The 223595-nt window shown below is 49.4% G+C and overlaps 11 protein-coding genes, 1 long non-coding RNA gene and 1 pseudogene across 25 annotated transcripts; 5 read left to right on the top strand and 8 right to left on the bottom strand.

The window, feature by feature from the left end:
* Window positions 1–25961: 25961 nt before the first annotated feature.
* LOC103013218 (uncharacterized) lies at window positions 25962–54390 on the bottom strand. Of its 2 annotated transcripts, none has more exons than XR_450014.2 (3): window positions 54296–54390; window positions 27240–27339; window positions 25962–26225 (listed from the first exon to the last, which is right to left on the bottom strand). It is a non-coding gene; the product is annotated as an uncharacterized LOC103013218 (long non-coding RNA). The 2 variants fall into 2 exon arrangements; XR_009009664.1 differs by lacking the exon at window positions 54296–54390 and adding an exon at window positions 32795–33240.
* Window positions 54391–54822: 432 nt separating this feature from the next.
* Window positions 54823–61649, top strand: TENT5B (terminal nucleotidyltransferase 5B). Its single transcript, XM_007170477.2, has 2 exons — window positions 54823–55240; window positions 59752–61649. The coding sequence occupies exons 1-2, from the start codon at window positions 54977–54979 to the stop codon at window positions 60772–60774; spliced, it is 1287 nt and encodes a 428-aa protein (XP_007170539.1). The 5' UTR covers window positions 54823–54976; the 3' UTR covers window positions 60775–61649.
* A 3431-nt stretch (window positions 61650–65080) lies between these two features.
* TRNP1 (TMF1 regulated nuclear protein 1) lies at window positions 65081–71416 on the bottom strand. The gene is made up of 2 exons (XM_057537052.1): window positions 70416–71416; window positions 65081–65833 (listed from the first exon to the last, which is right to left on the bottom strand). The coding sequence occupies exon 1, from the start codon at window positions 71286–71288 to the stop codon at window positions 70587–70589; it is 702 nt and encodes a 233-aa protein (XP_057393035.1). The 5' UTR covers window positions 71289–71416; the 3' UTR covers window positions 65081–65833; window positions 70416–70586.
* Window positions 71417–87386: 15970 nt separating this feature from the next.
* Window positions 87387–87633, bottom strand: LOC114236330 (protein CEBPZOS-like; annotated as a pseudogene).
* An 8726-nt stretch (window positions 87634–96359) lies between these two features.
* Window positions 96360–104343, top strand: KDF1 (keratinocyte differentiation factor 1). 2 transcript variants are annotated; one of them, XM_007170476.3, is made up of 4 exons: window positions 96360–96403; window positions 101727–102797; window positions 103392–103466; window positions 104030–104343. In XM_007170476.3, exons 2-4 carry the CDS (start codon window positions 101759–101761, stop codon window positions 104110–104112), a joined length of 1197 nt encoding a protein of 398 aa, XP_007170538.2. In that variant the 5' UTR covers window positions 96360–96403; window positions 101727–101758; the 3' UTR covers window positions 104113–104343. The 2 variants fall into 2 exon arrangements, with proteins under 2 accessions (XP_007170538.2, XP_057414264.1); XM_057558281.1 differs by lacking the exon at window positions 96360–96403 and adding an exon at window positions 97691–97733.
* Window positions 104344–107035: 2692 nt separating this feature from the next.
* NUDC (nuclear distribution C, dynein complex regulator) lies at window positions 107036–120461 on the bottom strand. Its single transcript, XM_007170475.3, has 9 exons — window positions 120253–120461; window positions 118110–118187; window positions 110631–110834; window positions 110474–110539; window positions 109559–109675; window positions 109291–109485; window positions 107969–108052; window positions 107755–107873; window positions 107036–107305 (listed from the first exon to the last, which is right to left on the bottom strand). Exons 1-9 carry the CDS (start codon window positions 120331–120333, stop codon window positions 107254–107256), a joined length of 996 nt encoding a protein of 331 aa, XP_007170537.1. The 5' UTR covers window positions 120334–120461; the 3' UTR covers window positions 107036–107253.
* A 10347-nt stretch (window positions 120462–130808) lies between these two features.
* On the top strand, window positions 130809–132935 carry NR0B2 (nuclear receptor subfamily 0 group B member 2). Its single transcript, XM_007170474.2, has 2 exons — window positions 130809–131380; window positions 132352–132935. Exons 1-2 carry the CDS (start codon window positions 130840–130842, stop codon window positions 132591–132593), a joined length of 783 nt encoding a protein of 260 aa, XP_007170536.1. The 5' UTR covers window positions 130809–130839; the 3' UTR covers window positions 132594–132935.
* An 8943-nt stretch (window positions 132936–141878) lies between these two features.
* GPATCH3 (G-patch domain containing 3) lies at window positions 141879–148551 on the top strand. Its single transcript, XM_007170473.3, has 7 exons — window positions 141879–142545; window positions 143820–144238; window positions 145786–145960; window positions 146295–146354; window positions 146961–147082; window positions 147191–147318; window positions 147818–148551. The coding sequence occupies exons 1-7, from the start codon at window positions 142113–142115 to the stop codon at window positions 148053–148055; spliced, it is 1575 nt and encodes a 524-aa protein (XP_007170535.2). The 5' UTR covers window positions 141879–142112; the 3' UTR covers window positions 148056–148551.
* Window positions 148552–148733: 182 nt separating this feature from the next.
* GPN2 (GPN-loop GTPase 2) lies at window positions 148734–160075 on the top strand. 2 transcript variants are annotated; one of them, XM_007170471.2, is made up of 5 exons: window positions 148734–149380; window positions 149966–150122; window positions 153024–153184; window positions 158077–158207; window positions 159703–160075. In XM_007170471.2, the coding sequence occupies exons 1-5, from the start codon at window positions 148970–148972 to the stop codon at window positions 159773–159775; spliced, it is 933 nt and encodes a 310-aa protein (XP_007170533.2). In that variant the 5' UTR covers window positions 148734–148969; the 3' UTR covers window positions 159776–160075. The 2 variants fall into 2 exon arrangements, with proteins under 2 accessions (XP_007170533.2, XP_007170532.2); XM_007170470.2 differs by having other exon boundaries at window positions 148734–149467.
* Window positions 160076–167573: 7498 nt separating this feature from the next.
* On the bottom strand, window positions 167574–176553 carry SFN (stratifin). Its single transcript, XM_007170462.2, has 2 exons — window positions 176468–176553; window positions 167574–168558 (listed from the first exon to the last, which is right to left on the bottom strand). The coding sequence occupies exon 2, from the start codon at window positions 168552–168554 to the stop codon at window positions 167808–167810; it is 747 nt and encodes a 248-aa protein (XP_007170524.1). The 5' UTR covers window positions 168555–168558; window positions 176468–176553; the 3' UTR covers window positions 167574–167807.
* On the bottom strand, window positions 172765–199679 carry ZDHHC18 (zinc finger DHHC-type palmitoyltransferase 18). 3 transcript variants are annotated; one of them, XM_007170614.2, is made up of 10 exons: window positions 199259–199679; window positions 194879–195039; window positions 181515–181664; window positions 179925–180062; window positions 179746–179794; window positions 179121–179223; window positions 177486–177598; window positions 176468–176567; window positions 174027–174101; window positions 173366–173469 (listed from the first exon to the last, which is right to left on the bottom strand). In XM_007170614.2, exons 1-9 carry the CDS (start codon window positions 199597–199599, stop codon window positions 174063–174065), a joined length of 1194 nt encoding a protein of 397 aa, XP_007170676.2. In that variant the 5' UTR covers window positions 199600–199679; the 3' UTR covers window positions 173366–173469; window positions 174027–174062. The 3 variants fall into 3 exon arrangements, with proteins under 3 accessions (XP_057398646.1, XP_007170676.2, XP_057398650.1); XM_057542663.1 differs by lacking the exon at window positions 174027–174101 and having other exon boundaries at window positions 172765–173469; XM_057542667.1 differs by lacking the exons at window positions 173366–173469; window positions 174027–174101 and having other exon boundaries at window positions 174547–176567.
* Window positions 199680–204308: 4629 nt separating this feature from the next.
* LOC103009175 (60S ribosomal protein L5-like) lies at window positions 204309–205313 on the bottom strand. The gene has a single exon (XM_057542681.1). The coding sequence runs from the start codon at window positions 205256–205258 to the stop codon at window positions 204365–204367; it is 894 nt and encodes a 297-aa protein (XP_057398664.1). The 5' UTR covers window positions 205259–205313; the 3' UTR covers window positions 204309–204364.
* Window positions 205314–211735: 6422 nt separating this feature from the next.
* PIGV (phosphatidylinositol glycan anchor biosynthesis class V) lies at window positions 211736–222047 on the bottom strand. 9 transcript variants are annotated; one of them, XM_007170467.2, is made up of 5 exons: window positions 221975–222047; window positions 220882–220971; window positions 218668–218802; window positions 214359–215480; window positions 211736–212560 (listed from the first exon to the last, which is right to left on the bottom strand). In XM_007170467.2, exons 3-5 carry the CDS (start codon window positions 218743–218745, stop codon window positions 212279–212281), a joined length of 1482 nt encoding a protein of 493 aa, XP_007170529.2. In that variant the 5' UTR covers window positions 218746–218802; window positions 220882–220971; window positions 221975–222047; the 3' UTR covers window positions 211736–212278. The 9 variants fall into 9 exon arrangements, with proteins under 9 accessions (XP_007170529.2, XP_007170528.2, XP_007170527.2 ...); XM_007170466.2 differs by having other exon boundaries at window positions 220882–220966; window positions 221975–222045; XM_007170465.2 differs by lacking the exon at window positions 221975–222047 and adding an exon at window positions 221496–221950.
* Window positions 222048–223595: the final 1548 nt, after the last annotated feature.

The raw sequence follows: 223595 nt of genomic DNA, 5'->3' as shown, positions 1-223595 counted from the left end.
TCATGAAAGAATGACAGTGAAAAAGGCAAATACTGTCTTAGTATTAATAAAGTAGATTTGACCTCATAGAACCCCTGGAAGAGTCTTGGGGACCCCCAGGGCTTCCTGGTCCACACTTTGAGAACCATTGCCCCAGGGAATAGTGCCATACAGGGAACTCAGCTTGGTCTTTGCTGCTGGCAGCTTGGGCACTCAACAGTGCCAACTGCCCAATCAGATTTGGTGAGGGAAATCTGTTGAGTCTATGTGTACTAGCTTTATATGGCTGCTGTAATAAATTACCGCAAACTTAGTGGCTTAAAACAACACAAATTTATTATCTTACATTTTGGGAGGTCGGAAGACTGAAATGAGTTTAACTGGGCTAAAATCAAGGTGTCAGCAAGGCTGCAGTCCTTTCTGGAATCTCTAGAGGAGAATCTGTTTTCTTGCCTTTTCCAGCTTCTAGAGGCTGCCTGCATTCTTTGGCTTGCTCCCTCTTTACATCTTCAAATCCAGCCACGGCCAGTAGAATCTTTCTCACCTCACACCACCCTGACTCTTGACTCTGCCTCCTGCTTCCACATTTAAAGACCCTTGTAATGACACCGGGTCCACCCAGGTAATTCAGGATAATCTCCCTATTTTTAAGGTCAGCTGATTAGCAACCTTAATCCTATCTGCTACCTTAATTTACCCTTTGCCATATAAAATATATTCACAGGTCCCTAGGATTAGGACATGGACATCTTTGGGAGGTCATTATTCGTCTACCACACTGTGAGTAGCCCCTATCCCTGCCATCATGGCCACTCTGTATGTGGGCCCATTGAGCAAGAACCAGGGTAGATGGGGAAAGAAGTTGACATCAACAGGATAGGGCATCTTGTCCACCTAATCACTGAGACCCTCCCTCACAATGGATGCCCTCTCAGGACATTTGTGTGGGTTAAAAATAACTTCAACACCTGTGCCCATTTCAAGCAATTCATCCATATCTCTTTCCCTTAGACCTCTTAACACTTCATCACCCATCTCCCAATCTTCTTATTTTCAAGTCCCTGACCAGCTAGTCAACTTGTGAGCCACTGCTCATGAATCAGAGTAGATCTGTACCTCTGGTCATCTCTCCTTCCATGCAAAATGGACAATCAGTATAACCAGAAGTTCTGCCCATAGAGGATACCTCTTCATCACTGTCTTTTAGAGGCACTCTGAGTGTGGCTTTAATGTGGCAGTTATCCATTTGTGGCTGGTGCTCACATACCATGCAGACTCATTTGGAAACCATGTCTGCTTTTTCCTCCATGATAACTGGCCATAGCAACTTCCCGACCTTTGGGTTGAGAGAGAAGCGGTGAAGCACTAAGAGTACCTACCACGGGAATCTGAGCCGCCTGTTCCTGCAATTTCCTTGTGCCTTCTGGACTTGCTCAGACCTGATCTCATATATACTATTTAATAATAGAATGTTGCCATGCATGTCCAATTTGATGATTAGATGGATCAGAAAATGTCCAGTTCCGGTTGCATGGGTCACTTGGTGTCCCACAGTCAGGCATTCAGTCTTTATCATGCCCAGCTCTGAGCCAGGAGCTGTTTTTAAGTGGAGAATAGCTATTGGCAGAAGAGGGCATGAATTAATCCAAAACCCTAAGGGTCTGTAACTGTACTGCAACTCTCCTACTGGAGCTTGTCCCTACAGCATCTTTTTCTGCCATAAACTTCTAAATTGTAAAGCTCATGTGACAGGGCAGCTTGCTCTGCAGTCTGGACCTGCTGTAGAGTCTAATCTTGCTGCAGGCCTCACTCAAAACTTGCAGTATTATGGGTTTTTCCAGTAAATGGGTAGAACAGCATGACTAAATGTAGTATATATTGCCTCAAAAATCCAGAGTCCCATCAAATGTTTTGCCTCTCTCTTTGTTGTAGGTAGTATCAGGTTCAATAACTTGTCTCTCATTTTGGAGGAGATATCCTGACATACCCCAGACCACTGGCTACCCTAGAAACTTCACTGAAAAGGCATTCCTCTGAATTTTTGTGGGATTTATCACCCTTCCTTTGGCATACATGTGTTCTACTAAGAATCTAAAGTGCTTGCAATTTCCTGCTCACTAGGCCCAATTACCATAATGTCATCAATATAATGGACCAGCATGTTTGGAACTGTGTCAAGATGATCAGTTTCCCTTTGGACTATATTATGGCAGAAATCAGGAGAGTAAACAAAGCCCTGAGGTAGTAGAGTGAAGATATACTGCTGTCCCTGCTACACAAATGCAAACTAATTCTGATGATCTTTACTTAATGGAATAGAAAAGTTAGAATTTGGGGTCAAAGATGTACACGAGGGCAAGAGTTGTGTTGATTCGTTCCAGTAAAGATTTCATGTCTGGAATCACAGTTACAATTGGCATCCCACCTAGTTAACTGTAGTAATTACAGTAATCTATAATTAATTACAGTAATCTATAGTCTTTCCTCAAGACCCAACTGGTTTTTGCACCAGCCAAATAGGTATGTTAAACTGAGTCTTAATAGGAGTGACCCCCCTGACATATCTCAGAACCTTGATGGTGGCGCTAATTTCTAGAATTCCCTTAGGGATGTAGTGTTGCCTTTGGGTTGCTGTTTTGATGGTGGGGACGTTGCCGTTCAGGGTCTTCCATTTGGCCCTTCCACACCTAAGTGCTCTTTTACCATGAGTCAGGAAATCAGTGGTGGGATTCTGCCAGTTAATTTACAGACACAGGATGGGTCTGTGGTCACATTGAGCTCACTCAGGCTAAAAACGAATTGAAAGCCTTGAACTCATGACTCAGTGCAAGGGTGGACATTCAAAAAGCCTCCAGAATGACTCTGAAGGAATCTTTGATCTCTGGTAGTCACAGAGCAGATATAGCAGAGGACCAAGCCCAGGCCTTGATAGTCAGGGCCCCAGGGTTGCAGAGCCAGTTAAATGTGCAACCCTACCAAGTCTCTTATGCTAATGGAAAGTCACTGGTTAAGAAAGAATGGGAAGCCCAGGCATGGGATGGGGACATTTAGTCAGAACTTGGAACCCCCAACACCTCCTGAATCTTCCTCGTTGGTGAAGGCAGCAACCCTACCCCGCCCCGAGCCCCCACCCCCCACCTTCAGTCTGAGGAAACCAGCCTTCCTAGCATAAATATCCTGCAGGGACTTCACTTGGGGCAGTTTCCTCACAAGGGATGCTGATTTTCCTCAGGATGCACTCCATCACCTCTCATTGCCTCTAGGACCATAATGAGAATTCTATCCCATTTAGTCCAGTTCAAGGCTTTCCATCTGTTTTGTTTTGTTTTTTTTCCTTTGTGTGTGTTTCCAAGGGCAATCAGATGTAGAGTCAGAAGGCCACTCCCGTCTTTGTAATCACTTCTGTCACCATAGTGACTAAGTGTCATAGCTACTTGATCTCCCAACATCTTACCAGTTCATGTCACGCCACCACTGGTCATAAAGGCAGTAACTGTGATGCCGCAGATAACCATCGTCCATTACCCCCGTCAAGGAGGCTGTTCACACACTAATCAAGATGTGTGAGCCACCCAATCCCAGAATCCCAGAATCCCAGCCAAGAATCTGTTTCCCGAGGCTATTCTGGTACCAATTATTGTAGCAGTCAGGGCACTGGATGGAAACAGATGGCACATTTAAAGGGGTAATTGAAAAGGGTTTGATGAAGGGATTATTTCAAAGTAGTGGGCACAGTTAAAGGAACCAAGAAAGGCTGGTGAGGTACTCAGGGCCTAGCAGCGGCAGGCAGCTTCACCACCCAGGGAGCAAGGGACGGTCCCAGAACCTGATGAGAGCTGCAGCCTTAGGAAATGTCAGCCTCTGTTGACCAGTGCAGAATAGAGAAAAGTGAAGAGTGGACCGGTACTGGCACATGGAGAACGCCAGACATGATGCATCATTTTACAGATAAGGAAACTAAGCCTTAGCTGCCCTCGTGCAATTCAGCAAATAGGCTCGGTGGGGGGTGTGTGTTGGTGTGGAGAGACAGAAGCACAGAGCCCCATCCTGGAAGAACTGGCAGCCTGGTGAGGCAGACACACTCAGCCTCATTTCCTCGTCTGTAACAAAGGATTCCTAATTATTGCCCACGTCATAAACTCAGTAAAAGGATCATGCCAGTGAGATCCAGGAAAGCAATTTTCCATCAAGGAATATTTTTTGAGGGCCCATTGTATGCTGTTCTCTGTGCTCAGGGAGAGGATGGGGGGGGGGTGGAAGTGGACACTTGTAGATAGTTGAAGCCCACCTTCTTAGTGCCCAAGGTGTCCCAGAGAGTGATGTAAGGAAGAAAGACCAAGGAAATTGAACCCAGGAGAGGGAGTCCCTGAGTCCAAGGTGGAAAGTCTGGGAGCTGCAGAGAAAGAGAAGGGGGCAGCCTTGGTCGAGCATCTCTGGAACTGTTTCTCCTTCCACATCCCCAAGGAGCCCCTGGTACCAGCCTGCATAGTGGAAGGTGGAAGGGGAGGTCAGGGGTGGCTCTGAAACAAGGTGGCAGGTCATAGGGGAAGACTGTGTTCTGATGTGATCTCCGTCTGCTGGGCTGGGTGTGTGCCCCGGAGGACACATCACCCAGACTCACTGTTTCAGCAGCCCACCAGCCCTGGGTCCACTGGCTGGCTTTCCAGGCCCACCATCCAACCCCCAAGGTCCCTTTTGCTTAGCCTGTTCCACTGGTTCTACTTCGCTGTAGTGTCTGAATTTGAGCATAAACAGCGTGATGTGAGATGTGTATTAGTTTAAGCTCTGCTCCAGGGAGCAGACAATTGCTCTGATTGGGAATTCACACTGAGAGGGAAGAGGGTTGGAGGTTATCAGCTCTCATTTAGCCAGAAGGGCCATTCTCCAGTCCTGACCACTGCCAGAGCTTCAGCTTATTTTATTTCCCATTGACCCCAGAAGCTGTGCCAGTTAGCACACTGAATATTAGAAATGGGTCTCACTGAGGGGGAGGGATAAATTGGGAGCTTAGGATTGACATATACCCACTACTATATTTAAAACAGATAACCAACAAGGACTTACTGTATAGCACAGGGAACTGCTCAATATTCTGTAATAACCTAAATGGGAAAATAATTTGAAAAAGAATAGATATATGTATATGTATGACTGAATCACTTTGCTGTACACCTGAAACTAACACAACATTATAAATCAATGTAGTCCCATATAAAATAAAAAATATTTTTAAGTCATATTTACACTATACTGTAGTCTATTAAGTGTGCAATAGCGCTGTCTACAAAAACAATATACATACCTTTATTGCTAAAAAGTAAAATAAATTTAAAAAATTTTTAAATTATAGAAATGGGTCTCATTGATAAAAATAGTGGTGTCAAGATACATGGATTGGCTGGAGTATCATAGAAACACTCCACTGTCCTTGCCTGAACAGGGAATAAAAAATCCAGCTACCAACAGCGGTTGCCTGTGTGGTTTGGGGACTGACCGGAAAGGGGAAAGTAGGAATTTTGGGGGTGATAGAAGTGTTCTATATCTTGATCAGGGTGCTATCGAAACTCATGGAATTGTACATTTAGGATGTGTGCATTTTTTTACTATGTGTAAATTTTATATCCGTTTAAAAAAAGATATCAAAAAATCTGGGGCTTCCCGCAGTGGTTAAGAATCCGCCTGCCGGGCTTCCCTGGTGGCGCAGTGGTTGAGAATCTGCCTGCTAATGCAGGAGACACGGGTTCGAGCCCTGGTCTGGGAAGATCCCACATGCCACGGAGCAGCTGGGCCCGTGAGCCACGGCTGCTGAGCCTGCGCGTCTGGAGCCTGTGCCCCGCAGCGGGAGGGGCCCCGATAGTGAGAGGCCCGCGCACCGCGATGAAGAGCGGTCCCCGCACCGCGATGAAGAGTGGCCCCCACTTGCCGCAACTAGAGAAAGCCCTCGCACGAACCGAAGACCCAGCACAGCCAAAAATAAATAAATAAATAAATAATTAATTAATTAATTAAAAAAAAAAAAAAAAAAAAAGAATCCGCCTGCCAATGCGGGGGACATGGGTTCAAGCCCTGGTCCGGGAAGATCCCACATGCAGGGGAGCAACTAAGCCCGTGTGCTACAACTGAGCCTGTGCCAGTTGAGCCCGAGAGCCACAACTACTGAAGCCCTCGAGCCTAGAGCCCATGCTCCACAACAAGAGAAGCCACTGCAATGAGAAGTCCGCGCAACCCAAGGAAGACCCAATGCAGCCAAAAGTAAATAAATAAATAAAATTAAAAAAAAAAAAATCTAGCGACCAGCCCTGAGTTCACATCCTGGATAATTCACCCCTGCAGCACTCGCTGTGCTGCTGCTACTTGGGAGGCTTCTGGGAGCCTGGCTGTTTAGAAGTCAGCCCAGTCCCACAGCTAGAATAGCGTCCCATTCTCTGCAAGTTCACCATTCGTGCAAAGGTGAAACCAACCATGGGTTGGTGGGGCAGATGGACAATAAACAAGTGCACACATCAAACAAGTGCCCTGAAAGAGACGGAGGGAGCACTAGGAGGGGACCCTTTAGATTCATTGGAGAGCGAAGGGCTCTCTGAGCTGGTACCATTTAAACCACAGCTGAAGGAAAGAGGGAACCAGCCCTGATGGACAGTAGAGAGATTGTTTGGTCAGAGGGACGGGCAGGACGATGACATTTTTGAGAGCTTCAGAGAAGGCAATGGTCAGATTACACAGACCACAGACTTCATAGGCCAGGGGCGAAAGTGAATTTTTTTTTTTTTTTTTTTTTTGGGCCTCTCTGCGAGGCATGTGGTATCTTAGTTCCCCGAGCAGGGATCAAACCTGCACCCTCTGCAGTGGAAGATGGAGTCTTTAGCACTGGACCCAGGGAAGTTCCAGAAAGTGAATTTTATTTGAAGTGCATTGGGAAATTATTCACATGACTTAAGCAGGAAAGTTATATTACCTGATTTATGCTTTCAAAGGATTCCTTTGGGCCATATGGAGAATTGATTTAGGGGCTCTGGGATGGAAGTAGGAAGTAAGGAGACTAGAACAGTAGTCCAGGAAAAGGTGACAGAGGTCAGGACTAGGGTACAGACAGTGTTGATGCAGGTGTGTGTAGTTTAGAGGTATAATGACAGACCCTGACAGGCTGTGGATGAGAAGTGAGGGAAAGGCGGGGATCAAGGAAAACTCCAGGTTCCTGGCTCTCTGACTGGGTGCGGGTTGGTGCAGTCACCCAGAGGGAGAACAGGTTTGGGGAGCAGGAAATCCAGAGTTCCCTTTAGGACACGGTTAGTTTGAGATGCCAGTGAGAGAGCTGAATGAAACTATCAGATAAGTTCCCAAAGAAATGAGTCTGGAGCTTGGGGAAGAGGTTTGGGCTAGAGATAAAATGGTGTGAGTCTTTCAGTATCTAAATGGCGTTTAAAGCCACATCACCAGATCAACTGACACTAACCTAGGGAGACAGTGTGGCTAGAGAAGCAAGGAGCTGAATTCTGCCACCAACTGGTGAGTTTGAAGAGGAACGTGGGCCTCAGAGGAGATCAGAGCCTTGGCCGATCAGAGCCTTGCTTTCAGCCTGGTGAGACCCTGGACAGAGAGCCCAGCAAAAACCTGCTGGACTTCTGACCCACAGAAGCTGTGACGCAATAAATCTGGGTTGTTTTAAGCCGCTAAGTCTGTGGTTGTGTGTCATACGGAATAGAAAGTGAATAGAGATATGTGTCTTGTTTCGTTGGGCGAAACAAGAGAGATATTACAGATATCCGTGAGCTATTGGAAAATGACCCAGTTGAGAAGAAAACACTTTGAGAATGTAAAAGAGGCGGAGATTCAGAGTCAGACACCCTTGAGAGAAGCGGGGCCAGCTTCTCCAGGGCCTGCAGAAGCAGGTGGGTTTGCAGATTTAGTGGCGGGAAGATGAAACATGTCGGTGTGATTGAAGGCTTTAATTCTCTTAGGAAAAAATGAGGCAAGGTCACCAAACAAGAATGAACCTAGGAAAGGAGGTACAAATTTTGAAGAACAAGGAAAAGAAATGAAACTGTAATCTTGAGAGAGTAGAGAAGAAGGAAATTGTGCTTATTCAAAAAACATAATAGAATTTTCCATGTTGAGTCCATTTTCTGTTTGAGAACAGAAAACCAGTCAGCCTTAATTGTATGATTTTATCAGCGGCCTTCAGATACTTGAGCACAGGCACCGAAGGATGAGTTTTGCCAAGTAAAATGAAATGAAAGAGGGGCTAAAGACAATATTGCAGGGATGTGATTGTCATAAGAGACCGTAGAATCAAGAAGAGATCCCAAGAGAAGTAAAGATGGGAGGAAGAAGAACAACTGAGGTCAATGGATTGACATCTCCATGAAATGGGAGCGTTGAGTGTGTATTAATTAGGGGGAAAGGCAAAGTGCTATAACAAAGATATCCCAAAATACAGTAACTCAACAGAAGTTTGTTTTTTTTTCTCATGTAACAATCCTGAGATAAGTGGTCCAGATTGTTGGGGCCACTGTGCTCCCTGTGGTCATTCAGGGACTAGGTCTCTCCCATCCTGTGGCTCTGACATCTCCTAAGGTGTTGTCTTCATCTTCATAGTCAAATCATGGCCCATGTTTAGCCCAGTGGGAAAAAAAAGGACATGAAGGGGAATGCACCTAAAGTTGAAGGTCTGGGCTTGGAGGTGACGCCCATCACTTTTGCTCGCATCCACTAATAATAATCTATCATGTAGCCGCACCCAGCTACAATGGAGGCTGGGAAATGTAGTTTCTAGCTTGGCAGCTAAGTAACCCTACTGCTAATACAAAAGAAGGAGACAACAGATTTTTATGGACATCTGACAGTCTTTGCCATAGGGGGTACTTTAGAAAATGGGCACGGTAATTGTCATATATGGATATCATAATTTAATAATTCATCTTTTTTTGAACACTACCTATTCTACCTAATTTGTATGTACTTTAACTAGTTTGCCAATTAACATCTTAGTACATAAGTCTTTGGGAGTGAAGTTTCTGGTAAGCATCTTCCTAAAAACATCTTCCTGAAAAGAAGATTTTTTTAGGAAGATGCTTATAATGAATAAGCATCCTTGAATTCTGACAAGCTTATAATGAATAACCAGGCAAAACCCAAGCGAAATGAGTGAGGTTAGTCAAGGTGTGGAGCTGTTTTTCCCTGAGGTCATTTGCCAACTTTGGGTTTGATATCTGATGGGCTTCGGGTTTGATGATCTCACAAAGCCTAGGACCTAACCAAGGAGAAGCTGATAAGAGACCCCAAGGGGCCACACTCTCACTGTAAGAGTGAAGCAGCAGAAACCATCCCACCCCTGCCCCCCGGGGACTACAAGGAAATATGCCATGGTGCCGAAAAAAGCAGGAGGAAAGAAACCATATCCCTGAGAAGTTGCTTCCTGAAGCTGTCCCTTATGCATACAATTCACATCATCTATCGTGGTCTACAAATATTCAGACTGTAAATTTAATTTAAAATGATCCTGGGCTTGTAATGCCCCCTAGCACCTGATAGAAGCAAATGCCCTCCGAAGGAATGCACCATCATCCTAAGCCTCAAAATTTCAACGTTATTTTTAACGTTATGTTAAAATGTGAACCATTAACCATGCAAACAAGGGAACAAGTTATCACAAGTGACCATAAAGGAAAAATAGATACATTTAATTATATCACAATCCAGAAACTCCACAAAGAGAATGAAAAGACAAGCCATACAATGGAATAATACTTGAACACATATAACTGATAAAGGAGTCTTATTTTGAATATATAAAGAACTCCTGCAAATCAACAAGAAAAGACAAACTCACCAAATAGAAAAATGGACAAATAAATTCAATACATGCCTTGCAAAAAAAGGAAATCCAAATGACCAATAAATACATGGAAAAGTGCTTAACTCCATAAATAATCAACAAAAACTATAATGAAATAACGCTATACACACACCAGTTGGGTAAAATTCAAAAGTGGGACAAGACCAAGTGGCCACAAGGGTATGGTCCAACAGGAACTCTCATACACTGCTGGTGACTATTAGCCCAACTACTCTGGGGGAAAGTTTGGCATTCTCCAGTAAAGTGTTATAAATACTCACATCCTGTGACCCTGCAACACCCCCACTGGAAAAATGCCCTAAGAAATACATGGACTGTGCACCAGGAGACATGTACAAAAATGCTCAGAGGAGAATTATTTATGGAGCCCCAAACTGGAAACAATCAAAATGCCTATCAATAGTAAAGTAGCTAAGTCAATTTTGGTATAATCATACCATGGAATATTAAACAGCGGTGACAATAAACTAGAACTTCACAACAACCTGAATTAATGTTATAAATCCAGTGATGAGCGAAAGAAGCAAAACACAAAAGATATGTAGGGAATTTTTCCATTTATTTAAAATTCAAGAACAGAAAAATCTAAACTATATTATATAAGGATGGATAAGCTATATAGAATGATGAAACTATAACACTAGGCAAAGATAACCGTAAATAAAAGAATGATTACTCCTAAGAGGAAAGGTGGGGATGTGATTGAGAAGGGGCCCATGGGGATTCCTGTGGTGCTGGCAATATTCTATTTCTTGACTTGGGTGGTGATTACACAGATGTTTGCTTTGTAATTGTACATTATACTATGCATTTATGTTTTATGCACCTTTCTGTATGTGAGTTATATTTTACAATCAAGTTTTTAAACAGAACAACTTTATGCCAATATATTTGAAAACTGAGGCAAAATGAATACATTTCTAGAAAACTACTATTTTCCAAAACTGAATCAAAAAGTAATAAGATATCTGAATAGTTCTATAATTAGTAACCTATTGCAATGTGACAAATTACAACAAACTTAGCAAATTAAAAACACATGTTTATTATCTCATGATTTCTGTGGGTTAGGAGTCTGGGCACATCTTAGGTGGGTGCTCTGTTTCAGAATCTCTCACAAGGCTGCAATTGTTGGTCAGGGCTAGGTCTTATCTGAAGGCTCAACTGGGGAAAGTCCACTTGTAGGTTCACATGGTTGTTTGCAGAATCCAGTCCCTCAAAAGGTGTTGGACTCTGGGCTTACAGTTCCCAGCTGGCTCTTAACCTGAGGTCACCATCTGTTTCTTGCCACACGGACCTCTCCAACACAGCCACTTGCTTCATCAGAGGGTACCAAGAAGCCAAGCCAAGAAGGCAATAGGGAGAGTCTAGGGAGAGTCTGCCAGCCAGCCAGAAGTTACAATCTTATGTAACCTAATCATGGAAGTGACATTCCATGATTCCATATTCTATTGTTTAGGAGCAAATCACATGTCTTTGCCACACTCAAGGGGAGTAGATTACACAAAGACTTGATACCAGAAGGGGGTCATCTTAGCGTCTGCTCATCACATGAGTAAAGGAATTGAATCGGCAGTCAAATATCTTCTCACAGAGAAAAATCCCAGGCCTCCACTCTAAGTTCTGCCAAGTATTAAAGTAACAATTCCAATTTTACATACATCTTTGTTCTCATTTCCAATTATTCCCTTAGAACAGGGAAATTAGTGGGGCAAGACTCTTGATAAATCCTGCTGAATTTTTTTCCAGGAATGTTGTACTAATTTACACTATTACTACTTTCCCATATCTATTTTTTCCCAATATTTTATTTTGAAAAATTTCAAATGCATGGAAAAGTTGAAGAAACTGTACAATGAATGCACATATACTCACTGCCTGAATTCTACAATTGTTAACATTTTGCTATATTTGCTTCATCATGTATTTATCCATCAATGCATCTTACTTTGTTTATTTTAATTGTGGTAGAATATGTATAACACAAAGTTTGCCATTTTAAGCACTTTTAAGTGTACAGTTCTGCAGCATTAAGTACATTCACATTGTGTGACCATCACCACCATCCATCTCCACATTTTTTTCATCTTGCAAGACTGAAACTCTGTACCCATTAAATAATAACTACCCATTCCCCTCCACCCCCAGCCCCTGGCAACCACCGATCTTTCTGTCTCTATGAATCTGACTACTCTAAGCACCTCATATGTGTGGAATCATAGAGGTTTTTGTCCTTTTGTGACTTGCTTATTTCACTTAGCAAAATTTCTTCAAGGTTCATTCATGTTGTAGCATGCGTCAGAATTTCCTTCCCTTTTAAGGTTGAATAATATTCCTTTGTATGTCTATACCACATTTTATTTATCTATCTGTTAATGGACACTTGGATCGCTTCCACATTTTGACTATTGTGAATAACAACACATCTTATATTTAATGCATTTAAGAGTAATTTGCAGGTGTCAGTACACTTCATTCCTAAACACTTCAGCATGAATAGCATTGACTAGAGTTCAATATTTGTTTGCAGTTCTTTTTTTCTTTTTCTTATTGAAATACAGTTGATGTACAATATTATATGTTACAGGTGTACGGTATAGTGGTTCACAATTTTTAAAGGTTATACTCCATTTATAGTTATTATAAAATAGTGGCTATATTCCCTGTTTAGCTTTTTTTTTTTTTTAGGGTTTTCTGTTATTTTTTTTTAATTTAATTTTATTTATTTATTTTTTATACAGCAGGTTCTTATTAGTTACCTATTTTGTACATATTAGTGTATATATGTCAATCCCAATCTTCTAATTCATCCCCCCCACCAATTTCCCCCCCTTGGTGACCATATGTTTGTTCTCTACATCTGTCTCTCTATTTCTGCCTTGCAAACTGGTTCATCTGTACCATTTTTCTAGATTCCACATATATGTGTTAATATACAATATTTGTTTTTCTCTTTCTGACTTACTTCACTCTGTATGACAGACTCTAGGTCCATCCACGTCTCTACAAATGACCCAATTTTGTTCCTTTTTATGGCTGAGTAATATTCCATTGTATATATACACCACAACTTCTTTATCCATTCCCTCTGTAGCTTATTTTATTTATTTATTAATGTTTTGGCTGCGCCGTGTGCCTTGTGGGATCTTAGTTCCCTGATCAGGGATTGAACCCTGGGCCCTCGGCAGTGAAAGCACCAAGTCCTAACGACTGGACCTCCAGGGAATTCCCGCTTGTAGCTTATTTTATACACAATAGTTTGTACCTCTTAATCCCCTACCCTTATAATGCACCTATCCTGATCCCTCTCCCCACTGGTAACCACTAATTTGTTCTCTATATCTGTGAGTCTGTTTCTTTTTTGTTATATTCACTTGTCCGTTGTATTTTTTATGTTCCACATATAAGTGATATCATACATTATTTGTCTTTCTCTGTCTGACTTATTTCACTTAGCATAATACCCTCCAAGTCCATCCATGTTGCTGCAAATGGCAAAATTTCATTCTTTTTTATGGCTGAGTAGTATTCTGTTGTATATACACCACATGTTCCTTATCCAGTCATCTGTTGGTGGACACTTAGGTTGCTTGCATATCCTGGCAGTTGTAAATAATGCTGCTATGAACATTGGGGTGCATGTATCTTTTCGAATTAGTGTTTTTGTTTCTTTTGGATATATACCCAGAAGTGGAGTTGATGGGTCACATAGTAGTTCCATTTTTAGTTTTTTGAGAAGCCTCCACACTGTCTCCCGCAGTGGCTGCACCAATTTACATTCCCACCAACAGTGTACAGGATTCCCTTTTCTCCACATCCTCACCAACATTTGTTATTTGTGTTCTTTTTGAGGATCGCCATTCTGACAGGTGTGAGGTGATATCTCACTGTGGTTTTGATTTGCATTTCCCTGATGATTCGTGATGCTGAGCAGTTTTTCATGTGCCTTTTGGCCATCTGCATGACCTCTTTGGAAAAACGTCTATTCAGGTCTTCTGCCCCCTCTTTTACTTTTGAGATAAAATTTAGACTCAGTGAAATGCACAGATTATAAGTGTACCATTAGATGAATTTTGGCAAATGCATGTATCCATGTTACCCAGACCCTCATCAATATATAGAACACCTCCATCACCGCAGAAAATTCCCTGATGCTCCTTCCTAGTCAATTCTCAGTCACCCTTGTCCCCAGTCCCGAGGCAGACACTGTAATAATTTTTTAACCATAGATTGGTTGTGCTTGTTCTAGAACTTCATATAAATGGAATCATACACTGTGTGTTCTTCCGTGTCTGTCTTCTTTCCCTCAGCCTGTTTCTAAGATTCATCCATGTTGCTGCCATCTAGCAATAGTCCTTTCTACCTCATTGGTTAGTATTCTATTGTAAGTATACAGTCAAATCCATTGTCCTGTTGATAACACTTGGGCTGTTTACAATTTGGGCTTGTGAATAAAGCTGCTATGAATCTTGTTGTCCAAATCTTTTTGTGGGCATATATTTTCATGTCTCTTTAGTAAATGCCTGCAAGTGGACTTGCCAGTCACAGGGTATGTAAGTATTTAGTTTTATAAGAAGCTGCCAGACCTTTTCCCCAAATTGACTGAGCCATTTTATCCTCTCACCAACAATACACAAGCATTCCAGGTGCTCCACATCCTCAGTGTCTCTTGGGACTGTCTTTTCATTGTTAGCCATTCTGTCAGGTTTTGCAGTGGTATCTCATTGTGGCTTTAATTTACATTCCCTTGACAACTAATGATGTTAAACATATTGTCTTATGCTTATTGGCCAAGTTCATATCTTTCTTTGTGGCGTATCTGTTCAAATCTTTTGCCCATTTTAAAACTGGGTATTTGTCTTTTTATCATTGAGCTTTAGAAACTCTATATTTTCTGGAATCAAATCATTTGTCAAGATATGGGTTTTGTGAATATTTTCTTCCACTCCGTGGCTTGTCTATTCATTCTATTAAAGATGACTTTTGTAATGAAGTCTAATTTACTGTTTTTTGATGGTTATTGTTTTCTGTGTCCAGTCTAAGAAACCTTTTCTTACCCACAGATTGTAAAAATTTTCTATTTTTTCTTTTAGAAATCTTACGGTTTTACACATTTATTTATTTATTTATTTATTTATTTATGGCTGCATTGGGTCCCTGTTGCTGCGCACGGACCTTCTCTAGTTGCGGCAAGCGGGGGCTGCTTTTCCTTGTGGTGCGCAGGCTTCTCATCGTGGTGGCTTCTCTTGTTGCGGAGCACGGGCTCTAGGCATGTGGGCTTCAGTAGTTGTGGCACGCGGGCTCAGTAGTTGTGGCTCGCAGGCTCTAGAGCACAGGCTCAGTAGTTGTGGCGCATGGGCTTAGTTGCTCCTTGGCATGTGAGATCTTCCCGGACCGGGGTTCGAACCCGTGTCCCCGGCATTGGCAGGCAGATTCTTAACCACTGCGCCACCAGGGAAGCCCAACCTTATGGTTTTAGTTCTACATTTAATTTCAACAACAATTCGTAAGATTTAGGTACTTTTTCCCCTTTCATAGGGGAAGAAACTACGGCCACAGAAAGACTAAGTAACTCGCACATGGGCACACACACATACACACCCTTAGCAAGTAATTGTTGTGCTGGGGCTGGAATCCAAGAGGTCAGACGCTAGACCCAAACTCTGACACACCTCTATGGACCACTTTTGAAAGGTGCTATCGGGGAGAGAGGGAACCCAACCAAACTATTCTCTAGGGCCAGACGTCCCTGTCCTTCCAGACGGGAAGAGAGAGCTGGGCGCTAGGGGCTGGAGAAGAGGAGAGGGGAGGAGAGGCTGGAAGGACTCAGGGTTCCCAGTTGCCCTAGGAGGGGCTGGGCTGTCTGAACAGGCTCCCTCTTGACTGTCCCAGTCTAGACCCCCACCGCCCTCTGCAGGGCCCACAAAGGGGCATCCGAGCCTGTTGGTCCTCCTGGGGCAGTGGTTCTCACTGGCACTTCCGGTTGCATGTTCCTTTTGCCTTTAGCCAGCACCACCGCTGGAGGATTCATTCATGATTCAAGGCTTCACTCGTGAAGAATCTGAACCCCGCATGTATTTTTGCCATGTAGGGTAGAAATCCTCCATTTACTTTTACCACTGGGCCTGGAGGAACAAGGAGGTGTCCAGATGATCGCACCCCACCCCCGGCTGTCTCCAGGTTCCTCCTTGTCTCTGCTTTATGGCAGCCTGCATTTCCTCTCCACAGTCAAGGTCAACACCCAGCCAACACCGTAACCCACCTCATTACCTGTTTTCTCAGTGGCCAGTGACAGTCTCAGCTTCCACTTCAGAGGGATCACTTTTGTATCTCTTGATGGACCCAGTTCTCCTCCTGGGTACTGAGTATGTACCACTCCAACCTCCCCCCGCTGGCTCCCAGACCCACGTGTATGACTCCAGGAGAACTAGCATCCTATGTTGATACTGGTTCGGGGCACTCCACCATCTTCAGGCCAGCAGGTCTCATGTGGAGGTGTCTCTCAGCTCATATCACAACTGAGCCTGCAGTGGGACACTTCCCCATGCTTCAAGGCCACCTGGTCCTGGGTGAGGGGCACAAGGAAAGACCACTGAACCTCATGGGCACTGGCTTGTTGGTGTATGCCTTTGGTCTTCACAGAAACATGAGCTTCTTTGTAGTGGGCCATGCTGTCTTAGACAAGGCTCAGCGCTGCCATTCAGTAAGTTTAAGAATGGCGGTGCAGAAGGAGGATGGGGAAGCACATCCAACTCTACAATAAGGTTCTATTGCAGGAGGACAAATTGCTGCTTCTCCACTGATGAGGCTCTTGACCAGCTGTGGCTTATGGAGACTCTCAGAACCCAGGGTGTCACCATGTAACAATTTGTCCTCTTCTTGGGAAACAGATGGAATTAACAAACTATGACTATTAAGCAAGTTACACGAGAAGATAAATTATACATATTGCAACAAGGGGAAAGAGAACATGTAATGTTTGCAAAATTCTTAAGGGAGTTTGTCCTTGTCCTGGAAAAAAAAATGCTGGCTTGCAGCTTAACATTTCTATCAGGAAGTTGAAGCTCTTCGTGCCTCAGAGAAGGCAAGAAAGTCATGCTGAGATGTCACCTCTGAAGCTGCCTGGAATGAGTAAGAGTCACAATCTAGTTGTGACTAGTTCTGTCCCCAGGGAACAGTAGCCAAATGTTGCTAGCATTATTTTAGGTCAGGATAACAGGACAGGAAAAAGCCATGACTTGTGTCTCTTGTCCTAAAATTTGTCTCACTGCAATTAGAAATATCAAAGGTAAGGCCTAGTGGATGTTGCAATATTTTCTCTAATTTTGTCCAAGTCCTAAAAACAGAGAAGGGAAGAGAATGACACCCACAGGCATCCCCTGAATATTGAGCCTCCATTCAAGGGGTGCCCCTTGGTGGACAGTCACCTGGGACAATCGTTCTCTCGCAATCTGGGCCCATCCTGAGAGTCCAACCACACAGTACCTCCTTATCACCAGTCCTCCGATCTCCCTCCCTCCAAATCCCTGCCCACCTGGCAAGACCAGCCACTGCCCAGAACTGACATAGAGCCTGACCTCAAGCCGCCTCTCCTTCCAGGCAAAACGGACAACAAAATGTACTGCTAGAAACCCTGAAAAGGTTTCTCGTCACTGTTGCCGTCGGAAACGGGCAGCAGTGCCACAGCAATCGATTTCTGGCTGGGCTGGCTGCTGTGGAACCATCTGTTAGCAGCCTGTGGAGAGACCTCAGGATTGTCTGAGAAACGACCTCGAAGGCTCATCCTGGGTTGCCTGGCAACTAGCAAGCTGGGACCAGTGGCTCTGGGTCCCTGAAGGAGGGGCTGTGCCTGAACTCAGCCTTTCCTGGGATGATGATGAGGTGGGGCACGGACGCCCAAGGCCTCCAGGCTGGCTTTCCCAAATAGCTCACGCTTAAGGTCAGACTGCTTAGCATTCATTCCCCTCACGCCATCACCCCGAGGTCCTTCTCATGCTTGCCTGTGAAAGGGAGAACAAGGGGGGGACCAGGGTCCCTCTGTCCCATGGTGCCTCCAGTCTCACCAGGGACCTGCTGTCTGTGGGCGCTCTGCCCGTGAGTTGCAATCTTCACCGAGTATTGGGCCAAGTGTCCCCCGAGCTCTTTACATGGCACAGGATCGAGTTTTGAATCCTTGGGCAACTGGGCCTGGGGGACCTGCGTCTGAGGTGTGGGTGGAGGGATGGGCAGCTGGAAGCTGGAGAAGGGCCTCCGGGGAGTTAGCTGCCTGCTCAGCGCTTGCCTGGGCTTCAGGACGTGCCTGGGCCCGGTCTCTCTCCCTGTGTGCCTTCTCCCTTTGATGACAGGTGCTGCTGGGCACACCTGACTTTGTGGCAAAGTCAGACAGCACGCAGCTCTCATCACATGGTCCCCAGGTGCCTCATGTCAGGCTTTGAGTCTCCCCTGGGGCCCACCAGCTTATGAAAGGCATGAGCTGTTTCTCAAAAGGAGAACAGTGGCTGGCAAAAGGGGAAACAGCTTTGCACCAAAATCCAGGCTCCTGAGCTGAGATTTGCCTCCTGGGGCTTGTCCTGGGCTCCATAAGGGCATCTCAATATGCCAGAGACACTCGGGGACTCAGACGATCCCAGCTTTGGAGCAACTGCCATGTGTGAGGGCAGGAGTGTGGAGATGGCTGATCCTCCACATTATCCAGCCACCCCTACCCACCACCGCAATAGAGCTACGTCCTCGACCTCAGAGAGGGCTGCACAGCCCCTTGCCTCGGGGGATAGATGCAGATTACCTGAGGCTCCTGACTCTTGACCTCTGTCCACAAGCCCCCCTCCAACCCAGAGTCCTCTGTTATTTTTAGGCCCCTGAGTTCTACTTACCTTTAGTTCTACCCAAGGGATCAGAATGGACTTCTGATTTTCTTAGGATTTGCAAGAGGAAACAGAATGACACGTCATGTTCTCAGACTTGAGTGTACATCAGAACCCTCTAGGTGGGCAGCTTGCTTTAAATAGAATTGCCCAGGCCCTAACTCTGGAAAGTCTAACTTGGCAGAGCTGATGTGGGACTCTGGAATACACATTTTAACCAAGTTCCACACCCATGATTCTGATTCAGGTAGTCTGCCATGTACCTGGTGGAGCGTCTCAGGGACAGGCAAGCCTGGGTCCAAATCCAAGTTCTGTTCCTGAATCAGTTTGGATTCATTGCATCGGTGAGGGGTAGATACCCAAAACAACAGGAGCCTAAACAAGAGGGAAGTTAGAAGTTTCCATCTCTCACGTGAATGTCCAGGAATGTCCTGGATTCAGGCTGGTATGGTGGTTCCACAATCATTAGGAACCTAGATTTTTTCTATCTTATTGGTTCCAAATCCTCCACATTCAACTTTGCCTCGTGATCCAAAATGGCTGCTCCAGCTCCAGCCATCACGCCTGCATTTCATCCAGTAGGAGAAAAGAAAAGGGGAAGAGAACAGCACAGTCTTGTTTAAGGGCAATTCCTGGAAGTTAAACAACCACTTCTACTTACATTCCATTAGCCAGAACTTAGTTAAATGGCTAGATCTGTCGTAAGGGAGATCAGGAAATATAGATATTTGTTTGTAAATAGTGATTTAAGGCACAGAGTGTGTAAAGTAGCTGAAACAGAGAGGAAAGGGTGGTGGGAGAGGAAGATAAAACCAGTCTACTAACCCCAGTCGTATACTTATGAATGTCAGTAACTGTTCTAAGCTCTTTGTGTGTAACCATGAATTCAATTCTTCCAACAATCTTGTGACATAGGTCCTACTATTCCTTGTTTGTCAGAATGGAGTCACACACTCACCCCCAAACTGCACCAATTGAAAGATTAGCCTTGCCAGCTACTTTCTGAGTGACTCTGATCAAGTTCTTTGCTGGCCAGACAGAATAAGTAAGCCATACTCAGCTCAGACCAGACACAATTTACCCCTAAGACCTGGATACATTGTGCCCCCCAAACCTTGACCATGTCAGACTTCTGCCAGCCAGGAAGAAAGGGTATGTGCTGCCCTAATGTCTATAAGCCAGGTGTCAGCAGAGGAGCCCCATGAGACTGAGGTAAGTTTCACTCAAACCCCATCCCGTGGTCATGCTAGGGGTCACTAGCTCTGGCTTCTTGCTTCTGCTAAATTATGTCTGTGGGTGTTTGGAGCCTGGAGGTGCAATTCCTGGGCTCTGGGACCTCCAGGAGTGTTTGCTGTTGGCACAGTGCTGGGCACAAAGTAATTGCTCCCTAAATGCTTGTTGAATAATAACGACAATAACCATCATTTAATGAGTGCTTATCACGTACCAGGAACTATGCTCAGGGCTTTACATATATTATGCCACTTAACACTGACAACTGTCAAGATCTTCATTTTACTGATGAAGAAACTGAAACTCACAAAGACAAGGTACTTGCCAAAGGTCTCACACCTGGTAAATAGTAGAGTTAGGATTTGAAGCCACACATTTTTTAACCACAATGCTTGGATGTCTACAGCTCTCAAATAGCCACCCCTCTCTACCCACACGTACCATGGAAGTCCCAGGAGCCTGGGGTCTAGGCTGATGGTTCTGTGCACTGACACAAACAAGAAGAATGAGTTTTGTCTGGGCTTCCAAGGATTCATACTACTGCGGGACACTCCTGTCGGTCTCCTCAATTTCCCCTGCTCCTAACCCACCACCTGAGTGATCCTGCTGCCCAAAATGGAGGCCACTTTCACTGTGGAGAGAGGAAAGGAGGACAGGCCTTTTATCCACAGGGGACTTGGAAACAATTTCCAGAAAACCAGCAGAGTACGTGGTTGAACTGCTGGACTCTAGCCTGTCACTCCTCAGCTTTGTGACCTGGTGAGGATTAAATAGGTTAATATGTCACAGAAAGCACTGAGAAAGGGGCCAGCACACTCTCTATCAACAGTCTCCAAGAATTAGTCATTATTATGCCTATTTCAGCGAAAGATGTTACCAGCAGAAGCCAACCACCTGGAGAGGGCTGTTTGTCCTTTCTTCTTCCTTTTTCTGCATAATAAAGTTGGTTTTTAAGTAACAAGTGATACATGGTCAACTGGTAGAAACTGCAAAAATTCAGATTGAAAAAAAATCACCTACAATCCCACTCTCCAAAGATCATCTTTCTATTCTTGTATTGAATTAATATCATAGTGATTTGGTGCTATTTGTTTTTTCCCCAGAAGGTGACTAGTATTTGTGGTTCTCCCACCTCCACCAGCATGAGTCACCCTGGTCCCACACAGTCACCCAAGCCTCTGGGTTTGCTAAGGGGGGTGATGGCTCAGAGGCGAGTGAAAGAGGCTGAAGAACAGGCCCTGCAAGTGCATCTGGCTCGTCCCCAGCCACCTGGAGAATTTTATGAGCAAAGTGCTTCAGTGATTTTTAAAAGGCAAATCAGGGCTGCACCCCTGCTCACAATCTTTCAACAACTTCCTGTGGCACTTAGGAGAAGCCCAAGATCTCCTACGTGGCCTTTGAAGCCCACCCCCACGGCCTGGGTCTGAATCGTTGACTCCATATATCAGTTATGTGACTTTGGACAAGTCATTTAGACCTCTCCATGCCTCAGTTTCCCCATCTATAAAATGGGAATAACAGAGCCTACCTCTTAGAACTGCTATTATGGTGAAATATGCTAAGTGAAGTACTTAGAACAGCACCTGGCATATGAAAAGCCCTTGACAAAAGTTAGCAGTATGACTATTATAATTTTGTTCCATTTTTCCCTTTGCCCTCTACCCTGGGACTCATGCCACAGCAGCCTGACTGCAGAGCGCCCACATTTAACCCCTCTGTACACAGCTTCTGACAGTGTCCAAAGGTGATAAGACAGGGCAAGGCTTCTACTCAGATGCATTTCCTGTTTTATGAGGGGGTTGGGGATGGGATATCTTTCCAGAACCCCCTCTGTCTCATTGACCAGAACTGTGTTCCACATCTGTCCCTAAATGAATAACTGGCAGAGAGGAAAGGAAATGCCCTAGTTATACAAGAGGTGTACAAAATCAGGCTTCTGTTAGCTCTGATGTGCTTCTCAGACTCCAGGTGCATTGGAATCCCCTGGAGGGTTTGTTACAACACAGATTTCTGGGCCTCACCTCCCAGGCTTGCTTAGGTAGGTCTCAAGTAAGGTCAAGAATTTGCATTTTCCAGATGCTTCTGCTGCTGCTGCTGATGATCCCAGGACCAGACCTTGAGAATCCCAGGAGGAGGGGGACAAATGTCTGCCCCCAAGATGTAACCCGGCCTCTGACCAGCCTCTGGGGTTGGAGATGGGCTGTGGCTCTACGAAGACGTCCCCCAGATCTCTGCCAGTTCTCATGGCCACTGTCCTGCTTCTGCTGATTTCTTGTTGCTATGGCCTTTATTTCTGCCCTGGAATGGACCCAAGTGAGGGACGAGGGGCGGAGAACATTTTCCCCAGCTCACAGAGCAACCGTGGGTACCGGCTGTTGTGTGAGCGAGACTTTTAGTAAAGATGCAGCACACAGTGGAAAATAACACAGGAGCCGCTCCTGTTCTTAAAAGCCCTGGGGCTGCCCTGACACTGAGGTTCTCGGTGAGTTCTCAGGGCCCTTCACCCCTCACAGGGCCCAGCCAGCTCCTCTCCCCTTCTCCTTGCCTTCTCTCCTACACACGCCTCCCTCCTCGATGCCTCCATCAGAACAATGGGTTCCCTCCACCCCCTCCTCCCCAACTCAGCCCTAGTCCCGCCAGTGGCCAAACCCTTGATCAGTGGGCCCAGGGCAGGAGAGTCAGAGAAACGCACCTGTGCAGAGCCTGGGAGTAAGGATACTGAGTCTGAGCCCCCAGATCGGGAAGGGGGTGCTTCTGATCTGAGCAAACCCTGTGGGCAGACAGAAGACAGCTAAGGCCTGAGGGTGGGACTCTGCCTCCCGTGGGCTGGGCAAGGACTGGGGTTTGGTTCTGAGCTAAGCTGGCCCTGAGATGATTCTAGGAATATTGTGAGAGATGCTGGGCTGAGGATCCTTCCTACTTCTTCGGCTCTCAGAATCACTCACAGCAGGCTCATACGAGGAATCACTGAGGCTTTTGAGTCTCAGAAGCAGAGAACCTGCTGGCCGGGGCGGGTAACCCCTAGAGGCATCAAGAGGCACCAGTTTTGGGGACAGGGGTTTAGAAAGCTCCAGGAGGACAGTGTCTTTCTAATGCAGTTTGGTTTTACTTCTCAGGTTCTGGAAGAGCGACTGTGTCCTTTATGGTGAACTTTAAGGATGCTGAGGTCCCGACAGGGAAAGGACCCTCTTGGCTGTCAATTTATTGTGAAATTTTGATTTCACCCAGAGGAATCCAGAGGGGGGACCACTGTTATTTATAACCACAGCTTCCTTCTCTGGAGAGTAGATCCTGCTTCTTTAAATAAAAGGCCCTGGGCTTCCCTGGTAGCGCAGTGGTTAAGAATCCGCCTGCCAATGCAGGGGACATGGGTTCGAGCCCTGGTCCGGGAAGATCCCACATGCCGCGGAGCAACTAAGCCTGTGCGTCACAACTACTGAGCCTGCGCTCTAGAGCCTGCGAACCACAACTACTGAGCCTGCACACCACAACTACTGAAGCCCGCACGCCTAGAGCCCGTGCTCCGCGACAAGAGAAGCCCCTGCTCGTCACAACTAGAGAAAGCCCACGCGCAGCAACGAAGACCCAACACAGCCAAAAATTAAATAAGTAAATAAATAAATAGCCCTTTTGTTCTGAGGCCCCTTGTTGGGTTTGACAAAGGTAGCCAGGTAGCCGAGTTTAGGAGGAGAAGCTGGGGAAGGCCGAATCACTCAAACTGCTTGGTGTCACAAGTGAGCCGAGCAGGGGAAGCCCCTGTGGGCGGTGAGGTGGGAGGGCTGTGAAGGAAGGAGGGCAGGTGGAGATGGGGGAGCCAGCAGATGGCAGCAGGCAGCCCAGCGAGGGCAGCAGAGAGGGCTGGGGGTGTTGGGATGAAGCATGAGTGAAGAAGGCCTGCGGGCCGCAGCTTTTAATAATGTCGCTTTCAGTTGTGTGCTGAGCAGCGCTGTGACTTCCAGAGACCCAGACAGCTTCTGCTCACTAGAGCAGCCTGGTATTCATGGTTTCTTGGGAGAAGAAATGGGCTGCATCCTACGTTTGAGTCAATTCCAGGGCAGAAATAAAGGGAACAGCTGCTAGAATTCAGCAGAAGCAGGAAACCAGAGCCACACAATTGTAAGCCTGAGAAATTGCAGAAGTCTTGGGGAGGGTGAGGGATGGGGTCTGAGTCAAATTTATTTCAGTCCTGATGAGCTGGGAACCCCCAGGCAAGCCTGGGTTCTGCCATCGGGGCAGACTCTGCCCCCTGCTTCCTTACTAAAAGAAGCCTGTTGTGTTCAGGTGAGAGGGCAATGTACCCACCCAGAGAAGCTGGGGGAGGTTGATGACTTGTCAAAGATAATTCTATGTGTTCCCACTCCCCTCTGCTGTGATTGAGTTGCGGTAGGCCTCTTCTGGCCAATGAGACAGAAGGGGAAGTGGGCTGGGGGCTTCAGGAAGGATTTCCCTCTCTAATAAAAGGAGAGAGAGCCATTTTAGAGCAAGGCCTGCCCCAGCTTTCTTTTTTGGAGATGCTGTCTTTGGCCCAGCAGCTGAGCCATTAAAAACAGAGTCAGGGTTAAAAGCATGGCTGGGCTCTGATTAGCTGCGTGGTCTGGAGAGAGTTACTTGATCTCCTGCCTCATCTGCAACATGAAGATAATAATGGCACCTTCCTCACAGGGTTGTCGTGAAGATCAAATGAGCAAATACATCTGAAATGTTTAGACATCTCTGGCACATGATGAGCACTCGATACATGATAGCTGTTATTATTATTTTTATCTGTGGATATGATGCTTGGAACCACTGTAGCCATCTTTTAGCCATGAAGGAGGGACCCCTAACATATCAATAAAAGACGGGAAGGCAGAAAGAAGACAGCAGTATTGATTCCAAAACAAGCCCTTTTAAGATAATAAAACTCTCAACTCTTTAGGCAACATTTAGTGGAGTATTTCGTTACCTGCATCCTAAATCATCCTGACCAATTTGTACATAAAACTTGACTCCATTATTGATTTACAATGAGGATAAAACCACCTAGTCTACAGGACACTCATAGTTATTGATGAGAATACTCACCCTGCAGGCAGACTATGGCAGTGACTGCCAGTTATTTTCAAATACTTAGTTTCTCCTTTTTTTTTTTTTTAAATTTATTTTATTGAAGTATAGTTGATTTACAATGTTGTGTAGTTTCTCCTTTCTTTAATAAAAAGAACTGCCATATTTTAGCTGGGCACGTGCTGCCTAGCTAGAAACTACATTTCCCAGTCTCCTTTACAACTAGGTGAAGCCATATGCCCAAGTTCTAGCCAAAAGAATGTGAATAGAAGTGATACGTGCCACTTCTGGGTTTTGCCCTTAAAAGCACTGGGCATGCCCTCCCCTTGCTCTTCTCTCTCTTGCTGGTGGGAAGATAATAAGAGCTTGAGCAGTCATCTTGGACCCAAAGATGGAAGAGCCATTTTGAGGGTGGGCAGAGTTGCCCCACCAGACCTGAACCACCTACTTCTTACATATAAGAGAAAGAAATTATCTTGTTTAAGCCAGTGTATTTTTTTATTGCTTCACTAAAGCAGATATACATGAGGCTACAGAATATCAGGTAGAAACAGTGGCACAGAAGTACTGTTCTGTGATTATTACTATGACCTTATGTATCAGTCAGCTATTGCTGCATAACAAAACACCCAAGGGCTTCCCTGGTAGCGCAGTGGTTGAGAATCTGCCTGCCAATGCAGGGGACATAGGTTCGAGCCCTGGTCTGGGACGACCCCACATGCCGTGGAGCAACTAGGCCCGTGAGCCACAACTACTGAGCCTGCGCGTCTGGAGCCTGTGCTCCGCAACAAGAGAGGCCACAATAGTGAGAGGCCCACACACCGCGATGAAGAGTGGCCCCCGCTTGCTGCAACTAGAGAAAGCCCTCGCACAGAAACGAAGACCCAACACACCCAAAAATAAATATAAAAATAAATAAATTAATTTTAAAAAAAACACACCCAAAATTTAGGACTTAATAATGCTTTATTATTTCTCATGATTCTGTGGATTGGCTGCATTCTTCTGCTGGTTTTTCCAGGGCTTGCTTGTGCAGCTTCATTCAGTTGGAGGAATGGCTGAGGGCTGAGTTCAGCTAGGACAGTGGGGATGGCTGGGCCTCCCTCTCCATGTGGTCTTTCATCCTCAAGGAAGATGGTCCAAGCTAGGTTTCCTCACATGGCGATTCCATGAGAGTTCCAAGATGAAACACCCAAAGTACCAGCATTTTTCAAGCTTCTGTTTGTATCATGGTTACTGGTACTCCACTGGCCAAAGCAAGTCACATGGTCAAGCCCAGAGTCAATGTGGGAGGGTATAGATACCAGAGGCTTGATTCACTGGGCCATTTAGGTAACAACCCACCTTACCCTATTATGCCCCATGCATTTTGGAAGCTCATTAAGGATAATTAGAAATCCTAGTGCAGTGCTCATTAGGCCTATTTGCATAGGGACTAATAATCCCCTAGGATTAGGGACAATTGAAATTCATTCCTTCATTTGGATATTCATCACCTAGCTCCGAAAAAATTCGTTTCAGGTTGTTTATATAAACACAAAGATTTTTAAATGATAAAATTAAATTAAAAATGAGTATCGGAGGAATCAGAACAGAAGGAAAGTGAAGGTAGGAAAAAAACAAAAGATGGTAGCAGGAGTAGGTTCAGAACAAAAGATGTGTGTCTCAGAGGTCCAAGCTCCTGCTAGGAGAGGGACGTGAGAGTCGCTGGAGAGTGCTGGAACTAGACCCAGGAGATGGTCAGGGGGTAGTGGAGGGGACGGGGGTGACGAAGTGGCTTCCCATAGAGCTCTGCCATTTTGTGGGCCACATCTGAAGTACTCCAAGGTGGTGCTTCTCAACCTTATTTATTAGGATCACCTGAGGAGTGGGTTTAATACAGATTCATAGGCCCAATCCCTAGAGCCTGGATTTTTGACAAGCTTCCTAAGTGGGTAGTCTTTGAACCACATTTTGAAGTGACTTCGAAGCCCATAAGTGGATGCCAGATGCCGGTAGGATATTCAGAGGGGAAGAATAAGCAAGAAGAAAGCTTCTTGAATAAGTGAGTGGCTCTCAGAGTCCCAGGAAGATTCTAGAAAGGGAAAGGGGATGCAATGTGGCCTTGGCGTTCCCTAATATTTCAAATACTTTATTTCTGCACAGAACAAACCTCTTTCCTGAATAAATAACTCCCAGCGAGACTCTCAGCCCTCAGCAATATTACCAGCTCTAGGGCCTGCCCCATCATATAGCACCAACGTGCCCATCTTAGTGCCCACCTTGGTGATAGTGAGAGATGCACCTTTTTTTCTCCTGAGGTAAATCCAAGGATCGCAGAGAATCTACCAGTCCAAAGGAGGCCATCCTGGTTGGTTTCTCCTGGTAGAAGAAGAAACCAGAAAATCTGGTCAAGACCACTGAGGGGGCCCATTTCTCAGCTGCACAGCCTTCGCCAAACCAGAAGTTCTAGCAGTTTCCCAGAGCATTTCTGAGGAAAGGAAACATTGCCTTTGCAAAAAGCCCAGGGACCCTTCCTGAAGGAACAACTTAGGGATGTCCCAATTTTTTAGAGCAAAAAGTCCAAGCCATTGGTACAAGCTGTCCTGGATGCTGAGTCAGGCTGCATGGTTCTCGGGAAAGAAGGGAGACTCAAGGTTGTGCTAATAGCGTGGAGAATCTTCCTGGCCTGTCTGGGCTCGTCACTTCCCTCAGGGAAATGTAGGCCTCTGAGAGCTTCATGATTCCTCTTCCCTCTCCTGTCCTCTACTTCTCCACATGCTTTGCACCCCGCCACCTCTACCTCATTCCCACCATATCTCGCTGCCTGCAGGCCCAAGGTACTTAGAGACCAGCGGCCTTTTCCCTCAGGATCCACCTCCCATGTAGTCCCACTCTTTTCTCTCAAAGATTCCTCTTTCGGGAAATTCCGGAGGGGCTTGACAACAGCACTGTGACCTCTGTCCTGTGGATGTTTGTCGTGGTGGGAGCAGGGACCCTTACCTTAACTCACTCCCCACCTCCCAGGATGCGAGGAAGATTTTCTTCCACGATACTAGACCCAGCACACAGGGCAGGGCCAAGGAGCCAGGGCAGGACCCTCCTGGAAACCGCTGCCCTGTGCCCAGTGGGACAGGTGCGCCCTCTGGTGGCCCAATGCCACATTCCCCCCCACCACTCTCACGCCCCAGCGCAGATCTTACTACCACAATGGCCTTCAGGACCCCACCTGCCCACCTCCATCCCTGAGCCAGCTGACCCTTCCCCAGATCAGGGGTCCCAGCTGAGGAGAGGTGAGGTCACTCCAGAGCTCCTTGTCTGCTGAGTCGGGCGGGCACTGAGTTTGTAGTTATCCCCACAACATTTTGGAGAACTCTTATGACCCCTGGGAAGGGCTGAGGAGGTGCCCTTTATGCTGCAGGCCTCTGTGAGTGTGAACTTGTGGGAAGGCCAGGGAAATGGTGAGGTCTGGGGTGGCATCTCAGCCATCTTTGGTCCTCAAGGGTTGGGGGCACAGCATTCCCACACAGCCAGGACGGGCCCAGAAGAGGAGGAATCTGCTTTCTCACCTGGAAAATGGGAATAATAATATCTTAAAAGGAGATTATAGAATTAAAGCTTTTATTCAACCTCTGATGAGGTGAATTTTCCAAGGGAAGTGGACAGATGCGTAGGCAGGGCTGGGGTGCAGTGGAGTGATTCTGAGTTTTCAGAATTTCAGATCGCTCTGAGTCCTGGCAGCAAAGCCAGGCAAGCAAAGACAAGCAAAGAAAAGAACTGATTCTCTGGAGAATCTCAGGAACATGATTTGTGGGCCTGACCACATGTTTGTTGAATGAAAAAATGGCTGAATCAGTGAATGACTGACTTCACGGCTCTAGGTGAGCTCACACGGAAACAGCCCTGTGATATCCTCAAGTCATGAAACCTGACTCCCGAAGGCCAGCAGTGGTGGAAAACTGGGAGTCAGCCCCCAGTTCCCAGCCCCAGAATTCCCCTCAGTGCCACCTGCTGGTGGGCACTGACTGGACAGCTCCTGCTAGAGTTGGAAATCTGTCACCTGGATGCAGAAGGGGATGGTGGAAGGATGGGGACCAGGCTCTCTCCAGATGACCTACTCCCTCAAGAACAGTTGCTACCTGATTTTTCCTGATCCTTCTAAGCGTTAGTCAAGAAAACATATAAAGCCCTTGGAAAAAGCAAAAGAGAGTCCTAGGTGTCCTTTCAGAGGAAGGCTGAGCATCCTCTGATGATGATCTGATCCGTAGGACTGTGTGCTGTTGGTTGTCTTTGACTGACTTTATAACTCTGTAGGGATAGAAGTAATTTGTAGAAAACAGATAATAATGCAAATGATTCCTGCCCATAGCAAGCAAATGATTCCTATTTATAATCACGCAAAGGAAATTTGTCCAGGAGAGAACATTCTCATTTGAACTACTTTTAACACCTTGCTGGTTCCTTGTCAGTTACAGAGTTAAAGAAAATCTTTGATACACATTCATTTTTTTTTTTTTTGTATGAAGGTCTGATTTTACCTTTTTGAAAATTACACTTGAGTAGATTCTTGGTCTTCAAGGAATCTACAAATCTCTCAGACCTTCCTTCCCATCGTGCCCCCAACCTGTTCAGGTGACACCAGCAACTGCATCTTCTGGGTCCCCACTGCCCCCAGCACTGACTTCAAGGACAAACTGCCCTGTGTGCTTCCCTGCCAGCCTCTCCCTCCAGATTGCTAGTGCCCGAGAGCAGGGGCTAGGTCTGATTCTCACTGGATCTGCAGAGCTTGGTAGATGCTGTTGAATGAATTTATGAATATACTTAGTGTGGACCACAACCCCTGCTGGTGAGAGAGCCCAGTGTACGTGAAGGGCAATATATGCACGTGGCCTAACACTTCTCAGCCTCAGTTTCCACATCTGTGCAATGAGGATAATATTTCTGGTGTGCTGCAAATACAGATGGGAAGGAACTCTTAAGTAACTCCTGCATGTTTTCCTTTTGCCTCTTTTGCTTTCTATTCCGACCTCCCACCCCACCCCCAGAATATTAAGAACAGGAACAGGGTCATTTCCTCTGGCTCGCCACCCTGCAAGGCCTACAGGACATGTTAAGTGTCCCCCAATCCCTACAACCTAGCCTCGTTCATGAATGAGAAAGGGAAGGGGAAATGGCTTGAGGGGCCAGGGTGCCCATCAGCTGGCAGTCAAGGATCATGGCCTACTTAGCAGAAGCCTTGGACTCCAACCCTGGGAGGGGAGGGGAAAAGTCGGGGTGGGGGGTGGGGGGCGGACACTGGGGGTGGGGTGGACTGTATACCTGAACACTAACAGGGAAACCCCAAGAGAAAAACCAAAACGAGAGAGAGGCTGGAAGGGCCGCCATGACCAGACCCCAGCCCCCACCCATCCTAAGCCATAGGAGCCCCGCTGCCTCTCTGGCCCCAACTCCCCTGAAGAGCTTCATCTACTAAAGGGAAAAAAAAAAAAAAAAAAAAAAAAAAAAAAAATTACCGACAACTAAATAACTGGGATTTGGGCGCCACCTCGTGGCCATTTGTGAAACTGCCCACCCAGGCTGAGCAGGTGATCCAAGGGCAGGAGGCCCGCCAGCATTCCTCCAAATTTCCTGGCCTCCATCCTCTTCCTCATCTTCTCCCTGCCATGTATTGAGCACTAACTGTATTCCAGACTCTGTGCTCAGCCCTTTTCAGGCCTTTACCACATTTATTCTTGGAACAGCTTTAAAAGAGAGGTAATACTTAATACCATTTTACGAATGAGGAAACTGAGGCACAGAGAAGTGAAGGAGCTTTCCCAAGGCCACACAGCTAGGAAGTGGACCAGAAGAGCTTCTCTCTGTACAGAAGAGGGACGGTGAAGCAGTCGGTCCTGCCCCTTAACAGCTGGTTGGCTTTGGGGCCTTTCGGCTCTAATTCAAATGTTTTTATTGCTGACTCTGCCAGACCCTACACTGGGCACTGGGATCTCCTGTAATCCTCCGTCTCAGTCCCTGTTAATCCCCTTCACAGCACTGATGCTGTGTATCTGAGCTAAAATCGATCTCAGAACACAGAATAAGTGCTCAATAAACATTTGTGAATGAACTCATAAATCAATGAATGAATACAAGGTTTTTAAAAACCCGAAAATGTGTCCCTGCCCTCAAGGCGCTGATGGCCTGGTGAGGAAAGCAGATCAGTAAAGGGCAGGAGTGGTTCCTGCTCCCCCGCCGCACCCCCCTCCTCCTGCACTGCCCACCTTCCCTCAGTGCTTTACCAGAGGGACGCACAGGAGATTTCAGACCCGGAGGAGGCACTTAACTGCATTCTGCCCTGAAGCCCTGAGAAGGACAACCAGCAGAGCTGAGACCTATAAAGGAGGGAAGGGGAAAGGCACTCCAGATAGAGGCCACAGCTCAAGCAAGCACCTGCATGGTGTGCACTGCGAATTCTAAGCCTTTAGGAGGAACATAAAGGGAGGAAGAGAGGTCTGCAGGGAATTCATCAGGGATTTGCCATTAAAACAAAACCCTCCCTTGACTATGCCTCAGATTCCTCAACCACAAAATGGGAATAAGATGAGGATGACATGAGTCTTGAAGCCTGGCACACAGTAACCTTTAGTACTCTTGACTGGTTACCCACACCAGATGCACTTCAGGGGTAGGTATAGCCACCAGGGGGCAGTAGGTAGGTCCCAGAGGCCACTGGGGAATGGCCTGAGACTCGAGCTGCAGGGGATCATAGTCCCCATCTGGTTTAAACCAGTGCCTCTCAGATGGCAGCACCAGGACATCCCTTGGGGTCCAAATGTCCAACCCCCATGAGATAGCAGAGATTCGTCCTATAACGCATGGGCACCAGGTCAAGGAACTGGGGTGGGCCTCACAGACAGGGCATCAGATAGAACCCTTTGATGTAACCAGTAATTCATTCTTGTTTATCAAGTACCTACTATGGTCCAGCTGTTAGCAGCCCTGGTGATGCAGCTAGACAATAAACCAGTATAGCATGTGTGTGTGTGTGTGTGTGTGTGTGTGTGTGTGTGTGTGTGTGTGTGTGTGTGTGTGTGTGTGTGTGTGTGTGGTGATGAGATGTTGAAAAGTTATTTTAGGGAGAAAAATAAAGATGGGATGGGGAATAGGGAACGTAGGGATGGTTTGCAATTTTAAATAGGATGGTACAGGAAGGCCTCCTGAGAAAGGACATTGCATAGAGACCAGAAGATGTGATGGAAGTAATCCATGAGAGTATCTGAGGAAGGAGGGTCCCAGGCAGAGGGGACAGCAAGGGCAAATGCCCTGGGGCAAGACTGTGCTTGCCTTGATTCAAAGAGCCGTGAAGAAGCCAGAGAGTGGGCTGAGTGGGGGGAGGAGGGGGCCAGATGGAGTAGGGCCTTATAGGCTGTTGAGATGCCCAAATGAGGATATAACATGCAGTGACAAAGGTACACGATGGGAGAGAAGCACAGACTGCTCGTTAGGCAAATCTAAACTTGGGTCTCATTACCCGACCACACCCCCTGCAGTGCACAATAAATTAATATTTTCTATAAATCCTGTAATTATCTTGTGAATAGCACTATTATATTGCATTGTATTCTGTGTGTTAAAAGCATTCATTTGTTAAATGTAAACATTTAAAATATACCATGTATCATGCAGCCCTTTTTACTTTTTCATTTAATAAACTGGAAGCCTTACGTTAGAAGCAGAGGGGGCTTTTCTTGCCCTCCAAGAGTCCCCTGGAGGCTGGTCTACACTCACACTTACCCACACCCTCACACACTCACACTCACTCACCAACAGTGCCCAGCCACAACCCAGGGATGCTCACCTGCCACCTCGAGGTGGCCTCGGGCAGGTCCCTGCTGCGTCTTCCACTACCTCGGCACCACCCAGCCCTTGACAATGTACAGAATGTCCTCATCCTCATGGGCCGTCACTATGAAATGGGCAGGGATTAATGTGTCCACTTTACAGATAGATAAACAGGTTCTGAGAGGTGCCTGGAGCAGGGAGTCTGGAGAAGGCAAGATGGGGATAGGCAAGATTTAAAAGTGTAAAAGTGAGGAGAGGAGCAGGAGAGTGTCATTGCTAACCCTCTGGTGGACCATGATCTCAGACAGACCTGGGCGTGAATCCTAGCCCCACCATTTATTTATCTTGGGTAAATTCCTTAAAATCCCTGAGCCTCAGCTTCCAAATCTTTACAATGGGTATAATGGTAGTACTCACCCGGTGACTTTGTTATGCAGATTAAATGAGGTAGCATGGCCGAAATGACTGTTGTTATCAGTGTTATTTTCAGTCTTACCAAGTCCTGGGGTTAGGGGTGGGGTGGGGACGAGGCTGCTCAGATTCCCTGCCCCCCACCCCAAACCACACACTGGCTAGATTCCTGCTGGGCAGCTTCCTCTGCCTGTGTAGACAGCAGTTATTTTACAACCATCACAGCCTTTCCCATCACTCCTGCTTTATAATTTATAAAGTGGTGTCATTCATTCATTCAACATTTACTGAGTGCCTCCTGTATAAACTAGCACAGTGCTGGACTCTGGGCATCTTCTGGTGAATGAGGCAGGCACCGTCCCTGCACCTAGAGACCTTACAGACAGCAAGTAATCACACACAAAAATATAGTTAGAAATCGGGTTAAGGGCTAGGAGAGAATGATAGAGGGGAGCCAGGGGAGAAAATGATAAGGGGCCCCAATTTAACCTCAACAGGCCTGCCCAGCAGTGGCCAAGGATGACTCACCCCCGCTGCACCTGATGGAGACCCTGAATCTCAGGACAGGGCAGGCTCTTGCCCAAGGGCACCGGTGAGGTGGGATGAAGGAACAAGGAATCCAGCACATGCAGCTGGCCCTGGCTCCTTCCATTCTGGACATGCTGGCCTCCTTGTTTCTCAAGTTCATGGTCACATTCCTGCCTCAGGGCCCCTTGCACTTGCTGTTCCCTCTCCTGGGATGCCCCATGCCCCGATGTGGCTGTGACTTCCTCTCTCACTCCACACAGGCCTCCATTCAAATGTTAACATCTCAAAAGAGCATCTTCCAGGACTTCCCTGGCGGTCCAGTGGTTGAGACTTCGCCTCCCAGTGCAGGGAGTGCGGGTTCGATCCCTGGCTGGGGAGCTAAGATCCCACATGCCTTGAGGCCAAAAAACCAAAACATAAAACAGAAGCAATATTGTAACGAATTCAATAAAGACTTTAAAAATTGTCCACATCAAAAAAAAAAAAATTCTAAAAAAAAAACTGCATCTTCCTTCCATCCTTTGTCCTCCTCACTTTCTTTCAGAACGCAGGTCACCACCTCACGTTATACTATATACGTGCTATGGCCTGTCTCCCGTCTAGAGCAGGGATTTTGCCTCCTGTTCACTGGTGTATCAGTGCGTGGAGCACTCCTGGTATTGAACAAATGAATGAAGACAATTATGAAGTGGGACAAAGGCTATGAATGAAAAATACGGGAAGTCTATGCATGAGGGAACAAGAGGCCTAATAGGTGGTGGGGTGTCAGAAATGTTTTCCTCAAGGCGCTGAGACAGCCCTTCAGAGTTAACCCCAGCTGAGGCAAGGGGACCAGGCCCCTGAGCTTCCCCGGTGACCAGTCCCTGAATCCAGGCTGCCCCCAGGGAGGGGACATAATTTTGTACTAGGTGGTTTCTGGGAGAACGAGTGCCTGAGTCCTGTAGGGGGTTCTGAGTGGTGCACGCCAGCATCCAGGAGCAGCCCCTTCACACGACCCTCCAGAGGGGCCCTCCTCACCCCAGCTTAACTGTGGAAAATCCAGACTTATTACAGACCTCTTCCCCATCCCTGTATTTGTGGAAGCTTCAGGAGTGTTTATACATGCCCAGGAACCTGCTTTGGTCGGCCCCACTCTGGGAGCTCCTCAACTGGTATGCAGTAAGTGCTTACTAACTGTGAGATGGCCGGGATGTCGTGTGGAGGGAGGAGAAGGGGCAAGTCTAGGGAGACCCCGAGCTTTCTTTTCGGTTTGGGCCCCCGGCTAAGATGGAGGCCAAAATTGGAGCGAGAAGACGTGGTGGGTTTGGGACATGTTGAGGCTGTGGTGACTGAGATGCCCAGGCCCTGGGGTGTGGTGCCAGCTCCCCAAGGAGCCCCCCACGATGCAGTAAGAGGGAGAAGAGACCAAGGGGGTTGCAGGGGGAGGGAAGCCTGGGCAGAATGCGATCTCAGAATCCAGGGAGCAGACAACGATGTCAGACATCGAGAGGGCAAAAGGGATGGGGACCAAGAAGAGGGGGCCCAGAGGACATGGCAGGGCCTGGGTGAGGCGTGCGGGAGCTTAGGAGGAGGGGGCTTGGTGAAGGGCCTGGAGCTCATTGGGGCCTGAGAGGTCTCCGGTGCAGTCATGGAGTGGGTGGGGAAACAAGGCCCCCTGCAGAGCAGCTAACAGGGAGGCCTGCCCCAGAGCTCCACCCACCCCAGACCCCCTCCACCCCCATCCCACTGGCTGAGAGCCCAGGGTCAAGACCCCTCCCTCCACCACATCTCCTGAGGTCCCCACTACGAGGTCTCTCAGCCCAGGAGTTTCCTCCCTGGAAACTGCTGCCTCAGCCCAAATCCAAATCAGACAACAGGAAAGACTTCCTGGCTGGGAGGGATGGGAGGCCCTGGACAAGGTGAATGCGGGTATTTCTGTCCAAGATGAGAAACTGGACACAGTGACTTCTGGAGGCCCGTTTCCAATTGCTGGACAAAAAGAGCAGCGTCTGGGCTTCCCTGGTGGCGCAGTGGTTGAGAATCTGCCTGCTAATGCAGGGGACACGGGTTCGAGCCCTGGTCTGGGAAGATCCCACATGCCGCGGAGCGGCTGGGCCCGTGAGCCACAATTGCTGAGCCTGCGCGTCTGGAGCCTGTGCCCCGCGACGGGAGGGGCCGCGATAGAGAGAGGCCCGCGCACCGCGATGAAGAGCGGTCCCCGCACCGCGATGAAGAGTGGCCCCCGCTTGCCGCAACTGGAGAAAGCCCTCGCACGAACCGAAGACCCAACACAGCCAAAAATAAAATAAATAAATAAATAAATAAGAAAATCCTTTAAAAAAAAAAAAAAGAGCAGCGTCTTCTCCAACCTGGATGGGGCAGAAGGGGAGCTTTTTAGAACAGGGAAGAAACACTTGCTGCCAGAGAGCATCGGGGTCAAGAGCTCAGATTTGAGCTGGACTCCCTGAGCTAAAATCCCAGCTCCATCACTAACTAGCTGTGTAACCTTGGATAAGCTACTTAACCTCTCTGTGCCTCAGTTTCCTCATCTGTAAAAAGGGAAAAATAGTAGTACCTATCTCTTACGGGCTCTTATGAAGTTTCAGTTAATGAACTGAAATTTGTCAAGTGCTCCGAACAGTGCTGGCACGAAGTGAGATCTATATAAGTGTTTGATAAAAGAAATAAAAGGGTGCTTCCCTGGTGGCGCAGTGGTTAAGAATCCGCCTGCCAATGCAGGGGACACGGGTTCGAGCCCCGGTCCGGGAAGATCCCACATGCCGCAGAGCAACTAAGCCTGTGCGCCATAGCTACTGAGCCTGTGCTCTAGATCCCTCGAGGCACAAATACTGAGCCCGTGAGCCACAACTACTGAGGCCCGCGCACCTAGAGCCCGTGCTCCGCAACAAGAGAAGCCACGGTAGTGAGGAGCCCGCGCACGGCAATGAAGAGTAGCCCCCGCTTGCCGCAACTAGAGAAAGTCCGCACACAGCAAGGAAGACCCAATGCAGCCATAAATAAATAAATAAATAAATTTATTTAAAAAAAAAAAAGATGCGTATCAAAGGAATATTTTCAATGAGCCCAGGCTCTTGCATATTCCCATACATAGAAAAACACTAAAAAAAAAAAAGAAAGAAAGAAATAAAAGGTATTAGTGACTTCCATTTGAGAGCCTCCTAAGCACTAAGCACTGTGCCAGGTTCTTTATTTACATTACCTCTAATCCCCACGTTCCTCTATAAGAACTATCCTATTTTACAGATAAAGAAACTGAGACCCAGAAAGGTGAAGTCACTTGTCTAAGCTGACCTAGACTAACTTGACCAGCACTCCTAACTACTATGTTGCTTTTCTCCACCACAAAGGCAGGGGGGTGGATGGAAGCCTCCCAGAGGCTTGCCTTGGACCCTCACAGCCACACTCACAGGGGCAGACCCCTCCAGTATATAAACCATCCCCAGCCTCATCGGAGCCTGGGAAGATTTCCTACTTTGAGGAAATAGCTCAAAGCACAACCATCTAATTAAGCAATTACTTTGTGGAGCACCAAGGCAAGGAAGTGACCTCAATTGCCGCTCAACACCGCCCTGCCGCTGGGGATGGAGGTAATGGGGATAATCATGACAATGGTGGTAGTGACACTGATGGTGACGTTTGTCAAGTGACGGCTGTCAGAGCTCAGTGTTGGTGGAGGAGGTGATGGGGCTGGTAATGACTTGATGGTGGTTAAGGGGATGGTTCCCTCATCCAGGTGTCTGTCAGCCAAGGTCATCCCAGGTGATTGGCCCAGGGATGTCCCCTCTGGTTTCAAAGATGTGCAAATGAGGTTTAAAATATAGTGTTTGAGGGCTTCCTTGGTGGTGCAGTGGTTAAGAATCCGCCTGCCAATGCAGGGGACACAGGTTCGCGCCCTGGTCTGGGAAGATCCCACATGCTGCGAAGCAACTAAGCCCGTGCACCACAACTACTGAGCCTGCGCTCTAGAGCCCGTGAGCCTCAACTACTGAGCCCGCGCGCCACAACTACTGAAGCCCGCGTGCCTAGAGCCCGGGCTCCACAACAAGAGTAGCCCCTGCTTGCCACAACTAGAGCAAGCCTGCACGCAGCAATGAAGATCCAACACAGCCAAAAAAATAAAATATAATATAATGTTTGATTCTCAACCTTTTGCTATCTGAATAAAGCAGAGTTTATTTCGGGGGGAAAAAAAGCAGATCATATTGTTGATGGAGAGGTGACAGTGGTAGTGATGGTTTACAGGGTAGATCCTGTGGCTGGGCTCTCAGCCTCCATCCCACCCTGCTAGACAGGGAGGTTGGAAAGCTAACAACTACATTTCCCTCCCTTGCAGCGTTTATATGTGGAACAGGCTCCACTTATTAGATTCACTCCAGCAAGATCTGGAAGGCTAAAGTGAGGTGCAGCCCTTTCTGTGCTTCGGTTTTCTCATTTATAAAATAGGGGTAATAATAGAAGAGTGCTGGCCACATAATAAGCACTATTTATGATTTGGTTGTTGTAGTGGGGGTTTTGGGGGTTTGTTTTTTGGTTTTTGTTTTTTTGCTCCCTTTTGGCTGTTTCTGCCAGCCCGCAAGTTTGCAGTAACAGGAGGTTTTTCTGCAGCAGTGTTCTGGTATCGGGTCCAGCTTCCTGCTTGCCCAGAGGCAGTGGCAGTTGTGAATGTGGTGGTAGCAACTTCTTACCTGCAGCTTCCTGATACCTGGACTGAAGCTTCAGGGGCGTGTTCTTGAATTCACAGTGACTCTCTTGGTGGGTCAGTTCTGTATGGTTCTGGGAGTCATTCTTAGAGGCGTGGCTCATTCGGCCTCTGGAACAATTGTCCTCTATTAAATACCTTCCTGCTAAAAACACTAAGGCAGGGTTTCTGTTTCCTGCACTGAACCCTGACAAATACAGTTTGAGAGCCTGAGGATGGTTAAAGCTATTGATGCTTGAGGTCACAAGACATGGATGGTGATGGTGTCTGGTGAAGATTATGGGGCTAAACTGATGGGTGCTTGATCTTGGGATTGATGGGAATGGTGATAATGACAATGTCTAGTGGTGGAGGTAGGTGGCAATAAAAGTTCTTGGGTGCAAGCAATAGAACCTGACTCTGGCTGACCTATGAAGAAACAAAAGATATTGGGGAGCTCCCAGAATGGACACAAAGCCCGGTGATCCAGGCTGAGATAAAGGGCAGGAACCAAGGAAGTAACTGCATTGGACAGACCAAGCCCCTCAGCAAGACACCCAGATAGAACTGTCACCATCAGACACCACACTGACCACTACTACCAAAGGCCACCTTTCTCAGTGAATTCTAAACCCTCCTATCTTTGCATCACTCACTCAAGATTCAAAGCTCTGGGCTGAGGCATCCAATTGGCCGAGCCCAGGTCATGTGCCCATGTCCTATCTGCCAAGGAGTGGGAGGAGGGGCCTGTGATCCCCTTAACTTCAGTAGTAGGATGTCCATCGAGACACATGTAGTGGGGGCTTCCCCCTAAAGACAAAGGGGGTTGGGATGTAGGGCAGCCAAAAACCAACAAAAGTCCACCCAGTAAGGAAGCCTGGTGGTAATGATAGCATGAAGCTAGGAGGAGATGCTGCCTTCTTTATTAAAACCAAATCCAAGACAGTGGCATCTGGACCTTTCAACACTGGTCAGACCCAAAGCCCCTTGCAATCACCTACCAACTTCTGATGCCACCACCACAAGTGCCCTGCACTCCGGCCAAGTGCAGTTGGGACACTGCTCCTTCCATTTATAGCCCAGCACAGAGCAGAAACCAGGCCTGGACATTCAAACAAGATGCTAGCAATGACCCAGAGAGAACAAAGAGGGAAGAAACACAGACATCTATTCATTTATTCCATATCCTTTTATTGGGCACAGACCAGGTACCAGATACAGCAGAGAATGAGGTCCCTGCACCGTGGAGCTTACAATCTAATGGGGAAGACAGCTGAATCAGTAACACATAAGTAGACAAGAACACTGCAGGGCAGGAAACACAAGGAGGATGAGATGGAGAGGAACTGGGGGAGCCCCTTAAGAGGGGGGGGGGTCAGGGAAGGACTCTGAGCTGAAGCTGTCGTGCAGAGATCTGGGGCGACTGTGGACTCCGAGACCCTGAGGCCGGAACAAACTTGCTGTGCTTGTGGAACAGAAAGGTGGCCCGAGTAGCTGGAGCATAGGAAGCCAGGGTGGGAGGAGGTGAGGTTAAAGTCAGCCGGGGAGGGACTTACCTGGTGGTCCAGTGGTTGAGACTCCGCACTTCCAACTGCAGGGGGCACGGGTTCGATCCCTGGTCGGGGAACTAAGATCCTGCATGCCACGTGGCAGGGCCAAAACGATAAATAAATAAATAAAGTAAAATAAAATCAGCTGGGGAAAGAAGTGGGATTTTTATTCCCATCAGTGGGAAGCCACTAAGCGCCATCCTTTGATAAGAGGAGGGCCTTGTTCTCAGGAATGAGTAGGGAAGGAGAAGATGGGCCGAGTGCAGGGAGGGGTATAGGGTCAGTAGAGGTAAGGGCTGGGCTTCCCACACATTGGGCTCCTGTTTCCTCAGTGAGGTATGAGGCTAGGTCATCAATGCACAGGGGGAGTAAGAGATGGCAGGACATCTGCCCATAAGGCCACATCAGGCTTCCAGTGTCCTGAAAAGAGCCATGATACAGCCCTGGGGAGGACCTAACCGGCCATCGTACTCCTGGGCACACACCTCCTGGCAGTTTCCCTCGGGGGACGGAGGCACTTCCTTGACTGAGAAGAGGTCAGTGGTAGCAAGTGAAGCCTCAACCGTCACAATCACAACGTCAATCACGATCATAATCACCGTCACCTTCACACCAACAGGCACAAGGATAGGAAACCCTCGAGGGCACCCTGACCCTGTAAGCTAGTGGGACCCGAGCCGCTACCTGCCCTGTGGACGGCAGTGGGACTGTCCTGGGACAGAGCCAGTGGTGTGCTGGAGCTGGCTCCTATCTGCTTGCAAGAGCTGATTGTGTGAATCTCTTCCCAACTCTACATGCAGTGACATCGCATGGGTGGCTTGACATCAGCCACAGTGCAGGGCTTTTGGTTATTTTTCCTAGCTAGCCAATTCATCAGCTTACCTCTGGACAGAGCCCTGAGGACAGTTAGAGACCATGATCCGCACCACTTGCCTCTGTAAACTTCAGAGCCTGGAGCAGGACCAGCAGAAAGACAGTCCAGAGTCCTGGTGGGCAGGTTGTCTGGTGAGAGGATGTTGGGTGGAGGTGGGAGGTCACCTCCCCTTAAGACACACCTGATGGTGGACCAGAGAGCCTGGGCATCACCTTCACCAGAGCCTCTGCTCCAGTCCAGGAGCCTAAAGGAAGGCCTGTGAACTCCCAGCCGGACTGCCTGACTCACCCTCCTGGGCTGGGTCTCCCCTGGGAGGGACCAAGGGCTGCTTCTCCCTGCTCCCTGCTCCTTGCTCCCAGGATGAGCCCTGACCTTGGTCATAAACTGGACCTGAGCCCAGTGACAAAGATCTCCACCCAGGCCCAAACAGAACCCCACCCTGATTCTGGGTTGGGCTATGATTGGGCCACAGAAAACACACTCCCATTTCCATCGGTGCCTGACACAGGCTCACCACTAAAATCACGTCAAAGCCAGGGCCTTGAGAGGGGAGCAGACCTGGCCAGGGGCTGGCTCAGTGTCGTTCACCTCTGCAGTCAAGGCTTGAGCTCCTGCCTGGGAAGCAAACAGTAAAGAACAAAACCAAATTAAAACCCATCACCATCTCCTCCTTGCTTTAGTGACACATCTTCATCTTAGGAAATAAAGCCTAAAGGCAAAGCATATTTTCTATGACCTAACCCCTCCCCATTCCTGTCAGGCTCCCTCTTTGATTTGGAGGATTCTTGCACTAAACCCTCCCTCCCCACTGTGCCCACACACAGGCCTCCAGATCACTAAGAGGAGAGGGAGCTGAAAAAGCCCCAGGAACTTCACCTGAGAACCTAGGGGTGGAGGCCAGTACCTTATCTGGCAAATGGGCAAGACCCTTCCTCTCTACAGCCTCAGTTTCCCCACCTGTACAGTGAGAGATTTAGCCTTCCAGCTCTAATATCCAAAGTTAATGATCCTGATGGAAATTTAGGGCCCCATGTTCAAGGGTTGTACTTCAGGGACAATTCAGACCCAGGAGATTCAGGAAACTTTCCCTAAACCATGTATGGGATACTGGGTTCAAGTCCTGGGATGTCTTCTTAGCTCTGAGACCTTGTGCTAGTGACTTGACTTCTCTGGGCCTCAGTTTTCTCATCTGTCAAATGGCACTAACGCCAAGTTTGTGAGGATCAAATGAGATGGTAGCAAAAAAAACAGCTTTGTAAGCTGTGGAGCACAGTCCTCGTGGGAGGGAGGGGCATTTGTTATTCCTGTTGTCATTTGTTATTTCTGCTGTCATGGGTTAATGTTTTGCCTTCCAGCAGAGCCCAGAAAGTAGAACAGTCTGGCCTAGCTCTCAGGTGGGAGACCACCTCAGAGTCTCCCCGGAACCCACTCCCCCTGCCCAGAGCCAGCTCCAGCCTCCCCACCTCAGAGATGATAAATCCTCCTCATTGGTCACCAAGGGACCGCAGGCTTTAGAGCTAGACTGGCCTTGGGGATCCTCAGATCCCATCCCTTTATGGTGGCCCAGACAGGAAAAGGGTTTACCCCAGAAGGCACACGGTATGTCAGCAGCACAGCTGGGCCTCAAACCCAGCTTCTCTTTCCTCTACCCTAGCCTGTAAAATGGGGTCCTCTGGAATCCTCACAGCAGCAATGCCCCTGCTGGTGCCCCAAATCAGCAGGCCCTGGCCAGGCGGGGACTCTGGGAGAGAGGGCTGTCTAAGGTATCCCTCCACAGCCTTCATGCCCTGCTGGGCTCCTGCTGCCTCCAGGAAGTCTTCTCTGATTGGCACCCAAAAGGCTGGAAATGAGTTCCCTCCCACATACCTCCTTTGACAGAACACCTGCTTAAAGGTGAAAGTTGTCTGTTTGCCTGTCTGCTGGCCTCCAGCCTGAAAGTTTCTCGGGATAGGGAACAGCTAGATTATCTGGGCTCCCCATTACAGGGGCCTAGGACAGACTGAGGGCAAAGGGAATGAGGGAGAAGTGGAAGACAGGGGGATGGGAGGGCGCTCAGGGCAAGAGAACAGTGCACTGGGATTTAGTGGCCCAAGCTGCAGTGCGGTGGGGACACAAAGCCCTCACCCCCCCTTCAGATGTTGATTCCCAGGGCTTCCCTCCCTCCCCAGTGGCCCATACCCCAGGGCGGGCTCCTCCTGTGGGAACTGATGCCTCGGCAGCGGCAGCGGGCACCCAGCCACGTGGGTGCCAGGAATGAGGCTTGGCAGCAGGGCGGGCGCTTTCCTGGGCAGTGTTTGCTCTGGGCCGTCCCAACAGGGCTGCCCCTTGCTCGGGCCTGGGGAGGGGATGGCCCTGGGCGGAGGTCCTGCTGAGAAGGTGGAGTGGCGCGTGGGCCCAGGGAACAGGAAGCATCCTTTTCCCACCAGCGCCAGTGAAGCAGCTGCTGGGCAACACCCGGGAGCTGGTTAGAGATGCAGGTTGTCAGGTCCTTCCCCAGACCTGCTGTTCAGAATCTCCACTTTAACAAGATCCCCAGGTAACTCCTATGCACATTTCAATTTGACAAGCCCTGTTTTGCAAGTGTCTGCTTGTGTATTTACACAGCAAATAAATAAATAAATAAATATCTACAAGTTCCCAGTTAAGATAAATAAGTCATGGGTGTACTGCATGGTGACTAAAGTTAATAATACTGTATCATAATTCAGAAGTTGCTAAGAGAGTAAATCTTTAATATTTTTAAAATTTATTTATTTGGCTGCACCGTGGAATCTTCGTTGCCGCCTGTGGGATCTTTAGCTGTGGCGAGTGCGGAGTCTTAGCCACTGGACTGCCGCCAGGGAAGTCCCAAGAGAGTAGATCTTAAAAGTTCTCATCACAAGAAAAAAAATTGTAACTACATGTGGTGATAGATGTTAGCTAGACATTGTGGTGATCATTTCACAATGTATACAAATATCAAACCATGTCATACACCTGAAACTTAAGTAATGTTTTATAATTAGATATCAATTAAAAACTAAATCATAAAAAAAACAGATTACCTTCCTTTCATTTCTTCTTTACATTTCAGTTAGGACATTACCTTGATTTTTTTTTTTTTTTCAAAATTTTGAGTGTGTGAATAGGATATTTTATCTGTGAATCTCATTCCATTACAGGAAAGAGATATTGCAAGAAATTTATTATAAAAGAGGGTATGGGGTCTGCTGGGGCTGGAAACCCACTGATGAATACCCACTCCTGTTTTCAGTTGGCAGCGTCAGCCCTGAGGAGACAGAAATGGAAGTGGGCAGCCCTTGAACCTGAGGAGCTTACCTCTAGCACGGGAGATGAGGCAGAGATGCATATTGCCACCTCCTGAGCCTCAGTTTCCTCACCCATGAAATGGGTGTAATCAATCATCAGTCATGTCTGCCTGCCTCCCCAAGGGGCTGGACAGGCTCAAATGAGTTTGGTGGGGGTGGGGCTTTATGAGCTGCCTCATAGGTGAGGGAAGTGAGATCTGAGAGTGCCCTGCTCACAGCTCTGTCTTCTGGTGTCTCTCCCTGTCCTTTAGGGTCTAGCCCTCAGCCTCCTCTTTCTCTCCCAGAGCCTCATCTGCCGCTATGGTCTCACTCTCTCTTCCTCCTTCCTCCCCCGCCCCCCCGCAGAAACCCACACCTATCTGAACCTTGCTCCAAATTAGCAAATTAGCACTGCTTCTGGGGAGAGCAAGCATGCACTGAGTGCTGACTACATGACAGGACCCTTCATGCACTGGGTCTTTTATGCCAGCCCTGAGACTAGGTCATAATACCCCAATGAGCAGATGAGAAAACCGAGGCTCAGTGAAAGAGAGTGATTTGCACCCAGTTGCACACAGCCAATAAGAGGCCAAGCTGGAACGGGAACTCAAGCTTTTGGCTCCTACTTCACCAGGCTTCCTTGGCTGGAAACAGGAAACAACTTGCCACGACCTTGAGGAGGACTCCGTTCAAGTCCCTCCTCAGAGATCTGTCTCTAGCCATACTGCACCACTCCCTTTAAGGTCAGGTTCTGGAAGAGTGCTCCTTCCTCCTTCCCTCAAGCATCCTTTCACTCGTCCCATGAATATTTATAGACTCCAGGAGCTGGGATACACAGAAAACAAAAACAGACAAAATCTCTGCCCTCCTGGAGCGTCTGTTCCAACAGACAAACAGGCAATAAATAGGTATGATGTGTTGCATGATGTGTAGATGGTGCTGGGCACTATGGAAACAATAAAGCAGAGGAGAGGGTGGGGAGGGGAGACTGCCATTCTAATTGGGTAGTTAGGGCTCACTGAGAAAAGGACACACTGAGAAAAAGACCTGGAGGAACTGGGCAGAAGCCATGTGGCTAAGAGGGGATGAGTGTATCAGGCAGATGAAAGCAATTTGCAAAGGCTCTGAGGTACGAGAGGAGCATCAAGAAGGCCAGTGTACCCGCAGCAGATGAGCGAGGGGGGAGTGGGAGGAGATGGGGGTGGGGTGTCCCATGGAGCCTTGTGGTGAGTGGAGGACTTTGGCTTTTCTCCAAGTGAGATGGAGGCATTAAAATGACATGATCTGACTTGTGTTTTAAAAGGATAGCTCTGGCTGCTGGGTTGAAACCACACTGTGGGAGACAAGTGCAATAGCAGGGGGGCCAGCAGGGAGGCTCCAATAATCCAGGGGAGGGGGGTGATGCCCACGGAGGTGGCAGCAAGCTGGGTGGGGGGCAAGATGGGGTCAGAGTTTGCCTGTATTCTGGTAGAGCCAACAAGACTTGCGGACAAATTGGATGTGGGATGTGAGAGGAAAAAGGAAAAAATGGCTACATATGTTCAGCCCAAGAACTGGAAGTTGCCATTTGCTGCGGGAGGAGCAATTCAGTTCAAGAATTCAGCTTTGGGGGTTTCCCTGGTGGTGCAGTGGTTAAGAATCTGCCTGCCAATGCAGGGGACACGGGTTCGAGCCCTGGTCCGGGAAGATCCCACATGCCGCAGAGCAACTAAGCCCGTGCGCCACAACTACTGAGCCTGTGCTCTAGAGCCCACAAGCCACAACTACTGAGCCCACGTGCTGCATCTACTGAAGCCCGTGTGCTCTAGAGCCCATGCTCCGCAACAAGCGAAGCCACTGCAATGAGAAGCCAGCGCACCGCCACGAAGAGTAGCCCCCGCTCGCCGCAACTAGAGAAAGCCCACACACAGCAACAAAGACCCAAAACAGCCAAAAATAATAAATAAAAAATTTTTTTAATTAAAAAAAAAATTCAGCTTTTGATGTGCAAAGTTTGAGGAGACCATAAAGATACATGTAGAGGTGTTGCGTAAAATTAGATAAATGAGCCTGGAGTTCAGGAGAGAGCTCTGGGCTGGAATATATAAATCTGGGATTTGCCAGCACAGAGATGGCATTTAAAGCTTGAAACTGGATGAGATCACCAAGGGAGTGAGTATAGACAGAAAAGAGAAGAGGACCAGGGAGTGAGGCCTGGGCACTTCACTGTTTAGCAGTTGAGGGGATGAGGACGAAACCACAAAATAGTAATCAGTGAAATAGGAGAAAAATCAGGAAAGTAAGATATCTTAAAAGCGAAGTGAAGAAAGTATTTCAAAGAGGAGGGAATGATCAGCTGTGTCACATGCAATTTATAGATCTAGGAAAATATGAGGATTAAGAATTGACAATTAGAATGGACGAAAATTTTGCAAATCATATATCTGATAAGGGACTTGTATCTAAAATATATAAAGAACCCTCAGAACACAACAATTTTTTTTTAAATTTTATTTATTTATTTATTTTTGGCTGCGTTGGGTCTTCATTGCTGTGCGAGGGCTTTTCTCTAGTTGCAGCGAGGTGGGGCTACTCTTCATTGCAGTGCATGGGCTTCTCATTGCGGTGGCTTCTCTTGTTGCAGAGCACAGGCCCTAGGCGCATGGGCTTCAGTAGTTGTGGCACGCGGGCTCAGTAGTTGTGGCACACGGGCTTAGTTGCTCCGCGGCATGTGGGATCTTCCCGGACCAGGGCTCGAACCCGTGTCCCCTGCACTGGCAGGTGGATTCTTAACCACTGCGCCACCAGGGAAGCCCCAACAATTTTTTTAAAGATAATTTTTTAAAGTATTTATTTACTTATTTGGTTGCACCGGGTCTTAGCTGTGGCAGGTGGCTCCTTAGTTTCGGCATGCGAACTCAAGTTGCGGCATGCATGTGGAATCTAGTTCCCTAACCAGGGATGGAATCTGGGCCCCCTGCACTGGGAGCACCGGGTCTTAAGCACTGCACCACCAGGGAAGTCCCAACAATAACTTTTTAAAATAATGCAATTTAGGGGACTTCCCTGGTGGTCCAGTGGTTGGGACTCCACGCTTCCACTGCAGGGGACCCAGGTTCCATCCCTGGTAGGGGAACTAAGATCCCACATGTTGCACGGCACAGCCAAAAAAAAAAAAAAAGCAACTTAAAATGGGTAAAGGATTTGAATAGACATTCCTCCAAAGATACAGATGGCCAATAAGCACATGAAAAGAAATTCAACGTCATTAGCCATCAGAGACATCCAAATCAAAACCACAGTGAGATACTACTTCTAAGATGGCTATAATCAAAAAGACATATAATAACAAGTGTTGACAAGGATATGGAGAAATTGTAACCCTTATACACCACTGGTGAGAAATGTAAAATGGTGCAGCTGCTCTGAAAACCAGTCTGGCAGTTCCTCAAATGGGTAAACATAAAGTTACCTTATTACCTATGACCAGTAATTCCACTTCTAGATATTTACCCAAGAGAAACGAAAACACATGTCCACACAAAAACTTGTATGTGTACAACACCAAGAGTGGACCCTCATGTAAACTTTGAGTGATGATGATGTGTGAATGTAAGTTCCTCAGTTGTAACAAAGGTACCACTCTGGTGGGATTTTGTTGATAACGGAGGAGACTATGCATATGTGGGGGCAGAGCCTATACAGGAAATCTCTGTACCTTCCTCTCAATTTTGCTGTGAATTTAAAACCGCTCTTTAAAAAGAAAAAACGTTAAAAAAAAAACTTGTACATGAATATTCATAGCAGTATTCATAATAGCCAAAAGTAGAAACAACTCAAATGTCCATCAGTTGATGAGTGATAAAATGTGGTATATCCATATATCCATGGCATATTATTTGTCAATAAAGAAAAAGTGAAATACTAATACATGCTATAACATAAGTGAACCTTGAAAACATTATGCTAAGTAAAAGAAACTAGTAACAAGAGACCACGTATTATGTGATTCTATTTATATGAAATGCCCAGAATAGGGCAATCTATACAGAGGCAGAAAGTAGATTAGTGGTTGCCTGTGAGTTGAAGGGGTTGGGGGAAAATGGGGAGTGACTGCTAAAGGGCACAGGGTTTCTTTGGGGGGTGACGAAAATGTTCTAAAATTGATTATGGTGCTGGTTGAACAGCTCTGTCAGTATACCAAGCACCACTGAATTGTACACTTTATATGGGTGAAGTATATGTTAGCCATCATATACTTCACCCATATAATTCATTAGGTAAATTATATCTCAATAAACCTATTTCCGAAAAAAATGTGGTGGGGAGTTCCCTGGCGGTTCAGTGGTTAAGACTGGGCACTTTCACTGCTGTGGCCCAGATCCAATCCCTGGTGGAGGAACTAAGATCCTGCAAGCTGCACGGTGGGGCCAAAACCCCTTGAGGATTGGATTAAGCAACGTGAAGGTCACAGGTGACCTCGACAAAAAGCAGTCTTAGTCTAGTGGTAGGGACAAAAGCCTTATAAAGTGTGTTCAAGCGAGAAGAGAACAAGTGAAGGCAGCGAATATGAACATTTTCAAAGAGTTCTGCTATACAGACGGTGCCCAACTTACGGTGGTTCAACTTACAATGGTTCTACTTATAATTTTTCGACTTTACAATGGTGCACAAGCAATACTCATTCAGTAGAAAATGTACTTTGAATTTTGAATTTTAATCTTCTCCTGGGCTAGCGATATTGGGTCTGATACTCTCTCGTGATGCTGTGCAGTGGCAGCGAGCTGCAGCTCCCATTGAACCGTATGACCACATCACATCAAGGGGAAACAACCGATACATTTACACCCATTCTGTCTTTCACTTTCAATACAGTATTCAATAAATTAGATGAGATAATCAACATTTAATTATAAAATAGGCTTTGTATTAGGTGATTTTGCCCAACTTCAGGCTAATGTTAGTGTACTGAGCACGTTTAAGGTAGGCTAGGCTAAGCCTAGTTAACAGTAGGTTACATGTATTAAATGCATTTTCAACTTAGGATATTTTCAGCTTACCATGGGTTTATCAGGATGTAACCCCACCATATGTCAAGGAAGATCTATACAGAGAAATGGGGTAGAGGGGATGCAGATGTGAGGTCAAGAGAGGTTCCTTGGTTTTGTTGTGGTTTTTTCTGAGATGCAAAAAATTATGTCTCAACACTGATTGGAATGAACCAGTAGAGAGGGGGAAATAGCCCAAGTGAAGTCCTTGAGCAGGTGAGAGGCAGGAGATCTGGTGTATGAGTGGAAGGGAAGCACAGAGAGGAGCAAATGGGGTTCATCCAAGGTAGCAGGAGGGAGGGTAAAAATGAGGGACAGACCCAGGGATTGGGTAGAGGAGGTATTGAGAGTCTGCAGAAATTCTCTTTTGATCACTTCTATCTTCTCAGTGAGGTAGGAAGCGAGGTCAAGAGCTGAGGGAGGGTTGGGGGAAGAGCTGTCAGGGATTGAGGAGAGAGGAGAAGGTAAGAAATTGTCTACAGGACCATGGGAGAGTGACAGGACTGGGTCATATGGTAGGATCTCGAGACAGTGCAAAGGGTCCCCTGGAGGAGGGTGGGTGTGACATTAAAGTGAGACCAGTCAGCAGGGCTGTGTGTCTTTCTCCAGCTTCTGCCAACTGTGTGGGTGCAAGTGCAGAGTTGGATTAACCAGGGTGTGGTTTTGCCAGGTGAGTGCAATTTAACAAGAAAGGAGCAAGGGGGTTGAGGGCGTATGCAAGGAAGTAATTATAATTATGGTCCACAGAATCTAAGCTGGTTAAGGAGGAAAGTCAGGACATGAGGGAGGTGAGGAACAGTAGGGGAAAAGGTGGGAAGATCAGTGGATTGAAGTCCTGGTAGATCTGGAACTGATGGAGTCAGGGTTCTAGAGGGAGTGAGCAGAAGAGACAGGAGGTGGTGTCAGGAGGATGGGATACTTGATATTGAAATTACTCAGGGTAGGGGCATAATTGTTGGTAATGACGAGGTCTAGGAAATCACCTTGGCCATGAGGGGCTGAGGCAGGCAGGGTGGAGGACAAGAACCCTGGGAGGAGGGAATGGGTGTTCTCCACAGGGGAGGATTATCTGTGTGTAATTGAACAAACCAAGTCATCCTCAGGGGCAGGACCCTGGGTAGGGCATGGGCCTGGGATTCAGCCAGACCTGGATATGAAGTGTCACTGGCCAACTCATGCTCAGATTAATTAGTTTCTCTGAGCCTCAGTTTTCTCTCGTGCAAAGTGAAAGATGACTCCTATGTCAAAAGATTATGTTCTGAAAATTGAATGAGAAACTGTGTGGAAAGTGCCTGGTGTGGGTCTAGGAACAATGCACTCAGTAATGTGGGCCGATCCCAGGATGCTCCTGCCTCGGGTCCCAGAGCTGAGGGGCCAATGTAGGGACCAAGACTCTCCTGGGACCCCTTCTCCCTTTCCACCACCTTAAATCATAGAAGGTGTGAATGGAAGAGCCTGACTCCTATTTCTCTCCCATTTTACAGAATAGGAAACTGAGGCCCAGATAGGGAAAGTGTGTCACTATGACTCAATTATTATACAGAGTAAGTTCCCTTTTAAAATCAGCTGGAGTCAATTAAGATGGGAAATTTGTACAGGGGGGAAAAGGCTCATATATAAAATTTGAAAGCCAGTAGGACTCTTCAGGATGTATTTCAGCTGTCATTATCCCCTCCATTCATTGGAACAATTAAAAGTTGGTCTTGGTGAAAATGAAAAACCCTATGAGTTTACCCCTGCTCTTGTCTTCTCTCTCCTCTTCCTACATCCCCAAGTCACACCCCCCCAACACTAAAGTTCAGGTCCTGTGATTGGTCAAACATTGGACCAATTAGCTTTGGAAATAGAAGTGTCAACAGAAGGGTGATTCACAGTTCATGAATTTGCTAATTGCTCTTCCTAGCCCAGGCAGAAGGAAGGGGAGAGGAAAAGAGATCTCTAAGTTTCCTTCCTTAGAGAACTTAATTCAAGTGTATGGGGTGGGCACAGCACCAGCCCACACCACAAGGCGCTGCCCCTGTGTAGTTCCAGCCCTAGCCAGTCTCCTTGGGGGTAAATCCCTTCTGCTTTCTGGACCCCAGTTTCCCCATCTACAAAGTGGGAAGAGAGTATACAAAATGATTGTCAAAGGGCCTCTCAGCTAAAGGCTTCAGAGTTCTAGGAATATGTAGCTTGGCACCTTCTCTGCTGCCCTGGCTGTCTAGGGACAAGCATGGGGAGATAGGGCAGAAGTGGATCCAGCAGACACAATGGAAATGTCACCTCCTTAGGGAGGACTTCCATGATTACACCAGCTAATGATGTATATTGATCTCTCTAGTTCTCTTCCCCTCTGTTGCTATATATTTTTCACACTCACATACACCTGTGGCTGCTCTCTCTTCCATTTTCCTGTTTTTAAAAATTATTTATTTATTATTTATTTATTTATTTAGGCTGTGCCAGGTCTTAGTTGTGGCATGTGGGATCTTTAGTTGCAGCATGCGAACTCTTAGTTGTGGCATGCATGCAGGATCTAGCTCCCCGACCAGGGATCAAACCCAGGCCCCCTGCATTGGGAGGGCGCAGTCTTACCCAGTGGACCACCAGAGAAGTCCCTGTTTTATTTTCTTTTTAGCACTATTCAAAATGTCTTATTTATTTACTTACTTGACTATTGTCTTACTACACTTGAATGTCAGTTCGAGAAGGGCAGGGACCTTGCCTATAATATCCCAGGGCCTAGCCCAGCCCCTGGTACACAGTAGGTGCTTAGTATATCTGTGTTGGTTGATGAATGAATAAATGAATGGATGAATGGATCTTGTGGGTCCATTCATCCAGGGTAATGCCAAGCATGACTCTGTGATCTGTGCCAACTCTTTTAAGAAGAGCAGGGAATTAGGGCTCTGGAGTCAGGAGACCTGGGTTCAAGTCTCACACTGCCAATTAGTAGTTGTATGACCTTAGGCATGTCACTTGACCTCTCTAAACCTTAGGTTCTTCATCTGTAAGTTGAGGATAATGATGCCACTTCTTGAGATGCATTTTTAGGAATTAGAGATCACGTATATAAAGTATCTGGTGCATAGTAGGTTATCCAGTAAATGTTAGTTTCCTTTCTTTTCCTTCCTCTGCTGGGGCATGGAAGTGATAGGTCAAGGGTTTGGAGACTCTGGGTTTGGTTGAAGTATATTTCTTATCTATTTCTTATTTTTCAAGAGAAGGTAAAACAAAATCGCAAGCAACTGTGCTGAGGACAGTGCAAAAGACTTGCCCGAAGTCACAAAGCCAAGCAGTGGAGCAAATAGCAGGTCCCCACCCTGGGGGCCAGAGGAAGTCCCTGACCCCAGATAAGATGGAGGGAGGGAGGGAGGGGACAAGGGCAGGATCTTGCTTGGGCTGGCCTCCAGACAGAGGAAGCAGCTGCTCTAGTCTGAGAGTCAGGCTCCTGGGATCTAGTCCTAGGTTTGTCTGAGACAACCTGGTGACCTTGGAATGTAGTTTACCATTTCTAGGTTTTGGTTTCTCTGTCTGTATATTGGACACATTGCTCCTTGCCCAGCCTACCTTATAGAATGGGAGTGTTAGGAGAATGATATTTAATTAATTGTTAGAAGAATGATGTTTAATTTAAAAGAGAATATTGCAGAGATGAATCAGACTCAATTTTTAAAATTTTGCCACAAGCACATATATTTAAAATAAGAAAAAAAGATTAAAAGTAACAACAGGGCTTCCCTGGTGGCGCAGTGGTTGAGAATCTGCCTGCCAATGCAGGGGACACAGGTTCGAGCCCTGGTCTGGGAAGATCCCACATGCCACAGAGCAACTGGGCCCGTGAGCCACAATTACTGAGCCTGCGCGTCTGGAGCCTGTGCTCTGCAACAAGAGAGGCCGCGACAGTGAGAGGCCAGCGCACCGCGATGAAGAGTGGCCCCCCTTGCCACAACTAGAGAGAGCCCTCGCACAGAAATAAAGACCCAACACAGCCATAAATAAATAAATTAAAAAAAAAAAAAAAAAAAGTAACAACAATAATAAGCCTCATCCCACTAGGCTCTGTAAAGTGCGAGACAAAAACACATAAACGTATTATTTCAATAGAACATACGAAAATGTTTTGCTAACTATAAATAATCAAATCAAATTTAAAAAAAAATTTATTGAGCCCCTTCTCTGGAGCAGATGAGGAAACTGGCTTAGAGGGGTTTAGTGACTTGCCCAAGGTCACACAGGACCTGAGAAAGGGAAGAGGCTGGCAGGAAAGACTTCCACCAGCTGCCCAGGAAGCTCCTGCCAGAAGACCAACACCCCAGTTCCAGCTTCCCTCCAACCTCCAGCCCCATGAAGGCCCTGGGTCTGCTCAAGTGTAGTGGAAAGAGCATGCGCCCACAGATTCTATAGCGCAGATTCATCACCAGGGCCCCGTCTCACCTAATGTGTGACCTTGAGAGAGGTAGGCCCCTTCTCTGAGCAGGTTTCCTCACCCCTAAACCAAAACATTAACGCTGGCCAGGCAGTGATGTACTCAAGAGAGTACATTTAAAAAGTATTATGCTTCCCTGGTGGCGCAGTGGTTAAGAATCCGCCTGCCAGTGCAGGGGACATGAGTTCGAGCCCTGGTCCGGAAAGATCCCACATGCCGCGGGGCAACTAAGCCCGTGCGCCACAACTACTGAGCCTGCGCTCTAGACCCCGCGAGCCACAACTACTGAAGCCACTGCAATGAGAAGCCCGCGCACCACAACCAAGACCTACGCAGCCAAAAATAAATAAATTAAAAAAATTTTAAAGACCCTATTTCCAAATAAAGTCATATTAAAAAAAAGAAGTATCGGGGCTTACCTGGTGGCGCAGTGGTTGAGAATCTGCCTGCCAATGCAGGGGACACGGGTTCGAGCCCTGGTCTGGGAAGATCCCACATGCCGCGGAGCAACTGGGCCCGTGAGCCACAACTACTGAGCCTGCGCGTCTGGAGCCTGTGCTCCGCAACAAGAGAGGCCGCGACAGTGAGAGGCCCGCGCACCGCGATGAAGAGTGGCCCCCGCTTGCCACAACTGGAAAAAGCCCTCGCACAGAAACGAAGACCCAACACAGCCAAAAATAAAAATAAATAAATAAATAAATTTAAGAACAGTTAAAAAAAAAAAAGTATCTACCACGGTATACAAGTTTGTTACCTTTTCTCAACTCTGGAAGATTGCTGGAGAGCAGGAGGAGCACTGCGTGGAGTTGAACAAGTGGCACAACCTCTGGGCTTCTGAAAATAGCGTACGACCAGCGCCAGGCCGGGTGATTTCGAAATTCCTTCCAGCGGGGGTGGGGGTGGGGGTGGGGGTATCTTAGTGGTCCGACTCCGCTACAAACTCCACAGGTCACTCCCCTCACGTCTGCCCCTGGAGGGCGCAGTCCCTTTAAATCCAGGCCCTGCCTTCCGCCCGGGCCAATCACGGAGAACAGAAGTTCTTTAAGGACCAAAGGAGGGAATTCTGCCGGAGAAGGAGGGCGGGGCAGGGGCGTGCCTTCCAGCCAATCGGAATCTTCCTGGCGACCAGTGACTCACGTGCGAAGCTCTGCTGACCAATGGTAGGAGCGTCGAGAGGCGGGGCGGTTCCCGCTATGTGACAGCAGCCGGGACCAATGGGCGTGTCGCCCGCGGCCTATAAGAGTCGGCTGGGCCCCAAGCCACAAGCTTTCGAGTCGGTTGGTCGTTGCCGTCGGAGGTGTGCCCTGGGTTTGCTTCGCCGTCGCTGCCGTCCGGCCCTGCGCCCTCCGCGTTGGCCCCGGCCCAGCCGCTCTCCCTGCCATCTTCCCCTTTACCGCCCCCCGGTTTCTGCCGTCGGGGCCCCGGGGCCGGGCTAATGATGCCTTTGGAAAGCGGAGCGGAGAGCCCGGACCGAGCGGCTGCACAGGTGGAGACCGCTGCGGCCTCGGCGGTGGCTACGGCTGCCCCGGCAGGCGGCGGCCCCGACCCGGAGGCCGCATCGGCCTCCCTCGGACGGCACCTGAGTAGGCTGAGTTGGCCGCAGGTGAAGCGACTGGATGCGCTCCTGAGCGAACCGATTCCCATTCATGGGCGCGGCAACTTCCCCACGCTGAGCGTGCAGCCCCGGCAGATCGTGCAGGTGAGAGACGCTGGGCGGGGATATGGGGCTGAGGCTCTCGTGGCTGGGAGGCTCCCGGAGTCTGTTCGATTTGCTGGAAAGCTAAGGAAACAAGGCTCAGAGAAGGACAGGGGCTGTAACAAAATCGCACGACATTGATGGTAGTCCATACCCTCCTCCCCCTGCACCTCATACTCTCTCCCCACTTGACTTTCCCGTCCCCCGCCCCTTAAGGAGCCCCAATTCCGCTCTGACCATTCACCTAGGCCCTGGCTGGGAGAGGGGCGGGAAGTGGGGAGGGACCTGGCCGTGGAGGAAGAACAACCCCGCCTGCAGGGACAACAGATGCCAGGCAGCCCTGGGTGGGTAGATGTACATGCTTGAGTCCAAAATAGTTCTTTTCATCTCTAAATCGTCATCCCCGGGTCTCACCCTCTACCTCTTCCCTCTCTCAAGGTTCTAGGAGCAGACTCTGTCCTGTGTTCCCACAGCGCATGGCTCAAGAGCCCCCTCGCTAGGTGGGACAGCTGAGAACTTCCAGCAAGGACTCCCTCCCTCTCAAGTAGGGTTGTGGCAGGAGGAGATTAAGCACCAGGCCAGACCTGATGCCTGCATGCTGGAGGGCAACATCAGGTGTCCAGTTTAGGTGTTTCTCTCCCTCCCCAAGATTGGAAATGAGGGCCGAGTCTCTGGCCCCAAGCCCCACCTCTCTCCTGAGGAGCAGAAGAGAATTCTGGCAACTCCTCTCCTCTTCCAGACTCCCTCTTCCCTTTACCTGACTCTCAACAACCCTAAAATTGCTCTTTCACCTGTTAGCCCAGGCACTGTCATGCCCTGAAATACCAGAAGATGGTAATTATTGTATGCATTTTATAGCTGGGGAAGCTGAGGCCCCAAGAGGGGCAGCGAGCTGCCTAAGGTTACCTAGAGGGGAAAATCAAACCCAGAGAATCTTGGGTCTTCCCAGGAGCCAGTTACTGCAGGTTCAAGGTTTTCCCACCTCTTCCCCAGTTCCCAAGACTCAACTTCTAGGTGTTAGCAGATAGAAGAAACCAGAAAATCTAGCCACAATTCCTGCATATTCCTGCCAGCAGGTGGACTTTCTTTCTGGGGAGGTGAACCATACAAGCCAGGTGAAGCAGGCCACCCCCCTGCTCCTTCTGCCTTAGCTTCCACAGAGGGGGAGTGGTGCTTGCTGGGGGATTACCTCGCCCTCCCTCCCAAGGAATGGGAGGGGGTGGGGACAGATTCCCCAGGGCTGACTCATCAATGGTGCTCACTGAGGCATTTCTTAGCTGCCCCACTGTCATGGGGTGATTAGGAAATGAGTTGAGGCTTTTCTCCCCTTGACAGTCAGGTCAACCTTGGGCCCCAAATGCTGTATCTCTAGGACTATTGTCCCAGGCATGAGCCCAGTGTGGCAGTTCACCTCTGCACCATGCAGTGCCCTGGAGGGGAAGTCCCTGCCCCTATCAGTATGGTCCAAACTGCCTTTACTTGTGTCTCCTCTGTGCCAGGCCCTGTTCAGGACACTAGGGGCATAGATGTGACTGGGACCCAGCCTCCCTGCCTTCCAGCCAGGTGGGGGAGACTGCAGGTCAATAGGAGCTGACTCTACAATGTGATAATAGTACAATGTACTATTATCCTAGACTAGGGTCAGAAATATCACAAAACAGGGAGCTGCCGGCTGTGGTGGGGAGGGGGAAGTGGCGACTTCAGAGTTGGACTGGGAGGTTGGACATCTGGCTTCAGGGCCTGGACAGTTGTCAATTCCCTTTGCTGGGCCCAGTGTCCCTATTTGTTCAATGGGGATGGGTTGAACTGCTCTCCAACGCCCCTTCTGCTTCCAGAATCCAAAGGAAACAGGTGCCTTCACCTGGTGTGAAGAAAGTCCATCTCCTGGCAGGAATCTGCAGCCAGCAGCTTCACAAACTATTGGGATATGTGTATGTGTGTGCGTGTGTGTGTGTGGCAGGGGGTGAAGGTACTGGTTTTGCGTGTGTGTGGTGGGGGGTGCTGGTTGTTGATTTTGGGCTTCTTACTAGTGCTGAGTTGTCCGATGGTTCAAGAATTGGAACCTTTCTCCCTCTCTACCCCCACAAGGTTTTCCTACAGCAGTGATCTGGGCAGTTAGAGATGCTATTCTTGCTTGTCCCTGGGCTAGAGGGACCCACTCTCCTGTAGGAGGCCCCCTGCTCATAGCTCTAGGAGGACTGGTTTTAATTAAGTTCAGCCACTTATTGGCTGTGTGACCCTAAACAAGTCCTTTGCCCTCTCTGGGTCCAGAGGATTGAATTAGACTCTGATCTCTCCAGCTGCAGCTAGAGGGCCTGCATCAAGTGGCTCTGGATTCAAGTTTTTTAAGCCTGCTGGCTGACAGCACCTATGGTCTCCCTGCAGGTCTCAGCAGCAGCCTGGGAGCAGAGTGGTTTGGGGGAGGGCCTTGGCACAGAAGAAAGGAAGGTGCAGCCACTGCCCCATCCATGGCTGGAAAGTCTGATTCAGGAGGCTCCAAGCTGCCCTGCAGTCGTTGGGTGTGGCGGTATCTGGGGACTGCCTGCCAAGCTGGCTGTAGTCACACCTGGGAAAGAGACAACAGCCGCTGGCTGGCTGGCTGACACGGCCGGCCCCACGGCCTGACACAGGCGATTTAACAAGGGTACTCCTACCTACTCACCAGGCCAGATGCCATGCCCTAGGGTGGGCATCAGCCTGGGAGCAGGAGCTGGCGCTGAGTAAGGCCCAGTCAGCTCTAATGGGACTTGGAGAGGGGGCTGGTCTACTCTGCAGGTCTGCCAGGGTCCTTAGGACAAAGTCTTTGGCCCAATTCTCCCCTTGGCCTACATGGGCACAGCTGCCAGCTGCCAGAGTGTGGGTTAGAAGTCCCACAGGCTGGACTGCAACAACTGGCCCCTTACTTCCAGCCTCCCCCGTCTGCCTGGCCAGGCTTCCCCAACCCCCACCCTCCTGCTCCCTAGCTACTCTGGCCCTGGGCTTCAGTGATTGGAGGGTTGCCCTCACTTTGAAATTTTGAAAGGGAGAGAGGATTAGAACCCTACTTTCTGGCCTCTGCTCCTTCCAAACCCTGGGTTGGTAATGTGGTAGAAAGAAGATAGACTTTGGAGTCAGCCATACCTGGATCACCTCTGGGTGATCTTGGGCAGGTAACTTCACTCCTCAGTTTCCCCATCTATAACTTGGAGATTTTAAAGATCTATTCCCCATAGATTCTGGTAAGAAGGTCCAATGCCTAGCACCCAATAGGTGCCGAGCCAATATTCCTCTTCCCCTGCTCCAGCTGCCTGGCCCCACAGGTCCCTGATGGCCAGATGTTTCCCCACCCCCCCATAGTCATGATAATACCTTCCCCTAGTCAGGGTCCTCCTCCTGGAAGCTTTCTGGAGGGAGCCGCCCGCCTCAGATTGCCCCACTGCAGCTTGCCTCCTCAGCACTTAAACGTGCATTCTTTGTAGTAATTCCCTGGGAGGCCAGAAGAGCAGCCGGGTCTGGAGCTGACTTGGCAGCAAGGCGGGGTTGCAGAATCCCTCAGGGTAGGAATGCTGCCTGGTCACTTTTGGTGTGTGAAGTACTCTGGGCTGCTGAGAAAACTGAATGTCCGGGTCCAGGGATTTTGACCCATCCCCTCACCCAAGAGCAGGAAGAGTTTGGGTTTCAACTTCCAGCCCTGCCATTTCTGAATGGCTTCCTCTCTGAGCCTGAAGTGTTTTACCACTATAAGCCTCAGTTTCCTCATCTGTAAAATTAGTCTAATATTTGCCTCACTGTGTCCTTGTAAAGGTAAATGAATGTGTCATAGTCAAAAGAACACGCATGGACTTAAGAATCCAACTGTCCTGGGTTCTAGTCTCAGCCCGACTACTCTCTGACTTTGGACATGACCTCTCTGTGCCTCAGGTCCCCCATCTGTAAATTGGAGTAATAATACTCAAACAGGATTATTGTGAGCATTAATGTAGTAATGCATGTGAACAGCCAATTACATTCCCAACACATTTGAGCAGTTTGCATCATGTCTGGCACAAAATGAAGTGTTTTACTTGCAGTTTTAGAGAGGTGGAATTGCATACTGGTTAAGACATGAACTCTGAGTTTAATTCCCAGCTCTGCATTCACCAGCTGTGTGACTTTGGGCAAGTTACTTGGCCCCTCTGTGCTTCCATTTCCCCATATGTAGAGTGGGAGTAATAATACCCACCTCACAGAGTCACTGTAAGATTTACGTAAGTTTATATCCTAATGTATAAAGTGCTTAGATCAGGACCTGGCATTTAGTAAATTCTATGCACGTATGTGCTATCATTATTGCTGAGTCATTCCTCCAAACGGGCCACTCTCTAGATTAGGAAATAGAGGTTTAGGCTTAGAGATTTAAATGATTTTCCAAAGGCACAACAGCTGATAAGTGGTCAACAGTGATTGATGTCACTGTGATTATTACGTGGAAGCCCACAGCGAACCCCAGGGGCCCTAGTCGCTGATACCTCTCCCTCCTGCCATCCCCTCTGCAGGTCGTCCGCAGCAGCCTGGAGGAGCAGGGACTGTGCGTGCACGGTGTGCGGCTGCACGGCTCGGCCGCCAGCCACGTGCTGCACCCCGAGAGTGGCCTGGGCTACAAGGACCTGGACCTGGTGTTCCGCGTGGACCTGCGCAGCGAGGCGTCTTTCCAGCTGACCAAAGAGGTGGTGCTGGCCTGCCTGCTGGACTTCTTGCCGGCCGGCGTGAGCCGGGCCAAGATCACACCCCTGACACTCAAGGAGGCTTATGTGCAGAAGCTGGTGAAAGTGTGCACAGACACGGACCACTGGAGCCTCATCTCGTTGTCCAACAAGAGCGGTAAGAACGTGGAGCTCAAGTTCGTGGATTCGGTCAGGCGCCAATTCGAGTTTAGCGTAGACTCCTTCCAGATCCTCCTGGACTCCCTGCTGCTCTTCAGCCAGTGCTCCTCCACGCCCATGTCCGAGGCCTTCCACCCCACGGTGACAGGCGAGAGCCTGTACGGGGACTTCGCCGAGGCCCTGGACCACCTGCAGCACCGCGTCATCGCCACACGCAGTCCCGAAGAGATCCGAGGGGGCGGCCTCCTCAAGTACTGCCACCTGCTGGTGCGGGGCTTACGGCCGCAGCCCAGCACCGACGTGAGCGCCCTTCAGCGCTACATGTGCTCCCGCTTCTTCATCGACTTCCCGGACCTGGCGGAGCAGCAGCGCATGCTGGAGCGCTACCTCGAGGCCCACTTCAGCGGGGCCGACTCGGCGCGCCGCTACGCCTGCCTGGTGACGCTGCACCGGGTGGTCAACGAGAGCACAGTGTGCCTCATGAGCCACGAGCGCCGCCAGACGCTGGGCCTCATCGCCACGCTGGCGCTCCAGGCGCTGGCCGAGCAGGGCCCGGCAGCCGCGGCCGCCCTGGCCTGGCGCTCCCCAGTCCCTGACGGGGTCGTGCCCGCCACTGTCAATTACTACGTGACCCCCGTGCAGCCTCTGCTGTCCCGGGCCCACGCCTCCTATCCCACCTGGCTGCCTTGTAACTGACTCAGACCCTGGCCAGAAAGGACTAGGCCTCTCCAGATGGACTGGGGCCTCCAGAAGTGCATGGAGAACATGACCAGAGACAGGCAGCCCGTGCCAGGTAGCCCAGCACTGCTGCAGGGTTGGGCCTTAAACTGAACAGACCAGACTCCTCCCCTGAGTGAAGCCCCTGTGGGCTGAAGGCCAAGCTTAGGTTCTTGGTAAATGGACCTTTTGGTTATTTGTACTACACTTTTGGACCAGCATGATTGTGGGGTGCAGGGGAAATTCGTCTTGGGGGTCAATTGCCTTCAGGAGACAAAGAATGTTTGGGATGGTAGCTTCCATGCCTATCATCTCAGGTTGATTTCTGTGGCCTAGAAAGGGTCTTTTTTGGGTCGGGCCAGCCCACAGTGAAAAGAGCAGCCTCCGAGGGCGTGCAGCCCACACAGTGGCTAAAATATGGTACGTTATGGGAACCACTCACTTTGGGTCGGGCTGGGCCACTAACTAGGAGGAGGGAAACTGAGGCATGAGGCAGATACCTAGGTTTGGAAAGGGATAGGTTTAGCTCAGTCCCCTAACACCCCTACCCCGAGCTGTCGGTTGAGGTGTGTGGTGGACAGGAATGAAGCAGCCTGGGGTGGGACACAGCCCATGCCCCTGCTGGGGTACAGCCCCCTTCCCCCATGTCCTGAGGAGCCCTCCTGCCTGGGAGCTTGTTCTCCAGAAGGTGCTGGGTCCAAAGTAGCCACAGTCAAGTGCTCCCACCCCACTGGCCTGGTTACAGGGTCCTTACATGGGGGAGGAGAGCCACGCCCCACTTCCCTTCCACTCCCTTTGTATTTGCTACTATTTAGCACTCTTAACACCTGCCAATAAAGATTGTCTACACTGAACCTAGTACCATGCTTTCTCCTGGGAGAAGGACCTTCCACAGTCTGTGGGATCTGTGGCTGCTTCCCCCAGCCTGAGTCTGGCTTGTATTATGGGAGGGGACATTTGGAGGGCAGGGTCTGAGTCCTGGGCTGTAGCTGGGGAATGCTCCTCCTTCCCCCAACACCAGCCCAGCTTGGCAACTGTCCTAGGAGCCCCTGTCCACACAGGTGTGACTTGCCCCTGGACATTACCTCAGCAAGTCTCTTGCTAAAGAGCAAATATTTCGGGCTTCCCTGGTGGCGCAGTGGTTGAGAATCTGCCTGCCAATGCAGGGGACACGGGTTCGAGCCCTGGTCTGGGAGGATCCCACATGCCGCGGAGCGGCTAGGCCCGTAAGCCACAATTACTGAGCCTGCGCGTCTGAAGCCTGTGCTCCGCAACAAGAGAGGCCGCGATGGTGAGAGGCCCATGCACCGTGATGAAGAGTGGCCCCCACTTGCCGCAACTAGAGAAAGCCCTCGCACAGAAACGAAGACCCAACACAGCCTAAATAAATAAATTAATTAATATTTTAAAAAAAAAAAAAGCAAATATTTCAATGTTTCCTACCTGGAGTCCTAATGACCCTGGACCTGGCCTCACACTCCAGTGCTCAGGGCTGCTTGACCCCAGCCCTGCTCACCCTTCCCTAACCCTTCCCAGGAAGCAGGTGGAGAACAAGCAGGGTGAGTCTGGACTGGAGACCCCCCCCCCAGTGGTGGCAGCTGGGACTGGGGGGCTTCTAGGGCCCTCAGAGCCAGAGCTGAGGCTTGGCCTCCCTGCTGGGAAAGGCTCCCTCAGTGCTCCAGCTTCCTCTCTCACCCCCTACTGCTGATGGACACGCTCTGGCTTGCTCTAAGCAGGTCCCCCGAGGGGCAGGGACTCTCCTTTCCAAACGCAGCTGGGGCCATGCCTGGCTGTCTGGGAGTGAGTGCCAGCTGCCAGCCATAAGCTGATGCCTCAGGGCATCAGCCAGTCACAGGCCTGGACGCTGCCCACTGTTTACCCAGCCTCTTTGATCCAAGGATTGCAAAGTCCTTAACATATTCAGCCTCATTAGTGGCCTCTGAAGTGCTGGCTTTGATGGTTCCAGCCAGGGTGGAAAAAACAAGGCCGCAGAGGAGGCCCCTGGTCAGCTGGGTGAGTCCAGCCATCTCACCTGCTCACTGGGTCCCTGCTGGGCTCAGAATGGCTGGAAGGATGAGTGGAAAGGCTTTCTTTGCTTGGTGACTGAAAGCAGCCTCCCACCCCACGCTGGCCGTGCCTACCCAACTAGGGTCCTGGGATGGGGGACTAAATTTGTCCCAGCTCCTGCTTTGGGCATGAGGGGAATGCTCACAGTGTAAGCACACAGGCCTAGCTTGTTGGGGTGGGTGGGGAGTGGGGTTCACCTGGACGTGCTCGTTTCAGAGGGGAGAGAGCCAGAAACCCACGGCATATGCGTGTATGCACTGGATTCAGCCCACGTGTGCCAGCCACCCCTCCAGGGGTGGGAACACATCAGCAAACAAAGGACCAAGATCCCTACCCTTGTGAGGATTACATTCTAATGGGGCAGAAAGAAAATAAACTAAATTATATAGTCTTAGAAGGTCAGCAATGCCTAAAAATATACATAGCAAGGTAAGGGATTGGAAGTGCTGGGTTTGCAATTTTAAAAAGGGTGAACCTCCTTTAAAGGGTGACATTTGATTGGACAAAGACTTAAAGACAGTGTGAAGCAAGCCATGCGGATGTCTGGGGAAAATGCATTCTGGGCGGAGGAGACTTGCCAATGTACACATGCTCCTGGCAGGTGTGTCTGGGGAAGGGCACATGCGCCTGATGGTGTTCTGCTGACCTTGTGCAGGCGCGTGTGCTCCCCATGAGACGTGGGAGACAGGAGTTTCCCACTAACAACTATCACTTTGCTAAGTTCTCCCCGACCACACCCTCTCAGTGCACCCTCCCAACACCTCCACGAGAGAAGAGCAAGAATTTCCATTTTACAGACAAGGAAACTGATGCCAGAGAGGTCAAAGAGGTTTGTCTGCCCCCAGAGCCATTGCTGTTAACCCCTGCACCATCCTGCCCCTACACTCTGATTTCACATGGATGAGCGTGACAGTATGTCTCCTGTACATACATGTGACAGAGAAAAAGAGTTTGCATTACTGTTTGCCAAGTTTGTACATTTTCTTAATGCAACTGTGACACCAGCCATGGCTTGTGGTGACTATGTCAGAGGCCCGTGTGGCAGCAGGTGTGCCCGGGGGTGTGTTTGGGAGAGGTGTAGTGTTTCCGGGTGTGAAAAAAACACTGACTCAGTGGTTGGCATTGTTCTCTCATGGACAGTTCCTGCAGCCATCTAAGATGCCAGGACAGGAAGGAATCGAGAACTGGGAATCAGAGCCAGAGAGGGGAAGGCTGAGGGGGTAAAGACCCATCCCCCATCCCCAACCCCACAGTGCTCTCCAAGCAACAGCCCACTCTCCCCCTGTGACCCATGGTGGGTGGGGGGAGCTCCAGAGGGGGAAAAAGCCTTGCAGTGAACTTTAGGGAATGGAAGATAATGCCCTCAGGCAGTTGCATGATATGTCGGCCCTTCCAGTCCCACTCTCCGCCCTCCTTCAGGCTCTGTGCCCTTGGGAGGCTGACCTCTACGGACTGTGCATCAATGGCCCCCTTGTTCCCTACCTCTCTGTTGGGTTCAGCCAATGAGAGTCCCCAGCAGGAGATACTGGAGGGAGGAGGAGAATAAGGTGTTTATTCCCCCTGCTCCCTTCCCATCAGGTCACCGTGGTTGCCTACATCTCTCAACTAAAGACCACTGCTCCTGTCAGGGGCCCCCCTCCACACAGCTGCACTCTCCGGGTCCGTGTGCCCTCCCCTCCCCTCTCCTCTGTTACCCCTTCAGGCCCAGGAGTTGTAATGGCTTCTCCCTGTTGCTAGCCATGGAGAGCTGCATATACCTTGTTAGTTTCTTAAGCCCAGCCCCCATCTTTGGAAATAGTCCCTTTTTAAGTCTCTGCCCAGCTTGAGTGTGCTGTGTCTCCTGCTGGGAGCCTGAGTGACAGACAGGCCCATCCATTCACCAGCACGGTCACACACAATCCTCCACGGATCACCATGCTGCCATGTTATCAGAAACGCGCTCGCATCCCTGCGTGTCACACAGTCTCACACGTGCATCCCATCCCCTAGTTTCCTCAACACATCCTTATTTGGGGAAGACTCCATAAAGAGGGTCAACTTTGAGCCAGGTCAAGGGAGAAGTCAGTCTACAAATCAGTAAGCAGGCCCAGATTGCCAAAGGAAACTAAACAGAAGCTGCTCAAGGAACTGCCAACTTAAAGAGCCGTGACAGACACACAAAAAGGAAAGGCGGCAATGCCACTCACAGAGTAAACCTCAAAACCACGCATGCTTGTCTCACATCACTGAGATTTATTCTTCCTGAATGTATACATCAAGGAACTGACTCTATATGCGTTCATTTTGCAGAACTCTACAAGTTCTGGGTTATGTGTGAGTCAGTGTGGCCCCCTTCCCTCTACCATCAGGCTATTTGAATAAATGTGTTCCCTTTTTTCATTTAAAACTTAGAATTATGTTGCCAACACCTCTTCCTGAGAAAGAGGTGTGTCCCCTGGGAGCCAGCAGCCCATTACCTTTCTGAGGGGCCACAGGCACGTGCCCACCTGGAGAGGGCAAGGACGGTGAATGAGGGGAACTGAGGGATTGCTCAGAGCAATGCTTCTCCTCAAACAGGCCTCCTGGTGCTGTTAGACTGAGAAGCAACAGCATCTACCAAAATGGGGACCCCAGCTGCACTGTGACTTGTTTAAGAATGATGACATTTTTAAAAGAGATCCTTTTCACTTTCACATTGGAAAGCTTTGCTGCACTCTTAAATAATCTGACTGCGTCTCAAGGACTTGTAACATCTTCAGTTGTACAGTGTAAGCCGAAGTCAAATGCAGCATATATAGAGAAATTCATAGTATTGGCAACTTCCCCAGAATCCAGCCCCTTGCCACTGTGAAGTGAAGGGCTCCTGTGAAGTGAGGAGGGTGCCAGGCTTGTGTAGGGTCAATGAGAGGAGTCTTCCTGAAGGAGGTGCCCAGGGAAGGAGCAGAATCCAGGAGTCAGATCCAGAGTCGAGGCTCTGAGGAGCTGGGAGGAGCTGGAAAGAATAATTTCAAGAGCTTTAACTGTGTCTCTCCCATAGCCCCCCAGCCCCACCCAAACCCTTCGACATCTACTTCCTTTAGAGGGGCCATTGTGGAGAGAAGGTGCAGGGGCAATATTTTGGAATCAGGCTCCACTCGCTCCCGCCCTGGAAGGGGTGGGGGCTCCTGGGGTGAGCTCCCTTGGGCCTCTGTCCTTGGCTGGGATCCCCACTGGTCTGAGCAGCTGGAATGGAATGTTCCTGGGATAAAAAGCCTGCCCCCTCCTCCACCTCTTCCCTTATGGAGTTCCTCAGGGACTGTCATGGGGGGGAGAAGGGAGACTGTTCCAGGGATGCCTGATATGGCTATGCTCTGGAGAAGCAAAGGCCCACACTGCCTGGGGGCTCTGTCCTGGCAGCTTCTCCTGGGCTAGGTAGGTTGGCTCCACCGAACATTTACAGACCTCCTCTATGTGCTAGGCACTTAGTGTGACCTCTCATTTAATACTCAGAAATTATCTCCTCCCTAACTCCCCATAAAACACACACACACACACACACACACACACACACACACACACACACACACACACACATACAGACACACACGAAACTGGCTCAGAGAAGGGAAGTCATTTGCCCAAGGTCTCCCAGCTGAGAGAAGCTCCAGGTCAGGACTAAATCCCAGGTCTGTCTAGTTCTAAGACAGGACACTTTCTGCCCCACCATGGAGCTTATCACCCTCTTCCTCTGCCATCCCAGGCTCTTTGCTCTCCTTGGTACCAAACACACCAGCCCAGGTATGCAGGGAGAGGAGGCAGCCTCCAAGGGAAGCCCAGGCCCTGAGCATCCTTGGCCTGCCCTTGCCTGAAGCCAGGTGTGCTGACTCAGCCTGACTTACCCCCCCAAAGCCCAGACAACCAAGCAGGGGAGGCAGCCTCTTGGGGTGTGCCCAGACCTTGGAGGGGTGGCAGAAGATGCCACCTTCTGCCACCCCTCCAATGTCTGATCACATCCCTCCCCAGAACCAAGGACCAGGGTTCACTGTACCCAGATTCAAAGGGTGAGAGTTAAGAAACCCTCATTAGCCTGATAAATGGAGCCCTCATTAGCCTGATAAATGAAAAGCCACATAGTCTAATGTTTAAGGTGTCCCCCACTTAGAGGTCCTATGTCCTTGGGCAAGTCACCTGCCATCCCTGACCCTCAGTTTCCTCATCTGTGGAAATGGGGCTAACTCCTACTTTGCAGAGTAGCTGGGAGGACTGAAAGAGATAATGGGTGTAAAGCGCTCAGCACAGTGCCTGGCATAGAGGTGGTGGTTAATATATTATGCCACAACCAAGGAGTCCCTTCCCCCATCACTCCTAGCCAGCATGCGGTCAAGGTCTAATGCGGGAAGAAATAGGCTGGGGATCTCCCAGCTTTCCCAAATACCTCCTCCCGTGCTGGCTGTAAAGCAAGGGAGGAGGTAAAGGCTCTGCTTCTCCTTCAGCTCGGAGAAGACTGGGACCCTGGGTTTTTCTCCAGGGCCCTGGCTGTTAGGGGAAGGGAGCCTCCTAGAGACTGCCCACTGCAGGCCTGGAGCACTTTAGCTGTGAATTGTCGCTTCAGCCTAATCTCTAGGAAGCCACCTTGATTCCCAGGTGGCGGCAGCGGTGGTGGCAGGATGGGGTGTTCTGATCAATTATCAGTGTAACAAATCTGGGAGGAGTGAAACTACTCTGGACTTTTACTCAGATGGTGATGGCCAACAGGGGCAACCTCTCTCTCCAGGAAAGTCTTTCCTGATGGACCTTCCCTCTGAGGTCAGAGGCCCGCCCCTTCTCTAAAGTGACCACCAGTACCCACACATTCTGCCAGACCTTTAAAGCTCAAAGCCTGAGAAGCCTGGGCAACAAGGGAAGAGGCTGGCTGGAGGCAGGGACACTGTGGGTTCGGAGCCCGCTCCAGGTCTTGCCCACACGCCTGGAGAAGCAGCCCACACTGCCCTCTGGTGGCGCCGCCTAGAGGCGCCTCACTCGTCAGGGACCAGCCAAGAGAGCGAAAGGACTCATCCAGGGGACGGGCAGGGCCCAACTAAAACCCTGAACTGGTCTTCCAGCCCCTCACTTCCCTCAGCTGACATTCCAGATTCACTGGTGGCAATCAATGTCCTCAGGGCACAGATCCCTCAGGATCCCCTGTACTCAGTCCAGTCCCCAGGGCTAGAATGCTGGGCCATCCAGAAAGTGTTCAGGAAGTCATGCAGGGTGGGGATGCAGTATATAACCAGGGGCTATAGTTACTTGTGAAGGCCTAAAAACAGCCCTCCAACATCGCCAGGGCAGGCTGCCTAGAAGAGGGCTGAGAGACACAAGTCCTTGAAAACAGAGACCCTCTGATTCAGTGCTGCTTCTTGAGCCCCTGGACTGAGCAGAGATCAATGTTTGTTGATTGAGGAGAATATGAAGCCTTCTAGAGGGGCCCTGAGTGGGCCAGACAGTGGTGGGAAGTTGACTTTTATTAATTGGCTGAGAAGTAGTGGACAGAGCACTGAACCAAGAGCTGGGGTTCAAGTCACTGAACACTGTGTGCCCTGGCCGAGGCCCTTAGTGAGAAGCGTGGGACATCTGGAAGTGGAGGGAGGGGACAGAGCTGCCTGTGACACTAGGACCAATCTCCATTTCCTACATATACTACTTTCTCCAGCAAGAGCCATCTCTAATTCCCTACCCGCCCCGCCCCCCCCCACCAAAATCAGGACAAAGCTGATTACCAATAAATCCCAGAGAAAGGCAAAATTGTGGTGACACAGAGCACTTTACAACATTAGCTAAAAGCTTCTCTGGACCAAGTATCCCTCTCCCATGCAACCCAGAAAACAAACAGTCCTGGCTGCAGCCCAGCGCTGAAGCCTGAGCTCCTCACTGTGTCACCTCCAGGGAGTCCTTGTCCTCTCTGGGCCTCTAGACCCCAAATGACCCAAGTAGCTTTGGAAGGTCCTCTCTCTCTGGGGAGGCCAGAGGATGCCAGGGCCCCTCACTGCTCTCCCAGTCCACAAGCTCTCAGAGTCTCTGAGACCTCCTCCTGGACTTCCCTTCCCCAGCTAAGAATGGGTTCAGGAAGTCCTGGCTGTTAGCTGAGAAACCAGGCAAAAAGTTTGTTCTGGGAAGAGGAAGAGCTAGCTGGGGGAGGGACAGGTGAGGGTCCCTGGGTCTCTGCCTTTCAGAGCAGTGCACCTGACCCTGAGGACTCTGGGATTACACCAGATTCCTGTGACTCTTAATTATCTCATTCTACACCCTTCTCCCCATTCCTAAGCCCTGACATGAGGAGGGACAGCTACATTCAGAGAGGGACTGAGGAAACTGGCCCAAAGAGAGGGCAGAGTTGTTCTAGGTCACACGGCAGACAAGCTGACACCAGTTCTATCTAGCCCCTGCCCCTGGACAGCGGAGAGATACTGCGAGAAGGACACACAGGCCTAGGACCTAGTTCTGTCCCTAGCTGACCTTGCCACTCTGTAAAATGAGGACTTTAAATCAGCTCCTAGGCTCCGTCAGCAAAAGCAGTGCCTGTTTCTAGGTGTGATATAAGAGAATAAAACATTCTTCCGTGATTTATGGGAAAAGACAGACCTCTGCCCTGTGTTAACCTCGCTACAACCCTTCCAAGAGGTGAAGATACCCACATCACAGACTGCTAAGTGAGGCTGCAGTCAACTCAGCCAGTGAGCAGCAAAGCAGCAGCCAGGCCATTCACAGCTGAGTGGGGCAGGGGAATGGGGGGCCTGAAGGGCATGTGGAAAGGAAGAGAAGCAGATCTCATTTCAGGTCTGGCCCTTTAAGGCCCCACTTTCTAGAATCTAGAAGCCAATGACATACCTGCCCCCCTGGGGCCTGTTAAAGGATGTCACCTGGCTCCATCCCTGGCAGAGCCATCTTAGTGACAGGTTGGGAGGGAGCCCCTAGGAGAGCCGGCAAAGCTTCAGGCAGTCACCAAACACCCCACCCTGGTCATCTGAGTCAGACTGTACTCTTAGCGAAGCTGCATGAGGGCCTGAGAAAAGATCTGTCTCCTAGAAGTGGAAGGTCCTAAGTATAAGTATGATGGGAGCAAATCCTTAGCCTGTCTGGGATTCCATCTCCCCGAATGGGAAACAGGGGCTTAGGAGAGGAGAACTCAGAGGTACATCGCTGTGCCAGCCCCCACCCCATCCTGGGGCCTCATTATTCTGGCCTCCCGAAGGGCAGTGCCAGAAAGCAGCAGCCTCAAGGGCAAGACTCTTCTTACAGCCCCAAGGGACCCAGGAAATGCAGCGCTGGTGGAAGGTGAGGGTGGGGTGCTGCATCAGTGCAGGAGGCTCCAACGGGTAAAAGTTTGCTGGCAAACCCTTTCTGGGATCTGAGCAGCCTCCATTGTCCAACTCTATAATGGGGACTTGGTGCTACTACCTCATTCCGCAGAAGGTCTGGGAGTGGCGGCAACAGAAAGCGGACAGCTTTATTAAGGACCCAGCGGACTCCAGAAGCCCTAGGGAAGGAGGTCTGGAGCCTAGCACCGCCCCTCCCCGCCCCTCCCCGCCCCACGGATGCACCAGCCGCTTAGACCGCACCTCAGTTTAGCCTTCTTTACCGGGCCCTCGGGCCCCCGACTGTCTCCTCCTGGGGTCGGGCAATCTGTCCATCGGCGTCGGTGACGCCGTCCATCCAGCCGGCGTCCACAATCCGTCGGTCGGCACCTCGGCGATGGCCTGTCGGGGTGGTTAGAGGTCCCGGTGCGGAGGTCAGCGCTGGGGGGAGGCGGGGCCGCGGGGCGGGCTCCGGCGGAAGGGCGAATCGGGCTCGGGGCAGTGGCCCCGCCGCAGGCGCCCGGCGCCCCAGGGCACGCAGCCGCCCAGACCGAGCGCAGAGGCAAGCAGCGCGGGCGGGCGGGCGCGGCGGCCGCGGCGCGAGCCCTTCTTGAGGCGCGACCCGTGCGCCGCCAGATAGAGCTCGGCCTGCGCCACGCCGCCGCCCAGGCGGCCCAGGCTTTCGGCGCGGTGCGCCAGGCGCAGCTCGGCCGCCAGGAAGACGCAGTGCAGCTGCAGCACGCGGCTCTCCAGCTCCGACACCAGGCGCCGGCGGCCCTCCACCTCCAGCAGTCGCCGCCGCGCTTCGGCCAGCTCAAGCGCGCGGCCCCCTGCCGCCGCCGCCGCCGCTGCCGCGCCCGGGCCGCCGCCCGCGCCCCCTGCCGGCCCGGTGCGCCCCGCGCCCCCGCTAGCGCCCTGGCGCCAGCGCTGCAGCTCCTGCCCCTCGGCCGAGCCCGCCGACTCCTGGGCCACTTCGGGCTGCGGTGAGGCCTGAGCCGGGGTCGGGGTCAAGGTCGGAGTTGGGGACGGTGGCTGAGGGGACAACAGGCGGTCCCCGGGCGGCGGCGACGGGGACCCCGGTTCCGCCGACCCTTCCTGGGCCCCTGGGCCGCAGGCGCTGATGCGGCAGCCCGGCATCCCCCGCCCCCCGGCGGTCCGCAGCAGTAGGTCCGCGGGTCTGGCCGGCTGTACCCCACGCTGGGAAGGATGGAGGCCTCAAACCAGAGAGAGACGCGGCCACAGCCCCCACACTAGCGCCAAGGCAACCGCGGGTGCATCTTATAGACCATGGGGCGGAGCGAAGGGCAGCACAGCCAATCAAATACTAACATGCCCTGAACCCTCCTCCCCTGCCCCGCCCCGTCAGGACACTGCCCAAACCCTTCGGGTCCCTGGTCCTTCGACCTAAGCTGCTCTGCTAGGGCATCCAGTCCCTATCCACCTCCTCCAAATTTTGGGTGGAAAGGGGACCGCATCTTCTCTGGCCTGGCCCCTGAGTCATAAGCTCTAGTAGCTGGTGCTTAGAAATCATGGACTCCAGTCCCCACCTGTGGTAGGCTTTTGCCTGAAGCCACACTATGTGACAGTGAAAGCCTGAGACACAACTCAGGAGGCTTGTCTCCTTACACAGTACCAAACGCTGCCCCTTGACTGAATCGGCTTTACCTGGTCTCCTGGGCCGCAAACTTCACCAGGACCACCTTCTCCAATCTCCCTGCGGCCATGGAGAGGTTAACACAGAGGGGCGACTGGCCTCCTGGTGGGGATCTGGCAGTGCTGGTTCCTCACCAGGCAAGCCCTTCACTTGCAGAACAAACCTCAGCACTGCTGCTGAGCTAGGCGCGGCTTTCGCAAATCTTGGTGGCCCCCAGGGGAGCCCCACCCCTCAGTGGGCAAAATTCTTTCCAAGCCCCTGCTCCTGTCTGCTCCTCCCAGTAGGTGTCCCACACCTATCACACAGGGCGGGAAACAGACCCAGAAGGTGTAGTGGAGGCTTGCCCAAGGTCCGTGGCTCAATCTGGACCACCGAAAGGGACAAGCTCATCCATTCATGCCCTCTGGGAACTCAGATTCCTGGGTCTCCTCACTGTCACTGAGGGGACCCTGCTTAACTGGGACTTTAGTCATACTGGCAAAACGATAGAGCTGAGGTCTAGCCATTTTTCCCACAGCGGAAGTGATCTTGCCATACCCCCTCCAAACATTGACCCAGACACCATGGCACTGCCATCCACTTGAAAGTGCCATCAGAAATGAAAGGGGTCTGTGTTGGGCGGTGGCAGGGGCTGGAGGACCAGAAACCAGCTGAGACCAATTGGGAAGAACTGCAGCAGGCCGTGGGCTCAGGGGACCTCCCGAAAGTGTGGCCAGTGTGATTACCGCCCCAGGCTGAAGAGGAGGCTGATGGGGGCGCTGCACTGGCTTGCTGTGGAGGAGAAGGAGGACTTTGGAGCACACCCCACCCCCACACCACCCCGCCCCACCCCCGCATCATGTTCTCTAAGTGCTTTTAAGTGCCTTAGATTGAGTGATTGGGACTCGTGCGCGAGACAGCTCGGCTCCTGAGAGGCAGCTCAGAAGGGGCTCCGAGAGGACGGTGAGGTCCATGAGCGGGCGTCAAGCTCAGTGAAGGGTAAGGGAGGAGGACTCTGAAGGAGGGAGTGAGGGGGAGGGTGTTCAGTGACGGGAGTAGCGGAGGCTCAGGGCAGGGCGAGGGGAGGGGCTCAGTGAGGGAGGGGCTCAGCGAATGTGATGGGCTCAGTGAGGGGAGAGGGGTTTAGTGGGTGCATTGGTGCTAGAGGCTCACAGAGGGAGAAGGAGAAGGGAAATTCAGTGAGGAGGATGGGGTTCAGGGAGTCAGAGGGGCTCAGTGGGGATGACGGAATGCCCTGCTGAATGGTTCATCCCTTTGAATGGTCTCCTTTGTGTCATCAAACTTTGTGTCTTTCTCTGTGCAGAAGATTCCTCCCCCATCACCGTGGGGAGATCTACAGGTGTTTTGCCTGTATCAGGCAGATCACTGCTCCCAACTTCTGGGGATGAACCAAGGGGAACAAGACTAGGACTTACCCCCACTTCCCACCATCAGCCAGATCCAGAGAACCAGTCAGATCTGAGTTCAAATCCCACACACGCTGCCCATCTGCATTACCTTGGGCAAGTTGTTTCTCTGAATAGAAGGAGATACTCAACCTATATTTGTTGAATAGATGAACATTCTCTCTCCACAGCACCCCTAAAGGAGGGGCATCAGCAGTTTTTGTTCCTGATGAGAAACCAAAGCCCAGAGAAGTGAAGAGACTCGCTCAAGGTCACACAGCAGATAAGTGGCCAAACAAAGATTCAAACACAGATGTGACCCACCCCAAAGTCATAGCTCACCTCCCTGCTGTTCTCTATGTCCCCTGTTCCTATCCTCTATGGCATTTCCCACTAGTCATATATAAATATGTATTTGTTTATAGTTTAGTTACTTAACAGTCTCTCCTTAGACTGGTTTTGCTTAGCATGAGATTCCCTGAAGTTAGGTAGAGTGCCTGGCCCCATAAGGCCACTCAAACGATATTTGTTTGAATTGAAAAATAATACAAGGGTAGACAGAGCTAGTTGAGAATAGAGAAGTCCCCTTCTTCATTCATGCATTTATCCATTCATTCTTTATTTCACTCACTCAACAAATTTGATCATTACCTTCTCTGTTGAGCTGGCTGCTGAAGGTACAGCAGTGATCAGATGGGGCCCTGCCCTCAGAGAGCACACAGCCTAGGGAGGACACAGGTGACTGCAGTTCAGTGAGGTATCTCCTGGGATAGGAGAAACACAGTGGCTGTGCGAACGCAGAGCAGACGCTGAGCTGTGTGGGGAGGGGATCAGAGAGAGTTCCCTGCAGAAGATGATATTTAAACTGAGACCTGAAGGATGAATCAAAGTGTGAGATGGGTGCACAGATGGCAGAGGGACAGGAAGGGAGAAGGATTCAGGGTAGGAACAGCATGTGTACAGGATCAGAGGTGAGAGAGCTTTGGCACCTGCCAGCTTCCTTCCCAGCTTCCTTAATTGCCCTGAGCTCCATGCTCCCAAGAATGGGCAGGGGCCACAGCCAAACACCGCTTAGGGCACAACCAGCCTGGCAAACACAACATTAGGAATTAGAAAATACACTTTTATTTATTATTTTTTTTAAATTTATTTATTATTTATTTTTGGTTGCATCGGGTCTTCATTGCTTCACGCGGGCTTTCTCTAGTTGCGGCGAGCGGGGGCTACTCTTCGTTGCTATGCGCAGGCTTCTCATTGCAGTGGCTTCTCTTGTTGCGGAGCACGGGCTCTAGGTGCGCGGGCTTCAGTAGTTGTGGCACGCGGGCTCAGTAATTGTGGCTCACAGACTCTAGAGCGCAGGCTCAGTAGTTGTGGCGCACGGACTTAGTTGCTCCATGGCTTGTGGGATCTTCCCGGATCAGGGCTCGAACCCGTGTCCCCTGCATTGGCAGGCGGATTCTTAACCACTGCGCCACCAGGGAAGCCCTAGAAAATACACTTTTAAACTATAATGATTATTCTTTTTTTCTGATCTTCATCAAAGTTATGCATTCCTTTTGTAGGAAAGATGGGAAATAGGGAAAATACTAAAATATAAAAAAAAGAATAGAGAGGAAAGGCATCTGGAATTGGAGAGACTTGAACTTGAATTGAAGCTCAGTTCTTTCCTAGCTGCACAACCCTGAGAAAGGCACTTTTTCTCTGTGAACTTCAGGGCCTGTGGAATGGAACCACTAATACTTATGGCACAAAGACACACAAAGATCAAGGATTTGTCCAAGGTCTCACAGCTAGTCATGTCTCTCTGTGGTCTGAGTCAGAGACCTTGAAAGAGAAGAGGCAGCCCAGGGGGGACCTGGTTTCAGAGCCCTGTCCATTATACACACTCTCCTTTCAGGACAGCAGCCGGCGGAGACAGAACCTTACGGAGGGAATGGCAAGTGCAGCTGTGGCCCAAAGCAGGATCCCCTCCATCAGCTGAGAGTGGGGTGGGGCAGGAGGTCAAGGCTTGAAAAGTCGACTTCTATCCCAGCCTAGAAGATTCAAGGCCTCTGCTCAGAGATCCAACCCCTCCCTTTCAGTCTCTTCCTGGCAACCTGGCCTGGCACCCTCTAGGATGTGATATCAGTTTAATAATTTAGCAGATGCAGACAAAGATAGCAGCTCTGAAAATAACCCAGCTAGGCCCCAGCCTCCATCTCCTCTTCCCTCAGCAGACTCCCCTGCCCTCCCCCCAAGGTCTCTGGTTGCCCCACATACCTGTCAGTGCCCCTGCCTGCCAGTGGGCACCTGATCCAACACCTCTTCGTTCTTCCCAACTTCTCCTCCCCCTCACCTCCCCTTTCTCTCCATTCTCATATGAAGAGCTTTTATATTAATTAGAGCTTAAAGGAATCTTCGGCTAGAAGTCAGAAAACTTGAGTTTAATTCATCATGTGGACTAGAGCAAGTCCCTTCTCCTTGCTAAGCCTCTGTTCCCATGTTTGTCAAATGAGGCCACTGGATTCCTAAATGTGGCATGAACAACATGTTTGGGTGGGGGGAGGACAGCAACTCAGACAGAGCACTGGATATCTTTCCCAGGCAGGCACAACTGCAGTGCCAGCCATCTCCGTCAACAGCACTGCAACCCATCCTGCTACTCCAACCAGAGAGCTCACAGGTTTTCTTTTTCTTTCTTTTCTTTTAAAATTTCTCTTGTGATGAAAAATTTGCCCTGGTTCTTATTCCTAGAATAAAAGGCTGTGACTTGTGTTCACAATGGATGTAGGGCTCCGTTGGTTCCACGTGCTTTTGGTGCTTCATCACGTTTCTGACAAGTAGGAGTTTTACTTCCCTCTGGAAAGTTGGAAAGAGCAATACCACTTCCCCCTTGAAGCTTTACTCAAATCACCCCACCTTTATGGGTCTCAGTTTTCACAGCTCTAAAATGGCCAGGTGTTGAAGGGTAAGAAGGACAAGGTTAGATTGCATGCTCTCTAGATTGTAAGCTCCAAAAGGGGTGAGTTTGAGTCTGCCTTTGTGCGTTCATTCAGCAATGTAATTAGGCACATACCATGTACCAGCCACTGTGCAAGGTGCTAGGGGCACAGCAGTAAGTAAGAAAAGCACAAACCCTGTTCCCACAAAGCTCACATTTCAGAAACCAAACTAAGTAAATCCCAAGAAATGTGCCATGAAGGAACAATAAAATACCTGCCAGTATTTACCTAACGCTTACTCTGTGCCATGTACAGAGCACCTATCCTTTGAGGCATATTATTAACACACCGCATTTTACAGATAAGGAATCTGAAGGACAGAGTGGTTAAGTAAATGCAGCCAAGGCCACATGGTCAAGGAGTGGCCAAGCTAGGATTCAGCACCCAGGCAGTCTGCCTCCAGAGCCTGTTTTCAACCACTAGGCTGTAGTGCTTCCCTAGAAATCATGAACAAGGTCTAATCTGGTGACATGAGGGACTTCCCTGGTGGTCCACTGGCTAAGACTCCACACTCTCAATGCAGGGGGCCTGAGTTCGATCCCTGGTCAGGGAACTAGATCTCACATGCTGCAACCAAGAGTTCGCATGCCGCAACTAAAGATCCCGCATGCCAAAACAAAGATCCCGCGTGCCACAACAAAGATCCTGCGTGCCACAACTAAGACCTGGCACAGTAAAATAAATAAATGTTTTTTAAAAATCTGGCTACATGATAGAAAGGGGAGTCAAGGAGGGCTTCTCCTTAAGAGGTGACATTTAAGCTGAAACCTGAAAGATGAGCAGGAGTCAGTTATGTGGAATTGAGGAGAGAGATTTCCCAGCAGAAAAAATAGTATGGGCAAAGGTCCTGAGACAGAAAGATCAGTGTGTTCAGTGCCTGGCAAGCCAGAAAATGGGGAGAGCTGAGATCAGAGGAGCTGGGTCTGGAGGCCAGGGTGAGGATTTGGGGTTTTACTGTAAGTGCAGGGGAAACCTTTGAAAGGTTTAAGCGGGGATCAACATGATCTGATTTGTTTCTAAAAGGTCATGCTGTTAGCCATGTAGAGAATGAACTGAAAGGCAACAAGAGGAGGATGAAGGAGACCAGTTAGGAGATTACTGCAGTAATCCAGCTGAGAGAGGATGGAGGCCAGGCCAGGAGTAATGGCAAGAGGTGGGAGGAGAGACGATTTGGATTTTATTTGGAGATGAACTGAGAGGACTTGTGGATGATTAGTGTGGGGGTGAGGTACCATTAGGTGTGGTACTCTTGACTGAGATGGGAAAGACCAGGGGAGGAACAGGTTTCGTAGAGAAATCAAGGTCAAGAGGTTTTTTTTTTTTCTTTTCCCCCTGCATGATAATTGCTTCATTACAAAAATAAGAACAAAAGAAGTCGGGACTTCCCTGGTGGCGCAGTGTTTATGAATCCACCTGCCAACGCAGGGAACACAGGTTCAAGCCCTGGTCCGGGAAGATCCCACATGCTGTGGAGCAACTAAGCCCGTATGCCACAACTACTGAGCCTGCGAGCCACAACTACTGAAGCCTGCGCGCCTAGAGCCCGTGCTCCACAACAAGAGAAGCCACCGCAATGAGAAGTCCATGCACCGCAACGAAGAGTAGCCCCCGCTCACCGCAACTAGAGAAAGCCCGTGTACAGCAACGAAGACACAACGCAGCCAAAAATAATAAACAAATAAAATTAAATTTAAAAAAATTTTAAAAAAGAACAAAAGAAGTCTATAGCAATAGTCCATTGTATCTTCCCATTTTTTAGTCTAACTAAGAAAGAGTATACCTTGCAAGGGGTATACATTCAGTTTCGAAGGTGGAAAGAGGACTTCCCTGGCAATCCAGTGGTTAAGACTCCACACTTCCATTGCAGAGGGCACGGGTTCGATCCCTAGTCGGGGAACTAAGATCCCGCATGCCACACGCACAGCGCGGCCCCCCCCAAAAAACATGGAAAGATTATTTAAAATAATTGACATTAGCACAGCAGCATTCAGATGTTATGGTTTGAGTTACTGTGCACTGGAAAATGAAAGTCTGACTTGTAAAATCGTGCTCTCTGTATCAGACTGAGGCAGAAAAGCAAAACTCAGTTAAAAAAAAAAGTAACACAGAAAGGGAAAAAAATATATTTTACTAGTTAGTAAAGGTCTACACACATAGAGGATAGGTAAACCTTTGGAAAGAATTTTGTTTTGGATGCCTATTTTGGAGAATCTTTTTTGTTTTTCTTCTCTACTCTCAATCCTCTAGTCACAGAATCCTTCACTTCTGACACTTCTGGTCATTAAATGTATGTGTGTGTGTGTTTTCCCGCACCAACCAATTCTTCAACCCTAGCTGGGTGTCCTGCAATTCAATGTGATTCGATTCTGACACTAACCGGAGTTAACGCAGACCCCACAGGTTAAGGACCTATTCCCACAAGACTGCCCTTCACTTCAGACACCAATCACAAGTAGTAGATTCCCCCCAAGTTATCCACAACTTCTGTCTGACTTACCTACAAATCAGAGGTTCCCACGACCCCCTCCTTGGATTCAATAATTTGCCAGAACAGCTGGAAAATTCAGGGAAACACATTTACCAGTTTATTATAAAGGATACAGATGAACAGTCAAATGAAGAGATACGTAGGGTGAGATCTGGAAGGGATCTCTGAGCACAGGAGCTTCTGTCCCATGGAGTTGGGATGTACCACCGTCCCAGCATGTGGGTATGTTCACCAACCCAGAAGCTCTCCACACCCTATACTTTGGGAATTTTTATGGAGGCTTCATCACATGAGCATGATGGATCATTAACTGAATCTCCAGCCCCTCTGCCCTTCCCAGAGGATGGGGTGGGGGTGGGGCTGAAAGTTCCAAGCTTCTAATCATGGCTTTGTCTCTCTGGTGACCAGCTCCCTTCCTGAAGCTATTCAGGCACCCACCAACAGTCACCTCATTAGAACAGAATATGCTCCCATGACCCAGGAAATTCCAAGGGGTTTAGGAGCTCTGTGTCAGGAACTGGGGGCAGACACCAATATACATATTTTTTCTATTATTTCACAACACCCAAGTTGGATATCCATGATAAGTAGGCAGGTGTATAGAAGCTTCTGGAAGTCAGCACTGGAGAGTCAGAGCTGGAGACTTGAATTTGGGGAGTCATCCATAGATGGTACTTGAAGCCGTGGGATAAGATGAGTGGCCTTGGGAGAAAGTATTGATGGAGAAGTGGACAGAAGTCTGAGGCACCACATTTAGAAGCCAGGATGGTGGGAAAGAACCAGTAAAGGAGCCTGAGCAGGGATGGTTGTCAATAAAGGGGGGAAACAGAAAAGTGGGCTGAGCAATAAATTGAGATTAAGGAAGCAATTATGGCAAATGCAGACCATTCTTCTGTGTAAGCTTTGTTTTGAAAAGTAGAGAAATAGGGTGGTAGCTGGCAAGAAAGGGGGTTGAACAGGGGTTCTGTAAGATGGGAGCTGCTAGGAGCACCTTTGTATGCGATGGGATTGATCTAGTAGAAGGGGAAATGTGGCTGCCTTGCACGAATAACCTCACGTGGGAGATTCTTTTTTTTTTTTTTGGCTGCACTGCCCGGCTTACATGATCTTAGATCCCCAACCAGGGATCGAACCCATGCCCCCTGCAGTGGAAGCACAGAGTCTTAACCACTGGACCGCCAGGGAAGTCCCTGCATGGGAGATTCTTAAGACAGCAAGAGGGCTTCCCTGGTGGCGCAGTGGTTGAGAATCTGCCTGCTAATGCAGGGGACACGGGTTCGAGCCCTGGTCTGGGAAGATCCCACATGCCACGGAGCAGCTGGGCCCGTGAGCCACAATTGCTGAGCCTGCGCGTCTGGAGCCTGTGCCCCGCGACGGGAGGGGCCGCGATAGAGAAAGGCCCGCGCACCGCGATGAAGAGCGGTCCCCGCACCGCGATGAAGAGTGGCCCCCGCTTGCCGCAACTGGAGAAAGCCCTCGCACGAACCGAAGACCCAACACAGCCAAAAATAATAAATAAATAAATAAATAAATAAATAAATAAATAAATAAATAAGAAAATCCTTTAAAAAAAAAAAGACAGCAAGAGAGGATGGGCTGTCCAGCAAGCTCATTCCTACCACAAGCCTTCATTAAGCACTTACTGTGTACCAGACACTTCTAAGTGCTAGAAATATAGCAGTGATCAAGACAAGTAAGGTCCCTGCCCTCTGAGCACTCTCAATCCAGAGGAAGAGAGAAGGCCATAAAGAATCAAAACAAATAAGATCATTTCAGATTGCGTTACATGTATACTTTGAAGGAAGAAAACAGGGTGATACGATAGGACATAACCCCAGCAATATACTTTAGATAGAGAAGTCTAGGATGTTGGAGTGGGCAGCTGTGGGCTTTGCCTTCCCACCATTTATTTGTCCTACTTTTGATAACAATGTCTTTATATTTTGGGGGGAACCACTTCTCCTATATGCTCAGTGCATGTTTCTTTTGGGGCTGACCCCAGCCTAGCTCCAGGAATGGGGTTATGATCCTGGCCTGGCCAGTGAAACTCAGTACTAGGAAGTTTACTAGAACTACTGAAAAAGAGAAACTTTCTTTGCCCAGGAATTGTTGACCAAGTAGACTATAAACCTGGAGCTGCAGGCAGTCATCTTGCCACCACAAAGGAAGTGTGTGCCTGGTGCCTGGCAGGAGAGCCCAGAAACAGAGACCTGATGAGCATGGAAATCACTTGAGCACCTGATTCCAGCTGTACATGAAGGTACCCTTGGACTTTTCACTTAAGTGAGACAATAGATTCTCCTGTTTTTCTTAAGCTATTTTGAGCTATTTGAACTTACAATTGAACAAATCCTGATTGATGAAGAAAGCAAAGGAGTGCTTTAGAAGTGCTAGGGAAAAGCAATCCAGGTGGAACAAACAGGAAGTGCAAAGATTCTTTGCAGGATAGTTTGGCGCATTTGGGGAACACAAAGGAGGCAAGTGAAGCTGGAATATAATGAGCTGTGGTAATGGAATGAGATGGGATAGACCCGCAGAAAGAGAGCTCCATTTCCAGCAAAATAGCAGAAGAGGGGAGCAGAGAAATGCTTCCTCATATATGGCACTTAAAAATGATGGATAAATTTTTTAAATTTTTCTTGTAAAGCATCAGTGAGCTGACTACAAAGTAAGGGAATTAACAGAGGTCAGAAATGACAAGAAAGGGCAATTCCTCAAGAGTAAATGAGTCTTGTAGCTGGTGTTTGCCCTGAAAGCACCTGTTGAACCCTGAGACCTAGACCAGTCAAAATTTTTAAATTTAACCCACAATAAGACATTTCACAACATAATCATTTCATGACATATATAAGACAAATCAGGACTTCCCTGGTGGCACAGTGGTTAAGAATCCGCCTGCCAGGCTTCCCTGGTTGCGCAGTGATTAAGAATCTGCCTGCCAATGCAGGGAACGCGGGTTCAAGCCCTGGTCCGGGAGGATCCCACATGCTGCTGAGCAACTAAGCCCGTGCGCCACAACTACTGAACCTGCGCTCTAGAGCCCGCAAGCCACAACTACTGCGCCCGCGTGCCACAACTACTGAAGCCCGCGCTCCTAGAGCCCGTGCTCTGCAAAAAGAGAAGCCACCGCAATGAGAAGCCCATGCACAGCAAAGAAGAGTATCCCCCGCTCAGCGCAACTACAGAAAGCCCACACGCAGCAACAAAGACCCAACACAGCCAAAAAAAAAAAATTCTGCTGTACACCTTAAACTTATACACTGTATGTCAATTATATCTCCATAGAACTGGAAGAAAAAAAGACATTTTTACAACAGAACCCAGGACGCAGACAAAAATTTCACAAGCAATATTCACCCTAATTACATGTGAGGCATGCTGATATTCCTTGGGCTAATCTATTCCATACTATTCAATTGCCTTTTTTTTTTTTTTTTTAATGCTGCTTTAGTTCCATTAAACAATAGAGTGCTAGGAGCTGAAGATTATTCTATTTGGGGAGGGGAAGCCAAGTTGCAATCAAACTGCAAGTTGCAATCAGGAAGCATTCAGAAGAAAGGGACCATTTGGGTTCCCAGCTCCAGCATTTTGTTGGATTTTTCTTTTCTAGGGAGCTAAAGTTTGACCATGTTGAGTTTGAAATGTCAATTAGATATCTGAGCAGAAATTTCGAGTGGGCAGTTGACTTTATATGTCTGGGGCTCAGGAGAGAGGGCTGGGTTGCAGGTGTGAATTCGGAGTCATCAGCAGATAGGCGGTATTTAACTGGATGAGATGACCAGGGGAGGAGAGAAGGCAGAGGAGAGGTGAGGACAAAGGACTGAGCCTGGGGCACTCAGATGTTAAGCAGCCAGTGAGAAGAAGTGACCCACAGCCTCTACCTTTTTCTTTCTCCTTTTCTCCATCTTGCTGTCAGAAACACAGATGTGGTGGATGCCATCAAGGACCTTAAGACCAGGGCCTCACTCTAGGGATGGTAGAACAGTGAGCTGCTGTGCTGTGGGGGGGGGGGGGGGGGGTCTGATACTTCCAGCTGAATCTAATTCCTAACTGACACAGGAACAATACTGAGAAACTCCTGGCAAGATTGACCAAGGAAAAAAAAAAAGGAAGGTGGCACAAATAAACAATGTTAAATTTGAAGAGCAGGACTACAGAACTACAGCTATAGCAGAGATTTAAAAGATAACTGGAGAATATTAGAAACAATTTTATGACAACAAATTTAGAACAAAGGTAAAATAGACAAATTCGTGGAGAAATAAAAATTTATATCAAAAACGATCAAGTAGAGTATGAGAAAGAAAAATTACAGAACAATATTACTTAAGAACATAGACGTCAATGCCCTAAACAAAAGATTAGCAAGCTAAATCTAGCAATGTATTTACAATATAATAAACACGGGAATTCCCTGGCAGTCCAGTGGTTAGGACTCAGCACTTTCACTGCTGAGGTCCGGGTTCAATCCCTGGTCGGGAAACAAATATCCTGCAAGCCACGCGGTGCAACCAAAAAAAATAATAATAACAAAAAAAATGATAATAAACACATCATGACCAAGATGAGTTTATTCTAGGAAGTTTGATTTAACATTAGAAAATCTACTAGTGTAATTAATCATATTAATGTTAGAGGAGGAAAACCAAGTGAATGTTTCAATCTATACAGAAAATGCACCTGATAATTCAACAATTTTTTGTTAAAAATTCTTAGCAAACTAAAAAAAAGAAAGAAAAAAATAATTCTCAGCAAACTAGGTATAAAGCACCATTAACCTGATAAAGTGCCCCCTCCTGGAAGGGAGGGTATCTACATATATTTGGAATTCCATAAGGAAAATGTCTCTTCTCCCCATTTATTCAATCATCTCTGATTTTTTTTTAGTTTTATTGAGATATAATTAACATACAGTTATGTACAAGTTTAAAGTGTACAGCATAAATCAGCTCTCATTATAAAAGAAATTAAAACGTTTTTGTGGACCCCTAAAAGTATTGCGACTCCTAGGTATGATGCTTATTGTGTCCAGTGGATAAATCAGCCCAAATGATTAACACCATTAAGGGAATGATTAACACTATTTTCAGGATGTTTTTCTCTGGAAGGATGAGGAAAGGGGAGGCCACAGAGGAGGATCATACAGAGAGCTTCAAAAGTACTGAAATGTCCCATTAAACTAGTGGTGGGTGTCTTCATTTTTACCGGTTAAACAATACATATATTTTATATTTTTATATGTATGTATATATACATGGATATACACACATATATTCTTTTATATGTATGTTTCACAGTAAAATTTTTACAATAAAATATGTAAGGACCAGGTCATGGGGTGGGGGTGTGGGTCTTAAAGACCAGGGTAGGACCTGGCCGACCACAGGCACACGTAAATTTGCTCTGAATACTTTAATGACCATCTGGCTCTGAATCAAGTCCCTCCTGCTCACTCACAACGAGGGTCCTGCTCTGCCTGTCTGCCATCCCCACCACCACAGGGGTGGCTGGTGGAGGTTCTGGGGATCATCCTCCAGCCTCCAGAAGGACCACTGCCTTGGCCTCAGCTGCTCAGCTGTAGGATGCTAAGGAACAAGGACTCTGCTAAGGGACAGATTCCCAGACCCAGGGTCCAGGGGGATGCAAGGGTATGGCTCTGGGACAGAAAACTGCCCAGAGCTTCCAGGGACCACAATGGGAGGCTCTTTCTCAACCTCTTAGATAAGGGGTGGGAGTGGCAGTTCAGGCTTCCTGATCCCAGGAAATGGATGCATCTAGGCCCTGGATTCAAGGGGACAAGTGGCATTCAGAAGACTGGACCCCACATTGAATGTCCCTTAGATCACCAAAGATTCCATGTGCCAAGCATGGCTGGCACTGAATGGCACAGTCCCTGACCTGATAGGGTCATGCTGGTCAGGTGACCAGGGAGGCCTGGTGACCAGACTGAAGGACCTTGTTCGTGTCTGGTTCTGTAACACCTCTGGGCCTTGGCCCAACCCTACGGGCGGTCATGGGTTGAGAGAGTCCAACAATAATGGAAACTGGATTTCCCGCCAGCCAGATGGAATGAGGGCTCTGAGTGGGTTTTTAAAAATAGCCTGTATCTTCCCTACCTGATTGTGTGCACCCATATTCATACCCACTACACCTGCTTCAGTCTTTTTTCTCGCTTCTGTCTCTTTCTGACTCTCTCTAGGTGTGTCTCTATCTTCCTTTCCAGGTCTTTCTCTGATTCTGCCTTCCCCTCCCTCCAGCCTCCCTCCCTGGTCCCACCTGCTGCAGAGCACTCTGGTTCTAAGGAAAAGAAGCTTTTGCTGTGAGTGCATCAGATGCCAGGACCTCCCCTCCCACTCCCTCCATCTCCTCCATGCACCCCCTCCTCCTGTATCTGAGGCCTGGCCTCAGCAGCCACTCCCCCCACTGCCACCCCCAGACAAGCTGGGAGGAAGGAACAGCTTGGATGTGGGGCTTGGATGGGGGTCGGCTTGGATGCAGGGCTGCCTTTCCCTCCTGCGGGGAGGCCAGAGCCCAGCTGGCTCGTGAATTATTGAGCTAGTGGCTCTACTTGGCAGAGCGCTGGGACCCGCAGCACCAGCCTAGAAGAGTGGGACAAACTCAAGGTCATTCAGGTTGAAACGAAACTCTAAGCTCCCAGCCTCCCTTCTATCCCCTCACCTGAGCCCCCAGGGCTAAACCTGGCAAATCCCCACCTTTCCTCACTTTATAGGGAACCCATCCCAGCCCTAGTCAGAGGTACCCCATGCTCTCCCCTGGCCCTGGCCTCTGACCTCCATACAGTTCCCCTCCATCCTTCATCCCTCAAACAGGGGGGCCCCTGAGGGTGGGACTCCACAGGAGGGGCCTGAGGACAAGCCTGCTCAGACTGGGGGCTCCGAGTCTGGGTCTGCCCATCCCCAGTCTGTGTCACCACCTCCCTTAATGTCTCCTCACAGGGCTCTACCTTACTTAGGGGAGGTGGCACAAAGCCAGGACCCAGGGAGGGGCACTCCACAGCAGCTCCCACGCCAGCCTCTGGGCACATCCCTGCAAGCTCAAGAGATAATCCTCCCCTCCCCAACCATCCCTATGATTTCAGCAAGAATTGAACAGTGTGGAAAGAAGCCCAGGATGTGAGGAGCTGGATCTCGGTTGAATGACTTACCCGCTCTGAGTTTCAGTTTGCTCATCCATAAAATGGGAAGAATAATATCTGCAGCTGGTCTTCCCAGAGCCTACTTGTGGGCCTGCTTTCACCTCTTCACTGCCACGGCTAGAAAGCAGCTATAGGGCCCAGGCTGGGGCCCAGTCTGGCCTCTATCTACTCCAGCTCCACTGTCTTGTCTATTTATTTTTCTAGTACTCCTCCATTGGGAACCACTCCTGGAGTCCCTCCCCTGGGACCCCAAAATGCCCTGGACAACCTTCCACTGCAGCACTAAGCTGCCACCTCTCACACTGTGTTGGCACCTGTGGGTATGATCTGTCTTCCAAGGTCACATGCCAAGTTTTACTCCTGTGTCTGCAGCAGTCAGACCAGGGCAAGGCGCAGAGTAGGGGCTCAGTGATGCCTGTTGAGTGAGGGAATGGCCTAGAGGCTTTTCAGGTTCTCTACCTTGATCACCACCCCCTCCCCTGCCTCACCATGCTTGCCAGGGACTTTGACTGTCCACTGCTGCTGGCTCTCCCAAGCCTACTGTCCTCCTCAGTGGCTCACTTGGGAGATCTGGGGGCGGGACACTGCACCATCACCCTACCACTTCCGACAAACCCTGTTCTTTCCCCTCTACCCTTGAATTTCACCCATTTCCTTAGACCACAAACCCAGGGGGTTGTGCTAAACTGTTACTTTGGTGGCCTCCAATGAAGCAGGCCTCCAGATATCCATGCCCTTGTGTGTCCCCTCCCATGCTGACTCTGGGCTTGGCTATATGACTTGCTTTGGCCAGTGGGATGCCAAGAAGCGTGAAGCAAGCAAAGAGTCAATAAGCACTTGCACAGTGGGGCTTGTCCTCTTGGAAGCCAGGTGCCTCGCTGTGAAGGTCAGCTAGGCTTCTTTTTTGTTTGCTTGTTTTTTGAATTTTATGACGAATTTTATTCCAAAGTGGCTCTAGTAGTAAATACCAGAGACATTTATGTAGAGTTTGAATACTGTTTCAGGTAAAGTGAAAATGGATAAAAGCAATATTTCTAGTTAATATGTTTTTAGATAATATGATTTTAAATGTGTGACTTAAAATGTAATAAATATTAATGAACTTATTTACAAACCAGAAACAGACTCACAGACATAGAAAACAAACCCATGGTTACCAAAGGGGAAAGGAGAGGGGGATAAATTAGATAAACAACAAGGTCCCACTGTATAGCACAGGGTACTATATTCAATATCTTGTAATAAACTATAATGGAAAAGAAAAAATGTAATAAATATTTAAAATAGATGTTTTACTATTTTATCTATTTTGAAAGGTTTATGTATTCAGAATCATAGGGGAGTTTGTTTTTTTTAAGGAGAACCACTTTATTTTGAGTAGTAAACAAAACTCCATTTATAATAAACAAACCTTCCATCAATTTCTTCACAGTTAGTCCAAAGAACAAAACCTCTGGCTTAATTAGAATTTACATTTAACCTTAAATATTCTAAAATCCATCCATATCAATTTTGGAATTTTAATCTTGCCTGATACTATGAAATAGGGCAAACCTTGATCGATGGTCAAATTTCTAATTTTTGCTGTTAAGCCACTTTTCTTGACCTTGCTCTTGATTCTGTAACATTCCAGAACGTTCAATGGATTTGTAATAAACTTCCAAGATGAAGGGGAATTTCTTGTTCATTGTTTGCCTGAAATCTTGGCTTGTGTCCTTCTTCTCAAACAAAAAATATGTTCCAAAAAATGCTCACAAGTTCAGCTACTAAAACTCCTTTAAAGGTCTTCTTTGCCAGTGGATCCATAGTATGGGCCATCCTGGGGCACGTACTCGTGGGGCTGTGCATCAGACTTCTGAATGGTGAGAGACCAGGTGAAGAGAGGTCCTGAGAGAGGCAATGCCCTCGTGGTAATCGAGCCCCCGCTGCTCCCAGCTGAATGCAGACCCATAAGCGACACCAGGCAAAACCAGCAGAATTGGCCAGCTGACCCCCGCTGAACCACAGAATTTTCAGAAATAATATATCATTTTAAGCCACTAAGTTTTGGGGTGGTTTATTTCTCAGCAATAGATAACTGAACCAAGGGCCATCCTGAGCCCTCTCTGCCCACGTCTGGCACATCCAGTCCTGTGGGATCCACATCCAGAATATATCATGTATCTGACCACTTCTCACCTCATTCCCAGGCACACCCTGGTCCAGGCCACTGTCTCTCTCGCCTGGTTTATTCCCAAACCCTCCTCACTGGACTCCCTGCCTCCACTCTTACTCTCCGGCAGTCATCATACAGGGACCAGAGTGAAGCTTCTGGGGTATTAGTCAGATCAAGTCACCCCCCCCAACTTGAGACCCCCCAGTTACTTCCTATATCACTTAGATTAAAAGACAGACTCTTAAATGGTACAGATGAGCCAGTTTGCAGGGCAGAAGTTGAGACACAGATGTAGAGAATGGACATATGGACACCAAGGGGGGAAAACTGCAGTGAGGTGGGGATGGTGGTGTGCTGAATTGGGCGATTGGGATTGACATGTATACACTGATGTGTATAAAACTGATGCCTAATAAGAACCTGCAGTATAAAAAAACAAACAAAACAACTAATACTAAACTTTCATTGGGTTATTTGTATGGAAATATGTTAATATAAATGTTTCAGACATTACATGAAATTTCTAAAAATCTTATATTTGTATTTGTATGGAAATATGTATGGAAATATGTTAATATAAATGTTTCAGACATTAAAAAAAAAAAAAAAGACAGACTCTTCAGTGGCCTTCGAGCCCTGTGCAGTCCAGTGCCCGCCACGTCTCCACCCCCACCACCAGCCACTCTCCCCTTGCTCAATGCGCTCCAGCAATGCTAGCTTCCTTTCTGTTTCTCGAACATGCCAAGCTCATCGCCATCTTGCGCCATTCACACCAGCTCTTTACTCTGCCCAGAAGACTCTTCCTCTAGGTCTTTCTGTCTAAGTCTTCCAGTTCGCAGCTTACACGTCCGCATCCCCCCAGAAAGGCTACTTATAGAAGAGGGAACTGAGGCTCGGAGAAGTGAGGTCATTTCCCAAGTACCCACAGTTAGGAAGAGTCTGGGCTGAGTTTTCATCCTAGGTCTGTGTAAGCCCCCACTCCAGGGCTCTTTCTGCCACATCAGTGGTTTGGGAGGGTGAAGGTCATGGGCTCCCGAGAAAGGGGAGGGGTTGGAGGGGCTTTCTTCACTTACTCCTCCCACAAACACTCCCAGCCATGGCCCTTGGACCCTGTCCTGAGCTGGGTGCTGGGGACTCAGAGATGAATCAGACCAGACTTTACTCTCCAGGAGCTCCTGTCTGGGGAGAGGGAAAGCATCAGAGGAGGGCTCAGACAGCCCTCTGCGGTAACTCAGGGAGACAGCCTTCTAGCTGGGGGCTCTCTGGGAAGGCTTAACAGGGGATGTGAGACTGGCTGGGGGCGGGGGGAGAGAGCCAGAAATTGGGGGTGGTGTTCAGTGGCCAGAGCTGCCTATTGTTCCCTGTGAGGGACTGGGAGACTCAGCATCGGCTATGTGTGTCCAAGCCGCTGTGTGTGTGTGTTGTGTTGTGTGTGTGTAAGAGAGTGAGGGAGCAGTACTGGGGGTGAGGTGGAGGCTAGGCAAGAGAAGGGCTGAATGAATAGATTTTACTGATGTGGAAACTAAAGCCCAGAGAGGCTGAGTTGCTGCCCCAGCTCACAAAGCACTAGGTGGTAAAGGCAGGATTTGAACCGAGCCTGTCTTGACACCATCTCCTCCAGGGCCCACTGCTTATTCACTATGTGACCTCAGCTAAAACCATTCTCTTCAGGAGCCTTATTTCCTCATCAGTAAACTGAAGGAGTTGGATGAAGTTTCTTCCAGCACGAGGACTCTGCAGAAAATACCTCTACTAGAGCTTAGAACCAAATTCAGAACCAAAGAAGCAGCCACCGGCTCAACCTGGTACAGGATGGCTTCTCGGCCTGCAGCTCCCTCCAGGCCTAGCAACTGGGTGCCAGGCAAACTAAAGCCAGGGAGCCCCAGTAATTCCCCCAGTGTCAGGTGGACCTGGGGTCTCCCTCTCAACAGCCCAACCTAGAGTTCCAGAAGCGCTCATAGCCCAGCTCCTTAGAACTCCAGGGCTCCAACTACACCTCTAACCATATTATCAGCCCAGCCCAGATCCCAGCTTACCTGTCCAACATTCCCCAGCATAACTCCAGGACTCCCCTGGTTCTCTCCAGCCTCCAGGAACACCATCCTTTAGCCAATGAAGGAAAGGGGAGAGGCAACTCTGAACAGTCATTGGCCCACTGTTTGACAACTATAGGCAGACTGACCAATCAGAAGAGCCAAGACAGCCTCAACTTCCATGTTCCAATTCTGTTCATCCTCCACCATTCTATTCCCACGGGGCTCCCTTTCAGGTGGTTCCATTCCATATATTCCATTCATAAGTCCAGGAAATTATATCTGGGAAAGGGAGGTATGGTAAGTAGAATTAGAGCTGATTACAGAAGGGAATTCTTTTTTTTTTTTATAAATTTATTTTATTTATTTATTTTTGGCTGCGTTGGGTCTTCGTTGCTGCACACGGGTTTTCTCTAGTTGCAGTGAGCGGGGGCTACTCTTCGTTGTGGTGCATGGACTTCTCACTGCGGTGGCTTCTCTTGTTGCAAAGCACGGGCTCTAGGCACGCAGGCTTCAGTAGTGGTAGCTCGCGGGCTCTAGAGCGCACGCAGGCTCAGTAGTTGTGGAGCGTGGAGTTAGTTGCTCCGCGGCATGTGGGATCTTCCTGGACCAGGGCTTGAACTCGTGTCCCCTGCATTGGCAGGCGGATTCTTAACCACTGCGCCACCAGGGAAGCCCAGAAGGGAATTCTTGAGGGGAGAATTCCCCCATTCTGCTGGGGCCTGGGGCATTCTCCAGAGCCCAGTTTCAGGGGTATCCAGAGGAGCCACTGCAAAGAGCTCAGGCTCTGAACAGAAAGAACTTGGGCTCAGTTCTGGGCTCTGCCCCTTAACTAGTTGTGTGAACTTGGGCAAGAGGCTTAAATCTCTGAACCTCTGTTTTCTTAGCTATAAAATAAGGATTTGGGATCTATATTCACTGAGTTATTGTGAGGATTAAATGGGAATAAGGCTCATAATATACCTAACACACAGTAGATGATTATGGTCAGTCATAGGAATTTGTTCTCCTGCTTATTCTCAGAGGCAGTGGTCTGGCCTCTGAGAGTCCTGGCCCCAGAATGGCTGGGGAGGCAGAGAGGGGGCAGGAAGAAAGGGTTAAAATAAAATAGCTGTCATCTAATTACCATGTACTGGCCTCTGTAGTAATCACCACATGAAACTATTACTACTTTAACATTGTGGAAAAGGCGTCTGAGGCACAGAGAAGTTCAATAATGTGGTCAAAGTCACACAGCTAGCAAATGGCAGAATTGGGACATAAATTCAGGCTCCCTGGCTCCAGAGTTCAAACTCTGAACCACCATCTGTCCTACCTCACATTAATCCCATTTTAGGATGAAAAACGCTGAGGTTCAAAGAGATAAGTTCACACTGCTGCTGAACAGGGGTATATCTGACTCCAACTTAGATCCTGTGACTCCGAAGTTCTGGCAATTTCTGCTGTTGAGTGCTGCCCCCTAGTGCCCCCTATGGGAGAAGCACACCAGAGGCAAGGAGCGCATACCAATGGATCCACACTCCACTGCCCACACTCCCCTGACCCACTGTTTCTCCTCACACCCAAAGCTGCAGGTCTTATAGCTTCCAAGTATCACTGTGAATGTCATCCATATATACAATCATGATATTTCTTGGCCATCTCACAAATACTTAAATTCAACAGGTCTAACTCCAAGTTTACACTTTTATACCCAAACCTGCCCTCCCCAGTCATCTCCATCCATCCACTAGCACAAGCCAGAACCCCAGCCATCCTTGACACCTCCCTCTCCCCCTCATTCTTTCACCAGTCCAGGAGCCTGAATGGTGGCTGAGGAAGGAGACCAGAAAAGTAAACATCGATCAGAACAGAGCAACAGCAGTGGAAGCAGAGGATCAGGACAATGGCCTCCAATTGTGGCCAAGAGGAAAAACTGAACTCAGGTGGTTAGAAAGGCAGGACTTTCTGCTTAGAAAGAAGCCCAAACACAGCTTTAAGGGCCAGGAGGAGGACACAGTGTTTCTTACTGGGAGCCAGAAGGACTGGGTTCCCACCCAGCTCCACTACTAACTCACAGTATGGCCTTGGGACCTTGATGTGTCTCAGTTTCCCCATCTGTAAAATGAATATGACCATGGCTACCTCTAGGGCTGTTGTAAGGATCAAATTTAAAGGAGTTTGCTTTGTAAACTGTAAAGAGAAGTGCACAGGAGAGGTGGACTATTATCTGGAAACTTCACTCCAATAGACTTCTCTCCTTTGTTATGCTAAATGCTGGACCCATAAGGTACCTTGTTTTGTTTTCAAAGAATGTCATCAGTTTGGGGGCTTTTTTTTTTTTTTTTTTGGCCAAGCCAGGATCTTAGTTCCCCGACCAGGGATTGAACCCAGGCCCTCAGCAGTGAAAACACCAAGTCCTAACCAGTGGACCACCAGGGAATTCCGTTGGGGACTTTTTTTTTTTTAATCTTCTCTTTTCTTTTTTTTAAATTTATTTATTTTTGGCTGCATTGGGTCTTTGCTGCTGCGCACGGGCTTCAGTAGTTTTGGCACGTGGGCTCAGTAGTTGTGGCTCGCGGGCTCTAGAGCACAGGCTCAGTAGTTGTGGCACACGGGCTAAGTTGCTCCACGGCATGTGGGATCTTCCCGGACCAGGGCTCAAACCCGTGTCCCCTGCAATGGCAGGCAGATTCTTAACCACTGCGCCACCAGGGAAGCCCATTGGGGGCTTTTTAAATTGTGGTAAACAAACAAACAAAAACAACCTATATATATATATATATATATATATAAAATATATATATATATTATATATATATACAGAAAAATTGCCATTTTGCCCATTTTTAAGTTACAATTCAGTGGCATTAATTACATTCACACTGTTGTGCAACCATCACCATTTTCTATTTCCAAAATTTTTCATCATCCCAAATAGAAACTCTGTACCCATTAAGCAATAACTCCCAATTCCTCCCTCCCTCCAGCCCCTGGAAACCTCTAATACCTGTCTCTATGAATTTGTTTATTCTGAATATTTAATATAAGTGGAATCACAATATTTGTCCTTCTGTGTCTGGCTTATTTTACTTAGCATGATGTCTTCAAGGTTCATCTATGCTGTAGCATGTATCAGAACTTCATTCGTTTCATGGCTAAATAATACTCCAATGTGCGTATATACCATATTTTGTTTATCCACTCATCTGTTGATAGACACTTGAGTTTTCCACCGTTTGGCTATGGTGAATAGTGCTGCAATGAACACTGGCGTATAAGTACCTGTTCTCAGTTATTTTTGGTATATACCTACACTGTCATCAGTTTTTGACAGAGTTTTTCAGTATACACTGTGGCAGGGGTATGGGCCCTTGGGAACAAGGCCCAGTGTATTTGAGTGTAGGAGGGAGAAGGGCAGATGAGGAGAGAGGTTTCAGTGTGGCTATGATTAAAATACCAGCTAACTTGTGCCTTTTGCAAAGTACTCCACAAAACACTCTGGAGGAGGAAATATTATCATCTCCATTTTACAGATGAGGAGAAGGGAAGTGGCTTCTCCAAGGCCCCACAGCTGGTGAGAGGCAGGGGCTCCAGAGAAAGGTTCCCTCACACATCAGCAAGTGCAGGCAGAGGTTCAGAGATCATATTTCCCTTCCTTCCCCTTTTTTCTTTTTTTTCCTTTCTAGACAAAGAAAGTAGTTCTGAGCTGCTTCAATCATCATGTTCCTACTTATTAATCTACAGCATTTTAGGTACTACAGAATCAGAATTTTGCAATGTACTTTTACTAAACGTGGTCTGGAAAAAGTAGAACTATGAAGACAGAAGAAAGATCAGTGGTTGCCAAGGGCTGAGATAGTGGGGAGGAACTGATTGCAGAAGGGTTTAGGGAAATTTGGGGGGGGTGATGAAATTGATCTATATTTTGACTTGTGGTGGTGGTTATGCAACTGTATGTATTTTTCAAAACTCACAGAACTGTACCCTAAAAAAGGTAAATTTTACTGTATGTAAATTATACTTTAATCTTTAAAAGAAAAGAATGAATAAATGAATGGGGGAAAACTGAATAAGATTCCAGATGCTTGGATTTTTGCTACCTTGAAAACCTGGCAAGTAACCGTGCCCTTAATTATTTAGTTACAGCATAAGTTATTTTTTTCATGCACTCATTCATTCATGATAAAATGAAAGTCCTTGAATCCAACACAAGAATCAGAACATCACTAAAAATTAAATCTACTTATGGTTCCCCACCATTCCTGACCCCCTCCACTACCCCACCCCCAGGCAATCACTATTCTGAATTCTGTGTTCCTCATTCTCTTGCCTTTTTTTTTTTAAGTTTTTTTTTCACACATATATTAGGTTTAACCTTCTGAATTTGCCCTCTCCCCCTTTTTTTAGGTCAAAACAGGTCAAAAACAGCAACTTCATATGGTTCAACCCAATATTATGCCTAAATATAGTACTTCTAGTTGTATTTGAACTTTATGAAAAGGATACCATTCCACATGCACTCTTCTGGGACTTGCATTTTTTTCACTCAGTATTATATCACCATGATCCAGCCATACTGCTATTTTTCATTCATTTTCTACTGCTATATAATTATTCCACGTTTCTTTACCTCCTGTCAATGGCATTTGGATGTTTTCAGTTTGGGGCTACTGTGAACAATGTTTCTACTACCATTCTTGTACATTTCTCTTGGCATATGTGTGAAATTCTTGTGTCTGTAACACAGGAATGCACTTACTGGGTCTTAGGGCACACAGATATTCAATTGTACACTATGTGACTCACTTTCTGAGCTCCAAATGAAGGTACAACGGCCACTTGCCCCAGGTGAGAATGTGAACAAGATGTGGTGGGAGGGACTGCCAAGGAGGGTCTCTGGTGGAAATTGAGCATCTACTCCGTGCACATGGCAGGGCACCTGTGGAATGAGACAATGGTGTCCTGAGAGGTGAGATAGGGAAGGAAACCCCCCAGTTGCCATGGGAATTAGCTTCCAAGGAGTGTCCCACCCTGGCTGGGCAAGGAGAGGACTAGGCAACTCAAACAGGGCAGACAAAGATACTGTCCTAATTGGCAGTATCTCCATCTAGGCTTAGGAGGTTGTGTATCTTTGGTACACGTGGAGGGAAGGGGTCTAGGCAGTACTGAATTCCTCCCACTTACCAGTCCTTACTCCAGTGATCTCTTCCCATATCCTTTATCTCATTTTGTATCCATTATCTTTTTTAATTCTCCCAGTTTGAGAGAGGTACTATTATCTCCACAGATGAGGCTTAGAGAAGGAAGTGTCTTGCCCAAAGTCACACCATTTGGGCCAACTGCCTGAGCAAATAATCTCCCCGTCCTAAGTCTCAGTTTCCTCACCTGTAAAATGGGAATGATAACGCCTGAGGTGTAATCCTCAGGTGTAAGGACTAAATAATACTATGCAAGTAAGGGGGTTAGCATGGATCCTGGAGATGTTCCCTAAAAGTCACTTGTTTATTGGTGCTATTGTTGTTATTAAGTTGGTATTAAGGGGAGCAGGAACCCAGAATAATCCGACCCCTGACTCTTGCCACCCAATGATGTTGCCTCTTCCAGAGACCCCATGGGATGCGGTGATCATGGCCCATTGTGGCCACCTCTGCTGATCTGGGATGTTTCAGGACTGCACAGCCCAGTCTCCTCCTCCACCCGCCCCAGAGCAGAGGCCTCTGTCTTCCTCTGCAGATTTCCTGGAAAAGAGAAGGTGAACTGATCAGAGCAGAGGAACCAGGCCCCGAGTTCTGCCTCAGGACAAACGCAGAAATCAGGTCCCAACGATTCAATCAGTAGAGAATATCTGCTGAGCGCCCAGGATGTGCCAGGTCCTGCTCTGGGCACCCGGGGCATTTGGGAACAAGAGCATACCCTAGTCAGAGGCTAAAGGAGGAGACGGAAGACAAGAAAACAGTGTGCTGAGTATTATGATAAGGAGTACAGAGAAAACCAGACAGGCGTAGGCGTCAGGGAAGGAGTTTCAGGAGACATGCCCTTTGAGCTTAGCCTTTAAGACCCGGCAAGTCCTCCGCAGCAGCTCAGAGATTGCTGGGCCCATCTGTCCATTTAATAGAAAAGCAAACTGAGTCCCGGCGTCTGTCCACCGTGCCCGCCACACCTCACTTACCCGGACTAGGCCGAGCGCTGCTCTCGCAGTCCGCGGACCGAGTGACAGAGCCCGGCCGCAGTGCCCGCCCAGCTCCCAGGGCGGGGCCTCGGCCCAGGTGCGCGGCGGAGGCGCTTCGCGGAGGCAGGAAGTGTGTCCCCAGCGGCTACCCGTGCAGCGCTCCCGCGAGACGCTCACCTGCGCCCCAGGTGAGCGGCGAGGGGGGCGGGGGGAGGGGCCGAGCTGGAGGCGGCTCACCTGGCGGGACAGGTAAGCCCCGCGCGGGCCCGAGGGGGCGCGAACCAAGGCGGCACCGGTGTGGAGAGACCCCCGAGGCTACGCCCGGGCGAGCGAGGGTCCCGGGGCCGGTTCCTCCGGTGCCACCCTCCCACTTCCGGGGTGCGCGGGCCGGGCCCGGCCAGGGAGCGGCCTGAGCGGGCGCCTGGTCTGGGCGGGCAAACTGGGGTGAGGGGGCCGTGTTCGCCCTTAGGGCTGCGCTGGCTTGGGGTGGGAGCCGTGCTTGCTGGGGAGGCGGGGGCGGGAGGGGAGAGGGGGCCGTGCACACCCTGAGCAACAGTGTCGAGAGGCTGGGTCTGCCCGCGGGAAGAGGGCCCCTGCAGCTGGCGAAGCTGGTGCTTGCCCCGAGGGCATTGCTGGTGTAGGGGCTATGCTAGTCCGAGCAGCAGTGCCGGGGTCTGCTTCTCCGTTGCCCCCGGGACTAGGTGCCCGCGGATGCGGGAGTCCCGGGCTGAGCCTTTGGGGCAGGAGATCAAGGGTGCACGGATGCCGGGCACGAGAGCCGACGGCTGTTTCGTGAGCAGGGCTGGGGTGCCCCTCTCGGCTGGGTGTGCAGGACTCGAGTGGGTGGGACACAGGCTGGTGCGGCCGGTCCTGACCTGAGCACCTTCGGAAGAAGGGGATGGGACGGAGACAGACCTCGGAGTATGTGTGTTCTCAGGGACTAAGGGGGAGTGGGAGAGCATCAATTAGAAGTTTGGGGAGGGTGTGCCTGGGGCCTGGGAGCTTCTGACCCTGAGGAGGATCCCTGCAGTGCCTTGGGGCGCCCACTGACCCAGCTCCTCCCAGGTGCCAGGCACAGCTCTAAGGCCCCTGCGCAGTAAGATCTCATTTAAACCTCAAGGTGGCCCCTGAAGATACTCCTCACTCCCCTTGCTAAAGACGAGAAAACTGAGGCCAGGAGTCTTACCCCAGGCCACAACAGGAGCCCCTGATAAACCAAGAGACTGGTGTTCCGAGGATTTTGGAGGTGGGGGCAGCAGCAGTGAGGGAGAGATACAGCCAGGACAAAATGGGCTGAGATTGACTTTAGGAGGGTTTAGGGCCTAGAAAGGAGGGGAAAACTGAAGCCAAGCACTGTCCTTACCCCAGGTCTTGTCCCCCTTTCCTCCATCCCCCCCCGCCCCCGCCCCCCGAGATGTGTGGCACAGAGCAAAGTACAGGGGCTCCAGAGTCTGGCGGACCACAGTACAAATCCAGCTCCATTCCTTTCCAGCTAGGTGTCTCTGGGCAAGTCACTTCACCTCTCTGAGCTTCAGATTCCTGACCTGTAAAGTGGAGATATAATACTTGCCAGGCAATTGTGAGTGTTAAATAAAGCAAAAGTCCTCTTGAGCTGGAGCCTATTTCTGGCCCATTTGCTGCTGCTTCCTCAGCATTTAGTACAGTGCTGAGCACATGGTAGGTGCTCAGAAAATATTTGTTGGATGAATTTAATGAATGGTAGCGACTGCGAAAACCTTGGAGGTAGAGGAGGAGACAGTAACCAAGACCATGAACAATAACCTCTTGTTGTTCTTACAAACCCCAGGTACCCCAGAGCTCAGTGTGGTTCAAACAGTGTAGATGTGCCCACCCTCCTGATCCAAGGGCTGAGCCTGAAAGACTCAGGGCTCTCCCTATGCAGGCCCTCCTTGGGCACAGGCTCACCCATGGAGCTGGCAGCTGACCACTTTGCCCCCTTCCTCCCAAATAATAGATGGGATGGGGTAGTGGATAAGAGTCTGGGCCAGGCCACTTGCATTCAAACAGCTGTGTGGCTTTGGACAACTTAGTTAACCTCTCTGTGCCTCTGTATAACAACAACAACAATAATACCTACAAATAGGGTTGTGAGAATTAATTAGTTGAATACATTTAAAGCACTGAGAATAATGTAAGCTTTCAATAATTAACTTTTTTTTAAAATTTTTTTTTATTTTTGACTGCATTGGGTCTTTGTTGCTGCGTGTGGGCTTTCTCTAGCTGCAGCGAGCGGGGGCTACTCTTCATTGCGGTGCGTGGGCTTCTCATTTCAGTGGATTCTCTTGTCGGTGGAGCATGGGCTCTAGGCATGCGGGCTTCAGTAGCTGTGGCACACGGGCTCAGTAGTTGTGGCTCACGGGCTTAGTTGCTCCACGGCATGTGGGATCTTCCCAGACCAGGGCTCGAACCTGTGTCCCCTGCATTGGCAGGCGGATTCTTAACCACTGCGCCATGGGGGAAGCCCAATAATTAACTCTTTTACTAGAAGGCAAACTCCTGAGGTTAGGGAATTTTGTCTGTTTTACCACTTTATCCACGGAATTTAGAAGTGTCTGGCATACAGCAGGCTCTCAGTAAATATTCATAAATGAGTGAATGAATAAATCCATACCCACCCCAACATTGCTCAAACCCAGGCAAAGGTTTTTAACCGCTTGCCTCTCTGGATTGTGAGGGACTTTCAAGTCACCTGTTACAATTTCAGTTTGCACACCTTTGGAGGGGGACTTCACCTTACTCTCACCAGACTGCTGCTCCCCCCACTCTGGTCAGCCTGGAGCCTAAGTCCTTTCTCTTTCTACCTAATGGTCCTGGTTCTACCCAGAGGTCACACAGAATGTATTAGTCTCCTGAAGTACTTACTGTACCAAGCTTGTTCCAGACACTGATGCAGAAAGGAATCAGACACAGTCCCTGCCCCTCGGGGTCATATAGGCTTATCTTCAAACACTGGGTTCAAAGTCAACTCAGCTGACCAAGATCCCAGCAGAATGCTGTGGGGAAAGGGGCTCCCATCTGAGTTGAGGTTCTAGAGTGTCCTTGGAGAAGGACCGCTGAGTGGGGCTGGGGGAATGGGTTGAAGAGTTGCAGGAATAGTTAAAGAATTCCTGTATCCTCCTCATCCGTATTCACCATGGCTAACATTCCCTCCTTTTCTCTGTCTACACACATATACCTTCTGTTTTGGGGGGAACCCTTTGAGGTTAGGTTGCAGACATCATTCTTCTTTACCCCTAAATGCTTCAGTATATGTTGCCTAAGAATAAGAACGTTGTCTTATTTAACATTGACGTTAATACTATTAAATAATATACAGTCTATTTTTAAATTTTACCAATTATCCAATTTCTCCTTGTGATCCAGGATTCAATTCAGGATCACACAGTCCATTTAGTGTCATGTCCCTTAACTTGGGCTTGTCTGATGTTTCTTCATGATTACATTCAGGTTATACATTTTTGGCAGGACTACTCCATAAGCGATGCTGTGTCCTTTTTAGTGCATAGTATCAGGAGACACATCATGTCAGTTTGTCCCATTATTAATAATGTTAACTTTGATCATTTGATTAAAGTAGTGTCTGCCAAGTTTCTCCAGATTTGTGTTTTGTTGTTGTTGTTGTTGTTTTAAATTGTCACTGGCTGCCATAAGTAGAAGGGAATAGAGGTGGCCAGGATGGGGGCCTTGACAGTATGTGGGTGAGAGATGGTGGTGGGCCAGTTTAGGGAGGTAGCATTGATTTGCCCAAAGCACATTGCCTATTAGAGCCAGAACTGGGACTAGGATACAGATATCCTGATGCCCAGTTCCAGGTTCCTTTCACATCACCAGTTCTAGGACACTAGTGCCATTAAATCAGGGATAAATAAAAAGTTAAGACATTAATGTCTCAGAAAATCCAGGCTAAGGATAGTTACTCCCCAGCACACCCCTACATGTGATCAAGGACCCTCCCAAGTACATCACTACGTAATGTTCCCGCAGGCAGAGTTGTTTACTCCCATGATGCCCCATATATCCTACGTGTTCCAGCTCATGAGCTTTTAAGCATCTGTTTTCCCTGCAAAACCATGTGTGAATCACAGGAACAGCGCCTATAGTTCATTCATTTTTGGTTCTTCTGTACCTAACACAGGGCCAGGTTCAGTGAAATCTTAGCTCTGAGCTTGCTAGCAACCAAGTCGAAAAGGGAAAGAAGATGTATTTTGAGGCTTGGCTTTCTCGTCTAGTCAAAGGAAGCAAAACAGTGCTTGATGTTAAATGTTGATAGGAGAGCAAATCTGAGCCATACTGAAACATTGACTGGGGACCTGTTGATTCCCATGTCTGATCTGAAAGAGGAGGGGAAGAAAGCGAAGGTGCTAATGATCAGGTTCTGTAGCAAGTCAATGGAAAGGCATTTGTTGAGCAGCCTCAGAGGCTCTATGCTGCTGGGCTTACCAACAGTGGGAAGAAGCTCAGGGAGACCATTGCCCAGAAAGTGAGATCTCAGGAGATTTTTCTTTTTATATGGTAAAATATGCATAAAATTTACCATTTTAATTTTTTAAAGTAATTTTAACGTTATAGTCCTGTGACATTAAACACATTCACACTGTTGTATAACCATCACTACCATCCATCTCTAGAACTTTTTCATCTTCCCAAACTGAAACTCTACCCGTTATATACTAACTTTCCATTCTCCCCCATCTCCAGCAACTACCATTCTACTTTCTGTCTCTGTGAATTTAACTGTTCTAGATATTTCATATAAGTGGGACCATACAATATTTGTCCTTTTGTGTCAGGCTTATTTCATGTAGCGTAATGTCTCAAGGCTTATCAATGTTATAGCGTGTATCAGAATTTCATTTCTTTTTAGGGCTGAATAATATTCCATTGTGTGTATAGACCACATTTTGTTTATTCTTTCATCCATCAATGAACATTTGGGTTGTTTCCATCTCTGCCTATTGTGAATAATGCTGCTGTGAACATTGGTGTACCAGTATCTGTTTGAGTGCTTGTTTTCAATCATTTTGAGTATATATGCAGAAGTGATATTGCTGGATCAGATGCTAATTTTATGTTTAACTTTTCGAGGAAACTCCACACTGTTTTCCACAGCAGCCATACCACTCTATATTCCCACCAGCAATGCACAAGGGTTCCAACTTCTCCATATCTTCTCCAATGCTTGTCATTTCTGTTTTTTTTTTTTTTTAATTTTTAAATTTATCTATTTATTTATATTTATTTTTGGCTGTGTTGGGTCTTCATTTCTGTGCAAGGGCTTTCTCTAGTTGCGATGAGCGGGGGCCATTTCTGTTTTTAATAGTAACCATCCCAATGGGTGTGAAGTCCCAGGAGATTCTGATACATAGTTAGACCACAGAGAGAACTTCCTCTCTGGGGAGCAAGGGGATACTAGACAGGTTTCGTGGGCATACTTGGGCCCATCCACATCACAGACCTCTCAGAAACCAGAAGTCTGAAGCTCCTCAGGTCATAGCGCAGGAGCTCGCCGCTGACCTCTGATCCTGACTCCTTCCTGGCCTCTCCCCCACAGGTGCCTGGCTACGGCAAACCATGCGGTGAGCCATGCCCCGCCCTGGACACCCCCGCCCATCATCTGGGCCCCCACGCTTGGGACCCTGGGAGCGGCCAACGGAGCTATGCCTGGAGACATATGACGAGCCATCCCGGGCCCCACCGAGCCGCCGCACCCGTAGGCCAGACCCCAAGGACCCCGGCCACCATGGACCCGAGAGCCTTACCTTCATCTCTGGCTCTGCTGAGCAGGCTGCTGAGCCCCCAGCCTGCTGCCTGCTCTGGCGACCCTGGGTGTGGGACTGGTGCCGGGCTGCCTTCTGCTTCCGCCGCTGCCGGGATTGCCTCCAGCGCTGTGGAGCCTGTGTGCGGGGCTGCAGCCCCTGCTTGTCCGCTGGGGACTCCCCTGAAGGGGCTGCTGAAGCCAACTGGGTCAAGGAGCACAACGGAGTGCCCCCCAGCCCTGACCGTGCCCCTCCCAGCCGGCGGGATGGCCAGCGGCTCAAGTCGGCCATGGGTAGCAGCTTCAGCTACCCTGACGTCAAGCTCAAAGGCATTCCTGTGTATCCCTACCGCAGCACCACCTCCCCAGCCCCGGACGCGGACTCCTGCTGCAAGGAGCCACTGGCCGACCCCCCACCCATGCGGCACAGCCTGCCCAGCACCCTTGCCAGCAGTCCCCGAGGCTCTGAGGAGTACTACTCCTTCCACGAGTCGGACCTGGACCTGCCCGAGATAGGCAGCGGCTCCATGTCCAGCCGAGAGATCGATGTGCTCATCTTCAAGAAGCTGACAGAGCTGTTCAGTGTACACCAGATCGACGAGCTGGCCAAGTGCACCTCAGACACTGTGTTCCTGGAGAAGACCAGTAAGATATCGGACCTTATCAGCAGCATCACCCAGGACTACCACCTGGATGAGCAGGACGCTGAGGGCCGCCTGGTACGCGGCATCATTCGCATCAGTACCCGCAAGAGCCGTGCCCGCCCGCAGACCACAGAGGGGCGCTCAACCAGGGTGGCTGCCTCTGCTGCCCCTGCCCCTGACAGTGGCCATGAGACCATGGTGGGCTCAGGGCTCAGCCAGGATGGTAGGTGGGGCCCCACAGGGCTGAGGGGCAGAGTAGAGGAGGCTCTGGACAGGGAGGGTTGCACTGGGGTCTTTGGCCACTGTGGGTCCACCCTCAGCCGGTCCCAGCTCTTCCTCCTCCTTTTTCTCCACTCTTCTACATCCCCTAACAGGTTCTTTCTGTCCCCTGCTGCCACCTGCCAGAGTAGCTTTCAGGCCCAACCAGCTAGCCTAGTTAACAGGACCCAGGAACCCATGCGAATTTGGACCTCTTAGCTGGCCTGGCCTAACCAAAACCCCTACCCACCCATTCATCCCTGCACAGACAGACCGACACACACACACACACACACACACGCACGCGCACACACACACACACACACTCTCTCTCTCTCTCTCTCTCTCCCTCCCTCCCTCCCTCCCTCCCCCCCTCCCTCCCTCTCTCCTCTCTCTCTCTCTCTCTCTCTCTCCCTCTCTGCATCTTTGTTTTAAACATCGTTTCCCTAGCCCAGCCCAGGGGTGAATGGCCCCTCTCTCAATGGGCTGGGGGCAGAAGTGGGGAATAGGGTTGAAAGGATGTGATAATGACCACTGCCCCTTCATGTTCCCTCCCTAGAACTCACAGTGCAGATCTCCCAGGAGACAACCGCAGATGCCATCGCCAGGAAGCTGAGGCCTTATGGAGCCCCAGGTTTGGTCCCGACATGAGAGTGTGGAGAGGAGAGGGGACTGCCCTAGCAGCCCCCCACCTGCCCCTCTCCCAGCTTCCTCCTGGGGTGGGTGAGGATGGGATCAGAAAGGGACGAGAAGCCTGAGCAGCCTTATACCCCATCCCAGTTCTGCAAACTGGCTTAAAGGTTCAGCTGGGAGAGATTCAGGGGGATGCCCCTGAACCAGCGGCGGGGGGCGGGGGGGCAGGTGCCCAGAACCTGCATCTAAACCCAGGTCACTGGAGAGGAAAATGGAGGGCAGGTGAGGAGGGCCATCCATTGGTGCTGAGAAGGCACCATGTGTGGTTTCTACTGCTATCCTGTTGGCTTTTACAAGCCCCTGGGAGCAGGGTTATTACCCTTTAGAGAGCGAGACTGGGGTTCAGAGAGGTCAAGAAACTGAGTGGATCACCCAGCCAGGATCAGACTGACCCAGGCTCAAGTCCCCCTCTGCTCCTTCTCAGCAGGTTTCTCCCTGCCTGAGGGACTTGCATGAGCCCCTCCCCATCTCTGAGCCTCTGTTTCCTGCTCCCTTTCCCTTCAGGATACCAAGCCAGCCACGACTCATCCTTCCAGGGCACCGACACAGACTCTTCAGGGGCACCCCTGCTCCAGGTCTACTGCTAACCCGCACTGGGTCCAGGGGCCGCAACCCCTTCTGAGAGAAGCACGTCTACTGCATGAAGAGCGGGACCAGAACCCTCTTTGTGGGAGGGAGGCCATGAGCCCAGAAGCAGTGCCCACTCTGGCTCCTCCTGCCTTGGCTGACTGGTTCCTGGACCACATGCATTTCACTGAGCCGTGGTGCCCACATCCCCCGGGTCCTCCGCTGGCCTGACCCCTGCCTGGGCCTGTTCCTTCCTGCCCACAGTCTTCAGGAAGCCTAGGTCATGGAAAGCAAAGACTGAGGGGTTAACTTCTGGAACTGAATCCTGACTCTGCCCCCATAACATGCTCCCCCTGTAACATACACCCCATAACCGATCATGCAAACCTCCCCCTCCCCAGGACAGCGGGGAGGGAAGGTAACAGCTAAAAGAAGCTTGTCTTAAATGGATTGGGTTTGGGGGAAGACAGGGCCTCCGGAATTCTGTGGGCAGAGCCCAATCCATGTTACGTTCTGTTGAGCAGTTAGGTTCTCGGCTGATGTTCTACATGCTAACGTGACTATAGTACAAAACTTAATAGACATCTGTCTGCTCATCTTGGCTGTGATACTGTCTTTTCTGTCCCATTTGCCTGACTGCTGCGTGGAGCAGGAGACAGCATTGGGTATCCAGCCTGGCTTAGTGTCATGGGGTTGAGGGCAGAAGGCTGAACTGAGAGCAGTGATGCCATCTCTTGGGCTCACGGTGAGTTCTAGGAGACAGAGCCAGTCACAGTGCCTGTGCCTGAGAAGGGTTTACCACGTGGTTTCTGTCATTGTTGAGAGGTCCTTCTAGGCAGGCCTGCCTGGACTCCCTCTGTTGCCCCAATTCACTGCCTGTAGGCTGGCCTGCTTCTGGCCATCCCTGCAGTTTCCCCAAATCCCTGAGCACGTGTCAGCCCACCCCACCTCAGACCTGCTGCTCCCTCCACCTCCCCCTGGTGCAGACAGCACTCAGGGTCACTGGTGTCTGCTCAGCACTCCCAGCAACCCAGGATTGGGTGGGGGGGGTCATTCTTCTTTCACAGGTGCTGGCGCTCAGAGGTGTCAAGGAATTTAGTGGGTCATGCAGCTACTAACTGTGGCTCTGTATCCGGAAGCTGGCCTCTTGGCAGTTGTGCCCCCAAGCTGGCAAGCTGACCTGCTTGGGGTAGAAGCAGGCTCCCCATTTGGACCTCAGAGCCCAGCTGGGTTCAGAAGGATCTTGCTTGGCTACTCCTCACACACAGGGGTGTGTTTGTTCTCTCAGTGAGACCGGAGCAGGCCCAGCAGCCCAGTCTTAACTGATGATAAGCTAGGTGTCCAGGATCCCTCACTGCCCCACTTCACCTGCAGCACCCCCCAGACCTTCTGTTGCTCTCATGGGCACCCTTTGGAAAGTGACTGGACAAACTGTACTTGTCTGTTCAGTTTCCTATTGGACACACAGGATGGTCCCTTGTGGCCATGACCACAGGGCCCAGTACCAGTGATAAAACTGGCCCCTTTCCTTAGGCTCTGCTGTCTCTTCCAGGTCAAGGCCTCTGCGATTGAAAATGACCACAGGCCGGGAATTCCCTGGTGGTCCAGTGGTTAGGATTCTGCACTTCTACTGCAGGGGGCATGAGTTTGATCCCTAGTCGGGGAACTGAGATCTCATATGCCATGCCACATGGCATGGCCAAAAAAAAAAGAAGGTAAAGAAAATGACCGTGGGACTTCCCTGGTGGCGCAGTGGTTAAGAGTCCACCTGCCAATGCAGGGGACACGGGTTCGAGCCCTGGTCGGGGAAGATCCCACATGCCGCAGAGCAACTAAGCCTGCACGCCTAGAGCCTGTGCTCCGCAATAAGGGAAGCCACCGCAATGAGAAGCCCGCTCGCCGCAACTAGAGAAAGCCCACGCGCAGCAACGAAGACCCAATGCAGCCAATAAATAAATAAAGAAAAGAAAAAATGACCACAGGGCACTGAAGCCCAAGGATATTGCTGGACAGAGTAGGAGAGTGATGCCACAGTCCTTCCATCTTAGCCTTGGCCCGAAAGCACCATTTTCCAAGCTTAGCCTTGGGAACTGCTACTGGCATTCCCAGAAAAGAGGGTTTATAAATTTGGTAAACAGACAAAGCCAAACACTGCATACCTTCTTTAAGTCTTTAACAAGCTATTCTGAAATGCCAAAAGGACAGACATGCTGTGTTCCAGAAATTCAGGGGTCACCCACGGCCCACAGAGCATAGCACCCTGGCCAAGCCAACCTAGACATTCTTGCTGTAACCATGACCTCTGTGGCACCCTGCACTGTGACCTGTACTCTCCCACCAAAGGGTCAGCTCTGGTGGCTGGATTTAGGCAGAAGGGAACACCTCTCCAGCCCTGGCACTCCCTCAGTGGCTCACTCTGTGAAGCCCTAAAACCTGCAGAGGTCCAGGTCAGAGACACACAATAGGCTCCACTGGGCTTCACCCTGCCTTCCCGGCCAGATCCCCACCACACACAGAGCCAATCTGAGGCCTGGGTGGTTCCCCAGCCTTTGCTGCTCTCTGCCCCTGGGGATAAGAGTGTAGTTTTAGAAACACTTGCTCCAGGGCTAGAGGACAGACCCAGTGCTGTGGGAAATTGTCTTAGAGATGAAAATGGAATCAAGCCGGGCTGGTCTTAAACTTTGCTGAGTCATGGGCCCCTTTGAGAATCTGACATATGTTCTGGTCCCTTTAGCCACTTTTGGTCAGAATCATACACAGACTAAAAGCCTTGTTTGAATCCTCCATTTAAGTAATGAGAAACTGAGCCCCAGGGAGGGGCAAGGACTTGCCCTAGATCACATGGCAGAACCTGGGCTAGAAGACAAGCCCCCAGATCCCAGCAGCAGCCATAAGAGGCCTGTCCCCCAGGGAAAGGCCAGAGGGAAGGGAGGACACAGCTGGAATTGGGTAAATAGTTTTAATGTGTAACAGCAGGCCAAATGGGAGGACAAGACACCCCCAAGGCCCCAGCCCTTCTCCCATGATGCCCTTAGACCTGTGTGTGGGCCAGCCCCATGCCTGCCCCAGCCCTGAGGCCCACAAGTCCCAGGGAAGGGTGGGAAAGGAAGGTGGGTAGCTGGGAGCTCAGCCCCAAGGGTTCAGGGGGGCCAACACAGGGGCTAGTTGAATTTGGCCTTGGAAAAATCCATCTCTGGATGCTGATCCATGAACCTGGGGAGGGAAAGTAGGAAGAAGGTGAAACAGGCCATCCCTCTCCCCCAAATTAGTCCCTTTCTCTTAGCTCCCCACATGAAGTCTAATCTCTTTAGAACTCTGAGCAACTTGGAGCCAGGCCAGGCAGGAGTGTGGCCCCAGGGGCTCTCTTTAAGGCCCATTTGAGGACCTGAGGCTGGAAGCTGAGGTGCCAACACTGGCACTGTTTTTCTGTCGGTGACAATGACCGCCTGTTACCCCTTCCTACCCTGAGGTGGCCTTGCCCTCAAGATGACCTCAGCAAGTGATTAGGGGAGGCAAGCCAAGGCTATAAAGCCACAAACTTGGCTGGCTCATCCTGGAAGGGGCAGGGCAGCTCCTGTGTTCTGCTCAGTACACACTTGTTGCTGTCACCCAGGTCCAAGCCCCAGACACCTTCCCCAAACCCCCATCTCTCAGTTGCTCACTTCTTCAGAATCTCCTGTTTCTTCTGTTCATCTGAGGTGGGCAGCCCCATGGACTTCTGTCTCTGGTCGTACATCATCTTCTCCACCATGCTACGGGTCTCACTGTCCAGGTCTGACAGCTGGGGGGCAGGCAGTGACAGGGATGAGTGAAGCTCTGGGGACACCTAGGCCCCTCACCTCCCAACCGAAGCTCCTCCAACCAGCCAGGGCTCACCTTGGAGTTCTCAGGGTTGATCTTCTTGGTATTGATCTCGGGGTCACTGGACACCAAACGGCTCCACCACTCCATCTTGTTGATCTGAGAGGAAGAGGAGGACCACCGGGGGATGGGTGGTGGCTTGCTCTGTGCCCTGGGAACCACCACCCAACCCTTCCAGAACCAAACTCTCTCCCATCCACATCCTGCACTGGGGACCTGCGAAGGCCTGCACTGGGGACCTGCGAAGGCCTGTACTGGGACCTAGGGTGCAAATGAACAAGACCTCTGCCCTCCACAGTGGCTGGGGGAGACAGACACGGAGACAGTCACAAATCAGCATGATAACGGAAAGAATAAAGTACAGAGGGAGGACTTCCCTGGTGGCACAGTGGTTAAGAATCCACCTGCCAATGCAGAGGACACGGGTTCGATCCCTGGTCTGGGAAGATCCCACATGCCGCGGAGCAACTAAGCCCATGCACCGCAACTACTGAAGCCCGGGCGCCTAGAGCCCATGCTCCGCAACAAAAGAAGCCACCACAATGAGAAGCCCGTGCACTGCAACGAAGAGTAACCCCCACTGGCCGCAACTAGAGAAAGCCCATGTGCAGCAACAAAGACCCAGCGCAGCCAAAAAATAAATAAATAAAATAAATGTATACAAAAAAAAAAGTACAGAGGGAGATATTCATCCAGCGTGGAGGGAGAGGTCAGAGCAATACATGGATGGGCTAGGCCTTTAAGGACATACAGTAAACCACATTAAAAAGCAGGGAAGGACATTCCAGGTGGGAGGAAATGCAAGTGCAAGGGCACAGAGGCAGCCAAGGCCAGTCAGGTAGGCTGGGTCAGGTGGTATGTGCCATGGGACGCTTTCCTTGGACCCCTAGCACTTTACAGAGACCACATTCATTTACTGGTGTCTGTAATCCCAGCTCTCTGAGGGTGTAAGGGAGGGAACATAGGCTTCCTCAGGGCACAGTTTTCTACGTGTCGTTCACTGTTCTCTCTCCAGCGCTTAGAACAGTCTCTGGCACGTAGTAGGTGTTCAAGTATTTGTTGAATTGAATGCATGTACAAACCTAATGGAAAGGAAAAGGCTTTCGTACTAAGGACAGTTCCGATCCCAACTCCACCTCCTCCTAGAGGCAAAAGCCTGGGCAAATCTCTGAGCTACCCTTTTCCTGACTCTAAAACTAGACAGACCTACTTTAAAAGTCTTGTTGTGGGGATTAAAAAAGGTATGTCCATCAGGCCCCCAGCACGGTCTCCGAGTTCATGAGCAGCCCCCCTCTCCCTAAGTCACAACACAGGCCAGGAGGCGGGGCTTCTCGCACCTTCTCCAGATGCACCGTCACCACCTTGCCATCCTCGATGAGCCACGAGCTCTCCTCCACCTTCACCTCGTTGTAAAGGTCCCCGTCCACGATCGCCGGCTGCCCCTTGAGCCCCACCCGGAGGCGCCTCCGCTGGATGTCCACCACCACGTCCTTCCCCTTCAGCCGGAAGTTCACGTGGAAGGGCACTGCCAGCTGCATGGGGCAGGAGCAGTCAGGAGAGGCCCCAGGCTGGCTCCCTCACCTCCGCCCCAGCCCCTGCACTCACGTCCAGCTCCGACAGGGTCTGGGTCCAGCGGTAATTGGGCAGGTCCGCCCCATTGCCGAAATTGGGCTTCAGCTTCCCTTTGTCCTTCTCGTCCTCCTCCTCCTCCTCCTCAGCCTCCTGCTCACAGTTGGGGTGCTCGGCTACTTACCTGACAGACCCAGACTGAACCCCACTGGGCCAGGCCCAGGGCATACAGCCACAGAACAGTACAGACCTGGTCCCTGCCCAGTCCACGGCCCACTAGGAGCCAGAGGTAAAACCTGTTCTGATCTCTGCCTGAGAGGAGCTCAGACTGCTAGACCATGTGACAGCTGGGGGACGGTGACAGTCAGAGATGGACCCATGGGACCCACCCAGCTGGCAGTTCAAGCCAAAGGACTTAGGAAGAAAGCCCAGCACAGAACAGGTCATGAGGTGGCCATCAGTAGAGCTGTTCTAAAATAAAACCAGGCTGACAAATGATCAACTTCCTTTTTCTGTGTCTGTAAGGTTGAGACCCTAGTCTCAGACCAGAACCTCTGCAAAGCCAAATGAGTGCCCCAAGGATTATTTGGGAAGCTGGACTCAGGTCAATGTGAGGAGCCCTGAGGGGAACATGCCCCAGGTGTGTCAGAGCAATCCACCATGAAGGGCCAGGCTGGGCCCACAGACCCCAGCCCACCCAAATGGTGCCTGTACAGGCACTGCCCTCCCTGGCTCTTGGGCTTTCCTACCAAGGCTTAAAGCCAGTGGGTTTTGTTTGTTTTTTTAACCCACTTTGGTCCAATGTGGAATCTTGAAGTATGGGGAGGATTCCCAAAGCTAAGGAGGGGCGGGGTGGGGAAGGGGAAGGCTTTCCAGAGAAAGGGAAAGGCTGAAGAGTCCCCGGAAGTTCCAAGCCCCCTGCTAGTCCTGAGCAGCCCCAGTCCATCTCACCTGCTTCCCTGGTGAGCCGAGACTGCCATTCTTGAGCTGGGCTTCATGATTCTCTGCATCCTTTTTCTGTGGCAAAGGGCAAAACATTTGGCAAGAGGGTACCCACTTCTAGTGCCAATGGGGATCAGGGGGGCAGGGGAGAGAAGCCCACTCCTACTTGGTCAATTTCCAGCTGCAGCCTCTCGGCCTCCTCATCAGTCAGTTCTTTGATCTGGGGCCCAGAGGTCTCTGACTTGGCCTCCTTGGCCAGCCTGGCTGCCCGCTCCGCTTTCTCCCGCCGCTCAGTCTCCTGCCGAGCTCTCTTCTCCCGCCTGGCCTTCTGTGCCAGCTGGTTGTGGTGGTTGAAGGTCTGTGTGATAAGCTGAGGAAGAAAGAGAAGGCAATGAGGCATCAGGGGACGGGACATGTCCCAAGACGTGAGGCTAGTCCTATCTCTATTTGCTGAGCGCCTGGGCAAGGCATTGCACTCAGAACCTCAGTTTCCACATCTACAAAATGGCATTTAATACACACCTATATCATTGAGTTGTAATAAGAATACCTGCAAAGAATCTGCTTCAATAAACAGCGACCACTTTAAAAAAAAAAAAAAAAAAACAAGGCAGTCCAGGGACTAAGACCCAACACTGAAGTTGGACAACCTGAATTCTAATCCAGGCTTTGTCAGGCACTAGCTATTGTATTTTTGGCAAATTACTTAACCTGTTAAGAGCTTCAGATTCCTTATCAGCAAGGATGAGTCCCTACCTCACAGGGATGTTGTGCAGACCAAATGATAAGTGCTCTGAAAAGTCCTTCATTATGGAGTGAAGCTGTTAGAAGCAGAACTCCAGCCTCAGCCCCTCTGAGAAGCTTTTCCCCAGCTCTCAGGCCAGAGAGACCTTTCTTGAGGGAAAAGGTAGTCTCCTCCTCTCCTCAGCCTGCAAGCTATCCATTTCAAATCCTGCCTCTCCCATGAAACCTTCCCAGGATGCTTCCAACACACATCCTGCTAGCTGGTCCTCCTGCTGCCCAAGAGCAACCCCAATACTGTTGCCACCTGTCTGGTTCTGTGGCCTTGAACAAGTGAACAACTTTGACACTTTCTAAGCCCCCGTTTCATCAGCTCTCATGACATGTGTCACCTGGCTGAGGCTAACTCAGTGTGAGCTGGTGGAGGGTGGGGAGAAGCACCTTCTCTGCTATGAAAATACAATGGGAGAAATGGTTCTACCTCATGTTTTACACCAGCAGCTCTCAGAGTGGGCTCCCCTGACCCACGGCAACAGCGTCACCCAGAATTTGTTAGAAATGCTAAATCCCAGGCCCCGCTCTAGACCTACTGCATCAGAAATTCTGGGGATATGGCCCAGCCATCTGTATTTTTAACAAGCCCTCCTGGCCAATTCTCGTGCATACGTGAGAGTCACACCTACATTTGAGTTCCTGGTCTACTCCTACCTGTGTGACCCTGAGGTCATCTCTCTGTGCTTCTATCTTATTATTTCTAAAAGCAGTCTTACATAGCTATTCTTTGCCTAGAGTGTCCTTGCCCCTACTCCCAGGTTGCCTGGCAAACTCCTACTCATCCTCCAGGACCAGCTCAAGTGTCTCTTGAATTTCACCTCTTCACCTTTGGCAGGCTCAGGAATTTACCCAACTTAGGAAACCCAACTCTGTGTCAACCCACACACCTGGAGGAGGCCTCACAGGGCACCCACCACATGATCAGCGGTCAACAAACCATCTTTCAAGAATCTCTGAGCCATAGATGGAGGGAGAAAGGGATCTGCAAGAGCTGAGGGGAATCACGTGGGGCTCAGGGTCACTGGAGTCAGCCATGGGCTCCCAGATCTAGGGTTCTGCCAAATGCCCTGTGGCCTCTCATTCATTTGAGGCCAGTTCCTCCTCTTACCCTCACACCTCCAACCTCACGCCACACTGCAGTAGCTCCACACTCTTCAAGTTTAAAGGGTACCAAAAGAACCCCCAAACCAAATGGGTTAACAAAGTGAGGTGTGTATAAGAAAGAAATGAGCCACCTGAAGGCCATTCTGCTGTCAACAGAAGGGATCAGTCATGGCACAATTACGCCAGCAGAGGCTGTTCCACCACAGGGCCTTGGTCCCAAGTCCCTAATCAGGACCTTGAACTCAAGCCATTTGCCAATGAGTGGCCAAGGGGAGGCGGGAGCGGGGCCATCCCCTCTTCCCGCTCCAGTGAATCATGTTACGTCCCATTCGTCCTGTTCTTTCCTAGCTCCTGGAGGTTAGATGAGGGCAGAGCTGAACCACCAGGCACAGTCAAGGCCAATCACAGCAGCCTCTGACCCCCTCCTCCCAGTCTCCTCCCACCAGCTTTACCCAGGCCCAGCCCCAGGTACAGACCCCTGGGAGTGTGTAGCCTAGGCAGGAATACCAACTGGCAGGCTGTCAGAGCCAAGCTTCTGTCACTGGACACATCTTTGGGAACCACAGACCAGCAGAGTGGGGAAGCAGTGAGGAGGGCTGGGCCAGTTCTAAAAGACAGCCCCCGACTGCTCAGTGGGCATACCTGAACACAGCGCTCCCTGACCTAGGCTGGGCGACAGGGGAGCAAAGGGTGGTTCCCACCGCCTGGCCGGGAGACCCCAGAGGGAAATTTAAGCTAAACCCAAAGGCATGAGGTCCTGAACCTGACCATAGGGTGGGGGGACACATCTGAGGGAGAAGACACACTCCTGTTCTAGAACTTCATATAAATGGAATCATTCAATATGTGCTCTTATCTGTCTTCCTTTAAAAGGCTGAATAATGTTATATTATGTGTATATATGACATTTTGTTTATTCATCCATCAATGAACGCTTGGGTTGCTTCCACTTCTTGGCTATCATGATCAGTGTTGCTATGGGTGTACAAATCTCTCTTCAAGACCCTGCTCTCACTTTTGGGGGGTATTCACCTAGAAGTGGGATTGCTGGATCATATGATAGTTCTATTTTTAATGATAGTTCTATTTTTAATTTTTTGAGGAACCACCATACAGTTTTCCACAGCAGCTGCACCATTTTACATTCCCACCAACAGTGCACCAGAGTTCCAATTTCTCCACATCCTTGCCAACACTTGGTGTTTTCTGGGGTTTTTGATAGAAGCCATCCTAATGGGTGTGAGGTGACGACATCTCATTGTGATTTTGATTTGACTTTCTCTAATGATTAGTCGAGCATCTTTTATAATAAAAAGTTTTTTTTTTTTAAGGAATTCCTTTATTTTTATTTATTTATTTATTTATTTTTGGCTGTGTTGGGTCTTCGTTTCTGTGCAAGGGCTTTCTCCAGTTGCGGCAAGCAGGGGCCACTCTTCATCGCGGTGCGCGGGCCTCTCACTGTTGCAGCCTCTCTTGTTGCGGAGCACAAGCTCCAGACGCGCAGGCTCAGCAGTTGTGGCTCACGGGCCTAGTTGCTCCGCGGCATGTGGGATCTTCCCAGACCAGGGCTCGAACCCGTGTCCCCTGCATTGGCAGGCAGATTCTCAACCACTGCGCCACCAGGGAAGCCCTAATAAAAAGTTTTTAAACAGCTATGATAATTCACTTTTACCAGCAATGTCTGAAGAGTACCCTTTTTTCCACATCCCTGTAAGTAATTCTTAAAAAAAATTTGTCAGTTTGACCAGAGAAAAAAAAAGGGCATCTCACTGTTTCTCTCTCCTGCATTTCCTTGACTACTACTGAATTTAAGCATCTTTTCACATGTTCTTCATGGAATTGCCCATTTTTCTGTTTATCCTTTTCTTGTCAATTTACAAGAGCACCTGCATATTAAATTGGCTATTAAATTTTATCTGTCCTCTGCAATGCATGTTTTCCAGATCTATTGTTTTTCAACTGACTTCATATGTCATTACGTCTCTTTTTTTTTAATAGCGAATATTATATGCCAGACACTTTTCTTTTCTTTTTTTTTTTTAATTAATTAATTAATTTATTTATGGCTGTGTTGGGTCTTCGTTTCCGTGCGAGGGCTTTCTCTAGTTGTGGCAAGCGGGGGCCACTCTTCATCGCGGTGCGCGGGCCTCTCACCACCGCGGCCTCTCCCGTTGCGGAGCACAGGCTCCAGACACGCAGGCTCAGCAATTGTGGCTCACGGGCCCAGCCGCTCTGCGGCACGTGGGATCTTACCAGACCAGGGCTCGAACCCGTGTCCCCTGCAATAGCAGGCAGACTCTCAACCACTGCACCACCAGGGAAGCCCCGTCATTACGTCTCTTTTGCCACACATGTGTTGTATTGTGAAGAAGCAAACAGCTACCTTTTATTCTATAGCTTCTAGGTTTCTATCCTTGCAAGGTTTCCTCCACACAAGGTTATACATAGTTTCCCAGCTTTCCTTACTAAGCTCTTCTTGATCTGCAATTTATTTTTAGATATGAGTAAAACAGATGGTACAGTATGGTACACGTTTTGTTCTTTTACCAGTAGCCAGTTATAGCAGCATGAATCATTAAATCGTCCTTTGCCTATTGAACTGAATTACCTACCTTATTGGACACATCTTAAATCCTCATACGTGCTAGACTTTTTCTGGATTCTCTATTCTGCTTCACTAGTCCACTCATCTCTTCCTATGTCAATAACATACTGATTAGATTATGGCTTTATCCAAATCCATAATGCCTAGCCCCAAAGCTATAAAAACGAAAAGTATTTTTGTATTTCTCTAAGTTTGTAGCATGAAGGTATTTACAGTCATTTACAGTGGAAGTCATATCTCCCACTTGGTATAAATATCGATACACATTTCTCTGTAGAAATATTAATGTTTCATTACATGATGCTGCTCCTGACCCCTGGACTGGGGTACTGTACGTAATGTACAGTATATGCACTGTATTCCCTCCTAAAATCCAATGAATTCTAAATCCCAAAACACATCTGGCCCCAAGAGGTCCAAAAAAGGGTCTGTGAACTTGTATCCTCATGTGCCAGCCACACTGTATGACCTCTTTTTATCCTTAAAACAGCCCTGTGAGGGAAAGATTATCCCCTTTTCCAGGGAAGAAAAATGAGGCTCAGAAAGTGATTCACCCACCACCACACAGCTGCCAAGCAGGAAGAGGGGGAGACCAGGATTCACTCACATCTGCCTAGCTCCAGAGAACACGTTCTTAACCAACGCACTTGGAAACGATGCATCTGGTGGCCCGGTGCACAGTAGGTCCCCAATACAAAGAAGTTACTAGTGTTACAAATGGAGACCAGGCAGGAAGGCTAGACAGGTTTCTGCCTGCCTGAGAGTCGGACCAACCTCCTGGGAAAGAGCTGACTCTAAGGGAGCAAAGAGCCAAGGAGCATAGCAAGGTCTAAGAGGGACCAGCAGACATCCAATCACAGCAGTGACACCATCATGCCCGTGACACCTCTGAGACACCACTTCTCAATATTATTCATCTCTCTCCCTTCTGCCTGCTATCTTACTCATCCTTCACACCTCAGGCACCTCTTCCTCATCAAGTCTTCCTTGAGCCCCCAACCTAGGTTAGTCCCCATTTTATGCTCCCAGAACTTCCACCCTAACACCCGTCACTTCTTCATTGTCTTTTTTTTGGGGGGGGGGGCGGTTTGTAAGGGGGCTACACTGTGAGATCCACGAAAACAAAGACCATTGTCTGTATTCACCTCTATAATCCCGAAGGGTTTGTCATAGTAGCTAACACAGGCAAAGTGTTAAGTGTTCAATAAACATTAGTTTACAAATGAATGAATGCAGATATTACAAGGTCATCTGGCCCACAGAAAAATGGGAGGTGCTAGTACTAATACAGAAAGAGTATTTGAGCCACAAAGGGTCCTACAGGTCAGTGAGTCCACCTTCTTCCATTTTACAGATGTGAAGATTAAAAGGACCAGAGAATTGGTGGGAAATCAACCAGGCCACACAGCTAGACCAAGGACCCAGGACTCCTACTCCAGGCCAAAGTGTCTGTAACAGAGTAGCCTCAGACCATCAAGACACATTATCAAGCATTTCAGCTTGTTAGAACCCTGAAGCCACAGAAAGCAGTTTGCAAAATATCTCCTTCTTGTTATTATGTCTCTTAAATTTAAGTGAAAACAAATATCAAGGTTATAAAAATCACGGTTCAGTGAGGTGACATGATTTACCAATCTTCAAAAACATAATCACACCCTAAGGAATTAGAAGATGTTCAAGGTATCAGAACCCTTACCACAAAACACAATTCTCAGGAATCACCTCACACCAGTCAGGATGGCCATCATCAAAAAGTCTACAAATAATAAATGCTGGAGAGGGTGGGGAGAAAAGGGAACCCTCCTACACTGTTGGTGGGAATGTAAATTGGTGCAGCCACTATGGAGAACAGTTTGGAGGTTCCTTAAAAAACTAAAAATAGAGCTACCATATGATCCTACAATCCCACTCCTGGGCATATATCCGGAGAAAAACATGGTCTTCAAGGATACATGCATCCCAATGTTCATTGCAGAACTGTTTACAATAGCCAAGACATGGAAGCAACCTAGATGTCCATCAACAGATGAATGGATAAAGAATATGTGGTGTACACACACACACACACACACACACACACACAGGAATATTACTCAGCCATAAAAAAAGAATGAAATAGTGCCATTTGCAACACCATGGATGGACCTAGAGATTATCACACTAAGTGAAGTTAGTCAGAGAAAGATAAATATCATATGATACCACTTATATGTGGAATCTTAAAAAATGATACAAATGAATTTATTTACAAAACGGAAATAGACTCACGGACACAGAAAATAAACTTATGGTTACCAAAGGGGAAAGGGGAAGAGGGATAATCCAGGAGTTTGGGATTAACAGATACACACTGCTGTATATAAAACAGATAAAAAACACGGACCTACTGTATAGCACAGGGAACTATATTCCATATTTTATAATAACCTATAATGGAAAAGAATCTGAAAAAGTATATATATATATATATATATATATATATATATATCTGTATGTTTGTGTGTATGTGTATATATATATCTCTATCTCTGACTCACTTTTCTGTACACCTGAAACTAACACAAGATTGTAAATCAACTATTTCAATTTAAAAAAAAAATTTTTTAAACCCTGCAATTCTCAAATCCTTGAACTTTTGCTCACAGCATCTGGGAAGACTGGGATAGCCGGCTTTGAGTTTTCCTATATCTGTCTTCTAAGCTCAATTTCTAACATTTGCCTACTCTCATCTCCCAGCTAGGTAATTAGAAAAAACCTCAATGGAAAAGGAACCAAAAAGCATGGTGTCAGGGGCAGAAGGCACTTTTACAACAGACTCTGGCTCCAATCCTGGGTCTCCCATAACTCAGCTCAAAAATTTGGACAACCCTGGCTCTCCCAAAACTCAGACCAATTTCCTCACTTGTAAATGGGGATAGTAACATCTGCCCCTCTCAAACTAGAGGACCATGGGGATAGGGCAGATAAAGCACTTGGCAAGGAGAGGGGCTTCAATAAATGACAGCTTGCTTCCCTTCCCTGACTCTTTGCCCTTGGCATTTTACTTCTGCTATAGGTTATTATTATGCCAAAGGAAGGCCAAGTAAGCTCTTCTTCTGGAGAAACAGAGCTGCCCAAGGGACAGTGGTCCCCAACACTCACCTTCTCTGCCATCCCCTCTTCTCCTCCAACGAAAAAGTCCGTTTTGCGTCGAAGGAAGCTGAAGAAAGTGTTCACAAGCTGAAAGAAGACAAAGACCAAAGCTGTAGAGATGCCATATTGGGAGCCCCTCACCTACACAGAAGCTAACTTCCTTAGTCTAGGAGGGAACCTGGGACTGGACTGTTTTACCCCGAGCCTCCCAACTGAGAAAACAGGCCCTGACTTAAGTCACTTCTGCCAGGAAGCCTAGCCTAACCTTACCTAGATCACCTGAAAGGCAGATTTCTCATTTCTTGTGTGCATGTGTATATGTGTTTCACATTTTTTGTGGTGCTAGAAGCAGCCTGAGGATATCGGACACTCCTCTGCATCCAGGGCTTGAAACACCTGGGATCCAGCTTTCCTCTCCACAAAATAAAAAGCCCGTCCAGAGTGGCACTGGCTGAGTTACTAGGGCAGACCTAGAAGGAGGGGAACAAATAAAGCCACTTCAAAGAACATTAAGACCAACTAATTCTGGCTGGGGTGTCAGTGTAGCCAAGTCGTTTAAGAGCATCGGTCTGGGTATCAGACTGATATACATTAGCTCTGTGGCCTTGGGAAAGTTTCTTAACTCCATAAAACAGAAACAGCAGCAGGACCTATTTCTAGGGATATAGGTGAGGATCCTCTGTGAGGACCAAAGGAGGTAATGGAGGTGAGGTCCTTAGCAGTGTCTTGCCCAGAGCAAGAGACCCTCTGCGGGAGAGTGAACTCATCACAAGCAGGCACTGTGAACCATGACTTTGTCTACATCCCCAATGCCTAGCACCAGATCTGACTCAGAGTACATGCTCAATAAAATTTTTGCTGAATGAAAAGACCTAGTAGTGACCTAAGATTAGCACATATAACTAAGCCCTTTTATTTGCCCAAGTGAGTGGTTCTAAATCTGACGCTAGAATTTATCTCAATGGTTTCAATTCCTGCTTCTAGACACTTTTTCAATTCACTCAAAAACGAACTCACTCCCAAATCCAACTGTGTCAACAATTTAGGGGGGTGGGGGATGGGAGCCTTTCACATCTCCAAATTAATAGCACTCTTCCCACCTCAAAGGGCTTAGGAGTCCTTGGTCACCACAGGCACCTAAATGAGAGAATGGGAATGGAAAGCTCCATGAAAACATGTCCCCAGAGAGACACAGAATCAGAAATGGTCTGTGGAAAGCACACACTGGATTCTGGTTCCCTCTAGGTCAGGACCCTTTTGGATGATCTTGGGCAAGTTCCTTCAGTTTCTTTATAGAAAGACTGATCTTGATAGGCTTTTCTACCTTTTGAACTTTCCATGGTTCAAAAAACCAACTCCAGAATCTCGACTAGTTGGTCTTTATCCTTCATACACTACGTGTTATTGGGTCTGGTCACTACGCATGAATTATGTTCTTGCACACATCAATCACTCAACAGATACTTGTTGAATGTTCAAGCCTGATTACTGAGAATTCCTCACTGTCCTTCACTTCAAGACACTACTCTCCTACAAATACAGGAAATAAGGATTCGTAGCTCTGTCTCAAAGAAAGAAACTGAGGCCTGGAGACGTGGAACGGTCTCAAGTTGGTAGGTGGTGTAGAACAATTGTGAACACAGGTCTCCTATTCCCCCTTTCAAGCCCTAAAAAGACCACGTGTTAATATCACCACCCCCCCCCCCCACACACACCGCACACATTCTTCCGCTCGTTCCAAGTCTTGGTACATGCAAATCTCAATGTCTAGAATAGTTCATCCTAAAGGATGCTCTTCGGGAGCGGCCAGCACAAAAGAAACGGGGCCAGAAGTTTGTGGGAGAATAAGGGGGAGGGGGGCGGGGAGAGATCCCAAGACTCTGGGTCTTTTCCAGGGGCGGGCGCAGGGACGCCGGAGCTGCTAAGACAGGAACTACTGAGGGGCCCCAGGGTCCCATGACTGATACGAGTGCAAGACTTGCGGCAAGGAGGCCAGGCCGGAAGCTGGAGTGCAGTAAGAATGTGGGGGGGATCCCAGAGCTTACGAGGCCCAGGGGTGTATCTCGGATCTTGAAGGCAGAGAAGGACGGAGAGAGCGTGGCTGGGGCCCCCCGGGTGGGCCAGGCCGAGCCAACGCCGCACAGGCCGTTACCTCCTGCACGCCGCCCTCGTGCTGCTGCGCCATGGCCAGCAACATGCCGTCGAACCGATCCTCCTCCTGCTCTCCGCCCATCGTGCCGGCCGCTAGCTACGCTCCGAAATCTGAGCTCCGCACACGCGTCCCGCGCTCTCCGGTCCTTAGGGTCGCGTCCGGTCCAACCGCTCTAGTCCTCGGCTTTCCGCAGCGGAGCCGGAAACACGCACACGCCGCGCCGCCCAGGCCCCCCTGCTAGCTCTCTCTTCCCGCCTCTCTTCCGGCCTGCAGCCATTGACCGCGCGGCAAACAGCCCGCTTCGCCGGCCATTGGTCGACTTGCTAAGCCAATTAAAGAGCTCGTCAGTGAAGTTGTGGGCGGAGACGAGGGCCCCGGAGTTTGGTGTGAGTTGCTATGGTCACCAGACGCTTTTTATGGAGCCTTCCAGAAAGCCCTGGGCCCAACTCCGGCGGGATTGGAAGCTAAAAAGGCACGAACTTTGTTCCTATGGGAATGACCTCCCAGCTTGTAGAACAGTGAAGCGGAAAGTGTTCTTAGTCATCTCTTCTAACCCTTCAATGAGTCAATTGAGGCCCAGAAAGGAGAAGGGACTTGCCCAAATGACTGCCCACCTCCGTCATCATCACATACTCCATACAAATTTGAAGGGTCTCCGAGCTTATAAGGGCTCTGTGCTTGGGTTAATGCTCTTCTGCTGAAGTCCTGAAATTTTTTTTTTTTTTTTTGGCCCCGAGGCATGCGGAATCTAGTTCCCCGGCCAGGGATCCAACCCCTGCCCCCTGCAGTGGAAGCGTGGAGTCTTAACTGCTGGACTGCCAGGGAAGTCCTCTTAAATTCTTAATAATTTTTGAACAAGAGACTCCACATTGTCATTTTAAACTGGTTCCTGCAAATTATGTGATGAGTGCTTTATTCAACCTTCACTTCAATTAATGTGCGGGACGGGTCCCAGCCATCTAAGGCCAACCACTTTACTTTTGTATTGAATTTCATCATCTTGGTCCTTTCAGGGATTCTACTCTTCTTATTATCCTTTTCTAAATCTCCTGCATCACAATCTTCTTTCTTCTGGATCATCCCTTTCAACTTATAAACGCAATTAAATGTCACTTCTTTTTTTTTTAATAAATTTATTTATGTATTTACTTTTGGCTGTGTTGGGTCTTCATTGCTGTGCGTGGGCTTTCTCTAGTTGTGGCGAGTGGGGGCTACTCTTCGTTGAGGTGTGTGTGCTTCTCATTGCAGTGGCTTCTCTTGTTGCAGAGCATGGGCTCTAGGTGCACGGGCTTCAGTAGTTGTGGCGCACGGGCTTCATTAGTTGTGGCTCGCAGGCTCTAGAGCGTAGGCTCAGTAGTTGTGGCGCATGGGCTTAGTTGCTCCGCGGCATGTGGACTCTTCCTGGACCAGGGCTCGAACCCGTGTCCCCTGCATTGGCAGGTGGATTCTTAACCGCTGCGCCACCGGGGAAGCCCGTCACTTCTTTTTTTACTATTCTATGACCCCACTTTCTCCTCCTACCACCCCAATTTTCAGTTCTCTTTCACAGCAAAATTTGAAAAGATTGCTTGTTTCTCCACTTCCTCACCTTCCATCTCTTCTTTATTTACTCTAATTAGTCTTTTCTTAATACTCTGACCAAGGTTACAATGACCTACTTATTGCCAAAGCCAGTGGACCACTATTACTTTACTTGACTTAGCTGCATTTGACACAGTTGACCCCTTCTTCCTTCTGGAAAAAATTTTCTTTTTCCTTAGGCTTCTGTTATGGACGGAACTGTATTCCCCCCAAATTCCTATGTCGAAACCCTAACTCCCAGTGTGACTGCTTTTGGAGATAGGGCTATTTAAAGAGGTAATGAAGGTTAAGGGAGTTCGTAAGGGTGGGGCCCTAATCCAATATAGCTAGTGTCCTTACTAGAAGAGGAAGAGACCCCAGGGACTCATAAGCAAGCAGAGGAAAGGCCATATGAGGCAGCTATCAGCAAGCCAAAGAGAAAAGCCTCAGGAGAAAGCAAACCTGCCAACACCTTGATCTTGGACTTCCAGCCCTGAGAACTGTAAGAAAATTAATTTCTGCTGTTTATCACTCAGTCTATAATAGTTTGTTATGGCAGCCCTAGCACACTCATAGAGCTTCCATGTCACCACACTTACCTGGTTTTCTTCCCACCTCACTAACACTCTTTCTCAGTGTCCTGACTTACTCAGATTTATAACTGTTGGGGGCTCTGTCCTTTATCCCCTCCTCTTTTCCTCTATCTATACTTTCTCTGTAGGTGATCTTTTTTTTTTTTTTTAATTTGGCTGCATTGGGTCTAAGTGCTAAGATCCCTTAGTACACGGGATCTTTGTTGAGGCATGCAGGATCTTTCGTTGTGGCGCACAGGCTCTTCTTTGTGGCATGCAGGCTTCTCTCTAGTTGTGCCATGTGTGCTCAGTAGTTGCAGCACGCAGGCTTAGTTGCCCGCGGCATTGTAGGTGATCGCATGATGCCTCTGGCCCAGATCTCTCCTGAGCTCCTGGAGAGCTCCACTTGGGTCGATTAACAGATATCTGAAAACTCACATGGCTGGTGATGGATGGTGGTGACGGTTGCACAACAATGTAAATGTACTTAATGCCACTGAACTATAGACCTAAAAAGGGTTAAAGTGGTAAGTGTAATGTTATGTATATTTTAACACAATAAAAAATTTATAACTTTATGAGACAATCTGAAATTTGAACTCTTAATAGATATTCTATTATATTCAAGAATTATTTTTATTTTTAAAAACCAACATGGCCAACACTGATGCTCCCATACACACACAAATTCCTCCCAAAGTCTCCCCCATTGAGCTAAATGGCCTCTTCAAGCACCAATTTGCAAAAGCCCAAACCTCCACTCATCTACGCATTTGGATGAGCCAAAATCTGACCTTATCGAATCCATTAGTAAGTCCTGTTAGCTCTCCCTCCAAAATATATCTTGATTCTGTCTCCTCACCTTGCTGTGTGAAGCAAGATGCTGTTGCTACTCCAGTCTAAACCAGCATCATCTCTTGCGTGACATCTACTCCGACAGCTTCCTCTCTGGTCTCCTTACCTCCTTTCTTGTCACTTTGTAGTCCATCCTCCACCCAGCAGCCAGAGCAATTGCTCTTAAGGATAAGCCAGGTCTTGTTATTCCCTTGCTTAAAATTAGCCCTATTGCCATTGCATTCAGGATAAATTCCAAGCTCCCCACCATGGCCTCCAAGGAGCAACAACATCAGGGCCCTGCCCACCTCTCCAGTCTCATCTTGTCCCACACTCCCCTTCACACACCAGGCTCCCTCCACACTGGCTGCTTTCACTTCCTCAAATGCCCTGTCCTAGTTCCTAGGCCTTTGCCAGCAACTCCTTTTCACCCATCAGGTCTCAACCCAAATGCCACTTCCTCTGTGAGGTCTTTACTGACCTTGATATACAGATTAAATCTCCATCTCCATGATTTTTGCTTTCAAAGTACCTTGTGCTCATCCTGTGTAATTACTTACCACAATTGAAATATACAATTAAGAAATTTTGGTTCTAGGGACTTCCCTGGCGGTCCAATGGCTAAGACTCCGTGCTCCCAATGCAGGGGGCCCTGGTTCGACCCTGGTTAGGGAACTAGATCCCACGTGCATGCCACAACTAAGAGTTCACATGCCACAACTAAGACCAGGTGCAGCCAAATAAATAAATAAATATTTTAAAAAAAGAAAGAAAGAAATTTTGGTTCTATATCCATCCCCTTTCCCTGGAATATAAACTTCAAGAAAGATAGAAACTGTCTGATTCATCCAAGCATTCAGCTCAGAGTCTCAAATGTAGAACCTCAATAAATATTTGGGGAATGAATAAATGGTCTGTGCCTGATACTGTTAACTCTCATTATATAACTTTTCAATAAATATTGGTAAAATTTATTTTACAAATTGGTAAAATTTAAGTGCCCAGTACCGTACCAATCACTTTATAAACATTATTTGACTTAACATAATGCTCCTATGTTGTTATCCCCATTTAGGGGAGGAGAAAACAGGGCCAGAGAAATGAAGTCGTGTGCCCAAGGCCACACAGCTGAAAGGCTAGAGCCAGGATTCAAACCCACGCAGCCTGACTCCAGAGACCACATACTTACCCACTTCTTATCTCAGAGTTCTGCCTCCCTGAATTGGCATTCTGATTTTATAAATCAGACCCAGGTGCTTGTTTGATGTGACTCCCCGCTGAGAGACCTAGGCCTGATCTTGAGCCCTGGTAAATTCACTGAAATAATAAATGTTGCCCAGGAAGGCCTCTTGGTGATAAGTCAGCCTCCCCTAGTCTGACCCCGTCTACATTTGAACACCATCAACAGCAGGTAAGTGCGTGATTACACCACCATGTGCTAAGTGCTCTACTGGGTGGGGTGAACCCAATGACCTGGGAACTCAGGGAGCGAGCAAATTGTTCTGCCAAAGAGGTGGAGAGGGAAAAACTGTGAAGCCTGTGCTAGACCATAAAGGGTGACCAGGAACTTACCAAACAGACAGGGTAACGGAAAGACATCCCAGGCACAGGGAACAGCTTGGAGGCACAAAGTTGCATGACACGTTCAGAGTATGAAAAGGCATCTAGTCCTGACTCTGCCTCCCAGTTCCAGTCCTTAACCCAGGCCCTCTGCTGCCCAGGGTCTCCCAGCTGCATCCTCAAGTAGTCAGGCCTCTGTACAGAACAAGAGCAAACGTGTGCACCGTGGTCATAGGATTGCAAAGCACTTTCACCCACGTTGCCTTGCGGGGCGCCCTTTAATTTACAGGTGATGCCCAGCCCAGTGCCTGACACTGGGCAGTAGGTGCTCAGCAAGTGTCACTGCTTAGAATGATGGTGGTTGTCGTCCCTGTTGGAATAGTAACACCTTCGTCCCATTGTCACATGAGGATTAACTGAGATAATTATTGGGAAAGCACTTTGTAAACCATAGAGGGCTGTACAGATGAGAGAGTGCTGTCATGACCTTTTCCTCCAGAAAGCCTTCCAAATTCAAGCTACTCAGCCCCATGGCTCCACTGTAGGGTTCCCGCCCCCCCACTGACGCGGGCACCCTGGCGCCCCTGTTAGAGCTACTGGGAGCAGGGCTGTCTCTCCCTCCTCAGAATGGGGCCTCCTCAGGGCTGGCCTGTGTCTCCCCATCACACTGAAGGCCCCCAAGAGCCAGGCTTATCTCCTCTATCAGACCAGGGTCTCTGGGGCCTGGCCTGTGTCACCCCAATTAGGTCTGGGGTTCCTAGAGCTGTGTCTTCCTCTTGAGACTGGGGACTCCTGAGGGTTGACCTGTGTCTCTCCCTTCAGATAGAGGGCAGCTGATGGACCATCTTCCCCCAAGAGGCCTCCTACCCCTCTGAGTGAATGACCCCAGTCAGGCTCCAGGCTGTGGAGATCCCAGTTGAGGCCTTTCCTCACCCTCCAGGGCCTCCAGGGCTGACCCTGGCCTTCAGGCCACACACAGGGCTCAGAAGACACAGTTCCTCACAGTGCAAAAAAATGCAAGACTTAAAACCCGGGGACCCAACTTCCAGCCCAGCTTTTCCATGACCCCCAGTGAGGGGTCTCCTCCCTCCTCTGGGTCTCCTCTTCCTCAACAACTTCTTCCTCAACCTCTTCCTCTACGAAACAAGGGTGAAAGCAACAACAACAACAATAACAACTGTCCTCTTTTACAGAGCACTTGCTGTGCCAGGCACTTTGTGTTCTCACAACACCTAAGAAACGCATTATTAGAAGCAGATTTGCTGTGAAACTAATGAAGCTCAAATTCCAGGACCTTGCATTTACATGGGCCCTTCCAAGGCAGCAATGTCTTCTTAGGTCCCAGCAATGTCTTCTTAGGGTCAAATACATGTATATTTTTTTCTTTTTAATTTGCGAAAAATAAAAAATTTAAACTACAACTGGTCAAGATCACTGTTTTTTCCCACTCTATCCTTCTTCCCAATATGAATTATTCCCAAAACACCTGGAAGTATGCGGGTGGTGGAGGAGAAACAAGGATTTGTATGGACCAAGAAGCAAATCTGTGCAAAATTCTTTCGATCATTCATCACTAATTTGTCATTTCATATTGACACCAACTCAAAAAGGAAGTTCCCTCCTATAAGGAATAGGCAGCATATGCAATTATAAATGTTCCATGCATGTTTTTCTTTTCCAATAGGCATTACACAATGTAGAATTTATAAAAATTCTGATTACAAACCTACAAGTAGTACTACAGGTAGCAAATACTGAGTTGGCCAAAAAGTTCATTTGGGTTTTTCTATAAGGTGTTATGGAAAAACCCAGATGAACTTTTTGGCCAACCCAATACATCTATGTGTGAAAGGGCATGTTTTACATCTCCTTACTATCAAGAATAAAACTTAAAAGAAATTAACCTTGCAAGAGGAAAGACAGAATCATCTCTCTATTCTCACTGTAGAAATTTATTTTTAAAAATCATTGACAGCTCTACCTCCTTCTCTTCCTTTCTCTTCCTGAAAATGTCCATCCTAAAGCTATTGGGTAGAAAGGAACAAGGTAAAAGCACACACCAGCAAAGGAGGGCACCACGGTGGCCTCAGCAGGGGCAGGAGGGTATCCTCAAAGAGCAGCGACCTGCGTAGAGGGACAGGCCCAACAGGGTGAAGAAGAAGTCCATGAGTGGGAGGGGGCAACCTGACCCAAGGTATCAGAGCCCAAGTGGGGAGAGGAAGGCATCTTACAGCAGAGAGGGTTGTGGCGGAGACAGCAGATTGGTTACAAATGGAGGCTTGATCCAATGAGTAAATAAGTTAAAAATAATGAAAACCAGATTTCTCAATGTCAGAGAAGAGAGGTATAATATAGAAAGGGCGAAAACTAGAATGAATCCCATTATAGTGGATTAAAATTACAGGTAATAGGGCTTCCCTGGTGGCGCAGTGGTTGAGAATCTGCCTGCCAATGCAGGGAACATGGGTTCAAGCCCTGGTCTGGGAAGATCCCACATGCCGCAGAGCAACTAGGCCCGTGAGCCACAATTACTGAGCCTGTGCGTCTGGAGCCTGTGCTCGGCAACAAGAGAGGCCGCGATAGTGAGAGGCCCGCGCACCGTGATGAAGAGTGGCCTCCACTTGCCGCAACTAGAGAAAGCCCTCGCACAGAAACGAAGACCTAACACAACCATAAATTAATTAATTAATTAAAAAAAAATTACAAGTAATAGTATGAACTCATGTTTTTCAGTATGTATAAATAAACATAGGTATAAATGTGTGTGTGTGTGTGTGTGTGTGTGTGTGTGTGTGTACATTCCCTAACTCTGGGAGGGCTGGGAAGCAGTGGCACCCTAATAGCAATTAATAGATCTTCGTTTCTAAATATGATTCTGGTACCCAGATCATGGTGTTTAAATACTATTCTCCACTAAAAGATTAAATCAGAGCTATGTGTAGTACTAGTTGATTCCAGGGGCTGGAAAAGTGATATCTTCATATACTAGGAAACAAAGGATGTTCAAAGAGTAATGGGGGCATGTCAAAAGGACATAGACTCCAGCTTGAAGGAGCTCCCATTGGCCAAGTCTGTGACAATCTGAGCATCAAAATAAATAACGATAGTAACAGACTACAAGCCACTGAATAAAATAGGAGACCATGAATTCATAGTTAAATACAAACACACACAGGTACATTCAATGTATGAGGAGGAATGTTTACATAGTTTCAAAGTACCTCCTCAAGAAATACTGATTCAGGGACTTTCCTGGTGGGCCAGTGGCTAAGACTCCTCGTTCCCAATGCAGGGGGCCCAGGTTCGATCCCTGGTCAGGGAACCAGATCCCACATGCTGCAACTAAAGATCCTGCATGCCGCAAGGAAGATCCCTCATGAGCGGCAACAAAGATCCCGCGTACCACAACTAAGACCCAGTGCAGCCAAATAAATAAATATATATATATTAAAAAAAGAAAGAAAGACTGATTCACTACAAAGGGGGAAAGAGTAACTGGTATATGGAAGAGTCTGACAGAAATCCCCTTAATCAAGTGACCAAGTGAACCCTGGGACAAATGGAAATGTGTCCTCCCTGATATATCAGGGTGTATCAAGAACACAACATCACTTCCAGGGACAGTCCTACTAAAGATACATAACCTGAGTCTAATCACAAGAAAGCCACAGACAAACTCCAATTGAAAGCCATGAGACAAAATAACAACTCTTCAAAAGTGTCAAGGTTGTGAAAGGCAAGGACAGACTAAGGATAGTTTTCCTGACCAGTAGGGGCTAGAGTGACATGGCGAAGAAATGCAATGTGCGATTCTGGACTGAGCCCTTTTACTGTAATGATTTCACTGGAGCATTAGGTGAAACTTAAAGGTGAAAACTAGAGATTAGATATTAATTTCCGATGTTCAATGAGATTAGATGTTAATTTCCTGGTTTTATTCAATGCTAATTTCCTGATGTTGATGATTATGTTGTGGTTATGTAGGAAAATGTCCTTGTTTGTGGGAATTACACACTAAAGTATTTGGGGGTGATGGGACTCAGGTTGGCAATTTACTTCCAAAGCGTTCAAGGTAAAAAAAAAGTTCCCTGTACTGTACCTGCAACCTTTCGGTGTTTGCGTCAGTTTCAAAATAAATATCATTAACAGGGGAAGAGGCGAGCAAAGAGTGTGCAGCTAAAATATGTAGGCAAATATTGTCAGGCAATTGATCAGTAAAAGTACTTTGTTATTCTCCTGGGTTTGTAATGTTTGTACTTTGTACTGATTTGTTTTATCATTTATTAAATGTTCACTTTCACACCTGATTTTCTATTCTTAATGAAGGCCCTACAAAATTGCATCAGCTTCATGCCCCGTAAAACCAATATTCATGAGTGGGCGTTCTTACTACCCTTCTAAAGATGAGAAAACTGAGGCACAGAAATATAAAGTGACTTGCCCAAGGTCTCTCAGTTAAGTGATGAAGCAGAATTTGGACCCAGCCAGTCTGACTGTAGACTCTCCTTCCACAGGATGTTGTGAAGACCCAGTAAGATAACAGGGCATTAAAGGAACTTTATAAACGTAAGAATGAAGATTATTATGCAATTGTAATTGCATGAAAGATGCGTGCCTGTCTGCTGGGGCCTGTTTGCCTTAGTTCCTTAGTCAGAGGGAAGGGGGAGCAAAGTCCTCCTATTGTATGCCAGAAACTGCTTGGAATTCAACACGTAGGATCTCACTTTGTCCTCACAGCACCCCTGCAAGCAGGCGTTGTCCCGGATGAAGCTTCTGAGGCCCACAGAGATTTGGGGTTCAGCCCACAGTCACATAACTGAAAAGTGATAGAGCCAGGAGCAGATGCCAGGGATGGCGATGGCTGCCCAATAGTGTGTTAGCAGAAGGCTTGCCAGGCTGGGCTTGCCAAGGTCTACAGACATAACGCAGCCAAGGACCTTCCCACCAGCTCTCACAACCCATGCCCCAGCATCTGAGACAGATGCCTGGGACAGTGGAGCCATATGACTGGTGGCAGAGCAACGTTTCTGCCCAGATCATAAGTGGGCAACAACTGCAGACCAGGAAGCAGCAGCAAGGTAGGGAACCAGGTAGTCACCAGCTCTGGCTGCACAATTGGGCCAGTGGGTCCAGGGGAAAAAGCAAGGACTTTGGAGTCAGACTGATGTGGGCTCTGTCTCTTCTTAGTGGTGTGAACTTGGGCAAGTCACTTTACCTCTTTGAGTCTCAAAAAGTAAGAATCGTGCCTCATAAGGAAGCTCTGAATATTAGAGTGGAAAGTGCCTGGCACATAGTAGGTGCTCAGTAAACAGCAGTATTTCATTGTCATTCTGCAAGGGCTTCTCAGCAGATATGGCCCCTCAGGAGCTCCAGGAATCCAGGCTGGGGAGAAAGAGTTCTTAAGGACCTTATTCATGCAGGGCCCCCCAGAACTGGAGTCAGAGGAAGGCAGCCTCCTAGACTTCACAGTGGGCAAAGTCCTCCCAGCCCCCCAGGATCCTGGCTCCCTTCTCTGCAGCCTGTTCCTCACCAACAACAGGAGTAGGGCCTCAAGGTTAGGCAAACAAGTGAGCGATAAGGCGCTTCCAGGCTGGGCCTTGTGTTCAAGGCTTGTCCGGCTCTGGGGCTGGCTTCCTAGCTGAGCGAGAGTCCTGCAGGCACCAATAGGGACACCTGCCATGGCCACCTGCTGATTGTGCACCTGAGGCCTTGGTGCCTTGGTACAGCCTGGGTTAATGACCCTGTTTATCCACTTGAATCATCTGATAAGGGGCAGCAGGGCCAGCAGGCAGGTGACCCTGTGCCCTGCACCCGCTGCTTCATTGACTGAAGTGATATCAGGGCCACGTGGAGCTTCCAAGCCTCCCTCCCCCGCCACTTCCCCACCGGTCCTGCCAGGGTCAGTGTGAGTTTCTTTTTTTTTTTTCAATGAACATGACTTCTGGAGTCAAGGTTGTTGGGCGGTTCCCCCCTCCCTCCCCCATTTGGGGATATAAATAGCACCCACAGCACAAAGCAGAGGGCGGGAGAGCCTGGAGGAAGGAGGAACAGATCCTCAACCATGAGCTCCAGCCAGCCAGGGACCTGCCCATGCCAGGGTGCTGCAGGCCGCCCAACCATCCTGTATGCACTTCTGAGCCCCAGCGTCAGGGACTGGCCCTCTGTGCCCCCAGCCCGTGGCCGCTGCCTGTGCAGGCAGCACCGGCCCGTCCGGCTGTGTACTCCCCATCGCACCTGCCGGGAGGCCTTGGATGTTCTGGCCAAGACGCTGGCCTTCCTCAGGAACCTGCCGTCCTTCTGCCAGCTGCACCCCCAGGATCGGCGACAGCTGCTGCGGGGCTGCTGGGGCCCCCTCTTCCTGCTTGGGTTGGCCCAAGACACTGTGACCTTCGAGGTGGCTGAGGTCCCAGTTCCCAGCATACTCAAGAAGATCCTGCTGGAGGAGCCCACCAGCGGTGCAGGCAATGGCCAGGTGCCGGATCGGCCCCAGCCCTCACTGGCTGCAGTGCAGTGGCTTCAGTGCTGCCTGGAGTCCTTCTGGAGTCTGGAGCTGGGCCCCAAGGAATATGCATACCTGAAAGGGACCATCCTCTTCAACCCTGGTGAGCTCCCAGACATTCCTGGATGGGCCATGGCTGGAGGGGGGCAGGGCCCAGCCAGGGACAGCGCCTTCTAAGGGCTTGACATCTGTGATCACTTTGGGTCCTGATTATCACCAAATAGTCATCTCACAAGAGAGGCTCAGAGAGGCTAATTGACTTGGTGAAAGCCACACAGCCAGGTAGGGGCAGAGCAAGAATGGGGACTCAGGTCTATTCATATCGGTATCTAGTCCTTGCCACTCTGCCTAAGAAATTGCCCTGACCCTCAGGGAAGGTGGGAGTGGGGAAGGGGAGGGTGGGCAGACACAGCTGTGCCTCAGTCACGCCTTCACGAGAGGACCGCATGGGGAAGTTCTGAAGGTGAAACTCTGTGGGTTCAGAAAGACCACATAGAGAAGAGGAATAAAGATGAAGGGGTGTGGGGGAGGAGAGGGAGGAGTCCCCATAAATTTCAGCCAGGAGAGCAACGGATACAGGAAGTGTTCTTTGTAATCTGGAGAGCATCTAGATGAGAATTCGTCACCAAAGGCCCTCATAGAATGCATTATTATAATTCATTATAATCATAGCGAATACTCATATTACACTTACCATATGGTAGGTCCAGTTCTAAGGCTTTTACATATACTAGCTCATTTAAACCTCATAACAAGCCTAGGAGATAGGTACTATTATTTATCCCAATTTTACCAATGAGGAAACCGAGGCACAGAGCTTGAGTAACTTTGTCCAAGGCCACACAGTTAATAAGTGGCAGTGTGGAATTCAAACCCAGGCAGCCTGGGTCTTAACCATTGCTCTATACTGCCTCTCCATAAAGGATGGATAAATGAAGTGATAAATAAATAAATTAAGGAGGTAGTAATGGGGCCTCAAAGGCCAAGCCGCTGGCCTCCGGTCTTGGGCCAGTCTTGCCCCATTGGTGTCAGAGTAGGCTATTCACCAGCCATCTGTGCCTTCTCTGCCCGCAGACGTGCCAGGCCTCCACGCCTCCTCCCACATCGGGCACCTGCAGCAGGAGGCGCACCAGGCCCTGTGGGAGGTCCTGGAGCCCTGGTGCCCAGCAGGCCAAAGCCGCCTGGCTCGTGTCCTCCTCACGGCCTCCACCCTCAAGTCCGTTCCACCCAGCCTGCTTGGAGACCTGTTCTTTCACCCTGTCATTGGAGACGTTGACATCGCTGGCCTCCTTGAAGACATGCTTTTGCTGAGGTGACCTGCTCCAGCTCAAGCAGAGACTGGGTGGAGGCTGGCAGCACTGATTCGGCCTGGTTGATCCCTGGGCGACCCAGTGCTGCCAGAGGCTTCCCATGAGCAGCTGGTCCCGGCCCAGCCAGGTGGGCTATGGGGCCCTCACTCAGCCCCACCCCATCTTGGCCTTCCTTGGTTTGGACACAGTGCTCCAGCTGTCTGGCCAGCGCTTGGTGGTCCCAGAGCCTCTGGGCCAAGATTCCTATCCCCTCCTGGGACGGGGTTGGAAGTTTCGACTGCTCATTGGGCCAGGAGTCCTATTGACTTTATACAGAACTGACTTAAGTTATTGGGTTTTGTAATAAAAGGTGTGATACACTTGGAGCCTGACACTGTCGTTTGTCCATGTGGAAGGGACCGGTTCACCTCCAGAGCCACCCTGCCCCTGTCAGAGGGAGCCCAAGAGGAAGGAACTATAAGTGGCACAGAAGCCAGACCTCAGGAAACTGGAATTTTAATTTTTCAGAGTGGGATGATGATTTCATTTCTGGGGGTGAGATTTATTTCACATGGGTCTGAATCCAGGGGGCAGTGTCCGTTCAGGACCCTCTCCTGTCCTTGCCTTTATCTTAGGGGGTAGGGCGTGTCTCTCCCTGTCTTCAAATCCCCTGCTGACCCCTCCCTCAGCTCCTGCCCCAGCCTCCCTCTCACCTCAGTGAGAACTGCCAATTACAACCAATAAGGAAAATGAAGCAGCCCATTTCCAAATTGAAACCGACAGGTTACAGGAATTTCTGCAGTTTGGGATCATTCACTTCCCCCATTCCTTCAGCGGACAAAGGAGGACAGTCCACTGTTCTCCCGATGGGAGGGGGCAAGGACAATTAGGGCTGGTCTGGCAGCTGCTTGGAAACCAGAGCAGACCGAGGCTTAGTTGCCACACCAGCTGTTAAAGTCTGAAACACACTTCCATGACCGTTGGCTCCTAGCCACTGCCTGGAGCCCCCCTGTATTTCCCTCCACTGCCCCTCTGTGCCGGCCCTTCTCCTGGAATCCATCCCCATGTCCAGCAGCCAGAGGGCAACGCTTGGCACAGCCACGGCTTCCGGGGCTGCTCCATTCAGTGCATGGCTTGTGTCTATTCTGATTAGTCAATGTCTGTGCCTCACCGTTTGTTAAATATTTTGAATATCACTCAGGTCAAGGTCACTGACCTGCAGGGTGGGCAGGAGGGAATGATAACAACACACATGCCTATAGGACCCCCTTTCAGGTCTCCTCCTTTCTCCAGCAATGAGGCCTGTCCCAGCCAGGCCCCGCCCCCCTCACCACCACAGTGTGGATTCTTCTCACGGGGGGCCAAGTTAATTATTACTCAACGAGAGGTCATTCACTCAGGGACAGCAGTCTAGCAGTCATCACTCAGACCTTTCCCTAAGGCCACAAGGAAAGGCACCACAACTGAACCGGCCATGTACCCATTATGGGCACCCAGTGCCAGCAGCAAGGGCACCCCTGTCCCTTACCCAAGCACCCACTCACCACTCAGACACCCAGAATGAGACAGAATAGCACAGCTCAGACCCCACAACGAAGACACTCACACAACTCAGACCTACAACTCTCTCTCACAGACACACTAAGTTGAACAACTCAGACACGCTTACATAGACCCACAAAACAGACCCTCCATCGGCCCACACACAGCACAGAAATGCACAGCCCAGATACACTCACCCAGCGACATACGGCAAACACATTCACAGAGAGGAGACGTGCCCCCAAGCCAGACGTTCACACCTACACCCCTCCACCCATGGGTGGGACACACCAGAGCATGCTCTCCACCTTCTGTATGTCACAGTAAAAGAAAAAGTGGCCCCCAGCGTAGGGAGACCTGAGTCCGTACACTTCAGGTTCTACCCAGAGGCTGCAAATACAGGCCAAACTGCTCTGTCCAGCATTTAGGGCCTCAATCACTCCCTTTTCCCATGGCAACCCCAATATCCACCCTCCTCTCAGAAAGGCCATGTCCTGCTCAGCGACACCCCCCCAGCCAGGACCTAATCATATCCCCAAGTAGAGACGTCCTCTAGAGCTCAGGAACAAGCCCTGCACCCCTCTACCCCTTCACCCTCCACCAGAACCCCAGACCCAGACCTCAGTCCCTGACACCTGTCCCTGCCCTGCCCCTCCCACCCCTTGGGCCCATCTCACCTTGCAGACGCATGAGTCAACGCTTTCAAGAGCAGATGACTCATCTCCCCATAGGAGCCAAATCCTGCAGATTCAGGGATTTGGGGTCATTCTATCTTTTATGTCCCTTCACCAACTGCCCCCATTAGTTTACTGTTGCTCCTCTCTGAACCTCAGACTGAGTCTTCCTTCCTCTCACCCGCCCTCCCTAACCCTGAGCAGGCATTAGAAAGCGCTCCTCTCCACTCTCCACCCCAGCCTTTTCCCTCAACTTACCTAATGTTTCCATCATCCAAATAGCTTCCCTTATTAGCCTACCTTGTTCCTTTGCAAATTTCTTCCCTACCCCTCCACATGATTGGGGAGCTACACTTCTTTTTTTTTTTTTTTTTTAATAAATTTATTTATTTATTTTTGGCTGTGTTGGGTCTTCGTTGCTGCGCGCGGGCTTTCTGTAGTTGCGGCAAGCGGGGGCTATTCTTGGTTGCGGTGCGTGGGCTTCTCATTGCGGTGGCTTCTCTTGTTGCAGAGCACGGGCTCTAGGCGCACGGGGTTCAGTAGTTGTGGCACGTGGGCTCAGTAGTTGTGGCTCGCGGGCTCTAGAGCGCAGGCTCAGTAGTTGTGGCACACGGGCTTAGTTGCTCCGCGGCATGTGGGATCTTCCCGGACCAGGGCTCAAACCCGTGTCCCCTGCACTGGCAGGTGGATTCTTTTTTTTTTTTAAACTTTGGGTTTATTTATTTATTTATGGCTGTGTTGGGTCTTCGTTTCTGTGCGAGGGCTTCCCCCAGCCGCGGCAAGCGGGGGCCACTCCTCATCGCGGCGCGCGGACCTCTCACCATCGCGGCCTCTCTTGCTGCGGAGCACAGGCTCCAGACGCGCAGGCTCAGCAACTGTGGCTCACGGGCCCAGCCGCTCCGCGGCACGCGGGATCCTCCCAGACCAGGGCTCGAACCCGTGTGCCCTGCATTGGCAGGCAGATTCCCAACCACTGCGCCACCAGGGAAGCCCGGCAGGTGGATTCTTAACCACTATGCCACCAGGGAAGTCCAAGCTACACTTCTATTTCTTGTCTGTATCTTTTTTTTTTTTTTTAATCTCAGGAGGTTTTTTTTTTTTTTTTTTAATTTTTATTTATTTATTTATTTATTTATGGCTGTGTTGGGTCTTCGTTTCTGTGCGAGGGCTTTCTCTAGTTGTGGCAAGCGGGGGCCACTCTTCATCGCGGTGTGTGGGCCTCTCACTATCGCGGCCTCTCTTGTTGCGGAGCACAGGCTCCAGACGCGCAGGCTCAGTAATTGTGGCTCACGGGCCCAGCTGCTCCGCGGCACGTGGGATCTTCCCAGACCAGGGCTCGAACCCGTGTCCCCTGCATTGGCAGGCAGATTCTCAAGCACTGCGCCAACAGGGAAGCCCTCTTGTCTGTATCTTTTGAGTCACTCCCTGTGCCCTACCCAAGCCTTCTAGAGGAACATAAAGACAAATTTAGCAAAACTAAAGAGAAAATTATAATACAATTTTTAAAAATATTTTTATTTATTTATTTGGCTGCACTGGTCTTAGTTGCGGCACGCGGGATCTTCGTTGCCGCATGCGGGCCCTTCATTGCAGCATGTGGGATCTAGTTTCCTGACCAGGGATCGGAACCAGGCCCCCTGCATTGGGAGCATGGAGTCTTAACCACTGGACCACCAGGGAAATCCCTATAATACAATTTAATAAGGGCAATAATGCTTTCTCCATGAGACTGCAGGGTTTCCAAAGGTGGGAAGCTGCCTTCACTATCAGTATCTTAACAGTGGGAACTGTGTCACATCAACCAGAGAGGGTAGAGGAAGAAACAGGCTTAGACAGGGTATGCAAATTTTTCAAGGTTTGGACTGATCACCATCTGTGCTGGGATTCGAACTCAGGCCTGTGTGACTGTGGAGGCCGGGCTCTGGCCACCAGCACAGGCTGGAGTGAGTCATGGCCAAGATCAGGTTGTCTGGAGCCAGCTCAGCCACTGTTTACTGACCGTCTCTCAGCCTGATCCCTGTCCTCAGGCCCAGCCAGGGATGACTCACTAGGAAGCAGGAGAGTGGCTGTGGCTCTGGGTCAGCCTCAGGTACCATTTTATTATCATCATTATTTCTACCTTCATTAGCCAAATCATTGACTGCTTATTAAGCAGTCAGGCTGTTGACGGGTGCTGTGCCCTGTGCTGACACACCCTGCCCTTGGTACAGTCACGTAACCTAGAATTTATGATGCCAGCAAAAAGCCAATACCCACTATCCATCCATCCATTCATGCCATTTTCAACATCTTTCTTGATGTCCACTTGTACCAGATCCTGTGCTAGATGCTGAGGAGCACAGAATAAATAAGATACAGTCCCTGCCTTCATTGAACATCCTGTCTATGGCAGAGACACACACACAAGTAACTGTAACACGGAGTGATCTGAACTGTGATAGAGGGACATCCAACAGGCAGCAGGGGCTCAGAAGAGGTAGTAATTAAATCTTCCTGGAGATGGGAAAAATGCTTCAGCCAAGTGGTAGCTGCTATGAGCTAAAGAGATTGAATAGGGAGTTGCCAGGCAAGAGGGAATGAGAGGTGCAAAGGCACAGAGGTGTCAGAGTTCAAGGGTGTTTTGCTAACTGCCAGTGGTCTGGGGCAACTGGATCCCAGGAGACCTAAGAGCAAGAGGATCCTGGAGAGTTGAACAGGGGCCATGTCACAGAACAAGGCAGCAGAGAGAGGCAATCCCAGTGAAACTGGTGGAGGCAACAAGGCTAAGGTCTTGGGGAATCAGGGTTAACAAAGGGGACCATCCATTTCTGGCAGGTCATTCTGGGTAACTACTAAACAATAACCAGCTAACAGTTATGGAGAGCTATGCTCTAAACACATTATATGGATTATGTTATTTAATTCTTACAACTCTATGCTGGAAGTACTATCATTATCTCCATTTCACAGATGGAGAAACCGAGGCACCAAGTTAGGTAACTTGCTCAAGGTTACACAGTTAATAGTAGTAGAGTCAGGATTTGAACTCAGCTGGTCTGGATTTAGGGCCTATGCTCTTAAATGCTATGCTATCTTGAGTCTTTAACGGCCAGAGATGATCAAGTGGAGAATAAATAACAGCACCTAGACTCCTTCTCCCCACCTCACTGTAAGGTAGAATGAGAGTGAAAATGTAGTCTTGGGACTTCCCTGGTGGCGCAGCGGTTAAGAATCCGCCTGCCAGTGCAGGGGACAGGGGTTCGATCCCTGGTCCGGGAAGATCCCACATGCCGCGGAGCAACTAAGCCCGTGTGCTGCAACTACGGAGCCTCCGTGCTGCAACTACTGAAGCCCGTGCACCTAGAGCCCATGCTCTACAACAAGAGAAGCCACCACAATCAAAAGCTGGTGCGCCACAACGCAGAGTAGCCTCCACTCACCACAACTAGAGAAAGCCCCCGTGCAGCAACCAAGACCCAACACAGCCAAAAATAATAATAATAAATAAAATACACAACACAAAAAAAAATTTTTTTTAAATGTAGTCTTGGTTACCTTTGGGTTTAAGTTTTTGATGAGAAATCTGGTCTGTTTGTTCCCCCAAGGAAGTGGCCCACTTTCCCTGGAGAGAGTCCCCAGCCACACTCAGCAGCACATCCCCATGTTAGTGCCAGGAATATTCATTCCATCAGTGATGGTTTACTGATAATCTACTACACACTGAGCATCCTGTGAGTCTTGGAAATTTCATCCCACAAATGACAATTGTGTGTAGTCATAAGTGCGTAACTTCTTGGGTCATCTAACAGCTTTTCCAGAGCACACCATTTTTATTTCAGTTCACATCATTTGCTACGTAACACTTATTTTTCAATTTTCAGATTTTTAAAAACATAGCTTTAACTAAACCTTTTCTGTATAATATACATAAAAGTACGCAAATCACACCTGTATAGCTTGGTGAATTATCACAACATGAATACAACCCTGTAACCACCACCCAGCTCAAGAAATAGAGCATTAGCAACACTCCAGAAACCCTCCCCATCATTACCACTCCCTCCTGCCCAAAGGGTATCAGTAACCCCTGATTTCCAACATGATAAATGAGATTGCTTGTCTCAAACTTTATATAAATGGAATTGTATAGCATGTACTCTTTTGTGTTTGTCTTCTTTTACTTGATATTATATCTGAGATCCAGATATAATCTATGCTCTGTGTAGCAGTAACTCATTCACTTTCATTGTTGTAAAGTATCCCATTACACTACAATTTATTTATCCATTATACTGCTGAGGAACATTTGGTTCATCAAATAATAATGCTAGCATTATTCTTGTTTTTTGGTGCATGGATGTTTGCAGAACTGGTGCTATATAACAAGAATCGGAATTACCGAGTCATAGAATGTGTGCTCAACTTGAGTAGATCTTGCTAGTTTTCTAAAATAGTGTACCAATCTTAACATCCATCGGCAGATTTTAAAATCCAGATGTAACGTTGTCCCTTTTCACAATTACCCAGATGCTCGTTAGAACTGTTTTTATTTTTTAGTTCTTGAATAGGTGGATATTTGTGATCACCACAATGTAATCACTTGCTTTATTGCTTTTTGAAATAGTATTTTCCCTTTTAAGATTTTTAAAATATTGAGTAAAATATGGGACTTCCCTGGTGGTTCAGTGGTTAAGAATCTGCCTTCCAATGCAGGGGACGCGGGTTTGATCCCTGGTCAGGGAACTAAGATCCCACATGCCACGAGGCAACTAAGGCCACGTGCCGTAACTACTGAGCCCATACGCTCTGGAGCCCTCGTGTCACAACTAGAGAGAAGCCCGCACACCACAACGAAAGATGCCACGTGCTGCAACTAAGACCCAACACAGCCAAAAATAAATTAATTTTTTAAAAAACTTTAAAAATATTGAGTAAAATAAAATATTTATAAAATATATGTAATATATAAAGAGTAACAGTACTGGGAATTCCCTGGCATTCAGTGGTTAGGACCCAGTGCTTTCACTGCCACAGGCCCAGGTTTAAAAAAAAAAAAAAAGAATAACAGTACAAGAACCCTCATCATTGTTCCACAGATCATTATTACCATCAGCTTTTGACATCTTTCTAAATCTATCACCCAAAGGTAATGACTACCCTGAATTTGGGGTTAATCATTTCTTGATCCCTCCCAAAGGCAGCAAGGCCTCCAACAACCAACCAGCTTTCCCTAAGCACCTACTATGTGAAAGGCGTACAAAGATGAATAATTAAAATAAGTAGGGAGGGACTTCCCCAGTGGTCCAGTGGCTAAGACTCCACACTTCCACAGCAGGTTCGATCCGTGGTTGGGGAACTAAGATTCTCACGTGCCATAACTAAGAGTTCACATGCTGCAACTGAAGATCCCGCGTGCCGCAACTAAGACCTGGAGCAGCCAAATAAATAAATAAATATTTATAAATATATAAATAAATAAAATAAGTATGGAAAGGGCTCTCATATTTGTGACTCCCTATTCTCATGAAAATAACAGGTAACGTTTAAGGAGGGCTTACTCTATGCTAGGCATTTACTGAGGACTTTTATATGCGTGATGACATTAAATTCTCACCACAATCCTCTAAGGGTAGGGACTATTATGCCTTGACTTTTTTTTTTTTTGGCAGCACCACGTGCCTTGCGGGATCTCAGATTGGACCAGCCCGGCAGTGAAAGCCTGGAATCCTAACCACTAGGCCACCAGGGAACTCCCTTTATGATCTTAAAGCATACTTATATGTGTATCCTTAAAAAATGTTGATTTGTATTTTTTGAACTTTATACAAGTGGAATATTCTGTTTTCTGACTTATTTTCACTCAGTATCATATACCAGAAATTATTGGTACTAAATGCCACTTTTTGCTCTTACAAACACTGTAACTGTGAATATTCATACATACTGTCAAATAACAAACAAATCTGGACTTAGGAAGGAGGGACTTTATTTGAAGTGATTATTGCAAGGAAGGAAAGGAACTACTGAAATAGGGAGAAGGAAGCTATTGCAGAGAGAAGCTCTAACCATAAGACCTACACGTGTCTCAAGGGTTAGGCAAAGAGGTTTTCTTTCATAGGGGGGAGTAAATAAGGCTAGAAAGAACTGGGTGTGAGGAAGTGGGATGACCAGGAATGGCTTATGGCACAGTAGATCAGAGAATGTTTTACCCTGAACCCAGCCTATTCTCAGGAGGGGCTGTTAAGGAGGGGTTGTGTACAGCTCAAGCTGGGGGAGGGGGACACACCGCAAAGTTCATGGACCTGGAGGAAGGAGAGAAGCTTAACCAAAGTTTAGTTAACAAGCATTTTGTTTTCGTTGCTCTGTGGGGAAAAGCAGTTCATCTAAGCGTTTATGAGGCAAAGAATTGAAATTTGGAGTCTGTGTCTAGCCTTGCCATAGGTAAACAAGGGGGCACCCATGAGTTTTATCTAAGTAATATAAGGAAGGGTGTCTCTTTGCAGTAAGTTGTGTTCCAGAACACAAAAGGGTGGGAGGGGTTTCTTAACTTTCGCTGTTTTCCAGGATCACAGGGCTTGAGCGAGGTTCAACATTGTCGGTACATCTCCTGATAAACATACGCAAGAATTTCTTTAAAATCTATAACTAGAAGTGGAATGGCTGGGTCAAAAGGTATGTGTAGTTTCACTTTTACAGGGTAATGCCAAATTGTTTTCCAAAGTGGTGGTACCAGTTTACACTTCCAACAGCGTATGGGAGCGCCAGTTGCTTTACATTGTCAGGATTTAAAAGAGGATTTGAGGATTTAAAATTTTTTGCCAACCTGGTGGCTATGAAGTGGGTCTCATTACATTTCTTTGATGATTGAGATTGAGCATCTTTCATTGTTAATTGCGTGTGTTTCTCTTCTGTGAAGGGTCTTCGGCCCACTTTTCAATTGGATTATCTTTTTCTTACTGATTTGTGGGAGTTCACCAATATGTTTTGGTAGCATAAATGGATTTACGACTTAAAAGGCTCTAAACGGATAAAGAATTGCGATTAGGTTTGGGAGATATCCAACAGCTAAAAATCTTAAACACTGCCCCTCCCTCAGGCTTCTGATTTGATCCTCACTAGCGCCTTATGAAAGAGAGCCGTAACCCCACTTCTCAGGTCAGTTTTACCCATCACCACCGGCTTCTGTCTGCGGGAAAGGGACCTAACGACCTCCTTCCGTGCTTTCCCAGCTCTTGGTTCCACGTCCACAACCCCGGCGAACTAATCACCGGTTACGCAGTATTGCAGCACCTCAGCGCCCCTCGCAATATTCTCGCAAGTGTTGGTTCCAGCCGATCATGTGACACCCAAGATGGCGGCGTCCAGCGCGGCGGAGGAGGCGGCAGTTTACTTAATAGTGAGCGGTATCCCGGCGGAGTTGCGCTCAGCCCAGCTACGGAGCTACTTTAGCCAGTTCCGGGAACAGCGCGACTGTGGCTTCCTCTGTTTCCACTACCGGCATCGGCCTGAGCGGGCCCCTCCCCAGGCTGCTACCGACTCTATCCTAACTCCTATCCGCCAGGGTCTCGGCCAGACTTCACTCAACGATGCCCGCACTCTCTCCACTCAGGACTCTGCTCCCGCCCAGACCCGCACCTGCTGCTGCGTCATCTCGGTACGGGGGCCAACTCAAGCCCAGAGGTTTCTCCGTATGTACTCGGGCCGCCGGTGGCTGGATTCTCAGGGGACTTGGTTACCTGGTCGTTGTTTGATCCGCAGACTTCGGCTACCTACGGAGGCATCAGGTACGAGTAGGAGAGATAATAGACTGAGACTACTAGAGGCACTGGAACAGAGGCACCGGTCCGATTGTTGAGGATAAGTCAGGTCTCTCGTTAGGGCTCTTTAGGAGTTTATATCATTTCTGGACAAAGTTTCAGGCTCCACTCGCACGTTAGAAAAACTAGGGGGGGAAAAAAAAAAACAGAGGCCTATTCAGATGATCTTTCCAGTTTATTAAGTCTATTCCGAGACCCTTTTGATTTTGCACTGACAAAGAAGGGGAAAAAGGAAATCAGATATTGTCTTTGTTGCTCCCCGCCCAGTCCTCTGTTGGCAAGATGAAAATGAAGAGACAAACTCTTTTCTCTGGACAGCTCCCATTTTCATGGGAAATCACTTTGATAGGGAAACAGGAAGCACAGTGCAGGGCCCTCTAATTTATTCATTCAACATATCTAGCCTGTATTGCTAGACGTAGTGTGACTCTAGCTGGTATGCAGAGAACAGCTGGACACAGTCTGTACTTAGAATCCAGAGAGGAAGACAGATTTGTAAAAAGGTAAGTGTCACAGAGATGCCATTCTAATTGTTAACATTTACTGAGCACTTCCTGTGCACTTACTGGGCACCGTTCGAAGTCTTTCGTTTTCTTATTGACTCCTCACAACAATCCTATAAGGTAGGAGCTATTGTTACTCATTTTATAAGTGAGGAAACTGAAGAATACAGAAGTTGTGTTATATTACAAGGTGACAGAGTCACAATACTAACTGGGCATTTTGCTCCAGAGCCTGTGCTCTTTTAACACCAACTGCTGTGAGATTACAGAGGAGGGAGAAACCCATTTCCTATAGAAGGATTAGGAAATGTGGCTTTTCATTTGGATCTTGAAAGATAAACAGGAGTTGGTGGGAAAGAATGGTGTTCAAAGTAAATGACATTTGCAAAGACACAGAGATGTGAAAGCCCATGAAACTCTCAGGGCATGTTAAATTGTTTGATGTGATTGGAACACATGGTATGACGGTGTGCAGCGGGTGAGGGTTGGTGGCAGTTGAGAATCAAAAGGTTATCAGGAACCAGATCTGGAAGAAACTTGTGAGCTTAGCCTAGGTGATGAGAAATGGCATGAAATTACTAGGTGGTTCTGGTCAGGGAACAGAGGAAGGGACACTGGAAAAGTTTGAAAGGGAGAAACAGCATTAGGCTAAAGGATTTAAACCTTGAACAGTTTCTGGCTCAAGTGTTGCTGGAGACTTCTAGGTTTCAAGAGCTGTTCTTCTCCCTGCTTCCCAAGGTTTGGACTCCTTTCCCTTCAAGACCCGGAAGGAACTGCAGAGTCGGAAGGCTGAGAGTGAAGCCTTCACGCTGGCCGACCTGAGGCAACTGCCAGAGCTGAACCCACCGGTGCTGATGCCCAGTGGAAATGTGGGGACTCCCCTGCGGGTCTTTTTGGAGTTGATCCGGGCCTGCCGTCTACCCCCTCGGATCATCACCCAGCTGCAGCTCCAATTCCCCAAGACAGGTTCCTCCCGGCGCTACGGCAATGTGCCCTTCAAGTATGAGGACTCAGAGACTGTGGAGCAGGAAGAGCTTGTGTACACAGCCGAGGGTGAGGAAATACCCCAGGGAACCTGCTTGGCAGACGTACCAGCCAACCCCTGTGGAGAGCCAGAGGAAGAAGAGGAAGAGGAAGAAGAGTCACACTCAGATGACGTGAGTACAGAGAGCCACCTTGTCCTCGCTGGCAGCTTAGAGAGGCCAAGGCATTAACAGTACCACTCTTCAGTTGTGTATTACCAGAGTTCTAAACCTGGGGTCCTCAGGAGGCTTCCAAAGACTTTGAACTCCCTGACATTGAACGTAAAACTGCATTTGCACGTGCAGGTATATGTTTCTTTGGGAGAGGGGCCAGAGCTTTTATCAAAAGATTCTCAAAGGGGTCTTCTTTTCATTCCTTCAGAAGAAATGTAAGGAGGGTCCCTTTCATTGACGAAATCTACTGACCAAGAGACAAGATCACCTAAGGAAGCAGAGGCACAGCTGGGATGTGAACCGAGTCCCCTTCGCTGCTTGTCTAACTTCTGTGTGCTTTCATTATGTGGTTGAGAAGTCGCCTCTATTTTCTGACCTTGAGTCTGTGGATTGAACACTAGCCTCCACTCTAACATTATCAATGAAATAGACATTTCTTCTACCTCTTTCTCCAAACTTGGTTGTTCATCCATACAATCGGGAGAGGTGTGATTTGTTGGGAAACTTTTTTTTTTTTTAAATGCATACTCTGGGTAAGAAGTAATTGACCTGTGTCTTCAAAGTTCCCAGCTCAGAGTTGCTAACACATCTGGACCACATCCTTAGTGTGTGGTACTGTCCTGCCTTTTCTCCAGCACCTGCTCTGTAGCAGTGATTCCTGAGATCTCCTGGAGTTTAACTGGGGCAGGAGTCCCCAAGATTTCAAGCCAGGAGTCATTCTATCATTCCACAAGTCCAGTCAAGCAGTTGTAAACACAGGGGCTAGCGCAGGATTCCAAAGACATTCTAAGACTCATTTCCTTCCCTCAAAGAGCCTTCAAGCTCCCTGAAGAGAGAGAACCAGCATCTGGAAAGGGGATTGGTATGGTATGGGTTTGAACGCTGGCTCTGCCCCTCTCTTAGGCAAATCACTTTACTCCTCTAAATCGAGGTTTCCTCACCTGTAGAATGGGAATAATGGTGCTAACCTCACAGGGTTGTTGGGGTGATTAAAGGAGCTAAGGTATGTGAAGGGCCTGACACAGTAGACAATAGGTTTAGTTCTTGTCCCTTCTTTCTTTGTGACAGAATGTAGAAAGGCATAAACAGGGTGTATTGATTAGCAGTGAGAAATTCAGAGACCAGTGAGAGTGCTGTGGGCCTCATTGTGGGGGACCTCATGTGAGCTATAGAACTTGAGGAATGAGGAGGATTTAACCAAGTGAAGAGGAGGTGGTGGTGGCAGAGGAGGGCAGATATTCAGGCAGGGAGAACAACATGGCCAAAAGCGCAGGGATAAGAGTGAGTCAGGCTTGTGGCGGAAGGGGCCAAGTATGTTGAGAAACAGGGCATGGAGAGATGTTTTGGTCACAGCTTAGGGGCCAGAAAGTGCTGCTTCTCAGAGAAATTTGGAGGAAAGGGGCTGAGGTCCCATCTATGGGACCTCCTGTGCACTGAGCTGCCCTCCTCGTGGGCCTGAGGTCAGGAAGCTGGACGGGCAGGTCACCTCTCTCCCCACCTTCTCCCAGGACGACGACCGGGGTGAGGAGTGGGAGCGGCATGAAGCGCTGCATGAGGACGTGACCCGGCAGGAGCGGACCACTGAGCGGCTCTTTGAGGAGGAGATCGAGCTCAAGTGGGAGAAGGGCGGCTCAGGCCTGGTGTTCTACACTGACGCCCAATTCTGGCAGGAAGAGGAAGGAGGTAACACTGGCACCCGGGCAAGGGCAGGGGTGATCCCTGCTGCATTCGCTCAGGGTGCTCTGCTCCACACGGTGGGTTCCCTGGCAGTGAGCCCAACTAAAGGGCTAGGGAAGAGGCTTACGTTGGTCGTATATGAGAGACCAGCCATCCTTTCTAGGGTTGAGGGATCAGTGGAGTGGAGAGAAAATGCCCTCCTACAAATTCTGAATGACCCCCCTTCAGAGGAGAGATTTGAAGATAAAATCAAAAGCCCCAGGTTCTAGAAAGTCTAATTTAACTCTTGACAGAACTGAGAGTCCTTGGCTCACTCTGCTTGATGCTTTTCTATCTGCAGACTTTGATGAACAGACAGCCGATGACTGGGATGTGGATATGAGTGTGTACTACGATGCAGGTACTGGGCCAGAGGTTGCAGTACTGGGAGGTGGAATGGTGCCCTGGCCTTGCAGGGACACTTTACCAGACCTGCTTAGCAGAGGCTGAGACAGGGCACCAGTTCCCTTGGGGTAGCCCACTGAGAGGGTTCCTCTCTTAAAACATCGCTAGTTGAATGCATTAAGTGCTGGTTGTGGGCAGAGCCTTTTTCCTTTCTTTGTGGAGGAAGGACATGTGGCGACAGCCCTCAGGGAGCTCTGGTTCTGATGGGCAGACCCTAGTAGAGTGGGAGGGTCAGGAGTTCGGGCTCTGGTTAAGAATTTAGATTCTGGAGTCAGAAATGACCTAGGGTGGTTGGGGGGTGGGAAGGGAAGACCTGGGTCCTAATTCCGTCTCTCATTTTTTGGCTTTATGACTTTTCTGTACTTCAGTTTCCTCATCTGTAAGATGGGACAGCTGTGGTTCTTATTCTTGGCGAGCTCCCAGTCTAATGGGAGAAATAATAATACAGTAATAACACACCATAAAAATGAATATTTAAATCTTGTGAGGAGGGCCTAGAAACCTGATTTTCCCCCCTTCTGCTGAGAGAGACCCTTCCACAAATTGGGCTCTACTTCCTCAGATGGTGGAGACAAGGATGCCCGAGACTCTGTCCGAATTCGTCTGGAACGGAGACTCCGTGATGGCCAGGAGGCCGGCTCCGTGATCGGACACCAGATGGGCACCTTCGAGCGCCACACCAAGGTGAGCACTGTGCCAGCCCACTGACCCCCCTCTTTTCCTTCTTTATCCTCATTCCCTTCCCCGCCCCCACAGGAGCCCCATCTCGAGTCTTCTCCCTTCCCTCTGCAGGGCATTGGGCGGAAGGTGATGGAGCGGCAGGGCTGGGCCGAGGGCCAGGGCCTGGGCAGCGGGTGCTCAGGGGTGCCCGAGGCCCTGGATAGTGACGGCCAGCACCCCAGATGCAAGCGTGGATTGGGGTGAGTATGGGTGAGGGACTTCCCTGGGAGCCCAAGTGAGCCTTTCAGCTGTACCATCTTCCCTCTGGTTTTGGATTGGGTGCTAGAGACCCCTAGGGAATGAACTTCAGAACAGAATTAGAAGGAAAAAGTAGGTCTGGCGCTAATTTTTTCAAGACCGAGTCCTCAGGCTTGACAGGATCATTAATCTCCTGGGGGAGTCATTCCCCCAAGTCTGAGGAGTTTGGACTTGATGATTGCTATTAGAAAGTGACTGTAAGTCACAGAGTGGTGACAGTTGTTTTAAATTTCGTGTACTATTTAAAATGAAAGCAGTATGTGAGGCCTCTGGTTGCTGGCACTATCAATGGATGGATAAGGGGGCTGGAGAGCAAAGATCCAGATTTAAATGCTCAGTCTGGGACAAACCAGATATGTAGTAGCTATTACCCTGTCCTTTCTCAAGCCCTTTACTGCGGTGAGGTAGCAGCCTTCTCACTGAGAGCTCTTTTTGATCCAGGTACCATGGAGAGAAGCTCCAGCCATTTGGGCAACCGAAGAGGCCCCGTGGAACTGGCTTAGGGCTCATCTCCACCATCTACGATGAGCCCCTACCCCAGGACCAGGGGGAGTCGCTGCTCCGACGCCAGCCACCCACCAGCATGAAGTTTCGCACAGATATGGCTTTTGTGAGGGGTTCCAGCTGTGCCTCGGACAGCCCCTCAGAGCCTGCGTGGCAGGTTCAAGGGCTTCGTTAATCAGGATCACTCATAATTGCACAGTGGCAGCCCTCTGCCTGGCCTTATCTCCCATGGAAGCAGAAAGAACTCTGGGAGCAGCAGTCTGCGCGGCTTGTTCAGAACTTGCCTTCTGCCTGTCTACCTCAGGGGCATTTTTACAAAAAGCCCCCTATCCTCCCCTTTAATGATAGGGCTTAATGACTTGTCGTCGGTGGTCTCCTAACCCTAGTCCCTGTTTTGGCTTGCTCCTGTTGCCTCCCCCAGCACCTTGAAAACTGGATTGACTGAGGTTATCGTCACAACCTTCCTGGGGGCAAGGGGAGGGTGGGAGTGGGTTCAGCATGAAGCCCAGAAAGAGGGGAAAAGGGACATGGAAGAGGAGAGGATTTGTGGCTGGAAGAGACGGTCTTGGGGCGGGCCCTCCATCGCCTCTACCCTTAACTGGCTGGGACCGGGCAGCGGAGAGTCCGCTGCAGGTATCCCGGGTCTGCGACCTGACGAGAGAATAAAAAAGTTTACTACCGAATTTCTCTTTCTCTTTTAATTCGTTCGGGAGGAAGGTGGGGAAATCCCCAGAAAGGTAACCGCCCTCCCCCAGGCCCCCACGTCCGCCCCACGCACCGACGTCACCACGCCCTTCGGCGCCAAGCTGTGTCGTCACCGTATGGGCGGGACTTCCTCTCCCGGCCCTGCTGTTTCCGACGTCGTCCGGAAGTCGGGTGCTGGTCCCGTTAGTACCTGGCCATTTGGTCGCCTCACATCACGTGGGTCCCTGCTTTTCCTCCTTAGGCGACCCCCGGGCATCACCGCCGGCCCCCGACGAAGTGCACGTCGGGGATCCCGTTGCCCTTGGCTCTCGTCTCCGGTTTGACTCCTGCCCTGCTTCCCTGCCGAGCTTACCTGCTCCGCACGGGGCCGTGTGCCGGCTGCCCATGGCGGGGGCCGCTCCGACCACGGCCTTTGGGCAGGCGGTTATCGGCCCGCCGGGCTCGGGGAAGACCACGTACTGCCTGGGCATGAGTGAGTTCCTGCGCGCGCTGGGCCGGCGTGTGGCGGTGGTGAACCTGGACCCGGCCAATGAGGGGCTGCCGTACGAGTGCGCCGTGGACGTGGGCGAGCTGGTGGGGCTGGGCGACGTGATGGACGCGCTGCAGCTTGGGCCCAACGGCGGCCTGCTGTACTGCATGGAGTACCTGGAGGCCAACCTGGACTGGTTGCGTGCCAAGCTCGACCCCCTCCGCGGCCACTACTTCCTCTTCGACTGCCCTGGCCAAGTGGAGCTTTGCACGCACCACGGAGCCCTGCGCAGCATCTTCTCCCAGATGGCGCAGTGGGACCTCAGGGTGCGTCTGGGGATGGGCAGGCCCATTTTGCAGATGGAGGAACTGAGGGAGGAGAACAGATGCCACGCCCCCATGTCCCACAGCGAGGTAGGGGCCGAGACGCTTTGGAGTAAAACAGGTGTGAGTTCGAATCCTGGCTCTGCCACTGCCACTGATTCGCTGTGTGGTCCTGGGCAAGTCATTTTATCTCTCTGAACCTCAGTTTTCTCATCTGTAAAATGGGTGTGTCAGTACCCAATTTGGGATTATTGGGAGTATGGAAGGAGTTATGTGGAAAGTGGCATGGTAATTGTTGTTGTGACTTGTGGGCAAAAGAAAGTGAAAGAATAGAGTCAGATGCAGTGGGAATTGAACCAGTTGCCCACTGGGAGGCTCAGTGCAAGGCATCTTTTAGGAAAAGATGCCCCACATCTCCCGGGATAAGGAAATGACTGTGGCTATTAGAATGAAACAGAAGCAGGAAAAAACTAATGGGAAGACTTTCCCTTTGCCCTCAGAAGTCCCCAGTCTGATGGGGGAGACATAGGCCCTAATGTTCCCTGCCTCCCCAGGCCACTCTCACCCTGTCTCTTCCTTCCCTCCCAGCTGACTGCTGTCCACCTGGTGGATTCTCACTATTGCGCAGACCCTGCCAAGTTCATCTCGGTACTGTGTACCTCCCTGGCCACCATGCTGCATGTGGAGCTGCCCCATGTCAACCTCCTCTCCAAGATGGACCTCATTGAACACTATGGGAAGCTGGGTAAGAGATCCTGTTCTGACAGGCAAAAAGTAGGGGAGCGGCTGGGCTGGACTGAAGCAGAGATCTCAGCTGAAGGAAGCTGCTTCCAGGGACCATTCATGGCCTGGTGATAGTAGCCACAGTCAAGTCTGACCCCTGCCCATTTATTTTGTGCTGCTCTGTGCCAGATACTGTTCTGGGTTTTGGGGACAGGAGAGCTACAGATGGTGATATGTATTATGAAGGAATTAGAAGAAAGTGATGGGATAGTGAGTGGTTGGGAGTGAGGGGAGTGAACAGTACCATCTGAGCTGAGACCAGAATAGTGAGAAGGAGCCAGCCAAGGCAGAACTGTTCCTAGGCAGAGGGACCAATAGGGGTCCCTATTTCTCTAATCCTTAAGGAAAGAGTTTTGTTTGTTTGTTTGTTGGTGGGTTGGGTTTTTTTTTTTTTGCCATTTCACATGAACCACAATTTTTTTTTTTTTATTAACTTATTTTTTTGGCTGCGTTGGGTCTTCTTTGCTGCGCACGGGCTTTCTCTAGTTGCGGCGAGCAGAGGCTACTCTTTGTTGCGATGCACGGGTTTCTCATTGCAGTGGCTTCTGTTGTTGCAGAGCACAAGCTCTAGGCACGCGGGCTTCAGTAGTTGCAGCACACGGGCTCAGTAGTTGTGGCTCGCGGCTCTAGAGCACAGGCTCAGGAGTTGTGGCACACGGGCTTAGTTGCTCTGCGGCATGTGGGATCTTCCCGGATCAGGGATCGAACCCATGTCCCCTGCATTGGCAGGCGGATTCTTAACCACTGCGCCACCAGGGAAGTCCCGGGAAAGAGCTTTTTGTGTTCAAGGAAAAGGGGATGGGGAGTAAAGAGAGCCCAGGGTAGCTGAGATAGTGCCCAGGGGAAGGGTGGTAGGAAACGAGGTCAGAGAGGTGGGCAGGGGATAGAACCTGTACTGTTGAAACACAGAGGAAAGCCATTGATGAATATGAAGCAAGGGAACACTATGAACTAAAAAGGCCCTTCTGGCTACTTTGTGAATTGAAAGGGGTAAGAATGAAAACAGAGATCCTGTAGGAGGTGTTTGCAGCAGCCCAGGCAGTGGTAGTGGGAATGGAGAGAAGTAGATAGATTCAAAACTTACTCATGTGGAGACAGAGGAATTAAGGATGACTCTCAGGTTTCTGACTGAACCAGTGGACAGATAAAGGTGCCGTTTGTCAAGGTGGGAAAGACTGAGAGAGAAGCAGGCTGGCATGAGGCAGGGACGTTGCCTAGGAGTCTATGGCCAACATTTTTTTTCCTGCAAAATTAGTGCCCTGCTGACTGGGGCATTAGTTCCCTAAATAGCATCTTCAGCCACAAAGGAACCTAGAGAAGAATAGCTGAAATGACCAGCAGTGAGCAGGAAGGGAAGTTGTGGGGAGAGTGAAGTGTCAGGGCCTTGTCCAGGGAGGGTGACTGGCTGCCGGTTGGGACATGAAAGGATGGGGATAAAAAGCCCCATTTTATCTATGTCCAGATTTGTGTCTTCCCAAGCCTGTCTCCCCCTTCACAGCCTACAGCCCAGATGGCTACATGCTGGTCCTCTACATTTCTAGCTCTGACTCTTGTCAGTCATCCTCACAAGAGACTGAGGTACAAACCAGATCAGGCAATTGAGGCCCAGAGACATTACATGAATAGCCCAAGGTCAGTCACTCATCTAGCCTGTTAACTGAGATAAAATTTAAACCAAGTGTACCTGGCTGCAGTTTCTGCATTCTCAGTGAGAAACGTACCTGTCAGGCAATCCAAGAAGTTTGTTGGAATGCCCAGCACTTTCTTCCTTGCAGGCACAGGGGTGTCAGTTTCTAAATAGGGCTGATAAGAACGCAGGAAGCAGAGCTCAGGGAGTGAGTCAGTCGATCCCAATAGCCTGATTCCCTCGGCTCACTTTGGGACAGACCTGCTGAGTAGCCCAGCTGCTTGAGTCTTCCAAGCAGAAATGGACAGTGCAGAGAGGCCCACTTTCCTTCTCTTAGTGCGAAGTTTGTATTCACAGAACTGAGTCAGGGACCTCTGAGTCATCTAGTCTAATCTTCTCATTTTACACTAAGAAGGAACTGACCTGGAAAGGGAAAGTGATTTTCCCAAGAGGCCATCCTGCTAGATAGAGGCGCTAGATAGTGCGCCGGGTCCTGGGAGCTCTGCCTGGCTATGAGCTTTTTTTTTTTTTTTTTTTTTTTTTTTTTTTTTTTTTTTTTTTTAATTTTATAGCTACTTTATTTATTTATTTCTTTATTTTTGGCTGTGTTGGGTCTTCAGTTCGTGCGAGGGCTTTCTCTAGTTACGGCAAGTGGGGGCCACTCTTCATCGCGGTGCAGGGACCGCTCTTCATCGCGGTGGCTATGAGCTTTTTGAGGCAGGGACCAAACACTATTATTGGTACATGTTCTACCTTACTACCACTGATCAAGCACTTCTCTGAACCAGACACTGGGGTTTATAGCACTTAATCCTCACAGTAGCCCCATGAGGTGGGTAACTGCCCATAGAGCTAGTAAATGGCAGAGCCAACAAGTGAAATCAAGTATTTTCTTCTTAGTAAGTTCATTTCACTGCCTCAGCAAATGTTTGTTGAATGAATGAATGAATGAGTGAGTGAGTGAGTGAATGAAGGCAAAGGAAGAAGGAAAAAAATACGGTCCCTGTCCTCAAGTCTTTAGCCTGATGCCAGCTGCTCCGGAACACCAATTTCTCTTCTTTTTCTTTTCTTTTTAGTTAAAGTATAGTTGATATACAATGTTGTATTAAGTTCTGCTGTACAGCAGAGTGACTCAGTTATACATATATATATATTCTTTTTTTATATTTTTTTCCATTATGGTTTATTATAGGATATTGACTATCGTTCCCTGTGCTAACCAGTTTCTCTTCTTAGCCTTCAACCTGGACTACTACACAGAGGTCCTGGACCTCTCCTACCTGCTTGACCACCTGGCTTCTGATCCTTTCTTCCGCCACTACCGTCAGCTCAATGAGAAGCTGGTGCAGCTCATCGAAGACTACAGCCTAGTCTCCTTCATCCCTCTCAACATCCAGGTACAGACACACCTCATTGTATTGCACTTTGCTTTATCGTGCTTCACAGATACTGCATTTTTTTTTTTTTTTTTTTTTTACCAGTTATAGGCTTGTGGCGACCCTGCCTTGAACCAAGTACATGTTCCAACAGCATTTGCTCACTTTATGTCTCTATGTTACATTTTGATAATTCTCACAATATTTCAAACTTTTTCATTGTTATTATATTTGTTATGATGATCTATGATCCGTGATCTTTGATGTTACTATTATAATTGTTTGGGGCACCATCGACTGCACCCATATAAGACGGCGAACTTGGGAATTCCCTGACGGTCCAGTGGGTAGGACTCTGTGCTTTCACTGCTGAGGGCACAGGTTTGATTCCTGGTTAGGGAACTAAGATCCCGCAAGCCGCATGGCGTGGCCAAAAAAAAAAAAAAAAAAGATGGCGAACTTAATCCACAAATGTTGTGTGTGTTTTGACTGCTCCACTGAGTAGCTGTTCCCCCATCTCTCCCTCTCCTCCAGCCTCCTTATTCCCTAAAGCACAACAATGTGGAAATTAGGCCAATTAATAACCCTACAACGGCCTCTAAGTGTTCATGTGAAAGGAAGAGCTTCACATCTCTCACTTTTTTTTTTTTTTTTTTGGCCACGCAGCATGCAGGATTTTAGTTCCCCAACCAGGGGTCGAACCCATGCCCCATGCAGTGGAAGCACAGAGTCTTAACCACTGGACCGCCAGGGAAGTCCCATGCCTCTCACTTTAAAAGCTAGAAATGATTAAGCTTAGTGAGGAAGGCATGTTGAAAAGCCGAGATAGGCCAAAAGCTAGGCCTCTTGTGCCAAACAGTTAGCCAAGGTGTGAATGCAAAGGAAAAGTTCTTGAAGAAAATGAAAAGTGCTACTCCAGTGAACACAGGAATGATAAGAAAGCAAAACAGCCTTATTGCTGATACGGAGAAAGTTTTAGTGATCTTTATAGATCAAACCAGCCACAGCATGTCCTTAAGCCAAAGCCTAGTTTAGAGCAAGGCCCTAACTCTCTTCAGTTCTATGAAGGCTGAAAGACATGAGGAAGCTGCAGAAGAAAAGTTTGAAGCTAGCAGAGGTTGGTTCATGAGGTTTAAGAAAAGAAGCCATCCCCATAGCATAAAAGTGCAAAGTGAAGCAGCAAGTGCTGATGTAGAAGCTGCAGCAAATTATCCAGAAGATCTAGCTAAGATAATTAATGAAGGTGGCTACACTGGGAATTCCCTGGCGGTCCAGAGGTTAGGACTCTGCACTCACTGCTGAGGGCCCGGGGTTCAATCCCTGGTTGGGGAACTAAGATCCCACAAGCGGCCGGTGTGGCCAAAAAAAAAAAGGTGGCTATACTAAACAACAGATTCTCAATGTAGACAAAACAGCCTTATACTGGAAAAAGATGCCATCTAGGACTTTCATAGCTAGAGAGAAGTCAGTGCCTGGCTTCAAGGCTTCAAAGGATAGGCTGACTCTCTCTTTAGGGGCTCATGCATCTGGTGACTTTAAGTTGAAGCCAGTGCTCATTTACCATTCCGAAAATCCTAGGGCCCTTAAGAATTCTGTTAAATCTACTCTGCCTGTGCTCTATAGATGGAACAGCAAAGCCTGGATGACAGTACATCTGTTTACAACATAGTTTAGTAAATATTTTAAGCCCACTGTTGAGACCTGCTGCTCAGAAAAAAAGATTCTTTTCAAAACATTACTGCTGGGACTTCCCTGGTGGCGCAGTGGTTAAGAATCCGCCTGCCAATGCAGGGGACACGGGTTCGAACCCTGGTCCGGGAAGATCCCACATGCCGCGGATCAACTAAGCCCGTGCGCCACAGCTACTGAGCCTGCACTCTAGAGCCCGTGAGCCACAACTACTGAGCCCACGAGCCACAACTACTGAAGCCCACATGCCTAGAGCCCGTGCTCCGCAACAAGAGAAGCCACCGCAATGAGAAGCCCGTGCACCGCAACAAAGAGAAGCCCCCGTTCGCCGCAACTAGAGAAAGCCCACGCGCAGCAACGAAGACCCAACGCAGCCAAAAATAAATTAATTAATTAATTAAAAAAAAAATCAAAACGTTACTGTTCATTGACAATGCACCTGGTCATCTAAGAGCTCTGATAGAGATGTTGTTTTCATGCCTGCTAACACAACACCCATTCTGCAGCCCATGGATCAAGGAGTCATTTTGACTTTCAAGTCTTAGTATTTAAGAAATACATTTCTTAAGGCTGTAGCTACCATAGATAGTGATTCCTCTCATGGATCTGGGCGAAGTAAATTGAAAACCTTCTGGAAAGGAGTCACCATTCTAGATGCCATTAAGAACATTCATGATTCATGGGAAGGGGTCAAAATATCAGTATTAACAGGAGTTTGGAAGAAGTTGCGTCCAACCCTCGTGGATGACTTTGAGGACTTCAAGACTTCAGTGGAGGAAGTAACTGCAGATGTGGTGGAAATAGCAAGAGAACTAGAATTAGAAGTGGAGCCTAAAGACGACACTGAATTGCTGCAGTCTCATAATACAACTTTACGGATAAGGAGTTGCTTCTTATGAATGAGTAAAGAAAGTGGTTTCTTGAGATGGAATCTACTCCTGGTGAGGATGCTGTGAAGATTGTTGAAATGGCAACAAAGGATTTAGAATATTATGTAAACTTAGTTGATATAGTAGCAGCAGGATTTGAGAGGATTGACTCCAATTTTGAAAGAAGTTCTACTGTGGGTAAAATGCTATCAAACAGCATTGCATGTTACAGAGAAATCGTTCGTGAAAGGAAGAGTCAGTTGATGCAGCAAACTTCATTGTTGTCTTTAAGAAATTGCCACAGCAACACCACCCTGATCAGTCAGCAGCTATCACCACAGAGGTAAGACCCTCAACCAGCAAAAAGATTACAACTCACTGAAGGCTCAGATGATGGTCAGCATTTTTTAGCAATAAAATACTTTTTTTTTTTTTTTTTGGGTATGTTGGGTCTCCATTGCTGCACACGGGCTTTCTCTGGTTGTGGCAAGCGGGAGCTACTCTTTGTGGCGGTGCGCAGGATTCTCATTGCAGTGGCTTCTCTTGTTGCGGAGCACGGGCTCTAGGGGCCCGGGCTCAGTAGTTGTGGCACACGGGCTTAGTTGCTCCACAGCATGTGGGATCTTCCTGGACCAGGGCTCGAACCCGTGTCCCCTGCATTGGCAGGTGGATTCTTAACCACTGCGCCACCAGGGAAGTCCCAGCAATAAAGTACTTTTAAATTAAGGTATGTACATTGTTTTTTTGGACATAATGCTATTGACTATATGCTTAATAGACTACAGTATAGTGTAAACATGACTTTTGTATGCACTGGGAAACCAAAAAATTTGTGTGACTCACTTTATCATGAAATTTGCTTTACCTTGGTGCTCTGGAACCCAACCCGCAGTATCTCCGAGGTGTGCCTGTACTGGGCACTAAGAAGCCTCATCCCTTGGCTATTGGCTCTGCAGTGCCTGGGAGCACACCAGGCTACGTGTCCAGGAGGCTTTGAGGCCTCAAACAATGGTCTTTGTCCTGGGTCCAACTGTCATTCAGTCTCCTTGGTTTCGAGACCAGTGGTGGCCAGGATTCCAGTAAAGAGGGTAGACCAAATTTTGGCCCTATCTGTTCTGTTTTTTTGTTTTTTAATTTATTTTATTTTAATTTATTTATTTTTGGCTGTGTTGGCTCTTCGCTGCTGTGCACGGGCATTCTTTAGTTGCGGCGAGCGGGGGCTACTCTTCGTTGCAGAGCACGAGCTCTAGGCGTGCGGGATTCAGTAGTTGTGGCACATGGCCTTCAGTAGTTGTGGCTCACGGGCTCTAGAGCGCAGCCTCAGTAGTCGTGGCGCACGGGCTTATTTGCTCCATGGCATGTGGGATCTTCCCGGACCAGGCATTGAACCCGTGTCCCCTGCATTGGCAGGCAGATTCTTAACCACTGTGCCACCAGGGAAGCCCCCCTGTTCTGTTTTGCTGGGTTCTCTCTACACGTGTTCCCTCCTCAGTGTGAAAAAGGGTGAGTTCAGAAAGTTATCAGCAAGGGACTTGACCAAGGCCAGGGACAAGTCTTTCAGCCTCCTTCAAGATGGGCAACTGCCTGTTGACTTTGCAAAGTAGTACCCAACCATTGTGTCTCTCACCTTGCACCCTACAAAGGTAACCTGGGAGACAAAGGTGCATGTTAGATTCCTTTCTGCTGGGGGTGAACTTAAGGGAACTTGTTTCTTCTCTGTTTAATGCCACACTTTTCTCCTCTAAAACGAGGAGGTGAAACCTATAATATTAATCATACAATTACCACTTATTGAAGGCTTTCTGTGCTAGGCATTGTGCTGAGGACTGTACATGCATTATTTTGATCTCTCTTTCCCATAATGTGCCGTAGGGACCATTCTTACCAGTTTTATGTGGACGAACAAATAAGTTACATGCATATTTATTGGGTGCCTACCGTTAGATAAGTTCTGTGCCAGGCACTGGGGGTGCCAGGCACTGGGGATGCCTGGACAAACAAGTTCCCGACCTCAAGGGGTGCACAGTCAAGTAGGAGAGGCAGATGAGTTAATAACTTGCCAATAGTTAGTAAGATGGTAAGGATCATAGCTACAGTGAGGATAAACCCAGGGGACTGCGGCTGTGCGTAGAGGAGCTTATCTGTTCTAATTTGGGTGGGTTTGTAGTCAGGAAAGATGAGGTGTAGCCGGGCCTCTGGGGACACGTAGAAGTACTCCAGGCCAAGGGAGCCGCATGGACAGAGGCTTCATGAGGCAAGATCAAGGGGGGTGTTTGGAGACTGCGATCGGTTTGGTACAACCTCAATTCCACATACCTCTCTTTCACTCAGAGCTGTTTCTCTCCTCCCTGCCAGGACAAGGAGAGTATCCAGCGGGTCCTGAAGGCTGTGGATAAAGCCAATGGCTACTGCTTTGGGGTCCAGGAGCAGCGGAGCCTGGAGGCCGTGATGTCTGCCGCGGTGGGAGCTGACTTCCACTTCTCCTCGTATCCTTGCTCGCTAGCCTCCGCCACAGCCAAGAGCAGGAGGCCAGGGGCTCAGGAATGGCCATGTCTGCCCTTGCAGATGACTGATTTCATGTTGGCCAGTGGGCTCCCTGGTAACTGGTCCCTTGGAAGGCTTCAGGGTTGTTTGTACCTGAGGACAAGGGAGGCTATTGATCAGAAGGAGCAACAAATACAGAGGCCCAGACATGAAGGAGCACTGGGCGCTTAGGAGAGGTGCGAGGGGCTCGGTTTGCCTGGTGTCTTGAGTGTGAAGGGGAAAGGGAGATGCAGTGGGAAGGGGAGGTAGGCGATGGAGGAGTGTGGACTTCGGCCGTGGGTGGCCAGTGGGAACCAGCATACTGTTGTTGAGCGGAGCATGATGCAATCAGATGTACGTTCTTGAAAAGCACCTCCAAGTGTGGAAAATGCATTTAAGGGATGTGATTGGGAGCAGGAGAGTTTTTACAGTCTCCAGGTGAGCTCAGATGCAACATTACCAGTGAGAATAGCAAAAAGGGTGTGGACTGGAAAAATATGAAGGAGACAGACAGCCAGAGCTGGTGGCCAGGTGGTTACGGGATAGAAGGAGGTGGAGCAGAAGTTAGACGCCCAGGTTTCTGGTTTAGTCAGTGGTAGGGGGCGGTTATGGTCACTGAGGCAAGGAAAGGAAGAGGAGAGGGCAGGTGTGTCATGTGGGTGGCAGGGATGGGAACTGGCAGCTGAGCTGTGTTTGAGGGGGCCGTGGGATGTACTGGAACTCAGTCTCCCTGGTTGTAGAATCTCAGGTTGTGACGCTGGAGTCCTCTAGTATAAGAGCCTTGGTGGCCAACCTAGCCATAGTCCGCCCCCAGCCCCAGGCCTCAGGTCGGCCAGCCTCACACAGCTCCATGGGCAGTGTCGTGGTCTTTTCCTGTGTGACTCTGATTGATGTCCTTCCTGCCCCACTTTCCTGCTATTCCAGAGAGAGCTAGGAGGCACCCTATAGCCCAAGCAGAAAGTTGTTGTTTTCTTTGAGCTCCCTTGAGTTCCCTCCTTTAGCTAAAGCAGAGAAGTCACAGAGAAGTCATTTGTTGAGCACCTACTGTGTGCTGGCTGCCATGCTGGGCGCTTTATATTCGTTGTCTCATTTGGTCCTCACAACTCTGTATTACAGATGAGAAAAAGGAAGTGGCAGAATCGGGGTTTAACCCCACGGCCTGGCTCCAGAGCACGTGCCACAACACAGAGCTGGAGGGTTAGTGCTCTCTGCTCCTCTGCTCCTCAGCAGTGTGGGCAAGAGAGGCAAACAGAGGAGCATTTGGGTCTGGTTACTTTGAGGGACTCCTCAGACCCAATTGTTCCCTGTTGCCTGAAGCTCTAATTATGAGGAAGGGAGTGGGATGGGAGGAACCTCCAGACGCAGCTAGAGGGCACACATCACAGAGGTCAGGTCCTGCCCAGACCAGTTCTCCATCCTTGCCTATGCTATCAGCCTTGACAAGCCCTCCTCCATCAGCACCCTGGGCCTGCAGGAGAAGTACCTGGCACCCTCAGAGCAGTCAGTGGAGCAGGAGGCCATGCAGCTATAGCAACAAGCTGAGCTCTGGAGAACAAGACACACGACCCAGCGCTGGGGAGAGTGGCGGCTCTCAGTAAGCAGCAGACAGCTCAGTGGGCTGCAGATCCAAGGGCAGCGCTTCCGGCCAGAGCTGGGAGACTGGCGAGGGGATACTCAGCCTTGCGGAGGACTTCTGGCCAAAAGCCACACATGTGGCCAAGCAGAGCACCAATCACAGCCTCATGATCTCTGGGCGCTGCCACCAGGGATTCAGCACTGGTCCCACTCGGGCTGTGATGGAATGTGCTACAATACAAGAGTTTATCTTCTACTTTTTGTGGCTTCCAAACTTTCTTCAACCATCCAGGCCGAGTGAGTTGGGAATATGGGAATGTCACCTTTCCTCAGAAGAGTCCTATTTCTTCATACTGTAGGGCAGTGTTTCCCCCAAAGCACGGGATCGTACTAGAGGGTTGGCTCTCAGTCCTCAGTTATGCTCTTTGGTTAATCTTCAGTTTTAACAGTGAACCTCAAGCTTGAGGTCTCACAGACAACACTTCCTAGCAGATCTTGTAATGTTTTATTTTCGTTGTATTTATGTCAGGGTTTTATTGTTTTTTGAGGCAAGTGTTAACTAGTTTTCCATTTATAGTAGTGATTAAAAGTTGACTTTAAAATGAAATTATTTATACAAAATGAGTTGCTTAAAGAAAAATATCAGTATATAATCTGATATCATGAGGGCTGTGGGAAAAATCAAGATGGCTTGAAGTTGGAGATGCTGGTGTTTGCTTCCTTTGCTCTTCTTGCAACTGGTTGGATGCAATTCACATTTTCAACCAGTAGGTAGCATCCCAGACTTATTTTTTAATTTTAATTTTTTTTTCAGCTGTAGCCTGGAAGCAGAAGGGGACAGATGGCTGTCGTGCCAGTAGTCTTATTTGCAGACACTCAGTGCTGTTAATACATGGGAAGGGCTTAGCATTTTACAAAGAGCTTCCACACACACAGTCCTCATGTGGCTTTCACAGCAGCTCCTAGGGATATAGACGAGATGGGGAATAGTACTAAGCCCCACTTTACTGTGAGGAAACAGAAAGATGAGGAGTTTGAACTTCAGTCAGCCTCTCTCTCATAGCTCACTTTGCTGAATACTTAATGGTGAAAAGTCAGGGCCTTCCTCCCACAGGGTTTGTAACCAATCAGGAGAAAGAACTTAGACACCTGTAGGGTATTACTGAATCATAAATCAGGGGGAAGATAGATGACTGGTGGTTTGGACAGTTGGAGAATTCAATTTAGGAAAACTGTTCTGAAGTAGCATTGAGATGGGGGTGACTGGGCTTTGCTTCTCACATTTGGTCACCAGAGCAGAAGGCAGAAGAGTGAGGGGCTGTGAGGAGGCTCCCCGGGCTGGAACCCCCACTCCCACGCCTGGTGGGATAGGGGATGATAACTGCGTGCTCCTTCCCCGACTCTCATCTGAGGAGTTCAAAGCACCTCATCCCTATTGACGCTGTACACGGTGGGTGGGGAGTGTCAACAGTGCAAGCCAGGGAAACTGAGGCCAGGAGGCACTGCCTGGGGCTGGCTGAGTCACCTATAGGGCCTGGAGCCCAGGAATAATGACACCCAGGCTGCTGGACAGATCCCTCATCAGTTAGGGCATGAGGGTGGGTGCTGCGTTTTTGAAACTAATACCAGTAGCTGTGGTCATGGGTTTTGATGCTTACCCCATCCTGGAGGCCCCAGCTATCACCAAAGCACACCAGCTGGAAGGAAGCATCATTTAGAACTCTATGGCCTCATATGCAAGCACCCTGAGCATTTATTCTCTGCAGTCATCAAGTGAAGAAGGATGGAAAAATTCCAAACTTTATTTTCAGGCCTTGGTGTGACAACAAGGGTGTTTTCTCCTCTAGTAAATGGAGCTCTGTCCGCTTCCCACTGATAGCAACGTGATTTTCTATCCCCCCTGTCATGATTGGGAGAGGATAGCACAGTGCAGAAAAGCAGAGGTGTCTGGGTTCCAGGTGAGGTCTGTTCAGCATGAAGTGTGTAGGGTAAGAGAAAGACCATCCTCGATTTGTCAGCATATGACATCTGTCCTTAAGATTTCTTTTTTTCCTGATAGAAAAGTAAAAAGCTTGGAAAATGAAAATAAGTCACCCGTAATCCCACCACAGATAAATAATTTTTAAATATTTATAATAAATTTTCTATTCAAATGTATATTTTGTGTTTTTTCTTATTTTTCTATGCACTCAGAGGGATAGCTATAGCATTTATATACGTGGGATATATTGTTAATGCTTTGTAACCTGCTTTTTTCAGTTAACATTATTTCATGTAACTAAAACTATAAGAACCTTTTTAATGTCTACATGATAATATTCTGGAGTATGGCTATAACATTGTTTATCCAGACTCCCATGGTTAGCCTTTAAGTTGTTAGCAATTTTTTTGCTATTGTAAATAGTGCTGTGATTAACATCTTTGTCTGACTCTCTGACTTTTAACTTATGATAAAGTCCTAGAAATAAAATAGCTGATGTTTTCTAGGTTCTGGATTCATATTGCCAAAATGCCTCCCAGAAAAATGCCACTTTACATCTCACAGGCACTGTCTGGAAGTGCTCTTCTCACCCCCGACCTCACTTGGCAATCGTGAACTTCCGGAGGGAGGAAACCATCCCTGAATGCTTTCCAAGGGACCTTCTTGGTCTTCTCTGCTAACCAGACACTGGGCTATACTATGCATATCTTGGCTCTGAATTTGGGGACTTCCAACAGCTGGAAGATAGTGTTTGGAACCTATCAGTGACCACAGCTAATTGGAAAGGCTTCCAGCCCAGACAAAGAGGCTTAGGAGTGAGGGTGACACCCTAGAGCCCACAGAGCTGAAGCACAGCCAGTCTGCCCTCAGGTGTTTCTGAAGTAGCAAAACGCTCACCCACAGCTGGCTGAGAATAGGAAGCCTGATCCCATTAGGGTCTGTAGGAAGATGAGGATCCCATTAGGATCTGAGAGATTCTCTGTCCTTTCTCAAGGCTCCTGAGAGAGACAGGGAAGTGACTAGCACTACTAAGGCCCACCCTGTTTTTGGAAGAAGCTGGGAGGCCCAACTACCTCAAAATCCTGGAGGGAAATTCTCTGTCAAGCTGAGTAGCTCCCCTCCTCTCCCTTTTCCTCTCTCTTGCCCCTGGTTGTTGAGCCTTTACCCAGCCTGGTCTGGGCTGCTCACCTCCTCTTCCTGCCCCTTTGGAAGGAAGAGTCTCAGATTACACAGACCTCAGTGGCATCAGGCTTGCTGAGGGAAGGGGAGAGCCATATGCCTCATTTCCAACCCACTGTGTCCTCCATGTCCAGCCAGGGAGCCAACTTCACATAGCCCCAGAAGCCCAGGTGTCCCAAGTGGCTCTGAGCCTTAGTCTCTTCATAAGCAAAACAAAGATGATAATATGTATTGCCGTGAGGAATAAGGTATGAAACTGCCTGGCACGTATCAGTCATGCCATGTGCTCTTATTACTGTATTCTGTTCTTTAGGAAGAAGCAGGAGTGGGGCACTTTTGGCCAGAAGAGCAATCTTGGTGCATCTGAAATCAGGTTTTCCCAAAAAGGCACTGGACACTTGGACATTGTGTGTGTGTGTGTGTGTGTGTGTGTGTGTGTGTGTGTTGGTGTGTAGGAATATCATGCCTTTCTGGAAGGAGACACAGTGGCTTGCCTGACCCCAATGCCTTGGCCTAGGGGGCCCAGTTAGTTCTGAGAAGGTACCTTAACCCCAATGCCTTGCTTTCCATCACCTACTTCTGTGGATCTACAGAGCCAATTTGGACTTTGCTCTCTGAAGTAACTGCATATAAGAGAGAGTAGATACCTTCTCTAGAAAATTTTAGGTTGCAAATTTTCCCCATACAACTCAAATTCTTGGGAGAGGAAAATCTTTGTAAGCCCTGGGCCTCTGTTTCCTGGGGGATAACCTGGCAGTGCATTAAGGATAGGACTGTGGTTACTTGACTCTTCGTGAGCCCAATTTCTATCTAGACAGCTTTGCTTTATCCCAGAACTAGCTATATTTCCATTTCCACAATAGAGGACCCGGCACTAACCTGGTTTCCAGGCATTTGGAAGGACAGTTTTTTTTTTTTTTTTTTTTTTAATTTTCTACATACATACAAACACACGTTTTATTGGACAGACTATTAAGTGGCCACAGCCCACATGTTCACATACAATATGATATGTACGCACATCCCCTTTACACGGTGCAACTATAACAACTCAATGACATATTTTAAAGAATGCTTTCATTGTTATTTAAATACATATGTTCTTTTTTTAAAAACACCTTTATTGGAGTATAATTGCTTTACAATGGTGTGTTAGTTTCTGCTTTATAACAAAGTGAATCAGCTATATGTATACATATATCCCCATATCTCCTCCCTCTTGCGTCTCCCTCCCACCCTCCCTATCCCACCCCTCTAGGTGGTCACAAAGCACCGAGCTGATCTCCCTGTGCTATGTGGCTGCTTCCCACTAGCTATCTATTCTACATTTGGTAGTGTATATATGTCAGTGCTACTCTCTCATTTCGTCCTAGCTTACCTTTCCCCCTCCCCGTGTCCTCAAACCCATTCTCTACGTCTGCGTCTTTATTCCTGTGGAGGGACAGTTTTAAAACTAAGTTTTGAGCTCCTTCCTGCACACGAAAGCTTGCTGGAGACGCTGTGGGAAGAAGGAGGAATAATGGGACAAAGTTACCATTTTTAGGGAGCTCTCTGGGGAGACAGATAAAAAATAAACCCAGGACATAGTTGCAAACCTAGAGGTAGAATCAAGTAGGTATGAAATCATGACTGAATAAATGTATTTACATAAGTGAAAGAAGTTGGCAGACTAGATAGCATACCCAAAGCTCTGTATGTGTTAAAGTGAAAGGGATGGTGGCTAGTCATGTTTTGACCTGAAGATGGCTTTGAAATTTGGAAAAGGTTAAAAGAAAGTGCTCAAGTGCAGAGGACAACTGGAAAGAGTGGCCACCACGAAATTTCCAGCAGAACTTGGCAATCTTACCAACTTTGCCCTCTGGGACTAATTTTTCTTCATTGAGATATAATTCACATATCATAAAATTCATTATAGAGTTTACAGTTCAGTGTTTTTTCATATATTCACAAAGTTGTGCAACTATCACCACTATTTAAATCCAGAACATTTCATCACCCCAAGAGAAATTCCATATACATTAGCAGTTGGACTGAAAAAAATTTTTTTTTAAATTTTATTGAAGTATAGTTGATTTACAATGTTGCATAGGACTGAAAAATTTTAAATGTCAAATTTAGGCCAGGAAAAGATGACAAGAAATGCTCACTGAGAACCCACCCTGGGTAACATTAAGAAAGCTTTAGATAGAAAAGTCTGGGACCCAGTTCAGAAGCTGGTGCCTAAGCCAGCTCACAGCTAGCTGTCTGATTTGGTGATACTCCAATCCATAGCATCTGCTTTTAAAATCTGTCAACACCAACATGCTACCTTAGGGTAGCTCATTTCTTTCCCCATAGAGGGCAACCATGAGCGGTGTAGAGGGAGTAGGCAAAAGTCAAATGCTGAGAGAAAAGAAAGAATTTCCTTTCTCAGGACCTACCCATTAAGAGGAAGTCACCAGACCTGTCTGGTAAGAGAAACCAGGTCACTTCCAGAGCTGAGGGTAAGTTACTTGCCCTCTCCCAGAGTCTCTGACTGGTTTGGAACCTTGAAACCCAACACTGTTCTGGGAAAAGAGAGGTGAAAACGAGGGACCCAGAAAGCATCAGAGTGGTCCTGCCAGCTTCCCCTGTAGAATTAGTAGCTCTGATAAGAGCCCTTTAATTTTGAGTCCCATGGGTGTGAACAAACTTGGACTCTGGGGAACCTGATGAGGCTGGACTGAGTTCCCCCAATACTGTCAGGTGGAGGAGTGACCACTTGATGTCAGGCCAGTATTCTCAGGAGGCCCAGTGATCATGTAGGTCAGATTTGGCACTAAAGCTGTTCCTCAGTACTGGGCCTTATTATTCTGCTTTGGGCACAGAAATGCTGGATAAATCCTAGACTATTGATGCTGGAAGGATTAATAATGGGTAACATGTATTGAATATGTACTATGGGCTACTTTACATGAATGTATTTGCTCAAACTTCACAGCAACTTTTAAGAGGAAGGTACTATTTTTTAATCCCTACTTCACAAATGAGGACAGAAGGTAAGCATGGTGAAGAGCCTTGGCCAAGGCAGGCTGGGAGTCAAACCCAGGCAGTTTTAACTTCACATTTTTTCGTTAGAAAGCCTTTAGTCCAAGCCCCTTATGATACAGAAGGGGAAACTGAGGCCCAGGGAGGTATAATGGCTTTTCCAAGCCAGTCAGGGACACTTCAAAGCCTCCTGGTTACCAGTTCAGTGCTGCCTGGGCTCTGGAGTGTGATGGGGACACCTTGGGGGCCTTTTCCTAGCCGATCCTGCCCGCCCGGCCAGGCCCAGGCACCGCCGGTAGAGCAAATGACTCAGAGGGCAGGGACTACCTTTCCGCACGGCCCCGCCCTGTCCCGCTGCTCTGAGGATGCCGAGCTCTCGGGTAGGACGGGTGGCAACTCGTCCGAGTGAAACCGGGAGAGCGCCGCCTCTGGTACCCGGAGGGTGGCGGGGGCCCCTCCGTGGCGCAGCTCGTCACGGCGCCTGCGGGGCCGGGTGGGCGGAGGGAAGACGCAATGCGCGCAGTCCGCCGCTCATTCTCCTATTGGTCAATCGGGCCCCGGGGGCGGTACCCTGAGTATCTCCCTCCCGTGATTGGATGACATCGGCCTTGGGCCCGCCTCCAGCCTCGGGCTGCGAAGGCCTGGCCGCACGGGGAGGCCGCATACCTAGGCGTGTTGCAGCTGGGAGCGGGTTGGGTGGGGCGGGGCGGTGGAGGCTTGGAAGCGTAGGGCAGCGCCAGTCAAGGCGGACGCGCTCCTCGCGGCCCTTCGCACTCAACTTGAGCCTCCTCGTCGTCAGCCCGTTTCATTTTTGTCCCCATCTCCGAAAGCTGGAGGGCGGTCTTCTCAGACCTGGGCTTTTAAAGGCAGCATCATACCCCTGCCCCAGGCCGTACTCCCCTCCGCTCAGATCTAATGACTCTTTCCCGCTTTCAGATCTCAGGTGCCCAGAGCCGCTCACTGCAGCGTACCCCTCGGGCGCTGTCCTCGGACCTCACGCCTGGTTTCCTGTCCCCTCAGACCTGAGCTCTTAAGCCTCCCGCCCCGCGGCCCCGGCAGAGAAGCCTCCAAGCCATCTTTGCACTCACCTGACCCTCCCGGGACGGACCAGTTTGCAGGGACCAGACCAGACCCCGATGGAGAGAGCTGGACCCCCAGCCTCTCTCCTGGAGTCACTGGCTCCAGTGTCTTGTCTGCGGGTCACTGAGCCAGCCCCATGGGAGGTCAGGGTCTCTGTAACTCATACACCAAACCCTGTCCCGTCCCTCCGCAATAACTGGAAAAGACAGGAGGAGTGTCACAGGGGAACTTTATTGAGAGGAAACATGGTCACACCCAGCAGACATGCTTTCCCTCTCTTCCTTGGTCTTGCTCACTGCACGCACACACGCGCACACACACACTCTCTCTCTCTCTCCCTCTCTCTCTCTCTCTCTCATCTCCAGCCTCTGCCACACAGTTGAGTTCTCAGCCACAAGGGTGGGACACTCCTCAATTCCTAAGACCCAGAGGCAGCAGGGGCAGGAGGGGGGCGGGGTGGGGAGGAAGTGGCCAGGTTCAGGGGTGGGGTCGGGGGGCGGAGGTGCAGAGAGCAGGGCTGGGTGGGATGACCAGTGGCCAGGAGCACCTGACAGCTGCAGGAAGCATGGAATCCTCTGGCTTCAGGTGGCCTCAGCTCTGCTGGTTCCTCTCTGTGGAGCCTTTCTGAGCTGGGGCAGAGCATCTGGGGAGAAGGGTTGGGCCTCCCACCCCGTGCAAGTCCTCTCTGCCAGGAGTGGGGGACGAGCGGGCAGGGCAGGGCAGGGAGGGCAGCGGGCACGGCTCAGCTCTGGGGCTCCTCGGGAGCCTCGCACCCCTCTTCCCCGGCGTTGTCGGCCGTCCACAGCGTCAGGTTGTCCCGCAGCAGCTGCATGATGAGGGTGCTGTCTTTGTAGGAGTCCTCACTGAGGGTGTGCAGGTCAGCCATGGCCTCGTCGAAGGTGGTCTTGGCCAGCGAGATGGCCTCCTCGGGGCTGTTGGCGATCTCATAGTGGAAGACAGAAAAGTTCAGGGCCAGGCCCAAGCGGATGGGGTTGGTGGGCGGCATCTCCTTCTTGCTGATGTCCATGGCCTGCTGGTAGGCCGACCGGGCTGAGTCAATGATGCGCTTCTTGTCATCACCGGTGGCCACCTCAGCCAGGTACCGGTAGTAGTCGCCCTTCATTTTCAGGTAGAAGACCCGACTTTCGGCGTCACCGGCCTCCTTGATGAGATGGGTGTTCAGCAAGCCCAACACCGTGTCGCATACGCCCCGGAGCTCCGTCTCCACCTTCTCCCGGTACTCTCGCACCTCCGGGCCCTTCTCTTCTGAGCCCTCCTCGTTGCTCTTCTGCTCGATGCTGGACAGGACTCTCCACGCGGCCCGCTGGCCACCCACCACGTTCTTGTAGGCCACTGAGAGCAGGTTGCGCTCTTCGCAGGATAGCTCCTCACCCTTTTCCACGGCTCTCTTCATGAAGGCTGCCATGTCCTCATAGCGTTCAGCCTGCTCGGCCAACTTGGACTTCTGGATCAGGCTGGCTCTCTCCATGGCTCTGGGGACAGACAGACAGGCGGCGGGCTAACTGGCTGCCTCGGAACCAATGCTGTGTTCTGTGCCTCTCCTGCTCTCCGCCTGCCTTTTGGCTGGAAGGCCAGGCCCAGAGCAGGGTGGGGAGGGGCAGGGGGCGGGACTGGGGCCCCGGACCTGCCTCCTCTCCTCTTCCCCCCACACCCTTTCCGGCTCTTCCTTAAAGGTGAAAGGGCTGGGATGTGGGGTGAGTCATTGGGACAGTCAGCAGGAGAAATCTGGGCGTTGGCCGCACCTGCACTGACACCTCTCCAGCCTCCAGGCTGCCCCCTCTTGTTCAGGGCTTCCATTACATTCCCACACGAGGTAGCTGCCCCAGTTTCTCAAATCAGATCCTCCTTCACCGTGTCCTTCCAGGGGCTGAGGATGGCTTCAGCTACCTGACTGCTGTGGGCCTAGGCAGAGCCCATGAAGCCAGGTGCAGGAGGATGGGGTTCCTGATCCTGCCAGGTACATTTCCCCCGTTGGCTCAGGTGAGATAACTCATTGTTTAGGTAGGGCTGTAGTTTCCCAAGCACCTTCATACCCATGATCTATAGTCTCTGCTGTGTCTCTGCGAAATGGGCAGGACTGTGACTGCTACTCCCACTGCAGAGATGGGAATACTAAGGCTCAGAGAGGGATGAGATTTGCTCAGGGTCACACAGCTTTGGCTTCTCTCCCATCAAGGCTTCTGACTTGTGAGCTCCAGGCTGTATTTAGAAGTAAGATGCAGGCTTCTTCCAGAGTCTACCTGAAAGGGTTCCATCCCCCACTCGTCACTCCCCCTCAGGGTCCTGTCCCCTCTGAGCTCCCAAAATGCACAAGCAGCAGCATTCAGGGTGCCACTTAATGAGGTGTTTAACGAGCGGCTTCTGACGCTCCAGCCCAGCCTCTGTAATCAGTCACCCAGTAGGTTTTTTGGATACTTTCCCCATCACAGCACAATTTTCCCTTTCAAGTTGGTGGCCTGTTGCCACTTGTCTGAGGACTTACCCTCTGGCTCTCCACACCAGGTCACCTCGCCCCTCCAAGCCACCTGCCGTCATGCATCAGTGGGGCTCACAGAGGGTGGGGACCCAGCTCACTGACTATCCCACTTTCCTGCCTGACTCAGCCCGCCTTCTGTCAGAGGCTGGGAAGCAGGCCACCTGGGTACTCTGCCCAGTTTGCTTCCCCAGGGCGGGATGCTAGTAACCGGGAAGAGAGACAGGACCGAAAAAAAGGAAGTGGCTGTCACACGGGCCATTTTGTTTTACGGGGCAGCAGTCCCGGCTGAGTGCTGCCTTCCCCAGCCTGCCTCTCAGAAGTTTCCCTGCCCCTTCCCGTTGACCATGGCCCCACCCCTGACCCCTGGCAGAGGCCTCAGAGATGGAGACTGCTCTGTTGCCAATCTTCTGTCCCTGTTCACTGAGGTGCTGTCTTTGTGTCAGCCAAGAATTTCACCTAAAGGTGTTGGCATTGCACCTATGAGGGTGAGTTCCTGCTTATCTGCTCCACCCCTAGCCAAAGCTCAGATGGGACTCAGGGGTGGGGTTCCTCTCTCTGGGATCCAGCCAGTTTAATCCTTGAACCAGGACTGTTTCACAGGCCTTTCCGTCCCTAGTTCCTCTTGGTGTCTGAATACCCACCCTCCCCTCCTGGAGGGACTCTGAGGCCAGAACTCTGAGGCCCAAAGATGAGATCTGCCTCTTTGAAGGAAAGGTAAGGACAAGTCTGAGCTGATGCTATAGGTTCTCCAAGGAAGCAGAAGGGATTTTAGGCTTGCCATCCCGAAGGCTTTGCTTAAATCAGATCACTGACACGGAAAACGTTGGAAACGAAATACACTAAAGTACCAATTTACAGAGTATATCTTTAGGTAGTAGGAGTCTAAGTGGGTTTTTTTTTTTTATTTTCCTAGTATCTTCAGGTTACCAGTGGTGAATGTTTATTATTTTTCTATGACAGACAGAATAGCCTAGTATCTTTGGAATCAGACTGCCTGGGTTCAGTTCTCACAAGCTGCTGTGGCTTTGTCTAAGTGACTTAACCTCTGTGAGCCTTGGTTTTCCTAAGTATAAAATGGGGCTTGTTGTGAGGAAAGCACTTAGTAGAGTGGATGGTAACTATTAATATCGTGTGAAAAAAAATCCACATGATAATGTTTATTATTATAAACATATACACTCAAAGCACTAATATGGAGCTGGTTTCTATGAAATAAGGAAGGGTCTCAAACCGGGCCTCAGCCGAAGGCCAGACCCTGCCCAGCTGCAGAGAAGACGAATGACTGGTCAGATGCACTCGCTCAGCACTGCCTCCTTGCTCTCCAGCCCAGGCGTTCCTCTGGCCTACGCAGGCCCTGGGGCCTCAAGGACCTTCCTTCATACTAGTCATCCAGCTCAGGCTTTCCCAATTCCCGGGGGAAAGCAGGAGATTCCCAGAACACTAGAAACCTGGAGGGCAGGGCCTGATAGGCCTAGGAATTTTGGAGATGCTTCTGTCTCAAGGGAGGAAGCATTCTCTTCCTACCGCTCAAGCCAGGAGACCTGATGGTTCACACCACAAGCTCTATGCCCTCAGCACAGCGATAAGCAGGGGAAACGACGCCTCTTCACTTCTTCCCCTCCCCTGCTGAAGAAGCTCAGGGGGTGAATTTGGGAGCCGGGCTACCTAACACCTCCTGCCCGCTCTGGCCTGTCGGTCCTGACTCAGTTCCTGTCTCAGGCACCTCCCTTTGCCTCCAGGCCTCCCTTTCCCAAGTCCAGGAGCCCAGGCAGGCAGGAGGCAGCAGGCCCTGGCAGGGCACGGAGTTCCACCGTCAGCCACCTGAGTCAGCAGGACAGGAGCGGGGGCTGCAGCCCAAAGGGGCTTTCCTCATCCTGCCTGCTACCTCCCTACCCTCCCATATAGCATCCATCCTACCAGCAGGATCAAAGCCTCTGGTCTCACAGACAACCGATCCGTCTTAGCCGGTAATAACAGGCTTTGAAGGGTTGTGGCATAGAGAAGATAGCAACCAGTTGCTATCTACCTCCATTGAGAAAAAGGCTAGGGCTCTGATTGTAGCAGGAGGGACTCTGGTTAGACTGCAGAAAGAACTTCCTAGGAAATTTTTTCAGTCTTGGAATGATCAAATTAAACAGGTGACTGGAAGAAACCATGGCACCTTCTCCCTTGGTTAGCTGTGAACAAGGGTTCAGTTATTCAGCTAAGAGCTCACTCTACTAGTTGGTTGCCTTTGGGAGAGAGATTAGATTACTTTTAAGTGACTCAGCTATCTGAGTCTTTTCTTCCTCAAGGTGCTGCTGTTTAGAGTACCCTAGGTCTCCTAGGCCATTCCAGTCGAGGACACAGTGTGGAATTACTGGAAAGAGAATGGAATAAGGTCCGGGTGTGGAACTGCATCCCAGCTCTATTATAAGGCTTTGAGCAGGTCCCTTTTTGCCTTTTGGCCTCAGTTTCCCCATCAGTACAAGGAGGCCAACACAGATCATCACTAAGCCCCCTGTTGGCTCTGAATGACATTCTCTAGTTTTAGGGTTTCTCCCTCTGAGATCCTCCTCCCACAGCAGCCAAATTCATTCCTTGGGTGGTGCAGAAGGGTCAGAGGTTGGGGCAGAGATCAGGTTCAAATCCTGGATTTATCAGCTGGGAGACCCTGGGAAATTTCTGTGCCTTTCTTGAGCCTCTGTTCCCTCACCTGTAAAAAGGCTGTCATTGCCTTCTTCATAGGTTTAGGGAAGAGAATGGGCAAGCCCTTGCTAAATGGCCACTGTAATTATTTTTTAGCTCTTAGCACACTGTGTGTGTATCTCAATGTGGGGCGGCAGCTGGGGAAAGGGAAGGTTCCATTGTTACCCTGGGCTGGGCTCAGTTCAGGGGTGTGACAGTCCCAGACTGGAGTTAAACCCTCTGTCCCAGCCTAGGCTGGGACCTTTCCGACTTCAGAGGTCAGCTAAGGTTTGAAGGTCTCTGGAACTGAGACCAGGAGTTCTGGAGGGGCAGGGTGAAGACGACACTAGCCACTCTGCCTGTGTCACTTCTGGCTCCGTTGGGCCTCTTTTTTAAATCTCCAGAACAGCACTGACCAGCTGACAAGGCTGGCGATGAGGGTAAGCCAGATGTTCTGCAGATTCATCACAGGCCCCAGCCCTGGACCCCAAAGCAGAGGTGGTACCAGACAGCCAACGGTATGGCAAGAGGGAAATCTTTATTTTGGTTAAAAAAGGTACAGGACAGCAGACAAGCAGCACCCACCCCACGCCCATGGGCTCAGCAGACTTCCTAGGCCCGGCCTGGCTTCCTTTAGTTCCTCTGGAGAGCACGGGGCTGTCAGAGCCAGCTCAGTCCCTCAGTGCCTGGAGCAAAGGGTACAAGCATTCTCCTGGCGTCCTTCCTGCTCCGGGGGCGGGGGTGGGGCCATGGGAACAGTGTCAAACCAGCTGTGCTTAGGACAGTCACCGAACTTGTTCAGCAGCATCAGTCAGCACCCCAGACGGCTCCTGAAGAAACCTGCTCGGCTCGACTAGAGCTGTGCCTGATTCTGGGGCTGGGCAGGCTCTAAGGCAAGATTCCTAGAGTCCTGACTCCTTACAGATCCGGGGAAGGGAAAGGAGAGCAGAGGAGGGGAGGGCGAGTTTCGGCGTAGTATTACGTCATCGTGCCGACAGCAGCTTTATGGCTTTCTACACTGGCCGCGTGGAGGGGGGCGGGGGCAGAGAGGCCAGCCCCTGCCTCCTATGGGGGGCCCTAGTGAGAACACGTGTGGGGCAGGCTTGGGGGCAGACCCTGTAGGCACAGACGGTGGCCCGGGTTAGGCAGGTGGAGGTGCCGGGCGCCTGGCTCCCCCCAGGCCGCTCCTGGAGAGGCAGAGAGCAGCGGTCCTCAGGAGGTCCTTAAGCCCCCGCACATACTGGAGATCCAGGGCAGGACAGCAAAGAAGGAGAAGAGAGAGGGTTAGCGAGATCGGGAGGAGAGAGGAGGCCCACAGGGGTGCCACAGCGCCTGCCTCTTCCCCACAGAAGGGCCAAGGCTCGGGCAGCAGGCAACAAAGCAGGAGGGAAAACGGGCAGGTGAGAGAAAGCTCAGCAGGGGCAGAAAGCCAGGACACAGTGTTAGTGATCAAGGGCCCCTGCACACCAGGACACCACCCGAACAGCCCCAGCACCTCAGGGCAGGTGCGCATCCTCTCCCCGACCTCGCTCTTCACCTCCTGCTCCAGCTGGGGAGCTGCTCTGTGCGAAGCCACATCCTCAGTCCAGAGTGGGGCTGGGCTTTTAGACCTGCCCCAACACCCCGGCCCTTCTGCTTAGGGGGCAGTCCTGGGGGCCCTACCACGGCCAGCACACACACCACACCACACACCAGACAGATGAACGGGCTCCGTGGGGTTGGCGAGGCATGCGATGAGGACGACACGGTGTGTGAGGGGAGCGGGCGGTGCTAGCTGACGGGGAGATACAGTCTTACCAGCTAACCCTCTGCAAAGAGGCCTGTTAGCTCCCCTCAGGCTGTGCAGGAGATGGCAAAATCCTGACAGGTGTCCTGGGGGAGATACCAGAGGTGGGCCAGCGTTACGAGCTGTCTGGCCGGGCCCTGCTGCCCGGGCGGGGGCGGGGGCCAGGGAGGCTCTGGCTCTCAAACTGGAATCCACTGCCTTATAAACATTTTCTTAGCTGAGCAGTCACTGGGGGTCAGCACGGAAAGACAGCAAGGAGGAAGAACTCAGGGGTCTCCAAGCCCCCAGGGCAGGGGAAGGTAGAGGCAACAAAGAAGGGACAGGATGGCCTTTTCTTACACACCTGCGGGGGCCTAGCTGCAGCCCCCTCTGCTCAGCCTCCAGCCAGGGGAGGAGAACGGTAGCCAGATCACTGGGCTGCCTGCCTTCTTTCTGTCTCCCCAGGAAAGACCAAGTTTGGCTGGAAGAATAGAGGGCTGCCAGTTGGGGCCTCAGCAAAGAAAGAGCAAACAAAAACCAAACCAAAGCAAATCAATTCTTAAAAACAAAAATTTTATTACAAGCAGGAACAAAGAATACTGGCTTAAATAAAAGGCAGGTAGGAGTCCCCTCCTCTGGCCAGCTTCCTCCCCACCCCCACTGCCACAGCAGCATGGCCCAGGGTCCTGAGGCTGGGGCGAAGCTGCTTCTCCCAGAGGGAACCCCTTGCAGCTGCCACTTCTCAGCTGCCTGTGACCCACTAGCCTCTGCAGCAAGGAAGGACAAGATGCGAGGACTTCCTATGTCACTTTCCAAGGGCTTCAGCCCACTTAAAGGGCCAAGGAAGGAGACAGAGGGACAATTTCCTATCTATTTTGACAAGAAACTAAAACTCCCAGGAGAGGAGGGACGTCCTCTAAGTTTCTGACCCAGATTTAGGCCAACCTTCACTCATCTCTTGGCCCACCCTGTTCCTTCCTTTTCTCTGGAGGGAGGCCTCCAGTTGGCCGACTCCCCATGCTCTAGCCCCTGGCACTGGGTCCCCTACTCAGACCTTGGAGGAGGGAGTGTGGCGTGCAGGATGGCAGCCACTCCCCACAGCCATTACGCCAGCCACCTGACCAGGCCCCAGCCGGTCTGGGCAGGTCCCAGCTGGAAGCCTGACCTGGGGGCCTGGCGGCTGAGTCCCAGCCACTGTTTATCTGAAGTACTTGGAGGAGGGAAAGATAGGAGGATGGGGCTGAACTGCCGCAGGAGCCCAGGGGTCTCCTGTGACCAATGCACACACTCCCTGTCCCCCTGGTTCAGGCTGCTCCTGCTGCTGCCACCACCGGCTGACACCCCAGGGGGACAGTGGGGAGTGAGACAACCCTGGGGGAGTGGGAGCCAGCCACATTCATACACGGGCACGCGAGCGCACACACACATACACACACACACTCACTCACTCATGGCCAGAAGGTCTCTTGTAATAAACTTATTAAAACCAAGTTGCCTTCTGATAACCCTTAACCTGGCACTACACAGATAGCAATGTGGCTGACTTCTTTTTTCTTCTTCCATTTAAAAAAGGCTATGTAGAAAAGAGGTCTATAAAATTGTGCAAAATACCCAGCATTAATAAACCCATTTCAAGTATTGCCAGCATGAGTATAACCTGCCCATCCCCAGACCTGACTGGGGAGAAAGGTGGGGGGCCAGGCTGGGCCCCTGTTGAACCGTCCATGGGCAGAGAGAGGGCGAGGCCCCCGCCTCCTGGTGTGCTGCCCAGGAATCATGCAGGAGCTGAGGTCTCGGGTGCCTGGCTGGCCGGTTTGGCTTCCTCTGACACAGGCTGCCCCTGCCACCCCCAACTCTGCCCTCTCTACCTGGAGCCCCAGCTCTAGTCTACTGGCCAACTCCATACAAAAACAAAAATGGAAGAAAGAACAATGGCTATCACAAAAAGAATGAAGGAGACCACAGACCAAAGCAGACCCCAGAAGCATCCTCTCCGACAGCCTGCTGTCCAGAGCCGACTGCTCCTCGGTCCTGCTTCACCCCTTGGACCCCGGCCCGGCAGGGCCCAGCAGCTCTCCCACCTCGGAGGCATCACACTCAGTCCGCACCCTCACTCACACGGGGCACGGCTCAGAGGCACGGCAGAGGCTTGGCGTGGTCCCCTGGGCGGCCTCAGGAGCCCTGGCCTCTCTCTCCTGTCACTCCTGCCACTGATCAGCGGGGGGAATTTAGCGCCCAAGACCGTGGGAACCTGGTTTGGGGAGCAGAGGGTACAGCCATGGCACAGTGTGGGGAAAGCCACGCAGGGTGGGAAATAAATACGAAAAGGCTTAAAAAGTCTTTGGCGGCTCTGCTTCCCTTCGGGTGAAATGGGGAGGGTCCTGGCAGGTGTGGAGGGCGGCAGGTGAGTGCGGAGGGGCATACAGGCCAGCAGGTGGCAAGTACTGAGCGTGGTTCAGGGGTGGCCTCCTACCATGCTGGCATCAGGCTTGGCTCTGCAGGCTGGCTCGTCGCTTCTGATGGGCGAGGGCAACACGGTGTCAGACTGCACAAATCCCCTCCGGTCAATCAGGCTTTCAAAATACAAGGTGGGGGGACACATGAGGCCCTGCCTGACACCAGAGCTCCAGGCCGGGGGCTGGATGGCAGGGTCCATCGCCCAGCCAAGGAAAGACCCAGCCCTAGAAAGGCTGAGGAAAGGGGAGCTGCTCTCCAGTTGGCGGCTCAAGACCCTTCCCTTCTGAAAGGGCCGTCCCTGTACTCTGGACACTTGGCTTTTGGCCACAGATTTTACCCACTATTAATTCAAACTGTCCAGCGTTCTGTCGGGCTCCCAGGCTGCAGGTAAGGGGAAGAGCAAGGATGAAAGGGCATTGGGAGATGGTGCAATTCCTACTGTCCTTTCCCTGGGGGCAGGATCGGAGACAGGCATATTGGCTATTGAGCAGGAGGAGGTAGGGATGGTGTTGGGAAGTCTTACCAGCCCCCCTCCCCTGCCCCCACAGTGCCCAATTTAACTCCGGATCTGGACATCTAGCGCCCCCTGGTGTCAGGACAGAGGGGGCGCTTCCCAGCAGGGCTGAGCCACCAGGGCTCTCCTCTGCCAGGAGGAAGACGGAGGCCCCACCCAGTCCAGCCATCAGCACCAGAAAGGCAGTGTCACTCAAGCATGGACAAAACATTAATTGTGGTTACCCCTGGGGAGTAGGATTACATGTGATATACAATACTCTTGTTAATATTTTGTACTTAATTTTTTTCTACAATGAGCGCACGGGATTACAAGTTAAAACTCTCTACAGAATTCCTTTATGTGACAAGTGTCCTGAGTGCATCCAGCAGGGGATGGTGGACAGAGGGCATCTGTGGTGTGGGGAGAGGTCTGCTGATTCTAGAACCTCTTTCAGAGGAATAGACTCACAGGGCCACCCCCTCCCACTGGTCTGGCCAGGCCAGGCCCTATGACCTTTCCCCTGTACCCCCTGGCTTACCTGGGAGGTAGGGGGCCGCAGAGCACAGCACAGCAGTTAGTGATAACACTTTTATGGCTGTAGGGATTGACAGAGGCCTCACCGCCCCTCTTGTTGGACCACGAGCCTTTGATCTGCAAGCAGGAAGGAACTCTGGGTCAGGTACCTCCCTTCATTTCACTTGTTCTAGAGGCTGGGGAAAATCAGCAAATTCTGAAACCAATTCTGGCTAGTCTATTGCAGGGAACATGCCTTTAACCCAGGCCATTCAGTGAGGATGTGGGGGACTGCTGGATGTTGGGGGGCACCCAGAAGAGGAGACGCTAACCAAGACAGAAGACAGAGCAAAGCCAAAGAGAAGCCTCCAAAGGAGACTTTCTGGGTGCATCCTTCCTTCTCTGTCCAGCCACCCAAGAGGGAGGATAGTGCAAGGGCACAGGGCCCAGGCTGACCTGGCCGTGAACTCTGGCTCTGCCACAGACTGGCTGCATGACCCTGGACAGATCACCACTTTTCTGAGTCTCAGTCCTCATTTGAAAAATAGGGAACTCTCTGGTAACACTGTTGGAGCATTAGATGAAATCTTGCCCATCTCTAGCTCTGTGAAGCCGGCTATCAAAGGCACTAAGGAGATTAGCAGTAAAGGATACTGGCTTGAGTTTAACCTAGAGTTTTCCCAACTTATTTGGCCATGACACCCCTTTTTGCTTAACCCCTAGTATTATCCTGCAGAAACAGCCCCCAGGAAATCACCTTGGGAGAAGCTGGCTGACATCATTTCTGCTCTGTACCAATCACCCAGCATGTGATACCCTATTGTGCATGTTAAGTTTTGTTTCCCCAAAAGACAGGCTGAGGTCAAGAAATGTATTTTCTGTTGGTCAGTGGGCCTCTGAGCAGTATCAGATGGTGGCCCTGGAACAGATGCTCTCATTTACTTTTTTGTTGTTTGGAAGGATGGTGGGGCGGGGGGGGGGGGGCGTGGGCGGTCAGGTCTGGCCCAGGGCTGGGCACACAGTGGGTGCTCAAACAATGCTTGTCGGTAGAGATCTACAAGGCAGCAGGTCAGGAGGCTGATGGAGCTTCACCTTTCTGTCCTGGCCGGCCCCCTCAGCAAGGATGCCTCAGAGAGCCCCAGGACATCCTGAGAACAGGCACATTGCTGCTGTCTACAAGGGCAGTGCGGTGGGCACAGCAAGCTTCTGAGTGCAACCCTGGCTCTATCCCTTTCCAGCTGGGTGACCGGGGGCAAGTCACTCAGCCATGAAATGAAGAAAAAGCGTCCTTGTTCCTTCTGCTTCAGAGTTGGCAAAAGGACCCAGAGAGATGATGGAAACTGAAAGAACTCTGGAAATGGTAATGAGCTGGCCAAATGTAATGACGGCTGTGGTGTGAGTGCTGCTCTAGCAGGGCTAGGGAGAAAGCAACCTCGGGACCCTGGGGCCAGCACCGAGCGGGCCTCGGAAGCCTGCACAGGGTCTCCCAGGGCCCGGCCCTGAGCGCTGGAAGGAGATGTCAGGCCACCTCACGTCTCCACCCGCACTTCCCTGGCAGTCTGAGAGTCAGGGCTGCACTGCGGTTGCCCCAGGCTCCCTCGGCCCTGCCTCCATCCTGGGATCAGGCCCAGAGGTGAGGTGTTGCTCCAGCCTTACTCACGTCTTCATTAGTTGTCAGGTTGGAGGCGACGAGGTAAGTGTGAAACCCTGAGAGGCCCAGGATGGACCAGATGGAGAAGAAGCAGATCACCAACTCCAGCACGGTGAGCAGCGCAGTCAAGGAGGCACACGGACACTGGGGCCGGGAGCCTCCCTGTGCCTGGAAGCTGGCCTCGCCAGCCTCTCTCACCCATCCTTCCGTGGAGCTACTTCTCCAGAAAGGATATAACTTTGTAAGCTTTCTGTGATTTCAGATCACCTCCTGGGCCCCAGGCAGGGTTTGGGAGCACCCCAAGGGCAGGACAAGCCCAGGGTGATGGATGGTAGAGGGAATTGAGGATTCCAAACACCAGAACCGCGGACATGGCATGGTCCAGGGAGCTCGGTGTCTTAAGGGAGGACAGGGACTGTGGCCCTGAGAGCTCTCGGCCATCCCAGCTCCACAACAGCGCATTCAGAATCAGCTTCAGCCTGGGGCTGAACAGAAGCAGCTGGTAGACTGGATTCTAGAGCGCAAACATCAGCTCTACTCCATTCCTCTCTGTTTACGGGATGAGGTGCAGGGACCCGCCCCAGTGAAGGGGCCTCGGGTCCCACCAGGGCTCCCCCTTGCCGACAAAGGATATCTCGCTGGTGTCTCCTTCAGAGTGGAGAGGAAGTTGCTTCCCTGAGAGCCTGGGGAGGAAGAGACAGGAGAGGGCACGGCTCAAGGGAGAGTGACCACAGTCCCTTGACCTGGCCGCGCTTGCTGGCCCGGGCCGCCCGCTTGCCCCTGCCCGCACTCCCACCATCATCCCCAACTCACGCAGCGTCAGGTGGGTGACCACGCAGGCGAAGATGAAGGCCGTCAGGAATGAGAGGGAAAGAATGAACGCATAGAAGAAGCGGTAGTTCCGTTTCCCCACACAGTTGCCCACCCAGGGGCAGTGATGGTCAAACCGTTCTGGAAGGGCCAGGGAGATGGGTTAGGGCCGCCCTGGCCCACAACCAGCAGGGGTGTTTAGAGGCCTCTCGCATCTCCACCCCCTCGCTCTCTCCACACGTGACTCTCAGTTCCTCGACACTCCTGGCCTCTGGTCCTTCACCTGACAGGTCCCGTAATTCTTCCTTCTTGTCTCGGCTGCAAGGCCACTTCCTTGAGAAAGTCTCCTCCAACCCCAGACAAGGTAAGGCCCCTGTTATCTGCCTTGTTGCCACGGCACTTATCCTTTGCAGCACTTTGCCCACGTGTGTTTATATATTTATTTACAATTGGTGGGCTGGCCTGTAACCCCTATTCGATTGTGAGCTCCATGAGAGGGCCTGAGCTGAATCCCAGGGTCTGGCAGTGTCTGGTACAAAGAAGAGCCACAGAAAGTACTTGTCGCCTGGCCTACGATCCCAGCCCCATGCCAACAACCAACGACCCCTGTCCCTTGCTCTAAAATAGAGGACCAAGGAGGGGCTGGGCCACTACGTAACTTGTGGAGAACCGGCATTGGAGGCCTAGTCAGAGGGCTGAGCTCACACCAGTACTATGTCCCTGGGGGTGGGGTCACACACAGACCAGTGAGGAAAGTCCCCTGTGGGAATGTGGGTCACAAGCCTGTCGCAGGCCTCACACCCAGGCCAGGGCCCTTCACGGAGGTGGGGGGGGGGGCAGATTCTCAGGGATGAATGACGCCCACTGAGTCACCCACTTCACTGCCTGCTGTCCCGGGTGTTCCCCACTGTTCTCTTGCTCAGGGAGTGCTGAGCTAGCATGATGAGGTCTCCGCCATGGAGACCGGGCACAGTCACGGTGGCTCAGCTCGCCTGGGTCCTCCGCATAGCCTTTCCCTTACAACACCCTCCCAGGGGCGCACCCTGGGTCCCCATCAGAGCTGCCAGGCCTCTGGAGAGCAGGGAGAGGGGACAAAACAGCCTCTGGCTCCCCAGCAACCACTGCAGTTGTGGGTCAGGAGCTTAGCTTCCAAGCCTGGCTATGTCCTCTCCACCTCACCAGCTTAAACTCCTCTGTTCCCAGATTCTTGTCCCTCCAAATTCTGGGAATCAGGTCAAAGTCTTTCAGTATAGCTGGCCCTGGGCCACATATCTAGAATGTCATTGCTCCAGTCTCTGGCTCCTTGGAACCTGGACCTACTGAGGACCAGGCCAAGGCCTGGAAGAAGGGTTCAGGGCATCTCTGTGTCTGCCCCACACTTCAGAGCTGGGGGAAGGAATCCACCAATCCTGCGCTGAAGCCAAGGTACCACTGGTCACATTGAGAGCCCCCGCTCCACAGCCCCTCCTCAGTCACAGCAAATCTGGGTGAACCAGACTTCCTGCCCAGCCCTGGATATTTCAGACACCCCCCACCCCCCATGAGCAACTCCCGTGTCTGCAAGGCTCCATCCCTCTCAGGGCTCCCACTTACCCACACAGTTGTCGCAGACACTGCAGTGTGAGGTCCGGGGCGGCCGAAACATCTTGCAGGTAAAGCAGTACTTCAGCTTCACCACCTGCCCATTGATCATCACCTCCCGGGTCCGAGGGGGTGGCCGGTACGTGGAACTGCCTGTGTTGTCTGAGACGGGGAGGAGAGACAGATGGGGGATGGCCAAGCCCAGAGCCAGGAGCCTCAGCATGGGGGGAAGCCAGTGCTGCCTGGCTGGGACAAGAGAAGCTTTAGGGAAGCTGTTTCTGGGGAACAAACATTAGGGCAAAATCCCTGCCTAAGTGGGGGACAAATCTGAAGAGCTGCTACCACCTACCGAAACTTACTATGTGCCGAGCGCCGCGCTAAAGCTTCACACACCTGCTCACATTCCACTCTAAGGAGGGCTTTCAGAAAGGGAGACCAGGGAAGGCTTCGTGAGGTTTATCTGCATCTAAACAAACCTAGATCTAAGTTCTGGTTTCCAGGAGGTTCAGGAGACAGAGGGACAGAGGACACAATGAGAGTAAAGCTATGACGAAACAATCAGATCCGGAATGTGGGACATCTACAAGACCACTGGCCTGCTCTCTAACAAAAGTCAATGTCAATACTGTACATCAACTATACTTCAATTAAAAAAAAATTTTTTTTAAGTCAATGTCACTTACAAAAGGAGAAGGGAGATGGTTCTAAATTAAAAGAGATTTAAGGGCTTCCCTGGTGGCGCAGTGGTTGAGAATTCGCCTGCTAATGCAGGGGACACGGGTTCGAGCCCTGGTCTGGGAAGATCCCACATGCCGTGGAGCAACTAGGCCTGTGAGCCACAACTACTGAGCCTGAGCGTCTGGAGCCTGTGCTCCGCAACAAGAGAGGCCGCGATAGTGAGAGGCCTGCACACCGCGATGAAGAGTGGCCCCCGCTTGCCACAACTAGAGAAAGCCCTCGTACAGAAACAAAGACCCAACACAGCCTTAAATTAATTAATTAATTAATTAAAAAAAGAAAAAAAAACCTCAAAAGAAACGACTAGTAATTAAAAACATAAAAAAAAAAAGAGATTTAAGAGATATAAACCAATACAATGCTTGATCCTAGACTGGATCCTGTTTCCAAAAACAAAACACAGCAACAAAAGAGATTTGGAGGGTGATGGGGGACAAATGACTATAGATTAGAAATTTGGTAACTATTAATTTTCCTAGATGTGATAATGGAATTGTCATTATGAGGAGGCTATCCTTAAATCTTGGATACATATTGAAGTATTTATGGGTTAGGTGTCTATGATGTATATAATTTATTATGAAATGGTTTAATAAGAATTATGTGTGTGTGTGTGTGTGTGTGTGTATGACACAAATAACTAATCTAGACAGTGAATGTATAGGAATTTGTTGTATTAATTCTTCCCACTTTTCTGAATGTTAGAAATTTTTCATAATAAAAATTTTAAGAGAAAAAAGAAATGCAGAGATGTATGATATTCATGGATTGGCAGACTCAATATTAAAAAAGGATTTATTCTCCCTAAATTAATCTGTAGATACAATATAATCCCAGTCAGGATTTTTTTGGTGTGGAAATTGACAAACTCATTCTAAAATTCACATGGAAATCAAAGGGCCAAGAATAGCCAAGGCACTCTTGAAGAACAAAGCTAAAGGTCTTATACTACGAGACATCAACACTTATGATAAAGCCTTAGCATTTAAGACATCCTGGTTTGGGTACAAGGGTAGAAACGCTGACCAATGGAACAGAACAGAGACTCCAGATATGAACATGTACATGATCGTGTGGTTCACGACAAAGGCAACATTGCAGTGCCAAGAAGGAAGATGGGGGCTTCCCTGGTGGTGCAGTGGTTGAGAATCTGCCTGCCAATGCAGGGGACACGGGTTTGAGCCCTGGTCCAGGAAGATCCCACATGCCACGGAGCAACTAAGCCCGTGCGCCACAACTACTGAGCCTGCGCTCTAGAGCCTGTGAGCCACAACTACTGAAGCCCGCGTGCCTAGAGCCCGTGCTCTGCAACAAGAGAAGCCACCACAATGAGAAGCCCGCGCACCACTATGAAGAGTAGCCCCTGCTGGCCGCAACTAGAGAAAAGCCCACGCGCAGCAACAAAGACCCAACGCAGCCATAAATAAATAAATTTATTTTTTTTTTAAAAAAGGAAGGAAGATGGTCTCCTCCCAATAAACAGTGCAGAGTCCACTGGATACACAAATGGGGGGAAAAAACATATCTGCGCCCCTGCCTCCCACTAAATACAAATTCAATTCCAGATGGACTGCAGCTTGCAATACGAACGTTTTGGATTAAAAAAAAAGAAAAAGAAAAATAGAGCAACCTCATGACTCTGGAGTAGACAAAGATTTCTTAAACAAGACACAAAGGGACTACTCATAAAAGAGCAATATGATAAACAGCATTTTATCAAAATTAAGAACTTCTGTTCATCTAAAGAGATCATCAAGAGAATGAAAAGATGACCTTCAGAGTTATATTTGCAATATGTTTATCTGACAAAGGACAAAGGATGTGTACCCAGAATATGTAAAGAATTCCTACGAGTCAGTAAGAAAAAGTCAGACAACTGAATTCAAACGTGAACAAAAGATTCAAACAGGCATTTCATAAAAGAAGGTGGTCAAATGGCTAATAGACACATGAAAAAGTGCTCATACTTGTTAAGTCATCAGGGAAACGCAAATTAAAACCACAATATATTACCAGTACATATGCACCAGAATGGCTAAAATTGAAAAAAAGAAACAAAAAACCACACACACACACACATCTCTCAAGTGTTGGCAAAAATGTAAAGCAACTAGAAATCTCACATGACCACTCTGGACAACTGTTTTGCAGGAACTACCAAAGCTCAGCATATGCATCCCAGCAATCCCACTCGTAGGTATTTTCCCAGCAGAAATGCGCATGAACTGACATGCACCAAAGACAAGTACAAGACTGTTCTAGCAACAATTCTCAAAATAGCCAAAATCTGGAACTACCCAAACACCCATCAATAGTAGAATGGATAAAAAAAAAAAAAAATTGCAGTATATTCATACAATGGCATTCTATACAGCAACGAGAATGAATGATCCTTAATTACACACGGCAATATGAATGAATCTCACAAACGTTGTGTAAAGTGAAAAATACCCACAGACGTAAGAGCACAAAATGTTCACAAACAGATAAAAGTAATCTATGGTGTTAAAAGTCATGATCGTGGTTATCCTTGGGGGCGGGGGCTGACAGAGACCAGAAAGGGGAACAATGGGGGCTCCTGGGACACCACTGTTTCTTGATCTGGGTGCTAATTACGTGTGTGTTCCAACTGTGAACCCTCAACAAACAGAACACTTACGAGTTGTACACTTTTAGCAAGCCTGTTATACGTCAGTAAAAATCTAAGAAAAAGGAAAAAGAAAGTAACTTGTCCGAGTCACAAGGTGGGTAGGCTGGCAGAGCAGGAAGCTGAACTTAGATCTGCCATATGCAAAACCCACAATTCTACCCACAGAGCCTCTTGGTACCCCAGGCCACAGAAGACCAGCGTTCCCCAGACCAGTGGCTGCTCCCCAGACAGAATTCCGAGAGTCACACAGGGCTGCCTGGGATCCCCAGCCCTCGGCTATGTTCCCAGACATCATTTCCACTGGACTGAGTCCCAGATAATATCTCCAGTTTGGCCACTTGCCCCCGACGATTACTTACTGAGTGACTAGCGTGTGCCAGGCACTATTCTAGGCACTTGGCATGCATCAGTGAAGCAGATTCGTGTCTCACGTTCCTAGCTACCAGAGACTTTCGCTAGGCTGTTTCACCACCACTTCGACTGTAGCATGTTTAAAATGGAACTAAGCATCTCTTCCTTAGCAATGGCAGCATGGTCAAGGCAGGGGGTTTGAGGCCAATGGACATACTCTGAAACCTGGTTTTGCCACTGACTGTGTGTGAGGTTGCAGTCAAATGAACTTTTCTGAGCCTCAGTTTTCTCATCTGTAAAATGTGAATAACAGGTGGAATGGGACACGAATCCTAGCTCCACCTCTTACTAGCTGGGTTTCTCTTGATGATGCCATTTGCTAGATGTGTGACAAGGCAAATCATTTAACCTCTCTGTGCCTGTTTCCTCGATCACTGAAATGGGGATAAGAAGAGTACTCACCTCATAAAGATGTTGCGAGGATTAAATGAGTTAATACATGTGAAGTGACACAAAGTAAATGCTTAAGAAGTGTGCACTGTTACTGCCAGCTCATAGAACTACTGAGAGAAAGAAGGGAAAGAGAACAGGTCACTGAGTGCTACTGTATGCTGAGCACTTTGCATATATTCTCCTCTTTAATCCTGATAACATCCCAGGAGGTAAAGTTATCATCATCATCTCTAGGTTACAGTTAAGGAGCCTTTTCAGTGAGGCTAGTGACTTGTTCAAGGCCACACAGTGGCAGAATCAGGATGTGAACCCAAGTTCCCAAAGCTTGGGCTTGAGGTCTTTTTGTACATTTTGAAGTGTCATAGTGAGTGTTATTTTTCCCTGTCTGGTTCCTTATTTCTGCTGATGGCACAATCCAAGGGCTGAAAGGAACCTCAAAGAGCATATAACACAGCCCCTGGCACATAGCAGATACCTGATAAATGTCCCTTCACTGACTGCCTCTGTTCTAACTCCTTCAGTTTACAAATGAGAAAAGAGGCCCAGAGAGGTCAGGGGATTTGTCCGAGGTCACACAGCCAGTAAGTGGCAGAGGCAGGGGAACCCAGTTCGAAGTCTCCTCGCAGACCTTTCCTTCTCCCTCATCCATGCCTGGCCAGTCACTAGGTCTGGTCAGGTTCTTCCTTCATCACCCGTCACTCTCTCCACTCCCAACACCCTAACCCAGGCCAGGCCCGTATCACCAAACAGCCTCCCCAGAAGACTACCTGCTCCCAGACCCTCTGTCTTTCCACCCGCCTTGTACACACTGTCACATTCCTCTAAATAACCCCTCGTGAGTCACTTCCCAGCTCAGAAACCCTTCACTGGCCTCTCCTAAAAAACAAGATAAAGGCAAACTTCTTGTCCTGATGTTAGGACCCTCCACAGTTGAGCCCAACCTCCATTCCCAGCTTTTCTCCCACCACTCTGCCCCAGCTTCCTGCCCCTGTTCCTGAGCCCAGCCTCCCTTCTCTCTGCGCATCAGGACTCACCGGGCATTGTCAGCAGCCTCCCTGACCACAGGAGCCTCGGGGCTGTCGGGCCTCACACACAACACAGAACACACTCTCTGCTCCGTGCTGAGCTGGGACAGGACTTCTGTGTGTGTACACTGTCTCTCCAACTGGACCCTACACTGCTTGAGGGCAAGGACAGTGGGACAAACAGGCAGTCCTGGGCCTATCAACTACGAGGCAGCAGGCAAAGAGGAGAGATACAGGCAGGCCTGGAGTTCGAATCCTGACTCTTGGGACTTCCCTGGTGGCGCAGTGGTTAAGAATCCGCCTGCCAATGCAGGGGACACGGGTTCGAGCCCTGGTCTGGGAAGATCCCACATGCCGCGGAGCAACTAAGCCCGTGCGCTGAAACTACTGAGCCTGTGCTCTAGAGACTGTGCTCCGCAACAAGAGAAGCCACCACAATGAGAAGCCCGCACACCTCAACGAATACTAGCCCATGGTCTCCGCAACTAGAGAAAGCCCTTGCACAGCAAGGAAGACCCAACGCAGCCAAAAATAAATAAATAAATAAATTTATTTAAAAAAAAAAATCCTGACTCTTCTACTTTTAAGCTGGTGCCCTTGGGGAAGCTGCTTAACCCCTGTGAACCTATTGCTGCATCTGTAAAAGGAGACTAATAATAGTGACTACCTTGAAGGGTGGTGAGGATCAGAAAGAGTACATGGGACTTCCCTGGTGGCACAGTGGTTGAGAATCTGCCTGCCAATGAAGGGGACACGGGTTCGAGCCCTGGTCTGGGAAGATCCCACATGCCGCGGAGCAACTGGGCCCGTGAGCCACAATTACTGAGCCTGCGCGTCTGGAGCCTGTGCTCCGCAACGGGAGAGGCCGCGACAGTGAGAGGCCCGCGCACCGCGATGAAGAGTGGCCCCCGCTTGCCACAACTAGAGAAAGCCCTCGCACAGAAATGAAGACCCAACACAGCCATAAGTAAATAAATTAAAAAAAAAAAAAAAGTAAAAAAGAAATCATCCCTCCCATTGCCGCCTCACTCCTTCGTATCCAGTACTTTGAAAAAAAAAAAAAGAATCCGCCTGCCAATGCAGGGGACACGGGTTCGAGCCCTGGTCCTGGAAGATCCCACATGCCGCGGAGCAACTAAGCCCATGCGCCACAACTACTGAGCCTGTGCTCTAGAGCCTGTGAGCCACAACTACTGAGCCCACATGCCACAACTACTGAAGCCTGCATGCCTACAGCCCGTGCTCCGCAACAACAGAAGCCACCGCAATGAGAAGCCCACGCACCGCAACGAAGAGTAGCCCCTGCTCATCGCAACTAGAGAAAGCACGCGCAGCAAGGAAGACCCAACGCAGCCAAAAATAAATAAATGAATTTTTTTAAAAAGTGGAACTTAATTGAACAAAAAAAAAAAGAAAAAAGAAAAGAAATAGTACACGTAAGGGAACTGACACTTGGTGAGTACTTACTAGTAGCTGTTTTCATGAGGGGCAGCAAGGCACAGGTTCTGGAGTCTGAAACACTGGGTTCGAATCCTGGTTTTGCTACCCACTTGCTAATTCAGGAAGTCTCTTCACCTCTCTGAGCCTCAGTTTCCTCATCCATAGATGGAGACAAGACCATCTCACTCTCACAGAGCTGTGGTGAGGGCTGAGTGAGAGGCTGCAAGGCACAGTGCTGGGTTCACAGGAGCCTTAGTCCTGACAAACGGCTCAGGCTGTGACACCCCAGTGTGCAGAACTCCCCAGCTCTTCCCAAAGCTGTTGATGCTACTCCAAACCCAACCCCTAATCCTGCCCCTCAGGCCCTAGGTCCCAGTGCCTGCCCCTGCCCAGTGTGGTCTCCCAGGCTTGGATACAAGCTTTGGAGCCAGACAGACACTTGGGTGTGAATCTTGGCCCAATCACTTACTAGCTGTGTGATGTGTGTCAAGTCGGTTAACTTCTCTGTGCCCTCATCTGCTAAGCAAATAAAATGGGACATAATCAAATCTACCTCCTAGTACTGTTAGGAGGATCAGGCAAGAATTCATCAAGTGGGTTTAGCAAAGTGCCCAGCACCTGGCAAGAGCTTAATAAATATTAGCCATTATTATTATTGTTGTTTCTACAAAACACTGTATTCCAACAACTGATTTGTAGAAGAGACTTGAGAACACAACCCATCTGTGAGTGAAGGACAGCCACAGACCCTCTTCGGGACTAAGAGAAAAGTTATTGGAACCCTCACTGGATTCCCAGAGGCCCTCCCAGGGCAGAGGGGTGCCCGTGCCTCTCCCCCAAGGCAGGAAGAGAACTCCTACCAGTATGTTCTGGCCCCTGGCAGCCAGGACTCCGCCTCTCTAGAACCCTGAGAAAGAGGAAGTGAGGCTCTACACACCCAGCTTCCTCGGGCTGCCAGGAGCTGGAGGTAAAGGAGAGGAAAAAGGGCCCAGTGCAAGGGTGCCACCCAGACGCTGAGTAAAGTCACCAACTGCAGGGCCCTAGATGAGATGGGTCAAAGGAGGCTTTGCAGGGATGCTGCTTCAGGGCTGAACCCCACACGGGGTAGGGGAAGACAAGCAGGTGTCCCACTGCTTTTTCTCAGGCCAAAAAGCATATTCTCAGGCTGACCAATAACTGCCCTGGTCTCGGCCTCAGAATCCTCCTCAACCCACTCCTCCCAGCAGCCATTACCAGTGGTAGCTTGTCAGTGGCCAGAGCAAGACCACTTGCCATTCCTGACCACAAGTCTCAAGCCTCTTCAGTTTCAGTAGAGAAAAACCATTTTCAAAGTGCACTGACATTCCCCGTCTCACTCGTACAAAAAACGCCCTGGGCTGGGCAACGACGGGACATGTGCCCGCGTTTTACAGACTTCATTCCAACAGTACAAGGTGGGCTTGAAATTAGAACCCTTGTCCTCCAAGGCATTCATTTGTCCATTCTTTCAGACACTAGCATCTATGATGTCAAGATATTGTACAAGGCCCGGGGTGGCAGGTGAGGGAAGGAGGGGGTAAGTACACAGAAATGAGTCAAATGTGGTTGCTTTGTTACTCAGTTCAGAAAACATTTGTTGAAGAAATGAATGAAGGAGTGGTAATAAGAGATGCTCTCCCGGCCCTCCAGAGCTCTTTCTGGTTCAGGCTCTTCCCCAAGAAGTAAAAAGCACCTCTGGGTGGGAAACTAAAGCCCCCAGGGATGTGGTAACGAGGGGGAGGCTCCTTCTTGCTGAATGGCTGGGAGAAGGAAATGAATCTCCCACGCCTTCGTCTTGACCAGGGGGCCTACTTTGGGTATCTTCACCCCAACTCCGGCCCCGAAGAGGAGCAGCCAGGCGCTGAACGGCCGGGGCTGTGACTGGAACCCAGGGCTGGTGGGGAGGCCCCTGAGGCTGGCCATGAGCTAGTGAGGAGGCGTTAGTGAGGGGAGGCCGGGCACCTCTGCCTGCCCTGCTGGGCCCCAACGCTGCCCTTCTCTTGTTCCCACCTGTGGAGGAATCAGCTGCAGGGCTGCAATTGCCCAGCTTCCAGGCTTGGGGTCAGCCTCAGTGGCCAGGCTGTGAATACTGGGTCACTGTGATCCCCACCAGACCATTTCTGTTCATTCTGGAGGTTTATGGAGCCCCTGCCACACACAGGCTTCCTGGCAGGCCTGGGGGTACAGGAAGAGCTCGGCCTGGGGGCAGAGTGAGCAGGAGAGGTGGATGATGACAGAGTCAGCACAGGAGGCACGGTGAGTCAAGGGTGGCGACTCTGGGGCCAGCGTGATCTCATTGAGAAACCTGGCCTGGCCACTTGTTAGCTTGTGATTTTGAGGAAGTTGCTCCGCCTCTCTGAGCCTCAGTTTCCTCACTGGGTAATAACAGTATCAACCCTGTAAGATGATGATGCCAATGAGAGAGGTAAAGGTGTAACCCACTGCTGGTCAATGAATGGTGTTACCGGTGTCTGTACTCAACCCACCATGAGAAGACAGAGTGGAATATGTCGGGAGCGGGCAAGAGGCAGCATTCAAGAAAGCAACGAGATGAAGCAGCGATGCAGCTGGGTGGGAGAGACTGAGACCTCGGGCTCATGGGGGCATGGGGGGGCACGGTAGCAGAGGGGGCCCCGTGGGTCAAGGCATCCGCATGCAGTGTGGCTGGGGCACCGGGGAGTGGAGTGAGATGAGGAGGGAAGGGTGGGCCGGGGCCTGCCTTCATCCTGCAGGCGAGTGCGCCTCCGAGGACGAGCTTTCAGGAAGATGGGAGATGGTTTGTTTCCTGGCCGTGACACTAAGCAGCACTGAATCACATGATGAGAAAGTCACTCCCTTTTCAATTCTCTTTCAAGCCTTGACTCCATCCAGGGGAAAGTCTCAGCTTTTAACACCGAATACCTGTGATCCTCACAGGCCTCAAGGTGACTGCTTTCCACAGGCGACTGTAACCACCAAGAATTCTGTAACACTGTTATGCTTTTGTTCTTATGATTATCTTCTATTTAGAGCAAGTGGCTTCTGCTAACAGGGGTGATATAAATTTTCCTTGTAAAAATCGTTTAAAAGCAAGCCATTTAAAGGAAAATACTAAAGAAAGGAGGGTACAAGGGGAGATGCAGAAAGGGCAAAAATCACCGAGGTTGCACTCCAATGGCCGATCTTCAGGAAATGCCGCTGAGGGCAGTAGGGTATCACCCAAATTCTGAGCCAGGGAGGGCCAGGTCAAAGCTGGACCTTGGAGAGACAACTACAACCGAAGGGAGAGGACAGGGCCTGGTCAGCAAAGTCCTGAGCCAATCCAGATGGAAAATGAGGTGTGTCTGCCCAGGGCAGCGGGCTTCAGAAGGACCAGAGGGGAGACACTCTGGAGGCAGATAGGATGCGGTTTGTGACCTGCTGTGTGGTGACGGAGGGAGAGGCGGCCTCTGTGTCTGTCGTGTGAGCTGTAACCGTGGCTAGGTGAGTGTCTGTCACTCAGATTCAGGTGTTCCTATGACCTCCCATCAGACCAGGAGCTTCTTGGGGGCAATGTTGCCGCCTCCTCCTACCTCTTTGCCAACTGCCCAGAGCCTGCAGGGTAGTCTAGCTGCACGGCTCACCAGCTGACAAGTCAGGAGCTCAGACCAGGGTGGCCAACCAGCCCTTCTGCCTGCAACTCTGGGGTTTCCCAAGATATGTGGCTTTCAGTGCTAAAACAGGGACAGTTCTGCGCAAACTGTGAAGAGCTGGCCACCCCACCTGGGACGGTCCTCGCAGGGTGGGAGCCCTAGAACCAGATCCCATGGGGCTGGAGTGGCTGGCCTACGGCGCCAAAATGAGAGGGTCACACTGTCTGCATGGGTCCAGGCCCCGGTCACCAGCACACGTTTATATGAACAGCACCACGCACCTCAGAGCCGGCCCCCAACCTTCTCGAAAAGGCTCAGTGACTTTAGTCCTTTTTAAGAAAATATGTTTCACCCTGATTAGAAGCCTTCAGTTCAAGTTTAGATTCAAAGACCCCAAAGATGCCATTTTCCAGGCTTGGGAACTGTTCTCAAAGGGATGTTTCTGACCCTGACACTCAGGGGCCCTCAAGACTGACTCTACCCATCCTCCAAATCCTCTGAAGCACTCCTGTGTCCAGCCAACATGGCCTGCTCAGCTCCCACGCCTGCCCCCCTCCTTCCCACTCTGTCCTCCCCTCTTCCTGTTCCATTTGCATGGGGGCCTCCTTTCACACACCTTCCTGTGCTTGAACTCCACCCAAACTTTATGGTTTGGCTCAGGGCACCTCTCCAGGAAGCCTGCACATAACCTCCAGGCAGAAGATACCCTGGTTTCTTCGATCCTCTTCCAAAGCCTCATCTAACCTGTGGCGGCCACTCAGGCCTTCCACCCTGGACTGGGCTAAGCTGGAAACCACCAGAGGGAGGGTTCACATCAGATTCATATCCCCTCCCCCCCAACCTCCCTGCCTCCTCTCCCTGCAGTCAGGAGTCGGCATACAGAATTAACACATAAACGACCAAACCTATAACGCCTGGTTAGGAGAAATTCCAACTGTCTCTCCACCAGTCACCAGCGGACAGCAAGGAGCGCCTCTGCAGAGGCTGGTCCGTCCAGCCAACGTCGCTGAGCCCTCCACGTGGCGGACAAGGTGAACAAGACACTTACCACCCAGGAAAGGCCGCTGGGTTTGCCTGACAATTCTGTAATGACCACCATGCAGCCCAGGGCCATGGTGGAAGGACAAGGTGCTCTGGGAAGGTGTCATGAAGGTGCAGCCCATCTGGGGTCACAGAGGCTTCCCAGTCAATTGAATTGAGACCTCAGAATAAAGAGCGCGTGGCCGCGGAAGACTGGGACGTCTCCCTGCCGCCATCTCAGAAGAGAAAGCATACAGCTTGGGGGTCAAGGCTCTGTATCCGCACCCCCGCTCCCGGCCGTGGGATCCCCTGCCTCAGTTTCTGCATCAGCACAGCAGGGCTGTTGCGAGGATCTGTGGGGATAATGGCTGGGGAGCACTCAGCACAGCCAAGCTCTCCCCAAACACAGGGGATTACTGTTGTCAGTATGACCCAAACAGCTCACAGGAGGCCAGAGGATTCCAGGCAGCCAGACCTCTGAGCCTGGGCTGAGCTGGACAATAATCCTGCTTCATGATTAGCCCCGACCTGGGAGAGAAGAAACAGGGCTGCCCCGAGCCTCCCCTGCTGCCAGCGGCCGGCCGCTGGGTCAGACCGCAGGAAACTGAAGCAGCAGAGACCAGGAGGCTGGGTGGCGAGTGGCCCAGGGGTGCGAGGGGGAAGGAAGCTGGATGCAGGCAGAGGAAGATGACAACCGAGGGCGTGGCTGAAGACAGGCCAGGGCAGAGGAAAGAGACAAAGAACAGACAAGCGTGGGAGAACATCCTCTCCCCTCCCGGCCGCCCTCCTGAGCTACTCCAGACCATCAGTGGAATGACTTCCAGGACGGATGCAGCAGGGCTCTGCCACTCACAGGCTGCCAGGGCTCTTCAGAGGCAGCTGGGTATTTATTTAAGTCTGTCTGAAAGCCACCCTGTTAGGGGAAGGAGCCAACCACGGACCGGAAACCCCTGAGGTGTGCAAATCCCCACGTCACTTCTCGGCAGGAAGGAGCTGGGGTGGAGCAAGCTGAGATTAAGGCCATGGCCGTGGTGCCCAGCCACCCAGGACACCCACTCAGCACTCACAGAGGCACCAAGGGCCACCTGGGTGCTGGGAACACAGGTCCCTCCTGGCCATGCTGCTCTTCCTGCCGCTTCTCAAACACACCAGTCTGGTCGCCACTCCCGGCTTTTGCTTTTACTATGTCCAGAACGCACATTACTGGCTCATCTCAAGCGCCACCTCCTCCAAAGGGCTTCCCCTGACCGACTCATCTGGACCAGCCCACTCCCCGCACCACTGTGCTCTCCCCCAGACACCCACACAGCTCAACTCCTCATCTCTGCAGGTCTTTGTGTCTTTGCTCAGATGTCACCTCCTTCACAAGGCCTTCCCCAGCCCCCTATTTTTTCCCCCTATTTAAAATTGTACACCCTCCCCCAGCTTCCCTCTTCTCTGTGTCACAGACTAGATATTTAATTGTTAACTGTCTTTCCCCTCCCACTGGAATGTCAGCTCCAAGAAGACAGGGATTATCGTCAGATTTGTTCACTGCTGTATCTAAAAGTGTATGAAAAGTGCCTGGCACATAGTAGGGGCTCAATAAATGTTTGATGAGTCAATGAATAAGTGTGTATGAATGTTTAAGAGCAGGGACTCTGGCCAGAGTGCCCGGGGTCTCACCCGCGCTCTTCCACTGACTGTGTGACCTTCGACCATTTACTTAACCTCTTTGAGACTCATTTTAATTAATCAGTAAAAGGAGAATAACCACAGTACCTGTCTCACAGGATTACTGGGGGATTAAATATGATCATGCATATAAAGAGGTGAACACAGTGCCTGGACTCCAATGAGCACTCAGTACCGTGTGGCTGTCAACACCAGCCCTCACGTGGTAGCATTTCTTGCTTATTTGCTCATGTGCTTATCCTCTGCTTCCTCCACTCTAGCATCGGCTCCAGCTTGCCCTGCTCACCACGGTACCCCCAGTGCCTAGCACAGTGTGGGAAGAGAAAATCAGGCCTCCTCTCAAATCAAGAAATGCGGAGCTGGGAGACACAGCCACGGCTGGAGTAGGAGCCTCACCGATCTGTTTCTCCAGGGCCGCAGCCTCACAGACGGTGGCCCGGGGCAGGATTCCGGGGTCGGTGAAACTTGTCTGTAGCAGGCAGCTCATGACGAAGAAAAACAGGATGGCAGCAATGATGGGGATGGCGAGGGTCAGCTGGCGGGCCAAAAAGGGACAGCTAGAAAAAGAGAGGGAGAGAGAGATGAGCAGACACTCCAAGGGCTGCCTGGGGCTCAGGGCTACAGCACCAGGTAGGCGCTGTCATCCCATCAAACACCACCACGGTCCTGAATAGAGGCAGATGTATGGTCCCTGGATGAGTGCAGCCCCGCACCCGTCCGTGCCTAGAGCAGACATCACTAATTGATCCTTGTACTTTCTCCCTGAGCCCCTGGCAGATGTGATCAACAGATCCCAGCACTCAACCCCTGCACTTGGCTGCAGCCTCAGAATCCTTCTAAACACAGAGCTTCAGGCAGCCACTACCAATGAACTGGATTGTCACTTGAGATGAATCATCCAAGACAGTGTTCATTCATTTATTCGGTCACTCCACAAATATTTACTGAGGTCTTCTCTGTGTTAAAGGCAATGACTTCAACAAGCAGCAGGGATAACGGCGGTGAATAAGACAAGAGTCCCCCCGCTCCCACAGTGAGGCTTATGGCCCAGTGAGGAAAACAGACATGTAAACAGAGAATTGCCACACAGGGCTTGGCATGTTATAATGGGGAAGGGGAAAGTAGTAGAACAGTTAGGAAAGACTGGATGAAGGAGAGACTTCCTAAGCTAGAACCTGAATGAGTAGGGTCAGCCAGGTAAAGGGTGTAGGGGGAAGAGCGTGGTCCAGCTACTGCCACTGTCACCCAAGGGCTGGCATCCGGAGTCAGTTCTATCGGGCCCCCTGACCCTAGTGGGCTCCAACAGCCTGTGCACGGGTCTGACGTTGAGGACCGCCCATACTATTAACCACCATCCTATGTGGCCTTCCCTCCCAGAGCCAGAGTGGCACCTGACGGGGTGAGGAACTGCTATTTGGGGATGACTGACCGCTGGGAGGCCTGAATCAGCCAACGTCCCAGGAGCTGGCACAGTTGGAGGAGCAAACCTGTGGGCATCTACACGCTGTTTCTGGAGCCTCCATTGTTGGAGGCTCTGGCCTCCAGAGAGGCCCTTCCCTTGAGGAGCAGAGACTGCCGAAACCAAGGGCTCCAAGTGGGCCACGTTCTGCTCCAAACATCTCAGTGGTCCCCAGTTCTGAGCCTCAAACAGTGCTGCGCCCTCTGAGTCACCCACATGACAATTCAACCAGTTCATGTACAACCAGACTTCTTGGGAGATGGAGAAGACTTGCAGAGCCCTCAGAAACACCAAGTCCTGGCCCCTGGTTTTACAGATGGGGACTCCAAAGCCCACAGCCAGATCCAAGGTCACCCAGCCAAGCAATGGCAGGATTGGGGTCTCCAGGCCCCCAGCAAATGCTCTGTCCATTTCATTCAACAAATAAACGTATCTGCTATATTGTATTGCAATGTATTTACTGTATTGAGTGCCTACTACATACCAGGCCCTGTTCTAGGCACTGTGAATACAACAGTGAGAATAAATACTTGTTCTCATGGAGAGAGACAGGCAAGAAGCTAACAAGAAGCATAAGTGTAGTATGTCAGATAGCGGCAAGTGTTTTGGAGAATAAGGGCAGATGGGACAGGAGGGAGGGGGCCAGTTTCCTATATTATAGGGATGGTCAGGGAAGGACAGGAGAAAGTGAGGGAGTGGGCCAGGAAGCTATCTAAAGGAAGAATATTCCAAACCATGCAAAGGCCCTGAGGTCGGAGTGTGCAAGGAGGCCAATGTGCCTGGGAGGGAATGCACAGGGGACAGTGGGAGGAGATGGGGACAGAGAGGAAGCCACCACGAGGGCTCTGGCTCTTATCCAGACAGGCAGGGAATATTCAGGGAATATTCAGATCTGACTTGGAATTAAAGGGGGCACTCTGGCTGCTGTGTGGGGATGGGAAGCAGGGCAGAAGCTGGGAGGCCTGTGCAATAATGCACCAAATCAAACAGTAGAGAAAATCATTCACAGCAAGAAAGGCCCTAGAGCCACGTTTACCTTTCCCCAGAACCTTGGGAGAGTGCGAGCACCTCTCGCCCTCCAGGCCCTCACCAACAGCGTTCCCATACACCAGGTCCCTACTGAGGTTCCACCCCAGTCCAGGCCCAGGCGAGCTCTCAGCCCAAACCCAAACCCTCCTGCCAACACCACCGGCCCAAGCGAGGAAGAGCGCAGCAACAAAGACGGGATGATTCACAAGCTCTCCTGGAACCCATAAGTCCTCGCTTCCTCCCTCTCTGGGGACAAATCTGTCACCAATGAAGATATCCCCTCAGCCCAGAGGAAGTCCTGCTTCTGAATTGACCAAATCCCACACTGCAGGGTCACAGGGGCCAGCCCTGACAAGCACCACTTCCTCCTGCCTCAGCTGCATCCCTGGCTGGGAGGACCTGGTGGAGCCTGAGGGATGCTGGAAAAGTCACTTCCAAAACACCCACATGGGCCGGCCCAGCGGGGTGTATCTGAAACTCAGCCCAAGGGCCATGCTGGAGGCTGGGGGCTCCCCAGAGTTTCTGCTTGTTAATTATTCGGGAACTTTTTATCCACCCTGAGTCAGAAAGGAAAGGGTGAAAGGGAGAAGCTAATTGGTAGGAAGTCCTCACCTTGCTTCAAGGGGAAACCCAAGGTTGCAGATACATGATCTGGCAGCTGGAAAGGGTAACTGGGGGCCAGTGTCTTGCTGGAAGCCTTATCATGGCCCTTGGGAAGGGTTTTTTGGTGATGACAAGTAACAGCAGCAGCCAGCTTTAAATGCTTATTACCAGCTAAAAGCTTATGTGCATGAATTCCTGCCACCCTCGTGACAACCTGAGGAGGGGGTACTATTATACACCCCATCTTATAGATGAGGAAACTGGGGTTCTGAGTAGTGGAGTGGCTGCCCGGAAGTCACACACTTGGTGCATGGTGGAGCTGAGATTTGAACCAGCTCTGTTGGCTGCAGAGATGGAGTTCTTAACCACCTGTAAAATTGAGTAAGACCACAAAGGATGGGTAGAACCAGGAGGGAAAGGTGGGGCTCATGCAGCATGGGTAGGTGTGCATTTGTGTGTATGTGTGAGTGTGTGTGAAAGGAATCAGGAAGCAGGTGGCTCAAGCTAGAGATCAATGGTAGAGTGGAAAACTTCTGATACAAATATGTGACCCTGGTAATGTGACAGGCATCCCTTCCTCCATCCATGAAATGAAGAATACTGTGTGGGCCAATCCTGAGTCACTGGGGATATGAAGAGGTCAAAAAGCCATGGGGGCAAATATGACCTGTCACAGGAAAATCCTCTTTTGAAAAATAACAAGGCACTGCAACTGTTCCTACCATGGAACAGGCCAGAAGGTACTCTGGAGTGTTGGGAAGGGAAAGCAAGCCAGGAGGTCAGGAGGTGGGGGGCAGGGGCCTGGGAGATGTCTGGGGGGACCAGAGGAGGAGGAGGGAAGGACAGGAAGCTCTGGAGAAACTAAGGAAGGTGCTGGAGAGAAAAGGGGAGGTCTGAGAGGCCCAAAGATATTTGAGGGCCTAGGGTGAGAACGACTGAAGGGAAAGCAAGGGGGGAGGGTCTGAGAGTAGAGAGATGACTAGGGGACCCTAGAGGGACCCTGGAGGGAACAGGGAAGATGGCTGGGAAATCTGAGGTGGTATATAGCCAAAGGACAAGGAAGAAATTCAGAAGTTGTTTGGAAAGGATATAAAGAAAAGATGCCTCAAGGGGTCAGAAAGAAGCTGGGAACAAGAGATGGTCCAGTGGATAGGTGAGGAGAGGGGATCTATCCAAGGAGCTGCGGAGGCCTGGGGCAGATTTTGAGAGGGCAGAGAGGATAGGGGTCTTGGAGAGACATGGGAGGGCAGTGATCCTGGCAGAGGTTGGCAAAGGCAGGGTGCCAGGGAAGGATGGGGGTGCTAGGGAGGGGCCAGAGGGGATGGGGTGGCTGGCAAGGATGGAGGGGACCAGCTTAGATGGTGATCCAAATTGTCACGGAAGGATGGCGAGTCTGGGAGGGGACCAGAAAGGACAGGTGGGAGATAAGCAAGGAGACTGGAGAGGCCTGAGGGCAGATTCTGAGAGGCACCAGGAGGCCAAGGAGAAGCTGGGAAGGGAGGGTGCCTGGCAGGTGCTGGGAAGGGTGGAGGGCCCAGGAGGTGGGAGAGGCCGGGGTGCCCAGCAGGGGACCAGAGGGGCTGGAGTGTCCATCAAGGGCTGGGGAAGGTGGGGTGAGCGGCAGGCGGCAAAGGGGATCGGAAGGGATGGGGCGCCTCAGGGGGCGGGGACGCCGCCGAACTCACTCGAAGACGAAGAAGAGGACGGTGGTGGTGAGGATGAGCAGCAGCGTGAGGGCGAAGACGCCGCCGTGGCCGGATAGCATAAGGCGGCCGCCGCAGTAGAAGCGGTTGCGGCCCGGGAACACCTCCCACTTGCGCCGCGGGCGGCGGCCGATGCTCCCGCTGCCGCTGCCGCTCCCGCTGCCGCTGCCGCTGCCGCTGCTGCTCCAGCGCGGCGCGGCGGCGGGCGGCGGGGGCCCGGGGCCCGGGCCAGGGGGCGCGGCGGGGCCGGGGCGGCGCGCCCCGGGGGAGGCGGGCGGCGGGGCGGCCCCGGGGCTGATCTGCTGGTATTCGCAGTCCTTCATGCGGTCGGCCGCGGACCTCGGCTCTGCACCCCGCGGGCCGGCCGGGCCGCACCAGGACCGGGGCGGAGCGGAGGAGCTGCTAGCGGCGGCGGCGGCGCGCGGCGCTCGCTCGCAGGGGGCGTCCCCATCGCCGCCCCGCCCCGCCCCGCGCGGCCTCCCGCCGCAGCGCCCCCTCCGCCCGGGCCTGGGATGGCGCTCGGGCCCCGAGGCCCGGTCCTGACCCGCTGCAGGGCCCCGACCAATCCCCTGCCGCCCCGATCCCTGCTGCACAATGACGGGGCAGCAGAGGCGCGCTCCAGGACTCTTTCTGTTCTTTTGCAATCAAACCATTTGTTGGGCGTCCGCTGTATTCCGGGCGCCGTGCCGAGCGCCGAGATTTGAGAGGTGGACTTCGTGCTCTACTTCTGGCAATCTGTATTTCCAGGGCCAGGCTTCACCCATCTCTGATGACCTACTGGACAGGCATTTTGGGGGGCCAGCAGGGGTGGGGATGGGGACACAATCTGCTTTGAAAGCCAGGGGCCTGTTGATTACTGTCTTGAAGTTCAAAGTGTCCAAGGGGTATGTGTGGCACATCCTCTGTCCTCCCTCACCCAGCTCTGTGACCTGGACCCAGACCCAAGCTTCCTATCACCTAATGCAAGGTTGATGCCACAGGGCCCCAGTGGTTTTTTGTTTGTTTGTTTGTTTTTTAATTTATTTTATTGATTTATTTTTGGCTGTGTTGGGTCTTTGCTGCGCGTGGGCTTTTTCTAGTTGCAGCGAGCGGGGGCTACTCTTTGTTGCAGTGCGCGGGCTTCTCATTGCGGTGGCTTCTCTTGTTGGGGAGCACGGGCTCTAGGCGCGCCGGCTCAGTAGTTGTGGCACACGGGCTTAGTTGCTCCACAGCATGTGGGATCTTCCCGGACCAGGGATTGAACCTCTGTCCCCTGCATTGGCAGGCGGACTCTTAACCACTGAGCCACCAGGGAAGCCCCAGCCCCAGTGTTTTTCAGGAATTCTGGGTGTATTAGTTTTCTATTGCTGTGTAACAAATCACCACAAATTTAGTGACTTAAAACAACACACGTTATATCACGCAGGTTCCAGGTCAGGAGCACTGGGACTGCTTAGCTGAGCCCTTTGCTTAGTCTCAGAAGGCTGCAATCAAGATGTCAGCAAGGCTGCATGCTCGTCTGGGGACTCAACTGGGGAAGAAAATACCTGCAAACCCACTCAGGCTTTGTGGGCAGAACTTATTTCCTTGTGACTGTCTGACTGAGGGCCTGGCTGTCACCTGGAGGCCTCCCTGAGTTTTCAGAGGCCATCTGCAGTTCCTTGAGGTTACCACAGTTTCTTGCCACATGGGCTTCTACAACATGGCCTCTTACTTCATCAAGCCCACAAGGAGAATCTCTAGCCCCAGTCTGCTAACACAGAGTTTTACATAACGTAACATATATGTAATGGGAGTGGCAGTCCAACACCTTCACCATATTTTATAGGTTAGAAGCAAATCACAGGTCCCACTTGAACTCAAGAGGATCACACAAAGGTGTGAATACCAGGAGGCAGGAATCACTGAGGCTCACTTTAGGGTCTGTCCACCACACTAAGGTTACTGGAAAACCTAAGGAAAAGTATAGGAAAAGAGAGAGCTGGAGACTAGGATAGGAGAGAGTAAGAAAAGAAGTCAGAATACACGATGCAGAGGGGTAGAAAGACAGCAACAATGACCTCAAGGTTCTGTAATTTTTACACATGACAAAGGCCACAGAACCATGCCCTTGGTGCCAAAGATTCTGGATTTGATGAGCCCCACCTTGGAATGAACCATATTGTGGACCTCCTCCCCTCTTGCTCTTTGGCTGTGGAACAAATCCACAAAACTGGACATACTGGTTCAAATACAGATTCCTGCCCCACCTCAACTGGATCTTCTTGCAACCCTAATTCTTTTTTTTTTAAATTTTATTTATTTATTTATTTATTTATTTATTTATTTATGGCTCTGTTGGGTCTTCGTTTCTGTGCGAGGGCTTTCTCTAGTTGTGGCAAGTGGGGGCCACTCTTCATCGCGGTGCGCGGGCCTCTCACTATCGCGGCCTTTCTTGTTGCGGAGCACAGGCTCCAGACGCGCAGGCTCAGTAGTTGTGGCTCACGGGCCTAGTCGCTCCGTGGCATGTGGGATCTTCCCAGACCAGGGCTCGAACCCGTGTGCCCTGCATTGGCAGGCAGATTCTCAACCACTGCACCACCAGGGAAGCCCCGCAACCCTAATTCTTGCTCCTTGTCACTTTATAGAAACCAAAACTATCCTGCTTGACTGTTAGCTACCCTCCTCTCGACCTCATAATTTCTCTCTATTTGTATCAATCCTTTCCTCTCATCTTAAAGATGTGGGCCTCATTCTGTCCATGGCCAACCCTCCACTCATGTCCTATCTCTCTTCCTGTTCTCTGAGACTACAAATGAATCTCAATTCTCCTCTATCAATTAAAATGCAAAACTAAACTAAAAAACCAACAACAGAAACTGCTTTCCGTGTTTGGCTACCTCCTCACTCTAGCTTCAGGTTTATCTTTTTCTCTCTCATTAGCCACTCTTATTAAAAAGTAGCTACCACTTCCCTGTCACTTAATCATTTCTTAACTTTTTACAACTTGGCCTCTGTCTACGTCACTCCCTTAAGAATTCTATCTTAAATGTCACTAGTGACCCATTTAGTGTGGCATACACTACCCATTCTCACCAAAACCCACAGTTCCCAGCCTCTCTTACAGAGAGGTACTGAATCCTGGCTAATGGAATGTGAGCGGAAGTGACAGACTGTCCCATCAAACTCTCAAGTGCTGATCTCCGCTCTCCTTTCCATCTGCTGGTGGAATGGAGGAGACTCTGAGAACCTAGAAAAGAGTCAAACCACATGTCTCCATTCCAAGTTTTAGGGTCCCACTTCTTCTCAATCACAGGAAAGGCTTAGTTAGACTGAATTCAACTGACGAAATTCTACAACATGCACCATATTTTTGTTTTATTTGTAGCAAATAAGGCTGGTGTCCACAAGAAATAAGAGATTCTTTTATGGCTATCATGGAAGCTCTGTGACTCTCTGACCATGTCTTGAGCCGAGAGTTTAAAGACCCAAGCTTGGGACTTCCATGGCAGCCCAGTGGTTAAGCCTTCGCCTTCCAATACAAGGGGTGTGGGTTTGATCCCTGGTCGGGGAGCTAAGATCCCACATGCCTCGCAGCCAAAAAAACCCAAAACATAAGACAGAAGCAATATTGTAACAAATTCAATAAAGACTTTAAAAAAATTGTCCACATCAAAAAAATCTAAAGACCCAAGCTTGTCATTTTCTTTCTGCAAGGACTCTGATGCACTCAGAAGAATTCCTCCCATACAAAGTCCCTGTAGTCATCATCACTGCCATAACAGTCAAGTGCAACAACCACCTGGGCCCCCAAGGCACTTGCTTTAGCTGGCACTTCATCACAAATAACCACAGGTGATAATTTAATTAATCATGTTGCCATGGCATGCCGTGGCTTAGCAGCATCACGCTTCTCATTGACAAGCAGCTTTAGCACATTCAAACCCAATGACACAAGCGAACCAGTTCCCTAATCCCATCTTTTGAGGTCTGTTTCCTGGGATCCCTCCTAGCGCCAATTTCTGTGTCAGTCAGTGTCCCGCCAATGAGACAGAAACCACACCAGTCATTGGAGGAAATTTAACATAGAGAATGGTTAGAATGGTTAACTAGGTATAAAGTTGTTAACTAGACAACTGAAAGGGTGAAAAGAAAACTGAGATACCATGGAGGCAGCAACAGCAGGAAGCATCTATAACTCCTAGGGCTAGGAGAACAAAGGAAAGAGTTTGGAATTACTAAAACTTAGAAACTTAGAAGATGGGCCCTGGACTTCCCTGGCGGTCCAGTGGTTAAGACTCTGCTTCCACTGCAGGGGGTGCAGGTTTGATCCCTGGTTGGGGAACTAAGATCCTGCATGCTGTGTGGCGCGGCCAAAAAAGAAGAAGAAGAAGAAGAAGAAGAAGAAGAAGAAGAAGAAGAAGAAGAAGAAGAAGAAGAGGGGCCCTACAGAGCTGAAACTCAGACCTCTAAGTCTAGTGCTGGTGTCTGGTGTCTCTGAACTTAGAGGAGCGACCAACACTTCTGAGAAAAAGGTGCTATCCAGATGGTGCTGGTGTCTCTGACTGGGACACCATGAAGCTGGGTTTGTAATTTTTGGAAAAAACTGCAAAGTGGATTCAGCTGTTGCTATAAAGGCGCTGCTGCTGCTGGGGTGAAGGAACATTGCTAGGGTGACCTCACACAAACAGGAAGCAGAAGGAAGAAAGGAGTCCTTTCTTTCTCCTGTGACCTCACTATCTCCCTCTAGTGGCCCCTATTGGCAGAGCCAAAAGTAGAGTCAGCTGACAGCAGAAAAGTGATTTGCAGAGTCCCAGCTCCACTATCTCATAGTAGAAAGTAGAAGGGTGGATTTGGAGCTGAGACAATAACTTAATAACTAGCACAGGTGTCTTTATAAAGTATTAGAAGAAAGAGGTGAAATTAGGTGAGAATTAGCTGATTTTCAAGCAGAGGTGGAAGGGAAATGGAGAAAGTCCAAAAATGATGGGCCTTTCAGGGTCAGAAAAGATGACTGCTTCTTTTTTCTTTTTTCTTTTTCGGTTTTTTGTTTGTTTGTTTTTTACTTGTTCAATAAGTTTATTACTGTCTTTATCTGAAAAATCTTCATATAAATTGTGGTTTGGTTTATTAACTCTCAGCAGCCCGTTCCTGAGCTCTAAGGAAGCTTGCCTTCTTCTGAGCTACCCGATCTTTCTTCTGGGCAAGTGACATTTTGGGACGGTTCCACCTCTTCTTTTTAACTTCTCTCTTAGGCTTCTTCTCATACACTGGATTCTCTCGTATTGCAGCATGAGCTTTCTTATACATCTCCTCCATCATGTCTGGAGTTACGTTGTTCTTTATGTATTGAGAGAATTGTTTTTTGTAAGCATCTTCATCTTCGTCAATCAGGTAACGCATATAATCTGCAATGTTCTGCCCCATGATGTGCTTTCGGTGTACCTCAGCATTAAATTCTTTGCTTTCTGAATCATAACCAGGGAACCGTTTGGTACTGTGAGGGATAGACAAGCCTCCGTCGACAGCTCCCTTCAGGGCCCCAAAAACTTTATTCCCAGTAGTAGTCCTGGCAAGCCCTGCATCCAAGTAACAGGTGAAGGCACCAGGTTGACCATCAATGCTTTCCACATTGTATTCATCTCCAGTCACCTCGACTTGGCCTTCATAAATTTTGTCCATACCAAACCTATTAAGAAGCCTGCGTGCCAGCAGCAGGCCAATACAATATGCTGCAGCGTAATTTGTCAGGCCAACCTTCACACCATACTTCGGGAGTTCGTGAGCATAAGCTGCACAAACTATCATATCTCCTTCTATACGGGCATAAGCAATCTGACAAATGATATCTCTGTTAGTTACACGAACTATCATTCTGTATTTGGGTGTGCTGTACTTATTTTTATCTTGAATTACCAATCGTTTCCGAGCATAGTAGTCGGTTTTGCCCTCTCGCCGTCTTCTAAATTTCACTTGGTATCTCTTGAAGTAGGCCTTATTGTTGACAACTTTAACAAACCCCATCCTGTAGAACAGAAGCTCTAGCCGCCACTGAGCTGCAGAACCAGCACGGCTCCGGGGGTGGGGTGGGGGGGGAAGCAGATGACTGCTTCTTGACTACAAATTGTATAAGATCGAAAAAGGTCTTGAACAACATGAGGTGAAAGATGTGATCACCTCTAAGGCAAATAGCAGGTGAAGAGTGTGGCCTTTCCACTTACTTCATATGACTTCAATGTAGCCACCATTACGTTGAGAGTGAGGCAAGGGGGTGATGAGGATATAAATATATCAGCTTGAGAATTCTATCTATGAAAGAACTTGAGTGCGGTTAGTGTCACATGGATCTGACTAGAAGCAAATAGAGCAGAAATCTGTTGTGTTAATTATGTGTGTCAACTCAGGCCACAGTACACAGATACTTGGTCAAATAATCTAGATGTTTCTGTGAAGGTTTTTCTTCAGATGAGAGTAACATTTAAAACAGTAGACTTGAGTAAAAGCAGATTATCCTCCATAAATTGAGTGGGTCTCATCCAATCAGTTGAAGGCCTTAATAGAAAAAAGACTGACTTTCCCTGAGAAAGAGGTAATTCTGCCAGTAGACTGCCTTCAGACTCAAGTTATAACATCAGCTCTTCCACTGGGTCTCCAGCTGCTGGCCTATTCGGCAGATTGTGGACTTGCCAGCCTCCACAATCATATGAGCCAATTCATTAAAATCTCTCTCTCTCTCTCTGTACGTATATAGATACATACATACATATAGATATAGATACACACACATGTACATCCTATTGGTTATGTTTCTCTGGAGAATTCTGACTTATATACCAAAAAATATATATATATTTTTAAAGCTTGTGTCTCATTACTTCTTTTTTTTTTAATTTAATGTTTATTTATTTTTTATACATTTATTTATTTATTTATTTTTGGCTGCGTTGGGTCTCTGTTGCTGCACGTGGGCTTTCTCTAGTTGCGGGCTTTCTCTAGTTGCGGCGAGCAGGGGCTACTCTTTGTTGCAGTGTGTGGGCTTCTCATTGTGGTGGCTTCTCTTCTTGCGGAGCACGGACTCTAGGTGCGTGGGCTTCAGTAGATGTGGCGCTCAGGCTCAGTAGTTGTGGCTCGTGGGCTCTAGAGAGCAGGCTCAGTAGTTGTGGTGCACGGGCTTAGTTGCTCCGTGACATGTGGGATCTTCCTGGTCCAGGGCTTGAACCCGTATCCCCTGCACTGGCAGGTGGATTCTTAACCACTGCGCCACCAGGGAAGTCCCTACTGTCTATTTTTTATTGAAGTAAAGTTCATTTACAATGTTGTCTCTTTTTAAAAAATATTTTTATTATTTATTTATTTATTTATTTGGTTGCGCCGGGTCTTAGTTGCAGCAGGGGGGCTCCTTAGTTGTGGCATGCGAACTCTTAGTTGTGGCATGCCTGTGGTATCTAGTGCCCTGACCAGGGATCGAACCTGGGCCCTCTGCATTGGGAGTGCGGAGCCTGAACAACTGCGCCACCAGGGAAGTCCCTCCAAAAATACTTAGAGGTAATTGTATTGCCAAAGAAATTATGAGCCCAAAAGAAAAAAGAAAAAAGCTTTGACTACCTAAATTTAATATGAAATCTCAAGGGACCCTGAATAGCCAAAACAGTTTTGTACAAGAAGAATAAAATTGGAGGTCTCATACCTCCTGTTTTCAAAACTTACTACAAACCTACAGTAATCCAAACAGTGTGGTATTGCCATAAAGAAAGGCATATAGATCAATGGAATAGAATAGAGAGCCTAGAAATAAACCCTTGCATATACAGTCAAAAGATTCTGACAAGACCTCCAAGACCTTTCAATGGGGAAAGGACAGTCTTTTCAATAAATGGTGCTGGGAAAACTGGATATTCACATGTATAAGAATGTTAGACCTTTACCTTACACCACATAGAAAATTTACCCCAAATGGATAAAAGACATGAACATAAGAGCTAAAACTATAAAACTCTTGGAAGAAAACATAAGGCAAAATCTTCATGATTGGATTTGGTGATGATTTCTTGCATATAACACTGAAGGCATAGGCAACAAGAGAAAAATAGATAAATTGGACTTCAAAATTAAAAACTTTTGTGCATTGAAGGGCACTATCAACAGAGTGAAAAGGCAACACATGAAATGGGAGAAAATATCTGTAAATCATATATCTGATTAATATCCAAAATATATAAAGAACTCCAACAATTCAACAACAAACAACCCAATTTAAAAATGGGCAGGGACTTCCCTGGTGGCACAGTGGTTAAGAATCCACCTGCCAATGCAGGGGACACGGGTTCGATCCCTGGTCTGGGAAGATCCCACATGACACAGAGCAACTAAGCCCGTGCACCACAACTACTGAGCCCACGCCCTAGAGCCCGTGAGCCACAACTACTGAGCCCATGAGCCACAACTACTGACCCCACGTGCCACAGCTACTGAAGCCCAAGCGCCTAGAGCCCACGCTCCGCAACAAGAGAAGCCACCGCAATGAGAAGCCTGCGCACCGCAATGAAGAGTAGCTCCTGCTTACCACAACTAGAGAAAGCCTGCGTGCAGCAGTGAAGACCCAAAGCAGCCAAAAAAACAAAGGGCAAAGGGGGACTTCCCTGGCAATCCAGTGGTTAAGATTCTGCACTTCCACTGCAGGGGGCGCAGGTTCATCCCGGCCAGGGAACTAAGCTCCTGCATGTCACGTGGTGCGGCCAAAAAAAATAAATAAATAAAGGGCAAAGGATCTGAATAGACATTTCTCCAAAGGTATACAAATGGCCAATAAGCACATAAAAAGATGCTCAACATCACTAATCATTAGGGAAATGCAAATCAAAACCACAGTGAGATACAACTTCACACCCACTAGGATGGCTAGTATTTAAAAAAAAGAGAAGAAGAAGAAAAAAAAAGGAAAATAAGTGCTGGTGAGGATGTGGAGAAATTTGGATCCTTGTGCATTGCTACTGGGAATACAAAATGATGCAAATGCTGTGGAAAACAATATAGCAGTTCCTAAAAAACAACAACAACATAGAATTAACATATGATCCAGCAATATATACTTCTGGGTATTATACCCCAAAGAATTGAAAACAGGGACTTGAACAGGTATTTGTACACCAATGTTCATAGCAGCATTATTCGCAATAGCCAAAAGGTGGAGCTATCCAAGTATATCCCTCAACAGATGAATGGATAAACAAAATGTGGTGTATACATACAATGGAATATTATTCAGCCTTAAAAAGAAAGGCAATTAAAAAAAATTTTTTTTTATTGAAGTATAGTTGGTTTACAATGTTGTGTACAGCAGATGATATTTGTTTCTGGTTTTTTAATGACAACGACAATAACAATGATGATGATGATGATGATAAAAAATAGCTACCATTCATTAAGTTCTTACTATGTACGACGTGCTATGCTAGTGTTTTATCTAGTGCTTTATCTCATTTAATCTTCATAACTACTCTGTGTGGTAAGTGATGTCACCCCCTATTTTAGAGATGAGAAAACAGGTTTAGAGAAGTTGAGTCACTTGCCCAAGGTTTTACAGGCCCTCCTTCTCTCTCTACATTTTTTCTTTTTGACAGTCCCATCCAATATCATGGCTGCTATTAATTATCATATCTGTGTGGATGGCTCCCTGACCCCTCTCCTTGTCTCCTGGTCCACATTTCCTGGCATATGAATGTGCTGATGGCATTGTAAACTCAACATGTCCAAAATGCAGCTATTCTTGTGTTAGTACTGTTCTAAACATTTTTCATTTAATTCACATAACTCTGAGAGAGATAATATTATTATTCATATCTATGAGGTAGATAGTGTTATCCATGTTTTATAGATGAGTAAACAGAGGCCTAGAGTTTCAGTATCTGGCTCACCTTTACACAGCTAGTACACAGTGGAGCTGGGCTTGGGGCTGATTTCAATGCTTAGACCACAATAATGACAATACCTCAGTTCCACTCAAACTGAGCTCTCCCTGTCCTGTTCTGTTTCCTGCTTCCTATATTCATTCTCTGCCCTTAACTTCAAATCCTACTGTTCTTCAAAGTCCAACTCAAAGGCCATTCCCTACAAAGTCTTTTCAAGTATTCCAAGCTGGGAGGGATCTCCATCTTGTGTGAATTTACAGAGAACTTACTCTGTACCACACTTACGTTTTCCCAAGCATACAAGTAAAATTTTAATTCATCCTCACCATAAAAAGTTCAAGTAGAGAATATTGAGCAAGAAGTTTAAGTATTTCTTCATTCCCCAGAATTTATTAGTTTTTTCCTTGACTAATGTTCCTGTGTTTCTGCTAGAAACTCTTATCAGGCAGCTATTTGAGGACAGGAGCCAGGGCGAGTCTTCTTTAGTCCCCTAAAACAGGCCTTACTAAACAATTGCTGAAAGAATCAATCAGTTGCAAATCCCATGAGCCTGCACACACTACATTTTTTGGATGAGGGTGAGAGGGTCTGTTTAAGAAAAGTGATTTTTTTTTCCAGGGGGACTGGTAAAGCCATGTCAAACACTCCCTCTCCTCCCACCTTCATTAAAGAACAAAAAAGCATCTACTTCTAGGTACATAAAGCGTCTGGTTTCTGTTTTAGCTGGGTCTCAGAAGGAAATGACTTTTCTCTGAAATTGTAGCCGCCCAACCCAGCTGCAGCATTGTTAGACCTCAGGGTAAACAGGAAGCTTCCTGCCTTGGGCCCTTCATATCCCTCTCGCAGGCTATTAAAGACTGTTAATAGGATAGTAAAAGGACAGCTGCTGGCCATAAAATCAGCCCATTCCTTAGATCCTTAGAGAACTAGATCCCTCCAAGGTCAGAGAGAAAACTGTGTCCATCTCCAGGTCACACCAGGTATGTCCACCTAGCTGGGGTCCTCACTTAACTCCTCTATGATCAGCTGTAACTGATCTTTGCAAAATACCAGAGTGATTTAGTTCCTTGGTATTAGTTGAGAAATGAGAGGTTCGCATTTATAGGGTTTCCGGTCCTTGAAATCATTCGTTTCTGGGAGTGACGAGGTCTAGTGTGAACGTTAAGCTGAGACTGCCAAAGCAGTGAAATCACCCCCTACCCTACGGAGTTTGAGTCACCTCTTCCAGTAGGGAAACAATCAGTCCTGATTATCCCCCCAAAAGAGGCAAAGAGGTCAATCCATGAGAGCAAACAGTCTAGTACTCCTACCTCTGCAATAAAGAGCTGAATCAGGCCCTCAACTCTTCCTGCACACAGGGTGGAAGTCCCCAGATTTGCAGCTGTGGGTGAGGAGGGAGGGAACAGTTTCTGCCAACTGGAGGGACACTAGGGCAGGGGTGATCATCTTTTGCCAAGAAGGGCACTCGGGTGTCTTGGCAGAAGGCAGAGGGCTGTCCCGATCTGTGTGTACATTTTCAGAAGCATTTGACTCTGGACCAAATTCTCTCAGCTGTGCTAAAGCTGGGGCGATGGATGGGAAATGCTTATTGGCCAGGCTGACTAGGAGCTCCAATAGAGGGTGCTGGGGCTCAGCCAGGAGCTTCCCTTCAGCTGGCAAGTTTAGCTTTCAGTCATGGTCAGAAGAAGCGTGTCAATCCATCTATTTCGAAGTTTCTGCTTGTTGGAATTTTTGGCTCAAACGGGGAAAGAGTGGTGATGATGCAGAGCCTCTTACCTGGCTCAAAGAATGAGAAAAAATAGCTCAGCAGGGGTCAAGATTTCACTACAATTATAGAGACAAGCCCATTACCAAATGGGGACCAGGAAGATACCGTTTCATTCAACCCTGGACTTAACCTACAATTTATCAATTCCTGCTGCTGTGTTGGCTCATCTGACCCTTACCTACCAATCAAGAAAGCACAGGCACTCGGGCAGGGCAGGAAAACCAGTCACTGCTCACACACTGAACATTTAGTTGCCCCTGGGCAGGCTTACTTACACAGGACAGGGAGCCTGATTTGCCAAGTGTCACTGCTTTCCCTCATTCAAAGGAAACATCACTGAAGTTACTCCTCGGAGTGCTGAAAAGAGGAGAACTGGATATTTTTTCCAGTAGGATAATGTAATTTTCCCCTAGTTTCAGGAGAGGTAACTAAGGCTCTGAAAACTCTCCCAAGGTCACACAGCTGGTAAGTGGGGCTTTACGGGGAGGATCAGAATCCAGGCCTCCTGCCTCCTCATGCAATGTTCTTCTTACCATGACTTTTTTCCCCCAAGTAACTTGTATTAATTTTTTTTGCATCAATTGACCTTTAATATCCAAATGAAGTGTGGATGCAGAGTATGTGGCAGGGTCTCAGCCCTTAATTTGCATTATTTTTTTAAAAAGGTAATTTATGGGAATTCACTGGTGCTCCAGCTCGGTGCTTTCACTGCTGTAGACCGGGTTTAATCCCTGGTCAGGGAACTAAGCTCCTGCAAGCCGTGCAGCCAATAAAATAAAATAAAATAATTTTAAAAATAAAAATTAAAAGGTAATTAATCGCAGATATAATCAAAAGTTGTTTAATTTGCATATCTTTGTAAGGTTTTTCATATAAATAAGTGAACAAATCATGAAAAAAGTCATCAGAAACAATGTCCCATTTAGGAAAGATGGTCCCATCTTACTTAGGCTACACTGTCCAGGCCTCCACCATCACTGTGTGGACGATGACCAGCTTATCACCTAGAGCCTTTGATGAAATTCACATTTAAATAATTTACATTTAAATTTACGTGTGGGTAGGTGGTAAGTTTAAGACTATCTCTGCTATGGTTGATTGACAAGACAGATCCAGGTATGCTTTAGACCTGGAAGAATATTTCTTCATTTACAGAGAAAATAGTTACTACCCTAAAATCTGCCATAGCCAGGACCAGAAGGGGCTCTCTAGAGGCTCACACTTCTCCCATTCCTAACCAACCTTCAAGGAGAGAGAGGTTCTAACAGGGCAGAGTAAGGGTTCCAGGGCAGCACAGGCAGCCCCAGCATGTATTTACTTTCAGACCCTGGTTAAGTCTGCTTCAAGCCTGTCCCCTAAGTCTCCAAGTCATGTCCAAGGTAGGAAGTTGCAATGCAGGAGTAGTCCCAGGAGCCAGTAAGTCAGGAAGTAGCCTAGAATGCATCGTGTGACCAGAGAACAAGTTTTCCAGTTGTACAAGAGTCCCATGATAGAGTTTCTGGGGATCTTTTGTCCTGGTGGGGAGTCCCCTGAAAGAGGCTTCCAAGGCACAGTCTCTAGGGATCTCAGCAGCGGTTCTTGATCCTGAAGCAAGTGAGCTGAAAACCAGTACACGATAGGAGTGGAGGAGCATAAAAACCTGGTGAGAACCTGGAAATCATAAGAGGGGGAAAACCCACACAATTACTGGAATGTCACTGCCTCAAACTGGATGAGCCTGGGACTTCCCTGCTGCTGGGTGAGTTAGAGCTCTAAGACTAGAAATGTATTACACTGGAAAAGATATTCATTCAGCAGAGCTTAGGATCTGCCTTATAAAGCTGTGCATGACACCAGCCAGGTGCTGCAATGTTACAAATAAACATGGCTACACACTAATTACCACAATAATGGGCCAATTGATACTAAAAATTCTATGGGGGTTGTGGTCAGGGGACTTCTCTGGCGGTCCAGTGGTTAAGATTCCGTGCTTCCAACGCAGGGGGCGTGGATAAGATCCCTGGTTGGGGAACTAAGATCCCACATGCCATGCGGCATGGCCAAAAAAAAAAAAAAAAGTCTGTGGGGTCCACTTTTAGCCCAGGGCCAGGACTCTTATCCCCTGCCCCGTGAAACGGTTCCCTCATCCCACGGGGATGGCAAAGCAGAGAGAAAGGGGGCAGGGGATCCTGTGGTTCAACACTGTCCCTCTAGGGAAAGTCAGAGCCAGGTCTCCAAATGGTCTCCCTCATCTATCCTTGAAACTCTAAGCTTCGCTGGCATTCACGCTAGTAGCTCATCCAGCTACAAACACAGAGTGCTCCTTTCTATTTCCCCTGTGCCTCTTAGTCACACAGCTCAGAGAACTTCACAGACAGCCAATGTGTGCCTCCAAGAGGCAGCAACTGCTGAGGGGTGGCCAGCAAGGAGACAAAAAGACTTCCTTGGGGCTTCCCTGGTGGCGCAGTGGTTGAGAATCTGCCTGCCAATGCAGGGGACACGGGTTAGAGCCCTGGTCTGGGAAGATCCCACATGCCGCGGGGCAACTGGGCCCGTGAGCCACAACTGCTGAGCCTGCGTGTCTGGAGCCTGTGCTCCGCAACAAGAGAGGCCGCGACGGTGAGAGGCCCGCGCACCGCGATGAAGAGTGGCCCCCATTCGCCACAACTAGAGAAAGCCCTCGCACAGAAACGAAGACCCAACACAGCCAAAAATAAAAAAATAAATTAAAAAAAAAAAAGACTTCCTCAGGGTTTATGGTGGACCTGGGGCCACAACCAGGAACCAAAAAAAATCGAATGTATGATCAAACCCTTCCCATCCCTCTCTATCCTCCCCACCAACCGAACATTGCACAAGATCGCTCCTCTGAAAATGGAGCACCTGCCAGAGCTCAGAGTACCTCAGAAAGTCGACATTCAAGCAGACATTCTGGGTATAGTTGTATGTTAGGGGAAGGTCCCAGAGATACCCTCTATGCTATTCCTGTAACTCAGTCAGATCAGGTCCTTTCACAACTCTCGTTGTCTTCGCACATGCCCTGCCATTTGCCCAGAATGTTCTTCCTCTGCTTCTTAAATGGAATTCCTTCTTACTCTTCAGGACCCAGCCTAAATATGATGCCCTCCTCACCTCCTTCAGCCAGTTAGCCACTTATTCCTCTGTGCTTTCACAATACTTTACCTCAAAAATATCTCCAATTCCATCCCACTATACTATAATTTAAGCTGTTAAATGTCTGTCTCTCCATTTTGACCCAAGACCTACTAGGGCAGCAATCTTAACTTATTTATGTTCTACCCTCAGTGATCTGACCCAGGAACTCACACTAAAAACATCCCCAAATAGTTGTTGAATGAATAAATTAGGTACAGGTCACTCAAATGGGAGAAGTTAAATGTCCTCCCTGTCCCTGACTAAGGGGTTTGGCCTGTGTTCCCACCTTTTCCCAGCCAGGAGTCCACCTCACCTGAACATGCATGCACAGACTGCCGAACAGCAGCAGCACTGCAGCGTGGACTAGGTACACAAACACCCGAGGACTGAGGAATCCAGGACCAGGCTTCTCTGGGGTCTCTTTGTTCTTGCTCCTTTGCATCCCAAGTGTAAGGCAGAGCCAAGGATGGGTGGTCACATATGTCCAAGTTGCCCAGGCAACCAGTATAGCCATTGGTGCAGCCAGTAGAAAATTGGGCACCTGCTTGAGTTCATAGTATCTCAAAAAGCCAACATTCCAATAGATATCCTGGATGTAGCTGTATATTAGGGGAAGTTCCCAGGAGCACCAAGGCGGCTCATTTCCCTCTACGATTCGGTAGCCCTTGTCCACAGCTAATTGCAGCAAGGGCTCAGGAATGGGGTAGGCTGAGCCTGGCAGACAGAACTGGGTATAGGCGTAATATTGAAAGAGGGCAAAGGGAAGGCTAAGTGTGAGCACTGACAGGAACACAGAGCCCATCAGCTTCAAGAGCTGTCTCAGGGGATTCCGCACCACGAGAGAAGAGAAAAAGGCTCGGCACTGAGAATGCACGAGGAAGCCAACGTTGACCAGCCCGTTGGAGCGCACGCCAGTGGCAAGGGCAAAGAGGAGTCCACTAGTCCAGCTTCGGCCCCTTTCCAGCTGCCCCAGGGCGCTGAATGTCAGGAGGGCAAACAAAGCTTCTGAGTAGCCAGCCGCCAGGAAGACATTGGCGGGGCTGAGGCAGAAGAGCAGCGCTCCATAAAAAGCCTGGCGGGGACAGCGCAAAACCAGACAGCCCAGGTCATGAAGCGCAAGTGCGGCCAGCACGGAGAACAAGGAATTGAGCGATGCTACTGAGATTAGCAGGCAACTCCGTAGGCTCAGTAACCCCCACAGGGGTCTCAGCAATTCAGTCCCCACCAACAGGACCAGGGGGAAACCAGGGAAGAAGGCAAAGTTGTGCTCATACAGGTAGCCATGCTCAGCAATGAACAGGAAGTGTTCAGCATCCCAGTGAGATAGGCCGCCCAGGAGACTTTCCACAAGTTGGTCCACAGAGCCGGAGGGGGTGAGGCGAGGAGGAGAGAAGGCTTCTGCATGATGGTCTGGGATGATGGCATTGAAGAGAGCCTGTGGGATGAAGGAGAACTAGGATTTTGGTTGAGCCAGTGGAAGAATTACCATTTAATAAAATGAGGAGGAACAGACATGTTGGGGAAGAATCACAAGTTAAGTTTGAGATGGACATTCCAGTGCAGAGGTCAACGAGACAGTGAGATATATGAGTCTGAGGGTCAGGAGAGCAATCAGGGCTAGAGATACAAATTTGGGAGTCATAAGTGTATGGATGATATTAAAAGGTGTGAGACTGAATGAGATCACCCAGGGAAGAAGTGCAGATAGAGAAAAGAAGAGATCTGAGGACTGGGCCTCAGACATGTCAACATTTAGAGGCTTGAAAGAGAGTGAGGATCTAGCAATAAAGGTAAAGAAGGAAGGTCAGTGAGGTAGGGAGGAAACCAGGAGAGCATGGTGTCATAGAACCAAGTAAAGCAAAGGAGTGATCGGCTCTTAAATGTTGCTGATAGGTCAAGTAAGATGGGGACTGAAAACTGACCGCTGGCTTTAGCAATGGGAATGTCATTGGTGACTTTGACAAGAGCTACTTCAGTGGAGTGGAGAAGAGAGAAGACTGCCTGGACTGGGTTCAGCAGAGAAGGGGAGAAGTGAGACAGCAATACAGACAACCGTTTGGAGGAGTTTTCCTGTAAAGGGAAGCAGAGAAATGGGGTAGTAGGTGAATGACATTGTGGGGTCAAAAGAAATCTTGTTGTTTTTTTTCCAAAGGTGGGAGGTAAGTATTTGTTTGCCAATGGGAATATCCAGTGGAAAGGAAACCACTGAGTATGCAGGCGAGAAAGGGAAGAATTGCTGGAGCAGGCAAAAGGGGATGGAATCTGCTGTGGAGGTGGAACTGGCCTTAGAGAGGAGACAGACAGTTCATCCACCCTTCAGTAGTGAAGGCACAGAGGTGCAGATGTAGGTATGCTGATGGCTGTGGTGGAAGTATTCAGAAGGTTACTTCTTATTGCTTCTACTTTTCTGAATTTTCACTCAGGAAAACAAGCTGGGGAAAAGGTGCTAGAGACTTGAGAAAAGAGGAAAATGTGTAAAATAAGTCATCTATGACCCTAGTTCTCAAAATAGGCTGTGCACTGGAATCGCCCAAGGAGTTTCAAAAATACTGGTGCCTGGGTTTCCCTCCTGCCACAACACTGATGACTTAAACAATATGGGGTACAGCCTGGGCATTTAGATTGTTTTTAGCTCTCCCAGCTGATTCTGATGTGCATAAAAATTTGAGAGAATGGGTGAGCAACTGGACCAGGGAAATACACTAAGATTGCCAGGTAGCACTAAGGACTCACTTGGGTTAATGATATTGAATACAAAGAGACTAGTTAACACAGTTGTGCGCTTTTCTCTGGGCAGATGCACGTGTGGAGTAGACACAGAATTGAATTTAACCAAGGTTGGGCTTTTGTCTTGTGATTAAGACATAGGGAGAAGGGAGCGAGTGAGTTGTACGTGTATGCATGGTGGACCACGGAATCTAAACTGGGTAAGAAGTGGAGCTGAAGCCATGAGGTAGGTGAGGGACAGTGAAACCGTGGTAGAATCAATGGATAAGTCCTGAGGGAGTGGAAGAATCGTTAGAACTGGGGTAGTGGAGGGAGTGAACTGGAAAGATAGGAGATAGTGGTTAGATGTATCAGCTTTATTAATACTGAAACCACCAAGAAATATACAGTAGTGCTGGAAAGAGCTACAGTGAATCAGGAGCTAAAACCTTCAAGGAATGAGGAGGAATGAGTTGTGGCTAACAGAGATGACAGCAACAATAAAGGGTAACTGGGGTATAACCTGATGGCATGAGCTTTAAAGCTGGAAGGGGGGGAGGGGAGGATAATGAAATAGCATTATTATTAAATGTCTTTTTGCCCCATTAGATTTGGTCAGCTACTTAAGGGAAAAGAGATCGTGACTTTTTACACTCCCACCTAGCATAGTTTGACCAGAGCAGGGACTTAATAAAATTTGGTTGTTGAGCAAACAGTATAGAGGAAACATATTTGTTTCCAAATCACCATCTGAATTAGAACCCAGCTGTCCTGGTACCCTATCCCAGATGCCGAGTCACAGTATTGCTCCCTTAGTTCTGTCGATCATTCAGCTGATGCTGGTTCAAAGACATCATCAAGTCAGTTTTCCAGCCTAGCAACAGGAGTATAACCTCATTTTTAAGGTTCTTTCCTTTTTCGGTCAGTTTCTTTATCAGGCCACTTCAAACAGTGAAAACAAGTGGGAAAGGAGTGACAGTCACAGGTAACAGCCCTAGTCTCCAAGCTGAAGACACTTCTAATTAAACCTGGGACCCAGCAGAGGCTGTTATGCCTCATATAGTGGGGGAGGAGAGAAAAAAGGAGTTTTCCACAAAGGAACCACCGATGAGCCTCAGAGAGAATGTGCTTGTGATGAAAGGCACATATAATATGCGAATAGAGCATCCCTAGGGTGTTGACATACATTCAACAATAACAGATACTGAAGACCTACTAAGCACTGGGCACTGTGCTAGGCACCATACATAGTTCATATATACCTGAAATTTGATTAAAATATGTATCAAGGGCAGCCTTGGAGGGGAAAGGGAGTTGTAAAATGCATTCTGGGGGTTGTGTGTGGGTGAGACAGCAAGGGGACACAGCTGGGGGAAGAGTAGGAGACACTGCTGACTAAACAAATATACACAGATGGTCTCAGGACAGTGCCACCTCTCTCCCACTCAACTGACTGATGCAACGCTCAGTCTCCTGGTCAGGGGACCCAGGGCAACGCTTTGAGCTGTCACACCCTAAACCAGAACACACCTGTTCTGGTTACAGAACATCATGGTCTGCTGGAAAGACCACTAGCCCAAGAGTAAGGAAACCTGGGGTCTGATTCTGGTCCTTCTCTAACTTGCCTTGTGACTTTAAGGAAGCCATTTATCCTTTCTGGGCCTCAGCTACTTCATGTATAAAATAAGAGATTAATAGATCAAAATAAATAAATAAATAAATATAAAATAAGAGATTAATAGGTCATATCTAAGAGTCCTGTCCACTTTTCAGCTATGTGGTCTAGGTCTCTATAGTGCTAACCACATGGTCTGGGGAGGCGCATCTGGGAAAGGGAAAGAAGATGAGGCCTATTCTTAATGTCTAGTCCAGTCATGTGGCAATGGCATGTTCAGGACAAAAGATCAGAGACTGACCTGCAGCACCAGAGTCAGGACACGGCAGCTGACTGCAAACCCCAGGACCTCTTTCCGGGATGTGTCCAGGGGCCACATCCTCTCACCACCAGGAATTCAGGGGGGCTGCTGCCAGGGCTGAACTCTCTCAGGCTTCTAAACTCCAAAACCCAAGGAGGAAATGTCACACATGGGCAGAAAGTAAATTCTTGAAAGCATTTTTCATGAAAACATCACCCCTGCTTCAGGACTACTATGGCAGACTTAACCACCTTACTTTCCAGATGAGGGAAAAGCATCTTAAAGGCAGATGGAACCTCTTCGTGTCACTCTGAAGCACTGTATTCTTGTAGGGGACGTTCCACACAGGTAGGCATGAAGCTGGAAAGCTAAGCTCACAGAAAACCTTTAAAAGCCTGTTGAGTGCCCCTATCCAGGAACTAAAGACCTGGGTTCAAGTCCTGACTTTGTCATTCATAAGTTCTCATTTTGTTCTTCTAAGCCTCAGTTCTCTGTGTATAAAATGAGATCGAGGGACTTTCCTGGTGGCACAGTGGTTAAGAATCCGCCTGCCAATGCAGAGGACACAGGTTTGAGCCCTGGTCTGGGAAGATCCCACATGCCGCGGAGCAACTAAGCCCACGCACCCTAACTACTGAGCCTGCGCTCTAGAGCCCGTGAGCCACAGCTACTGAGCCCGCATGCCACAACTACTGAAGCCCGCGTGCCACAACTACTGAAGCCCACGCGTCTAGAGCCCGTGCTCTGCAACATGAGAAGCCACCACAATGAGAAGCCCGTGCACTGCAAAGAAGAGTAGCCCCCGCTCACAGCAACTAGATAAAGCCCGCGCACAGCAACAGAGACCAATGCAGCCAAAGATAAATAAATAAATTTATAATAAATAAATTAATTAATTAAAAAAAATGAGATCGGACTATTTTGCCTGTCTCATGAAATTGTCACGGTGGTGAAATGGACTGAAGTGTGAAGAAGTACTACCAAATCTATATTGTGGTTGCTGTTATTTAGTGTGTGCCCTTTCTCTGTTGCCCAGAATAATAAACTAGGTCCCAAACCAGAGTCCCAAAAGTGGGGCATAGAACTGAACTGGAAGACCATAATGACTACACACTCTAGTTAAGCTCTCTGATGTGTGTTCAGCTGGTCTGTTAAATTAAGTGGAGAAGGAAAAGAAAACCACCACTCAGCAGGACTTCAGCCAGCTCACATTGCTAAAACAAACTTAGGGGGACGACAGAGTCGACTACTAGGGATGGGGAAAACTGTTATTTCCCATCTCTTTGTTGGAATGGCAGCAATGTATAAACAACTGCAAAGCCATTCTGAGGGAAGGAATGCACGTTAAGGCTTTTTTTTTTTTTTTTTTTTTAACAATTCCTTGCGCTAAAAGAAGTAGCAATGGCTCCTACGGAACCAGTCGGAAATCAGAAGGAAGGGCAAGAGCATCAGAGGCAGCTCCACAACTTGGGGTGAAGAACTAACCCTAAAGGAAAAAATACTAGAACTGAGAAATTAACAGGGAGGCCTGGAAGACTTTTCTTTCTTCTCTTATCTGGCTAACACCTATCAAACCTTTAGGTCATCACTTGTTTCTGGACTTCTCTGACTCTCACTAGACTATGTGATATGCTCTCATTACACTCTGCCTTGTCGTCTTTATTGCTATTGCTTATTTAGGTTGTTTATGAGGGCAGGGCCTAGCACTACAAACAGGCATTTTAAGCCTGTGTTCTAATTGAGTGGAAGTAGCAAGCACTGGATATGGCTTCACCAGTTCATTGGCTCTGGATATAAAATCCCTGCTCCGGGTACTCCTCCCAGCATATCTCATGTTGAGAGCAAAACGACAAAGTCACAGAAGCCACAGGAAAACACAGTTTCTCCAGAAAACTGGCCATAAGCAACAGTTCTCTTTCCTCTCAGCACAAGGGGGCGCCTGTTGCTTACTCCATCACCAGGAAGCCTGGAGGAAGGGAGGGGCCACAAACGCCACACTGGTTTGCTCATCAAAATTCAGTTCAAAGGCAAGCTTTTGAAATGCCCCCAACACTGCCAACATCTGACTCGCCGAATCGAGAGGAATCGTAGAAACAAGCACAGCCAACCTTACACGGCCGCTGGTTCTCCATCCTAGGGTGAATTCACTTTTTCCCTTCCTTCATTTCCCACCCACATGCAGAAGAGTTGGAAAAAGAAAAGCACGGAACCCACCTCTGCCTCTTCACCAGGCTTCCATTCTTCCTTTCCTTTCTCCAGAGTCACGCTCTAGACCCAGCGATCACAGAAGACTTGTAGCCTACACTTAGTTTACAGGTAAACCATGTGAAAACAAAAATAAAGCCAGTGAGCTCTCCCTCTCAGCTAATTGCGGGCTTCACTTCCCAACAACCCGTTTACGAAATCACAGACCCTCTGAACTGGCAGGACACTTACAGAGCAACTAGTTTTACTCTATTATCCCGTGAGATAAATATGTCCCAGAGAGGTGAGTAATAAAATTCTCCAGAGTTTTTACATCAGAGATCTCATTAGACTCTGTGTAATTACCATCGCCATTTTATGGATGTGGAAACTGAGGCTCACTGGGGTCAAGTGGGACTCCCAAGGCTATATTTAAGGAGAATGTCTTTTTTTTGTTTTGTTTTTGTCTGAAACATCAATCTTTCCACCAGCCGTCACTCCTGCCAAAGGGGATGCGCTCTTTCAGAGCCAGAATTACAACCAGGGTCTCCCAACTCCCAGCCCAGGACTTGTCCAATGACAGCGCATGCTCTTGCTGGCTATGCTTAGGTCAGGGAGGGCCCTATCTGAGCAGATAGGAAAACCTGTTGAATCGGAGCCCAGGACTCTCTGGGTAAGACTAACATCCTCTCGGGCGGGCGGGGGGTGGTGGTGGTGTTCGGACCCAGGGTCCTCAGGACCAGAGGCCTTGCTGGCCGCCGCGAGGCAGGGGCCGCCTTCTGCCAGCCTAGCCGGGTCCGAAGCCCGTTCTAGCCCTTTCCTTTCGGACACAGTCCCAAGCGGGGATTGGGCATCTCCTCTCCCCAAAGGGGCCACGGCTCAGAGGTTACTCTCGAGGGGGCCAGCGAGGCCCGGCCCGGCCTAGGGCCGGAAGGCAGGGGAGGGCGGGAGGCTGTAACGGAAGAGGCGGCACTGGGAGGCCGCTCTGGTGGAGGGGCGGGGCTCCTCGCTTCTCGGCGGCCTCCGCCTCATTTCCCTCGGCCTCCGTTTGACAACTTCCCTCCCCCCAGAACTCCGAGGCTCCCAAGCTGGCGCCGGATCCCCAGCGCCCGCCGGTCTCTACCTCCCAGGCGGGGCCCGAACCATAGTTCCTCCATCCGGGCCCCCGAGCGGCCGCGCCTGCGTACTGGTTCCGCTGATGGCGGCCCCGCCCCGCTCCTGCCGGGACTCGGAGCTGCCCCGCCCCCCGCCGCGGCGGCCATGTTGAGTCCTGGCGAGCGGGGTGTGGACGGCGTAACCTGGAGGCTCCGCACCCCTCCGCGTTGGCACTTTCCCGCTTTGGTGACACCAGGGGTTCCTCAGCCCCTTCCCCCCGCCTTCAGTTAGTCCGCCTGGACTGCTGTCTCCGAGTCGGTGCTCTTGCCCCAGTTGCACCCCACAAACATCCACTGAGTTCCCGTGTGGGCCAAGGCCCTGGAAGCTGGGGGCTGCCCCGCGGCCTCTTAACGGAAGGCAGAGCCGCACTTTCCCTGCTGTCAGGCAACAACAGCTCAGTACAGGGCCTGGCACACAATAGCTGTTCTCTGAAGGGAAAGAAAAGCCTGCTTGGGGCTTCTGTGGCCAGGAGCGGCCCCCTGCGTCCTGGGCGTGAAGAAAGTGGGGGTTCCCCCCGACTTTCCCCTCCTCCGGCTGCCCGGGACCTTCGCTCCCGCTGCAGCCCGCAGCCCCACCTCCCGTGGCTGACGAGGGCGATGAAGGAAACTTCAGAGAACGCCCCCCAGGACTCCTCTCTCCTTCCTTACTCAAGCAGTTTCTCTCTTGTAGAAAGTGGGCCCAAAAAAGCAGAAGAAAGAAAGAAGCTAACTCAACAGAACTGTCTGTTCGGGAGGAGCGGCCCGTTGGGACCCCTGTAACGGAAACTGTTATAACAACTTTGCACCCTCCTTAAAGGAAATAGATAATAAATCCTTCTCCGTTGGTGGATTTCTCGTTTCTCAGGATTCCAAAGCCTTCTGTGGTTTCAGTTATCTGCCCTCCAAACGAAGCTAGGGTCTGGGTTAGCCTCTGGCCACAGCCCTGGCGGAGGGAGGGCTTTATCTTCCGCCACAGCTACTACTGTGGGTGGGAACAAAAGAGGTGGTTGCTCTCGCTCCAGGCGAAGACAGCGAGCCCACAGCAGTTCTCTGGGGGCCGGGGACTGTGCCTTTTGATTCTTTATAGCTCATTTCAGGCCCTGGGGCCTGAACTGCCCTCAGGTATTTGTTGTGTGTAAGGTGGATAAATCACGTTTTAGTTGTGGTGTGTTGGAGGAGAAGGGGAAAAATGGAGTTTAGAACCCCAGGTTTTCCGGTGACACACCCTTGTTCTCAGCTCCGGAGGGATGTGAGTGAATCGGCAGAGCCGTGGGGCACACTCGTGCCTGGGGCCTAAGGTTGTGGCTTGAATCTCTAGGAGTCTGTGAGGCTCCAAGCAGTACTGTGTTTGCAGAGACAAAACTGAGAAATGAACTATCCTTCCTTTGTGAATTCACAAGGGAAAAAGACATGCATTCTTAAGGTTCCCTCTGTTCACACCAAATTCCCTCAAAAATCTGTTTGTAAAAAGGACAGGGGTCTCTTGACACATCAGAATGTTTTTTAAAAGCTCAACTGTCACCCTTTAGAGGTAGAACTTTGTCCAGCTCTTCAGCTCTACTTTCTTGCAATCTCTCCTTCCTTTCCTTCTCTACTACCCACCCCCCTTCT

This window comes from Balaenoptera acutorostrata, chromosome 1 (assembly GCF_949987535.1).
Source record: "Balaenoptera acutorostrata chromosome 1, mBalAcu1.1, whole genome shotgun sequence".
In the NCBI taxonomy this organism is placed as follows: Eukaryota; Metazoa; Chordata; class Mammalia; order Artiodactyla; family Balaenopteridae; genus Balaenoptera; species Balaenoptera acutorostrata.
Note: the sequence above shows the minus strand (reverse complement) of the source record. Positions and strands in the feature narration are given on the sequence as shown.

What these genes read in the sequence shown, in the direction of transcription:
- TENT5B (XM_007170477.2), top strand. Translation starts at nt 54,977, where the DNA reads ATGATGCCTTTGGAAAGCGGAGCGGAGAGCCCGGACCGAGCGGCTGCA. An exon ending in AGCCCCGGCAGATCGTGCAG is followed by an intron (nt 55,241 to 59,751) that starts GTGAGAGACGCT and finishes TCCCCTCTGCAG; the next exon opens with GTCGTCCGCAGCAGCCTGGA.
- TRNP1 (XM_057537052.1), bottom strand. Translation starts at nt 71,288, where the DNA reads ATGCCGGGCTGCCGCATCAGCGCCTGCGGCCCAGGGGCCCAGGAAGGG.
- KDF1 (XM_007170476.3), top strand. Translation starts at nt 101,759, where the DNA reads ATGCCCCGCCCTGGACACCCCCGCCCATCATCTGGGCCCCCACGCTTG. An exon ending in CTCAGGGCTCAGCCAGGATG is followed by an intron (nt 102,798 to 103,391) that starts GTAGGTGGGGCC and finishes TTCCCTCCCTAG; the next exon opens with AACTCACAGTGCAGATCTCC. An exon ending in GAGGCCTTATGGAGCCCCAG is followed by an intron (nt 103,467 to 104,029) that starts GTTTGGTCCCGA and finishes CTTTCCCTTCAG; the next exon opens with GATACCAAGCCAGCCACGAC.
- NUDC (XM_007170475.3), bottom strand. Translation starts at nt 120,333, where the DNA reads ATGGGCGGAGAGCAGGAGGAGGATCGGTTCGACGGCATGTTGCTGGCC. An exon ending in ACGAGGGCGGCGTGCAGGAG is followed by an intron (nt 118,188 to 120,252) that starts GTAACGGCCTGT and finishes GTCTTCTTTCAG; the next exon opens with CTTGTGAACACTTTCTTCAG. An exon ending in TGCAGCTGGAAATTGACCAA is followed by an intron (nt 110,540 to 110,630) that starts GTAGGAGTGGGC and finishes CCTTTGCCACAG; the next exon opens with AAAAAGGATGCAGAGAATCA.
- NR0B2 (XM_007170474.2), top strand. Translation starts at nt 130,840, where the DNA reads ATGAGCTCCAGCCAGCCAGGGACCTGCCCATGCCAGGGTGCTGCAGGC. An exon ending in GACCATCCTCTTCAACCCTG is followed by an intron (nt 131,381 to 132,351) that starts GTGAGCTCCCAG and finishes CTCTGCCCGCAG; the next exon opens with ACGTGCCAGGCCTCCACGCC.
- GPATCH3 (XM_007170473.3), top strand. Translation starts at nt 142,113, where the DNA reads ATGGCGGCGTCCAGCGCGGCGGAGGAGGCGGCAGTTTACTTAATAGTG. An exon ending in AAGAGTCACACTCAGATGAC is followed by an intron (nt 144,239 to 145,785) that starts GTGAGTACAGAG and finishes ACCTTCTCCCAG; the next exon opens with GACGACGACCGGGGTGAGGA. An exon ending in GAGTGTGTACTACGATGCAG is followed by an intron (nt 146,355 to 146,960) that starts GTACTGGGCCAG and finishes CTACTTCCTCAG; the next exon opens with ATGGTGGAGACAAGGATGCC.
- GPN2 (XM_007170470.2), top strand. Translation starts at nt 148,970, where the DNA reads ATGGCGGGGGCCGCTCCGACCACGGCCTTTGGGCAGGCGGTTATCGGC. An exon ending in CCCCCATGTCCCACAGCGAG is followed by an intron (nt 149,468 to 149,965) that starts GTAGGGGCCGAG and finishes CTTCCCTCCCAG; the next exon opens with CTGACTGCTGTCCACCTGGT. An exon ending in TCATCCCTCTCAACATCCAG is followed by an intron (nt 153,185 to 158,076) that starts GTACAGACACAC and finishes CCTCCCTGCCAG; the next exon opens with GACAAGGAGAGTATCCAGCG.
- SFN (XM_007170462.2), bottom strand. Translation starts at nt 168,554, where the DNA reads ATGGAGAGAGCCAGCCTGATCCAGAAGTCCAAGTTGGCCGAGCAGGCT.
- ZDHHC18 (XM_057542663.1), bottom strand. Translation starts at nt 199,599, where the DNA reads ATGAAGGACTGCGAATACCAGCAGATCAGCCCCGGGGCCGCCCCGCCG. An exon ending in CTGAAGGAGACACCAGCGAG is followed by an intron (nt 179,224 to 179,745) that starts ATATCCTTTGTC and finishes TGCGCTGCTCAC; the next exon opens with CGTGCTGGAGTTGGTGATCT. An exon ending in CCAAGCCTGATGCCAGCATG is followed by an intron (nt 173,470 to 176,467) that starts GTAGGAGGCCAC and finishes CTGGATCTCCAG; the next exon opens with TATGTGCGGGGGCTTAAGGA.
- LOC103009175 (XM_057542681.1), bottom strand. Translation starts at nt 205,258, where the DNA reads ATGGGGTTTGTTAAAGTTGTCAACAATAAGGCCTACTTCAAGAGATAC.
- PIGV (XM_007170467.2), bottom strand. Translation starts at nt 218,745, where the DNA reads ATGTGGCCCCTGGACACATCCCGGAAAGAGGTCCTGGGGTTTGCAGTC. An exon ending in TCCTGACTCTGGTGCTGCAG is followed by an intron (nt 215,481 to 218,667) that starts GTCAGTCTCTGA and finishes TTCATCCCACAG; the next exon opens with GCTCTCTTCAATGCCATCAT. An exon ending in GTCTGTGCATGCATGTTCAG is followed by an intron (nt 212,561 to 214,358) that starts GTGAGGTGGACT and finishes TATGATTTCCAG; the next exon opens with GTTCTCACCAGGTTTTTATG.